Genomic DNA, 253,359 nt, shown 5'->3' with positions numbered 1-253,359 from the left:
ATACAACATGTGTTAGGTATTCTTATTATAGGATGACTTAGAGAAGGGACGATTATTGTTACAGAAATAACAATACTCCAGGAAGAGTATTCCAAAAGATATAGTATGGATTCCCAGTAGTCTGGTTGAGCTAAACAATGTATGTATAAAAATTAGGCAGAAATAAGTTTGGAAAGGTAAATTAAGGGCCTACTGTAGAAAACCACGCCAAGGAGTTGGGACTTTATATCACAAGAAATTACATATTAAAAAAGTAACGTCGATCAACTGGCAGCCTTTTATAAATTATATGTAGAGAGTAAGCCACAGAATGAGAAGAGTGGGACAGAAAAATGGAAGACTGATCGTAACATTTTGGGATACAAAATGTATGTGATTCAGGAACTGCTTAGATATGGCTGGGATTCGCAAAACATGGAGGAAAGTAAATTGTGAAAGCACAAATGAAGTTAACATTATGACACAATGGTTTTGAACTAGAGTGACTGGGAGTGCCAAAAACACATATAAGTCCATGAAAGGAGCAGAGTAGGGAATTTTCTTATTCTGTTGTATTTCTCCAATTGTTGATTTGGATTTTCTAGATATGTAATCATATAATGTACATTGTAGAACATTTTGCCGTTGTCTTTCTAGTTCTTACATTTCTAATTATTTTCTTTTGTCCATTGCAGTGATCAACATTTTTAACATAATGCTAAATAATGGAGATAAATGGCATGCTTTACTTGTTCCTGAATTTAACAGGAAATTTCCTTTCATTTCTCCACCAAATATGATGCTGGCTTTGAGACGTGTGTGTGTGTGTGTGTGTGTGTGTGTGTGTGTGTCTACATGTATCTATATCTCTGTATTTCACATTGATATCAAGGAAGTATCCATTAATTCCTATTTTATTGAGAGTATTTTTAACATGAATGTCAAATTATTTTGAAGTGCATGTTCTGTATCTTTGTAGGTGATTATATGACTTTTCTCCATAGCTTTAATGCTGTAGACTGAATTAATGTGTTAAAATCCTAACTCCCAATGTGGTGGTATTAAGAGATGGAGCCTTCGGGAGGTGATCAGGCCATGGAGGGGAAGCCCTCATGAATGGGATGAGTGCCCTTTTTAAAAACCTGGGAGAACTCCCTTACTTCATGTGAGGACATAGTGAGAAACAGCCTGTCTACAAACCAGGAAGCCAGCTCACTCCAGACACTGACTCTATGAAGTCGGACAATTAAGTTTGCGAACTTGTTGCAATGATGTTGCTAACATTTTCTGATATCAGAGGGATTATTCATTATGAATAATAATAAACTTACTGAAATAATAAACTTACTGAAAAGGCTGTGTGAAAAAGTTAGACGACCTGAAATCTTTGCCAACAATTCATGGCTCTTGCATCACAACAATGCACTAACTCACAAGGCACTGTCTGTGAGGGAGTTTTTAGCCAGTAAACAAATAACTATTGGAACACCCTCCCTACTCACCTGATCTGACCCCCAATGACTTCTTTCTTTATCCGAAGATAAAGGAAATATTGAAAGGAAGACATTTTGATGACATTCGGGACATCAAGCATAATACGACAGCTCTGATGGCGAATCCAGAAAAAGAGCTCCAAAATTGCTTTGAAGTGGGGATGAGGTGCTGGCGTCGGTGCATAGCTTCCCCAGGGGAGTACTGGGAAGGTGACTGCAGTGATATTCAGCAATGAGGTATGTAGCACTTTTTCTAGGATGAGTTCGTGAACTTAATTGTCTGACCACATCCTAGCAACTTGATCTTGGACTTCTGAGCCTCCAGAACAGTGAGAAAAAAATTTCTGTTGTTTGTAAGTCACCCAATCTACAGTAGTTTATTATAGCAGCCCAAAGGGACTAAGAGGCTCTATTAATGTGATGGATTATAGGAATGGATTTCCTAATATTGAACCATTGTACCTTCCTGGAATAAACTTCACTTGGTCATGATAAATTAATTTTTAATATGCTCTTGGGCTTTCTTTGCTAATTGTTCTTTTAGGTTTTTGTCATAAGTATTCATAAGTGAAATTGATTTTTCATTTTTGGTTGTAATATACTAAAATTAGAAAATGAATTTGTAAGTTCTCTCCTTTTTTCTATGCACTGGATATTTTAAGTAGCATTTGGATTATCTGATCTTTAAAATCTGGTAGAAATTCCCATGAGACGCTGTTCTTCTATTTTAATGCTAATTAATTTTCAATTCTAATTACTTATGTTTGTGCTTTCTCCCTTTTTTCTCTGTTATTTTAATTGGTATTTTTTCTTTGTTGATTTTTTTCAAAGAGCTGTCTTTTATATTTCCCAAGTAATTCCACAGCTGTTTGTTTTCTTATTCATTAATTCTTTATACATTATCAAATTTATTTTCATTCTACTTTCCTTTAGGATTTATACATTTAGTTTTAGGAATTATATATTTAATTGATATATTTTCATTTTTATTTTTATGATAACTGCTTTGTCTGTATACTAAACTTTCTGATATGTTGTGTTTAAATTTCATATTTCTCCTTTGAGAAGTGTGCGTGCGTGCGTGTGTGTGAAATTTCCAGGAGGAAGGACCTATTTCCTTTTGATTATTTTAAATTAATGTCTGATTTTATTTCATGTAGGTAGAGAACGCTGTTTGTATTATTTCTATTCTTTGTATTACTGAGTCCTTCTCTGCGGTCTAAAATGTTACTTTTGTGAATATTCAGTGTGCACTTGAAAAGGTGATGTATTTTCTATTAATGGTGTACAGAGTTTGACATAAATCTATGAGATCTACCTTATGATGTTACATCTTGTATACCCTTATTAATTATTAATTATCTTGATTTTTGTTGGATGGAGGGAGATGTGTTAAAGTCTCCAAATTATGTGTTTTTGTATGTTTTTCCTCTCATCTTTATAGTTTCTGCTTTATAAAATTTGTTGTGTAACTGTTATATCTTTATTATGAATGGCAGTCTTTAGCATTATACAATATTCTTTCACTCTTAATGGTTTTTAATGCAAATTCTAGATTGTCAAATACCAAGATCACACAGAAGGAAACTGAAGCTGTTATTTATCTAAAGTATTACTATAGACCTCAAATTAAAATTTAGCACTTTTTTGCTAAATATCTTCTACTCTTTGATAATTTCTACTCAGAACCTAATGGCAGTAGTGAGAGGAGCACTTGGAGTGCTTTGTCAGCACTTGAATAAATAGGGAGTAGGCAATGGGGGAAGACATGCTTAGTTATTTTTTTGAAAAGTAGGAAGAACCATAGATAAATATTAAGTTTGTGTCTTATCTGCAAACAATTATTCTTCAGGAACATTCAGCTAAGAAAAAGGAAGAGGAGTAAATTATTTTATGAGGAAATATCTTAAGTAGATCTGTGTGCACATAGACAGTTAAGTGGCAGAAAAAGGAGATAAACCTAACGTGACAAGCACTGCAATCAAATGCGTTCTTTTTAGGGGTATCTAAAGTGTCCATGAAGCACCAAGCTACCTAAGGACGTTGCTGCAATGGAGTATGTTATAGGCCTGACACACTGAGAACTCCAATTGAAAATGTTTTTCAGAAAGAGGCTATAAATTATATTGTCCATCATGGAGGGTCATACATTTTTCTTTCAATGTCTAGGATAGAACCTTGCACATAGTAGATGCTAAAAAAATTCTAATTGAGTTGCGATACCCTGAATCCATAGGCTATGATATTTTTGATGAAATTTCCATGGAAAAAAATATATGTCATACACAAGTAATAAGCATTTAAAGTGTAAATGATAAAATAGTGTAAAGTGCAAAGCCTAATTGGATATATAGGCCAAGGACAAATTATAGAAGACTTGATGCCACACTAATAACTTTAAACATTATCCAGGAGACAATGGCAACCTTTGAGGATTTTAGATCAGTTGACTATAAAGAGCATATGGGCTCCAGGTAAATAAGTAATGTCTTAGAGAAGGATGAGACTGCCAACTGGTAGACCAGGTGAGAGATTATTGCAGTAGTTCAGATGTGAAATCATGAGAGTGTGAATCAAGGTCATGGCAGTGCAAATGAAGTGAAGGGCACATACATCTATGGATCCCCTATGATTTCATTTATAGCTGTCAGTCCACTGACTTTGGCCCATCTGTATGCAGTGGCTCACTGCACCTAAACCATTGGTAGAAACAATGTGGTTTATTCCAAATACCTGCTTTTCTTCTGGGACTCTGGAATTTTGGTATATGCTAAGCAGAGGGTGTCTACGTGACCATCCCCAAGTAAAATCCCTGGGTACTGAGTCTCTAATGCTTCCCTGGCTGGTAACACTTCACGTGTGTTGACACAATCCATTGCTGGAGGAATTAAGCATGTCTTGGGTGACTCCACCAGAAGAGGAGTCTTGGAAACTTGTGGCTGGTTTCCTTCAGACTTCTTCCCACGTGTGTTTTCCCTTTGCAGATTGTGTGTTGTAATCCTTTCACTGTACTAAACCCTGACTGTGAGTATGACTCTATACTGAGTCCTATGAGTCCAGGCAAATCAACAAACCTGAGGTGGTCCTTGGGAACCCCTGACACAAGGATTATCTCCCATTTCATAAATTTTCATATTTAAAATGTTCTTAAGGATTTATACCAAATCCCAGGGCAACTTAGCTCCATTCTATTCTGTAAGGGAGGGAGGAGTATGTTTTTTATCTTAAGTCCTATTAATGCACTCAATTTTTTGCTCAGGAGCTAACTGCTCACACATTTTGCCTTATTGCACCTTGCATTTATTCCACTTGGCCTTCAGATTCCTTCCCTTTGCCTCTCTGTTCCCAGTGCCTGCCTCAGGTCCTACTTGTCATGTTAACTCATGTGGATACATTTCTCTAGGTTTTTGACCTTGAGTTACCTGTCAGTATTGATTTTCACAGTCTTCTGCTTTTACACACAACCACAGCATTGGATGGGAGGTACTTTCATTGCTTGTTCGTTATCATTGAGCCACTCTGTGGCTTTATCAGATCCTCTGACTTCCCTGTAAGGGGAACGAATCAGGCAAAGTCCATTATTTCAGTCAACTACATTCTGTGTGTGAACCTATTCCCACTTACATATGTAAAGCTGAAAAGAGCTTAAAATCAGTATATGACAGAGAAGGTTAGAAACATCTGAGTGATACCTAAAATCACTATTTTCTTCTGAGATTTTTTTTTAACTACTGGGAATATCTAAAAAGTTAAAAACCATGTGTCATATCGCAGGAGTCAGTCATAAATGTATGATATTCTAGGAGCAGGTGGAAAGGCAAAGGCCTTCTGACTTGGCATAAGATCTGTAACTGATGCCAAGAAAATGATCTTGCCATGTGCACTGATTTTACCGTAAAGGCTGGACCCCAACAGCACCCCAGGAGTATTCTGAGGAAAGTTGTGAGTCAAGCAACAGTCAGCATACGTCATCTGAGTTATACATGAACCCCCCCAGGTGTCTTTCTACATTTACATTGCCCGTTTGTAGGAAGCATGTTTCACTATAAATACCATATTTAGCAGCTGGTAATTTTTGTGACAATTTTCCTGGGAAAGACCCCAAGTGATTCCAATACCAAGTGATTCTTGGCACAAAGCTCCCTAGAAGAAAGCAGTGAATAGATTGTCTTTCTTCTTTTTTCAAAACAGATAAAGACAAAGCAAAACTTCAGTCAGTCTACAAACTACATTTCTTCACTTTCTATCTTCGCTGAGCCTTTGAATATAGATGTGGATACAGAGAGGGATGTACATGATATTTGCGCTTCCCTTTGTTTCAACAGCTTAAAGTGAACTCATAATTCTTCTACCTAGTCTAGAATCAGAGTTTTTAAGGTATCAATTGTTTCTCATGTGTCTAACATCTTTTAAAAGTTATTTAAATGTTTGGAGAGATAATTGCTAGAATAAAACCTGTAGATGATGGATATCTGCAATATATCTGGACCATGGACATTAATGCTTACAGAATAATTCTTGACACACCTTTTCTCTAAATTTATTTTTGTTTGTTTGTTTTTGTTATTGATTTTTTTTTTTTTAGCCACGCAACCTTGACATATTACATGTGCGCAATGGGCTTGATTTTCTGATTATAAGAGAAGAACCTGTGTTGAGGAACTTATAATAGTGGCAGTACGCAGGCATTAGGCATATAAATGGTAATTAAGCAAGGTGTGTCCATGCAGGCTATTAAATATCAGTGGGTATTCAGGGCAAGACTCCCAGGAACTATGTTGGACAATCAGGCTGACCTTGGAGGTAGAGACCATGGCAGACTCGCAATCCTCTCTAAAGTGGGGACAAGAATGGGGAGGGAATATGTATTACAATTTGGAGTCACACGTGGTTATTCAGAAGTCACTAAGGATGTTTAAAGAGCAAAGCTGGCATCGCTGGGCTCTCAGATTCCACTTAGGGATCTTTGTTTTGATGAGCTGTGCTGAACTCCAGAGCACAGGGGTATTGATGCTGCTGATCTTCCTTTCCACAGTCAAGACTGATTAAACAGCTATAGAATTGAACCTCCAGATTATAGGGAGGAGGGGGGTCATGTGTCAGGAGCTGGGAAACAGAGGATCAGAGGGAGAATATATGGGGAGGGCTGACATTAAATGCCTATTTTTATTTCTGTTTTAAAACAAAATTTCCATGATTATGTGAAGTGAATGGACCAAATCTCAAAACTTTTTTTTGATAGAAAGATAATTACAAATCTAAACAATGCTCTTATACAATTTTTTTAAAAAATGAGTGTTTAACTCTCCCAGTTCTGTGAACTTTATCAAATTTTTAAAATTTACTTTCAATCTATACAGGGTGCCAAAAAATTGTATACACATTTTAAGAAAAGAGAAAACTATTAAAATTGTAATACTCAACATACCCGATAATAAGAGATGAATACAAGTCATGTGTATACATTTTTTGGCACCCCTGGTATTTGTGTGTATAATATTTAAGTTACTCTATAATCATATGATAAGTACTATCTACCTGCAAATGATAATTTTTTTTAAATTTCAAATTCAAATAATTTCCTGTTTGTTGTTGAGCCATTTCAACTACTCATCCTTTAGAACGTAGAGCAGCTTGTAGAATAGATAGTTTCCATTGATTAAATGCATTTGCTGCTTGCATTATATAAATTGCCTATCATAACATTTGGAATAGTATGGGCACTCAGTAAATGAAAGCTATTGGTATCATTGCTAAAATTCAAACAATTTTATCTAAACACATTTTTTGAAAGTACAGTCTCATAAATGCTATCAATGTCATGGTAATACTTTTCCTCTAAGCTCTTACATAATAATCACATTTAGAAAGAAAGGAGCATTGAGATAAATATTAATTAAAACTTAATGCCATTGGTAATATGAAGAAACAATGAGAGTATGAGACAGAAAGTCTTTAGAAGTACATTTCAGAATGGGATATAAAAGACTAGAGATTATCTGTAGATATAAACCTATTAAGTTAATTATTTAAATTATTTTCTATTCCCTGATGTGAAACAATGACAAAAAGATGGGGAGGCGGGGTGTGGGCAGGCAGTGAAGGGAAGAGTAGATAAAAAGAAACTTACTAAGAAGTTTCTTTTCTCCCTTGGGAGAAAAGCTGAGTGAGTAAAAGCCGGATGTGAATAGGATTGCCATTTTCAGATAAGAAGTCAAGGTTTCTGATGTTTGGGAAGACAGTGCCTTAGCATCGTAATGTGACAAAAGAGGCCGTAGGACGGCTGCAGTTCTGTTTATGCACCCAGCATCCTGTGACAGCTGAAGGGGAGCTGCCCCTGTGCCTGTCATCTGTGCCCTCCGCTCTGCCATCACCCCTTTTCAGACCACGCTGTAGATATAAGTGGCTCAGTTTTCAAATCTGAGCTCGTGCCAAAGCTATAAAACAGATGCTGGATGTACCTGAAATAATAAACAGTATATGACAAAAACTCTAAAGAATAAAGGAGAACTTAATTCCCCAGCTCTACCTATAGATGTGATCTCTCTGAATGAGCGGGGCTTATTAGTCAACATAATTTTCATGATAGTTACCATTTATTTACAAGCATTGTGTGAGCCGTGAGCCATTTCATTTGCTAGGTATACAATGTACAATAATGAACAACACAGATCTAGTTGTAAAGCTCATGGCTCACAGCCTAGTGGAGGAGATGGACTTTCAACAAGTAACAAATGATCCAAAATTGTAGTAAGTGCTGTGAGGAAAAGAAGAGGTTGCTAAAAGCAGCTATAACAGGGACTGAGTGGTTAGGGGGGCCTGTAGGGACAAGCATGAACCAAAACAGCTGGAAATTCTTCTCTCACAGTAGGTCATGAGGAAGTAAAGCAGGCTTCTTGGTGGGTGGATTCAGTGCCTCAACCGGGTCTTCAGGAGCCTGCATGCTTTCTGCTCTGCTGTCCACAGTATCAGTTTGCTTTGAAGCCTGGGTCTTTCTGTGGTTATGTCTCAAACGAAATATAAGTTTATTGCCCTCTCATTTGATGATGTTCGTACCTAGGATTACTTGCATTCTTATTCACCTCCAGTCTGAGAGGAAAAGAGAAATGAACTTAGAAACTAAGTCCCGACCTTCAGTCTAATTGAGCCACTGTTGACAGGAAGGCTGCCAGATGTCTACCAACATCTTTTGTCCTCAACTTCTTGCAGAGCACATAGACTCCTGGAGCAAAGATTACATTTCTTAGCTTTCCTTCTAACTGGGTGTGGCTGCGTTGACTAGGTTTTGGCAACGGTATGTAAAGGGAAGTGATTTGTGCAATTTCTGAACATAGCCTTACAGGAAGGGGGTATGCCTTTCCGCATCTCGGCTTCCTTCCTGCTGTTTGAATGCAAATGTGATGGCTGAACATCTGCAGCCATATATTGATGATGCCACAGCAGAACGGATCCTGAGTGTTTGACACGTGGGGCACCACCCCAGCCCTCGACCATCTCCCCCCTCACTTCTTTCAAATTAGGAAAAACACATTTTTATTTTATTCAAACCACCAGCTGGCACATTTCAGTCATATTCTGCCCTGGACTGTGGATATGGTTTGAGTCCCTGAGTTACAGAAGCTGTGCGAGGAAGGGCTGGGCAAAATCAAGGTGCAATTAGGAAGAAAGAAGGGGCAAAAGGTTGCTGACTGACTGACCAAAAGTGACCACTACCCCTTAGTTAACCAGGCAAAGAGAGATGGGCTGATTAAGATAGAATAAAAGTGTGTGTTGAGACTCTGAGCAAGAATGAGCTTGGATATGGTTGTGTTCAAAGAGCTGAGAGAAAGTCAGTATGAAAAATGAAGGGGGAAATGCCATGAGACTGGTCAGATTATGTAGGACCCTATTACAAAGCTACACCCATGTTTCCCACAATAGTCCTGGTTTAACCATGTTGTACTAAAACAAATTGTAATAGTCTTTCCTTCTACTTTCAAACTGTCCTTGTTTGGATAAATAATTCTAAGATTATGCTATAAATAAAGTCCATGTTAAGGAATTTGGACTCCATTCTAAATACAATAGGGAGCTGTCTTTTTCCTCCTTTTCTCTTAGTGAAGTCATCAGGCTTTTATAGTTGTTTCAAACTTTATCTTCTAGCTACTCTCTTGTCTGTTAGCCTAGGCCAAGGTAAAACATTCACCCTAATTTGGCTGCCAAGGTCACGTAGATGCTAAGAACAGATTAAAAACTCATTCCTGCCTCTTCTGAGCCACTCAACGTTCCCCACAAGATTGATTTTCTCTGCCTGGATTTCTAATCCAGCAATATAATTATTTATAAGCAATTTTGCTATGTTGTAACAAACTGTATCTGTCTGTTTTACATATTCTTGCTTATGGCATTTTTCAAATCTTCTCTAACTTATTTTGACTGATCTTGTAGCCACCTTGTCTGCTGAAAATTATACTACTGTCTGCTTTTTGACCTTGGGCAAGTTCTATCCCTTACCTGGGCCTCTTTCCTTATTTGTAAAATGAGTTATTAATGCTATTATCTTATAGGGGCTGTCTTAGTCCACTAGGGCCACCATAACAAAATACCACAGACTGGGGGGCTTAAATAACAGAAATTTATTTTATGACAGCTCAGTCCAAGATGACAGAGAGAGAGACAGAGACGGGGGGAAGGGGGGGGGGAGAGAGAGAGAGAGAGTTCTGTCTTTTCCTTTTCTTATAAGGACACTGGTCCTTCCAGATTAAGGCCCCACCCTTATGACCTCACTTAATCTTTACCTCCTCATGGGCATATCTCCAAATATAGTCGTATTTGGGGTTAGGGCCTCAATATAAATGAATAATAAAAAAACTGCATGAAATGCACTTGGAATAGAGTTTTATATTCAATATTTTGATATTAGGGTATATCAAAATATAACATAATAGATATTTCTATATATTCCAAATTTATATTATAGTGTTCAATAAATTTATCTGCTATTATTGTGCTTATTATTTTTTTCCCCTTAAGGCTTAACTTTTTCGTTGCATCCCTGACTTCCTCTTCAACTCAGTCTATGAGGTCTGACAATTAAGTTTGCAAACTCATCCTAGAAAAAGTGCTACATACCTGATTGCTGGATATCACTATGGTCACCTTTGAAGTTCTCCCCTTGGGAGGTTATACACTGATGCCAGCGTCTAGTCCATACTTCAAAGCAATTTTGGAACTCTTTTTCTGGAATGGCCATCAGAGCTATCATCATATTACCCTTGATGTCCTGAATGTCATCAAAATGTCTTCCTTTCAATATATCCTTTATCTTCAGGTAAAGAAAGAAGTCATTGGGGGCCAGATCAGGTGAGTAGGGAGGATGTTCCAATACAGTTATTTGTTTACTATCTAAAAACTCCCTCACAGACAGTGCCGTGTGAGCTGGTGCATTGTCGTGATGCAAGAGCCATGAATTGTTGGTGAAAAGTTCAGGTTGTCTAACTTTTTCACACAGCCTTTTCCGCACTTCCAAATAGTAAACTTGGTTAACTATTTGTTCAGTTGGTACAAGTTCATAATGAATAATCCCTCTGATAACAAAAAAGATTAGTAACATTATTGCAAAAAGTTCGTGAATTTAAATGTCTGACCTCATCCATATCCAGGCTCTCAGCCATTAGGACAATCATGTACCAAACAGACTGTAAAGAGCCATTTTTCATTCAAATCAATGACTCTTATATGTAAAATTACAGTTTTGACATTTCAGTTTATACTGTCTACAAGAAAACAATAACTTGGAATATGAATGAGTTCCTTTATTATACTAGGGTGGAATGGGACAGTATTATATACAAAATTAATTGGGAAGAAAACAATATCTTTGACACATACTAAGTATTATTTGAAAGTCTAATCCAATACAAACTGTGATAAAACTTGTGATTAACTTGTGATTATTGTTATAACCTGTCAAATCAGAAAAGAAAAAGTGCTTTACTTTTAGTGACTTTAATACAACTGACAATTATGATATATGCAATCTTGCTATTTTATTATAAACCACACTTGTATTCATCTTATTCATCATCTCTGGGTTTTATATATGTAGTTAAATGATTTTTTTAAATTCTCTATCAAATATATTACAGATCCACTCCAAATGCCAAACCAGATATTTTTATGCCCTCCAATGTAAAGTATCAGAGCCCAGATATTCTAGAACATTGGTTCCCAAATATTTGCTTCACAAATTGACTGCAAAGGAATCATCTGAGATATTTGTTTAAATACAGCTTTCTAGGCCCCACTGAATTAGATATCTGAGGATGATGTCCTATAGACTTCTGCCCCCAGTCATACTTGCTTCAGGGGCCCTGGATTTAAGAGCTAAATCTCATGAACACCAACATGTGTAGTTAGGTGACAGCCCAATAGGTTTAGTCATAACTCCCAATGTTCTTGAACCTAAGAATTTCATGGAAAATAACTTGATTCCTGCCCATGGTTTTGGTTCATAGATAGTAAGAAGGAGGGTACAGAAGGTGTTAACGAAAGTCATAGTGTAGCAAGGGAGAACAAGAAAGCTAACAGGGAGAAAAATACAGCTTTATGTGATGGAGTGGTGAGCACAAGACGCTACCACCGCTTCCCACTCCAGTTCTTGCAGCAGGAGAAAGCCTTTCCATACATGTGGATGGAAAGCCTGTAACAAAAAAATCATAGAAACAAAACAAACCACCAGCATCCACAAAATGTCTCTTACTAGGGAGTCAGCAGTTCTGCTATGAGAGCACGACACAGGCCCTTGAGGGGATAAAACTTCCTGTTTTTTTCAGAGTACCTATAAAAGCCCTAATCTCCCAAGATACAGAAATGTGTATGACATACAGACAGGGAATGTTTACTTTAACTTCCCCTAGAAATATTTTACTCTTCATATACCAGGACAATTAGATTTCTGTTTGTCTAGTTAATTGTTTGTTTTTTTTAAGATTTTATTGGAAAAGGGGAACAGGAATTTATTGGGGGAACTATGTACTTCCAGGACTTTTTTCCAACTCAAGTTGTTGTCCTTTCAATCTTAGTTGTGGAGGGTGCTGTTCAGCTTCAAGTTGTTGTTCTTTTAGTCTTAGTTGTGGAGGGCGCAGCTCAGCTCCAGGTCCAGTTGCCATTGCTAGTTGCAGGGGGCACAGCCCACCATCCCTTTCGGGAGTCGAACTGGCAACCTGTGGTTGAGAGGATGCGCTCCAACCAACCGAGCCATCTGAGAGCTCAGCGGGAGCACAGCTCAAGATGCCCTGTTCAATCTTAGTTGCAGGGGGCGGAGCCCACCATCCCTTGTGGAACTCTGAGGAACTGAACTGGCAATCTTGTGGTTGAGAGCCCACTGGCCCATGTGGGAATCAAACCAGCAGCCTTCGGAGTTAGGAGCACGGAGCTCTAACCACCTGAGCCACCGGGTCAGCCCATAGTTAATTGTTTTGATGTGAAAGGATAATAAAATATTTCCTGACTTCTTGAGAGGGCCAAATGGGTGACAGCTGGACTAGATCCCTTAAGACCCCAAGGTGCCATGATAACTGGAGCACTCTCTTAGGTATTTACATTTCAAAAGAGATGAAGCCCAGACCAAGGAGTCAGCTCTAGGTTATAAAAACTGGGACCTGGGTTTATCCATAATAGAAAGACATGTTTATATTCCATGAGGTTAGGGTGAGAACCCAACATTTCCATCCCATCCCATCCCATCCCAACCCATCCCATCCCATCCCATCTCAAAGAAACAAAGATTTGCCTTTGATTTTGGTTTTGTTTCTCTCTCCATTTTGGAAGGAGAGGGCCCACTGTCTCAAGTATATAAAAATAGAGGCTTTGTTGTTCTCTAACCCTCACTTATGGAGTGTCTGACCACTCTTGAAGGAGATATTTTTATCTGGCTTTCATCTCTTTTCTCTATGGGTAAGGTACAGGGAATGGAGTCCAATGTGCTTATTATTTACTGCAAAATAAAAGAACAGTGTCTAATTCAGAACAATTCATGTACACATTCAGAATAAACTAATAAAAACGAATATTAAAAACCCAAACCTCCCTACTCTGCCTTGCCAAAAATGGTACATAAAGAAGAAAAAGTGTTTTCCTACCTAACAGCAATAGTTGTGAATACAGATGACTCATATTTAGAGGCAGATGGTGCCAAGGCCTCAGGTGACAGGTGCAAGCATAGACAGAAGATGCCAAAAGTGTACTCAGGAAGAACTTTTGGCCTGCCCCCAAATGCCTAAAAGAATTCAGATACAGGACCTGCTCCAAGAAGAGAGCTATCATTATAGATAACTATAGTATCACACGAGTATGAACTAGGTGTGATAGACAGGGAAGAACCTAGCCAAGTCTGTTAAAATTCCTCTACTGTGTCTCATTCTTTCTATATGACCCAGCAAACATTTGTCTACCAAACATTTGCTCTTTTCATCTTCCTCGTAATTGCTTTCCTTCCCTTTGAGGTCCCGATGCTACTGCCCCCTTCTCCTTGGCTCAGGATGGCATATAAGGCTCTTTTTTGCCTGAGTGTCTATGGAATCTCTCATGTTTATGTGGATTTCCCAGACATACATAATTACATTTGATTTTCTCTTGTTAATCTGTCTCATATCAATTTAATTTTTAGACCAGCCGGTAGAACTTAGAAGGGTAAAGGAAAAAGAAATTTCCCTCCCCAAGAGTAGACTATTGTCAGTGTTTTATGGTAATTTTTTTGGTTGTTTCATATGTTTACCTTTTTGTGAGTTATTTTGCTGCTCACCTTCATAATGCATGTTTAAGTGTTACCAAACAATGTTTATTACAGACTTAAAACACTACTATTTGCAGCAGAGCTATTTAGTATAGATCTCAAAATGAGAAATACCTGTTAGTGTCTGTCATAGTTGCCTAAGTAAAATCAAAATATTTAATAATGTCAAATGTTTGAAGGCAATTTGTTAGATAATAGAGTATAAAAATAGCTAAATTGACATTTTTATTTGTAGTCTACAGTCAGCCCACACAATACTTTTGTTCAGTCAAAGCATTATGAGAATTAAATAAGAATGTATTTTAAATATTTTTAGAAATAATAGCATTAGATGTGTGTATGTGTGCATATATATTTATATCTAAAACCAATATATAGGTGTGTGTGTGTATATGTATATATATATATATGTATATATATACATATATATATATAGAGAGAGAGAAGGTAATAGAATTATTATTATTATTAAATATAAACATTATTAGATTGGTAAAAACACATAAATTTTTATTAAGCCAACCACGTTACAGATTAGGCGTCTGTTGAACAGGTGATGAACCACTAGTTTAATGTTTCCACAGTGTTGTTTTTTTTCTCTGATATCTGATCCTCATTATGCTACAGAGATTTTGTCTCCATAGAACACTTACTTTAATGAAGACTTGTTAATTCATTATCTGTTTTATTGTTACCTGAAACAACAATGTTTGGTAACAAAGAAAAGAACCTGTTAAAAAGAACAATAGAATGCAAATTCTCTATCACTATTGAAAGGATTCAAATAGAGCCTCCTACCAGAAAACTGTAGTACATAGTTTCCAAAAGGCTGGTTTGGAAGATAGGAGAATGACTGATGCTGTCAGCTTACTTCTGAAAATTCATGTGCAGAGAGATGAATTCTAGAAGCAAAAAAGCTATTAAACCCTATGGCCAGCATACTGAGCCCAACTACTGAGGTTGGTGCCCAAACATGTCCCATGAAAAGATTCCTCACTGTATCTGATTCATCTAGGAATAAATTATTTGAAGACCTTGTGGAATTAGAAAAGAAGCATTTCATTGGACTATCAGTTCTGTGTAGACCTGATACACTATAAACAAATCTCTTAAGCAGCAACCCTCTCCAGTGAGCTCAAATAATCAATTATAGTTTTATTGAAAGTCTTTTTAATATCTGATATTGCCAAAAAGTAGGTTAACAGTTGACCCATTCCTGAAGATATTAGTGCAGATTCTTGAGTAATCATTATTCATTCATAAGGAGCATTCTACATCAAACATCTGTAATTCTTTGGTTTCTACATTTGTTTATTATTTCAACTGTCAGTATATATCTTTCAGTGAAAAACTGAGTATACTGATGATGGACTCAATAGAGCTTAATCCTGAGTGAAGATATAAGAATGTTAATTACAGTGGACGTCTGTCATTAGTGTCTAACTAAATTGTATTCAATGCTTTCTCTATATGGTTGTAGTTCTCCACACTATGCATTCCGCCTCCCCATCACAGCATTAAAAAACTACATTTCCCAGGACTCCTTGCTGACAAAGGTGCAGACATGTGACTTCGATTTCACCAATCAGATACAGCTTAATGAATCTTTTATTTGATTGGCTATATGAGAAAGCAGGACCTGACATCCATATTTGCAGGCATGGATGTTACTGAGTTTGAGGGTGAGTGAAGCAGCTTCTGGAATTACAGCAGAGGTAGTGGAGTTTTAGTGGTTACTGGTGGCAGCGGTACCTTGTAGATCATGGTGTAAGCAAAACTGGTCTGCAGTCAGATAAGGCAACCATTCCCTTAACAATTCTGTCTATGCTATTTACTTAATTCCAACCATTCATATATGCTGACTTTGTGTAACCTATTTAAAAATAACACTTTGTATCATTAGACTTATCAGTACATGTTTATTTTCTGGCATACCGAGCTATTATTGATTTCTGAGACTGCAGGTACATTAAAATGAGCATGAACCATGTTTTCTGACTTTTTGGTAATTCAGTTTACAATATTTAAACTCAGCTTAGTTACAAAGTGCCAGATGGCAACTAATTGTCAAGAACTCATTAGGCAAACGCTATGTAATATACAGAACGAAAATATGGAAATCGTAATCATCTGTGGCTGTGTTTTTAAGTTCATACCGGTTACATATTTTGGGGGGAATAATATTCTAAAATGAAACCCAAATATATTTCATAAGATATTTAGCACTGGAGTCTTTTCTAAGTACTCTCTTTTATACAGTTGCATCCAAGCTGCACAAAGCAGTGTTGAATTCTGGTGCCCTGAATTTTCTGCTACTGCACATCCAAAATGTCATTATGTCATTGCTTTGGTGTTATTCTTCAATGCCTTCCTTTCTTTCACTATCCAAATAACCTCCAAATTCTATTAAGGTTACTCCTAAATGTATTTTGCATTGATCTACTTTTCTCAATATTTACTTCCATTATCCTAGTTCCGGCCATCATCGTCTCACCTAGACTGTTATAATACAGTTTTCACCGGCTCTCTGATGATGTTCCTGCCCTCTCTAGTTCTATACACACCAGCTAAAATGATCCTCCCTACTTTTATTAAAGCTTTCAATCACTTTCCATTTAACTTGGAATAAAATCCTGTAGTTACTGTGATGTTACAGTTTGGGTGCCTCAAGAAGTCTCTGGGACAGAGCCTAGTGTGCAGGAGATTTAGTAGGAAGCAAGGCAATTCCCAAGAGGTCTGCTAGCTGAAGGCAGTCAGCAGGCAGCACCACTAGATGGTAGAAGGGGAATCTGGATGATACATCACAGCATCTACTATCCATGTTCCTGCAACAATGGTCCCTGCCATCTTCTGCAGTACTATCTCATGTCATACTTCCTTCACTCATGCTTTTGACACAGTAGACTTCCGTCAGGTCTTAGGAAACCAAAATCCTTTACTGCCATGGGACCCCGTGGCTTTTCTCCTGTGCCCATAATACACTCCCCAACTCTTAATGAGGCTGACTGTCTTGTTCTTCAGGTCTCTGCTTAAATATCACTTTTCCCAAATGATATCCCCTCACGCCCCTAATTGTGGGTAATTGCTGTTATCGTTCGTCACAACACCGCATTTATTTCCTACATTACACTCATTACAGTCTTTATTTATCTTTTAAATTGCTATTATTTGGCTTTTCCACAAAAATACAAGGTCTGACAATTAAGTTCGCTAACTTGTTGCAATGATGTTGCTAACCTTTTTTGATATCAGAAGGACTATTCATTGTGAATTTGTACCAACTGGACAAACAGGTAACCAAATTTACTATTTGGAACTGCTGAAAAGGGTGTGTGAAAGTTAGATGACCTGAACGTTTCACCAACATTTCATGGCTCTTGCATCACGACAATGCACCAGCTCACAAGGCACTGCCTGTGAGGGAGTTTTTAGCTAGTAAACAAATAACACCCTTCTGACTCAACTTATTTGGCCCCCAATGACTAATTTCTTTAACCAAAGATAAAGGAAATATTTAAAGGAAGACATTTTGATGACTATAATATGTTAAAAAATAAATGCTAAAATTCTCTTATAACACAAAAACAAGTACCTAAATGTAAACAAATAACAATTCGAATGAAAAAGAAAGATTTTTTCCCCTGAAAGTTTGGGCCCAAAACGTGAGTGCACGTTATATAAGGGAGTGCATTATACACAGGATATGGTACTTTTACTACAAAAGTGTGTGTTATATGCCACTGAGTTGGCTCTGCTCCTGGCAACCCTATGAGTGAGTGGTGTCCACAATATCCCGTCCTCAACAGCCCAGCTCAGCTCCTGGAGACTCAGGCTTATGGCTTCTTTTATGGAATTAATCCACCATATTTGTTGTTCCTCTTTTCCTGTTGCCTTCTATTTTTCCCAGCATTGTTGTCTCTTCCAAAGACCCCTGCCTTCTCATGATGCGCCTGAAGTAGGACAGTTTCAGTTTTGCCTCCAGCCATGTTTAGGCTTAATTTGTGCTAGATTCCACTTGTTGGCCTTTCTGGAGTCCCAGGGTGTTCATAGAGCTCTCCTCCAACACCACATTTCAAATGAATCAATTTTTTCCCTATCAGCCTCATTTACTATCCAACATTCCCATCCACACATATAGTAATTGGGAGCATGAGGGTGCGGATGGTCTTAGCCTTGGTCTCTAATAACACATCTTTGATCTTGGTGATCTTTCCTTTGCTGCCCTTCCGAGTCTCAGCCTTCTCTCAACATTTTGGCTATAGTCTCCATTTGAATTGATAACTGAACCAAGGTAATAACATATTTAACAATTGTGATGTCTTCATGGTCCGTGTCCAAGTTGTGTGTTTCTTCTGTAATCATGATTTTTATCTTCTTAACGTTCCAATGCAGCCCTGTTTGGCACTTTCTTCTTTCACTTTCATCAGAAGTCTTTTTAAATCATTGCTACCTTCTGCCAGTAAGATGGTGTCATCTGTATATCTTAAGTCATGGCTGTTTCTTCCACCAGTTGTCATTCCTCCTTTCCCTGAGTCTGGCCCAGTTTTTCATATGATATGTTCTGCTTACAAATTAAACAAGCAGGGAGATTAAACGCACCCTGGTCTGACATGTTTGTCGATAGGAAATGATTCTGCCTCTCCATATTCTGTCCTGACAGTGGCTTCCTGCCCACACTACAGATGACGCATCAGGACAATGAAGTGCTGAGGCAGCTCATTTCTTTCAGAGCTGCCCATAGCTTTTCATGATCTACACAGTTAAAGGCTTTACTGTGTCTGTAAACGTGGACTGATCTTCTTCTGAAATCCTCTGGAGCACTCCAGTATCCAATGAATGTTTGCAATTAGATGGCAAGTGCCTCTTCCTTTTCTGAATCCAGCTTGAACATCCTGCTTTCCTCACCTCGCATAAGGTAGAAGCCTTTATTACATCACCTCGAACATCACTTTACTTGAACTTCATGTAAATAAAATTATACCAAACGTTTTTGGGGGCATATAAGGAATCATTTCCTCAACACTATGTTTGTAAGAGTCATACATGGGTGCAGTGGCGGTTTGTTTTCCTAATGAACTAAATGCCTGGGCCTAGTTTCCTGACTTTGGCTAAGCCGAAACCAGATGGCGTCCATGGGGCTGCTGTGGCGTTCAGCCTCAGTGCCCGCAATGCAGACCTGAAACGGGTACGATCTCTCCACTCAGTGGATGGAATTCACTTCCATTATTGTAACTCTGGCCAATTCTCCCCTCATTAGATTTTTATGGATTTTAGGGCTGTTGCCTAGATGTTTGGTCTGCCACTTGGAAAACTGTAAACTGGCACATTTAAGACACTCCTCTTTGAGACCACAAACTATGGAAACAAATGGTGTTACTAAATGAACCACCTGGGTCATTCATGTGGACGCCCGTGGTTCATTCTGATGAGACCAACTCAAGACACTGACTAAGACTGCACACCTGGTTTGCCTGGATCCATCATCACACTGCACAGGGTGGCATATCCAGCATAATAGATGGGAAAAAGCAAAAGATTCTTCTCTTGATGCAGAGGCTAACACTGCACCAGACATGTTCCTCTGTCATTTGTCTCCCAGTGAAGGAGGCTGCAGGGCCTGGGGCATGCCCTGCCCGCTCCAGGCAGATTACCTGCATCAGAACTTTGATGCTCTCCTAGGCCTGTCAGTGGTGCCTCACTGCTGTTAACATTTTTTTTTCTGTTTATGATATTTTCTGTTTTTCCAGTCCAATCAGTTAACCACTGTGGCTCTTGAAAGTTTTCTGTGCCATGTATTCAGCTTTCTGGACCATTTTCAGTCCCTCAGTGGTGTGCTTCTTAACACAAAAACTAGTCAACAGTAGTAAGTGAATAGTCAAGGTATTTGATGAACCTTCCATGCTTCTTACCATCCACAGTCATCTGATACTGTTGAGCATTGGAACAACTTCCTCAATAATAAACTCAAAAAGAAACTTTGAGCTTCCCTTCTTCGCCTCCCCCTGATCTGCACACTTAGAAAGGCCGATTGGTCAATGACTGTGGCTGTCTCCAGAAAAGCAGCATCCCCTCTCGTCTGCTTCCTGGGTGATGATCAGAATGAAAGGAATGGGAGTTATACAGATACATTTTCAAAGTCCAGGATTCTGCCCTGACCATTCCTAGGCATAATGCATCTTTCTTTCCCCTTAATAGCAATCCAATCTGGACAGTACACCTTCCAGGTCTCAGCCCAGTCAAAGGGGCCTTTGGGGATTCAAACTAAATTCTAGTTGAGCCACCTGGATACATGTTTTTGGAGTTGCAGGGTCCTAGATCATGAGGATAATGACGATTGGTTGTAGACACTGCTTGCCATGTCCCACTGCAGTGGCCCACATAGGCTAAACTTGGAGGTGTAATAGAGCTCTGTATTAAAATTCCCTTGTCCCTATTGCGTCTGATCCTTGTGGACAAGAGGTCTGCATGTGAATCAAGGATGACTGGAAAAAGGTGAAGTTATAGCTAATGAAATGGAGTAAGACCATTGTGTGCCAGTGGAGGGAGAACTCCAATCTGAGCACATAAAGAGGAGATACCTTAGACCAGGGAGCTACAGGAAGGGAAGGACATTAATGATCTTTGCCCTTCAGATCTGCCCCCACAGCCTTCCTCACAAAGAGAAATAAGTGGCCTGTTGCAGTTTTCCATAACTGTGGAGGGCAACTTCAGTTTAATTTGGTTGGATCTGGCATCTCCAACCAAATGGTTCTAACCAGATTGATCACCCTTCCCATTGATTGTAATGAGAAGTCTATTGGAAACTAGGAGGGGACAGCCGTGGCTCCTGCAGCTCCTGTCAACACCTGTGATGTCTTCTGCACTTGTACTGCTGTAGCCATCACTCAGTTTTTCCATGGAGTGGGAAAATTAGCAGTTGAAGTATGGACAAACCAAACAGGTTTCACTAACTGCCCTCAGGCAGTCTCTTCAAAAATCATGACTGAACTCAATTATCAAAGTAAACTGAAAACGTTAAGATTTACCAGGCATCAGAAGGCCATGTTTGAGGCACCGTCAACCTGAGTCACCCTTCCCCCAAATAATGTAGGTATTACTTAGGGTCACCCAACAACTGTAAACCATACTTTCTTTACAGGGGCACCACGGGTATCCTTGGGGTGGTACATCTTGTGTGGAAGCCAGACATTAATTTACCTCCATCCTGAAACCAAACTGTTTTGCAGCTAAGGAGTGATTTAGAAAACACCACCAGTAGACTATGTAGCCTTCAGATGACTCAGTGATCTTTCCAAAATGAGGCTACCAGTCATGCAGGTCTCTGGTTCCACTCCCGCTCTCGGCGGGTGGACACAGAGTATGGCTAGGCCAAAAAGGAGCACCAACGGAGCCATGGATAGGGGGTTCATACCATTATATTCTCACTGGCAGCTGGGTTGGAGATACAGGAAGCAGGTTCCACAAGATGCGCAATCCGCCGTCCGCTTCTCTGCCAACCAACCAACCTGCCAATGTAGCCATGGCAGTTATATTAGTGGCTACTGGTTAACTGGTTACAGCTGATAACCAACTAGTTACAGCTGATGGCCATCTGATTACAGCTGATGGACATGTAATAACCGAGCCAGCACCTTTCCACGTGTGGCCAAGAGCCTGGAAACTGCTCTCCTGGCTCTGTCCCCACACTACCCTTGACTTGGGAGTTGCTCCCCAGAGAGATAAGTGACTCACTATGTATACTCTCAGGGTAATTATTCCTACAGTGAGAGTCTTGCACTGAGAAAAGTTAGCTCAAAATTTGTCCCTAACTTTAGCTAAAGTGATCAATGAAGCTACCTTAGTGCTGGAAGGCAGGCACTGATGGTTTACAGGAATCGTTCAGGCTGTTGTGTGCAGGACTCTGGGGGCAATGGTTGATGTCACTACTGCTAAATTTTCCTCATTCTGCTGCTTGGAGTCTTATTAATAGTAGCCTTAATTACATTCAGTAATGAGACAAATTGGATAGATTTGCTCCCAGTCTCTGTTGATCAGATTAGTCACAGTGGCTGACAAAGTAACATACTCATGAGAAAATTAGCCAGAAGCCACAATGGTACAGAAATGAAGGGTGAAGATGTTGCCACGTAATTCTCCATGGGCCTTTTGAGTCTGTGCTCTTGTAAGCAGATGTACTTGCTGCCTTTTTTTCTAGACAATCTTTTCAAGGATGTTTGTATAGCAAATAGCCTTGGGAGCTAGAAATCAATGTCTTCCTCTGGAGCAGAGGGCGGTTTGTGTGTTACACATTATAGTAAAGATAATGGTCTTCCTCCAGGCCAAAGTTTAGTCAGGCTTATTGCCCATTACAAAATACCTGGGTTCCTAAACTTGGAATTTCTCAGCTGTGACACAAACCCGCTGCCTGTGCGGAGTGTATCTGAGCCCCTCCACATTGCCCCTGAGGGACTTGGAGACAAGAGGAATTTATGCAAAGACTATGCTCTTGCTCCTTTCTGTTCCACGAATGATAAAGTCTTTGACTTGAAATAAAGTATTGACCTAGGAGGCTCATGTGTCCTATGAGAAGCCATGAAACTATGGCAGGTTAATTGATCATGTTGCAAGTAGAGGAAAACCCCAGATCTTTCACAGTTCTTGACAGGCAGGATTTTAATTTTTTAATTATCCTGCTTGGGAGTCACGGGGCTTTTTGAATTTGTGGATGAATATCTTTCATTAGTTTTGGGAAATTCTCAGCCATTGTCTTTCCAAATTTTGCTTCTGACCATTCTCTTTCCTCTTTTTCCAAGACCTTGATTAAATATGTGTTAGATTTTCTAACTGTATTTTATATTCCTCTTGTTCTTCAATTTCTTTCATCTTGGATGGTTTCTTCTGACTTATCTTCAGATGTACTAACTTTCTTTTAGTTATGTCTACTCTGCTGATGCACTCATCTATTGAGTTATTAATTTCAGATATTGTATTTTCCAGTTCTAAGATATCTTTTATTTTTTTCTTTTAGCTTTTAAATCGGTGATGTCCTTTTTAAAGATTCCAGTTTTCTGCTGAAATGTTAAAGTATGGCTTCCGTCTCTATAAGCTTAGTAAAATACTTGATACATGTTAGGTTTCTGGCAGAAACCTACCCAGAATACCTATGGGGCTATTTCTGTTGTTTCTTGTTTGCACTGGTTCTCATTTATGTCACCTCTTTTTGTGCACTCTCTTATTTTTGAATGAGTGCTAGATATGTTTGTAAAAATATGTATAGAAATCATTTAAAGCCTACAATATTATCTTTTACCCAAAAGCTTTTTGTTTGTTTGTTTCTGACAGGTTCCTGTGGGTACTAGCAATCTTGAATCACTTCAATCCAATTTCTGGGATTGAAATTTTCTAGACCATGTAGATTGTGGTCATTGAAAAGGGCTAGTTTGCTTCTGGTTCATTCTTATTCAATATTTCACCTCTTTTGGATATCAATTCTAAGTGTGAGTACTTTATCATGGCCCTCCATCTTGGCAGGTCTTGAACTTCAACTTTCATATCCCTTTTCTCCAAGAGAATGCTAGAATGATAGCTTAACCTCTCTGCCATCTCTTCCTGACAGGCTAAGCTCTTCCTGTTTCTAGGGCAAAAGGTGCCCTACATCCCTTGTTCCCCTCTCCAGATTTCCCTCAGGTCCTAAATTCTTGATCCAGTGATTTCTCACTTTTTAAAAGTAGTTTATTGATACTACTAGAAACATGGTTTTAATATTTCACCCAGAAAATTTTGTTGTCTCAAATGGGATGTGTGTTCTGAATTAACTAGCCTGCCATTACTAGAAGCCAGGATTTATTTATCTTGTCTATGTAGTTTTATTTTATGGCAGTGTAATTTACATAAAGATGCACAGATCTTAAATGTACAGTTGATGAGGTGTTCTTTTTTTTTTTCAAGTATATGTTCCATGTTACCATTACCCAAATAATGAGAGATAATGTTCCCATCTTCCTGGAAACTTATCTCATTTCTCTTTGCAGTCAACCCTTCTGCCCCACCCCAACCTGATATAAAAGAACCTCATATAAAAGAAATAATATAATATATACTCTTTTGCTCAACCTATGTTTTTGAGATTCATCTATGTTTTGCACATATCAGTAGCTTAATCCTTTTATTATTCAACTGTATTTTGTTTTATAAATATATACAATATCCATTTCCTATTGATGGACATTTGGATTATTTCCATTTTTGGTTCATATGAATATATCCATTATGGAAATTTTCAGGATTCAATCTTTGAGTCTGAATTTCTTGTGGGAATTAAGAGGGCCATTCATATTCAAATTTAAGACATCTCTGTTATTGGAGATTCTCAAATCACACTGAGGTACACACCAAGCCACATCTTCCAACTTAGCCTTCATCAGTTTGTTTTAGCTGCCACATTTTTTGTTATTTTTAGATTCATTTATTTAACAAATTCTTACAAAGCACTTAGTAAGTGCTGAACACTATTCCAAATACATTTAAATTGTAACTTATTTAATAATCCTGACAATCCATTGAAGTAATTGTTATTAGTATAAAGTTTCTACAAATGAAGAAATGGAGACATGGAATGTTTCACCAACTTGCGGGAAGTCACAGAACTAGCAAATAAGAGGGTCTGGATTCAAATCTGGATAGTTGGACTCCAGAAGCAATGCTGCCTCCTGGAAAATATGTTGAGTAGGGAATGCCCACAACATACCTTCAGATGACCTGAGAATAAATAAGCAGGCCCAATAATATGCTGCAGGTGTTCTTTAAAGTAAGCCATTGTATAAATGGTTTTATATTAAAAGCATATTAAATGTACTTGTTTGAATAGCAAGGTCATTAAACAGAAGAGACTCACCACAAGTTACAGATGGAGAAATGAGATAATTCAGATACCTATTGGCCCTAATTCATCCCTCACTAGTGTTCACTCACTTATTCAATGACCTTTTATTTTTTCCATGTATGAATTGCTAAATCCATGTGACAAATAACGTGAGGCAATGAAGGGCACTGTTGTTTTGCCGGTACCCTCAGTGTTGGGTACCGGCAAAATAACTAGCTGCCTTTTTTTGCCATGTTCCAAAAATCATGTCTTGGATTCATGGACCTCAATGTCATGCATATTCGTCTTTTTAGTCTGTGCAAATACTTAACAAAGATGTTACAGACCAAGGCCAGGTGGGGGAGCTCTCCAAAGGGCACTACATAGAAATCTTGACCAGACCAAGCTGGTAGACAACAACCCATAACAAAATGAAGCCAAAACAACTGTAAGGAAAAACTGAGGCTTGATAATGGTGTATGCACCAAGTGAGAAAAACAAGGAAAAAATATAAAATGCTGAAGTAACACTGAGGTTAGTGGTCAAATGAAGGCTTCTCTTTTTGTTGAGTTTACATCCTCTCCATTAGACAAAGAGAAGTGCAAAACAAGTTGCATAATTTCAAGAAAATCTATTGTTAAAGGCTGGATATATTATTTGTTCCAAGTGCAGACCGAGTGAGCTGATGTTGAGTTTAACATCTGAGAGCAAGGACCTCGCCCTCCTCGTTCACTTGGATCGCAATGCGCAGCCGAGCCTGGAGCCCACCACAGAAATACATGGGAAACAGAAGGGCCGTATCTTGACTTGCAGAGGAGTAAGTTGTACTTAGTAATGGTGAATTCGAGTTAGAGCTATTCCTGTAGGGCAAGCTCGTTTATTATTTTCAAAAGGGTGATCAAATCAGGGGTTCACAAGTTGATGGGTTGCCTTTAAAAGGAAATTAAAAAAAAATGCAGGGCAAATTCTCATACACCTTCACAAGTTCGTATTAGAACTATTATCCTGTTTTGTAAATAAGAAAACAGGCTCAGAGACTTATAGAACTTGCCCAAGTTCACACAGTTCGTGATGACAACTGCTAGATGTTCCTCGACGTAAATGCCCAGGCTTTAAGGTGGCCATAGAGCTTCCATTGTCTCCATTCCCTTACTGGTACACTTTTAATTCATGGGCTGCTTTAGAGTCATAGTAACATATAACAAAATATGTTTTGCTATTACCATTCGTATTATCAGAACCTTAAGGTAAGGTTCTGTAGTTCCAGATCCTTTGGTTTTTAAACCAGGAACCATGGATTCCAATGTGAGATCAGCTTTATTTCTAAGACCCAAAGTGTCTCCTTTCTTCCCTGTGTGTCCAAACCTGTTGAGTACCTTTGTCATAGGCCTAGGAAAATAAATATTTCAAATTTTTTGTGATGAACAAATTTCTTAGGAAGTTATAGCTACCTTTCATATATTAAAGCCAAAATATGTCATTCATTTTATATAGAACATTGGTTATGAATTCTATGAATATAGATATGGGCACATTTTCCAACACCAGAGGGAGTCTGATAGACTTCTTTTATATAAGTACATGTGTATAGTTGGCAAAGTACTGTACTACTGGAAATTGGACATTTAGTTGGACAAGCACAGAGCAAAATCTTAGTGCCTATCAGACAACAGGTTCTAATTTAAGTAATTTGATTAACAAAATAACAGACATCATTATATATAGCTAATATTTGCTGAGTTCTTATCATGATGCGTACAGTCCTATGTGTTATTGCATTTAAACAAAAAATGTGAGGTAGATCCTTTTATCATGAGGCTCATAATTGGAGATAAAAAATGGATTTGAAAGGAGAGCATACAAGGCAGTTCCTATGCTCTCAAAGATAAAAAGACCCTAATCTTGGAATCCTAAAAAGGGTCATTCACAGAGCCCAATTTTATTAGCCACATCCCAGGGTCATTGATATGTTTTCCTTCTTTGAAGAAATGATAATTATTCATTCCTAAAAGTGTATATATACAAATACTGATAAAAGTGTCATGGTGGAAGTACTTGAAGGATCACTGAGACATCTCACTTCTAATGTGGTCCACTCTTTGAATCTTCAAAACAATGAAATAGTGAAAGTCTTTACCAAAGATTTGAGTGGGGCCCTTTAGCTTCAGCCCAGTGAAAGACACAAGTATTTAGCCAAAGACTATTTATAACCCAAACGTGACACAAGTGTATGACGTAAAATCACAAGGTGTGATAGAGTGGGATGAGCATGAGTAAACTAGACAATCTGAATGTTTCGACTCTAACCTATGAACAATCATGTGAGAAGAATTGCAGGGAAAAAAACTCAGGCTGGAATCCCAGCACTTCCACTGTAAGGGGTATAATCTTGGATAAATTACTTAGCTTCTTTAAGTCCCTGTTTTCTCATCTGTTGTGCAGAAGGGACACTGGTACCTACTTCATAATTTCTTTATAAGGACTCCAGAAATTATAAATATATCAGGACTTTTTCTGTAAGACTGAGAGAAACCCCAATTCAAATTGGTTTAATTAACAACTAAAAGGAATTTGTTTCACATCATTGTCAAATCCATGTTACTGTCAGATCCGGCTGTTTCAGGTACAACTAGATGCAGGTAATTCAAATGAAGATGTCATGATGCTACCTTTCCAAATCTCCACTCTGCTTTCCTTCTTAATGGCTGACTTCCTAGGCAGGCTATTTCCTTACTAACTCATTAGGCTTAGAACTTGCCATCTTAACTTCTCCTGTAGTGTAAGAGTGTCTTTCTCAAAACTTCAGCAGAAGTCCCAGAAATAGCTTTCACTCCCTTAGTTTGGTTAGATGTCCTTTTCTGGGGCTAAGGAGTCAGGACATGGACTGAGGTTGGGGGATGCATGATCCTGTTAAAAAATTTTGCGTTTGCAAAAAAAAACAACAACAACAACAAAAAAAAACACCCAACTTCTCTGTAATGGATAAACTATCTGGAAAAGTGTTTGGTATCTAGTATCAGTGAGGGTGTATTCATTTTAAAATGGAATCTATTTTTTTAAACCCTCAAATATGGAGAGCGACCAGCTTTCAGCCAAGTTTTCCAGGACTGTACATACATGACTAGAATCTGTTTAACGTAAGGCAAACTCTAGTTAGGGCTGACCACAACGTGTGCTGTTTAAAATGACTCAATTTTTAGGATAGAAGCTGTTCTGAGTTTTGGAGAAAGCCTGCAACTTTCCCTCAAAGAGCCTGCATGAAATCTAAGTAAATGACAACTTTGTGTATCACATTTTGCTTTACTTATGGAATATCATTAATGCTAGCAGAAATTACTTTTTGTTCCATTATACAGACAGTATGTGTGCGGACAGAGCCAGGAGTGCAGTTTCCAGGCTCTCGGCCTCACATAGAAAAGTGCTGGCTCAGGTAGTAAATGGCCATCAACTGTGATAGGATGGCCATCAGCTGTGGCTAGTTGGCCGTCAGCTGTAACCAGTGAGCCATTGAGCACTAATATAACTGCCATCGCTACGCTAGCAGAAAAATGGGGGCTAGCAAGAAGACGGTGCCTTAGCTAGCAAGAGCGGATTGCAGTTAGCAGGGCAGAGTGCGGGTCACAGATTGCAGAGAAGTGGACAGCAGGTTGCAGATAGTGTGGCTCCTACTTCCTGTGTCTCCAACCCAGCTGCCAGCGAAACTATAATGGTATGACTCCCCTATCTACAGCTCCGTGGGTGTTCCTTTTTGGCCTCACCATATCCTGCGTTCTTATGTGGGGAGCGGGAACAGAGACCCCGCCTGATGACTCCCCACATGACAGTAAGGCTAGAGGCCAAAAGGAAAATTAAAAAGAAAAAAAGACAAATTCTAAAAAAAAGAATTTACTACCAAGTAGCACGGTCAAACAATAGAATGGCACTCATCCCAACTACTCATATACATCATATGGATAATTATGACGATTATTAAAATCTCTATGAGAATTTATCCTTCATCAATAATTATAGATATCTAATAGGAACCAGAGGTCAGTACCTGTAGTTCTGCTGAGAATACATTAATTTTCTAAGACAGGAGCATTACATCACAATGTTAAAGTCTGTATTAGGAGTTATGACAACAGGCTGTGGTTTACCTTTGTGAAGTGTCTATTTCCATGAATTCAGCTTCTGGGATAAACGAAACAGAATCTACAGAATCTACTAAATGGAGATAAGGCTAAATTCAGTTGTTCATTTCAGCTTAAAGTGTAAACTTTTGTTTTTATTTCAAACTCTTATGTATGCTAAACATGTATGGCTCTAGTATATTCTAAACAGCTAAGAACTTCATTTACTTTTATTTCTTCTCACGAGATTTTACAAAATTAAAAAATGAGGGTTATGTTTTCAGTGGTGTTTGAGCACAACAGTGAGCCATCAAGCTACCATTGGCCTTCAGATTTATGAGCAAATGATCTTCTCAGTTTGTATTGACCGTGTACATATTCTCCTCAAAATCCTGGTCTGGGGCTGGGAAGATGCCTACAATTGTATTGAACATTAGCAACCGTGACATTTGAACTGTATACTGTAGTTCTGTTTTGGTTTTTGAATAATAGGAATAAAAATGTCAATTAGAGCCTTGAAATTTCTACCTTATGCTGTCGACATAAGAAACATCTAACCCTATAGAGAATTGGTATGAGTTCATTTGAGCCAAACTGATGACAGTTGCCAGGAAGCAAAATTTCAATGAATTGACAAAATGCTCTGGAGAATGACATTAGAATAAAAGGAGGAGACTTAAGAAAGTTTACATGAAGTCCATTGGTGATAGATTAAAAAGGTGGGAGAAAGCAAAACAGGGGAGGAGGGAATCTCTGGGATTGGATAAAAAGTAAAACAGAGAGACACACATACTTCTTTTGCATTGGTGGGTAGGTACAGGATAGTTAATATTAATAATTTACATTTACAGCACATAGAAATGGTATGTGGGCAACAAGATAACAATGAGGGGTTCTGTGATCCCTGCTCTGGTGTAGTGGGTTTTACCCTGAGGGGTCTGGAAAAGGAGATTACTCGACATTTCAAAGGTATGTTATCCTAGATGCATGCAAAAAGACAATAGACTTGCTTGAGGTAAAGACTGACCTTTGTCAAGGAAGCTGCAGGCCTAAGATGTGACTACTGGCCATGACTTGCTTTTAGTTAGGAATTTTTATGTTCAGACGATCCTATGTTGTTATTTTTGGTCTCTGAGTTTGTAAGGCCCACTATGCAGGCCTCCCATGAGTTTGTCAGGTTTAGTATATGGCCCCTTTTTCATCCACAATGCTAAGACTAAGATTTATCAGCTGGAAAGCACTAGAAACAGGCAATTTTTATTATGTCCCATCGACATTTTTAATCTAATAACTTGGATCGATACTGTCGCTAAGTCAAAATAATTGAACACCGTAATCTCTGGAAATGAGATATTCTCTTCTATGAGAATTTAAAGACTAATGGCCACATTTGAAAGTCATTAATATATTCAAGAACTCAATGACATGAAATTAAATCTCTCAAACACAACAAGAAAAATTGCCAATTCATGTAGTACCCTAGGATGCAAGAGGAGGGAAAGCAAGAGATTTGAAAGGAGAAAGGTTGGGAGTCCCAGGGTAGCCTTGGAAAGGACATCCATATGGTGGAGAGGAGCAGAGCCAGTACGTAGAAAGGTGACAATAGGAGGAAGCCAAGAAGTCATTTTTTCTTTGGAAGTTGCTTTTAGGATCACTCCTTCAAACTGGTGTCCTGATTCCCACTCCGTCATCTTATTAAAATTCTGAATTGGAAGTCCCAGTGAACTCCTCTGGCCAAACCTAATATCCTTTTCTTTATCTTTACTCTTTTTCTTCTTAGTCATTTAACCATGTTTTGAACAGTCAGCGTTTTCAATGTACTAACTTTTCACTACCCTATTTTTTGGCTCCTCTATCTGCTTCCTCTCTGTTATTTTTATGGAATTCACTCACCAGCTCTTAGCTTTGAATAATCCAAACGTATTAGCCCAGTCATGAAGCTTTTCCTTATTTCTTGAGGACACACAAGATTCCATCTCATTTAATCATCACATATAGCCAGCCCTACTCATTTAGATACTAATTTAGGTACCTGATTAAGTACAATCTCAGACTGATCTGTTCAGTGTCTGTGTGTGTGTGTGTGTGTGTGTGTGTGTGAATCTGGATGACTGTCTCATTCTCTGTATGCATAAATCATTCTTGCATATTCAAATTGTAAGTGCTTAAAAATAGAAAATATGAGTAGTAACTTGAGCATGTATTTTAGAGTCAGAACTATGTTCAAATAGTGCTATTGCTGATAATGAACTTGTGGAGATCACTAAAGTTCTCTGAACCTGACTTTCTACAACTTTAAAATTAAATAATACTCACCCCTCTGAGATAGAGATAGTAAATGAGAAGACTTTTGTAAAACATGTAGCATATAGTGGACTTGCAATAAATAATTTCTTCCTGTGTTGTAAACTTCTCTCACATCACCCATTGTAGAAATACAATTGTTGAGCTCAATTTTGGTTTGATTGATGGATTGAAACTAACAAAATTAGGACAATTGGGATTTACTGGCTAAGCAACCAAATCCCACTACCACATCTTCTCAACAATGTAAATTATTAAAGTATTATCTCAATAAATCACTTAAATTACTAATCATTATTTTATTTTTTAAGAAAAAGCTAATGCCTGGAAAATAGCAGCCCAATACTTTTCATTTGTCTTTCAAATATTAATCAAGTTATTCACGGTGTTATTTGGGAGGGTCTGTAATGTGAGAAATACAGCGTCTCATTTATATTTGACGAGTTCACTCACTGTGACTTATTTTATTTAACCTTAAGTTTTATTTAGTGATTAATGGAACTAATGATAGTAAAAGTTGCCTAAAGAGAGTACATCCCAACACAGAAAATGGAGGTGAGTATCAAGAAACTCATTAAAATAAAACCTGACATCTTGACAGAAAGTCCTACATATTGGACAGTAATATTTTTTCTAGTAGTAAAACTATAGGGATGTAAATGCAATGTCCAATGATAGCCTTATGCAAATGAAAGTGTTTCTCAACCCAAAAGAATCCATGCCTGAGTAGCTAATGTGGCGATAATTATTTATAACAGCATTTACTGGTAAAGAGCAAGGAGTGAAACCTTAGATGGACACTTTGGTGTGACTTAGGCAGGATTTATTCATAATTCTAAAGCACCGAAGTGGAAGTCAGCTCACTGACTCAGAGCATTGTGATGGTCCAGCTGTCCATGGGCATGCCTCGCCCATGCGTAGTCATGCATCACAATGCCAGAGGGAAGACTAACTGGCGGAGATGCTCATGGAACTACTTAACTGGTACAATCTCACCACAACTGAGAGAGAGGAACATTTAGTTACTTATCTGCAATACTTTGAAGTTAATTTTCATTGATTCCCAAAACACATATGAAATAGCACATTGGGTCCAATTAATGGCCACTCAGTCTAGTTCTCTGCCTGTGAAAGCAATACCAAGGACCACTTTTATAAAGAGCTCAGTGATTTCTTTCTAATATAACAAGTTAATTTATTTTTCTAGGCACCATTCAACTAGTCGGGAAAGAAGAAGTCTGCTTTATTTGACATATTTAGTTTACAACAATGTCTTAGGAATACTTATGTAAATCAGTCCAGTCAGATAAGATACCCAGCATAAAAAGCGTACACCAAGGCAGATAACCACCCAATACTTACTAATATGACCAATCATGGATATGCTCATTTATTCCAAAAAGAGCCATTTCTATTTTCTTATGTTTTTTTTTTTTTATTATTATTTGTTATCTTGGAGATTCTCAGAAGAATTGGGAAACAGTACATCAATCAACAGGCCCCAAACCTGGTCATATAAATGTATAAATAACATCCCTGTATAATATGCCATTTAATATTTTGGTATATTATTTTTGGCTAAGGTACCAAAATATTGCCACTCTCTTCTTATGGCTTTTTAAAAATATAGCCTGCTTAAGGATGCCCTTATCAACAGTTGCATTTCATTCATAAAATAAATCAAATTGGGTTTAACAAAGATTATAGGCCTAAAAAGTATATTGTTTTGCTTGGTTTGAGGCAGTCTAGATTGAAACACTTAATGTTACTTGATAATTCTTTGTAGATGCCACTTCCTCCAGGCAGCCTTCCCTGACTCTTTGTGATCCCATCATACCCTGTCCTCACCTGGATTTGTTTGATGTCTTCTCTTTTTCCTCCTCTAAATTATGAAATCTTTGTGGCAGGGACATTTCATTTTTTCTTTGGCTCCCCAGCATCCAGAAAAATGTTTGACACGTAGTAATTGCTTGAAAAGTTTTCACTGGATGAATGAACAGTCTGAAGTTATTATTCTATTGCTTTCTAGTCAATCCATGTATAGAAAAATTTTTTCTGACAACAGTTGAAGCAACATAATTGGATACTTTGATGAGTCGTCGTTAAGATAATCGTCATGGACTGTTTGGTGATTTAGCTCATTATCTACAAATAGGACCGTTTTAAAGGCTTAAATTGATGGATTTAATTTTACCTTGCTATTGTGAATATCACTGACATTAACAACAGGACCCGTACACACAAAGTCTTCAAAGTGTTTATGCTCATTAGATACCAACAAAAAAAAAGAGGAAATAATCTGTACATAAATTTCAATACCTTGATTTTGACATTCTGAGCAAAGTCAGGAGTCTTGCAAATCAGGCACGTGTTGCAGTCGTTTCCCTGGAATATTGTCAGACCAATCAGCGTTTGTGAGGAACTTTTATGGACAGTATAAATGTTTTGAGCTGGAGGCATCATTACCAGCTGATATTTTCTTTCCTCAGGACCAGCTGTTCAGGGGCATCTCGGACGAGAGCCAGGCACATTTGAGACTTGGCTCTCACTAAAGACGGCCGCAGATTCGTGTGCAGCAATGTCGGTGTTAGAAGAAAGCCGACCATTCGCTCAACAGTTATCCAATGTCTACTTTACGATACTTTCACTTTTCTGTTTTAAGCTTTTTGTGAAAATCAGCCTGGCCATCCTTAGTCATTTCTACATTGTGAAAGGAAACCGCAAGGAAGCGGCAAGGATAGCAGCTGAATTTTACGGAGTAACCCAAGGACAAGGTACGTTGATGGCAATGCCCTCTTGTTTCAAATGAAGTTTAACTATCATTTCAGCCACAGTCCCAGAAAACATCGCATGTTCTTTGTGGGCTGCTTCAAAGTGAATATTCTGTAAACTTCTTGTTGCAGAAAATATTTGTTGACTCATTTCATGATCTAATAAAAAAGAAAGTTACTTTGCTGTGTAACTATCTGGATTAATAAAATGAGGTATCTGTTGTGAAATAGATGAATGGAAACATAGTATTAGATATACATTTTTTACTCAGGAATATTTAAAAACTTTAAACATTTCATTTGCCAAGACATAGTTTTAGAGGCTTCAGTTGTCCTTTATCATGTACACAAATTTTTATTTTTAATTCAAATAGTTATATGTAAAATAACTGTTATTAAAAAGAGAAGATTTTTGTCTTTCACAGCTTTTCTTTTTCCAAGCTTAACCACTTGATTAAACATAAAGCACAATGTGTCAATATTAAGATACATGGCATGCGTTTTCCCGATGGAATTGTTGCTTTGCTCAATTTGTAAAAAGTCGGTATAAGAGGATAGGAACATGAATTAACAAATGTTATGTGCATGTAGACAAGTATATCTATCCATGTTTTTTAGAAGAAATTGGAATGTGAGGCCAAATAAGAAACAATAATTTAAACTACAGACTTTAAAGGTTGTAAAACCATTCACACTCTATTGGACTGATACTCTGTACAATAAAAGCAGTTCTGATGGTGGATGTCAAGGTGAATTTTTAATTTCTTATAGTCTTTTGATTACTTTCTGGTTTGGAAATCAGCAGGCAAGCATGCACATTTTCAGAGCTCAGAATACCTCTAAAGTAACCTAAAATTTCAGAATCAAATATGTTATCATATAAAGAATGTAATATAAAAGAACATTTGAGTAAAAAGCTTCCTTCTTAAAATCTGTTTTTCTACATTTTTCAATTTTTGAAAATTCATTTTAAATCTAGGTTACTTTGTAGGTACATGGAAAGTTGAGTGAAGGTAGAAAATACTTTTTTGGTGTGTGAGGTAGATAACGAATATATTTTGCCCAAGGGAGATTTTTCTTATTCGAAGTGAGGACTTTATGTACTCATTCAGAATGAGGAAAATGTAAATGTCAGTATGAAATTCGCACAAGGCAGGTGAGATCTAGAGGAAATAGGTGGAATTTAATTTTTCACTCACCAGCTCTGCTTCAGACCAGGTACAACTACTTAAATGTGGCATACATTATGTTGGTAAGTGGAATATTTTGTTTTAAAAACAGCAAACATAAAAGACTAGATTTAAAACAAAGGCAGATTTCTAGATACAAGACTAAATAGATACTATGATCATAAGGTCCTGAAGCTTACTCTCAGAGGCAGCCTATAGATAATCGTTTCATATATCTTGTCTACTGAATTGCTGTGCATAAAAATATGAAATATGGGCTAAAGAGCCACATTTTTTGTGTGAATTGACAAGGGTTTAAGAAGAAGCTATGAAAGCTCCTATTTGCACATATTTACAAATAAAAAGGAACACTGGTCCTCTCTTTACTCCGATCTATGTGTACTTAAACTGGGAAGTTAGTGGAATACATGAAATGGCTTCCATGCTCCTGTCTAATTTTATGAGTCTGTGGGAAGCTATATTAGAATTCTAAGATTATGTCTGAAAAAGGAAAGAAAGAAATTAACACTCACTAATAGAAAACACTTTTCCTGGGAGTATAAAGTTTTAAAATTTTTTGTTTTGTGTTGTTTTTAATGTTAGATCTATTTCACAAAATTCTGTCTTCCAATATCTTCAATTAATCTATATGTTAAGCAATACAATATATTATGATAATTTGTATTCAGTAAGCATAATTAGCCTCCTTTGTTTTTTTTTGTGTTTTTTTTTACTATTAGGAAGACAATCAAGTACCTTCCAAACTCTTTGTTGATTTCCTATCTCTAAAAATGAATTTTTCCTTGTCCAGGAAATTATTATTTTCCCCATTTTAATACAGCTTTTTCTTTTATTTACTACAATTAAACTTTTTTATTTTGATTATATTTTTATAATTAACTAATCAGGCTTAATTGTCTTTGTTTAATCTGGCAATTTCCTCCTTCCTGGAAAGATTATCACCTTCACTCCACTTTGAATTAGGTTTCTCCTTCCTGTTTTCAAGACTTAGCCAGATTGTTCCCCAACATTTCTGATGCGGGGTTGCCAAATTCCATGACATATAAGCCGATGTGTGTATTTTCATGTCTTTCATAATTACAGAAGACCCTGTTGACAACATTCTGGATGTCCTCCCCACAAGAAGCAGTGCTGTGGTACGAAATACAATAAACTGTGTCTTCCTAGATACTCTTGCAAATCAATTCATTGTGTTAGACAAATGTTGGGAGGTCTTTTTAAAGCACTTTCCATTCAGGCCTCCCACCAATGTATGATTATACAAGAATACTGAAAAGCTAAATGGTAGCTAAAATAGCGAAGGTTACTTTCTTCTCAATCTCTGTGCTATTCCAATAAACCTAACAAATCTGCTTTTCATTTTTTGTACCAATGACTTTTATCAACTCCGCCATCATGTTCCAGGGGCCTATTACACTTTTCTCTATAACTACCTCCTGTATTGTTCTTGCTGTTTAATGCTCTGATGACAATCTCATAAAAGACTAGATTTAAAACAGATATAACAGAGGTCTAGTCTATTTTTATAGCTTAACAGTCTTACTTTGAGACTGACAGTGAGACTAATAGGAGTTGAAAGGTGTTTTCAACTCTAATATCAAACAGTACAGAGAGCAAATGAGGATGTGGGGTAGTGCATTGATTTTCTGAAATCACTCTAAGGGTCTAGAAGAAGCCATGAATTTTTGATATCCCAAGAACACCTCAAGAGGCAGCTCCTGTCCCTGTTAAGGGTTAATGCTTTTCCAGTTCTATCTTAGGCTCTGAAGGAAGTTCAGTATTTTTACCTACAAGAGACAGGGCCAGAGCTAAGCACCTATTTTTTTTATTATTATTATTTTTGGGGGGAACCACTGATATTAAGGAACTAAAGAATCAGAATATAACAGAGGTGAAAATGTACTGTTTCCATCTGTAAGTAGCTTATTCTAATTGAGGAGATAGTATATTGACACATAATAATTATTTTCCAGATATACTAAATACCAAAAAAATGTAAAGAATGGAAAGTCAGTTTCAGATTTGGACTTTCAGAGATATCTTCGTGGAAGAGATACATCTTATTTTTTTTAAATAATGTTTCTATTTTTCAATTACAGTTGACATACAATATTATATTAGTTTCAGGTGTACAACATAGTGATTACACATTTATATGACTTACAAAGTGATCCTTCTGTTTAGTACCCATCTCACTCCATATGTAGTTATTACAATATTACTGATTATATTCCTTGTGTTGTACTTTACATCCCCATGACTATTTTGTAACAACCAATTTGTACTTCTTAATCCCTTCCCCCTTTTCATCCATGCCCCCAACTCTTCTCCCATCTGGCAACCATCAAAATCTTTTCTGTATCTTTGAGTTTATTTCCATTTTGTTTGTTTGTTTATTTTGTTTCTTAAATTCCACATGTAAGTGAAATCATATGGCATTTTTCATTCTCTGACTTACCACCTTTAGTATAATACCCTCTAGGTCCATCCACATTGTTGCAGATGGCAAGATTTCAGTCTTTTGTATAACTGAGTAATATTCTATTATATATGTACCATATCTTCTTTATCCACTTATCTATTAATGGACACTTAGGTTACTTCCATATCCTGGCTACTGTAAATAATGCTGCAATGAACATATGAATGCATATGTCTTTTCATTTTACTATTTTGGGTTTCTTCAGATAAATACCCAGAAGTGGAATTACTGGGACCTTCTTTGTATCTTATTATAGCCTTTATTTTAAAGTCTTTTTTTTTAAATATAAATATTGCTACCCCAGCTTTTTTTTTGTCCTTCCCATTTTTTTCCTTCCCATTTTCAGGAATTATCTTTTTCCATCCCTTTAATTTCAGTCTCTGTGTGTCTTTAAATCTGAAGTGAGTCTCTTGTAGTCAGCATATGTAAGGATCTTGTTTTTTTATCCATTCAACCATGTCTTTTAATTAGAGCAATTAATCCATTTACATTGAAAGTAATTGTTGACAGGTATATAGTTATTGCCATTTTATTATTCATATTTTTTATTCTTTTTTTCATCTTGAAGAAGTCCCTTTAACATTCCTTGTAACACTCGTTTGGTGGTAATGAACTCCTTTAGCTTTTTCTTGTCTGGGAAGCTCTTTATCTGTCCTTCCGTTCTAAATGATAGCTTTGCTAGGTGGAATAATCTTGGTTGTAGGTCCTTACTTTTCATCACTTTGAATATTTTCTGCCAAACCCTTCTGGCCTGCAGAGTTTGTGTTGAGAAATTAGCTGATAGTTTTATGGGAGTTCCCTGTGTAGGTAACTAACTGCTTTTCTCCTGCTGCTTTAAGATTCTCTATTTGTCTTTAACCTTTGGCATTTTAATTATGATGTGTCTTGGTGTGGGCCTCTTTGAGTTCATTTTTTGGGGGACTCTCATTGCTCCCTGCGCTTGTATGTCTATTTCCTTTGCCAGGTCAAGGAATTTTCTGTCATTATTTCTTCAAATAGATTTTTAATTCCTTGCTTTCTCTCTCTTCTCCTTCTTGTACCCCTATGATGTGAATGTTGATATGCTTGATGTTGTCCCAGAAGCCCCTTAAACTATCCTCATTTTTTAAAATTCTGTTTGCTGTTCTGATTGGGTGTTTTCTGTTACCTTATCTTCCAAATCGCTGATTCGATTCTTTGCTTCATCTAATTGATTCCCTTTAATTTATTCTTCATTCCAGTTATTGTACTCTTCACTTCTGACTGGTTCTTTTTTATGTTTTCTATCTCCATTCTTATGTTTCCAATCTCTTTGTTGAAGTTCTTCCTGAGCTCATTGAGCATTCTCATAACTAGTATTTTCAACCCTGCATCTGATAGATTGCTTACATCCATTTTGTTTACTTCTTTTTCTGGAGCTTTGTTCTGATCTTTCATTTGGGACATGTTTCTTTTTTGGAGAAGGTAGATCTTGAGCTGACCCCAGGAATGAATAGAAGCATGAATTTAGGGGTGCACATAGAATATGAAGAGATAATAGATTTGAGTAGAGTAGTAGTTTCATGGTATTGAAAAATGGTAATAAATTCAGCAAGATGTGGAGGAATTTGAATGGCAAGCTAAGCAATTCAAATTTAACATGAAGGCAGTAGGAGTCAGTGAGAGTTTCTGGTATGAGTGAAGGTTGGAAAATGGGAAAAGATGTATAAAACCCAAATTTAAGGTAAATTTATATAGGAGTTATCTTTGAAGTTGGGCAATAAGACAGGTTTTAAGTGGGCCCCTGTCATAAGGAAGTGAGGACCTAGACTTGTCTGGTGGTGCCAGTGTGAATAGAGAAGAAAAAAATTACAACAACAACAAAAATAAATAAATAAAAGAAGAAAAGAAAAATGAATAAATCTGATGATTTCTGTAAATAGTACTGCCAAAGACAACAAATGTTACCTTAGGAACTGATTGTTTGCCAGAATTAGATTTAAGATAGCTAAAGAAAAATATGACAGTCAGAAGAGGGATTAATTAGCCACACAGAGGAGTCTGCAATTCCCAGCCAATGCCATTCCAAAGAAGTAGATCCTTGGCTACTTGATGAGTCTGGTGGCTTGCGTATCTCTCATCTGAAATATCAGGGTAAATCAGGAAGTAGTAGAACGAGAATCGTAATTCTTGTCTTGCATTTAACTTATTTAATGTATTCCCTTTGTCCTGCTTTTTCATCATCAGTTATTAACCTCTGAGTATGATTTGGTTCTCTATCTAGATTTGTCCACAGAAAGAAAACGTGCTAGCTTGCCCCAGCAGTGTTTTAGTCCATCTGAGACTGATGGTTCTTATTATAAATTAATGTATTTGCATCTTGATATATCAATCTAGTGTTTTGTGCTGTTTGAGTTGTAAATCCACCTTGGAGATGTAAATTTGCTCCAGCTTTGCTGATAGATCAAGTTTCCAAGCCTTCAAGGACATGGACCAAATTCTAGTCTGTGGAAAATTCATCAAGGTAATTAATGTCTCTCTGTGAGGCTGCTTGAAAAACAATCTTGTGACACCAAACCTCTCCAGGAACTTCCTTCACAGTTAAAACTTTATATAGAATATGGAATGGATGTAGAGTCATCGGATGAAATATTTGTGCTTGTGATTTCATAAATTTGGTGTTAGGTTTGTCATTAAGCATACATTTTTTATTTATTTTTCTTTTGAACGAGTCTGTTGTAGACACTTGGAAATAGGCTGCAGTGTAAATGTGTCACCATAAGTTAAAGTACTCATTTGGAGAATAGTGTGACCTGGATAGGAAAAGAATTTGGAATTTTATATAATGTAATATCAGTTTTTCTCCATCAGTAAAGTCCATCTTAGGTCTGAAAACAACTTTAGGAATTTGATGGCAGCAGCAGTGATACTTATTATACCTGCTTCCGAGGAGCAACTTGTTTCATGTGATTTTTGGTGCTGCAGTGTTGATTGTATACGAGGTTAGCTATGTTAGGAACAGTGCTCAGAATCTCAGCAGTGAAAGATTTCAAGAGACAAATCTGTAGGAGGACCTCTTTCATGGTGTTCATTATATAAAGTTATAAAAATACCTTTAAGATAAGAGAGTTTTAGACACATCATCTATACTTAGGTAGAACTCCACATAAGAATAATTTGAATCAATAGAACTATCAATAGATAGTTCTACTATCACAAAAGACATGACATTATAATAAAAAGTGCTACAAAAATTTTGTAAAAGAGATTTTTATTTTGCCCAAGCTCTCCTCATTATCAGATATGTCAGAGCACTTTTTTTTGGAGAAATTATTACGATACTAAGTGAAGAATGGAATCTGAGGACAAAGTTCCAAATTACAAAAGACTGTCATTTTAATGTATTAATATCTTTCTTCTTCCTCTACATTTGGAGAAACGCATGAATTTTTGGAATTTAGGAACTTGGCAGAGCTGATTATAGCTTAGTTGGGATCGGTTTTCCGAGGCGTATTCTTCTCATTCCTTCTTGTTCCTCTCTTCCTCCCTTTAGTTACGCAATTATTGGCACATTTATCACTTACTGTGTTTACTTGTGTATCTCCATGTCAAAGGCTTCCTGTGATAGAGGATAAAATTTACAAACACACTGCAGTCCCTTTCCTAAAGGTGTGTCTAGTGAGAGAGATAAAGAGATAACCAAGTCATTTAAAAGTGTGATAAGTCCTACTTCACAAGGTTAAAGGTGCTATGGGAGCACAGAGGAGAGAGTATAAACAATACTTCTGCCTGGGATGTCAGTTAAATTAAAGCTGTACCAACAACATGCATGTTCTCTCCCATAATTATGCACAGATCCTTATTCATGATGCTTGAAAGCTTCTCAAATTCCTGCTTTCACTTTCTATTTACTTTTCACCTCTCAACCTATTATTATTATTTCTATTTCCACCTCATATATCTTCTGTGTAGATCTTTACCTAAAGGCTCAGAATTTTATTGTTCAAATAATTTATTTTTAGGAAAAAACAAGTATGCTCATTGCTTGCCCACTAAGCTTTTTGACAAATGACACATATTTTGGTGAAAATTTTCAAAATGAATTTTGTACATATTGATAGGTGACATTGTTATAGTCAACTCCAAATCTTTTATTTAATAAGGACAGTGAAAGAATGAAAACTAGGTCTTGACCTTCTGCTTTCCAATTTACTTCTTTTAGAAAATGGTAATTTATTAAAATAAAATAAAAAAGTAATTTATTAAAATAAAAGCTATTTTTCTTATTAATTGACATAAGTGATACAGTTTTGAATTTACTTGAGCTCAGTAAATACTTGGATACCTGCTCTGTTCCTGTCACACTATTATGTGCCATATGTACATAGAAGGATACATATATATTTACATATACATAGGTGTGGATATATATGTATATATTTACCACCCTAATCTCTCTGTCCCTGAGACCCTTCTAGAAAACTCCTAAATCTACTTTGTGGACAATTTTTAAAATCCTATCTCACAATAACCAATGGCAAATTATAGGACTGACAAAAAAGATCATTCTAATATATGTTATGCTTTGACCTAAATTTCACAGAGTGGAATTGTTTAAACACAAGCCACCTGGAAGTGCTAACAATGTAATACCTTATGAGACTTCTTAAGTCTCTCCCTCCCAGACCTGATATTCTTTGGGCATTTCCAGTCTAAAATGCCAATGGTCTGCTTTGTAGCGTTGCTAAGAGAAAGCTGGAAAGGATGAATGATTTGTTCTTTATGCAGCTGGTGAAGTAGAAATGTCAAGAGTTTACACAGTCCTAAGCAAACTTACCATTCCTTCTTTCTTTCCTTTCCTTTCTTCTTTCCTTCCTTCCTTCCTTCCTTCCTTCCTTCCTTCCTTCCTTCCTTCCTTCCTTCCTTCCTTCTGTCCTTCCTTCTTTGGTGAAACTTCAGAAGCTGGGTTATAAGAGGGATTTTTTTGTTAAAGAAAAGGATAAAATAATGTTTCAAACTAAACATGTCCTAGTTTATTTCAAATATTAAGTTACATGCACCTTTACAGAACCTAACGACCCTATAAAATGAGTCAGACCTGAATATCTTTTCAACATTCTTTCCCAGGGATTAGAGCAACAGTGAATATTTTGGACCCTCAGGAATCTGTATGACTATGTGAGATGGCAGGAAGGCATCCTCTCTCCATCAGAGCCGCTAAAATTTCCATGTCATCATTATCTACTGGGCAAAATAGAAACGTTCAGAAATGCATACACTCTTTCCAGAAGGCTTATAGTCTTAAACTATGGGCAGAGTACAAACAAACTGAAATTTAATACTGAAATGCCATTCATGTGCTTAAATAGAAACACTGGCTCCACTTAGTCGTCAAGTGTGCAACTTGACTTACATGAAAACTGACAATGATGCAATTAACATTAAGGTCTGGCCATGGAAAATTTGCTCTTCACTATCATAACGCTGCAAAGTTCCTTGTTAGGTGATGGAGTCAGGAGGGCTGCTGCGGAAGTGCTAAAGGAAGCTGTTCTTCCTCTATTGGCGTCTCAACACACTGTAGTAGCAGTTAAGCAAGGAGCACATAAGTAATGGTGACTGAGTGACTGAACTCAGGAACAACCAAACACATTTTGACGAGGCACCGAGGAGATTTATGAACTAAATCTGTTTTCTAACTCTACCTCACTCATTAGAGAAAGGACGATTCCTCTCATCCATTAAATGGGAGTAGTAAATAATTTTTAGAATAAAATGATGCACCAAATGAATTTCTCTATTTGGAAACTTTGTGTCTTATTTCCCTCTTGAGCCATTATCTAGAATGGGGAATTAGGAAAAGGAAAAAGTGCTAGTTCCTTTAGAGTTTAAATACATAGAATCACAGATATATTGAGTCTGAGGAATAATGAATACTTCTTTATAGTGACTCACCAATAACTAAAAGGAAAGGAGCTAAATGATAATTTGAGTATTTCTGCCTTTCTCAACATCCAGTAGTTATGCTGAAAAAGCTCATCTAGTAAAATCTAGTATAGGAGCTAAGTTTGATGGCTACTTACCATTACTCAAAGAAAACAACAGAACAAGAGAGGTTTGGGTTGGAGAGACTACCTCCTGTACAATGAGTATTGAGTCCTAAAATAATACTTGTCTATCTAATTGTGTAACATTCCAAGAATGTGAAAGAAAGGGAAATCTGTTTAAACCCAATATTTAGGGTTGACTGGAAGTAATGATAAAATTTTTTAACGAATTTTTATTTATGAAAGTTAATTGGATTCAATGATTGAGATTTTTATAGTTATGTAGTTTAATTTTAAAAAGCATGCACAAATGGCCATAAACCTGGTTTACAGCTTTATGATTAATATTTTGATTGTTAAAAAAATAAGATTTTGGAAGACAGAAGTTAATTAAAAGGAAAAAAATTTTTGAAGTTAATGTAAGGCTCATGGAGCAAACATGATTCTTGCCAAATACTTGGATTCTGAATTGTAACAGGACTACAGAGTAAAACGCTGTTATTCTGGAGGAGGAAAAAAGTCACTTGGTTTTTGAAATAACTGCCAATGGCATGTAGGGAAAATAATGCCTTGGATATTAAAGAAACTCAGCAAATATTTGTGGAATAAATAAAAGACCTTACATGAGGGGCAAATGGAGTTTAAAATCACATCGCAGATAACATAGTGACTTAACCACACACAAATTGTTCTGTGGTGGCTCTAGTGCTTACTAACTGTGTCATCTTAGGAAAGTTGTTTAAAGTCTATAGCCCTCAGTTTCTTCATCGGTAAAATGGAAATAGTGATATTTATTTCAGAGGAGTTATTTTAAGTTTTATATGAGATATAATTTATTATGTAAATTATTTGGCATAGCGTCTGGCATATACTTAACACTCAATAAATGTTAGCTCTTTATATTGTCCTTTAAAAATTTTCAAAAACAGGACAAAATGCTACAATTTAGCAACACAGAGAACATCAATAAGAAAAAATAGTGAAATTATAATAAATTGTGCTTTCTAAACAGTTTGTAAAAGCACATGCTAATACCAGGACTTATCTACCATGTTTCCCTGAAAATAAGACCGGGTCTTATATTGATTTTTGCTCCAAAAGATGCTTTAGGCGTATTTTCAGGGGATGTCTTATTTTTTCGTGTACAACAATCTACATTTATTCAAATACAGTCATGTCGTCATCTTCTGGAACATCGTCATAACTTACAAAATGCGTCAGTCTGGCTGACGATCTTAACTGGGGCTTATTTTCGGAGTAGGTCTTATTTTCGGGGAAACACAGTACGAAGCAAGCATTGGGCCCCAGCCTCATGTTAACTCTGGGTAGATGGTTTCAGAACATAAATGGTTGATTTTATGTATATGTTGATTTAAAAATTACATACTGAAGCTCTGAAAGCTTACGTAACTTGTCAACTTTTTCAGTTTGTAACTGGAAGTAGATTTTCCACCCAGATCCCTTTGACTCCTGAGCTTTTCCTCTCAAACAGCTTCCTGTACCACTACTGGTCTTTCACACCATGTGAACAAGAGCGATGGCAGAATCAAGTCTCAAGCTCATCAGCTTTCTGCCAACCATGCGATTGATCTGTCTACTGGTCCTTTCCATACAGACTTTTAACTATTTAAAAAGTATTTAAAATACAAAATTTTCCAAAAAACACAAGCTAAAATAAGCAGTTTGTTTTGTGCTTTTAAGACCTAGGCTACTCTTGTCTTTCAGATATTTTCTCTAAAAAGGAAAAAAAAAGCAAGACATTCTGAGCCATCACACAGAACTGGAGCACAGAAATGCAGAGGGTTCAGCTAATGGCATTGGACCTAGCCGGAATGCTATGGTGGAAAGACTGGTTCAGAGGAGGCATCGTAAAATTACTTGCAGAAAGTTGTTCTATGATCTGACTCTGTCCAAGAAACTCTGCTTGCCAGAAATTCTTTGGAAAAAAATGTACTCCTGGGAAAACCTGGTCAAATACCTAGTAATGGTTATACTATAGGAAACCTGGGTTTTTCTGGAAGGGCATTATGAGAAATGGGTAATGGCATGTCACAGCAAATTACCGGTTACTCTTGTAATTAGAGTGGGTGCCACAGAAAGAGTTGAAGCTGCTTCACTTCCAACAGATATTAATTAACTTCTGCCAAACTGTCCCTCTTGCCCTTTTCTTTTCTCTTGGTCCCTGGCAGCTGAAAAAGGAAGGCAAAAAGCAATAGTGACAACACTAACAGTGAAGAGCTGAGTCAATTAGTTCAGGGATTTGGCATTTTTCCTTTATTTTCTCTGCTTCTTTCTGCCAACTGTCTCTCCAGAAAGCAAGCAAAACATAGGTTTTTCACTGGACATATCTTATAAAAAGTTATTTTTAAAATTTGTTTATAAGGAAAGAGAAAAATAAATTTTTTTTTCAAAAAATAGCAGAATTATATATGAAAATAAGGATGCAGAATTATTTCATAGAATCATTGAACTACCTCAAACTCTGTCAGTATTTTAAATTAAAATTGTATTTTAATTTTAAATTTAAACTCTATCAGTATTTTAAATACACAGGCTTGCAAAATATCGCTCCAAGAGCTCGCAGGAACATTTGCTCCTTTGTCAGTCCACTCAAGGACGATCAGAAGGTGGCTAAGCTTCTCTCCATAAAACAATAAATCACAAATAATGATTTTGTGTTCTCTGTTCAGTATGAGGCCATTAAACTGCATACATTACAATCAGGGAACAAAGTGATGATCCAAGCAACAGGAACATTAAAGCTGTTAGTTATGAGGTTGGACGGGTAGCTTTCCTCCTACAATATTCATGACTAGGTGCAAACCTCAACCTCAAGTTAGAAACAAGTGTTACTACTGCAAATGAGGCAGGAATAGGATGATGAACGAAGAACTTTCTCAAAATGGAGTGTCTTCACAAACTGGAGAGTAGCATTTTTGAGCAATACAACCAGCCCTGTATCGCGACTCCACATTTGCAGAAGGCAGCTCAGTCTCGCTTTGTCTTCAATAGATGCTTTTGGAATGACACTCCTTACACAATACTGGCTGTTAGTTTTACGGGATATAGAAATCCAGTTCTGTGTTGTAATATCAAAATTGTAATATTCTAGCAGAAATGCTATTTTTTAAAATAGCTAAATCCTAGGTACTTTAGAAGCTATGTTTAAACATTGGCAAAATACTGATCATATAGACCAGAATATGTGCATGGTTGTGCTTTATAAATTGTGTATAAAACAGCTTTTAGTAAATTACTGAATTTTTGTCTTACCATGTAAACTTGTTACTTAAAAGTCCCTTTGGAAGTAAACAATATACTCATTCTGTAAATATAAAATTTTCGTATACTACGTTTACTTTAAGTTGAAGTACAGCTGTGTGTTGCTTTTCTAGTACATATGTGGTTAATATTGTACAAGGAGAAGATGAGAAATGAAAAAAAGTAAACATCCTCTTCAACATAAAATGAGTCTCGTTTCTCAAATGTCCTGTAATTGAACTTGATAGGGATGGTTAGCGAGTGTCTTTTGACATTTTCTTTCCCTAGCTTTGACTGCACATGACCTACCTCACACTTCCTAATGATGATAGCTCATATTTTTATGGTAATTCGCAGTCTTTCTTTACATACTATCCCTTTTTATCCTTATAACTATCCTCTACAAAGTAGATGGTATTATACTTCTTTTACAGAGAAGGGAGCAGGGGCTTAAAAACATAAAGGGACTTGCTGGACAGATTGACCGAGTTAGAGGAAAGTCAGAACAGGAGCCCCAGGCTACTGATGTTGCTTCTGACACTTGCAGGATTTTGTTTCTTTGATTATGTTATGAAACAAGCAGTGTAGTTTTTTCCAGGGCTTTCTGTGTATTGGGTTGCAGTCTATCTTTCAGGGTCTTTGTAATAATCCTAGCTGGACAGAAGGACTCAATACTTTCTGTGTTGCTTTCTTCCCAATCAAGTGATATCCCAAACAAACTCAACATTGACTACACTACCAAGTCCAGTCATGACCAGCTTATAAGCCTTGTGAAGACAGGGTCTCATTGCATCCTCAGAGCTTAGAAAAATGCCTCACAAATGACAGGTACTTAATAAATATTTGAGGAAGGAAGGAATCAAGGAAGTAGGGGAAAAGGAAGGGAGAAAGCAAGGGGATTCAAACTTAAGTACATGAATTTTATTACCAATTTCAATACAGGACGCTGCCTATTCTAATTTTGCCTCACCCAGTGGTGTGACCTGTACACACTGAATAGATGTTAAAAGAGAGACACCGGGAGTTAATTCTCACAGAACAACTGAAGACAGAAAACCAATACTGTCCAGAAATCAAATCTCTAACTAATATGCTGCACTCCTTCCCCTTCTTATTCAGACTTACCATCCCTTTTCCCTGATTCCTTTCAGCCTCATGAATTGGCAATAGCCCTCCTTCCCAAATAAAACAAACCCTTTACATGTTTTTAATTGGAACCAGTTAAAGGCTGGTATCAAGAATGAAGTATCAAGTATCTTCTTTATCTCCTATTAACTCAAAGATTGCTTACCTTTTGCTGAGGAGTGCTGCTTGTTTACCTTTTGATTTCTCATTTTAAGTAAATCCATTTTTATTCTCAATATTTTAAACTTTCTGAGCTACTTTTCAAACACTATTAAATGATTTTTCTTCATTCATTTAACATTGAATATGGTATTTCAAAGTGTGTATAGCAAACAGAAAACACCCCCAACACCAGATATCAGAACTGTAACTGACAGGAGATGGCTCTCTTTTTTCCTCTAAGGTGGATCAGAAAATTGTCAAGTGGTAGAAGGTGTTACAAGAAGGGACATGGCTGATGTAAAACTTAGGAACATACCTGCTGAAAACATTACCTCTGGACTTCAGTTCTTCACCCTTCAAGCCACTCTGTACGTTACTCCTGTGCCCCAAATTCTTTCAGATCTGTTTTAGTGAACAAAGTAGTAGGAATGATAACAAATTCATATGTTTTAAATCTTGCTTTTGCCTAGACACATAACTGGCTTCTTCATACACAGTTGGCTAGACGATTACAGTGGGTGGAATGGTCTGTTTTAGGGTCGGGAACTCTCTTCAGTAGCTAAGGTAATAAAAGGGAAAGAGAGCAGCAGCCCCCACAGTGTGGAGTAGGTCTCCTGGTTGAAGACAGCTGGACAAAGTCAGGCTGTCGTACCTGTCGAGCTGGTCAACCACTGTCTGTGATGCCACCTAGGTTGGAGCTGAGGCAGCACACCTGGGAGTCCTGACTTTCTATGCCTTCTGTGTAAGACCTGCTTTGGCAAGTATGTTCAACATGGTGGAAACAAACACCAGTAGACCTCTGTTTTCATTTTCTTGAAAAATATCCACATAAAACACTCTGGCTGCTGCCAATGCCTCAAGCTTCCATGAGATCATGGCTAGTGGTGATAAAACTATTTGTGGCTATAACTATGGGGAGGAGAAGGATTATGTGTAAAGTTGCTCTTACATTAGGTCCTTGTACGTGATGCGTATCAGATTTTCTTCCCAGCAGCTGTTGTGCTCTGACTAGAGAACACAGGTTGCTGATTTAATTCCTTGTATGGATTTGTTGTCCTTTTTAAAATTTCAAGTTAGCAATTGGTGGAAATAGAACATTTGTGAGAACAAAGTGGGTAAAGAGAACAAAAGGACGAGAAGTGTCCTTTTTATGAGAACAGTGAACACTAACCCAGTTCTCAGTTATGAGCCAGGAGCTGTTCAAAACATGTATAATGATAAACTCATTTAATCTTTACAGAAACCGTATGATGGAGGAGCTCCTGGTTATTAGATGTGTTCTTCCCTTCCTTCTTTACACTCACTGGTTTAGATTTGTCTGCCCATGGTATTAAGTACCGATATCGTACATTGGAAAGAACATGAGTAGGAAGCAGACAATGTCGGTTCCAGTTTTGCTTTGCTATGCTCGGGGTGACTTTGAGAACACCACCTCTCCTCTCTCAACTTCACTTTCTACATCTGCAAAATGAAGGGGTGAGGCAAGATCCGTGGGTTCTGAATCTGTTTTCTGAAGCAGTTGCCTTTTTTGGGGGGATGACCTGGAAGCTGAATTTGTAGAGCTGATAGAGTGGAAGCTGCTCTGTTTGACGACCGAGCCCCATGCCTGACTGGCACACCCTGCGGTAGCTCTCTTCAACTCATACTGGTTTTTGAAGCCATTTGCAGATCATGAAAGTAGATGATATCTAAGTCTACTTTTAGCTCTGAAACACGATGATTCTTTCATGCTATTTCGACGGTTGGTGAATCATTTTTGGACCACAGAAGCTTTTCCACAGAGAACCCAAGTTCCTTTTTGTGAATGTATCACACTCACGACCTCCCCTGCCCTATTCCAGAACATGGAAACTATACTCAGCTGAACTATTCAGAACAACTGGAGACAATTGCCAAATAACATGTAATAACAATTATTTTATTTTATTATTTTTTTATGTATTATTTTTATTTTTATAAGGAGGGCACTGCTCACAAAACAGCAACCTTGTTGCTACCAGCTGCGCGCTCTCACCAACTGAGCTAACTGGCCACCCCATGACAATTATTTTAGAACAGCCCCTGTGGTCCTGCGGAAAAGTTTTCATTCATTCATTTCAAGGATCACCCGAGGTCACTTGATGCCCATTGTTGGCAATTTCACTCTCTAGCCACAGAGTCTGGTTCCCTCGCATGTTTTCTCATCCTCCCCACTGTGCGTGCTGCAGTACTCAGAGAAAGTCCCTAGGTCATCTTGGGTGCTCCATTTGTTTCATTGAGGTGAATATTGTCTCCTCAGCAGAAATGAGAGGAGAGCTAAAGTCCCTGTTTCCCTCAGTCAGAGGACAGATACTCAGCAGATTTGGGCAGACAAGGCAAACAATGAGGCTTTCAAATACTGCAGCATAGAATGAAGGTCATCAGGTTAAGAAGAGGCATGTGCTTCCTCTGCTCTTATTGGGGTAATGTGTTTTCACCTCCTTGTCTTTAAAGTCTTTTTGGCTGCCCATTTTTGGTTAATTAGTATTTTCTTAATCATAAAATAAACTACATCTGGAAAAAAAGGAACAGAACTCATTTATAGAATTTAATAAAAGATTGTAAAGCAGAAACCTGTTTAACCACCACCCAAGTCGAGAAATAGCAAACATTCTTAGAAGCCCAGAAGCTTTCCAGATAACACTTTGCAACCATAACACCTTCTCCCTGTCCCCAGAGAGAGGAAGATTAATGTTTACAGTAATCATTTTCATGCCTTTCTTTATAGTTTTCACTCCTATGAATAAATACATCCTATACATTCTATAATCTACATGGATAAGGTTTGGATTAGCCTTCAAATTTTATATAAATTCACTCAATCTCTAAATATTCTTTCATGAATTACTTTTATCACTGAACAAAGTGATGGAAAGGTTATGTGTATCTGGAGTTTATTCATGCTGTAAATTCTCTTCCCAATTTGGGGCAATTATGAATGGTATTGCTATAAAAATCTAGTACAAATAAGTTTGTGTAGCTCTAGGAGTGGAATTGCCAGGTCATACAGCATGTGTATCTTCAGTTTTTTGGATAGCATCACACTGTTTTCCAACATGGTTGTATCTATAATGAAACCACAGTATATGGCAACGCATGCTGCTTTCCATTATTGCTGCTATTTGGTTTTGTTAGTATTCTTAAATTTTGCCAACCCAGGGGATGGGTGGTATATAGTTTATCTTACAGTTTAAATTTCATTTCCCTGACAAATAATGCCATTTTCATACATTTATTGGACATTTATACTTCCTCTTTTGTGACATGCTTGACAAATATTTTGCCATCTATTATATAGGCCATTTTTTCATTGATTCTTAGAAGTTATTTCTATATTCTAACAATTATACAGGTAATGAAAAAACCAAAAGAACTGCATACAACTATCTTTTGTGGCAAAACTTTTCACTTTTATGGTTTTTCTTTTGGTGCATAGAAGCTCTTAATTTAAAAAAAAAAGTAGTCAAATGTATTGATCTTTTCCATTTGGGTTAATACTTTTTGTGTAATTTATTTTTAAAATCCTGCTGTACTCCAAGATAATGAAAGTACATTTCTGTATTCTCTTCTTTTTTAAATTTTTATTAAATCTATTGAGCTGACGTTGGTTAGTCAGATTATATAAGTTTCAAGGGAACAAGTCTATAATACATCATCTATATATTGCATTGTGTTCACCACCCAGAGTCAGTTCTCCTTCCATCACCATATATTTGACCCCCTTTACCCCCATCTATGACCCGCCTCTTCCCCTTACTCTCTGGTAACCACTAAACTGTTGTCTGTGTCTATGAGGTTTTTCATTTGTTTGTCTTCTTCACTTGTTGCTTTCAGTTTTATGTCCCACATATGAGTGAAATCATATGGTTCTCAACTTTTTATATCTAACTTATTTCACCTAGCATGATAATCTCAAGATCCACCCATGTTGTTGCAAATGGCAATATTTCATCTTCTCTTATGTCGTTGTAATAGTCCATTGTATATATGTACCACATCTTCTTTATCCAATCATCCATCAAAGGACACTTTAGTTGTTTCCATGGTTTAGCCACCATGAATGAGGCTACAATAAACACAGGGGTACATATGTCTATAAGAATAAATGTTCTCAGAATTTTTTTGGTAGATATTCAGAAAAGGGATTGTGGAGTTATATGGTAATTCTATTCTTAATTTTTTGAGAAACCTCCATACTGTTTCCCATTGTGGCTGGACCAATGTACATTCCCACCAGCAGCGTGTTAGGGTTCCTTTTTCTCCACAGCTTCTCTAACATTTGTTATTATCTGTATTGTTAATGATAGCCATTCTAACTAACAGTTGTGAAGTGGTATCTCTTTGTGATTTTGATTTGCATTTCCCTAGTATCTAATGAAGTTGAGCATGTTTTCATATATCTGTTGGCCATTTGTATGTTTTCTTAGGAAAAGTATCCGTTCAGGTACTCTGCCCATTTTTTAAATTGGATTGTTCCTTTGTTGTTGTTGTTAAGTTGTATGAGTTCTTTATATATTTTGGATATTAGTCCCTTATCAGAGGTGTTGTTTGCAAATATCTTCTGCCATTTGGTTGGTTGCTTCTTTGTTTTGTTGACAGTTTCATTTGATGTTCAGAAGCTCTTTATTTTGATACAGTCCCGTTCATTTATTTTTGCTTTTACTTCCCTTGATTTTGAGGTCAAATTAATAAAATTGTCTCTGAATCTAAGGTCCACAAGTTTAGGACCTATGTTTTATTCTGCGCAGTTTATTGGTTCAGGTCATAAATTTAGGTCTTTGATCCATTTTGAGTTAATTTTGGTATATGGTGACATGCCATATTACCCAAAGCAAAATACAGATTTAATGCAATCCCCATCAAAATCCCAGTGGCATTTTTTAAAGAAATAAAACAAAAAATCATCAGATTTTTGTGGAATCACAAATGACCCGGACTAGCCAAAGCAATCCTGAGAAAAAAGAACAAGTCTGGAGGTATCACACTCCCTGACTTCAAGTTATACTGCAAAGTGGCAATAATCAAAACAGCATGGTATTGGCAGAAGAAAAGCAGACCAATGGAATAGAATTGAGAACACAGCAATGAACCCACATATATGGACAGATAATTTTTGATATAGGAGTCAAAAACATACAATGGAGAAAAGAAAGCCTCTTTAACAAATTGTGCTGGGGTATTGCCAAGCCACATGCAAAAGAATGAAACTAGACTGCTATCTGCATTCTCTTCTTAAAGCTTGCTTTTCATATTATCCATTTGAAATTGATTTTTTGAATGGTGTATGCCCATTTTTGTCTAAGTGGGTAGTCAATTATATTCACACTATTTATTGAAAAGTCAGTCATACATTCTATAATCTAGAGTCACTGTAGCACTCCCACTGCCTAAGTATAGTATCTATTCATGTGCAGGTCTGCTTAAGTGCCTTCTTAGTTACATTTGTACAGACGTATACCACATTTCATTGGTCTCTATAGCTTTACAATATGTCTTAATACCTGGTAGAGAAAGCCCTCCCACTTTGTTCTATTTTTCTAGTAGTTTTGGTAATTTCTATCCTTGGTAATTTGAAATACTCATACATACATCAATTTTAGAAGCAACTTCTGTGGTTCACAAAACACCTTTTGGGTTTTTGTTGGAATTTATTTAACCTATTATGCAATCACTTATTTGAGGGAGAATTCACATCTTTGCAATACTTGGCCTTCCAATGAGTAAATATATTTTTCCAGTTACTCGTATATAGGTTTTCTTTAATGTCTCTCAGTAATGTCTTATAATTATCCCCTGAGGAGGACTTACATACATTTTTTAAGATTTATTCCTAGGTACTGAATTTTTTTATGCTACTGTACATAGTAATTTTTAAATTTTTTTTCATTTTCCACCGGTATATGATAGGCATAGAGAAATACAATTAATTTTCATAGATAAATTTTATACCCAGCAACATTGTTAATCTCTCTTAATTCTAATAAGAATCTGTGGTCCTGTGGGGTGTCTTTAGGTAGAAAATCATATTACTTATGAATATGACAGTTTTGTTTCTTCCTTTCTAACTGGATACCATTTTTAATTTCTTCTTTATTCTGTGTATTAAACTCTTCAGCACAATTTTAAATACAGTGTTGATAATGAGCATCCATGTTTGTTTTTCAATTCAGAAGGAAATCTTTTCAACATTTTGCCGTTAAGTGTAGTGTTTTCTAGAGGTGTTTGTTTGTTTTTGTAGATGACCTTCACCATTTTTAAGGAACTTCCTTCTTATTCCTGTAATTTTGGCTGAATTCTGTTTTGTTTTGTTAAATAACTCCTACACTTTTAGCTGTGCACCCATGTGGGCATTCTAGTTACCGAAGGAGGGCTTGCTTCTGCAAATGCTTTTTTTTTTTTTTTTTTTTTTTTTTTTTAGCATTCTTCATATCATTAATGATGTAGTTCACTTTCAGTCTGGAAGACAGCCCACAGTGTCCACACTCACTAAATAAGTGACTGCCTGTGACAAGTGCTGGCTGTGCTGCATTCTATGATTGCATCTGTTGCTGTGACACTGGTTTAAGCTATCCAGCCTTTCAGAGTCCATTCCTTACATCTTGGACACATATACTGCACATTTCTGATAGACGGTCTTGAAAGTTCTATTTTAAGATGAGGGATGTTTTTTCCAACGTTTTAAAAACTTGTCTCAGAAAAATCTGATTTAACAACATCCTTCTCCCTTTCTCCCTACTATACATATCCTGGCCCATTAACTACTTTCATAGTGTCTGTAAAGGTTTAAATAACTACTACTAATTTTATACCAAGATCAATTTAGGAGGATTTTTTTTGTGTTTTGTTATGTTTACATAGTTTACATAATGTGTGTCATTACTTCCTGGTAATGAACTGAGGAATGATTAAGGTGATCTGAAAACTCCTGAAAAGCCAGGTTGATAGATTATACTAAGGGGGGTGGTGGCTGAGATGAGGCATGGGTCACTTTAACTGAAATGACTATTCACACTTTGGCTATTTTCACCTGGTAGTAGAATAAAAATGGAAATTTATCAAAGACATGGCTATTTTTAGAGGAAGACTCTCTCTGCATTGGATGTGAGGTCTTGTTTCTAAAGTGCAGTTCCAGATTTAAATAATATATAGTACTTTAGAGTGATAATTATTGGATAAATAAGAGCAGTTTTTGTGTTTTGTGCTATAGACATAAGTATCTATAGATGCAAATATGGTTTACATGTGATGCCTCATACAGCAATAAACTTGTGCTTGGTGCATGAGGCATGTGTCATTCCAAACTTATACTTGAAAGATGTCACTTATACAGACTAGATTATGACTACAATTTTATTTTAGCTCTCCTTAATGTTTGAGTCTGCATAAAATTTTAGATACAATGTTAAAAAAAATAAATGCAATACATAACTTTCAGTGAAGAAGAGAAGAAAATGGGATTATAAATTAATCAAATCTCACTCATGAATATAGCCGCAAAAATATTAAATAAATTATAAGCAAGCCAAATTGAGCATGAGGGATCAGCTTTCTAAGAGATCTATTATGATACGTTTTCCTGTTTTAAATAACCTCCTCACCAACACATTGAGCAAAAACATAATATCCTATTAGGAGATACAACCTTGCTTTTGCAAAAACATGCAATCAAACCTGCAAAAATTACCTTGGGATTGTTTTGAAGCAAGTCCCAGTGATATCACTAAAGAGAGAATGGATTAGATAATGGCCAGCATGAATGTAGGGAGAAGAGTTAGTAACCATTATCGTATGGTAATATACACTAGCTTGAGCTAGGCCTCTGACTCAAGGGTCATGGTATTGGAAATGAATGAATATGGACATAATCAAGAGAAATTTGGGAGTAAAAACTGGCATGATGAAGTAATGGATTGGGTTATATACACTCTCACATTAACATTTGAAAGCCCCGGAGTAATGACAATTTAATTTATCCAAAAATTTTCAGCATAAGACATAGATATGATTCCACATTAAAGAACTGACATCAGTTCTTTATCTGTTAAACTGACATTTACCTAGCAAAAAACATAGGTAACATTCAACTTAGGAAACCTCACTTGGGGCCAAATCATCTGGCTTCATCCCCACTGACAAAATCTTCTAGAGCTTAGGGACTATTGACAAAAATAGTGAAGAAACTTTGTGCAGAGTATTGCTGCGTCTAGTTACTTCAAAATCTGTGGCTGCTTCCCTCGAAAACAATTTTTTTTTCAGTTTTGGAACTTTAAGTATTTTCTAAACTTTTTGACTTTTACATGAAAATGGCTGGTCTATTTATATATGATATCAACCAGCATTTCTTTCTTTGTAACCTGTAGACTCACCCATGACATAGGATTGATGTATATTTGAATCTGCAGTGATTCTAGTCTGTGTTTTTGTTGCTTCATTTTATTGGGCTCTTTTTGTTTGGTTGCTTGTTTTGTTTTGCTTATGAAGTAATAACGTTACACCACCTAGTATACCAAGAGCTGTTTTATGCATACCATCATCACTGAGCAACTAAGGAACGATGGCAATTTGTGAGATTACCAGTAACTGAGTGCTTGAGAATTGTTTTTAATTTGCTTTTTAACTTTACCACTAGATAGAAAGACAAGCATTGATGAAGTTAGCATGAATAATGCATTTCTATCTACATTTACACTAGTAAGAATAATGTTATAAACACTAATGTAAACTGAGGGCTAATTGTGTACCAGGCATTGTTCTGATTGATGTAGTACTTCATTTAGTTCTTACAAACATCCTGTGAGGTAGGATTGTAATCCCATTTTCCAGATAAGGAAATTGAGACATACAGAAACCAAATAATTCTCCCAAAGTAACAAGATTAGTATTTGACTGACGGGGGATACAGACCCAGCTTTGGAAGTTTGACTGCAGAGTTAGGGTCCTAACTCCTGCGTTATGTTGGAAGAAGTGGCTCTGTTACAAAGTTTGCTCTACTGAGATTTGTTAAATCAAATGTAGATAAATTACTAATGCAAGTAAAATTGATTTTTAAAAAGTCACATCAATGAGAGTTTAAATCTTTTGTATCTCTGGATTGCAGTTAAAAAATAAAACTAGGATTTGTTAATGCAGTATGTACTTTTTTCTAAATATATGTTTGCAGAAGTCTGGAGAAATGTCGAGTCCTATTTTCAAAAATAAAATCGACATCTATGGTTAGATTTTCCTTGTTTATTTTTTCTTTCACAATGGCATTTTTCATTTTGATACCTTTCCATTAATTTCACAATTAACATACTAGCCAAATGATTTCAAAGATACGATATTAATAATAGCAACAGCAAAATAGTTTTTGTCTACTTCTCCACAAAATTCTTTGGGGCTTCACAAAAATCTTGGTAATGAAAACGTACTGTGTATGATAACATCATGTCTTTTTTATTGAGTGTCACTGTTTATCTCTTACAACTTATTAAAATTCAGTGAAAATTATATGTAAATCAGATATTTTATGGACATTTCTAGTAGTTAAGGGACCATTGCTGCAACTTATCAATGGGAATTTCTGAGTTTGTCATGATTCTAAAAACATTTGATTGATGTACAAGATGTACAAAGGTTGCTTAGACAATGGTTGAGGTCAATGCAAATCTAAAATGCCTCTCTAGAGTCTAAGGGTCAAGTGGGCAGCAACTGTCAGTTCATTTTTATGTCCCCAGGACACTTGGCACCTAATACATATTGAATAATGAGTGAATGAATGAATGAATAAATGATGAATGGCATTTTATCACCTTGTTCATTTATTACATAACTAGAAATTAATATACTTTAGGAGTTAGAGTCTATGCTTATTTCTCATAGGTAAGCACTTAGGTATTTTGAATTAAAATTGTATTCTATTATTTTCTTTCTACATACAGGGATTAGTATTTGTGTCTTTTTAGAAAATCACTTAAGTCATCTGGTGTAGTTTAAAATGTTCCAAATTCAGGGAGATCTTTTATTTTATAACATTATGCAAGACATTTTAAACATTTTAAAAAGATTTTAGCTCTCAATATTAACAAACATTTGAGTATGGTAGAAATTACCTTTTAAGTAACAGCTAAAGGAAAATCACTCTTCCTTGTGAAGTTTCCTGGACACTATGGGGACAGATCCGTTTTCCTCCATAGAAGCCCCTTACCATTTTGTTTCAGCATCCACAACAAAAATATCTTTTGTGCAGACATGTAATATTATTATTTCAAACTATATTTAACTGGATTTTATATTATGCTTATACCTCCCAACTTTTCAAGTTGATAAAATTGAAAAGACCTTCTTATATAATATTTATTCTCAAAGCTTTGCATATACAAGCTCATAAAGTATCCTTTACCACAGTATTTAGGCACTGTTGTTATATGTGTGGTTTTGTGATGATCCCAACTATGTTTTCTCTAATTGGGATTTTTCAGGCCTTTCCTACTACTCAACTCCCACTGAGAGAGGAGTTATCAGGGACCACATATGTCACTGTAAGTTTCCCAGCAACCTTTGTATAAGCGCAAATGACCCTTGCAACAAGGGTTAACTGTTAAGTAACAATCACTCCATGTTTCCCAGGATACTTATGTCAGGCTTGCCCTCAGATCTCACCTGCCTCATTTCCCATCACTAGGCCAACATATCTAGGTACTCATGTTTGAATAACATAGAATAAAAACTAAAATGGAGCAAGAATGGAGCTCAGAAATGACTCTTAAGTGTTATATATATGCATGGCTTTGTAAAGAAACCCACAGCAAGGCTGACACCAAGAACTGAATAATGGCCTGTTCCAAATGCGACCTTGCAAGGGTGGAAATTTGCGCACTAACAGGTAAAAAAGAATCTCTGCGATGATTTAAGGTGAAGACTGTATCTAGTACTTAGGAGCTCTTGATAATGTAGAGAAAACAAATAATTCTTTCTACTTTTTTTTTTTTTTTTTATGAATGAGAATCTTACATTTTTTAAAAGGCATTTTAGAAACTGGAAGGATCACAGAATTTTGGTCCAAGATAATGGAGTTGAGGGTCAATTTGGATATCATTATAGAAGGCATTATGAACTGAGCTGCTCTTTAGAAAATAAAAATTGCCCACCTGTATTTGCTAATATATTGGAATTATGGTTTTTGTGTGATTGTGATGTTGTACTTACGATGACAAAGAATCCTCATCTTTTAGAGATACATTCTGAAATATTTATGGGGGAAATGATATAATGAGATTTGCTTCAAAATAATCCTAGAGGTAAGGGTGGGGAGGGAAGTAGGTGGCCTACAGATGAAACAAGATTAATCGCGAGTGGATAACTATTAAACTGCGTGGTAGATAACTTACCCATTTCGAATATTCCATAGCTATAACTGGGGGGAAATGCCAACCCAGATCCAAGCAGGAGTCTTTTCATTTTGATCTTTTTCTGACAGTGGAGGAGTTTCATGGGCTAAGTCCCCAAACTCAGGCATATACCCTCAAAAATCTTTATCTGTGGATGACTTATTCATTAGTTTAGGTAAACAGCACCATTTGGAAGCAATGAGCTCTTGAAGTTTGTGATTGGTTGTGTAAACTAGAAAAAGAATTTACATTTGCATCCCAAATTTAGTCTTTAAAATGGTCAGAAAGTGATCCAACTTTCTAGTTTTTCAGAATTTCTTGAAAAAGTTTATCCACTTCTAACCGTGCCTTGAATAATTATGTTGATTTCTATCATACTCCCTCTTAGATTTCAACTTTCCATTTGAAGTGTCTAAAAGTATTAAGATTTCTTACCTGTGTAAGTGCCTCCATCTCTTTCATGATTTGCAGTGTTTTTCTTTCACTCTTTTCCCAGCCTTAATGTTACTTTCTCACTAAGGTTTGGTTACCAGACTAAACATAGGTTCCCAAGTTTTCAGACACATTAGTGTGGTTGAAATGGGAATAAAATGGCTCTGGGAATAAAATTACCGTTTCATTTCCCATATCCTTCTTACAAGGTTTACATTTTTTGTGGGTAATAATAGTATGCCATGACAATCTATGGAGTATCTTAGATGCTTTTTCTGAGACATAATAGTTCAGAGTCCATTATCTTCTATGGAATGTAATTTTTATTATTTTCCTTAATGCTTTATCTACTACTGGTTTGTTTTAAAACTTCTGCTTATTCACAGGGCCTATTGATTTCTTGCAGTTTATCCAATCCATTTTTGTATTTACACTAGGGAGGATGCTAGATTCTTGTGTATATCGAGAGATTTCACAGTGCATTTTTATTTGTACAATTATACATACCCAGCACTTAAATGACTCTGTTCCAAACACATTCACTTCACTGTGCATTCATTTATGAAATCATTCATGAACATAATCAATTCAATCTTTTCCTTATTTTTTTTCTAGTAAATTAACTGTAAGATTTTCCTTCAATGCCATGGAGTCACTTTTAAAAATTACTTTTGCTTCTGATACATTTAAAATTTTTGAGGGATGTAATTATCTTCTTAGTCCACCTGATTATATTTGTGAATTATTATATGTATTCTGCATGTCAGCAACCCTGTCAGTTAACTAAATCCAATGGTTTCTTTCCCCCCTCACTGTACTGGAAATTTATTAGCTCCATGGACTATAGAAAGCCCTCTTCAAGTATTCTTGGAAATTCTATTCTTCAAACTAAAATTTTTTTGAATGCCCACCACTTAAGAAGTGCCGTGATAGACCTGTGAAGTTACAAATGCATGCACTCAGTCTCTGCAATCAGAGTGTACACCCTAGTGGAGGAGGCAGACAGAAACAGGTAATGATAATGCCAGGTGTCCAAAGTTGCTTTAAGAACAAAAACTGTCCCAATTCTTTACTAAAGCATCCTCTATTTATTTTACAGTAACAAAAGAAAAGTGCAAAGCCGAAAAATCAAAAGCTTAAAATTGAAATATCTTTCACAAACAAAAATCAGTATTTCCTTCACCAGTATTTCCCCACACCCTCCCTTCTGAGGGGAATACAGTCAATAATATTGTGATAGGTTTGCACTGTGACAGATGATTCCCAGAATTAGTGGGGCATTTTATACATTGTAAGATATAAAAATGTCAGATCACTCGATTGCACACCTGAAAATATAACCAGTATAATGTGTCAACTAAACTTAAGTTTTAAAAAATGTAAATAAAAAAATTAGTATTTACTTTTACTGTGTGGCTTGTGTAGATCATGACACTCCTTTATGAATACCAACTGAGAACAGACAGCCAGTGACTGAGGACAACGAGCACATATACATATATTGAACTAAATAGGCCCCTTCACCGACCACTCTTCAGTCTTTTCTAACTTCATCTACAAATGTACCCTCCAAACAAATAGCCTGGGCTGAGCTCCAGTTTTACTGGGAGTGTCTGGCATCTGTTGTGGTAACATAACATACCTAAAGCCCATATGCCACCTTACCCTTCGTATGTTAGTCACAGAATCTGAATCAAAGAATGTTACAGCCAGAAAACAGAGACCTTACCCTAGCTCCTCTTTTTCTAGAAAAGGAAACTGATCTATCTTAAAGCTACTTGCCTCAGGTCACATAATTTGTAGGATTAGAACTTAATTCAAGATAAGAAAAAAATATTCTTGGTATTCATCAGGGATAACTTTGAGGCCAATATTGGCAATGTAACGTGGCAGGAAATATTAATAGGGTAATGCATGGGAAATAATTTGACTCATAAATGTTTTTTCTCCTACCTAGTTTGTTATATGAAGGCAATACCTCAATAATAATTTTCTGTATGTACGCACAAAAGGTAGAGGCTAAAAAATAGTGATTAAAAAAAAAGATGAATAATAAAATCTGTGACCATTTTTCATCAAGGCAGATCTCATGTAAATACTATGTAACATGATCAGCAGCTCAGTTAATCCTCAGAGTCCTATCATGCTTCAGTCATTGCTCTTCACTCAGGCATGGACAATGTACCTTATTCAACTTTATGTGCCAGCAAAAAATACCAGGCACATGTTTGCTTTTTCCTCTCATCTCTCCAGCTCCTCTTTCCTCTGCCTTTTAGGGTGAAAAATCAGCTGCACTTAAATTGACTGCTGACGTCTTTTGGTCTAGAAAAGCCCTCAGAAAAACCACAATAGTGAGTTGTACCTATATAAATAAGAGAATTATGAATGTGTACGAAAGCCAATTCTAAACTTAGATCCTTACAAGATGACCATATGAGCCAGCTACCAGCTGACCCCAATGCACAGAAACTATTTATTGCAGAAGATGAAGGAGAAAGGCTAACTAGTCACTGATCACTACTGAGCTTTCTGGCTGCCAAGTTCTGTCTGTAGCTATTATCAATGGGCAATTTTACACTCGATTGCTTTTTAAATAATTCAAAAAAGCTTTTATATTTTAAAGATAGAGCTCTCGGTTCTATTCTGTTTGCATTTAGAAAAAGCAATTTTACCTGTTTTTGCTTTCTTTATCACGCAAATAGTTAAATACTTCCGGCTGCTGCTGAGTCTCCACTTTAAAAATAGAAAATGCCACTGCATTTCTGGCCCATCCCCCACACTGCACCTACCAACCCGCTCCAAATGTTTCTGAATAGAGTTCAATGCCGAGGCCATTCTCCGGTTAGCACACAGGATCTTTGTGAAAGCCTGAAGGGAAAGAAAAAGTAGCATCCAGTCACTGATATTTCTTGTGGCTAGAGCACTGCCGTTATGTCACCCGGTTGTCGCAGACAGACACATCAAGCACACTATGCCCGCAGATACTGCTGTTGAAAAGAACTGCATTAAGCAGACCCTCTCCAAAAGAAGGCTAGCGAGGATAGAAGAATGTACTTCTAAACGAAAAGCTAGCTGGGGTATTCTGATCAGTCAAGGTTAGTAGAGCAGCCATTGCAAATCTGTTGGCTCCTGAAATAAATTAAACTCTATTGACTATGTTTGCAAATACTAACTTTAAATTGGGTGTGCTTTCCAGAATGCAGACTCTGAAATGTAAGTGTATGGCATAGCAAAAAACCGCATCGTATTTTCCCTTTTTAGTGTGGAAAATGCATCTGAATTCTGTTTTGTGACTCTTAGTCTCTGGGCTGCTCACCTTTCCATTTCAGCAGGTGTTTCAAAGTTGATACGGAGACAAGGAAAGATGCTATTGAGCAGGAAAAGACTGTTTACATGCAATTAAATGTGGAAATTTTGAATCATTTAAATTGGACCAGAAAGTAGGAGGGTAATATAAGAAAGAAAATGAATAGGACAACTTTCTTAAAGTGCTTGACACAAAGTTACTAATTTTTATAATAGAAAAATGTGAAACATATAAAGGAGAATGGGCGTAGTACTGAAGAGGAGCTATATGAGGAAATTATTTTTAAAAAGAATAATATACGTATTAGTTGTAGTAGAACATCAATATGGTAGATGATAGACTTAAAGGTTGGAAATGAAGATTCAGAGATAAAAATGAACACCCCCGCCCCCAGGCTCCAGAAAACTGTAAGAGTTTTGTTTACTACATAATGGTTGGAGTGTGAAGAATATTATTTATAAATTATAAAATTTTAAGACATACAAAGCATATTTCTAAATAGGATAAAATATTATCATTTCTTTAAAAGCTTGAGGAAGCAACCTGATTCTTTCCCCGACCCCAAATTACATTTCCTTTTAATTACTTTTTAACAATGAGATTATCAATAAAGAACAAATTAGCATGGATAAAAAATGGTTAACTCAAAAAAGACAATTTAACAATTCAATAAGTGTTTATTGAGTACGTACTATATGCTGGGCACTGTACTAGATGCTAGGAAACAGTAATAAATAGTCTCGTGGTCCTTAAAACCCAGGAGGAATGCAGACAATTAACTAGCTTAGAATAGAGAGCTTTCTGTCCTATTTAAGTGAAGAGTAAATTACCTAAATATGCACTTGACCACAGGTATGAGCAACATAACAAGGATGGATGAAGTGATAAAAAAAAAAGTTTAAAAATAAGTAGATTAATTCATCTAGATGAGTCTCACACAACTTGAATGAAGACAGGCTCCAGAGGAAGTTGAAAATAAGCTATAATGTTATGTTAAAAATCTAATTTTGTGTAAAGAAAATACAATTTTACACAATACAATCTTATATCTATTGAAAATAAAAGAGGAATGTCTGAAGCTTTGATAAAAAAGGAAAGCCCTTAGCAAACTTTCATTAGATTAGCTTCAAATTTTTCCAGCACTGTTAATCAGAATGTAAATGGGCCCAGTCTTGCTGGAGGTAATTTGATGATGCATATTGAAATTTAAAAAGTTTACATTAAGCAGATAGACACAATGCCTCCTAAACATTATTTAAAAGGGGATTAACTAAATCAATAATGGTAAACCTATGCAATGAAATATATACTTTAAAGTAGTCATTTAAAGTGTTGTAGAATTGTATTTTGTGACATGGAACAATGACCATATGATCTCCATCAATGAAAATTAATAGGTTAAAAGCAATCTGAATACTATGGCTGCATCTTGATTAAGATGATGGGGAGAGACAGGGAGGACTTTTTCATATAAAGTGGTCAAGAAAGGGCTCTCTGAGAAGGTAGAATTTCGGTGCAGTATACAAGTCAGAGAGTAAATCATGTGGCTATTTCAGGAAGAAGCAATGCAGATAGAATGAACAGAAATGTATATGTGGTGTGTTTGAGGGAAAGCAAGGAGGGGAGAGTCAGAACCTGAGATTGAGAGGAGCCTGGAGACCCTTGCAGATCATAAAAAGGACTTTGGATTTTATTCTGACTGAGAAGGGCAGTCATTGGATTCCTTCTGATTTTAAAAGAAGGGTCATTCTGCTTCCTGTGTTTAGGACAGACTGTTGGAAGGGCATGGGTGGAAACACACAGACCAGTCAGGAGGCTATTGCAATAAGTCAGGTGAGGGTAATGGCGGGTTGGTCAACGGCAGCAGCAATAGAGGTTATGAGATGATAGTTAATGTCTGGAGTATATGTGAATGGTAGATGCAAAAGGATTTACTGGTGTTTGTGTGTGGGGTGTAAGAAATAGAGGGAAATTAGGAATTACACGAAGGTTTTGGCCTTGAAGCACCTGGATGAGTGGAGGTACCCTGTGCTGATAGGAGGGAGATTTAGAAGGGTCACAGTGAGAGTTCAGTTTCAGACATGTGAAGCTGAATTTCCTATTTTTGTATATATGGATGTCCAAGAGGGGAAGTGAAGAGCCAACTGGAAACACAAGTCTGGAATTCAGAGGAGAGAACTGGTCTGGAGATATAAATTTGGGGTAATCAACATGTGGATAATTTATATTTATGGGACTAGAAGGGGTATCCCCCAAGAGTGAGTGTAGATAGATACAAGGTCAGAACTTGGGATGATGTGGATCCATGAAAAATAAAAGATGAAAAAGAAGTACCTAGGCCAGTAATAACTGCCTATTTGCAAAGAAGCACGTGAAATTGTCAATGCACATGGTTTCCTTGAAAATTACTGTGCTTAATTTTAAGACTATATTATTGGTGTCAGGTGGCAAAGGGAATGGTAATACTGTTTAAAGTAATAGAGAAGGAAAAAGGAATATCTGGTTTTGAGAGAAAGATGATGAGTTTGATTTTAGAAATGTATTGAGATGCCAGCTAAATATGTAGGTTAGTGTCCAGAATTCAATTTTAAAATGTGGCACTAAAATTGGTGTGACAGGCCAGGTAAGAGCTGTAGATTGGAGAGTTATCCATATGGATGTGATAATTGTCCCTAAATTTTGACCATTCCCTATCTATTTATATCTCTTACAGATTTATAGGCAAAAGGAATGAGATGAACTAAGGCTTTGTAGTGTTAAAAATAAGTTAGTCTATCTTCTTTTTAAAAGCTATATTCAAAAGCTCATGGACAGATATGTGGAAGTAATTTTTAAAAATGGAATGTGGATTTTATTGTCATATTTGAAATGTGTTTGGTACTATGCTAAGCACTTCACATTCACCACAACCCTATGCTGTAAATAGAATTATCCTTCTCTTGAAAGACCCAAGATGGTGAAGTGTGCCTGCTTCCTTCCATGAACACATTGAATTACAACTAAATTATAGTACATCAACCTGGAAAACCATCTGAAGTCTGGCTGAACAGAAATTTTATAATTAAGGATATAAAGAAGAAGCCACAATGAGACTGGCTGAAGGGGTGGAGATGCGAAACGGGCTGGTCCCAAACTTCTGGGTGGCAGATGAAAATTGGGAGGGACACCTTAGCCTCAGAGGTTCCCCCCACCCCGAGGAGTGAAGAACCTCAGCTCCACTCCAGGATTCCCTACCCAGAGTACTGGTGCCAGGAAGAGAAGTCCCCACAACATCTGCTTTTGAAAAGGCAGTAGAGATTCCAACTATCCTGATGGGATGGAAGGCTGTGGGAAACCCAGACCTCCTCTTAAAGGACCCACTCACTCGCAGGCACTCACCATGGGCTCCAGTGGAGGAATGGTGATTTGAGAGGCATCAGAGGCCTACAGGGAGCAGATTGAGGTATGTGGCTTTGAGGCCAGGGCTGGAAGACAGTCCCATTTCCTCTGTGAGGGCTCCTCCTCCTGAGCAGCTGGCCGTCAGCTGCCATCTTTAACGTGTTGAGCCTGCCTTCTACGTTTATGACCAAATCTGAATCTGATTGGTCTGGTGAGTTCTGGGGTTCTACCCTGCTAACTCACTGGGACCCTGCCCCTCCCAACTCTTCCAGTGCTGGAGACATTTTCTCCAAGATCAGCCAGCCCCGTGCACGTTGCACTTTTTCTTGGAAAACTATCTGAGTCCATGGGACCCAGGTGGGTGACGACTGGCCTCGGTGTGCTCTGAGACTTTTGCTGAGTAGCTCCAGGCTCAGCACTGGCACCACAGCAGAGTCTACATTAACCTGTTGACCACAACGCTTCCCACTGTAGTGACTCCCTGAGACTATGTCTTACCCAGCTCGTGTACCCCATGAGGATTTACCAAGGGCTGAACTTTAAGTTAGCCAGCAGGTGGCAGCAGGAGTTGGAGTGCCCTGGCTTTCTGAGGAGCTACCCCAGGTCCAGTACTCGTGGCAGCCATCCTTGGTTCACAGCATGGCCTCTCCCACATGCCTCCAGGGTTAGCTCAGGTAGTGAAAAACTGTTAGATTGCTTTGTAGCTTCTACCAGGTAGTCCCCACATGGTCACAGGCCATGACCTGAGCCTGTACCAGAGACCCGCCCAGAACCAACATACTTGGAGGTTGGCTTCAGACCACAACAGAGCACCACCCAATTAGCCCCACAAACGTCATACACAAAGGGTGGTCTCAAACAGGCACCAGAGCTCCCTGGGGTGAATCCTACTCAGTGGGGTAAGCCCCCTGCACAACAGCCCATAAGTTATAGATGTGGCCAAACCCCACAGCCAGTCAGCCTGATGGTCAGTCCCACCTAATGATATGCCAATAGCAATCAAGGCTCAACTATAACAGGAAGGCACACACAACTCACACAAAGGACACTCTTGGAGCAACAGGAGCAGGTGACCAGGGAGACTGCTAGGGCCCCACAGGGGACCTACTATATAAGGGCACCCAGCCCAGACTGGGAGACATAGCAGATCTGCCTCATACATAGAAACAAACACAGGGAAGCCGCCAAAATGAGAAAACAAAGAAATACATCCCAAAGGAAAGAACAGGAGATAACTCTGGAAAAAGAACTAAAGGAAATGGAGGCAAGCCACCTACCAGAGACTTCAAAACAATGGTTATAAGAATGATCAAGGAACTTAGTGAGAACTTCAACAAAGAAATAGCAAGCGTAGAAAAGGACATAGAAACCATAAAAAAAGAACCAGACAGAAGTGAAGAATACAAATACAAACTGGCAGTAACAAAATAGTCATGGGGACATAAAGTAAAGCACAGGGAATATAGTCAATAATATGGTAATAACTATGTATAATGCCAGGTGGGTACCAGCTTAGTCAGGAGAGTCACTTCTTAAATTACACAAATGTCTAACTACTGTGTTGTACCCCTGAAATTAATATAAAATAATATTGAATGTCAACTGTAATTGAAACATTTAAAAGGGGTGGGGGTAAAGGGCAATAAGCGGTCCAAATTTCTGGGTATAAAACAAATAAGTCATGGGGATGTAACGTACAGCATATGGAATATAGTCAATAATATTGTGATAACATGGTAAAGTGTCAGATGGTTGCTGGACTTATAGTGATCACTTCTTTAGGTATATAAACGTTGAACAATTATGGTGTATCCTTGAAATTCATATAATATTGTATGTTAGCTATATTTTTAATAAAAATCTTTAAAAAAAAGAATTATCCTTTTCTTTACAGTTGACAAAACAGGCTCAAGAGGTTAAATAACTAACAAAGGTCACATAACTTTTAACTGTGCTACAATTGGAATTCCAGTCTATCTGATGATGGCAGGCGTGTTCTAACCACAGCACCAAAGATTAATAATGGGTCATTAGGGCAACTGAGTAATCTCACTCAAGAGTAGCACTGTTGTCTGAAGACTATCTTAAAAACTCTTTCTCCCTTGATTTTGAGGATTCATGGGGGAAACCACTATTTTCACTCTTTTTTTTCTCTAGATAATCACGTAGCTTTACACTTACCTGTTTTCGTTTTTTGTGTTATTTTTTTGTTTTTTGTTTTCTTATTCAGCCCCATAGACTATTTTCTTATGAAACCATGGAGGGCTGTAAACCATGAACAAGAAATCAATTAGAGTAAGTAATTCAGTGTATGTACCTGAAGTTCCCAAGGTACAGGTAAATCTGCTGGCTTCAGATCTGGACTAGCAGTATTCTGAGGGAATTTTCAGATAGATAATGAGAATGGAAAGACAAAGGTAGTCTCAATCTTTAAAGAGACTGGTTTTGGCAACACATTCCTTCCTTCTCTGTCAATCATATCTGCCAGAATTTATGTGGCTCTATTAATCTGGTAAAAAGAAGAGTAAACAATAGAAGAATAATTGTTTTGTAACCTTGTGAGTAGAGATGGCCTAGATGTTGTTAAGCCTGAAGCTTATCCATAGGGGATTGCCTTTAAGAAAAATGACATGGAATTGCCTTTAAGAAAAATAACATGGAATTACAGATAGTCTTAGAAAGTTTTCCGTGCAAATAGAGGTCCTAAACTGAAGTTTTGTTGGCTTTATAGTAAAGCTACGTCCATTATGAAGATTATTGATTTAATATTTTATAATGAAGGAGCTGTAGAATGAATTAACATTTTGTACTCAGATTCATACATGACGATTACATGGTTTCTCACCTGTCCTTATTACTCTGTTTGAAATGGGTCCTGCCTTTCCTATTTTGATACCTCTGAGGAAAAGCGGGTGTGCCCCAAACTCTGCATCACTGCTAAATTAACTCTCCAGGGAATCTGCATCCCACTCCTGTGGTGGTACTAAGATGCGGAGACAGCAAAGACTTCCTAAAAAATAAAATACTTTCATCATAGCCGTGGGCAGAAATCTAATTGTAATACTTTTATTTCATTGCAGGACACACACTATGAGGAGAAAAAAAAATAAATTTAAGATCAGCAATTTCTCAAATATAGAGGAATGATAAAAAGTAAAGGAAATTTTGAAAATAAATCAGGTGTTCAAAACCTGTTTTTCTTCTTGGAGGTGAAAGGTCATGCTACAAGGAGCTTAGAGCTCCTTAAAATGGCCGAATAGAACTAGCAAATGACATGCGATTTTTTTAATGCTGATCAAAAAGAAATATGAGTCGGATTTACCTCAACAGTGGCTGGCTTGAAGTGCCGTGGGGAGATGGTGATTTAGGTATGATATAGACCCTTACCAAACTGTGTGTCTAAGAACGTGAATGTTTTTGCTCTAGCAATGTAGTGTTTACAAGGCAGGGCAGGCTTTCTCCCTGTAAATTATATACCAGATGTCTGGGAACTAGTGTTGTTTCTAAATATAGTCAGAGTCACCTTCTGTGTAGCTATACAGAAACCATAACAATAAGCGTTTGATTAGCGTGGTGAAAGTTACATATATTTTGTAAAATAATTTTCACACTGAGTAATTCATCCTAAAGAGTTAAATTAACATTTTTAAAAAATCTTAGATACTGAATTAAAGTCTAACAAGATTGTAAAGTTACTGAATTGCTGTATGCAAAGATATTTATATTTTGTTTGGTCTTGAGAAAGCTTACAAATCTTTCTAATATAAAGAATATTTGTATTGAAAGGTAAGATATTTAATTTTGAAGACATTTGACTAGAACTGTGCAGTTGCTAAATTTCAGATTTTGGAGGGGAGAAATAGGGAGGAGTTAAGATTTAGTTCAAAACAGAAATTGGAGCATGATATAGTATCCTTTGACTCTCACTTGTTACCAGATTAATTACAGAAGTTCTTCTAAGGAATTACAAGGAAGCAAATTTGGTGGGGATCCTGGGAAGTTAAGTAAGCAGAATTCAAACAAAAATAGTTTTTTTCATTGGGTAATATGTATGTACTACTAAATTGCTCTTTTAATAGATTGATATATCTTTATTTCTTATAGTTGACTTAGGAAAGAAAAATGTAGTAGCAGTTTATTGTTGGCTTAAATACCTGTATGAGTCATGCAATTGCTTTATATAGTTTAATTAAACCGATAGCACTGAAAATTGTTTCAGTCAATAGATGGCTTGAGTTTTTCCCTAGTTTTGGATTGATCCCTAGAATTCGTAGTAAAATCTCCTGTTTACCAGTTTATGTTTAGTAAAGAATACTAGGCATTATTTATTGTGCATTTACATAGCAGTTACTCATTCCTCAATCCTGACCCATAGGTAGTGCTTTTCCCATTTGATGAGGAAACTGGTTCTCATGTTTAGATGACTGCATGAAGGCCACTATCCAGGCCTGCCAGGCCCCTCAGTCTTTTTCCTCTGGGAGCTTCTGGGCTCTAGACTTCACCTGGTCTCTATTTCCTCCTGCTCCTCTTCCTCCTGTTCCCATCTGCCCACTGCCCGAAGGATTAATGACAGGCAGCAGGGGTCCTATGCAGTGAGCTGAGCAGAGCTCAGCCCAGGACATAACTGGCCAGTGCACTCTTCTAAGCCTTTGTCCCTGCCTGAGGGGACAAGAGATCCCTTTCCCCAAATGGTATATTTTCAGTGTTTTTGTCACTGACCACCTGTCCACACTTTCCAGCAGATTTCTGTGATGTTTAACTCCTTTTCCATGCCAGTGGAGGGCATATCAATAGCAAATAAATACACCGACATAAAACCTGGCTTCAGCTCTTTTTCTCCCCACCCTGGTGGACTTAAGTCTTAGTGATTAAAAAAAATGAGAGTGGGGACAAAAAGCTATGTGACAGTCTAGGGGAAATACTGTGGGTTGGGATATAGGGGGCAAATTCGAAAATTTCATTTATTTATTTTGGCTCTTGTGTAGCCTGTTTTGTAAATGACCCCTTTTCCCTCTCTTTTTTATTTTCTCTTTTGTGAACACCAGCAAGCAATGCTGCAATGGTTCAGAAGGCTAATACATTCATTTTGATGGACAAATACATTAGTATGCAAAAGAGCAATATTGAGTTCCCCATAGTTGCAAATATTGTTAGCTTTGTGCCCCTTAAAGGTTTTCATAACATACTAGAAAGAAATGAGTCCAGAATGGATCCCAAAGGCCATTTCTCCAGGCTTTTCCCAACCCCAACCTTTGGTTAACTGCTGTTAGCTAGTGATGACGGAAGAACAGGTAGTGCTAAGGAATGGGCATCACATAATTCAGCAGACAGCTTTTAGAGATAAGGATAATGAACTTACTAAGCCATTAGACAGTAGGAAACACAAGACCATTTGTCCATATTGTAAACTATTCTTTAAAGTCCAACAATTTAATCATTGATTACTGAAAACCTTAATCAATTACTGTTGCTTTGCTGATTAAACTGAACATAGTGTTTTCACAAATACAATCTGTTTTGAACGTGAATATTATAATTTTGTTATTTTCTTATTTAAATTTCACAGTGAAAATTGATGTATTTTCTGAATTCCCCCAGAATTTCACTCTGCAATCAAGTTGCTTATTTTAATGATAAAACAAATGGACATGTATGATTTATAAAGCATCAAATTTCATCTTCAAAGCTGGAACTCGAAATATAGTTGTTCCCCAAACTAATAATATTAACGAGGAGGACTTTTGCATTTTATGTAAGAAGAACTTAATGTTCCAATTTCTTTAATTATTATTTTGCCACCAAATTTTGTCCTATCAACAAATATTTATTAGTGTGCAATATTTCAATTCTGCTTTTAATATATATAATGAGAGTGTTGCATACTGGTAAGAAATAATACACAAAAGCTAATGATAGTAACTCTTCTTTCAGTTGAAATCTCAGATAATTGGATGTTTGGCTTGCTCATTTTTTTGGATGAGCAAGAAATAGTGCTAGATGGCAAGGCCAATCAAAGACAGTGCAGTGTCGTAACTAGGAGTATCAGCTCTAGTGTTAGACTACGTGATTCTCATTAAATGATTTCACTTGTTCTAGCTCTCATTTCCTCGATGTTAAAATAGAAATAATTGTATATACCCCAAAGAGTTGTGAGAACTAAATGAGATACTGTACACAATCCTTAGCACATAATAAACATTATTCAACATTAGCTATTATTATTATTATTACTTGTAAATCAGTACCAGTAAGTAGAAGTCTCTTCCCCATATCCATTAGGAATTGTATTTTCAATAAAATCCCATAATATCATTGTTTATAAAAAGACTGATGATTGGTAGTTGACTTCTGCTTTCTATACCAGGTTCACATGGTCATTTCATTAACTGTGACATGTGTCTCACATTTTATTCAGTGGAATTATATGGACCTCACTCATGTTGTGGCAAGGTTCTACTGTACAACTGTACTATAGAAGCAGCACAGGTGTAGGTGTAGACTTTTTCAAAGTTACAAAATGTAGGAATAATTAGGTGGTTTCGAAAGTATAACACACTGCTATGTTTCTAATCATTTTCCTGACATAAACAGGCTTTCGACATGCTTTTTCATAAAATTCCTATTTCTGACTAACAGCTAAGTGACTTTATTTAAATTGCACTAGAATTGAATGGAAGATTTTTAAAAAATAATTTTTATTTATTTGCATCCTATGGATCCAAAAATGGGGGAAGAGTCAGTAGACAAGGAGACAGATATTAGCAAACATGACCCCATTACATTGGGAAGATTTTTCTCTCTAGTCAACAATGAATTAATTTATCAGCTAATAACATGTCCATTAAATAGGTCCTGTTTGAATTCAAAAGAATCACTGTGTACCAACCCAGTATCTTATAAAACCACCTTGGTGGACCACAAGGTGAGGAGAGATGGGAAGGAAGGGTGTACCTCTGGGTACATCTTCTTGGCTAGGTGCCTAGAGGGGCTCGGGAGAGAAGGAAAAGGGGATTTCCACATGGGAAAATACTGATTTTTTTTTTAATGGGAGGGGTGCAAAAGGCACGTCAGGACAGGAGGACTTGGGGGCATGATATGTCAGTGTTTTCCCACCCAGGGCACAGGGTTGGAGAGTTTCAGTGCCACTATCTGCCAACCACTAGATGACCACTTGGCATTATCAGCAGCCTTTCAAACACCGATGACTGTCTACCCCTCCCAATCTGTGACACACTCTTTCTAGGGCTCATTTGACTGGTTCCAAATTTCAGGACTTGGGGCTCAGCTACTCATCCTCCTTGGCAACATGTTGCAGCCCAGTCATACCAGGGCAGGAAAGTTGGGGTGCAGAGAGCAGAGAAAGCAGGGTAGGTGGGGAGTGTGGAGAGGTGAGTGTTCCAGGTACCTTTCCTGCTAAAAGTGCAAAAAACCCTTTTTTTTCTGCGTACTGTCTGAAAAACCAAGAAACAGAGCTGGATTTTGTTTGTTTGTTTAGGTGCCCGATCTAGTGATCTTAATCTTCCTCTTCTTTGTAGGATAATTCCAAGGGTGCAGTAAGTCTGGGATAGGTCAATTCCCGAATGTGAACTACAGCCCCTGAATCTGGGAACTGCCAATCTGAATCCTTTCGATGAGAATCAAATTTCCTGGTGTAGGGTGTACATGTCTTGGTAACCTTGTGAATACTGAATCTGAGTAATTTATATCTCACAGGAATTGATCCTGCCTAGGGTTTACTTGGACTCAGAGATGTTTGTTTTCTTTCTTTTCTGGCAGGTTCCTGGGCAGATCGCTCACCACTACATGAAGCAGCAAGTCAGGGTCGCCTCCTTGCTCTGAGAACATTATTGTCCCAGGTAAAATACTACATTTGCTTAAAATAGGCCCCATCATGAGCATAGGACATTAGTCATCAAAAGGAATGAACTCAAAAACCACAAAATTGCCTCATAAATTTTGTTAGTCTTTTTATTTTAACCCACATGGCAGTTAAGTCTGTAGTTTCTCATTTATTTTTGAAACTTCTTCATAAATATTTTGGTATAATCCTATGTCTTAGTATTTCAAATTTCTTATACAGTATATTTGTTCACTGATAGACATATTTAAGCAAGAAGTAATTGGATTTATGTATTATTTATTAAGCATCTTAACTATGATTGATTCTGTACAATGTGTACAGCTTATTGCAAACTTAGTTCAGCCATAAAATATCCAAAAAGGTGTAATCAGACCAGATGCTTAGACAATCTTTTCAATATTATGGTAATCTGTAATATGTCACGGGAAATTGCCTATGAAAGCTATATCATTTCTACACCTTCCTGCTCATCAGACTCACCAGAGGAAAAATGAAAAACACAGATTCTTTATTGAAATAGAAAGTGCTCTGGCTTCGCCTGTGCATTTTAAAAAATTTCCAACATGATTCAAATGTACACCCAGATCAGGAAGCCATTGCCCTAGTATTTCCCAGTATTGAAGAGAAAAGAATTTTCTCTGATGGCTATGATGGAAGGAAGGGTAGTGTCGTCCAATTACACAGCACTGCCCTGGGCTTGGGACCCAGATTCCAGGCTGGCACTGGACGTGAATCACAACTTACCTTAGCGTCCATTTTTTTCATCTGTGAGGACTTAGGACAAGATGCTCCCTTAGGGCCATCCACTTCCGTGATAATCATGCGACTGTTTTGTTTGCTCATCACTTGATGAAAAACAACAACAACAACAACAACAAAAAACTGCAAAAAGTAATATCTAAAGGGTAACCCACTGAAAGGTTCATGCAGTTCTTTGAAAGGAGAGCAGTCTTAGGATATTTCGCAACGTGTATCACATATCCACTGACAGGCCAGCCAGGAAGAGTCGGAGGCTGCCCCAAAACTTCTCGAAGGGAATCTTGACCTTCCAGATGCTTCTGTCATCTGGTCACTCTAATGTGTGGCAGTTAGGAATTAGTTCTCAAGTCTGACTGCTGGTTAGCCAATTCAAAATCTTTGAAAGGATAATTTAAGAGATCTTAAAAATTGCCACTTGCTAATAACAAAGATTTAGGATGATAATTTTTTTGCCTTCATTTTAAGAGTCCTCGTGTCCATTCTGACATTACAAATCATGGCAATCTGTAATATGTTATAGGGATTTGACCCTGAAAATCTTCCTTTTAGAGTGTTTAGTATGATTGTCAATAGAATTACTAAAAATAGCAAAGACGGAAAAGAATCTCATGTCCTAATAATATTTAATTATTTTAGTCTGATATCATTAGTTTAATTGGAATAAAAATTAGAAAAGTGTTTAGTTGTGATTGAATAATAACATCAGATGTTTCCTATATGCTGGGCACTGTAATAATCATTACTTTTCATGCATCATCTCATTTAATCTTCATGATAATGCTAAAATTTGGAGGTTAGTGTACTTATCCTAATTAAAACAATGACTGTATTATGGAGCAAAGCTTCCAACCCACGTCTAACTGACGCCATAGTCAGAGCTCCGAACCACTAGCATGGAGAACCTAGTCAGACCTAGTTAGTGACAAAAATTCACAAAGCATCTTATTATAATTAAGATATTTTTTCCTCCAGTATGGGCTAACATGTAATTTTATAGCCCCAACAACAACAAAAAAAAGTAATCCAATCTATAAAGTCTTTATTTCTACAAAACAAACAAACAAATAAAACAATAGAAACCAAAACAATTCATAAAGATAAAAAAGCTAAGACAGCAAAATTTAAATAATGCATTCAGAATCTATTGGACTAAATATTTAAGGTAGTATTGGGGTTTAGATATGATGGTGTTACAATAATGGGGATCAGGAATCTTGACAACTGATTGACTCTATGGCAATTACACTGGCCTTTCCTGAATTGTCCAAGATTCCTTCATCTTTTCTGTCACTCTCTAATGACAATTGTAGAAATGATTTTATATAACCATTTTCTCACCTTTCAAAATTATTCCACTCATATTTAGGGTTACAATGTAAATGCCGTCACCATAGACCATGTCACCCCATTGCATGAAGCCTGCCTTGAAGATCATGTGGCATGTGCCAAAACTCTTCTGGAAGCTGGAGCTAATGTAAGTACCTATTAAAAAAGCCAAAAACAACAAAAGAACAGGACAAACAAATGAGAAACAAAAGCTCATAAACACAGATAATAGTTTAGTGGTTACCAGAGGGTAAAGAGGGGTGGGCGGTGGAAGATGAGGGTAAGGGGGATCAAATATATGGTGATGGAAAGAGAACTGACTCTGGGTGGTGAACACACAATGGGATTTATAGATGATGTAATACAGAATTGTACACCTGAAATCAATGTAATTTTACTAACAAATGTCACCCCAATAAATTAAAAATAAAATAAAATAAATAAATAAAAGGAGATGATGGTAAAAAAAATACTTTTAATACTTTTACTCAACTTTTTCAGATCTACTGACTAAGCGAATTGAGCAAAGGTCTCATTTTTCTTTTCTTTCCTTCTTAATAGTTTTTAAAGACAGCAGAATAAAAATAAAGCTCTCAAATTGCCCCCAGCCTTCTCATTGCACTCTAAGACAGATTTCCAATCACTGTAAAAATGGGTAGCATACTGCATGATATGGAACATTATTTAGGCTATTTCCTGATTTCATAATTCTAAATAGAAATAGATGAACATCTATTTTGCCTATCTTTTGGATGATTTTCTTTAGATGAATTCTTAGAAATATAATTTCCAGCTTAAACTTGACACCAGCAAAGTGGCTTTGTCACAACTTTCATCATTTGTTGACTATTTTCATAATTGAACAGTACCTAGCCATTGAATTAGTTTTTGTGTAACTGAATCTTGAGTATGCATTTGTTTCATGACTTTTAGTTGCATGACCACTCTGTGAATTATCTACCACATCCTGTTTCTGTTTATCTCTTGAAATTTTAAAGCTTTCCTTATTGACATGTCTGAGTTAAATATACTTTGTCATATTTATGGCACATATTTTCCCAATTATTTCTGTGAGCACATCACATAACTTTTAAAAATGCTTAATAGTTAACCACCTATGACTCTGTAAATCTCACTCTTAGATTTTGGTTTGGTTTAGGTAAATGCAATCACAATAGATGGCGTGACTCCATTATTCAATGCTTGCTCACAAGGCAGTGCAAGCTGCACAGAACTTCTTTTGGAATATGGTGCCAAACCCCAGCTGGAGTCATGTCTTCCTTCTCCCACACATGAGGCTGCCAGCAAAGGTAACAGTTATGGAATTAAGTGACAAGGGGAGAATGTTCCTTCAGCAACATGCAGTGCTCCATTGATCTGTCAATGAATAACACTGCAGAGAGAAGCATTGGAGTGAGGTGTGTGTCTGGGGGAATGGGCATTAAGGAAAAGTAAATTCATTTTTACTTTGTGTTGGCAGGTCACCATGAATGTCTAGAAATACTGATATCCTGGGGCATAGATGTTGACCAAGACATTCCTCATTTGGGAACTCCTCTGTATGTAGCTTGTATGTCACAGCAATTCCATTGCATCCGGAAGCTTCTTTATGCTGGTAATTTTCTTTAAAACACCTTCCATTCTGTCCATACACACAAGCAATTATTCAGCTCCATATTTATTTTTTTTTAAAAATTTAATTTTTATTTACAGTTGATATACAATATTATATCAGTTTCAGGTGTTCAAACGGTGATTAGACATTCATATAATGACATTCATTCAGTGCTCACCCTGAAAAATCCAATACCCATTGGACAACATAGATACTCTCATCTGACAACATAGATAGCTATTATAATACTACTGACTATATCACCCATGCTATACTCTACATCCCCATCTCCATTTTTATAACTACCAAATTCCGTCTCTTAATCTCCTCCACCTTCTTCCATCCTCCCAACTCTCCTCACCAGCAACCATCAAAATGCTCTCTGTATCTATTGGCTTGTTTTTGTTTTGATTGTTTGTTTATCCTGTTCCTTAAATTCCACATAAAAGTGAAATCATATGACTTCTGTCTTTCTCTGACTGAATGACTCCACTCTGCACAATACCCTCTAGGTCTGTCCATGTTGTTGTAGATGGCAAGATTTCATTCGTTTTTATGGCTGAGTAATATTCCAGTGTATATATGTACCACCTCTTCATTATCCATTCATCCCTTAATGAACACCCTGGTTGCCTCCATATCTTTGCTATTGTAAATAATGCTGCAATGAACATATGGCTGCACATGACCTTTTGAAGTAATGCTTTGACTTTCTTCAGATAAATGCCCAGAAGTAGAATTACTGGATCCTTTTATGTCTCTTGTTATAGGCCTTTATTTTAAAGTTTATTTTTGTTTGGTATAAGTATTACTACTCCAGCTTTTACTTTTTGTTTTTATTTTCATTAAATATATTTTTTCCATCCCTTTAGTTTCAGTCTGTGTGTGTCTTTTGAGCTGAAGTGAGTCTCTTGTAGGCAGCATCTGTAAGGGTTTTATTTTCTTGTCCATTCAGCCACTTTATGACTTTTGATTGAAGCATTTAATCTATTTACATTTACAGTAATTGCTAATAGATATGTAGTTATTGCCATTTTATTATTTATATTTTTTTATCATTTTTTTCTTCTTAAACAAGTCCCTTTAACATTTGTTGTAATATAGGTTTGGTGGTAATGAACTCCTTTAGCTTTTTCTTGTGTGGTAAGCTCTTTATCTGTCCTTCGATTCTAAATGATAGCTTTGCTGGGTAGAGTAATTTTGGTTGTAGGTCCTTGCATTTTATCACTTTGAATATTTTGTGCCAGTTGCTTCTGACCTGCAAAGTTTCTGCTGAGAAATCAGCTGTCAGTCTTATGAGAGCTCCCTTGTAAGTAACTAACTGCTTTTCTCTTGCTGCTTTTAAGATTCTCTCTTTTTGTTTAACCTTTGGCATTTTAATTATGATGTGACTTGGTGTGGACCTCTTTGGATTCATCTTGGGAAGAATTGATTCTCAGGCTGATTGGTTGTGAGGACTGGACATAATTATAATGGAAGAACTGTTCTGCAGGAGCTCACCTTATGGAGCAGGATTCACTTTAGCAAGGCTCTGGTGCCTGCCCAGTCTGCCTTTCTGGTGTGTCATTTTATGGAGGTACTTGGATGGTGCTCTGGTGTGGTCTGAAGATGATCACCAGTTGTGTTGGTTCTGGGGCCTCTTGGGATAGGCTCTGTTGCAGGCCAAGTTCAGCTGCTGCCTCTGCCGTTCCTGGGGCCACTTGCTATGAGCTACAAAAGGGGTCTGCAGATGGTTGCCACTTTTGCTTGGCTTTAAAGTGCCTGAGAGAGGGTAAGCTGTTAACCAAGACTGGCTGCTGCCAGTGCCAGGCTTGGGGCTGCTTAGCAAGAGATATGGGGCACAGAGAGGCCAGATGTTCCTTGTTTGGAGTTTGTGACCTTTGAAAGATTTTAGAAAAGTCCACAGCATGAGAAGCCATTTCTATGGAACAGCCACTGGAAGTGGCTTTGGTGGAGCCACATGTTAGGTGGGGCAGGGTCTCAGGGATTCACCAAGGCCAGGCAAACAGTGTTAACCAGGTTGATGGAAACTCAGATATGGTGGTCAGGGGCAGGCTCAGCAAAGGAACTATGGCTTCTGCCAACACTTCTGTCTTGGAAAAAGCTGCTCCTCCTGCCCTTGTCTTGAAGCCAGACAATTCATTTCCTCCCTTTATGTCCCTGGAACCTTTCCATCCGCTGCTACAGCACCAGAGCTCAGAGCCAGTGCGTCTGTCAGTAAGTCTGTGCACAGTCCTTTAAGAGGAATGCCTGCGACTCAATCTCACACAGCCACAATCTCCACTGGTTTTCAGAGCCAGAGTTGTGGGGACTTCTCTTCTTGGCACTGGAACCCTGGTCTGGGGAGCTTGGTGTGAGGCTGGGACCTCTCACTCCTCCAGGGGCACCTCCACAGCTGAGCTATCCCTCCCAGTTCTCAACCACCACACGGAGGTTTTGGGCCAGCCCATTTCATGTCTCTGCCCCTCCGACTAATCCTGACTTGTCTTCTTCTGTATATCCTTATTTGTAGGACTTCTGTTCAGCTAGACTTTTGGTGATTCTCAATGATGGCTGTTCAGTAGTTTAGTTGTAATTTTGATGTGGGCATGAGAGGAGGCAAGTACAGCATTTAGCTATTCTGCCATCCAGACCGGAACTCCCACATTTATTTCTTTACATATGCTTCTTTTAAAATTGTATCTCATTGCAAAAAAGTTCTTATTTTAAGCATTCTCACATATAAGTATACAACCAATAAAAAGAACGTCATTCTTGATAACTCCAGTTCACCTCAAAGTTTCAAAACCTAAAGAGCATAAAATTAAGATCTTCAAGGTTGAATATAATGTTGCCAAAAATGTATATATCTGAGAAGAAAACCATCAAAAGAAATTTTAGGGATCGTCACTGCTTAGATAACTTTATTCTCTACCAACCATAAGAGTTCATATACTTTCTCAGACTGTAATCTCTGTCCCACTTACCTGAAAAGACATAATGCCCTTTTTTACCTACTTGAAATAAACCAGTTCCTCAAGGTTCAGCTTCAGCAGTCTCTCCCAATATTAGGCTGGGAGCTCTTTTAGGTTATGGATTGCCTCTTTTTCCCCATTATCTCTTTCCTCTAACACAGTGCATAAAATATATGTAAAAAGAGTAAATGAATTTATGTGCTTTTTATTGTTTATGACAATCATTTGGTCTCTGATATACACTGACATATATTTTTAGTAACTCCTTTATGTGTTACTAATATTTTCTTAGCTAAATTATACATATCTGGCAAGCAGTGTCTCCATCTACTATTTCATTCCCATTACAGCAAGTAAGACTCTTAAACATGAATTCTGCTAATAATTGTTAGCACATTGTTATTCCCTGGCTATGTTCTCCCATAAATTTGTATAAGCAGAAGAGTTTATTCTTAATCATTTCTTCACCTTGCTAGGAATGTTATTCTTTCCACCAAATATTTTATAGTGGTTAAAAAAAAAAAAAAAGGAAAAACTGCTGTTAGTAATTGTGGATTGATTGTTATTCTCAGGTTCTTCTCTCCCATAAAATTGATATAACCAACAGAGTTTATGCTTTCTCTATGAATATTTTGTTATGCAATATAAGTTTTCCACTAAATAGTTTACATTTGCTTAAAAAATATTGAAAATGATTACATTTATTGAAACTCGAAAGTAGCAGGAGGGCCAGAAGGGACTCTTAGAATGTACTGCTTCTTATAAACATTAGTTTCACTGATAGTATCAGAAAACAGTTGAAAGGACTTATGCACTTTTAGTGCTAGACATTTCTTGGTGTTTATGTGCTGGATTGTTATTCTTTACAATATTAAACAGCATTTATTCATCAAACATGCATTCAATGACAACCATGTACCAGGGCTTGCACTAAGATAAAATAACTATGCAATAGGTAATTTAACATGTAAAGGCTTTTTTTCTCAATGTAAGCATTTTTTTTAAATTGATTTTGTATGTAGAAAGATAATGTGCCTTTCCATTTAGGAGGCTCAGTGTCTTTATGTATTTATTAACAAATTACATGAGTGAGAAGTGACAGGAGAATCTATATACATTTTACCTAAAGAGCTCACATATCTAGAATCATGAGTTTTCCAAGAAACAAAAGAGTTCTATTTGCCTTAAAACAAATGAAAAGGATTAAAATGATAGGCTCTTGAATAATCCTAAGAGCTATCAATCATGATGAAAATAGACACGAGTCAACTGAATTGTACTAGTATTTATAATACTAGTTAGTATGATTACTTTTGGAACTGTTTACAATTTTTAAAAATTATTACTTTTATCTTTAAAGCACACAGAAAAATATTAGAAAATATAAAAAACATGTGCACTCTCCATCCAAATGTACCAAGTTTTAAGACTATACGTACGCATATGTATATATCAAATATATATGTTTATTTATGTACATGTATATAGAAATAAGTCATTACAGATAGAGTTGAGTTTCCCTTTGTGTCACACCTTTCTCTCTGCGCTGAGGTAAGTGAATCACTTAATAATTTTGTTTGTATTCATCATCATTCCATATTTACATGTAGGTGCTGATGTACAGAAAGGCAAATATTGGGATACGCCATTACATGCTGCTGCTCAGCAGCCCTGTCTGGAAATTGTAAACCTACTGCTAGAATTTGGAGCAGATATCAATGCCAAAAATACAGAGCTCCTGCGACCTGTAGATGTAGCTGTCTCTAGCAGTTTGGTGGAAAGATTATTGCTTCAACATGAAGGTAAGAAGAATACAAGAGGGAATTTAAAACCACAAAAACACATTTGCCTGAAATATCAAATTTAAAGACCTTTCGTTGGCATATAAAATAATAATGGCATAACATTTGGAATATATTTTGTGAAGGTAAACACTTTTTAACTTAGTTTCTATCTATAAAAAAGATATCACAAAGATCTTAATTTTCTTTATCTTACCTAAACTTCATATTCCTTTGGTTAAGTTAATATATTTAGTTTTTGAGAATACATAATATGTAATACTGTTTAATATCTGCTAATAAATATTTGGAAACATACGTCATTTTATAGGAGCTTCCACCTTCTATAACGTGTTGTGGAAACATAATCAGGAAATATTTCCACACTGAAGACTTTTGTTATAAGACAATTTCTGAAACCTGGTCCAGACACAATAATAAAATTGACTTTGGCTTAAATAGTAGACCTAATTTGAGAGAGAAAAATTTAAAAATTTCTCCATTAGTGCATAACACTTGTTTTTTTATATCTCCTTCAAAAAGCAGAATTTGTTTCTGAGGCTTTATATGCAACAATAATTTCATAAGCGTGAAAACTATAACATTTTAAAGAATGCATATGGCATATACCTCAATTATAATAAGATCTTATAAGTAAAGGCAATATAAATGCTTATATAAATTTCTCTAGTTTAGTGGTCGTACTGTCCTTATCTACTGCAAAGCACTGCAGTTTCTTATGGTTTTATTTGCTGTATCTTACAACATATAAAAATCCATTCTGATGTTAACTAATACTTTCCTGTCTTTTGTAGCCACGCCAAGCTCCCTTTGCCAACTCTGCCGACTCTGTATCAGAAACTACATAGGAAGACCGCGACTGCACCTTATCCCACAGCTCCAGTTGCCAACATTATTGCAGAATTTCTTGCAGTACCGATAAAGCAGTAACATAATTCTAAAGCTTTGAAAAATCAAAAATTTCTATTTCATCTGCCTAGTGTATATTTCATATTAAAATATGCATAAGATAGAGTAACAGTGAGTGTGAGAACACCCAAGGAAGAAGTGAAATATCAATTTTCATTTTAAGTGTACTATTGTTTTATGCATTTTTATTGTTTTTGACTGTAGTATATCTAATGTATCTCTAAATTATTATTCCCATATACCCTGTTGTTGATTTAGAAAAAATGAGAAATTCTCCATTTTATGTTTTTTAGAGTGGTCAAAAATATAGATTCTTACAAAAATTATTCACATATTATATTTTAAAAGAATAATATCTTTCAAATAATGAATTAACTTTTTAATTTTGGCAACTGTAATTATCTCTATATTTTTGATATTATTACAAAATACTAGTATGGTTTAGAAAAGAGCAGCTAATATCCTTTTTGAAATTAAGATGACTCTCGTTCAGGAAATCCACTATGCTGCAAGTGCACTTGTCATTATAATGATCACTTCATAAAAAAAAAAGATAAATTGCACCCTCTCTGCAAAGACCTCACTAGTCACTTCACCACCTTGAGTGGCTCTATTCCAAAAACTGGAAGGACTGAAAGTTATCACCACTGCCCTCCCACCTTGAGGTGTGTAGAATATTATACACCTACTAAGCTATTTTAAGACCTCCTCCTCCTCAAGGGTAGACTCTTAAGGTCTCTCTTCAGTGCCTTTATACATATCACTCCAACTTTCTTCCATTTCAGAAATTGCTAATAGCTGGTGATACCTGGACTGAAGAAAATGAACTTCACATCTTACAGAGGCCCTGGTCACACCCCAGGGATCAGTGGAGTCCAAAGGTGTAAAACATGGAAGGTTAAAAAAAAAACAAAAAAAAAAAACTCTTCATGAGGTTGTGGAGTTGCATTTAGCAAACTTAGAAACCTTAAAAATGTTACCCTATATATAGACCTTAACTGAGTATGGCTAATTCTTCTTACACAAAGCAAGGGTTCAGTGCAGACCTTATTAGTAAGGGAATGTTGTATCAAAGAAGGTATTACTGAAACAGGGTCCTCTGCAAGGGTTACTGCTGCATTTATTCTCTTCTGCTTTAACTGTACTTGGGTATAATACAAAACACAATAAAAAAAAATTTCATGCCTTCTTTGTAATTTAGACCAGATTTGAGTCTATTATGGATTCAGAAATAAGATAATCAAGATACAACTCTATGTAAAGTAGAAGAAAATATTTTTATTAGTTTTGTAAAGTTATCAAATTTTGATAAAATATTTTTTGACTTATTTTAATAACCCAGGGGACTATTTTCCTTTCTTCTTCATTTTTGGCTCACTTCCAGAGACCCATGGGAAATAAACCATTACTGTATGTAATCCCAGTCACTAAGGTGGCATTTTTTAAAAAAAGTCCTTTGTTCCAAAAGAGAAGACTTTGCATGTTTGTTAAAATATGTTTTCTCTGTGACTAGAGACTTTTAAATGTGTCTGTTTTACTATCTCTAACAAATTTGTAATGCCCTCATGAATAATGTGCATTAAAATGCTTTTTATTATAGGGTAACCTCGTTAAATATAATTAGGTATTAAATATAATTAGGTATTAAAACTCCTTTTTAGTAAAAAAAAAAATTCTGTATTTTTCCTGAGCTAGAGGTATTCTTAGAGTGCAAGAGTAACGCATCCCTGTTCATTTGTCTTGTGCCAATAAGAAAAGTAATTATCAAATATTAACATTATCACTTTGGAATTTTAGTATGGTGGCACCTTGTATCTTAGCTTGAGTATGATTGTCTTATCAAAGAATTGTTCTAATTTAAATATACCATATGTTTGTTAATGTATTAAAGTGTGGTTATTAACCCTGGAACGAAACACTTTTTTTCTGTTTAAATTAATATCTGATTTTAAAATGGAAGGTAGTGGGAGATATGATTCAATTGTGCTAATGTTTTTACCACCAGTTTTCAAACCACTGTATCATGGGATTGAGAGTAGAGTGGTGCATGTTGATGTAGAATAATCCCTCAGTGACCTCCTTGGAACAGATGTGATTTCTTTGACATGCAAACACCTGAAGACACATTTGTGTGAGCTTGGGGGGTGTTCAGGGGTGTTTGGATCCACAGCATCACAGCAGAAGAGGAACAATGAGATCCCAGGGATGGAGTCCCTTAAGCATGAGGCCTCATGCGGCTGCGAGGTCTGCATGCCCAGGAAACCAACAGCCTGCAGTAGAGGCTGATGGAGTTGGGCATTCAGAGTCTGGTCTGCCTTGGTATCTCCCTGGCAGTGTGAGGGGAAGATGTCTTTTAAATTCTCTCTATTGCCCAGAAGGAAGTTGTACACACACACACACACACACACACACACACACACACACACACACACACACACTGAAACTCGCGCCTATAGCACCCAGTGACAAATGAATTCTCAGGGACAGTATCATTGAAGCACGTAAGTTGGAAAAGAAATATTTTCCTAACTTAAGGAAAATTTTTGAGTATCTCTCTCAAAATAAAGTCAGCACTTCACATTACTAGATTTCAAATATAACAATTTAGATTATGCAGACCTATATCCATTATGTGCATGAAGACATACTGCGTTAGTCAAGAAATTCCTTCTAGTAAGGACAGACTCAATTTAGTTCTCAACCAAGTGATTCTCAACCAAACATTCTCAATTGGGGAAATGGAAGGCAGTCATTTTATACTTTCAGTTACATTCTCCTTGGGGGGTGGGGTGGGGTGGGAGGTAGTGAAGGTATTGAAAAGAATTTCACGAACTTTCTTCTTAAGTTGTGTATGAGGAGGGGAAATTACATGATCAACCCATTCATATATATATGCTTGTTTTAGTAACAATGGGCTTAACTCTGTTCCAGGGTCCCACACTTAGAAGACCCCATGCTTGGTTTAATGGTCTGCTGTCATCATCTTGAAATTCTTATATTTGATCAATATGCCCAATTTTTTACTTGATACTGTGCCCTGCAAATTATGTAACTGTTCCTATTTGGCTGTGACACTGTTAACACACCAGTAAATACTAAAATCCATCTGAAGGGAATTCTTCCTTTTTGGATAAGTCAGATGGAACTTTCTTAGATTCCTTTGCCCTCTTTGCCCTATTCTGGGACTTAAAAGAACTAGAGAGAAAAAGTACACTCTTAAAGCAAAAGGCAAAATTAAGTTTTCTCCTTGTGAGTGAGTATAATTTCTGCCTCTATTCTACTGACTCCTTTGTCGGAAAATTACCTGCACCAAACCAAATTAAATTTGATTCAGGCCTGAGGGGCACAGGGGAACTGGAGTGTGCAAAATGCCCCCAGTAATTCCTTCCATTACTGTGCACACCCCTTTGCATTGTGACTTTGCCTCTCTTTCCATCGAAAGTGCGAGTTTATTTCCCCATCTCTTGAATTTGGACTGGCTCTATTTCTTGTGGTGCTGAAAACAACATGGAAGAAAAGTTTTGGGATGGTTCGGTAACACAGCAAGAATTAACCAGTAAGTGTTATGAGGACTTTCATCCTCACTTCTCAGTTCCAGCTTTTCCTTATCTTGTGAGGATTTCGGAGGGATGCCCTGCAGTTCTGCATGGGGAAATATAAATCCCTATTGGCGACATGCTGTTTTCCCACCAGTAGGAAATCTTTTCCAATTTAAGACCTTCATTCTTCCAGGTACATAAGTCAAAATTCTGAGTTAACCCAAATAAAATAATGAAAAAACAATGTAAAGAAATATTGTTACAGATAAAATCTTTGAGACTATGTCTACATAGAATCCTCCACATTGAGTCATGGTTGAATTTTCAAGGAAAAGCCACAGGAAAGATTTCTTCTCTTATTTCCCCAAACATTGCACAGGATCAGACCCCTTTCAAGAAGAGGTTTCTAATCACAGCCGAGATGACTAGTCCTGGCTAAATATTCCATGTGCTCCCCTGCTTTCCTAGGACTTCCACACAGGTAGGAAAGAGTACATGATGGACATGAGCAGAAGTGACATATGTCATTTGTAGTCTAGGAGACTTAAGGGCTAGTGTGTATCCTTCCCCTCTTTCTCCCTGTGCTGCAGCACCCTCAGAGGCCACGTGTTCCAGGTGGGGACGTCTGCATTAGCCTGGATACCTGCTGTGGAAACCACCCCCCACCCCACTGACCCACAGTAGATATGAAACGTCAGCAAGAAATAAACCTTTGATGTGTTAGGCCACCGAGATGTTTGAGTTCATGTGCTATGGTAATAATTATTGTCTGATGTATTAATTTTCGTATGTTTAACCTTCAGCAGAGTCTAAGGTCCAATGGCCTCACACATTTGCCCGTCCCTTTGTAGCTCTTCATTTCTCCACAAACTCACAGTGTATGTAGTTAGAAACATTGAATTTGAAGTCTGTGGGTATTTATAGAGGGAGAAAGACACATGTTCCTATTGGCGGTTTCATTTGTTACGTGATCGTTATAGCCCATCAGAGGTATTGTCAATTGTAACTGACTTGACCATGAGTTGTAATTACAAGTACAGGGGTGAAAATGATCACAGTTTCATCTATGTAGATGGAGACATGAAATGACCAAATAGATTTTGAATACACTATTGTGGAAAGAGCTTCTAATATGCGTTTGGCCTGAAGATGATAATGTGAATCACCTTAAGGGGAGATAAACTAACAAGACTCTCTGCTTCAAAATCAGTTGAAACGAATTTTAGCATCTGAGGTATTAAAATATTTAAGTAAATGATTACATTTTGCAGTCGTTTTTAAGAAGTTGATACTAACACTGGAATATAAAAATTTAGTAATTTAAGTAGTAGAAATGTTCTTAAGTTTATAGTTCTATTAGTTTAAATATAAATAACATTTCCAATTGATGTTTTATTTATCACATTCTCATGGTTATGCCTTTCAACTCAGAAAGATTGTTAGGAGGCAGTATAAGTGTGAACAGTTATTTCTTCATCATGAGCATATTAGAAACTGGACTATACTCTTTCAGTATAACCACCTTTGAAAATCCACAGCCCAGTGACAATTATGAAATAACAATAGTTCTAGGGTGAGATTCCAAGAAGTTAGTTTCAACACAGCTGAAGACAAAGGTAATTCAATGCTACAGCCAAGTGATAAAAATAGCAGATCTTAATGAATTTTAAATTATGGGTATGGTGTAGTATAAAATAACTTTTTCATAAACAATCACATAGAAGCCTCAAAGTTTTGAGAAACTCGATTCGTGTACTTTTGATTTACAGATCACAAATAGAAACAAAATATGCCAAAATTCAATGAGTAAGTATTTATAATTTATAAAAATCTTGTATTCTGATATCTGTGTATTTGTGATAATCATCAGACTTACCTATTAAAAGAATAGTGCATACTTCATTCTGCATTTCATTAATCCCTTCCTTGTTTTATATATTCTTTTCCATCTTATGAAATAGTGGGATCTTGGAAGGACCCAATAATTAGTATTTTTCCTTCATGCCCAAATTCTGACCAAACTAAAAAATAAAATAAACACATGTAGATGGAAGCCACAGTATGGATACAGTCTAAGCTGGAGGATATGGGCCAGTAGGGAGGCCAAGCGTACCTTCTGTCCATACTCTAGGAAGACCTCCCCCTCCCCAATGGCAGAAGTGGATTGGGGCAGGATGCCTTTGGCATGGCATAGCTACCTCTGGTTGAGCAGAACACAGCATACATGTATATGCTTGCTGACTTCATCCAGTAAACTGCAAAGAGTTAGAAAGCTGGTGCTGAGGTCTGCTCTAGAGAAATCAAAACCGAGGCCACAGTTTGAATACACCCCTAGTCACCTAATTAAAACTTGAACTGTCTTCATTTCCCCCAAATGCAGACTCTGACCTTAAACAAAACTCTAATCTTTCCTCATGTCAACGTGACCTTATAGCTACTTTCCTAGCTTACTGGTTTCAAAGAAGTGAGCTTATGCAATGCAAAAGAGTAAGCTTCTAGGTAACCAGTCACAATGGTTCTTAAAGTGCTCTATAGCAGCTGAAAGCCAGCTTCTAACCACCTTCAATTGAAAGTCTCCCTGTTTGAGAAAAGTTTCTCACTCCACAAAATGTTCATATCAAGTCAAGCTCTGTATTTTCTCATGATAAGTCAATAACAAGTACTGACTTTGATAGCTATTTGGCTGGTGCAGAAATGGATGGATCTGAGAGGTTGACCATGAATTATTGTACATTTATTAACCAGAAGGCAACTCCACTTAGAGTCATTTTTCCATTTGAAGTATCTTTGCTGGAATAAACTGCCACGGTTTGTAGCAACTGTTACTCTGCTATTGATCTGGAAAGCACTTCCCCCTCTACAACAATCTGCAAGAACCACCAAAGCAGTTTGCTTGGATCTAGCAGGACAATACTACACATTCACAATCTCTCGCCTTAGGTCAAATCAATGTTCTTGCTCTCTGCCACAAGATCAGCAGAGGTTTTTTAGTGTCTTCACCTTCCACACAACACCACGCTGGTCCACTCCCTCCACAATATAATGCTGACTGGACCAGATGAACAGGAAGTAGCAAGCTCCTTAGGTGCCTGAGTAAGATGTAGCTGAGCTCCTTTTAGAGGTAACTTGACTCCAGATATGAAGTCCTGGTCCAGGTATGAAGCAATGTATCTCTCCCTTAGTATCCATTTCAACAGCAAGAACTTTATATATGGAAACAGTTAAACAGATGCTGAAGAACTAAAAAGGGAGCATCAAATTAGCAGAGATAGATGATTCGATTCGGGAAGCAATTGCCACCCTTAGTGCTAGAGAACAAAGAGAAGAAGCTAGGGTTCTAAGAACCTAGAACTTGGAGGAAAAGCCCTATAGACTGACTTGAAGCTGGCGAGGACACAGCTGGTGCTGATTCTTCTGGAGCTCAGGGGAGCCATCCTAGCGTAAAATCTGGGGCTAGGATTCTGAGGGCCACTTCTCAGTGGTTACTGAGCTCCAGGAGTGCTACAAAAAACGTTGGAGACCGGAACCAGTTGCCAGGTGAAGCCTTGTTGCCATGGTGACATCCACAGGAGCAGCAAGGAAAGGAGAAACTGCAAATCCCTTCCTCTCTCCTCCTGGTCTCCCTCTAGTTTCCCCTACTGGCAGAATTTAATAAAACGCTTAGCAAAGGAGAAACGGGTTCAGAGTTCCAACTGCACAGGGTTGAATATAGAAGGCTGTGTTTGGAACAGAGACGTATCTGGTTACCAATGGACACATTTGTTACAGGAAAAATTCTAACTCCTTAGCAAGACTGTTCTCAGTTAAGCCCCAATGGATAGCCCTAATCTACCTCTCCGGCCGTTATCACCTAAATGTTGGGTTAGCCCTCATGCTAAAGTCTGAAAGTGTTATTTGCTATTTCCTAAAACTCATAAAAACCTCTATCATAGACCATATGTATCATCTATGCTTTGTTTTCACATTCTATGTGGAATCATCCCCTCCCTTCTTCATCTCACAGAATTCCATGATCGTTTCAGAAACAATTTATATTTCCTGAGCACTTACTATGAATTGCACATGTCCCAGGCTCTTTGCATCCACAGCATAACCGTATGAGACACACCCTATTTCTTTCCACCTTTTACAAATAAAAATGGTTAAATAGCTTGCCCAAAGTCACATAACTAATAAAAAGGAGAGCTGGTCTTCCAAAACTTGTGTCTCAACCAATTCAAAGTACCGCCCTATACGATCCAAATCCAAGGTCATCTTCTCTGAGAGGAATTCTAGACTCCCTCAGATTAAATCGCTTGCTTCCTCCCTGACACTAACATACTATTACCATGGCAGAGCTTTTCAGGGTACATGTTCTTCTTACAGATATTTATATCTGCATCTTCTGTAAGTAATCTAGTACACAGCTGTCCAGTAGAACTTCCTGCAATAATAGTGGTATATCTGTGCTGTGCAATATGGTAATTGCTATTGCATTTGGCTGTTGAGCAGCCGAAATGTAGCCAGCGTTACGTATTTTATTTTATTTAAATTTATTTAAATTTAAATCTCAATAACCACATGTGACTAGTGTGGCTGCCACACTGGATAGGAAGACCTAGTACACAGCTCAGCACAGAACAAAAGGTCCTCAGAGAAAGTCGATTACATGAATGAGTCATTCATGAAAAACTTCATTGGGCAAAGAGAAAGAAAGAATTTGTATAGCATCATTTTTGTTTTTCTTTTTAACCCTATAAAAACCCACATTGGTTTACTTTATTAGCAAACATGTATATGAATGAACATTGAATGACATATTATATGGTTCCACTATCAAGATCTATCCCATATTTTATCTTGCATAATATGCATATACATGTTACATTAAGTGACTTTTTTGCTGTCAAGTTTTAAAAGAATTTTAATAACTTTGTTGTTGTAAATATGTAATTTACAATTGTTGATGCCTGCTCTGCAATCATTTTTTTTCCCTCTGTATTGTTCACTGATAAATCCCAAGTGACTAAATCAGTGCCTGGCACATTGTAGAGATTTAATAATGATTTGTTGAATGAATGGATCACGCACACTGGGGCATCTTTGTGAAGCGTAAAAATCTAACTCACACATTGTTTTCAAATATTATGTAATTTTTATGAATACTTAATGTAATAATTAAGGAAATAGTGACATTAAATTTTGTAGACATTAAAAGTGAATTCATTTTAAGTTTAAAGATTTTTTTTTCATTGGCTTTTAGGAGGAAAAACCCTATTGTTTCCAATTTCCAAACAAAAGCTGTCCTTGTCCTCTGGAAACACCGCACACCGTCCTCAAAATTCTTGACTGAAAAATAGGCCTTCAGCTGGACAGAAATCACAGTATCTAAAACGTAAACTTCAAGGCGGGTTGGGGATGGGGGGAGCTCTACATTAGTAACGTCAACCAGAACTGAGACTGAAAGCTCCGCCCAAGGCTTAGGCTCCCCAGACCTCGTCCACGCCCAGTGGGGCCGGGAATCTCGCCCCAAATCCAGAGCGTCGGGTCCCCAAACTGGGGAACACAGCAGGTCCAGGACGCCTCCGCTGAGGCCCCGCCCCACACCCGCTGAGGCCCCGCCCCACCACCGCTGAGGCCCCGGCCCCGCCCATTAAGCCCCGCCCACGAGGCCCCGCCCCACTGATGCTGCCATAGAAACCCCGAAAGCAGCATGGCTGCTTCCCGCCGGGAGGAAAGGTTTCTGACAGTGCCGGCGGCAGCCCTACCGAACTCGTCACTTTCGTCACAGCCGTCAGCTTCCGACCCAGGGAGGCCTAAAAGGTGTCTGATATACCCGCATCCTCCGAAGAGCTCCCGCCTGCCTCGGTCCATCCTGCGCTGGCTCCAGAGCCTGGATCTCACCTTCTTCCCCAGGAACGTCAACAGGTGCTGCAGACGCCGGTCCAGGCCGCCTGGGCGGGCGTCGGGCCTGAGCAACCCCAACCCCCGCCCGCCTCCTGCCTGCGGCCCGCCTCGCTGGCCCGCCGCCCGGCAGGGGCTGCCCGCCTCGCGTAGCCTGTCTCGCCCACTCGCCCCACCCCCAGACACGCCTACTCTCTTAGGGAATGAACCTGAAAATAATACGGCGAAGCATGTCATTCATTCATTCAATCAACCAATCATTACGCTTTAGACTGAATATAGAATGCTTTGGTAACTACAAAAATATTAAAACAGTCAAGGCTCTTCAGGGACACTGGGCAAGTTACTTGCTGTCAGTACAGAGTATTAAATTGGTGTTAACTACAAAATAATGCCAACTGTATAAGTAACTACATTTTATTTCGTTTCCTTATTGCTATGGAGTAGGGATTTTTCAAATGGTTTCCTGATAGCAGAAATATTCACCGTATATTACCCCTGGAACCTTCAATTGTCATCCTTTGTAAATGGAACTTCTTTAAAAGTCAAGTTGGGTAACTGGGCACAATTGGAAAAGGTAAATTAACAATCATTGACATTTTAACTGAAAGAAGTTTGCGTTTTGAAAGGTGTGCTCCTGCTGTTTTGGATTTTTATACAAATCTGTGTGTGATTGTGTGCTAGAAACAATACTACTGAGTCGGCAGCTTGTTAACGTGTACTGAAAGGAATGTTCTTCAAGTTTGTCATGAGTTACCTATGAAACTGAGCATACTCATTCCACATTGGAGTGGGATATGGTTTTTGTGCTGAATAATATCTTTTAATAACATGTTAAAATCAGAAAAGTAGTTGAGAGATAAAAGGGGCATTAAAGGGAATTCATAGTAATTGGAGGTTTTTATAGAGCTTCTTATGGTGAAAATATTTTCTTTCTCCTGTTAAAGTTCCTGGCCAAAAAAAAAATTAAATTCCCTAAAGAACTGATCTATGGAACAATTCATTGTAAAACCGGAGTACCTGAAATACTGATACAAGAGATTTACACCTTGTTAACACATCAAGAGTGAGTTATTTGGAATTTTAAATTGTAATACAATTTAATATGAAACGTTTGATAATATAAATCTAATTCTTAACATGTGGTTTGTCAACAGTTGTTTTTTTTTTTTTTATTTCCAGAATTAAAAGTATCCAGGATGACCTGGTGAATTTTACAGACTACAGTTACCAGATGCATTTGCCCCTGGTTCCCAGGTCTACAGCTTCAAAGTCTATTAAAGACAACATTAGGTTATCAGAATTAATAAGTAATCCCAACATGGTTAGCAATGAACTTAAAATTGATTTCCTCTTCCTTTTACAAATGTTGCAAAGACATTTAGGCAGAAAATTGTATCCAGGTAAGTTTTCCTTGGAAATACTCAAATGAGTTCTTCTAAGCTTAGTGATGCTCATCTTGAACACAGATGAAAGAAATGCCTGCCACTGTCCCATTTCTGCCTTTTCTGTCACTGGTTTAACAGGAAAATACTTCTCTTACACTAGCAGTGAAATTATAATTGGAGTGGTTTATGTTATAATTCATTCTTTCTGATGAAAGCATCGGTTAATATAGTGTATAGATACTTTTTAGAAATTTTGTTTAGTGAATCTGTTCAAATAAAGTTTTGTGGGAAATCAAAGTTCACATATCAACTCAAGTTATTAAAGAAGATGGGAATGTTTAATAATTCATTGGGGTATTTAAGTAGTTTACGAAAAGCCTGATTACCATGATTCACTCTAGATGATCTCTAGAGTATGGTAAGTGTTATCTTTTCTGTAGTAGACTTGTTGGTATTTACTCAGATGGTAAGGCAGACCGGGGCAACCCACGACAACTTTTCAGAAGTATCACTGATATAATTCTTAAAGCGTCCAAAGCATTTACCAGGCGAGTCCCACAGAGGGCAAACAAAGTAAGTGAACTCCCCCATAAATTGTGAGATAAATATTTTGGTTCTTGTTCTGTCTTCATTCTGTCTGTTCTTCCATCTCCTGTCATCATTTTTTTAAAAGTTTATTGGGGTGACAATTGTTAGTAAAGTTACATAGATTTCATGTGTACAGTTCTGTATCACATCATCTATATATCACATTGTTTGTTTACCACCCAGAGTCAGTTCTCCTTCCGTCACCATATATTTGACCCCGTTTACCGTCTTCTATAGCTCCCCTGCCCCCTTACCGTCTGATAACCACTAAACTATTGTCTATGTCTATGAGTTTTTGTTTCCTCCTGTCATTCTTGTTTCTCTTCTTTGATTTGTTCTACTTATGAACTTGTGAGAAGAGAAAGAATTCATGTTATTAATCCTGTTGTAGAATTTTTATATTCAAATTTTTTGTTCTCAAACATTAAAATTTTGCTGTGACATATATCACACATGTATGCATATAATGCATAATTAAAAGGCAAATAACAATGAATATACATTTGTGTATCCTTTTGTTATTTAAGAAATAGAATATTACCAATACGTTTACATTCTCCTGTGTGTCCTCTGATTGCATTCTCCACTCTTCACACCAAGAGTAACCACTGTCCCACTGCTTTTGTTTATAATTTCCTTGATAAAAAAAAATAGTTTATCTATACATACTATTTATGTTATTCTTAGTTTAAGTCACGTTTCTTAACTTTAGTTGATTTTATCAAACTTTGTCATAGGCAGAATGTCCCTTATGTTTTTCATGCCCTGATCCCTGGAAGTGTATATATTACATTACATGCGAAAGAGACTTTGAAAATGTGATTAAAGTCACAGACCTTAAGATAGGGGGTTTATTCTGGGTTATTCAGGTGGGTCCAGTCACCCACATGCTCACCACTTTTTACCTTTGTCTTTTTGTATAATAGTAGCCATTCTAACAGACGTGTGATGATATTTCATTGTAGTTTTGATTTCCTTGATTAGTGATCATGATTAATGATGTTGAGTACCTTTTCGTATACCTGTTGGCCATTTGTATGTCTTCTTTTGAGAAATGTCTATTCAGGTTCTTTGCTCAGTTTTTAATTGGGTTATTTATCTTGTTTGCCATTGAACTGTATGAGTTCCTTATATATTTTGGACATTAACCCCTTGTACACTGTAAATGATAAAATACTGATGAAGGAAACGAAAAAAGACACAGATAATCGGAAAGATGTCACATGTTCATGGATTTGAAGAATATTATTAAAATATCCATACTACCCACAGTGATCTACAGAGTCAATGCAATCTCTCAAATTTCAATGGCAGTCTTTACAGAATTAGAAAAAAAAAATCCTAAATTCTTATGGAACCACAAAAGAACCTGAATAGCCAATGCATTCCTGAGAAAGAAAAACAAACCCGGAGGCATCACACTTCCTGATTTCAAACTATACCACAAAGCTATAGTAATCAAAACAATATGGTTCTGACATAAAAACAGACCTATAGACAAATGGAATCGAACAGTGAACCCAGAAATAAATCTATGGGTAAGCATTTACAGTCAACTGATCTCCAATAAGGGTACCAGGAACATACAAAGGGGGAAAGAATAGCCTCTTCAATAAATGGTGCTGAAAAAAACTGCATATCCACATACAGAAGAATGAAACTGGACTCTTATCTCACACTATATACAAAAATCAACCAAAATGGATAAAAGACTTAAACTACAGACCTAAAACCATACTAGTATTGGAAGAAAACATAGAGGGAAAGCTTCTTGACACTGGTATTGGCAATGGTTTTTTGGATACGACATCAAAAACACAGGCAACAAAAGCAAAAACAGACAAGTGTGATTGCATCAAACTGAAAACCTTCTGCACAGCAAAAGAAACAATCACGAGAGTGAAAAGAAAACCTATGGAACATGCAAAGCATGTATGTGATAAGAGGTTAGTCTTTCACTTTTAAGGTGTTGTCTGCAGTTGAAACGGAGAACCAATTGTCTCAACACTAGTTATTGAACAGTCTATTCTTTTCCCACTGATTTGCAATACCTTTATGTTTTAAATGTTTCAAGTTCCTGTGGGCACTGTACTTTCATCTGTTTCTGAGCTCTAGGGAAGTGGCTTATAGTAAGTGTTGATACTTGGTAAACAAGTCCTGCAGTTTGTACTTTTATGAAGTAACCTTTTGCATGGACCTTTGTGTTTCATTTACTGTGACTTTTATTGTTATGGATTCAGTAATACTGCTTACTGTTATACATGCATCCATATTACATTATTTGGTGCTTTTTATTTACTCTCTTTTTCTGTTTTTTGTTTTTGTCTGACCTGTCTTTTCTTCTTTTGGGATAATTTTTTTCCCCAAAGACTTAGCTGCCTCTACTGATTTGAAAAATTTTAAATTTCTACTCTTTTTAGTGCTACCGTAGAAATTTTAACATGCATATTTATCTTGGTTTAAAATTAATCTCTTTGCTGTCTTCCTCAAACTATAAGGAACTTAGACATTACAACATTGACTACACCCTGCCCCTGGCCCCGCGCCACTTAAGTTCTTTTGTTGTCCACCATTTTAGTTTCGTCATTTTTTTTAACACCACAAGTCAGATACCATTCTTTTTTATGCCTAATTTTTGCTTTAATCTATCTCATTGTTTTTAAATTTATTGGGGTGACAATTGTTAGTGAAATTACATAGATTTCAGATGTACAATTCTGTATTACATCATCTATAAATCCCATTGTGTGTTCAAATCTCTCATTATTACTTCTACTCGTTGGTTCTCGTCAGGATTTCTAGAACCACACACAACTATTCCAGTTAATCTTCTATTAAAAGTCCATCTTTGTGCAAAGGTATCTCTGTTGTCTTCCCTTGAACACAGTTTCTCATAAGGCATGGATCACCTCAATCCTTCAGATTCTTGAATAGTATCTATTATCGCCAGTCTTGATTTTTGAGGCTGCTGATTTTAAGCAGCCGAAGTAATTAACTGAGATAATTACCATTCTGGGAATGTTATTGACCAGAGTTGTATTTAGCATTTAGCATTAGCAGGACATGGCTGATGAGTGGAAATTACCTTAGACACTTCAAGCCTTGAGCTGCAGAAGAGGAAGTGATCTTTAGAAGCTTTAGAAACACAGGGAAACTGATGCCCAAGTGTGGCAGCTTATAGAATTAGTGAATAAGGGAAACAGAGAAATAATTGTTACATTTTTATAGTATAAAATGTTTATAAAGTGAAATAGTGTATGATTTTATATTTATGAAATACAAAAATAAGTAAAACCAATTTATGATGATGGAAGTTGAGAGAGTGTTTTCATTTTAGGGAACCCTAGGGGAGAGACAAGGAGAGTTTTTGGGTGCTAGTAATATACTATTTCTGATCCAGGTGATGGTACCCTAGGTGTATTCACCTCACAAATTCATCAAACTGTAAACACACTATTTGTTCATTTTTCTGTATACATATTATTATTGAATAAAAACTTACCAAAAAACCAATAGGAACATAAAGACATTTCCTTTAAAGTAACTTTTTAAAGCAACTATTTTGTGCATCAAAGATATGAACAATGTGGGGAAAGGGTTATTAACCTATGTATTCACACCACTTTTAGGAAAATGATAAAACAGATGTCTAAATAATTTGCTTAATTTCTAAATTATGGTGCTTTATTTTGTCAATGGCCACAGTACATTTTTAAGAAACAATTTCTGTGTTTATATTTTCTAGAACGGTTTGATGTCAAACCGACAGTGGGAGAATTTACTCTCAATCATCTTCCTGCGCAAGTGTCTGGGTTCAAACATAATTCAGTGATTTCAAGACAAAGAGTTGCTCCTGTTTTCCGTAAGTGTTTTTTTTTTGTTTTATTTTTAACTTTTTACCTGTTAGTGGATTTTTTTCTTTTTTTACTTTGTTCATTTAAATTTTTAAAAATGTTGGTCTAAGCATTCATTTTTAATGGTAAGGTAGGTTGGCATGTTACTGTGCTTTTTGGTAGGTGGAGAGGGTATGAGGCCTGCTAAATACCAGTCACAGGAGGGGACATTCCCAAACCAGTGTGACTCCACCTGCTGTTGCAGTGCTGCTTTATCCTTAAATAGGTAAGTGTGAAACAGGTGAAGCTCACTTGCCCAGCTCAAAACTCAATTCTCAGGACGATGAATCAGTCCTGAGGTAGGCACAGATACTTGCACACCTAGCCTTCCCAATCAGTTGCATTACAAGAAACCACTTGTTTAAATCCTCTTAATTCAGAAAGCGTTTACACCACGGCAAACTATAGGCCCACAGTCCCCGCCACCTGTTCGTGTATAGCCTGTCCGTTAAGAATACTTTTACATTATTAAATGGTTGAAAAAATATATCAAAAGGAAAATGGCATGTCCTGACGCATGAAAACTATATGAAATTCGTTTCCATGTTCATAGAGAAAGTTGCATTGGAACATTACTGCCTGCCCATTTTACACCTCGTCTGTAGCTGTTCTGAGCGCCAACAGCAGGGCCAAGTAGCTGCCCTGGACAGAGACTGGACAGCCCACAAAGTGCGGATGTAGAGCATAAAAGTAGAGCGTAATACAACCAATAACTTCTGGGACATGTTGAGGACATACTTCTGCTAAAAATTATTCATTGTTTACCAGAAATTCAAATTTAACTAAGTGTCCTGTGTTTTATCTGACAACCCTACTACAAAGCCTGAGATATTTACTGTCTGGCTCTTGATGGGAAATATTTGTGGACCAGTGCTACAGAGCATGTTGCCTAAAGTGTTAAAGATTTCATGGGGAAAAAAAGGTTCTTGTTTACCTAAGAACCTTATAGTGAAAGCAATGTCCAGAGCTTCGTTTTTCTAAAAACGTATGACTTCACAGAAAGCCTTTAATATGCTAATATGCATTGTAAATATTAAAGAGGAGAGAGGAACAGTTTGGACTGTTTTTCCAAACTCTATTTCATCACACATCACTATTATTTAGGTTTGTTTTGCTAGTGGCCTGCTAGAACCACTGTTCCTCAGAGCACACTTTTTAATATCTAGTCATTAAGCCAGTCCATCAAAATCCTTTTAATTCATCATATGCTTGAGGCACTACTTGGCATTTTAGAACCCAACAGAAGCAAATAACACTGTTTCTATGGAGGGAAAAAGTTTCCATTGGTTCACCTTCAGATTTGGAAACACATCCGCGCCTTCAAGCTGCCTCAACCTCCTCTCATGGCTAGGGATATCTGCAGTGAACGTTCTAGCAGCGGGGATCTGAAGCCAGGGCAGTAGGCTGAGGCAGGGGAGGATGGGGTTCTGGTGGGCGGAGAGGCCTGGGGAGGAGGCCGCAGGAGGGGTCTTTCTTGCCTCTTTCCCTTTATGGCTTACTGGACCTGACTGCGGAGGGGAGAGGGCCTGATCACTTGTTTTGGGATCTGCTAAGTAAAGGTAGAAGTAGTAATGAGTCACAACGGGGCTTCCTTCCTGTGTAAGAAGCAGATGCAAAGCATCATATATAAAAATGATGCCTACTGATATTTGAATTCCTTATTATCTTTTCAGAAAACTTCGCAAGGTTTTCACGAGTTTTTAGAAAAACTGTATGCTGTCATTATTCCAGATCAGGACTCCACACAGAACGGATTCTTGCTTTTTTAATTTTAATAATGTATGAACTGTTAAAAAACTCCTCCCACTTTTTTCTCTCTGCTCTTTTATGCTTTCCTCTCATGTCAGTGGTCTTTTTCTGTCCTTTTCAAAATGGATGATGAGCTTATGGGCGTCTTCACTGGAGGGCAGATCAGGATGGCAAGGAACATGCTTTTATCTTTTTACTTCTCTCAATCCTGTTCCAGATACTTGGAGTCTCTCAGTTTGGGGGAAAACAGGACTAAATGGTGTGGATTTGACTTGGGCAATTATATGGATGGAGAGCTGTTTTGCGAAGCTTTAAGTTACTTTCTTTCCCAAACTTGTGAAAGGGATTCCATTTCAGTTGTTTCTGATAAATTGTAGAGTGATTAGTTCAGGTCAGCGAAAAGGAAAGTTAATTTTAGAGGAAGAGTCAAGGACATTAGACAGTAAGAACTTAACCCTATTTTACCGTCTAAGATTGCACTGAATGGCACTGAAATCACAGGCTGTTCATCTGCAAAGCTTCTAATTATCAAATGGGATGGTGAAAATTACTTGTAAGACAGGTTGTTAACTTTGGTTTTCTTTCTTTCTTTTTTTTATTTTTTTAAACACTTAAGTTCCTCTATTTGTTTACCCACATCTAACCTTAGCAAAATAATGGGCCAAGAGGATAAAGATTTCTTAGCTGCCACTGGCCCCTCACTTCAGAACTGGGTGACCTAAAGGGCCTGGGTGGCCAGCTTGGATGCCTCAGTGCATCAGAGTTCCAGAAACTGAATTATGAATTATGTGTATGTGCCAAATCTAAGCACTATAAAAGTCGTGGCACTGTTGCCTCAGCTGCTTTCTGAAGCAATATTTAAAAATAGTTGAGTCATATTCAGTAGCAGATGCACGAAAATAAGCCCTGGATATTTTTAGGCACTGCTGATGACTTTTGGAGGTGGGTGACATTCAGATTTTTTTATTTATGAATACTATAATGCATGCTTTAAATATTCTGTTTACCAGGCTTTAGATTATTCTGTTTACTGTGCTCAGGCTGTTGCCAGTCATTGTACATGTTTGATGTACTGCAAACACTGATGGTGGTATAAATATTTAATAACCACAATTTGATTTTAACTTTGTTTATTTAAATATTTCAGCAAATAAAGGTAATGGTGGCAATTCACTTAAAACAATTCCCGTGAAGCAAGCTGGAACACCTTTTTTTGAATCTTCTATGGAACCTATCAGAAACATGGAAAAGTAACCTTGAAACACACCGGTCTAATGGCTTTGCAGAAGTGATGCCACTATCTCTTGCCATACTAAAGAGATATAATCACCTAGTCTGGGATATATTTCAATAATAAGTAAAATTAAAGTGGTATCTTATCCATAATTGGGCTGAAGAACATGTTTTTTGTTTTTTGTTTTTTCATTTCCATTTAACAACTATTTATTTAAAAACATCTGTGCCAGGTACTGTTGAAAATACAAAATCAAATTAATTAGTACAGAATGAGTAAAAATAATTTTAAAGGTACAGTTAAACATAATTCACCATGACAAGAGTTCTTTCTCATAAATTTTGTAGGAATGGTGATTCTACTTTGTAATGTTTTACTCATTAGAAATGAAAAAAGCTACTAGTTTTCTTGATACTAGTATGTATTTACACATCACATTCATTAATACAAATTTTATTCTGAATGATTATTATTATACACTGGCCCATAGAAAATCTTGCCCACCTCCATAAATAGCCTTATTTAAATCATGTAAAAAAATAGGTATCCTTCCTGTTGATACCGAGTTGTGGAGAAAGAAAATCAAGCTTTCCTTGGAAATTGGTTCTGGTGTTTATCAATGCATTTAATTCAATTTAACCCTACGGGTTGCTGTCATGCCCATATTTTTATTAAAGGGAAACAAAAGCACATTGATGTTGTGACTGGTTATCTTTCATATATTTTTGGTAACTTTATATTCATAGCTGGAAAATTTTTCCACTGGAATTATTCAGTTTTTTTCGCTGTCTCATTAACAGTCTTCTTTGACTTCCAAGACGAGTATTACTAATGGTGAATCCATGACATGTTTGTCAATTTCCAGCTAAACTTTATCGTTTTTTCTGCATTTTTGAAGGCTTAGGCAGTTTTATTAGAATTTCTACCTCCACAGACTTCCTTGTTTAATTTTTCAGCACATCATATTTAGTAAAAGAAATTAAAGAGACCCCCAGTGAAATAGATGACTTCTTAGAAATGTACTTAGAATCTGGTTTTATCTGAGGTAAAGGCTGCATATCTTAGTTCCAATGCATATCCTAACCAGCTACGGGTTATTTACCTGCTGCCTTGCATTCTAATGGGACAAGTCTAAAATTATGGCAATAATTGTTTAACCCATAAAATATAGTTCCTTAGGAAAGGGCTTTAGAAACAAGTCTTCTGAAGCTCATCTGAGGAAAGATCCTGAGAAAAGGAATAGATTTAGGTAAACAGTCAAATAATATGTTTCTTTATCCTCTTGACTCCGTTCAATCTCCTGAAAAAGCTTATCTCTCACGGCTTATGGTAAGTTCCCAAGACTCCTGTGAGACTTATGGAGATTTGTGAAAAATATGAAATGGCCTGTAAGCTTCATTCCATAGTGAACAAATGAAGGTAGCAGGTATGGCCAAAGTAGGTAACTTCAAGAACTTCTGGAGGATAAGTTGTGTCAACAGAAGCCAACACTACGCAAATCACAGGAAGTCCATTTACTTCACAAAGGATTTTTTTAACATATATATATATATATATATATATATATATATATATATATATATATATATATATATGTATGTATGTATCAAGAAGCGGAGTACAGCATTAGGAATAGAGACAGTGGAAATGTAATGGCACAAAGGATTTTTGACAGAAGAAAGCAATGAACTTTTCTAGGAGCTGCAGCAGCCCCTGTAGGAACAGAACCTTTTCAATCAACTGGCAGGATGCTTATCGTGGTGATGGAAACCTCTGTGATGTGCTGTTCTTATTCGTTAGGAAGCCCTACTGCTCTTTCAGATAATTTGAGGGCTTATTGTAGGCAGTGTTTCTTACACATGGAGAATCTTCCTCCTGAACAGTCCGATAAAGTGACTTTTCTAGGTTTCCAAGTAGGGTAATAATCCAGGTGGACAGCTCAGCCCTTCACACCTCTGCTGACTCTGAGCCAGCATTTGTGGGGAAAATAGTGTTCCCTCAATGATGTTTTTAGGGACAAGACTGACACTCATCTTAGCAGTTAACTACATCATATCTGGCTTTAAACTGCAGCATTTATTAAAATGTAGGGGACCTGAAATACATAGACATTTGAATAAATGAAGTACATGAAAATCTAGATAACCACATGCCATATTATAGCAGTCATAAGGTATTTAAATTAAGCATGGATGTACTTTTTTTCAATTATTTAGATACAAGAGTTTCAAAGAGATGGTACAATAAGACCAAGAGTTGATAATAAAGATATCTTCTGTATTACTGGCACACTAATATGAAATCCCAAATTTTACAAGTAATTTGTGAAACTTTTACTATATTCAGAATTTTAACTTAATACCAAAAAAGTACTAATTTTCCTGTTATAAGGACAACAAAATACAGTCATTGCTCTAATGCAACCATGTTCCTGAACACATCTAGATGATTTTGTGGAAATACATACATACATATATATGTATGTGTATATATATATATATATATATACACACACACACTATATATATATATATATGTATATATAGTTCATCAATTTCAATTGACATAAAAATTACAGATTTTCACAAATGTAACTCAGTTTGCTACTGAAATTTTGTTAACTATGTCATAATTTTTATAGCAAAATATTTTCCCAATGATTTTAAAATCTAATAAAATGTCTTTCATAATGCAGATTTAAACTTGCAAAGTAATTTGTCCATATTATTGGTAACATGGACATCTTCAAACACAAGTAAGATAAGTTCATATTATTTGTTTGGATTTTATGCATATGAAATCTAACAATGAAAAATACTTTTATAAATTTAAAAAACTGCTTTGTTTTTCATATTAAGGCACAGTATATACAGATTGACATAGTCAAACAACAATTATAATTCTATAAAGAATTAATAGTTAAAATTAGTATTAAGGTATAGAACATTATAGATGACAAAGAATAACAGAACTGCACCTAAATCAAGCCAATTTAGATTTCAGACAGAAATTGGGTTACTCTATTGTCTTCAAATGCTAAAGAGTTATATGATTTTTCTCAGTACTTTATACATAAAAAATATCTTCCTGCATTCATTAAAAATACAGAAGTAACATTTATATACATATAATTTAAACTCAATAATATCTTTTGAAGTATTTAAAGCACAAAAGATAGACTTCTTAATCTGTTTAAAACAAAATAAAGAGAATGATAATAGGAGACTGCCATTTTTAAGTGAGGAAATTTTAGTATATATATGCTAATTAATAATCCTCATATAAAAAAAGAGTTACACATATCGCTAAGGTTTAAAAAATACTTCTCAGATACACTTTATATTACCCATTGATCTCTGAGTTGCATATATTCTTTTCTATAATGTTAATTTTTTTTTTTTTATAAAATGGAATTTAAGCCTCTAATGTCTTTTTGAGGAATTAGAAGTGGTTAATGTAATAGATAGGTACATAATATTGTTTTCTGTTTTCAGAAGCTTGTTTAAGAAAAATTTAAAAATATTTTAAATGCAACACGTTTAAAGATAACAAAACCCACAATTATTCTGGTTATATGAGCTAACTCTTTAGTTAGACAAAATCATCTATATTATAAAACATCTATATTATAAACAACTTGAGTATCAAAGTACTGTTCTTCCTAGTATGCACTCATTTCATAAATTTCAAAGTTAGAATTCTAGAACAATTGAAATACTTGCAGTTATACCTCATGCTTTCTTTAAATAGCTTTATTCTTTTAATATTTTAAAAACCTGAACTTATATAATATATCCAAAATTTCAACTAACATCCTATTTACAAATAAATTTATTTCAAACCAATTTTCATCAAATAAATTATGGGTTAGAGCTAATATAAAATGATTAGAGATTATGAAAATATTAAATGCATTATTCAAAACTAATACCTATACAAAGCAAATATCTTTTAAAATAATTAATTACCATCAAATGCAAATTCTCATACAGATTTGACTGCATTTTGTTTTTTATCCCCTATTTTTTTCATGCTTATTTAACCTATTCCTTTATAATCAGACATTTGAATTTCAGATAGAAACCTTGGTAATGTTTTCCTTTTTAAAAAAATAAAACAAAAGTGTTTTGACTGTGAATCCATTTATTGACATATATTAAACTTGTAATTGAAAACTTTTATTAAATATGAGCTAACACTAGTGGTTTACTAACATTAAATAGAGGACAATACGGATGTTTGCTAACTTGATGATCAGTCGCACTACACACCTTCCATTTTGATATTTTGAGATACTCAGCCATCGAAATATTCATTAAGTACTTACTATAGGGCAACAAGTACTATTCTAGGTGTTGCACTATTTTATATGTTTCAGTGTTTCAACAATATAATATTTGGGTAACTTTTATGGTGTGTGAAACTTTTATATGCCATTTTAGATTATTCAGTCCTTTATAATTTAAACATTACCTTCCTCCCAAATATGGCTATTATATTTTATAAAGGAGATACGTATTTTTCCTCAAAAGCATATAAATATTTTATTTTTTGAAGTTAAATGAATAAAATCAATTGTTATTCTCCATTTCCCCTTCTCCTCCCAACCTTTGGCTCTTGGACAATAAAGGTTAAATTAATTCTAACCCATAAAAGTTATTTTTAAAAAAAAGAAACAACTAAGCATGGAGTTAGACCTTCTATCAAAATGGATTAAGTCGTATTCCAGTCCCTAAAGGTGAGAACGGATTCACCTTTGCCCACATCAAAGCATCATTCAATGAGATAGCAGATTTTCCATCTTCAAGGAAATATACAGGACCCTGCATATAGTGAGAGTTGAGGAAAGACAAGATGAGGTTATAAATTCACATGTTTTTAAACTTCCAGAAACAGTCACTCTAATAAAAAATCACTGGCGACAGTTAGGTAATGCTGATAGGAAACCTTAAAATAAGAGAAAAATTAGATTTTTTGAACTGCCACCAATATAGAAATACTTTAAAATATCTTAGTGTTATACCCTGATGACTTTCAAAATAGAATTTTGTTTTATAAGCTGAATTCTTTAAATATAGTAGGGCTATCAATGACAATAGGTATTGTTAAGTTATTAATTACTACAAAGTTAACATTTTATAAAGGCATATATGCCTTACTAAATATACTTCACTATTTTAATCATATTCCTGGGAAAATTATTTAAGCCAGAAACTCTGAACATTTCCGAAAGATAAAAAATACAAAGCTATATATATATCTACGCAATTTAAAATCGCGCCAATCATGTGATTTACCAGCACATTTATAATTAGTTACATCAGTTATTTTGTATGTCAAGAGTAGTTCTGAAGAACTAAATGCAAAAAAACCCTTTCAAGCTATATTTCCCAACTCTTACAAGGAAAAACATAACTTAAAAACACACACACACACACAAAACTTATTTTCTTATGTTCTCAAGTTACCAGGTTTTTGACCATGATAACTAAGTTTACATTAGTTAGGATTTACATTAGTAGCAAGCTATTTCATTTATTTTGAGCAGATATCCCAAAAAATACCTTTCTCCATTGTCCTGGCATGTCAATATTAGGAATGTAATCAGCCACAATACATCAGAAATCTAAGAATCGCCTTAGTAAAGTGTGACTATTACTAGTAAGTGGAGTTCTTTATGTTCAATCTGGAGTCTCAATTAGCATTTCATGGGGATTCAACTTTACTTCATGGGGACACCCACAAATGGTCCCAGCTCTGAGATGACGAAGGCCTCTCTCTTTTCTGGAGATAATGGCCGTTCTGGGGTGCACTGGCAGGCCCTGACCTCATTCACCATCATTATGTTGATTATACTATTAAGGACCATTCTTTGGAAATTAGCCATCCCTCACGATTTATTCTAACAATTTTTAATCGCTGAAAAGCTCAGTAAGTCAATGCAAAAACATGCATAACATACCAATATAGACTATACACCCATCAATTTTTAATTGCTTTCTTTGTGTGTATAAACTACAAATGGACACTATAAAATTAAATTCAATCTATAAAGATATAAGAATTTGTAACTGTGTTGACTGTTGCTTTGTCTTCCTTATTTAATTTCCTTAAGAGTATACATGTATTTTAAAATATTTGCTACTAAGTATACATATCATTTGTTTTTTAGTATACCTATTACATGAATTGCTTTTATGATAATAGCACAACGAATATCTAAATTTGTTTTAAGGAGAGTCCATTTACACTAACTGTGGAAGCATCAGGGGAATATCTTCTCACTGGGCTTCAGGCCTCTTTAGAGGTACCTAATTTTATTCAGATTATGCTTCTTTTAAGATAACATTTCAAAAAATAATAAAACAAAAATGATGGAAATGCACAATTTATGCCTGCCATTAGGCTGTACCTGGATTTTTAATCCCGTAAGACAAGAGATGTGACTATCGGAATGACTGGGAAGATTTGATCCAGTCACATAATCTGGTCCAATAGTTCCTCTAAGTGGTTCTTCTTTTAGTTTCTTTAGCAAAGATGTATAAACCATTCTTTGTGACTCAGAAGGAGGTGTATATGGAGATTCTTCTGATGATCTATATTTTCAATAGACATTACATTTTCATTTTTGTAGAGTCATAGAATTATGAAGGTTTAGATTAGAAACAGTCCATGATGATTATTTAGTCCCTTTCTAGATGACATCAGATCAACTTTAGACTTAATTTACAGTAAAACAAAGGACTTTAAAAGGCAGAGAAGTTCAGCATTGTAAACTATTACTGAAGATATGCTTAACAAGGCAAGATTCATTACTTTGCTAAGATTAATAATGATAATCCACATTTTCAACAAGTTTGTCTATGACATTAAGTAATACCTGCTGTATTCCAATTTTTATGTCATATTCACTCACAGATTGATGGACTGTGCGCACACTCTCCAGGCATCCAATTCCTCAGAAAGGTGTTCAATTTTTAAAGGCACTGACACTTCTCGACGTTTTAATAGCTGACTGAAACATGTGAAAAAAAAATTAACTACTGACATCTAGGACAAAGATATCAAAAAAGCAAATTAACTTCAAAAAACTGCAATTTTAGATTCAACAATTATTGTTCAAAAATATATGTGTATACATGAATGTATATATATTCACGTGGATGTGAGTGAGTGTGTGTGTGTGTGTGTGTGTGTACACGCACATGCTTGTATATTTAGCCTTTAACTCCCTGGGAAGTCAAAGATGTTCAATAAATGTTGGCTGGATGACAGTCTGAGTAAATGGATGAATAAATGAACTGTATAATGCATGAAGAATGGTTAGAGAAGCCAAGCACTGCTGAATAATACCACATATGGCTACTGTGGGGTACAGTGCGTGTCTGTATTAAAAATGAACATTAGGAGTAAGAAAACAAGTGGGAGAATAGTAAGAGAACAATGTCAACAAGCAGAAAGGAATGGAAATGCTGTTTTCAATTCTTTAAAGACCGAGAGGTAAAAATAAAAAAGCAGCTATGACAGTGATCTGTCACATCTGTGTATAAAAAACTTAATTATCATTAATTATGAGTGTTTAGATGAGGAATTGCTAGTCCTTACTTCTGCAGTAAGTTACAAACTCATTATGCTTTTCAAGGAATGAGTTAATTGAAATTTAAAAGTAAAAGCTGTTTTGGAGATAAAAAGAAAAAGAACATAAGACCTTAGAGATGAAGAAAGCGCAAAAATAAACCTTTCTGTAATTTGCATTTTGTGGTTACTCCTGCTAGTTGTCATCATGTTGCTGGGACATGATAAGAATTGGTGAGAAAAACAGGGTATAAATATTGACCCACCCCCACACACATCTAACATTTCAGGAATACTATCTCAAATCAGTTAGTAGCTTATCATGTTTTTAACCTAAAATTATTGACAACGTGGCTAGCTCCAAAATGAATTCCTTAAAAATGACAGCTTCCCTGTCTACAATTTTGCACTTGACGTAGTACTTTATCCGCCCAGTAGTTTTGATGATCTAGTTACTATATGTAAAGTGTTGTTAAAGAGTGAGGAGGAAAACCAAGGTAAATAGGTGGAGGAAACACTGGAAAAATATCAGGGAGACATTACATGTATACAGGGTTACAAGTACGTCAGTTTGGCTGGAGTAGAGAACATACAGGAGGATACAGTGGGTGACAACCCAATTTTTGCGGATCTTTGATGTAATAGGTACGAGGGACCTAGAACATTACCTGTAGATAGAGGGGAGTCTTGGAAAGTGTAATACTAAGGAAGCGTAGTGCTTCAGGAAGACTGGCAATAGGAGTACCTAGTATGGGTTGGCAGTAGGAGACAGACAGAGATAGGGTGAGTAGTTGAAGAGCTAACAGAGGTGAGAGTAATGAAGACAAATAACTGTGATAGTACCAAAAATGAGAAAAGTGTGGATGTGGGAATTTACTAAATCATTCGATGTTGACAGTGAAGGAAAATACTTAATCATGACCCTGATCGTTTAATTCTGAATGACAGGAATACAATGGCACCATCCAAAGAAAGAGAGGACACGACAGAAAGACTAGGCTCGAGAAGAAAGATGATTTTAGTTTTGAACATACTGAGTTTAAGGCTGGAGTTTGGTGAGCTGCTGGGTATACACATAGGAGCCTGGAGAGTAGGCTATGCCTGAATCTAAAGTGAGTTATCTCCCTAGAGGGGACAGGTGAAGCCATGGAAATGGTGAGGTTTCTGAGCACAGTGTATAGACAGGAGAGAGGAGAGAAGAGGAGTGGATATGTAGGAAGAGAGTGAACTGGGGGAGCAGGAAAAAGGAAGAAGAGAGTACGAGAGAGAATGGCAGAGAACAACACTTTGGGGAATAGGATGGTGGTGGGTTGGGGAAATCAATATAAACAGCAAGGCAAGATGACAAAGATACAACTGTCAAAGAAGTAAGAGAAATTCTTTAAAATTAGAGAGTTCTTAAGTTTCTCTTTCTAAACTTGTTTCCCTTAACAAGACATTCTCTCAATTTCTCTCTCTTACAAATAAAAAGCCTTCCTTTTATTCTTGATATTACTGCAGGTGGCCATGTTCTCTTTCTTTACTTTCATTATTACTGAAGTCATAAATAGCTGAACATATTTCAATAAATAATATTTTAATTCCATTTGCTACATCCTTTTGTTCCTATAATATACTTTAACAGTTAAAAGTGGCTTTTGAATTGTGGTTGTGCTCCCTGCTTACAAACAGATTTTTTCCTTGAGTACCCTGATAGTATTCATTCTGGCTATTCCTCAGTCTGCTCTAAGGAGCAGACCTACACCTACACAAGACCTTCCCCTAGACAAAGAGATAAGTCAGGAAAAAGAAAGCTTTGATACAGTCCTATTCATTTATTTTTGCTTTTACTTCCCTTGCCTTTGAACTAAAAGTCATAAAATCCTCTCTAAGACCAGGTGCATAAGTTTGGTACCTATGTTTTCTTCTATGCATTTTATTGTTTCAGATCTTTGATCCATTTTGAGTTAATTTTTGCATATGGCGAAAAACAGCAGTCTAGTTTCATTCTTTTGCACATGGTTTCCACTTTTCCAAGCATCATTTATTGAAGAGGCTTTTTTCCCTCCATTGTGTGTTTTTGGCTCCTTAGTAGAAAATTATTTTCCCTTATGTATGTTGGTTTATTTCTGGATTCTCAATTCTGTTCTGTGTATCTGTTTTTCTGCCAATACCACGCTGTTTTGATAATTTGAAGGCAGGGAGTATGACATCTCTGGCTTTGTTCTTTTTTCTCAGAATTGCTTTGGCTATTTGGGGTCTTTTGTGTTTCCATACAAATCTGATGAGTTTTTATTCTATTTCTTTTTTTTTTAATTAAATTTATTGGGGTGACAATTGTTAGTAAATTTACATAGATTTCAGGTGTACAATTCTGTATTACATCGTCTATAAATCCCATTGTGTGTTCACCACCCAGAGTCAGTTCTCCTTCCATCACCATATATTTGATCCCCTTTACCCTCATCACCCACCCCCCATTTATTCTATTTCTTTAAAAAAATGCCATTGGGATTTTTGTTGGGGATAGCATTAAATCTGTATATTGCTTTAGGTGAGATGGCCATTTTAACTATGTTGATTCTTTCAATCCATGAACACAGGTATCTTTCCATTTCTTTGCATCTTCTTTAATTTCTTTTAATAACGTCTTGTAGTTTTCAGTGTATAGATCTTTCACATCCTTTGTTAAGTTTATTCCCAGGTATTTTATTATTTTTGTTGCAATTGCAAAAGGAATTGTATGTCTAAACTAAAAATATTCTGCACAGTAAAAGAAACTATCAACAAAACAGAGGCAACTAACCTAATGACAGACGATATTTGCAAACAACATCTCTGATATGGAATACCCAAAATATATAAAGAACTCAAATAACAACAATAAAAAAAAACAGTCCAATTTAAGCATCAGCAGAGGAACTGAACAGATACTTCTCCCAAGAAGACATACAAAGAGCCAATAGATACATGAAAAGATGCTCAACTTCCCTAGCTATTAGGGAAATGCAAATCAACACCACAATGAGATACCAACTCACACCTGTTAGAATGGCTATTATCAAAAAGACAAGTAATAAATATAGGGGTGCATAAATTTTTTTGAATTAACATCTTGGATTTCTCTGGATAGATACCTAAGAGTGGAATTACTGGGTCATAAAGTAGTTTCATTTCCAATTTTTTGAGGTACCTCCATAATGATTTCCCCAGTGGCTGTGTCAATCTGCAATCCCACCAACAGTGCACAAGGGTTCCCGTTTCTCCACATCCTCGCAGTGCTATTCACAATAGCCAAGATGTGGAAACTATTCAAATGCCCATTGGTAGATGACTGGTTTAAGGAGTTGTGGTACATTTATACAATGGAGTATTACTTGGCTATAAAGAAGAATGAAATCTTACCATTTGTAACGATATGGATGGACCTAGAAAATATTATGCTAAGTGAAATGTCAGACGGAGAAAGACAAATACCATATGATCTCACTTATATGTGGAATCTAAAGAATAGAATAAATGAACAAACTAATCAGAAACAGTCTCAGAGATATAGAGAAAAAACTGAGGGTTGCTAGATGGGAGGGGGGTGGGGATGAGGGAGAAGGTGAGGGGATTAGAAAGCACAATCAATAACCACAAGATTGCCACGGGGATATGAAAGTTTGGGAAATATAATCAATAATGTTGTAAAGATTTTGTAGGGTGTCAGATTGGCATTTGTCCTATTAGGGAGACCACTTCAGGGACAGTGTAGATGCCTAAACACTGCTCTGTGCACCTGAGGCTGAAGCTGAATACCAATGAATGTCAATCATAATTTAATATATATATGGTCACAGGAAGTGGAGTACAGCGTGGGAATAGAATCAATGGAATTGTAACAGCTCTACACGATGTCAGGGGCAGTAGATTGGGGAGGGGGGTTATCACTTTGTGAGGGGTATAAATGTCTAACAATTACATTGTTTTGTAAATCTGAAACTAAAAAACTATGTAAGTAATAACAAGTGTTGAAGAAGTTGTGCAGATAAAGGAACCGTCATATACTGCTGGTGGGAATATATATTGGTATAGCCCCTATGGAAAACAGTATGGAGGTTCCTCAAAATATTAGGATAGAATTACCATATGACCCAGCAATCCCTCTTCTGTCTATCTACCCCAAAAAATCTGAAAACATTTACCTGAAAAGATCTATGTACCCCTATGTTCATTGCAGTCTTATTCATGGTAGCTAAGACATGGAAACAACCAAAGTGTCCTTCGATAGATGATTGGATAAAGAAAATGGGGTACATATACACAATGGAATACTACTCCGCCATAACAGAACATGAAATATTGTCATTTATGACAAAATGGATGGATCTTGAGATTATCATGCTAAGTGAAGTAAGTCAGACAAAAAGCTGAGAATCATGTGATTTCAATCAGATGTGGGGTATAAAACTGAACTCAACAAACGAACAGGACAGACAAACACTCATAGACACGGACACAGGTTAGTGGTTACCAGAGGGTAAGGGGGGAGAGTGGAGGTAGAAAAGGGCAGAAGGGTTCACATATAGGTGACAGAAGAAGATTCGACTTTGGTGAACACACAATGCAATATACAGATGATGTATTATACAATTCTACCCTTGAAACCTACATAATTTTATAAACCACTGTCACACTGATAAATGTAATCAAAAAAAGAAAGCTTTGTTTCTCCGAATGCTGTGACCCTCGCAAATGGAACTCAGAAAAATTGTTTACCCACAGACTTTTAGCATTTTTAGCAGGTACCTTCCCTGCCACTTATCAAACCAGTAGACTTGGTTTTTTAAGGGGAGGCACTGTGAATTTTATTTCTGAGTATAACAAATTTTAAGCATAATGTGTGAAGATCAACAAGCTGTTAGGAAATAGAAGAGTTGGGCAAGTATGTTATGCCAAAACATAAAATAGTTACCTGCTACTCACAATCCCCCTTTACTTTGCTTTTTTTCTACTGTAGAGACTAGGAAGCTAAAATACTCATTTTCTCATCTTTTTTTAAAAGTAGAGTTCCATAGTTCAGGATATGGGAGTTCTAGATGTGGGAGGTAGGTATACCATCCTAAGGAGGACTTTCCTTCTTGACTCAGATGGCTTTGACCTCTGTAGTGTCTGTTCTTTTGCCCTTACCTCTCTCTCCAAAAGCTTAGGATGTAGATACAGTACACAGAGGGTTAGAAGTTACCTGGTAACCATGGGAAAGTTGAGCAAGAGGGAAGAAATCAAGAATGGCAGTCAAAAGAAGGGAAGAATCCAGGTCCCTGACAGAATCCACGAGCAGCTGTAACTGCCCTGGAATGCTTACCGGAAGTGTCCTGACACAAGATAACTAAACCTAGCATTAAAATTTCTATGACTTACAGCCTAGTTCACTTCTAATTAATATAGTTTATTGCTGTTTTGTTATAAAGTACATGCTGAGTGAATAAATGGATGCATGCAGTATGTATTTGGTGCCTTCTATGATACACGTGGAAACTCACCATCTTAGTGAAAGGAATTTCTCTAATTTCATAATAGAAGAGAACTTGTTTTTACCTTGTATACTCATAAAGTGCTGGAACAATGCTTTGGTACTGTCTTCTGATAGCTAGTAATGCACCAATGTAACCACACAATATGAGTAATTCATTTCGAGCTCTAAAAGAGAATATATTTATTTTTTAATTCCATAATTTGAGGAATAGAACATTGCTCTCATATTTAGTTAATGTACTTGTATCTCTATATTTGAATGGGTGACATTTATAGCAAACTGTTTAGAAAATTTTCTAAACTTGAAGATGTTTTTATTCATCCATTAACTCCTATTCAGACATTTATGTTATAACATAAATTATAATTTAAAGTAAAAGTTTTAAATAATATTTAACTCTGCTGTCTTGTTTTTCTCTATTCTCGGCTGTTTCTTCATGAACCCTCTCCTTCAGGGGCTCATTTGGTCAGATGCAGGAATTCCTGGCATATTGTGTACACTGTAGGAATGTCCACTACATTTCCTGCTGGGGAAATTAGCCAAAGTTTTGCATGCTGTGGCATCATCTTTTCCACATGGGCACTAAAACAAAAATAGCTCAAAGCCTCTATCACAAGTTATACACAGTCTCTGGGGACTTTAGTTACATGGATAACAATGTCCTTAAGAGATACTTGCTTTCAGGGATGGTGTCTAGTTTTTACTTTCTAGCACTTGCACTTCTTTCCCCCAACTTAGTATGCTTTGCATACAATGGATATTTAATAGGGATGACCATTAGCTTCTTGAGGACTTGAGGCCCCAAACCACCCAAAAGCTTTGGATTACCTCTGTTTGAACCAGGATTTTATGTGTGTACATACACATATATAAATATACACACATTATATATTAGTAAATAGGACCACTAAGATTTATTATTGTTTCAAATTTACCTCTGTATTTTTTCTAAAGGTTATAAGAAATAAACACATGGGCATCTATCTGTCCAAAATAATTTTATTTCTTGATCTAAACACCAAAAACAATATAGCCATTTTGAAACATTACAGTTTGTTACGTATTCTAGAAAAAAAGTACTCACTCAGTACATGTATGCAAGAGTAATTTTTCAGTACGAATATAACTCAATAGGTCAAGAACAGGATAAATGGTATCCAAAGTCCAATTTGAACTATTGATGTATTCTGGCAAAATAAAACCAAATAAAAGATTCTCTAAATAATAGCATTAAGACTTGTTCATCCAACTTTTAACCTATGTAATTCTCTTCTGGTCAGGCCTATCTTTGTCTTTATTTTCTAGATCACAAGTATTTGCCTACTGACCGTCTCTCAGGTACTGATATCATACAACCAGCAATCATTTTCCTTTTTCAAGTTAAGATGGCTAGTGCTTGCTTTTAAGTAATATGAATGATAATATCAAATAAATAAATAGATTTTAAATTATACTGTCAACTGAAAACTTACCTTTGACGAAGTCAATACCAATAGGAAGCGCTTTCTCAGGTTCTTGACTTAACAAGTAATACTTTATAGCTTCAAATATGTTGCCATCTGCACGGGCTGTCTCAGCTAACTGCATACATTCTTCTACTGTGGGTAGCTTGCACTAGAAAATAATTGGTTTGATGACAATATTACTAAAATTTATAGGGATAAAAGCAACAGTGTAAGTACTAAATATATCCAATATACTTATGTGTTTTTCTTATTAAAGTTGTTCCAAGTAGTGAATGAAATAATTTGTATTAAGAGAATTATACAGAAATGTCTTTAAGATATAGTAATAACAGATAGGGTAATACCTAATGGGATTTAGTCAGTAGTTTTCCAACACACAAATACCTAATAAAAGAGATGGAAGTAAATTGTCTTGTTGTGATATTGGAATTAGTGCCCATAAACATAATTTAGCAAAAAATGCTGATATGAGTTATTGTAGAACAAATATGCTGACTAGAGTCAAAAATTACATTAATGTAGAAAATATATAAGATACACTCTTACGTGTTCTCTACATAGTAAATTAATTTCACTTAGCCTTTGAAACAAAGCAACTTCATTTAGGGCAGAAAGGCAAAAAATATACAAGCTCTAAAAATTTTCAGCATTGACATTCTGAAATGACACAAAGTGGAGATTTTGGGCCTATGAAATTTCATTACTGTAAAATGAAAAACAATATTCCCCATTTCCTCAAATTATTTCTTTTTTCTGATAAAACTGAGTCTACTCCTCCCTCAGGTAAGTTCTGCTTTCAGAACATAGCAAGAATTAAGCTATCTTTTATAACAAATTCTATCATGTTCATGATGCTTAAAATTTAAGTGTTAAGTTTGTTGATTTGCTTCTAAGCAACATTTATAAGTAGTTTAATGCTTTGTCTCTCTCATCAGTCTTTGGCAACCACTGAGACTGTGCTTCTGCTGTAAAAAGTGTTTTGTGTTGTGACTCCAGATGATGTGATTCATACACAGTAAGGTCATCATCTCTTCTCCTTTGCGATTTGTCACTTTCTTCCCTTTTCATTTTTCTTTTACATCCCCTTAAGTAATTAAGATCGTTTATTCAATGTATTTATGTATTAATGAATTTATTTAATAGTTTCATATTTTCCGTTGTTTAAAAATTAGGTAAATTGAATATTTTAGATCACTCAAACTCTTTGTCAAAAGAAAAAAATTACAATGAATTACATTAAAGGAGCTCTCATGTATATGACATTTCACACTGTTTCCCCATCTTTATTTACTAAATGCCATTTATATACCGAGCAACTACTATGTGTTGGCACTATACCTGGCTACATAGAAAAAAGTTTCTTCACTTTGATATATGCTCAAAAAGTAGAGGAAATAAAAAAACCTGAATCTGAATTAACCTTGTGAATACCACCTTCCCCACCCTGGTGATTCCCTGAGACCCCTGCCTCAACCACTCAACCAACTCATGTACCACATACGGCTCTTTCATATCAGCTGAGTCTATGGGCAGCCATCAGGTTGAAGCAGGCCTCAGGATATCTTGGGTTTTTGTGCAGCTACCCCAGGCTCAGCACTTCTGGCAGCTGTCCTTGCTCTGTTCACAGCGTAGTCTCTCCCATGTGCCTCCAGGTCCAGCACATGGAGTGACCAACAAGAGATCACATTGTAGCTCCTACCAGGTAGTCCTAGACCAGTCACAATGAGTGGCTGACCTTGGCCTGCACTGGGGTCCCTCCCAAAAGGCCCCCAAACCAACATTCCTGCAGGCCAGCTTCATACTACAGCAGAGCACCACCCAATTAGCCCCACAAGTGGCACACCCAAAGGGCGGTCTCAGCAGGTACCAGAGCTCATTAGGGTGAATACAGCTTTGCAGAGTAAGCCCCCTGCAACATAGCCTGTAAGCTTGTTCTTCTATTTACAAAAGAGTCCTAAAAGAACCATATGTTTATTTGTCTGCATGTATCTATTTGCCCAAACCTAAAATTAGTTACACCATAGCAGTGCATTCCAAACTAGAATACTGAATATCATCAGCATACCTTTTCATGAAGATCATTTATCTCTTCTGTACACCCTGGGTAGAAAGCACAGAGTTTCACTAAGTGTAGTTCATTATCAGGAATCATCAGGAGAAGATCGGCTGCTAAATTCCTGGTCACATAACAAAAGGGGAAACTTCAATGAGGAAGAATAAATCTAAAAATAACATTTAGAATTATGTCAAAGGAGCAAGACTCTTAGTATACCTTCCTTGCTTTTCTATTTACATAAACAGTCCTAATTTCCTATTTAATTATGCAACTCTTCTAAATGTAGATTACAGAAATCAAAGGGCATGAAGAAAAAAAGGTATTGTGAAATTCCTCAATATTATTTAAAATTTAAACTGAGTCTTACATATTTATAACTAATTTTGTTATTATAGACTAATTCTCTAACGAAACTAAGTAGTATTAGCTATGTTCTATGAAGTGATTTATAAAGCAAACTTGTGAAAGCTAACTCTCATCAACAATGGACAACTGTATTAACCAGCTCATTAAAACCAGTAGAATACTTAGATATTAAAATATCTAAGTTTAGATTTAGAATTTTGGGTATTGTGCATATTTCGTAAACTTTAGGTGGAAAGCAAAAACAGAAATGTAGTTTTCTGAGTTATTTTTAAAAGATTTAGTCAATGAAATAAATAATTTGAAAATAAGGCATATAAAAACTGTATAGACAGAACAGCTTTACATTAAAAATATTTTTTATAAAATTCTTTTTTATAGTTACTGGATGAACAGTTTTTGGTTACATGAATCATAATTAAGAAAACATTAATTTTTTGATAGTTCGAGATGTTCTTCTTTAATATTCAAGAAACTGATATATACACATTCAGTATGACTTTAGAATAGGCAATATTTCAAATGAGAATTTATGGGTATCCTGTGGACTGTGAGAGTAAAACCCTTCTTCATTAACTTTGTGAAGCCTTCACTAACTGGTCATTTATATAAATAAATTATTTTTGAAAACATTAAAATATATTTAATCAAGAATATAGTGAGTATAGAACAAGAATTGAGATAATTTGTGTGTCAAATTTTCTGTTATCATGGGCAAGTAAGACTTTGACTGTTTTTACTAGTTCCAAATTAGAGTAATTCATCTGTTCTTGCTATAATATGAATGGCATAATGTTTTCTGATTCTAACATTTAATAGTAGTTTTCAATAATGTCCATGAAAATATAGAAATTACTACTTGCTTTTATCACATATAGTATAAAATAGTTGTGCCAAAATTCTATTCAAACTTCTATGAACTACAGACAAAAATATGACTTTCTTACTGTCAAATTATATCTGGATACAGTGAAATTTAATGCCAGCTAAGTTTATTCATTCTTTAAATCACTACTTACTGAAAATTCAGTATACCAATTAGAGAAAATGTATATATAATAAATGTGGTATGGACCAACCAAACAATCTAAAACTCTTTAATTTCACTACCAGAGCAAGCATTTTAATTTGCTTAGCTGAATTAGCTGTTATTTTATATTGTAGAAAGCCACAGTTCATTTTTTATGTAAGTATAAAATCCTGAGTTCTTTTGTACCTAGGTAACAGGGACTGGTCTCATTACTTTGTAGTTAAATTTTCTATACTGTAAATTATATAAATGAATTGGCATTCTGTAAAACAACAATGTGAAAACAGTTAATGATAATTTCTTAATATAGAGTTGGTATTATAACAAAATAAACTATACAATTTTAATTAAAGTTTTTTTCTAAAACTAGATAATACCTGTATCCAACAGATGGAAAACTAAAAAGAAAATAATTTTGAATATCAATACTATAAATATGCAATGAGAACGAAGAAGAAACAAACTTTAATCAACAAATATAAAAATGTGAAGAATTCTTGATTTATACAATTATGAACATTTTTTTGAAGTTATGCTTCTATCTTAATTTTGTTTTTAAATTTGTGGAGTTCTATTAATACTCATGAAAATTACAGATTTCCCTAGGAAATAAACCTCATCAGCATCATATATTTCAGAATTTGAACTTTATCCTCGTTTTTGGTACACATATCTATGGATATAAAGGAAAAAATCTTGGGGGGAGTTACAGGGAAACAAAATTGTTTTATATTAAAAGCAACTAAGACATATAGTCAGTTGAAAGATTTTACAACCTGTTTTAAATTTAATATTTATTTCTGTTTTGCTTATTTTAACCTTTGCTTTTTAAAAAACAAATCATATTTTATTTAGATAACATGATGACTTTTAGCATGGAGTCAGTCACCTTTGTGAATAAATCATTTGAGTTAGACCTCATGTTTTGGGATGGGTCTAAGGGCAAGTCATGGTAACTATGAAATTGACTACTACAGTTCTTGACAGAGGGAAAACTGGGTGCTCTCAAAGAATGGTCAGCATTAAATACTTTATTAGTTTCAGGTGTACAAAGCAACGTAATGGACATTTACAGCCCTCACAAAGTGATAACCCCCCTCAATCTACTACCCCTCTGACATCGTATATAGCTATTACAATTCCATTGACTATATTCCCTATGCTGTACTTTACATCCCATTGGGGGGAATATATACATATATACACATATATATATATATATGCATATATACAAATATATATATACATATATATTCGTATATACACATATATATGATTATAATTGACATTCAATATTATTCTACTTCAGCTTCAGGGTTACAGCGCAGTGGTCAGGCATCTACACAATCTATGAAGTGATCCTCCTGGTAAGTCCAGTACCCATCTGACCCCCTACATAATCTTTACATCATTATTGATTATATTCCCCATACTGTATTTCATATTCCCCTGACTATTTGTGACTACCAATTTGTACTTCCTAATCCCTTCACTTTCTCCCTCATCCTCACCCCTCCCATCTAGCAACAATCAGTTTTTCTGTGAGTCTATTTCTGTTTTGTTTACTACTTTATGTTGTTCTTTAGATACCACATATAAGTGAATCATATGGTATTTGTCTTTCTCAGTCTGACTTATTTCACTCAGCATAATACTAAGTCTAAACTGATGGTTGGGGGAAGGGGGCTCTTATATCACTATAGGATATGGGTAACGATTAGGATAACTCTGGACAGAAAGGGAGAATGGAAAAGGCTGTTGCTTTTTCTGAGTTAGCCTCAGATAAGGGGGTGGTATAGTGTGATAGCCATCATAGACTAAGTGTTTATGTTTCCCCCAAATTCATATGTTGAAACCTAATCCCCAATATATTTGGAGGTGAGGCCTTCGGAAGGTGATTAAGTCCTGAGGGATTAGAGTCCTTATAAAAGAGGCCACAGAGAACTCCTTAACCCTCCACCACAGGAGCACAGGAAAAGATGGCAACATTATTAAGCAGGACACTGAATCTGCCAGCACCTTGATCTGGGAGTTCTCAGTTTCCAGAACTGTGAGAAATAAATTTCTATGGTTTGTAAGCCACCCAGTCTGTGGTATTTTGTTAGAGCAGCCCGAACAGACTAAGACAGTAGCTAAGGGTGCAAACTTCAGAGCCAGTTCACGTAGCTTTGAATCTTGGCTCTTACCACTTACTGAGACCTGAGGCAAATCAATATGTACTGCCTGGTATCGGGTGCGTTATTACATGCAAAGAGCTTAAATCAGTGCTAGGCATACAGTAAGCAGTACAGAAGTGTTAGTTAGCTGTTGTAGCTGTTATTATTGTCATCTGTAGTGTTCAGCAGTGCAGTCTACATAGCTCCATCCTAAGAGGGGTACGTGCGTGCCTGGGGTGTACATTCGGGAGAGGTCAACGTCCTGATAAACAAGTTTATTTAGAAACATCTTGAGGTTCTAGGCATTTTGGGAAAAGAGATGATAAAAGTCTAAAGTCATCTTTATTCAGCACATAACTATTGAGTGAGAGCATCATATCTTTCCTAAAAGTGCCTCCATAATGAAGGCTGTCTGTCCTAAGGACAGGGCTCTAAGGTATGAGTGAGAATTTATTTGACTGGGATTTGTAGGTTACACAAGGGACTGTCCAGAATCTGTCTCTAAAAGTATTGCCCGTGTTTGGAAAAATGGCCTGTTCCAAGTCTCCAGCTAAAAACCATCTTTGTTATTACTCTCCATTATTTTCCAAACCCTAAAACAAGACACAAGATCTGACAAGAATGAGTACAGTAGAGATGCAGAATTCTAAATGTGGGAATGTGTGGACTTGATAATCTTAAGGACACAGTTATTGTCTCATGATGAATATTTAGAATTATAACTCGGCTACTTCAGAATGAGTCATAATAGATTTCGACTACCTACCATGGTAGTTTGCACCATTACTTCATTCTCATGTCACCATTTCCTTCCATAATCTTATCTTTTATTTAAAAAGGAGACCCTACATACTCACATCACACATGCTACCAAATGTAACTTACAATACTTAAAACATGCATTCCATCACCATAAAATTATTAAATTTTGAAATTCTTACCATATTGGAATCATCATGCATTTTCTCGCCAATAATTCTAGGGCATAGTGGGTTGCTGGAGCTGCAGACTCTCCTAGGACTGCACCCACACAGATTGCCAACTCCAGTTCATTTCCACGAAGCAGGTATGTCATAGCAAGCTTGCTCCAGAAAAAAACAATGTCTTCAGTTTCATAGATGCTGGGTAGGATCATAATTCCAGCAAAGCTCATGAAGCAGTAGGCATAAGTTTGTATTAACCTATAATCTGTTATTCTTATAAAATATTGAATGTAATATTTCTATAAAGTATGTAAGTGTAACTGCAATTTTCAAATGGAAAAGATGATAAAGGAACATACAGGAAATTTTATAAGGTCAGAATTTAGGAGTTTAGAATCCTTGCTCATATTTCTGTAATTAATAATAGTCTCTCTGCAATATCCACAACATGTCCTTCAGTCTCTCTATCAGAATAAAATGCAAATTCTTAAAAGCTTATTCAGTGGTGTACAATGATTATCAATTATCCCCTAAAGCCAATATATCTAAGTGTTCTTAAAAACAGAATCTTATCTTTACTTAATATTTTCCTCATTACATTAGTGGGTCAAATGGAAAAATACCTTAAAAATATAACTTGTGAAGAATATGCTGAAGTATACTTAAGAAGAAGTGCTTTCAAAGGTCAGGAATTCTGACTTTACCCTTTACCAAACTACTGCTGCTCATTTAGGATGAAATACTTAAAGTGAGGTTGTTACAAACAACCTATCTTGCGATTAAAAAAAAAATGTTTTAAACAGATCTCAATCTGTAGAGTTCATTCAGGCTTGGAAAACATGTAAAACCAGATCTTACACAGGAAGTCACCATGTTTTCTCCCCTCAAACACCATGACACATATTAAGAGCTTTTCATTCACAGAAACCGATGTGAAATGAGGTACCTCAATATCATCTACAGCGAGGTGGCAACACGCAGCCAGCACTGCTCGACCATCCTGAAAATACCATTCTGCCAATTCTTTACTGACTGTGTGCAGGAGTCTAGAAAGAAAGGAGGATAGATTCTACACGAACACAAGAATTCCATCATAAAAGGGAATTAATGCCCTTTATAACAAGATGATTAGGGATCAAATAGGATTTAATTCGACATCCTTGAGTTAGGTGTAAAGCCTGATTTGGGGGGAAAATCAGGAAAGCAGTCTTTCTTAGTAGTAGTTTAGCTGATAATCCCCACAATGGTTAGAAGAAAAGTCTAATTTTCAAAATTTACTATCCTACATTGAATAATTAATGACTCAGCTACAGAGCTAGTTAACCTTTGAAGAATTACAGATTGAATTGAAAATTTTCAAAATTTACATGGTGACTGCAATGTACTGTGTTTTCCCGAAAATAAGACCTAGCTGGACAATCAGCTCTAATGTGTCTTTTGGAGCAAAAATTAATATGAGAGGTATAATATAATATAATACCAGGTCTTATATTAATTTTTGCTCCAAAGGATGCATTAGAGCTGAGTGTCCAGCTAGATCTTATTTTTGGGGAAACAGGGTAGGTAGTGTTAGATCTTTAAGATGACAAGTTTAGAAGTGGCAAAGAGTAGCAGCTAAGAACCAGGAAAGAATACGTTAGTCCCAACACATTATTTACTTAACATTTTATGATCCTTTTTTACTTGACAAGTGTCCTAAAAGTTCAAATAGCATCATTTCTAGGGCAAAAACAGGGCCAAGAAAAGAGGCAGGGGAAGGTAGATTACTAGATTTGAAAAAGGAAAAAAAAAGGCTGAAGAATTCTAATTTCCATTTCTTTTAAAAACAGATTTCTTCTTCCGTTTCCGCTTCATTAAAAATGGATTTCTTCTTTAAAAGAGGTCTAACTGTCATTCTAGTCACTAATATTGGGGTGACAGAATTATGAACAATATTACCATATTATCCATAATGACTTTATAGCAAAACATTAATAAGCAACACACTTTTGTTTTCACTGCTCCTCCTCTCCAACAGGTTGGCTCAGTTTTTTAAGTACTTAGATGCTTTACCTGCAGTCTCTTTACTGAAATACATTGGTTTTTCTGGAGGCCACATAAAGTGTGTCTAGGCTGCGTCCACATGCCTAACATTTCCCTATGCAGGGATGGATGCTGTAATGAAACTAGATTGTGGTGGGAAATGCAGATGAAGACATGCTCCAGCCAAGTCCTCTGTATACAAATAAGGATGAACCACACATCCCTCAAGAACTCCTAAAGGGAAACCAACCATAAAGATATTGACTCCAAACAAAGAATAAATCACTCACTCATTAAAGTCTTCCTTGTAGATATCATCAGAATAGGAAGATCCTTTAGGTGTAGAGACATGTAAGGTTTGCATATTTCCCTCACAAGCAGCCTGGAATTTAATGAACACTTTAATCTTCAGCTAATTGTTAGTAATTGACAAATTTCAGAATATTATTTTGAGCAAAGTACACTTAAATAGTGTTTGAAACTTACACTACAATTTGGAGATAACCTTAGAATTTGAAATAAAAACTGAACTCCGCTGTCTCAACAAGAAGCCTCAGGTAAATGGTTACTAGAAAAAGCTGTTCAAGCATATATAACATTCAGCAGCATATTAACATTCAGAGTTCAGAGATGCTTGTGTATTTAAGGATCTAAAATAAGTTCTGTGTGACCAGAGCAAAGATGGTGTGACTGAAATACCGAGATAGAAAGCCGGGAGTTGGGCACAAGCCAAGGCATCCAAGACTCTGCCAATCATGTGAAAACGAGTCAGTCAACACAAGCTCCTCCTATCCACACCCACCCAGCATCATATGCAGCTTGTATAATTATGTGGTTATACCTGTGCTACAAGTAGAGCTTCTTTAAGCTGCCCTCTGGACATAAAAAAGTTGACTAATTTTTTCACATCACCAACGGCTATGCAATATGGAATGACATCATCCTTATCTTCCTGGATTAACTGATCAGCTCTCCTAATAAAATAAGAACAGTTATTTTTACAATATACTCATTTCAAGGTTCTCAGTTGAACTGGGATTTTTTTGAAATATCTAAAATAAATTTGAAGCAGATTTCATAAAGCTCTTTTGCATATCACTTTTTAAAGACTCAGCTATTACTATCAAATCACAATATAGAAAAAAGTTTTCTGAAATAATTTACTTTATAGGCACTTGTTTTCCATTAGAACCCTACATATTTTCATATTTTAAATGCACTGAACACTTCAGGTTAAAATTAATGTAGCTTATTTATTAATATGAGCAATATATTTTTCTGAAAACAAGTTGTCAACTGGATGTATGTGATGGCAGATCTACTCTCAATTGGATTAATAAATATGTGGTGTTTACTAAAGACAGAGTTTTAAATGTTTTAGTGAGTACAATGATGAAGAGAGCCTCTACATGCAATTAGCTTAAATCATTAAAAAGGATAATACAAGGACATAAATATTGATAATAAAATGCAGAATATTGTACATACCCCAAACAAGGTCGTTTAAGGGAAAATAATGTTCCAGATACGTGGGGGGCCTGATCTTGTAGATTATGAAGGGTGTATGTGTGTCTGTCTATGTCTCCCTGTATCCATTAGTATCTGTCCATCTCTGTTTTTGTCCTAAGTCCCAGGTACTTTCTAAATGATGAACCTAGTTAATTCCTCTATTAATGTTTAACATCAGTTTTTTTAAATTAAATTCATTGGGGTGACATTGGTTAGTAGAATTATATAAGCTCCAAGTGTACAATTCTATAATATATCATCTATATATTGCATTGTGTGTTCACCACCCAAAGTCAATTTCCTTCAATCACCATACATACTGAGTACATACCGGGGGTGTCAAAAAAACGTATATGCATGATTTGTAGTCATCTTTGTTATTGGCAGATATTGAATATTACAATTTTAATATAGTTTTTTCCTTTCTTAAAATGTGTATACATTTTTTTGGCACTCTCTGTATTTGACCCCTTTTATCCTATACTACCACCCCCAACCTCAGTTTTGTGAAACTCATCAGGTGTATTTAATTTATACATCACAATTGCCCATCTTTGGGTAGGTGTAGTAGACCCTTTTGATGTTGTTTGCCTAATTCGTTGTTAACAGTCTCCAATTCACAGGATCATTGTGATTCTCCCCAACAGCTATGTTTTTACCATGCGACCGTGATTTTCCTTGTCATAGCTGTTTGGGAACAATATTCTCTTTCTGGGCATTTAAAACTAGGACTGAGAGAATTCCAATCAATCTTTCTGAATGGCTGGATCTATGAAATTAAACTTCGGAGCTGTGGGGGATATTCTGGCCACTATGTGACTACGGAGCAGAGAAAATCAGGTGTTGGTTTTCAAAGATAAATGAGATAGAGGTTTTGCTGAGGTTGAAACAAAATTGTTTTGTGAAATGAATATCCTCTGTTAATTAGACTTTATTAAGGTTTCAGTGGGAGCAATAACATTCACAATTGCGCAGTGATGGTACCGAAATTTAGAATTATTCGGGATCGTAGAGCTTAGGGTAGGGAGCCTACAGTCTGAGGGCTGGAGCCAGCCTGCTGCTTCACTTACATTGGGAAAGTAGATACTAGGGAAAACTCTACTTTCCCATGACAAATGCATTGATCCTTTGGGACTTCATGCTTTGCCTCTGATTGACTTTTATTTGCACATGTGAGTTGCAGTTGAATTTTTTTCTAAACCATGTACCATGAAATGAAAAATTTTCATTTTTAACGCCCAGATATAATAGTACTCTATAGGCCTAGAAGTGATTGGTACAATGTCCCCCAAAAAGATATGTTGAAGTCCTAACCCATGGTGTCTTATTTGGAAATAGGGTCTTTGTTGATGTAATTAGTTAAGACAGGGTTACTCTGTATTAGGATATACCTTTAACCCCATATGACTGTTGTCCTTACTAAAGAGAGGAAAATTTGGACAGAGATACACAGGGATAATGCCATGTGAAGACAAGGCAGAGGTTGGAGTGATATGTCTACAAGCCAATGAATGCCAAGCATTGGCGGTAACCAACAGAAGTGGGGGAGAAGCATGGACCTGGTTCTTTCTCAGAGCCTTCGGTAGGAACCAACCCTGCCATCAACTTGATATTGGACCTCCAGCCTCCAGAACTGTGAGAGAATAAATTTCCGTTGTTCCAAACAATCCAGTTTGTGGTACTTTGTTATGGGAGACCTAGGAAACTAATACATCTTAGGAAAAATCTTGTTTATTACATTCTATAACAAGGACATCTAGTTAAGCTTGCTCAGTTTTCAAACTCTTCTTTATCATCTGTACCATCTGTACTTCCCTTATATCCACGGAGAAAAAATGGTAGGAATTAGTGTCTTCAGAGAGACTTTCTGAGATTATTTATGAAATAGGTATTTCATGAACATTTGGTAAATTTCAGAAAATCTTACCACTTATTTTTCAATAGCAACACAGTAACCAGTGAGCATGTTTACTGATCTGTCATTTCCTCCATTGCCTTCCACTGTCTTTACCAGATGTCAGGTCAAATACCAGAACACCAAAATGACTTGTAAGTGATTCATTTAATTTACTGTATCAGTACATATAAAATTCATTATTTAAAACAGCATAAAAGTAAAAATCTCAAAAGCTGCCATCATATTTATATATAGTTTCTATTTTAACATATTTCAAAACATCTATTGGGACAGACTCTCTGCCTTACCTCTGCATTAACTTCTTCCAGTATTTCACAGAGACCCCTGGTGCAATTGACAAGGCTTTGTCCCACTGAAATGGAAGAAGAGTAGAAACACAGCCATTTTCATTGCACTATCTTACTCTCAACACTTTTTTTTTTGTTTTTATGAACTCATATTTATATATAAGTTTTTAGAGTGTTTGGATTTCCAGGATTATTTTGTGTTCTATCTCATGCATTCCACAGAATATAAATATTACCGTACTTTAAAATAAGAGATGTAAATTCCATTATTTAACAGGAAAAAGTCCCAAACCTGGAGAGAGAGGGAAACTAGGATGGAGGGAAAGAGAGGAAGAAGTGAGGGTGGGGGAGGGATGTTAACTAAAGTATGTAGTTTGAAAAATATATTAACTCATCTTCCAACACAACACCAGAGTAATTTGTTCTGTGGTACTCTATGTTGTCTGTTCAAAATAATACATACTGAAATTTTTATTTCACTGTTACTTATATGTAACAAATGACATTTATTTCTATTTTTATTCTCTCTCTACTCATTTTTATAAATTATATTTGTTGTAAATTCTTTCTTTACAGTTAATAACACCTATCTTCATATTTTTAAAATTATACTATTAAAGAAGCTCATTGTTTAATCAAGGTTGATTGTGACTCTTACTTGAAAATATGGATTTCACTGAATTCAAATTTAGAAGGGCACTGAGGAAATATTCTGAAATATCACTACATGAGTCAAAATGGCATTTTAATTAAGGCTCCAAAACAGTAGAGTCCTACTGCAATTAAGGCTAGGAAATTGGTAATTAGCCTGAAATAATAGGTTAAAGTTTAAATAGACATTTTTTTACATTATATTACTCATATCACATTACCTAAAAATGGGGACTCAAAATATGTGTTTAGGGAAATTTATCTAGATGAGTATTATAGTAAGGACAAATGGAAAAAAGAAGTTGAAATGTAGATTAAATTAACTTCACCAAGCTCTTTCAAAAAAACATGTCTTATAAGTAAAAAGATTAAATGTTTTTCTAATCTCATAGTATTAATCTTACAGAAATACAAATGCTTTGTAAGGAGGTTATATGAAAAATTATAAGGACACGTGTATTTCTAAAGGATTGTAAGTACAGTTTTTTTATCATTAAGTCCATCAATGAAATTGCACAACAAAATTAAGTTCTATAAGCAGATACCTGGTTAAAGTATCTTTAATTAAATTTGAATATAGCTTAAAATTGCATATAACCAAATATAGAATACAGAAATATAAAGAATTGCACCATTCTACCAAAATTGATATATTCCTTTTCTTCTTGACTTTTGATATATATTACCCTTTCTAACAGTGCCCTATTTAAAAAGTAACTTTTAAGTCATATCATTACTTCTACACTGCTCCTAGATTAAATACTTTTTAGTTTGCAGTGCCTTTTCAATATGTTTTTAAATGACATATTTTATTATTTTAGGTCAAGCAGTCTTTACTGTATGGAGAAATAAAAAGGTACACTGAATTTAATTTTACTTTATATTACTTATAAGTATCCTTCATATCCTGCTTTGTGATTATAGAATTAACTTAGAGCTTTTCAAAAATGATCAAGTATGAAATAAGTCCATGCCATTCTAATCCTTTTTTTCTTTTTTTTTTCTTTTTTGTGGAGGGGTGGGAGAATTTTGTTGAACTACAATATACATACAGAAAAATGCAAAGCTCAATAAGTTTTCACAAACTGAACACACTCATGTAACCAGCACCCAGATCAAGAAACAGAAGCCTCCCCATTTTGCTCTATTTTAGTCACCACCCACCTTCCAAAAGTAAGCACTATGGTCAATTTTAATAGGATAGAGCATTCTAATCTTACTGAAAACTGTTCTGTTGATTCAGTCCTCTATACAAATCAACATGTGTCACCAAATGATCTGCAGCGCGAACCCTTCTTCTGGCCAGTGTGGGATTACGTTAGGACAAATAGTATTAATAAGGGGGATCCACTGTGAGCAACACAGATGTTTTTTAGGAATCAAGGATTCCAGCCTGGGACAGTGGTTCTCAAACTTTAAGCTGTGTGAGAATAACCTGGAGGGCTTATAAAAGTGCAGTTTAGTTGGCTCCATCCCCAGAGTTTCTGATTCTGTAGGTTTGGGGTGGGCAGTACATGTCTAACAGGTTCCCAAGTAATGCTGATGCTGCTAGATTGGATCTCTCTTTGACAATTGTTTTAAGGCATACATCTGATGTCAAATTGGCAGATGGCCAATCAGATCTATAACAGAAAAAGATACACTTAATATTTAGTATTTAACTAGTACCTAGAATACTTTGTTAAATTCATTCATTTTGCTTTAATAGCACATTACCTCTCCAAGTTCAACCATAAGTTCGCAATATCTCTGAATTTGTCCTAATCTCAAGTGGATTTCAGCAGCTTCCTTCAGTCTTTCCTCTGTAGTAGGGACACCAATACCACCACCAAATTTAGACATCTTGACTGTTGTTAATTCTTGGGCTTCAGACTGGTTATAAAGAAAATATTTTTTTCTAAATTTTGTTATATAAGAGTTGGTGATAACAGATGACCATAAAAGCATTATATGGATATATATTTTAAAAGCATATAGCACTGATTAGTAAAGTTACATAGATTTCAGGTGTATAATTCTGTAATACGTCATCTATATAACACATTGTGCGTTCACCACCCAGAGTCAGTTCTCCTTTACTAACTGTTGTCGCCCCAATAAACTTTAACTAAAAGAAGAAAGAAAAGGTGGAGGAGGAGGAGGAGGAGGAGGAGGAGAAAGAGGAAGAGGAGAAGAGCACATAGTTCTGGAAATGAAATATTTTTAAAAATCAATACTTTTTCTCTATAAAATATGATACCTCTTAAGTACAGTGTTTTGGTATGGGTGGGGAGCAGAGACTGGAGGTGCTTGGTGTAGGTGCGGAGAGGCTAAATCTCACTGTCCTTAAAGCTCACAGGTGCTGTGTTTATACAGAGGTCCAGAAGCCAAAAGGTAGAGTGGTAAAGTGATTTCTAACTGGTGAAAAAATATATAAAGGACTCTAATAAAAATTAAGATAACTGGCTTATTCTAATTGGTTCCTATACTGTCCATAGGTAACCATTATAGACCTTATGTGTTTACCTTGTGATTAAAAAAGATGCTTCTTCTTTATGAAAATAACTGTTCTTATCACCATCAAATCCACATCCCTGGCAAAATTCTTCCCACGCTCTAACAGTTAAGTTCACCATTGATATTTCATTACAAATATAAAAGCTATTTCTTCTTTCTGGTTCTAGGACTGATTTGTGTTTGGTATTGCATATCACTCCAGGTATAAGGTAACTAATAATTTTGTATTAAAATTAATTAAGAGCCATAATACAGTTTTAATAAGACATATCTTCGAATACAGCCTCTTAGGCCTGAGACTAGAATCAGAGTAGTCCGTATGTCACGCTCATCCGGTTGTAGGGTAAACATAGTGTTTCAAGGAGTTCCAACTGACCTTTGAAGAATTTCATGAGATTAAATCTATGAAAACTATGGCTGCCTTTATTTGTTATCAAATAATTCATACACTCATGATTTTTTTTAAAGATTTGTCTCCTCAATGTTCACTTATTATTTCAGCCTATCAACTCTAATTACGTAAATTTTAAAAATAATCTTTATAATAGTGAAAAGGCAAAAATAATTTTTGCTTGAGTACATCATAGTTGTATACTTTACTTACCGTTCTGAATTTAATCAGATGTTTCAAATGCATTATTCCTTTACAGTAGTTCTGAGGAAGTAAGCTATCGTCTTGCCCTCTTATCACAGCAACTAAGTTCCATAAATTGTCACTGCCACCTGGAGGCTAAAAAGTTGATACATGTAATAATGAATTTGAAATCCCACAGCATTTGTATCTTCGAAAATATAATGCAGGCATACATAATTTGAAAATGAACAAAATAATAATAATGGTTTATCTCATTGTTTCTAGTTTCCATTTGCTTTCTCACACTGTACCGATTTTGTTCAGTGGGACCCAATGAATTGGGATGATACATGTAAATATGTGATAACTTCATGACAAAATAGTTGTAACAACTCATTTTGGTGAAAGGGAAAATGTTCACGTTTAATTCCTATAATACTTACTGATAGACACTGTGAAAACCATCTTAGTTTTTTCACTCGAGGACTACCAGTTAGTTTCTCTATTTCTTGTTTAATATCTCTTGACACTTTACCACACAACAGAGGAGGGGTGCCTTGTTGTATAGCATAATCTAGGGAACAGACATCATTCAGTGAGAAAAGACTGCTATAATGTTATTTAAAAATAAAATATAATACATGCATGTTGTCAATACCAGTGTTCCCGATAATTTCTTCCCAAGATCTGTCTGCCAGAATATTTATTTGTAAAGGAGTGATTAAAGGTGTTAATGACCAGAGTCTCACTGTAGAATCACGGGAGCAAGAGGCCATCGTGAAGGGGCGGCTCGGATGGCATGTTAAACCTGAGAGAAAAAATAAACCTATTTTAACTAAACATTGGAAAATATTTTTATCTGTATGTACTTCATAAAACACACAGAATTGAAGTTTTGAAGAAATGTTTCAAATAACATTTCTATCTTGTCTGAAAATAATACAAAAATGTAACACATTATTGAGCACATTCTGTAAATATGAATACAATTTGAATAACTATTAGAAAGCAAATGGTCCTGGATGAAAATGTTGAAATTATATTTCAGTCTGTTATAATGCAGTGCACAGTAATCTGTGAGTGGATGGATGGATGGATGGATGGATGGATGGATGGATAGATGAAAGTTCTGGCTCTAAAAGAGAATCAGTTTACAATGTCCAGAAACGGGGTTCTCTCTCACATTCAATCCCACACTGTATCAATTTAGAGGTCATGGGATAAAGCATGTGGATACGAATGGCTAGATTAGGGTACTGTCCTTAAGGAATCATTTTTGCATTCTTAAATTCACCTACTTACTTCCATCAAGATTTGGGTGCTACAAATGAGAGTCAAGTGATACGCAAAAGATAAGAAATCTGATTTTCCATACCTAGCTCAATAATATTAAAAAAATAAAACATTACCCTAGATATCCAAGAATAGAAGTAGAGGAATGGTTAAATAAGCTTTATCTACTTTACCACTGATTTCCTGTTTTACATCTTACTCCTGGAGTGATGGTAAGAGAGGAAGAAAAATCCAAGCCATACATGTAAATGTGTGTGTGTGTGTGTGTGTGTGTGTGTGTATGTAGAGACACAAATACACCTGCAGAAAGAGAAAGACACCACAATGCTAACATTAGTTACCTTCTGATAATTTCTGATGACGTTTTCTATTATCTTCTGTGTATTCTGATAGTTCAATAATAAACATGTATAGTTTCAAATGAGAAAAATTTTATGAAAAATGAAACACTGCAGACTTTTTGAAAAAATACAAAATTGCTCAGAAATTATAATCATCGTTAATATAGCAAAATATAAAAGTACATGAAAAACACTTTACCATATACATCTGCACCATGATCATACACAGTATCCAAACAAATTCCTCCTCGAGTGTCCCATACTTTTATAGTGTAGTCCCAGCTGCCAGATATTAGTAGATAAGGGATCTCACTATTCCACATCAATCCCCTAACAGGCGCAGTATGTCCACTAAGAATACTGATGCAAGTATCTTGAGTATAATCCCAGATTCGAACAGAACTGAAACAGAATATTATGGGTGTTAATACCACTCAAATTATAATTTATCTAAAATATTAACATAGTGTTAATGGAGCACAACTGATAAACTGATAATACACTGATTATTTCTCAGTATATTAAGAAAAGCACTTTATGTTTCAAGATATGTGAAGATTCTCTCCTTTATAGCAGGTGGAAATGAATAATTAACTAGGCTAGACCTACCCTATTCCTATATACTGCATTGTTTTTTTTACTTTTACTGCTCATTTGTTAATGATACTAAAAATACTATTTCACAGTTTATATGTTTAAAATAATTGCTTTCTTGAAATGTAATATCCAGAACAGATAAATCAAAAGAAAATATGATTAATAACATGGATACAATAATTTAAGAGCACTCAAATTATTTGTAAATGATGAAAATACAGCACATAAGAACGGGTATTATTTGAAAAATCAATTCATATTTATGCTTTTATCAATACAGTAAATAAATCATTCCTTCAAGTTTTTGTCAGTAAAGTCAGTTGCTTAGTGAGTGTGGAGTCACTCTCAGATCAAGTACGAAATTTAAATATAACTGGATTCATAATATTACTTGAATCTAGTGATTGTACAAAGTGCAAATGTTACTGAAATAAAATCGGAACTCAAAATGAACTTAAGACCACCAAATGCCAACTTTTCTTTGACAATTCATACTAATTTTCAGTCATAGATTTATATCAACCTGCCAATACCAAAATAATAATACTTCAAAGGTTATATTATCCTATAAAAGAGACATTATATATTTTTATTTTTTTAAGGCATAACTCTTTCTCCTTTATGTAACAAAACTTCTTTTTCCCTTCATCTTAGTACAGGATAATGTATCCAGGCATATCATAACTTATTATTTTTTGTGCCAATTTCTTATATATATATATATTAGTATTTAAATTATTTTGTTTGATATCATACCTTCATATATAAGACTATATTAAAGTGATCTGTGCCAAAATACTTTAATGTTATCATGGGGGCACTAGAACAAGTGCCCTTGCTTATATGATGTAAGTTAGATTAGGCAAACATCAAGCTTTGAAGTCCTAATATGTATTTTTCACTCAAGCATAAGAAAAGCTTGTGCACCATAAGGAGTACCTGAGTCTTCCAGGCTGCAGCTTAGTATCCACGGATTCTGTGATGAGTACATGGCAATTAGTGGTTTCTCTACAATTTTGACTTTTATTTAAAGGTGCTAGATAACTTGTAAGGTACAGCCATCATCTATAGGACTACTAAAGGGACCAATAACCAGAATTTAGTAATGCCTTTCAACGTTTATTACCAAGTCAGTAAAATGCTTACTGCTATATTTCTGACAAATAACTGAAGATTATTTTCTTAGACAATAACTGAAGATTATACTTTTTTCTGTAGAACAGAATTTAAACTCTAAAATTTACGATAAGAGACTGAAACAATCTCAAAATGAACTCATATTAACCTTATCATAAGTAATATTTCAAGTGATATTTCAAGTGATAACCCACAGAAATCTAACAATTGTTTTTATTATTAAATTTGGATTTATGCCAAAATTTCAAGATGAAAATACTTAATTTTCAATATTAAATCTTTGGTTACTATACATATCATGACTTTTACTTGCATAAAGTGAGATTTTTCATACCTCAATTTATCTCATACTCAAGTAGTGACCAAACTGTATTACGCATTTCTATCTTGTTTAAATATAAAATAGACAAGATTTCAGAAACTTCCACAAACCCTGAAAAAATGTTAAATCCCTCTCATTTCTAAAATATCTTCTCTTCATGCTAAAATATATGATCATCTCCTTTTAGTCCATTCTTAATGAAAACAGAGTACAGCTCCTTTCCGTATTATGTGACCATTATTAAAAATAAATTCCTCTGTATTTTACAGAGATTTATTTGCTTCAGATCTTCCTTTCCCAACAGATACTTTTAAAATTTTTATCTCCCTTAACTTTGTTGTTAATGAGTTAGAACTGAGCATCCATAGTAAGCAAAGTAAGAAAATAGAAATCATGACTACAATGATAATACGAGGATGGCGAAATTTAATTTATTTTTCCTTGAACGTAGTTAGGTATTCATTTAACTGCCTACATGTTAAGTACATATTTAAAGTATTTCCATAGATAAGTTGGATCATATAAATAAGTACATTTCTAGAAAATTATAAGCTTATGATGTTAAGGACTAGAAAATTAGAATCTAAAAACACATACCCATCATCAGAACCACTGCAAAGAATTCCTTCCCTCAGAGGAGACCATCTAACATGGAACACTTTTGCTGTATGTCCACTAAATATTTTCAATGGTTGATCAGAACTGGTGGCCACGTAATAGACACGAACATTTTTGTCTTCACAGCCAGTGGCTATCATGTCTCTGAAATATCGTCAATGGCACATTAAAATATGAAAAATTTGATATTATTTGTTATTAATAATTTTATCTGTACAGAGTACTAATTTCTAAAACCAGAATTTTTTGCTTCCTTGATGAAGTTAGACTAAAAACTCACATAAGTAAAAACATCATTTGTAGAAATTGCCCTAGTACGGAGTTTTTCTCTCAATATTCCCTTTCAATCAGTTGAATTTTTATTTTATTCATCCTAGATCAGAGATAATGGTGTTTATAGTTTTATAAGTTCTTTCTTAAACTGTTCAGATTTTATAACTTCTTGCATAGTTCTCAGAACTTTATATTTTTAAACTACTGGACCTTAAGAAGGGTCCCCAATGGAGAGTGATTGAGATTTGTTTACTTGCTGATAAATTAATTACTACCTGCCCTGACCACTGGTCAATTTTTATGAGGCCTGGGTATAAATAACAATGTTTCCCCCTGGAAGGATGTTGAGAAGCTCTCTATAGACCAGGGTTATCTCATGTGACAGTAAGTCCTGGTGGCTTTCCCAACTTGAGATGCTTTCACCGTTTGATCCAACTAAGGAACCTCTAGAAGCATAATATGTAGATGTAGTCTTTAAATGATCTTGTCTCATTATTCTCCAGAGGGTGAGAGCAAGCCAAGCAACGATCTGAACCCTGATGGTCATACTTGGAATACTGTACCCCAAGGAATTCTGTGTCCTAGGCAGACCTGTGGAAATCATGTACCAGACAGGACACGTCTTCCTGAGGAACGTTATCAATCATATAAACAGTCCCCACCCATTAGATGTAGAGGAGAAGTTACACATTTTGGACCCAACTGTCATAGAACACCTTCTTCAAACTTCAAATGGTTGATTTTTGTCACGTGGGTTATAAAATTTGTATTTATTTAATCCAACTTGAATAAATACACCAGTTTTCAAAATGGCATGCCAATCTGTAAATGTGCAGGTTACACTTGCCCAAGGCCCTCTGAGAAATGGGCCAGTTTCCATATGTGGGAAATGTATTTTTACATAATAAAATATTTATGTGTATACATGAGTATATATATATATATATATATACACACACACACACACACATATGTGTGTATCTATCTGTCTATCTATCTATCTATCTATCTATCTATATGCAGATACCTAAGTATAAAATCTTAGAAATAAAATAATAAACATTCAATGAATACACATACGGACATCTAAATTATATATTCAGAGATATCTTATGAATAAACTTTTATAACTTCAAAGGTATTTTTCACTTATCTCTTAAGATGCTAAGTGGAATCTCAATATAGAATTAGAACATTTTTTTAAAACTTTTTTGTTTATTAAGTGTGTTTTTCCAGGGCCCATCAGCTCTAAGACAGTAGTTGTTTCAATCTAGTTGTGGAGGGCATAGCTCAAAGTGGCCCATGTGGGTATCGAACTAGCAACCTTGTTGCTAAGAGTACCATGCTCCAACCAAGTGAACGTACTGGCCGCCCCCAGAATTAGAACATTTTAAAAAGATTTTTAAAAATAAAAATGAAATTTATTAGGTAGGCTTGGTAGTAAGCATAATAATTAAGTATGAAGGACTTTTTTTGAAAAAAGCTTCCCTAACCAGCAAAGCACATTGCATTAATAACTAGTTTTTATTTCAACTGGTTATATACTTATAAGTCTTATGAAACTGAGAAATAAGAATGTGGAACTATTCCATTGGTCAGATACAAGGCAATTTGTATACTGAACACACTATTACTATTTGGCTATCATATACTGCTACAGAAAGATATCACAATTGCCAATCTCATAGAGCTTACATTTTAGAGGGTAAGCCAGCCAATTTCATTATTTTATTATGTTAAGTGTTCCCAAGGCATATTATAGGGGAAATTTACCTAATATGGGGTCAGGGAAGACTTTTCTGTGGAAGCAGTTTTGAGCTGAGAGCTCAAATACGTAGAAGTTACCTAAATCCATCCAACTCCAGTGGGTTGTGTGGTGTGAGTGGGGAGTGGAATCTTAGATAAAGGGGGCAGCATGAGGGAAAGCCTTGGGGTGAAAATGAGCTGGCCAGTTCAAGAAACTAAAAGCCATGGCTGGAGGTAAAGAACAGGGGAGCGAGGGTTGGCATGAGATTACTAAAGTACACAGGAACCAGATTAATCCCAGATTACACAGGGATTTCCCTATAGGGCTTCCCCTAAAATTTAGCACTTTATCCTATGAACAATGAGAAACTACTGAAGGATTTAAGCAGAATGGAATTCTCAGATCTGCGTTTTAAAATGCTCACTCTGACTGCACATAAAGAAAGTGGAGGGGAGAGGAAGTGATGACAGAGGGTGTGAATTCTGGAATTGATTTAGAAAGCTTTTGCAGAAGTACAAAAACAAACAAATATTATTGGTTTAGTGACAGGAGGGATCCTTGGAAAAAGAAGAATATTTAAAGGGAGGATGTGACAGGAATTGATGGCTGACTGGAAAAGGAAACTGAGGGGTGATAAGGTAAAATACTGGGGGAGGAGCAAGTCATGAGCTCATTTTGCATATAACCTCTAAGAGTGTGTTATAAATTCTATATTTATTGGAAGAAATACATAGATCCATCATTTTGTATTATATATGATTTGACTCAGAACAAGTATAATAGGCTTTAATATTTTTAATATGTAATTTTCCATTTGTAATATGGAAAAGCATGAGATAATCCACATCATTTTCACAATATCTAACGGACATTTGAATTTTTAAACATAATTTATATCCCATCAAAGAGAGGCTTGAAACAAGATTTTTGGAAGTGCAGTGACTTAGATCAATTTTAGTAGAGGTTTGATTTGGTCTAATTTTTAAATCTAAGCTGATTTTTACATGGTAAATACTAGGCTTTTAAGCAAGGTTGACCTTTCAAACCATCTACATAAGTTTCACATGTTGGGAATCACCCAGTGTTGAGGTATTAGTATTAGGTGGAGGGCAATGGAAAGTCATGGCAGAACAAGACCATTGTATAGATCCCTAAAAGGGTTAGAGAAAGTGCCACATTGCTCTAATGAAACCACTCACAGATTGGACTGAATTCCATTTTTCATTAGTTGGCCATATGCTTTATCCTAAAGCATCAGAAAGTTGTCTTGAAAGCAGGAAGTTGGTGTTTCTATAATCATGTAAAAACTTCATAAAACAAAAATAGACAGCTAGAATAAATAATTACAAGGCTAGTTAGGCAAGAGGAGTATTATCTGCAAAGAGTGATGGGTATCACCTTTGGGAATAACATTATACTTCATGGTTATTTAAAATCTCTGAAATGGGGCAGCTGGATGGCTCATTGGTTAGAGAGTGAGCTCTGAACCACACGGTTGCCAGCTCAACTCCCACATGAGCCAGTGAACTGCACCCTCCAAATGGATTGAAGACAAGGAGCTGCCACTGAGCTGCTGGAGGAGTGAACAGGTAGCTCAGTTGGTTAGAGCGTGATCTCTGAACCACAAGGTTGCCGGTTCAATTCCCGCATGGGATGGTGGGCTGCGCCCCCTGCAACTAAGATTGAAATTGGTGACTGGACTTGGAGCTGAGCTGCGCCCTCCACAACTAGATTGAAGGACAACAACTTGGAACTGATGGGTCCTGGAGAAACATGCTGTTCCCCAATATTCCCCAATAAAATTTAAAAAATACATATCTCTGAAATGTCATTATTACTTATTTCAAGAAGAAATACTTACTTATTATTTTGGCTCCAATCACAACCAAACACTGCGGTGGGATGTTTGTACTTGTGTAGCACTTTACCATCGATTGTTCGAATAATACTGAAATTAAGTATAACGTGTTAACAGGAATAAAACCCTACATTCTAAATACTTCATTCAAGGGAACAAAGCCAGAATTGTTTAACTCAAGCATAAGTATTTTAGGATAGAGATCTTATCTGCAAAGCACAGGGAACATTCAAAATACTGTGTAAATGACATAACAAATTATGAGTAAATATATTTACATCACATAGTACTAATTACGGTAATCCTCTGAAATCAATTTAAAGGGGATAAATTTTGATTTAGAAACTATTTCTTATAGAATTTTTTGGACTGAAGAAAAACAGAATACTTTAAAACATAATGATATAAGTATTTATTGATATAAGTATTTATATAAGTGATATAAGTATTTAAAAAATTATAACAAGTATTTTAAATTTATTAAAGTATTTATTAAATAATGATATAAGTAACATATTACATGTTCAGCTTCAAAATATACCAGTTCAAAATTTATATTTAAAACAACTCATTTATAATGCTTGTTGCATGTACTGTTATACTATTAATAAGACCAAGGCATGTAAGTTGTAACATTTTTGTATCATATCCTAAGAGGTATAACTAGAAATTTAGAGGACCCCTTCTCCCTAAAAGAATCCTATATACATTAACTACAAAAATAAAAGAAACTCTAATGTCTTACTATATATTATTACCATAACGGAGAGCTATTGATTCCTTTAGGAAGAAAAACAAAGAAGCTGTGTATAAATTAATGTATTGCAGGGTTTTAAAAGCTTTTGAAAAAGGCCCTCTAAAACATCATTAGACCCACCAAATTTTTTGAGGTTACTAAGGAGTGGTGGTGACCTAGGCTTATAAGTGTTTAGTCATTGACTGTAGTATTTATCAAATAACTAGAGCCCTGAGAGTACATGGTAAAGCAAATTATGTGTCACCTAATCAAGAAACTCTCAGCACATCTTTCATATTTGAGTATGTATCAATTAGCAAATAGTTCTTCTCAAGGGAGAAATATCACTAATATTGTGATTTCTGAAAATTTTAAATTCCTGGTAAAGAATTTTGGTTTCCATAGTACTGTCTTTTCCATTGAAATTGCAACACTGACATTAAATGTTCCACTGAAATTAAACAGTAAGGATAACAAAATTGGGCTGGGTGTAGCAAAACCTAAGGATATAAACTACTATATTCTTAACAACCATGTGTGTCTATAGCACTTGTCAAAGATGACAATACCTATAGCCACAGAGTAACATCCTCTAATTAAAAAGATTTTTTTAACCCAAAGGCAATTCTTCCTTTATATGCATTTCTTGTAAACTGTTTTTCCCTGGGACTTAAGAGAATTTCATAGAAACACACATTTCTGAAACACAGGGTCAGGTTAGCTTCTAAAAAAAGACATTTCCCACATGAGTTAGCTTATTCCTCTTGCAAAGGCTTTTTTATCGTTTTATAAATAATGGCCTCTTGCAAAGGCTTTTTATCGTTTTATAAATAATGGCATCTACAAAACTGTGAAGAAGTTTCTAGAGCACTTGATATCTTTTGAATCACTTATAAAACTGAAATAACACTCTCTCAAAAATATGATGACAATCATTTAGACTCTATGTGAAAAGTCCTTGAAGTTTCTTTGATGCAATTCACAGTCTTCTAGTTATAATTCAGGTAGTGTTTTCATCTAGAAAGCAATTACTGGTATATTTATTTATTTTTCAACATCACTGTATTATTATTTATTACTGATATATCATAGCAATATAGCATGTGCCTATATGGGCTTATAAATAAAACTATGACAGTTGGTGGAGCTGTACAAATAATTTATCTCATTAAAAATTTTAAAGCATGTGTCAACAGAATACAATTGGTATTATCAAATGTATCTTTAATAAAACAGCATAATTCCAAACACAGTACTTACCAGAAACCATCATCACTGCAGGTTGCTATTCTTTTGGAATCTTTATGACTCCAGGCAATGCAGTATACTCCATTTTTTCCATGCTTCAAAAAATGCAAAATACCTATCAATAAGAAATAATTCACCCCTTTTTTCTCTTATATATTTACTTCTTCTAAGTATTAGTTTCTATTAGGCACTTGCTCTAGATGACACTAACAGAGGCATTATTGTCAACAGCCAAAAGATAAGAATGTGTAAAGTTGTCACACTTAACAAATAAAATCATTGTTTCAAAACATAAGTTGGGTGGCTTCTAGTTCTTTTTTTGTGGACACAGGTGAAGAGCCAGAACCCGCTTGTCGAGCCATCTGTAGAACTGAGCTCAGCTTAATGCCTTTTCTGTAAACACCAGTCTGGAGATCAAGATAGTTATTTATCTGCTACCCTATCCAGTACAATTACAACTACAACGTGAGAAATACTGTAAGCAACTGCTATTGTTTTTCTCAACTACAAAGTTTTATTTTTATAAAAACAAAAGAGAACCGATTGAAAATTATTCCTACAACAAGTCACTCTGTATGTATCTGTTCCTCTGCATTCTTGCATCGGGGAAGGGTAAAGGGATATAGTCACAGATACTATGACGAGAGTTTTTTAAAACACAAGGGATATATTATACATGGGAATGTCATTCATCAACTGGGTCACGCGTGAATAAAGGTTGCAATCCATCCATTTCCAAATTTTATTTAAGACATTTCAATCTTACATTGTACTTAAATTGTACCTGCTGTTAAGGGGAGACTAAAGTGACATTTTATCCTGAGTGTTAGGATTGTTTTACTAAGGTGGTCTCTAGTTTGCTGTTTTTACGTCTTCGGGGGTCAAGGTGGGCAGGTTTATAAAGATGGATACGAAAATGGAGGCAGTCTCTCTACTCATTCAGTTGAAGAAGTGGAGACCTTTTGTCCTCTTTGGTTATCCCCACGTACGGTGCACTTATGGCTCTCTAATATCCTGCATTTCATTTTCTGAGGCATGTGTAACTTAGTTAATTAAACCGGGCATTGTTGATTTTTCCCATATTTATTTTTCCAGATTTAAGCAATTTTGATATTGGTCTTTACACTATTAAAAGCTGGGAAAGATATGAATGGATATGTTGACTGGCCAGATAATTCTCCAGGTAATCCACCCAAAGAAAATGGTTTATTCGGGAAGAGAAAAAAGAATTGGAACCACCAGGGAGTGCAAGCACACTCCACACTGGACTGCTCTTCAGCCGCCTACACAGAAAAGGAAGTAAGCACCCAACATGGCTTCCCTCTTTATTCACATCCCTCCCCAGGAAGTTACCATAGAGTTCAACAGGAAGTCAAGACTAGAGAGTTAACACAGGATCCAGCTCCACCCATAGTCCTCCCAGCTCTATGGTTAACAATCTTAAGATGCCATTCACTTTTATCAGATACAAGAGATGCCCTTGGTGCTGGGCTGCTGGAACCAGGCAGATATTTTAGGTCACAAATGGCCAAGATGCCATTAGAAGAGCTGAACAGGTCTGACACCTAAGATATGATTTTTGAATTTGGGTCAAAATTTCTTTTTCAGGTTCATTTCTTCTCATATCACTATTTATTATGAGATAAGTGCTGTTCCGGTGAGGGGAGAGCAAAGTCCAGGTAAGGACATTGCTGAATGAAGAGTGTTGTTATGTAGACAAAGGGAAGGATGTAACCATGCAGTCCTTTGTCAGAACATACTCTTCTGAGAGCAAAATTGCTTACTGATGGTTGGTGGTTTCCCTAATACTCTGCATTTGCCACCTTACTTCAGTAACCCCAGAAGATCAAGGGTACTTGATCCTCAGAGGAATAACAGTCTTCTGTATAAATGATCTCAAAGCCTCAAATACATAAACAATTTTCATATAAATTATATATTTAATAAACTTTAACAGTAGTCATTTGACATGAATGAAATTTCAAGATAGTGAGAGACAATCCTAGATCCTGTCACATTTCCCTTGATTCCTATCTAATACACTGTGATGAAATCATATGTATTTTCCAAATATTAATGGAACTCAGTAATCTATGGATGATAATTTGACTCCAAGCAGAAGTAAAAACACAATCTGTGACACTACAAATAGGAAGAGGGGAGGTTTTAGGGCTTGTCATGGAATAATGAAATTTGAGAATTGGAAGGAAATCTAAGAAATTATATAATCCAACATCACTATTTTATAGGGGAAGAATCAGGTTCAACACAATAAAGTGATTCTCCCTATGTTAAGAGCTAATTAGAAATAGAATTAGGACTACAATTTGGGCCTTGTTCTGAGTTTAGTCTTCTTGCAACCACTGATAATTTTGTGGAGGATGACTCAAAATTCCTTTGAATCTCAAATTCAACTTTAGGTGGACTTTTATATCTTAGACTCATCCACATTTTTCAGGATTCATTTTAGCATGTGAATGTTCTCTTGTATTTTCTTTGAATTGAGAGGACATAATGCCACTTGGTAACTGACTATTAAATTCAGAGATAAAAGCATTTTTAAAATATGCAGCAGTAAATGACATTAGTTTGTTCAGCTAGCAGTAAATACATCTTACCTCATTAAATCGCTGTACCATTTTGCCCTTTTTAACATCCCAAATAAAAGCACCATTTTGGGAAGTTGCTCCAGCAATACAATTTAAATCACCTTAGGAAACAATTTGTTAGACATATGAAATGCTTGCCACAAATATAATACTTTTCAAAAATGTCATTTTTGAAAAAGACTTGCGATTTGCAAAGTAATTCTTTAAAAAATACGAAAATTATTAAATGTATGCAAATATAGAGAGAATAGTATGAATGTTTCCATCATATAGCTTCCACAATTATCAAATTATGGTCATTTTTGTTTTGTCTATAGCCCCCACTGGATTTCTTTGGAGCAAACCTCTGACATTGTATCATTTCATCAATAAACATGTCACTATGGATGTCTAAAAGATAGGGACTCTTTTATTAACATGACCAAACTATCACAATCACAATTACAAAACTGTCAATAATTCCTTAATATTATCACATATCTACTCAGTATTTATATTTTTTTGACCATCTAGTAATTTTTTAAACTGTTAAGGAAGAATTTATGTAAGCAAAACACATGAAAAAATTCAGTTTGTCTATCAAAAATATAAATAATGCTCTTTGTTTTTAAGAAATAAAAAAAATTCTGAACATCAAACTGCTGCTAAGTTAGTAGATGATCAAGGACTTCAGTATTTTTTGTAGCACTTCAGTTATTTTTTGCAAGGCAGTCAAAGAAGAGGTTTTCTCCACTAAAAGAAAGGAACCATTGTCACCTGCTACCTAGGAGTAAAAATATGGATGAACTACTTCGTAATAAATGATTACAAGCACTAAAAGTATAATAAGTCCTCAATATATTTTGAGTATTTTCATTCTGCCCCCATTTTTGGGTTCTGAAATTACTGGGGAGAAGTTTCCATATTTATATGCACGTTTTACTCCTCCTGTGGTATCTACTCCAAAAGTAGAGGAAATTATGCAATCATCTATATTCTCTATTTCCATCTATATCAACCTTTGTTAATCTTTCAAATTTCATCCATACTTACCTAGAAACAGTGATGCATCAGTAATCATATTTCAAAAAAAATCACAGAATTTCCTTTTCCCAACATTTTTACTTTTTTTGAGTCAGATTCTCAATGTAGAGAGTGAAATAATGCTTTAAGTAAGATTAGGCCTTCTGTTATGATTGCAACAATGGGTGTCACAGTCACAATTTCTATTCAAATTTTACCTCATTAAATCGCTGTACCATTAGGTTTGAGACTTACATACCTTTTGTAGGAGGAAGAATGTTCAACTAATAGCTGCTATAATGCTCTGTCTGTGCTGGCTGATCCAGTATCTACATCCCTCACCAGGAGGGATGCTGTGAAGATGCATATTGCAATGATTGAGAGCACAGGCTTAAAAGCCAAACTGACAGTTGTTCAAATCTTGATTCCACTACTACTTGCTATGTATATACAATCTTGGGTAAGTTACTCAACCACTCTGACCTCAGATTCTCTTTAATAAATGTTGGCCATCACAATCAAAAAGTAAAACAGAGATGGAGGTAAAAAAAGGGAGCAGTAGGTAAGAGAGCTACTTAGTTCTTTTTGTGACTCACCTCTTCATTAGTGAAGTACTATCTTTTTGTTTTCAGTTAGCTTTATATCTATAATGGCACTAAGTATGTTCTGTTTAAAGGAACAACTACTGTCTTTAAGAGGTGGTATAAAGCCTTTTTCTAGACCTTCTCCTTGTAGGAGATGAGGAATACACAAAACAGTGGTTGGTTATTAATCTTTTTGTATCATACGCCTCTCTGAAAATCTGATTACTATGATAATTTTGGACAAACACAGGCACATATACACATACGCTAAAATTCATTTGTAAAATTCCAAGAGATCCCTAGATTTTCTGTAGACATCTAAAACCTTGAGAATCCATAAATTCAAAATTAAAAATCCCTGTGCATGAGGAGACAGGCCAAAAAATGAGCTACATCTGGTTATATGTGGATTTTTAATTAATATGTTACTATTAGAACAAATAAGTAAAGCATTCTATATACTTTATAAAGTAAAATTCTAAATTTAGAATGTACAATTATTTATTATAAGGAAATAATGTTTTGAGGAAAATGTCAGAAGTTTATAGGACATCTGTCCTTTATATACAAGAAGCTGTAAAGGTAGCATTTTTCTGAGATCAAAGAAAAGACCCAATTATGGCATAAAAGTTCTTCACTATTACAAAGGTGGCATTTATATAGAACTAATCACATGTTTACAAGTGAACTGTGATGGTAATCATTCATATTTACAATACATCTTTATCATGGATAGATATTATAATTTTTAGAAACTACATTTTTAATTTTCATATATTTCATTCACATGAAAAATTTAAGGAAAAGTTCTTCCACGTAAAATGTTTTATATCTTTAAAGACATATCTATACAAATGCAGCTAAAATTAGATGAGTCACTATCATCCTGATTTACTGTGGCTTTTCTATGTGATTATGTCATACAGAAGGGCCCAGAAGGCAAAGCGCCTGTGGAGGAAGTCCATTCTAAAACCCCATGAAACCTGAACCAACAAATACGTTGTTACTAATTTGCCTCTATAAAAATTTGGAGCAATAGAGCGTTGAGAGGAAGAAGATAATTCAAATGAAAAGTTAGGAAAGTCATTTAATTGCATTCCTGATTTTAATAAAATATTTCTTACCTGGAGCCCATGACAGGGAATAAATAACTCCTTCATTCCCCGGGGAAGTGTACACTGCCGTCAGTGTATTTATATCCCAGACTTTTATAGTGCCATCAAATGAAGCTGTTGCTAAGAGATTGGGATCATCAGGTTTGAATTTGCAGTCAAAGATAGTTTCCACATGTCCCTAGGAATGCAGCATAAAAAAGTCACAACTACTGAGGAAACTTCATGTTATTAATAAACAAACTGCAATGTATAATCAAGTTGAACCACTTACTATGGTTCCCAAATATTAATGCAAAAACAGAAAATTGGAACTACTGCTGTTGTTGAATGATTACTGTGCTGTTATTACTGTACAAATTTGTACAGACCTAGATTTTATTCAACCTTAGTTCCTTAAATCAGCCACTAAATACAAAGATGTTCAAAAGTCTCATTTTCAACTTCAATTCAATGCAAAACATACTGTTTCTGTTTATTTATCATATACAGAATCTATGCTAGAAATTTATAAAGGAATTAACTATTAATAGTTATTATGTCATCCTGGTAGTATAATAAAACACCAAGATAAAACTGAAACTAGAAGTATTTTAATACAAATATTCTTTTTTATATACCAATGACATACTCCAAAAGAACACAATTGTAGCAGAAAGAAGAATTCGACATGGTCTCAGTTTTTAATGTCTTGTTCCAAAATTTTCTAGCAAGTTTATCCTTTGGAACTTGAAACACTTGTCTCCATTAAATGGTCATTTGGATCCCAAACATCCCACAAAACTGTAAAGTGGGATATACAGATGTAAGTAAACACATACTTGTGAAGTGGAGCTTGATTACTATGTGTCTGGGAAAATCTGTTAAGAATCTAATGTAAATAGCCAGCATTACCATCTGTCTTTTCCCCAACATTAGGGAACTGGAATCTGAAATTTCTCCTCCAGGCAACAGAAACTAGAACACGCTGGGATCTGGGAGAGAATTAAAGGCCAAGGACAGGGTTCTCTATTCCCAGGTACCGCAGTAAAGGTACAGAGGGAGTCCTTTGAACTCATGTACTTCCACTAATACCAGAAACCACCACCCACAGGAAAACTCCCAAGGGCTGCATGTCTCTCCTTTGGGGAGAGGAGAGAAAAATCTCAAGGGTTAGCAAGAGGAAAAAGAGATTGGTTCAGCCACAGGTTCATTGGCGAGAGTTGTCCCAGTCGTCATTTTCAATATTAAGAACATACTTATAGAAAGGACTGCCTGTATGTGCATTTTTCAATGCTCGTTCATGGCTATGCCTTCAGATTTTATTTGTGAAATTTGAAAAATCATATAGCAAGAACTAAATTGTGAATATTTCTTCTTTGTCTTCTTATCAATAGGAATGTAGGGATGAAGGGAAATTTTGAAGCATTTTTTTTAATGTGAATCAAGCATTCATTTGGAAGTACACCGTTTAGAAAGTATATGAATAGATTTTTCTTATCTCATGTAATTTGAAATCTTTGGAGATGCTTTACTCATACAACATCAATGTCAGATTGTTTCTTCTGGTAACACTTCCAGTTATCTCACATTTGGGTCTGTGCTAAGGAGAGAAATTATAAGGAAAAAACTCACTGTCGCTTCTGAATGACAGATGCTTTGAAAGTGAGAAGAGCCACTGAAATAATTTATAATCAACGAATATTTTAGGTGTTATTAGAGGTATAAATTTAACATAGCTTTAAAAATAAAGAAGATGTGGTATACACAATGGAATACCATTCAGCCATAAGAAAAGATAAAATAGTGCCATTTGGGACAACATGGATTGATTTTGAGATTATGCTAAGCATAATAAGTCAGACAGAAAAAGTTGAGAACCATATGATTTCACTGATATGTGAGATATAAAACTGAAAACAACAAAGGAACAAGACAAACAAAGAAATAAAAACTCATAGACACAGACAACAGTTCAGTGGTTACCAGAGGGTAAAGGGGGAGGGCGTGGTAGATGAAGGTAAACGGGATAAAACATATGGTGATGGAAGAACTGACTCTGGGTGGTGAACACACAATGTGATATACAGACGATGTATCACAGAATTGTACACCTGAAACCTATGTGACTTTAACAACCATTGTCACCCCAATAAACTTCAATTTTTTAAAAAAAGGAATTTGGATGACAAAAAAGCACATTTTAATATGAGGCTATAACTCATTAAAAAAATCTATTGAACTTAGATTGCATAACTTCTTTACACTATAAATTTTAATACACTTAAATATTTTCCTGTATTTTTCTTGCTTCCCTTTCATAATTCTTTTTAAAATAAATGGTAATTAGAAATACATAAAAAGTTTACCATACTGGGAAAGCGTTTACATGGAAAGAAAAGTTTATAAGCAAAGAAAATTAAATAATATAAAGAATACCTACAAAAGAAATATTTTTAAATAACAGCTACACATTGTTAAAAATATTTTTGCTGAAGTTCCTTATTTTTATCTGAGAACAAAATTAAATTAGTCCTGAAATGATAGTATTATTGATTATTTCCTTTTTTTCATAAGAGCAATGATAGCTCTAGACTCCTTTTTAAATTTTTCCAAGGAAATACAATAAATTTTCTAAAGTTTCTTAAATGTCTAGAATAGTTTAACTCAATAATATTGTGATAGCGTGGTATGGAGTCAGGTCATTGTTGGACTTATCATGGTGATCACGTCTTTAGGTATATAAATGTTAAATAACTACGGTGTACACCTGAAACTAATATTTGTATGTTAGCTATATTTTAATAAAAATCTTAAAACTAAAAAAACCTGTAGAAATAGGGACATTTTTATAAACTCTGAACCAGGGAGAATTAAGAAGGATGATTCTTGACAAATATTAATTACACCACAATATACATTTCATTTGTTCGTTCATTCATTCATTCAACAAAACTTAATAAAATCTTGCTATATGCCAGGTACTATTTTAGATAGTGGGGATAAAACACAGAACAAAAATGTGAGTCCTCAGCGAGGTTGTATTCTATCATATATAGTGGCTTAATAGTAATAAGAACAAAAGTTGACAGAATCACCCAATTAGTGTAATGATTCAGTAATAGAAATAAATCTTAAAAACACTTAATCCAACCTTGCTCATTTTGCAGATGAGATAACAAAGTTTGGAGTAACTGGCAGAGATGGACTTGTCCTTCCTCCGAAAAGAATAATTCTATTTCTCATTTTGCTTCCAAAATATAGTACAGTAATGTAATTTTTCAATACTATACAAAGGATTAACGTGCTCCACACAAAAATGAAACACTACCAACTATACAGAGTAATCGCGATAAACTATGCAAACATTAATATTTAAAGAAGTTTAATGTTTAAAATTTAAAGAATTTTAGTAATTTTGTCATCATTCTATACACTCTTCTAAATGTTTCAACCAACCAAGATAAAGTCCTAATATATGGTGAAGTTTTCACAATATTAATACGTAAGTAAAAGTAAACACCATGAGCTTCACAAAATAAGTGTTGTTCATAAAAGAAGGAATAACCACAGACATACCATGTCCCTAAGAAAATCCCACTTCTTGGCTCCCATATCATAAAGTCCAACTCCACCATCCAAGAAACAGCATACTGCGTGACCCGGAGGAAGAGAAAACACTTGATTCTGTGTCAACATTGGAGGTGGAACTGCTTCACTTGTGGAGGATGTATAATGATTTTTGGTTGGAGACTGGATTGAAACTAAAAAAGAAAAGAATAAACAAGTAAACGTTTATGTTAACAGCTTCACACATGCTGGAATGAAACCACAGGGCTTAATTTATGAAGATCCTCCTTTGTTTTCTTTGATTCAGAATTTATATTAGTAAAGCGTAAGGTAATAATTGCATTTTCTGCCACAGGAGTATTTTTACAGCTTTGCCAAAAATATATATGCACATATACAGAAAATTGGATATGTTTTTGAAAAGGGGTGTATAAAAGTGCAGTTGGAGAAAAATGTATAAAAATTAGTGTGTGAGGAATCACGATGTTGTGACTACTGGTTTTCTTATTGCCCCATAAATTAAAGCACAGCATGATTATCTATTAATTAGAATCTCTTTTCAGAATTTTTATGTAATAGTTTGCTTCCCTTTCTATATACACAAACATACATGCATTTGAATTTTTTCTTTTAAAGCTTATAACTCTCTTCCACTAATTAACAATCCAATGAAAATACTTATTTTTGAGATTTATAATTCACTTTGAGCTAGCACCCAAATTATGAATCACAACTGTCTGACATACATTTACATCTCAATTTTTCTTTCTTCTTCCTCAGGTTTATATTTACTGTTCATATACTTCCATTTCTCAAAATTTCAATCACATAAATGTTCCCATGTTTAGTTGTTTACTATATCTCATATTTTGTCTTCTTTCAAGAAATTTTTCCTTAGAACGTATTTTCTTGCAAACATAATTCAAAATAATGGTATCATTCTAAATTACCATACTAATCTATATGAATTACATTCTGGTATACAGATAAATATTTCCTAGGATATTCTCTTCTTGATTCATATATAATATAGTCTTCCTTATTGCATTCATTTGGTTAATACCACTCATTTCTCAGAATCTGATAATGACAGAAGTCCACACTAGAACGAAAGCCAGCCACTGAAAATTTCCAACTCCAAAATTGAATAATCCTTCCTGGTTTGAAATATTTGTGAATGGCTCCCCTCTCCCCTGCAGCCAAACAAGGACTGCTTATATACTTGAAAACCAATTAGAAAGCTTCCTCCCTTCCTAAATAACAAAAGAGACTTTTGGCTCAATGAAATTTTGTTGACAATTTGGTTAAAATTAATATGATCTATGACTTTTTAATATTTTAATTTACTGATATTATGGGTGGTTCTGAGACCCTCATGCACCTATCTATAATTCATTTTTTTTTAGAATTTGGTGATATATCTATATTTAAAATTTTTCATTTTCAAATTATTTTTTTATTCCATACTTTCTGTTACATTAAAAAATTGGGGAGGAGGGTAAAAAATCTATAATAGATATCTAACAACAGGTTACCTGAAAGGAATTACTTAAAAATGACAAGATTGGTATATGCCTTTTTATATTATCTAATTTTTCTCTAATGGGCATGGACTATTTTTGTAATAAGAACCAAAACAGGAAAGTAGAGAATCTGTGATATTTCACTCATCCCATGATGAGGATGTTCAATATTCATAGCAACTAAACAAAGAAACAAATAATCCAAAAAATGCAGGATACTATACAATACACCGCCTCTAGCATATTATATCTCCAATCTTAATGTTTCTAGCCCCTCCAGTTTCCAGGGTTTAGAAGTATTCAGACTCTACAAAGAAGCTTAAATTTGTGAAAAGACTGGAGGTTCAAATACAGAGATTATCTACTATGTGTCATTCATTGTCCACTAAATTATTACTAAATTTGCTAACCAAATAACATTACTTTGAATAGCTCTTGCTAATTATTTACTACTATATTATAAAGATATGTACTCAGTAAGGAGGAAGCAATAACCCTAGATTGTTCAATCAATAAATTCCCAACCCCATGTTGTTTTATGATCCACACAAAATGAAAACACTGCCAACCATGTAGAATAATCAGGACGGACTTAATAGGAAGTCAATTTCTTTTCTTTCACATTTAAGAAAAATTCTAATTCTGAACCTCCCCCTCAATTCCAGATTTTTCTTGTATAGCTGAACTGTATTTTATTATTTTTCTTAGTTATAGAAACAATGAAAGGTAATTAGAAAAAATATGTAAATATAAATGAAGATCTAGAACATCCATATTAGTAACTACTAATCCAGTGATAACTGCTATTCAAACATGGAATATACATTCTAGATTCTATATTTGAATATTTAGGCTATTTTAGCTTTGTTGCAAACCATACAGATTGTAAAAGAGCCATGCTTAAAATGTAAAGTCTAGTAGTTCAGACCAATGTTATTTAGTCCCATCACACTTGATATTTTTATTTTCAACAGTCAGTTTCATTTTCCCCATATAGATAATTTGAGATTATCTTACTATCTTCATATAATTGCAGTTTAAAATTGTAATCTGGATCTAAATGTATTCGATTAATTAATATTAGATATTGTATAGCTTGGATGGTTCCTTTAATACATACATTGTCAAAGACTTTTTTTAAGTTTGCTTTTCAATAACATGTTATTTGATATAATTATGTCATTAAATCAGTCATTTTATTTGAGAAAAGTAAACATGGTATTTTAAAACATTAAATTTTGATGATGTCTTTACTTACATTTTTTTCTTGGAGGAGAATTAAGTACATGTAAGCAGTGAAATCCTGTTTTCTTTAATTTAAAATTATCAATAGGTGTTGTTCTTGAAACATTCCAAATGCGTAAAACACCCACTTGAGAATCTAGTCAGATCAGGAAAAAAGACATATGTTAAGAAATTTGACTTGAAACAAAATACCCAGACATAAAAGTAATTTAAAAAAAAAAAAACCTTAAACTTGCAAGTTTTTTAGCACTACTCATGGACATTCTTCAAACGATACTCGGAAGATTGCAAAAGAATACAATCAATGAAACAGGTAAAATGCTATTGAAACTGAATTTCTGGCACGTTTTCCTATTTTTTTGTTCCAAATCCTTTTCTAGGCTAACAGACTACCTGCCTTGCAGCTTCCCCCCACAAAGATAACAATTTGATCACCGAAAAGCACCTACTGACACACATGCTCTAGGAAAGCCAGCCACTGAAAATTTCCAACTCCAAAATTGAGTAATCCTTCCTGATTTGTGAACGGCTCCCCTCTCCCCTGCAGCCATTGGAAAGCTCCCTCCCTTCCAAAATCCCACCATAATAAGCTACTTTGAAAAACAGTCTGGCAGTTCTTCAAATGATTAAATGTAGAGTTACCATATGACCCAGCAACTGCACTCCTGTACACACACCCAACAGAATTATAAATATAAGTCCACACAAAAACTTGTACATAGATGTTCACAGCAGCATTCATAATAGCAAAAGCACGGAAACAAACTAAATGTCTATCAACTGATAAACAGATGAACAAAATCTGGCATATCCATGCAATGGAATATGATTCACCCAGAAAAAGGAATGAAGTATTCATATGCCATACAACATGGATGAACCTTGAAAACTTTACACTAAGTCAATGAAGCCAGGCATAAAAGGCCACATATTAAATTATTTCTATGAAATAATGAAATATGAAAAAATTATTCTATGAAACATCCAGAATAGGCAAATCCACAGAGACAGAAAGTAGGCTAGCAGTTTATGTGTGCACTAGCAGCTGTGGAGAGAGGGTAATGGAGAGTTACTGCTAATGGGGTGGTGGTGGTGAAAGGTTCTGGAATTAAACAGCAGTAACGGTTGTAAAACTTTGTGGATATAGAAACCACTGAACTGTACACTTTAAAATGGTGTGTTTATGGTATGTGAATTTTATCTCAATAATCATAATAGATATATAAAATATTTCCATGTCTACCATTAATTAGATCCTGTGAAATTAGAGGCAATTAAAATATATAAATAAGAATCCATCTACTTCTACGTTTTATGTAAGTGCTTGAAGAAGTAAAGAATTTCTTTAAACATGTTGATAGGATAAATGCTGTGTTTTATTTTACTCTAAACAAATATGGAATTATTTCTACAGCAGCTGAGAGTCCTCTGTCTTTTCAGAGACCTCTCTCTGTAAACCTAAGTAAATGGTAAAAGTAGAGTCATTTAATTTCTAATTACTATTTTAAATTCCCCCATCTTCTCATACCGTCACTTCTCAGCTTTGCTAATTCTCTCATGATAGGAAACCAAGAAGGAACATCCTTTCAATCCACGGTAATAAATTCTACTTTCATTTTCAATCTACTTTAAAAATGCCTGGGTCTACCTAGCCATTCGTGGTCAATGACTGCCAAAATTACCAGTAAGGTCAATAGACGTTCTATCCAGATAAACTGTTTTTCTAGTGAGTACTTTTAATGTCATGATGAGATGCCTGAAATTGAACTGTCCTTTGTACACACACAAAAACAGACAGGCACACATGCGTGCTCATATGTAACATATTCCACTTTATTATCAGAAACCTAGAAAACTGAGCCTTAATTTCATTTTTATTTGTCATTATGTTAATGATATATAGTATGAATAAAAGTAAACTAGGCATATGGTATAATAAATGATAATATTTGAGATATTAGTAAGTTTTACACTAAATTAACCAATAAGAGTATAATTACTCTGTCGGAATTAAAGAATATACACATGGTTAAAATTCTGGGAAATGGTATGCTTACCTCCAGTTATAAACATACCAGGGGCACTGGGAACCCAGGCCAAGCATTGTACGGAAGCTGCTGCATTGGGAAAATTAAATGTTGTAATGCAATAAAGTGATTCTGAGTCTACTAGGCGAATTCCATAATTCAAATTAGCCACAAGGAGGTAATCGGTAGATAGTGGGTCCCATTCCAGAGCTGTAACTGGATCCTCTTCATCTGTCCCTTCAAGAGATTCAGGTCTCAGAACGTGTTTCTGACTTTTATTACCTATTAAATACAAAGAAAATGACTTTAAACAAAATTATCGAAAAAGACCAATGATTGAGATGCTGTTAATTTTCTCCTTGTATACCACTGATCTCTGGGAATACTGGGAATACAGAGCTGGTATTTCCTAGAGAAGTGATATTGCCATATGAATGCAGGGGAATTAGGGTTTATCCAAATGATGAAAATCTGACTGAACAGCTTTGCTCTGACAATCTCTAGTACCCTGAATGTTTTTCCTATTTGTTACGGTAAAGCTGTAAGAAAATGACAGATAAATAACACGTGACCCTGTCATCAACTACAATTTCACTGAGTTACAACAGCATGGATAAGAAAGAGCTTCACAAAAGGAAGAACATCAGTTCATAATAAAAAGCACAAGCTTTTTATTACCCAGGCAGGACTCAGCGGACTGCCTGGGTCCAAATCCTAGTTCCACCACTTACTAGATTTGTGTTCTTGGACAAGATACTTACTCTTTGTGCTCAGCATTTATTTTTATAACGGAGAACAAAACAATATGTCATAGACTTTTTAAAATGATTAAATGAATTAGTTGCTTAAAGTGCTTAGAACAGTAGGGCATATTATAAACAGCATATCAATATTTACTGTCACTCCTTTCTCATTTGTCATAATCATAATTCATTCATGACTACCAGCACAAATAAGGCAGCCAGAAAAATAGAAAGATAAAACAAGTGGAATTAAATGAAGCAAAGGATCATCAAATGATTCTCTTGTTCCTTCTAAATTATATATACAACTGGTGATATGGAAATACATGATTCTGCCAACATATCAGATGAGGACTCCAATTAGCTAGTGCCTTTCTCAAAAGAAAGGCAGTGATACAACTAAGTTTAGAGAACTACACACTTAACTGAAAGTACCAATTATTCCCAAGTATTACAAAGTTTAAAAAAAGTGTTTATTAAAAATATAACACAATTGAATGATACCAGAGCTCTTTCTGCAATATCATCATTAAATATTGTTTTTGAACATATTGGATTATGAAAACAGAGAAAATAGATTCTTTGGATCTATAAGATATATGTAAAGTGAACTAAAAACCTTATAGCTTCTGGTTTGGGATTAAATTCATCAGAATATATTATTCTTTAAATACAATGTTGACTTTAAATAAGTAGCATTTTATTTACAATTTTTGCATATATAATCATAGAAGATGCATATGAGGTCTCTTTTATTTGGATTTATCAAATTTTTGCAATAACCATCAAAAAAAGTTTGCTTCTTCTTTCTCAAAATCAGCATCTGCTAATTGCTATTTGATATAACAAATATTAATGAATATTAATATAGATGATCATTACAAGGCAGAGAGAGTTAGAAAAATGATTTATTAACCTAAGCTGTACTAGTTATTTCTTAAGTAACTTTTTAGGTATTTGCATGTGCCAGTTAGTATCTATGATTTATTAAAAATATTCCAGCATACGAAAAAACTACTGAGTTGCCCCGAAAATAAGACTGGGTCTTATATTAAGGTTTACTCCAAAAGACGCATTAGGGCTTATGTTCAGAAGATACCATCCTGAAAAATCATGCTAGGGCTTATTTTTCCAGTTAGGTCTTATTTTCAGGGAAACAGTAAGAACAGCAACACGAAACATGGAAAAATTTGCAATGCAAATGCTACATTATTTAAATCACATTGCTTCAAAGCTCCATGCTCACGGTCAAAATGATAACGAATTATAGTCACCATTTTTCTGGTCTATCTGCTTCAACATTTTTATTGTAAAAGATAGAAAACAGAATCTATAACATCTAAAGCCAGTCATTAGAATAACAGCTGGTAATATTTTTATTTATATATGCTATTTAATTTATTATTATTTATGTTCTATTTTATTATAACAAATATCAGGCAACTTGTACTGTTAGCTGAGGACAGAAGCATATGATACAAAGATGATGATGTTGAAAATTTCTGTATGGAAAATAAAATCAGGGGCAAGGGAAAATTGGGATTGAAAAATAAAATAATGAGGATAATGTATAATCCATATAGCTATTTAAATTTTGATTTTGCGATCTGATGGCTAAAGCAGAGAGGAAAATTATGAAAGGCTATACAATTCACAATGGTCCACAAAATAAAAATAAAACAACATGACAAACAAAAAAATGTGCTCAGGAGAAGCAAAACTTTTCCTAGAGCTGAGATGAGAAATAAATGTCTCCTGTGTGTTTTCGAAAGGGATGCAGTATTACATAGGAACAATGTCACCAACAACATTTCTAAAACAAAACAATGCAAATGTGATTATTGCACATCCCTGGGACAATACCAAAGTCAATTCAATTAAAATATTCTACTATGAAGATAAAAATAAATTCTCTGATGAGCTAGCTTTGTCTAAGAATATTTCTTGAAATAGTTAAAGCAGTAGTTTTTCAACATTTTGGGCCCTGGAATCCTCTACATATGAAATTTTTATATGAAAACCCAATACGTAATAAAGAATAAAGTGCTCTTCAGACTGAAAGGGAAGAGAAGGTGTAAAGCAAGCTGGACACCTACTGAGTCTTCCTACCACCCCCACCCAATAGACACACATAAATATACAAACTCACTAATAAGCACAGTTTAAAAATTATTGATTTAAAATGATGGATGAACTGCATCATTATGGGCAGTCCTCTGTGAATATTTCTTTTTCACCTCCAGAGAGCTTGAGGTCATAATCTCCTGCAAGAACCTGGAGGACAGAAATTCCATCTTGTTACCACCTGTGGTGCCAATGAATCATTAACAAGGTGAGGGTGACCTCTCCTTAGGAAATGTAAAAAAAAAACACATAACAATACCAGTGTCAATGCTAACACTCTCAAAATTTCAAACTCACATCAGAATGTCAAACTCAAAAAGTAGGGTTGCCTTCATGACTCATTATTTTTCATATATGCAAAAGAAAAACACATAGCCAGGTTGTACCTTTCATAATGTTTTGGGCATGAATTGCTAAAAATCCTATGAAATAAATGAGGTCAAGAAGTCTTTATTGAGTCCTTTTCGGCTGCACTGTGTCCCCAGAAAATATGCCGAAGTCCTAACCCTCAGTATCTGTGAATGTGACTTTATTTGGAAATAAGGTATTTGCAGATGATCAACCTGAGATCATCAGGGTAGACCCTACTCTAATATGATTGTGTCCTTACAAAAAGGGGAAATTGCGGCACAGAGACATGTGTGCACACAGGGAGAATGCCATGTGAGGGTGGGCATTAGGCTGCCACAAACTAAGGAATTGCCAGGAGATCAGAGAAAGGTTTGCAACAGATTCTCCCCTTGTGCCTTATGAGGCCCTGACTGACAACTTGATTTCATACTTTTGGCCTCTAGAATTGTGAAACAATGAAGATCCTTAGACACCTCATCATAAGGAAAAAAATTACTTTTCTTTATTTGCTTTTTCTTTTGATTGTATCTATACAGAGATAATGGATGCTAGCTAACTAAACTTACTATGGTAATCATTTCATAATATATGCAAGCCAAACCATTATGCTGTATGCCTTAAACTTATGTATGTCAATTATATTTCAATAAAACTTAAAAAAAAATTTCTGTTGTTCTAAGCCATTCAGTTTATGGTACTTTGTTAGGGCTGCAACCAAAAACATGGGTGGATCGAGAAAAATGACCCTTGCTGACGTGGGTACAGATGCACAAATTACTTTGTTTAACAACAGGAAGATTAAGTTAGCAGAAAACAATGGCCTCTTCTGGAAGTCACAGAAGTTAGCCTGGTGAAATATACATTCTATCCTGATGTAAACCTAGGATAGAGAAAAGCAAAGGAGAACTTCATTCCTCCCTATCTTTCTATGCCAAAATAAGCATACAAAAATCTCTATGTTTTATATCTTAGAGATATGATATCATGTCTCAACATCATATGGGTTTAAAGCAAGAAAAGAAAGACCTCCTCAATGTTAAAGGAGATGGCCACCAGGATGAATTACAAAGTAGGAAAAAGATCTAGAATGAAATACAGACCAAAATAAGGGCACACTCCTTATTATTTTCCTTCAGGGCTCTGCAGAACAGATTCCTCAAAAAGAGAGTGTCACGATCCTTGTAAAATCTCTGGGTGTGAGCCAGCCAGAAGCCAAAGTGGGGAGTGTCCCTAAATGCACCCCAGAGAGCAGAGAGGCAAGAGGAAGACACACACACACACACACACACATCTTTATTGTCCCTAAACACCTCCCTGGTACTGGAGAAGACCGCCAGAGATGAGGAGTGTCGCAGGGAGAGGTGGTAGTCACCAGAGCAAAACAGAGGAAGTCTGTGAATTATGTCGCTTAGCCCTGAGCCTTAGTGACCAACCATAAAACAGAACCTGCTCCCAATGCAGAGGGTGAAACGTTGGGTGGAGGTGTTTGAGACAACAAATCCAAATGCAGTGAAACACAATCACTGACCTCTCCCCATTCTAATCTAAAACAAATGGATGAAAATGTCCCCGTGTAAAATTGGTACAACCAGAAGGAACAAAAGGATACAGACAAAGAGCAGAAAAGGAAGGTGGTAAAGAAGTATAGGCATATTTATTTTAATCTTTCTAACAAATATAAACAATAGATCCTATTTAAAATGTATTTAAGATAAAAGGACCTACTCTATTAATGTTTTACTTTTTTTTTTAACTTTAGAAAGATCATTTCCTGGAGACATATTTGAATTTTCACAATTTCTTCCATTCAATTTCTTTTTTCTTCTATTAATTTCAGAGAAACTGAATGTAATACATTTTGCGATGGTAGTTATCTTAATCCTGAAAAAGCACTTTCATGTATCTATCTAGTGAACCAGGAGTCACACACACCAACAGAGATGACAGATGGCTAACAGCACGTTTCTCAAATGTTAGCAGGACTGTTTTAGGAGTGGAGAGCTATTCAAGTAATTTTTCGTTTTTTCCCCTTATATATTTTGTTATTGTTTAAATTTCAAAAACAAACATAAACTAGTTTCTCAGACCCTTGCATTCATCCAGATTAATTAACTAATATGAGTCCAAAGAGTTATTGTTTCTTTCTATCCCAGATTCAAAGCCTTTGCATAGCTGTAGCTCAGAATGGTATTTTACACAAAGGTGGGAAAATATTTTTGAGTGGTGTTCCTCAGTCATCATATATTCCAGGTCAATTCCTTGTTCATCCAGGCCATTTTCTTAGTAAATGTTCAGAAGTAAAGAACTGGCTTCAGAAAGTAAAAATATGGGACAAATGACTGATTTGGGTTAAATCAAAGTAAAATCTGCACAGCTGAGTTCAATGTACTATAATGCCTTACAAATAAATTTACTTCACATGATTATTTGGAATCAACAACGCAATGCTGGATAGTATTTGTACAACTATTATTTTAAAATTAAAATTTTGTTACTGTTGGCTTTATGTTCTGTAAATAAATTACATATGCTCTGGAAAATAAAATTGAAGAGATCTAATTAAATTCTTACCTGGCTGAAAAATTGATAGACTTCCATCAATATGGCCAAATACAACTTTCCCCCGTTTCTGCGTATGCCATCTGAATATACTGATATCAGACAAGAAGTTATGAGCGTCTCTGTGTACACTCACTCCACCGTCTGGTCCTGAGATGGTCCAGATGAACAGTGGGCCTTTGTGGGCAACAAAAGCCACAGCATCATCTGTGTTCCAGCACCAGCTCAGGGAGGCCGGTATTCCTAGAATAAATTAAATATAGATACATGTAATGGAGATCTGTACCATTAAATATTACTTGCATTGTACATTTCCAAAAAAAATTTCAAATATAAGAATATGTTCGTTATGTAATAAAGATCATACCATTAAATATTACTTGCATTGTACATTTCTAAAACAATTTCAAATATAAGCATATGTTCGTTATTACAAAAAATATTACCTTCTTACTTGGGAATTGGATTTTGAAAGGTTAAGCCCGAAGACTACCAGGGAACATACATAGAGTACTTCCATGATGGCAGGAAAAGTAGTACCTACTTAGGTTTAAAACAATTAATGCGATCATAAGCTTCATATATTCAAAGAAATTTATAGAGTTCTTTCAGAAAACTGTTTGCATATTAAAGCAATAAATTCTTACTCAGTTTTTATGTGTAAGACCTGCTCTGGACAGTCTAGATATACAAGTTGGTATGCGATACAATTTCTGCTTTAAAGAATTTTAAGCACAAATTGGGAAGATAAGGATTAAATATGTGAAAAGTTAAATGCTACCATATGGATTTAATAATAATAAAATTAATGTACAATCTATGTCTTATCAGTTTAGATGCAAATCTTAACTTTGCCTCAGATGAACTAAACTAGTCACTTTACCTCTCTAAACCTCTATTTCCTCATCTAAAAAATAGATATAACTAAAATAACTGACCAGTTACTTCACATGACTGTTAAGAAAAGGAAATATAATCATGTATGCAAAAATCCCTTTTAAACTATAAGACAAATACAAAAGTTAATTGTGAATCTCTCCCTTATTATTGTAATCAAATAAATCCTATTTGATTACATATATAAATGTTATCGTAAATTTATGGCTCAAGAGAGAGATTATGTGTCTCCCAACACAGATACGTTAATCGACCGCAACAGAATCATCAAACTGAATATGCCTATCAGACTGCATGGGATTAGGACCCAGAAATCTACTTTCAGCAAGGTTCTGCAAATGATTTTGATATGTGTAGATAGGTTTGTAACCATTTGGCTACTGTCTAGAAAGTAAATTGGAGTTGAATTATACCTTGAAGGAACAGTCAGTTTAAATATCTGGGATGAGAAATAATTCCCAGGAAGAGAAAATGATATGAACCAAGACACAGAGTCAATAAAGTTGTTTATTGACAGTAAATTCAGTTTGTGTCAATAGTCTGTCGTGCCAAGAGACAGACACTAGAAATCTAACGTGTCAGGCCTAGTTTAGGGCCTGACATATAATGGGAACTCCATAAATATTTATTGAATGAATGAATAAATGAATATATGAATAAAGTCAATAAAAAAGCTGATGTGGTTTTAGGGTACATGAACAGAAGTAGAATTTCCCCAATAAGAGAAAAGATACTCTGGATTAAACCATCCAGATTAAATGGATTAGACCATTATAGCAACTTGAAGAAAGCCATTAGAATGCTGGCTCTCTGAATCCTTACTTTGAAAAAGGCAGCAAGGAAGAGAAGGGACTGGAAACAAGGTCATATAGTTAAACTAGAAAACACTATTATAGTGATTTATTATATGCAGGCACTTCTAAGAGCTCTATAAATATTAACTCATTTAATTCTTCCCACAAGATTCTGAGATAAGTAGGTAGGATTATTATCTACTGTTAAGTTTTCTTTTTTTTTTTTTTTCTGTAAGGACGTTGTGACATTTTTCAAGTTGGTGACAATTTTAACATTTTACATTTAAATAAATTAACACTCATTTTTCTTTAAATATCTTTTCATTTTTAGGAAAAACGTAAGGTATCTAAAAATATAGAGGCAGGTTCAAGATCAATTGCTGGATGTGCAAGTTCTAATGCTGAGGAAAAATTGACATGCAAACTTCTATTTTGCTTAAGCTGGATTCTGAAAAGAAAAAAACAAAGTCTAAGACATTTCAAAGCCAATTATTTAAAATGAAAATGACTAAAAATATTCATAATATTTTTTTGTAAATAGAATATCAAAGCTTTTGATTTTCAAATTGAGAAGGCATTTGGAAATAGTGTGAGGAACTTATTTATTGACAGGTTTTTAAAATTTTTCAGAGAAAAAAATATGTAAAGTTGATTAAAATTGTACCCAAATTATTTCATCATTCTACAAGTGTTAATATAATTCTTATTTAACTGTATATTCAGTGGCAAAGGAAGCTATGGGGCACACAGCTGATAAATAAAAATCTTCCACCATTAATGGATATGATTCATGTGGTGTTTCATGACAAACCAGCAGATAAACTAGGTGATAATACAATATTGTCTAATGTGCACTTTTGTATAAGATTTAGATAACATGTTATGTAGTTATAGTGTAGTATAGATTTTGTGTGACAACTATAGAAGAATGATGACATTATGTAACATTTTTAGTTATGTCACATAAAATATGGAAATAATTTTAAGGAATATTTACTGAGTTATTTAAAATTAATCTCACAAAGCTGGTTGTAACGTATTGGGAAAATGCATTGTTGATCACTATAAATAATACTGGAAAAACATGTAGGACTTGTGGTTGGTAGACTAACAGATATAACCAGAAAAACATGAAAAATCTTGATTGAGACTATTAATTGCTGTTTATACATCACAAAGCTTTGTTCCAAAAGTGATGTGGCTTTTTCTCAACAAGGTATTGAAAACCTTAAGGAAAACTGTTCTGTTAATGAAACTCCCTGAATACTTGACTTTTAAAAGTATTTTTCTTGGACGGCTGGGTGGCTCAGTTGGTTAGAGCACAGTGTTCATAACACCAACATCGCAGGTTGGGCCAGTGAGCTGCGCCCTCCACAACTAGATTGAAAACAACGACTTGACTTGGAGCTGATGGGTCCTGGAAAAACACACTGTTCCCCAACATTCCCCATTAAAAATTTTTAAAAATACACATATGTTTTTCTCACTAATACTGAAGTTCACTGGTTGTAGCAAGTGAAAATATGGGACGTATAAACTTGGGAATGTAATTTACAGTTTCTAGTCTAAAAATTAACTTTGGCAAAATTTTTTAAATGAAATTTACTAACAAAATTGGTATATTTTACTGGCATTTTCAGCATTTCTAATGACCTAAATTTGAAATGACAAGAAGAAAGCAATATACTAAATGTGTTCAACATATCCAAAGGTTCCAAAAGGCATTATTATTATTTTGGACACAAGATTTAAATATAATTGCCTATGAATTGTTACATACTGAAAAGAATATTATAAAGAAACTTGGAACAAAATAAAGTTAATGAGATTGTCACATCTCAGTTTTCTACCTCGAAGTTATAATCAGTATTTTTTAAAGAATAAACTGAATATGGAAATGTATTCAGCAGTAACTTTCAAAACCATAATCAATAGTTGAACTACACTTGTTGCTCAAAGAGAGATTGAATTATTGTGATATTTAACACAGAAATGATTGTGATATTTAACACAGAAAAATGATTACTTCATCATTATTATGGGGTAAAATACTAGGTAGAAAGAATGTAGTGATATTCAATACCCTAAGACCCACTTGTGTGAACTAGGACTTTCTACCTTGACCAAATTAAAACTAAAGGAAAGAAACTAGCTAGCTCAGCAGAGCACTGACGACTGGCATAATATTGTCCTTGTGTGTTTCAGATTGGAACAGAGTAATGAACAGGGAAGGCCAATTGTCTCATTCAGAAAATCTTGTCTAATTATTATTTTTATATTAATTTTTGGAAATTTTTATATTATATTTAAATACTACTAAAATTTCTTGGTATTTGGTATGTTTTTAATTGATTGGTGTAACAAGTATAATTATTAACTTTGGAACAAAAATAATTGTGGTTTAAAAGGTTAAAAATAATTGCAAAAACCGCAATTACTTTTGCACCAACCTAGTATTTCATGAAATTTTGTACACATGCACACACATAATAATGAGTCATAATGTGAAATGTATTTCTTACATAGATTACCATTAGAAAGTTTAAAAACCAGTAGTTTAAAATCTCAGCTAATTTAAATAAAGTACTTTGCTTATAAAAATTAAAATATTTCAATCAATAAAATAAGTACCGGTTACAAATATACCTTTTGTATTGTCGAGTTTAGCAATGACTTTTTGTTCTGCAACATTCCAAATGATCACTAAGTTATCAGCACTGCCACTTGCAAACAGATCAGGGTTATGTGGACACCAAGAGATAGCTGTAATTGTTTTTTTATGTTCAGACATAATTGCATGGAGTTTGAATTCATTATAACGGTGATCCAACTAAAAGAAAATACATAAATAAAACACTTCAGTGCTTCTTTTTAGATAATATACTTTCCATAAATAATCATATTACTTTTAAAAATCTATACACATGAAAATTAGTATACCTAATAACAAGATATGAACATATTTCAAGCCTTGAACTACTTTTAGGTGTATTCAATCAGCTGAAAGAAACTAATTTTGAAAAAAAAAATGAGAGAATTGAATTTAAACATATTAGCTTTAAAAACAAGTAAAAATAAATGTACATTTAAATATGCATAACTCACTTTTATATTTTCTATAGCTATATCTATGAAGGCAAAAAAACAGTTTTGGAATATTTTTTCCGCAATTTTTCACTTATATTTGAATAAAAAAATTTAGATTAAATAATCCAACTACTCATTATTACATTATTAAGGTGTCCAAAATATACAAAGCAATATTGTCATTAGATCCATTTTATGTTATTGTGTTTTGGATGGGGCATTAGGTTTTGTTCTTATACCTAAGTGAACAAAGGAATAGCCTAATTTTTCCATGTCCTTCATAATGAATCTTTCTATCATTTTTAACATGTTTGGGATCATACTGTATATGTCATTTTGTTGCACCTGGTTTTCTCCTTTAACACATAACAAACCTTTCACAGTGTTATTAAAGAGTTTTTCAAATCATTATTATATTAACTGTTTATTATACCAATCTTTCTTTCTTTCTTTTCTTTTCTTTTCTTTTTTTATTAGTTTCAGGTGCACAAGACAAGGTAATACTTAGACGCTCATCATTTATATCCCTCACACTGTGGACCCCCCTCCCCCCAACCCCCCATCCACTATCCCTCCGACATCGCACCGAGCCATCACATTATATATATAAAATTATAGTTGGCATTCATTATTGTTCAGCTTCAGGTGTACAATACATTGATCAAGCATTTACATCTTCCCTGAGGTGGTCTCCTAAATGGGACACGTGTCCATCAGATATCAGGGTTTTTGAAAAATAATTTGGGGAATGTAATCAATAATGTTGTAAAGATTTTGTAGGGTATCTGATACCAATCCTTCTTTAACTACGAGTATATACTTGCAGTAAAATCCTGACTGCTAACATGGCCTTCAATGCTGTGTATCTTGAACCTCTGCTATCTGGCCAGTACCATTTGGTCTCATGTCCTTCCTTGTTCACTGACCTTCTTGTTTCCCTAATACAGCAAAATCATTTCTGCTTCAGGTCTATGTGTGCTGTTCCCTTGGCCATGAATGCTCTCCCCACTGACTTGCTCATGCATATTCATTCTCCTGTCTAGGTCTCAGTTCAAAAACACTTCTTTAGAGAGGTGTTTTCTGAACATGGTATCTAAATAAATTCATACCCCAGAAACTGTCCCATGAGTCTGTCGTGTTTTAAATTGACATATAATCGACATATAACATTACATTAGTTTCAGATATATAATATAATGATTCGATATTAGTACATATTGTGAAATGATCACCACAATAAGTCTAGTTAATATCCATCACCACAATTACACCTTTATTTTCTTATGATGAGAACTTCAAAGATGTACTCTCTTAGCAACTTTCAAATATATGTATGTACAATATATGTACATTATATCCCCAGAATTTACTTATTGTATAACTGGAAGTTTGTACCTTTGACCACCTTCATCCATTTTACACCCCATCCCCTATCTCTAGCCTCTGACAACCAACAACCTATTCTCTGCATCTGAGTTTGAGTTTTTTGTTGTTTGTTTTTTGTTTTATCATCTACATATAAGTAAGATCATACAATATTTGTCTTTCTCTGTCTGACTTATTCCACTGAGCATAAAGCCCTCAAGGTTCCTCCATGTTGTCACAAATAGCAAGATTTCCTTCTTTTTATGGCTGAATAATATTCCCTTGTGTATACTACAGTTTGTTTATCCATTCATCTATCGATGAACACTTAGGCTGCTTCCATGTCTTGGCTATTGTAAATAATGCTGCAATAAACATGGAGGTGCATGTATCTTTTCAGTTAGTGTGTCCATTTCCTTCAAATAAATACCCAAGAAGTGAAATTGCTGGATCACATGGTATTTTATGTTTAATTTTTTGAGAAACTTCCATACTGTTTTCCACAGTGGCTGCACTGATTTACATTCCCACCAACAGTGCACAAGGGCCCTCTTTTCTCCAGATCCTCACCAACATATGTTATTTCTTATCTTTTGGATAATGGCCATTCCAAATGGTGTGAGGTGATATCTCACTGTGGTCTTGATTTGCATTTCTCTGACGATGAATGAAGCTGGGCATCTTTTCACATACCTGTTGGTCATGTGTATGTCTTCTCTGGAAAAATGTCTATTCAGATCGTCTGCCCATTTTAAAATTAGATTTATTATTATTTCTTTTTGCCATTGAGTTGTATGAATTCTGTATTTTGGATATTAACCCTTATCAGATATATATGATTTGCAAATATTTTCTCTCAATCATAGGTTGTCTTTGTTTTGTTGATGATTTTCTTTGCTGTGCAGAAGCTTTTTAGTATGATGTTGTCCAATTTGTTTATTTTTATTGTTGCTGTCTTTGTTTTTGGTGTCAATGACTAACATATTACCTGTTTTATATCCGTGGTAGAACACATTTCCTCCTGAAACATTTACTTATTATTTTTTTTCACTTATTTATTTCACGACCTCTCCCTCTGTCCTTACTAAGAATATAAATCCCATGAGAAGAATTTGTTTGCCTGGTTTGTTCATAGTTGCATTCCTAGTGCCTAGTAATGCTTGGCCAATAGAAGAGATTCAGTTAATGCTATTGAAAGATTGAGCCATTTATGCTATTGCTTAGAATTTAAGCAACTTTTAACTTTTGCTATCCCAAATAATGCTGCAGCAAACATCTTTGCGTATAAAATGTTGAGTATAATCTATTTATTTCCTAAGGCTTTATCTTCTACAATTTCTGTATCTCTTACTACTGTATATCTTAATACTGCAGCTGTAATAATTTTAAGTTGGCATGTTTAAATATAAAATGCATTTTCTGTACATTTAGAAATTAGTAAGTTTTTAAATTATTCAGTCATTTAAGTTACCTATGATAGATACTGTGAATGTGTCTAATGTATCCAATAGAAAAAAACATTTAAGTTAGAAATTCAGTAGAAGAGTCTATAAATACAATAAATGTATGAAGAAGTAATGTTACCCATCAGGGACCTTCACTGACTAACTATTCAAATTATTCAAATAGTATATTAAGCAAAATATAGAACACTGAACTATTTGTAGGGATCAATTTATTAGTACATTCCAATTATATTTATAATTCAGTATTATGAGGCTGTACCATTATATTGAGTTGGACTATAAATCTATTTTTGGAGAAGTTAATAAAATATATCAGTGTGTTAACAATTCAATGGTTAAAGAAAAATTCTTATGACATTTATAAGTATCATTTAATAGTTCTGAAAAAATCTAATACATCAGTTTCATTATACAGAATGTGATAGACTATCAGATGTACATGATTGAACAATGTATCAGACGTACACTGCTCTTTAATAAATATTTTCTCTAAAAATAATTGTAATATTTTATATTTATATAGCATAATTTTCAAATTACTTTAATTTAGATGATCACATTTAAAACAATACTTATTTATATAAGTTTAATGTTAATGTCACCATTTAATAATATAATTTTCTACCTGCCTACTTTGAAACAAAGTTTTCCAGACTCTAATGAACTGTCACCTGAGTTTACCTGTATTCACTTTCTAAATCAGGGAAATTTTTAGACTGTTTCAGTCATTAAGATATACATATTTTTTGTTAGGTTTTTTATATTAACAATTTCAGGTCAATCTGACTAGATATTCAAGTGATAAGATGTCATCATAAAAGTTAAGACACATCAAACATGAAAAAAATTAAGTTCTATCTTCATCCACTTTCTGACCTTCCTTATTCCTTAGAAGAATAATTTGCCTTGCCTCATAAGCTCTTCTTCAGGAGAGCATAAGAGACAAGAAGATAGAGACTTAAGACTAAGGGACAAATTTTGTAGGAGGAATTTGGGAATGGAAAGCATGGTAGTACAAGCAGAGTATAAAGGAGGTAGATGGGAGAAAAAAGGAGGCATTTGGAGGGCTTTTTGCTGTCTTCTGTATGGGTGGATGGGAAGTGAAAAAATTAGAGTTACACTGGAATTGCATTTTGATTGCTGGATATTTCCACAAGCTTGAAGAATGAACTACATAAAATCTTACTCTTTATTGTGGAAAACTAGTTTATAGAGTAATGCTATTATTTTTTAAAATTTCAATAAACTACAATACTATTAGTAATTAAAAGAAATTTTATTCCAGAATAAAGCAATATTTTTTTGTCACTCTTAACTGAAGTAAGTTGTTGTTTCAAGACAAAACAAAAAATCATTCAAGAAACATTTAGTGAGTATCTACTAAATGCCAGAGAGTATTAAAATAACTTGAGAATTGAAAAATGAGAAAGATTCATGCTACTAAATGGAAGCATGGAGAAAGGCAACCCATTTTCTAAGGTCCTTCACTAAGAGAAAGAGGAAAAAGCAGAACGTGAAAGAGCTTGTACATTTTAGCTGAGATTTGAAAGATGAGAAAACGTTCTTTGGACAGGCAACGTAGGCAAACTGAAAAATTAAAGCAAAGGCAAGATATAAAAGAGTCAAAGATATTTTAGAAAATGCAATTATCCTAGTATGTCAGGAGCACAAAGTGAGAGGGAAACATAGATAGGAAGATGGCAAAAGAATGTCATACTATCAAGTTTGGATGTTAACATTAGGGAGTGAGGAGCAATTGAAGATTTAAAATTTTAGATTTGTATTACAGATGACTGATTACATTGAGGTACAAATTAGAGGGAGTCAAAGTAGAGGCAAAGAGAATATTAAGAGACTATTATAACAGTTTAGGTGAGAAGAATGCAAAGAAGATAGTAAAAGATAGGAAATACTAGAATTGCCTCTGGTTACCTAGGGCATAGGATATGAGTAGAAGAAGAATAAAAAATAACTCTCACATTTGTGGTTTAGATGAATTGTTAGCTGGTGACACTGAAATATTGACTCCAGGTTTAAGGAGAAAGACGACTTGGATTTAAGATGCTTATAGCACCTCTATAATTCAGAAAACCATTGGCTCTATAGAAACTGATAAGAGATGGGATGGAGCTAGGCCATGAAAAACAGTGGTTATAAAAGTTTTTATGCCGAGAAAATTTCAAAACAGTATCTGCACTATTTTTAATATAATGAATGATCTCTAATGGACCACCCACATTATTCAACTGAAAAGACAATTTTCACATATCAAATATTACTGAGCAAGATTTGAAACAAATGAATTCCATCTATCTATATGGGAATATAGTTAAGAATTAAAAACTTGCTCACCACTCATAAAATGGAATCTCTTTAATTCTTGAAGAAATTAATTTTGATGAACAGTACATAAAGGACTATGAAATCAATTAAGATTTTGTGAATAATTTAGTACTATATTAGCATTTTCTAAGAGCTTGACTTACAAAACTAACAGAAGATATAAATAGCAACAAAATATTAAATATAAACATCAACAAAATTAAAGCATTAAGCTCTCCATGTGACTGGGATTTTAAAAACAATTATGAATTGAATATTAATTTTACCTGATAAAACTAAAAATCAAAAGGCACCAGTATTGTTTTACCTGATAAATATAGATGGCCAGGGTAGCACAGTAGGCAAACCTGTCTCCGTTGGCAGCACACACATCTTTGTTCCATGGCTGACATCCAGCAGCCAACAGTCCCACTTGCCTTACCTGGGACATGTTTGCCTTGAAAAATAAATTTGGAGAAACAATAGTTATTTACATTATTCAATAAACTTGTTCTTCATTGTTTTACATCTATCTTCCTCAATCCTTACCTTTATGCCCTGGAAACATTTTCTACTAAGACTATTCATTTCAATTTATACTTTCAAAGTACAGGAGTTAAAATTCTCCAATGTCTACAGCCATCAAAGCAGGCCATTTAAATTAGGGAAGCAAGAGATTATAAAATGATAAACGAGAGCTGACACTTGGTCAAGGGTTGGGAGTCATATAAGAAGTGATGGGGACTAGAGTGAAAGAGAAAGTGCATGTCCTATCTAAAGGGCTCTGGTATCACCGGAGAAGGCCATGTCATGTTGCCAGATTTATGAAACTTATCAGACAAAAATTTCCAGATTTTTATATAAAATAAAAATACATTTTATGTAAAATGTACCAATCTTTAAATATGGGCAATTCATTCAGGGCAACAAATTCAAAGGTAAAGCACTGTAAGCCAATACTGGATTATGACGTCTGTCATGACAGAACTCCTAGTGTTGATACTGACTTTATATTCTCCCAAAACTATTTGAGGTACACAAGACAGGTATGCAAACTGGGTTATCAATATGGTTCATTGTGAAGAGGGGACAGAAGGAAGCTGGAAACTACTGAGTATAAACTGTTTATGTGGCAGGGCAGAGGATGTTCCCGTAAACAACTCCAGAGGTGCAGTTATTCCTCGAAACTTGCCTTGCTCCGAAGTCTGCTCTGTGTGAAATTAACATAGCTATATCCACTTTTGACTAAAATTAGCATGGTATGTCTTCATCCATCCCTTTACTTTTAACCTATATGTATGTACATATTTAATGTGTTTCTTGTAGACAACATCTAGTTGGGTCTTGTTTTTTGATCCACTCTGACAATATGTCTTTTACTTGATTTATTCAGAGCATTGACATTCAAGGTCATTATTGATACAGTTGGATTAATACCTACCCTATTTTTACTATTTCACTTTGTTGCCCTTGTTCTTTGTTCCTCTTTTTGTCTTTCCTGCTTTTCTTTCTTTTTGTGATTTCAATTATTTTATATTATTCAATTTTTCTCCTTTCTTGGCATATCAATCAATTATACCTCATTTTAAAAATTTTTTAGTGGTTGAGATAGAATTTGCTATATACATTTATAACTAACCCAACTCTACTTTCAAACAATACTACATTACTTCTCAAGTAGTGTCAGTATCTTTTAATAACAAAATACTCCTAATTCTTTCTTCCAATCTCTTGTATCATTGCTGTCATTCATTTCACTTATACATAAGCATGCATAGCACATATATATATGTATGCATGTGTGTATATATAATATATACACATAAGCATACACAATCAAATACATTGTTTTTATTTTGAACAAACTGTTACTTGTTAGATCAATTAAGAATAATAGAAGTTTTTATTTTATCATCACTTATTCATTCCCTGATACTCTTCCTTTGTTTATGTAGATCTGAGTTTCTGATCTATATCATTTTCCTTTTTTCTGGAGAACTTTGAACATTTCTTGCAGGTCTACTCTCATCAAATTCCCAAATTTTTGTTTGTCTGAGAAAGTCTTTATTTCTCCTTCACTTTCAAAGGATAAGTTTTCAGGGTATAGATTTCTAGGCTGGTGTTTTATTTTTCTCAACACTTTAAATATTTCACTCCACTCTCTTCTTGTTTGCATGGTTTCTGAAAAGTTGAATGTAATTCTTATCCTTGCTCCTCTATAGGTAAGGTTGTTTCCTCTGGCTTCTTTCAAGATTTTCTCTGTCTTTGACTTTCTGCAGTTAAAATATGATTTGCCTAGGTACACTTTTAGGTATTCCTATTTGATGTTCTCTAAACTTCCTAGTTTGGTGTCTGACAATTTGGGGAAATGCTAAGTCATTATTACTTCAATTATTGCTTCTGTTCCTTTCTCTTTCTACCTCTTCTGTATTTCTATTATATGTATTGTACACCTTTTGTAGATGTACCACAGTCCTTGGATGTTCTGTTGTTTTATTTTTCATCCTTTTTTCTCTTTGCTTTCATTTTGGAAGCTTCCACTGTCGTATTCTCAAGGTCAGAGATTCTTTTCTCAGCCAGGTCTAATTCACTAATGAGCTCACTGAAGACATTCATTTCTGTTACAGTGTTTCTGGTCTTTAGCATTTCTTTTGGATTCTTTCTTAGAATTTCCATCTCTCTGCTTAAATTACCCATCTGTTCTTGCATATTGTCTATTTCTTCCATTAAAGCCCTTAAAATATTAATCACAGATTTGTTGTTGTTGTTTTTTTTTTACATTCTTGGTCTGATAATTCCAACACTCCTGCCATATCTGACTCTGGTTCTGATGATTGCTTACCCTCTTTAAACTGAGGTTTGCGCCTTTTAGTATGCATTGTAACTTTTTGTTGACAGGAGGACATGATGTACTGGGTAAAAGGAACTGTGGTAAACAGGTTTTTAGTAACGTGTTGGTAAGATGTGGGGGGAGAGGAAGCATTCTTAGTCTTATGATTAGGACTCTGTCTTCTGGTGAATCTGTGCCTACGGAATGTGAAACTCACCAATGATTCTTGGGAGTTTTCTCTGATAGGTGGGAGGGGATGGCTAGAGGAGCGTGGAGTTGGGCGTTTCCCTTCGCTCAGATAGGTTAGGCTCTGATATAACCCTAACAGGTTAGGCTCAGTAAAATAATTTTTCCTGAAGGCAGCCTTGTTAAAGAAAATGTTCTGGCATATTTCAAAAAACGGTTCCTTTTCTTCTCCCTGTGCCAGAAGCATAAACGAATTTTCTCCGATATTCATAGTGAGGACCTGGTAGAGATCCTGGAGCTAAAACTCACAAGAGCATGTGGGCCTCCCTGGAGTTTTCAACTCTCAGATTTGCTGCATGAGCCTCTGGCAAGTCATTAATTACAGTTCAGGTTTTCCTACTCTGTTCTGGTTCCCACAGAGGTATCGGCTGGTGGGTTTCTGCTCTAGTACACTGTGATGCTAGCATCTGCCTGTCTGTCTCTCCAATTTGGGGGGAAATAGTTTGCCTTGTGAATTCACTTCACTCACAAATCTAAGAAGAGGTGTTGATTTTTTCATTCCTTTCAGATTTTTATTGTTTTAGGCCAGAGTGAAGACTTCTAAGCTCCTTACATGCCAGACTACAAACTAGAAGTGCCCTTGCTAACCTTTTATTAAAAACAAATAAATTACTTTGAAATCCATGCCAACACATTTTTACTTTAACTATCAGTATATCTTGATTTACTACTTTTTATTTTCCAAATTTCCATAAACATTTCAATTTTGTCATACAATTTGGCATGCCCTTGTTCCTAACCAGCTTTTATAAGTCTTACTGTCCAACAACTTAAATACTTCTTAAATTAAGAGTTGAATAACTTGTCCAAACCAGCCATTAAGATAGTAAATAGGACAAAGCAAACTAGCAGTTCATTTTTTAAAATCTATGATTTTGAGTGAAATGTAAAACAACATGTATTATTAAATATATGAATACTATTGCATTTATAAATCTGAATTATGTATTGAAACTGGTAGTATTTGAAACTTCTAGATTATCTTTCAAAAGTATTATAAGATATACGTATACACATAATACCATGTAGCCCTTATTAAGTGGTATCTACAGTTGCTTAGTAGATAAAGAGAAATGTTCAGGAGCTTTTGTTATCTCTTTGTAGTCGGCATGAATGGTTACAAAATTAATGATTTTGCATTACTGAAAATAGAAAATGTTCAACTGAAGTTCCATTTAAAAATATATTTATATTTTAAATATTAACCCTATAAAATATATCATATACAAATAAATAAATAGATTTTAACTGCAGGTGACAGGTAATTGTGTATTTCAGATCAATATTATATACCACTTTATATCCTTATTTTATATGTTTCATTTTTATGTGAGAAACTTAAAAAATTCCATGTCCATTCTAAAGATTGGTTGCTTTCGAAAATACAGTCTTTTGGACCCAGAAATAACATATACACTTTAAAGATGAAGTACTAAACCTTGTAGTTCACTGAATAATGTGGCCTTATAAAGGATTCAGGAAGAAAGCCTGAGCATTGTGTCACCCCACACGCAACTGACAGTGTCAGTGGCCTGGCAACTATAGCTCTTGCAGAGATATTATTTTTATTTATTTTTCTCACCGAAATACAATTTTAGTTTCAATCTCATACACACGCACGCACACACACACACACACACACACACACAATTAGTTACAGTGGAGATGTTCTGAACAGTATGTGTATGAAATGTAAAAAACAAGTGATGAGAGTATATTTACATTAGCTGTGTATAATATTAGAGCTCATTTTTGAATATTTAAGAGTATTATGATATGAAAGAATCATAATAAAGTTATAGTCATTGACAAAAATAAATTTATAAAACTAAGTTGAACTCAAGTGCATATATATATCTGTAGAAATATATATAAATATATAAATGCTATAAATATTTATTATATCAACATATAAAGTCCAATTTAGTGCTTTAAATATCAAACTCACACTTGGTGATGTTTCAAATACTATAGTTCTAAATTACAATTTTTAACTCAAAAGTCCAACTCATCTCTTCCTGTGAACATTGAAAACCTACTCCACTGAAAAATTTGCTATGCTGAATGCTCATTACATAGGGTAAATATGCATGTACACATCATCTGAAAATTAATAAGCTGGATTTTTAGAGAAAACTAAAATCAATATTCATCAGCCAATTTTCATTATTTATTATATAATCTTTCTTTCTCATCTATGTCTGTATAAAAGCTGATCAAAATTCGAGTCAGAAGAAGGGTCAGCTCATAAGACAATATGGTAATTTGAGGGTCTAACTATAACTAGAACATCTACTATTTTAAAATGTCTCAGAACCAGGAATTCAGTTATAAAGACCAATATTAGTATTAAAAAGTAGATTGGAGTTACGGTGGAGGGAAGTATTTTGAATCCTCATAATCTCCATGTGCTGCCCCTAAATTGTTATAAAGGAACACACAATTTTAGTAAAGAAGCATTTATCTTAGACTCAGTCACCCCCTTTCCTCAAATTAGACTATCATCCCTATCCCCTCCCATTGAGAAATACATAGACTGCACTTGACACTAACCCTTTGTTTCAACATAATAAATGCACTTATTATTACATTTAAAACATAATACAAAGGATGCTGTGTGTACGTGTGTGTGTTTGTGTGTGTGTGTGTGTGTGTGTGTGTGTGTCCAGCGGGACTGGAGTGCTACTATTAAACCCGTAAACTAAAATATTTTATCATTTACGGGTCAGGCTGGAATTCAGAATGGAAAACTACCCACTAATTCTCAACTTCTTGTCTGCAGAATGCTTTAGGATTCACAATATGAGGGGTTTTCTCCAGTTAGCTATTAACTGGCTCCAGAGATGTTTACCATCTTGATTCACAGCTGAAGAAAAAAGAAACCTGAAAAAGAACCCAAGAGACAAGTGGCTTTAAACTGCTGAGGATTTACAATTAAAGAGATAATTACAAAGAACTAAGATACCAAGAAAATATCTTTGATTGATGTGATTAGAATGGGAATCTGAAGAAGTAAGGAGGAAGAAACATTCAGTGCTGCATATGTTTAGTAGCATATACCCTCAAACAACAATGGGGGAAAAGCTGATGAAACCACACAAAGATATTCTGGCTCTTTTGTTTCACTCATTAATGAAAAAGAAATCCACAAATTGCCTTCATCTAAATAATTAAGAAGTCATCCATTACAAAAGTAAAAATTGTCAGAGAAATCATATATTATTTTAAACTGAACCCATTTTGATAAGGTGCACTTTTTAAAATAGCAATTTTGTACTATTGCAATAATAGATCAGAGTAGCTATTTTCAAAATACTATGCAAAAGTTGCCATAGTAACAATGTAAATCCTTTTGAAATATAATTGCCTCAAAATTTATCAAATAGAACATGGCATTCGTCTTCAGAAAATTTTTGCATTTTCTTTTACAATATTATTATAATACTTAGTGTTATACACATCTATTTCATTAAATGCTTTTCTTTATGTAAAATGACTTGAAATTATTGCTCTTTTCATATGTTAATCTCATCAGAAAGACTTCTATTCCTTCCTTAAGCCTAAAGATAATCTGAAAACACTAACAACTCATCTGAAACAAGAACAAAATAAAATGCCCTTGCTTCAATGTATATTCGTGACTATCCTTAATATTATCTTCTTATCTCTGCTTTTAAATAAAATCTATCAAATAAGTATCTTATTTATACTCAGAATTCTGCAATGTGAACATGTCCACAATAGAAATGACAGTAATACAGCTGCATGAGAAGGAAAGCAGAAAAAAACACAGGGAATTACAATTACAACATAAAGATAGCTTACTCTTTGTAGTCCTTCATACCAATCATCTTGCTCAAACCAATTTGAAATGTAAGTCATCCAAGCCATAGAATGTTTCTATTTTAATCAAAGCAATTGGAAATTCGGCCTCACAACAGTCAGCACCTAAAGCAACAACAATGTGTTTCAACCAAGCAATTTACCAAATCTGCCTTGAAAAAAGCTGTTCAGAACAAGAAGCTAGATATGTACACACATTTCAGCTGAAACAGTTTCAATAATTTACAAACAAAAGTATCTGTAAAAATAATGCTAAACTGGAAAATGGAAGCCTATATTCCACTAAGAAAAGATAAATAAAACAATAATTATGTTATTATACAGTACCAGAGAATGCTATAGCAAATATTGTATTAGGCTTACAGTTTTCATTCTAAAACACATTTTTAGAATTAACTTTTGCAAGAAATAGGCAGATTATTTCTGAAAATTAACCAAGTTAGTAATAAGGAATCTAGAAAAACTACAAAACAGCAGGAAGCAGAAAATTAGTTCCAGTCTCAACCTTAGGAGTTGGACATAAAACTGAAGAAAGCTTCTAGGTTAAAAGTTATTCGGTGACAAGGGCAATCCTATATATCTATTTGTTTCCAGCTGAGCTGATTGTTAACAGAAAATCAAAATCCCAGGAATTTGATTTCATGTTAGTTTTACTCATTTCTGGAAGAAATTATTTACTAGTCATACTAAATAAGAGGTTTCTTGGTAATCTGGAGAATATTTGAACTTCGAAATATCCTCCCTAAAGTTTAGGTTCATCACCCAACATGTAACAGGTTCTGAGTGGTCTTTTCTTGACCAAACTCATCAAACCCTTACACTTCAGTGAAGAAAAAAGAAAGAAGAAAAGAAGGGAGGGAGACAGGAGGGATGAGGGGGGCGGAAAGAAAAATAAAACAATCTGAGTACTTTGAGTGCTTCATTTTTAATATCCCAAAAGCAAAACAGCTTTTATTCTGGCATAGAAAGACACACTTGAATGACATAAATGTCACTGTCAGCTGATTGAGAACAGCCTTATCGCTACTCTGAGAAAATTTATCAAAGGCAACACGGCACCCTTCTTCAAAATTCTTCTTCCTTGTTCTCTCTAGAAATATTTTCAGTATCTGCTTGAAGCCTTAGGTGTGAAAACGCTTGGGAAAAGGATCTTGCTTCCACAGGAAGTTCCAGAATTGGTACAACCTCTTGCTTCATTTGTTTACATCTTGATGGCTTCCCCAATCTAGACAGCGCTTTCTGTCCTACCTTTAGGGTTCCCACAGAGCCTCTGGTTCCTGCCTCACTGCTCAGAATTTGAATTTCCTGCACTGCCCTACCCTGAAGATTTGCCCCCACACCCATTGCTATCTCTCTTGTCTATCGCTTCTTATGTTGAGTAACAATTCTGTGCCTATATGCTGCCTTAAGATTTTCTACCCCACCTTGAACCTGTATCTAGCACTTCCCCAACAACTCTAACTACCATGCCACTATTGCAGTGGTTCCAGTCTGTCTTCTAATACATTCGACCTACTTCTACCCAAGCCAAGCTCCTAAACTCCATTTCAAACTACCTACTGAACCGAGATCCCTCAGCTTTTACCAGGCGATCTCAACATGAACATGTGTAAACCCTAGCTTATCTCTTTCAAGTGAGGTTTCCCCTTTCTACCACTCCCAAACATTCTTTACTTTCTACTGCATTCCCCATTTCAGAGACTATCATTATGCTCTAGACAGTAACCGGAGAAAGATTCAAAACATCAAGTTATCTTTTGATTCTTTCATCACCTTCCCCTCCCCCTCCCCCTACATTTGATCACCAAGTCTTTCAAACTATCTTGAACATGTCTCTTCAAAAGGCTCTTCTCTCCATCCCTGATACCACTGTTACAGTGAAAACTCTCATCATGTCTTGTATAAACTAATAAAATAGCTTGCTTGCTAATCCCCTTACTTTCACTGCAACTCCTAAACATGTTCTGTACCGTCATGACTTTAGCCTGAGCTGTCATTTTTTCTGTGAATCATGAGCTCTTTCATATTTAGGGTCTTTCGAGATCCAACTTAAATGCCCCTCTTCTTTGAAGCCTTTTCAAATGCACCAAATCCCTTATCTGTGTGCCTTTAAATTTACATTTATATGTACTGGGTAGTGATTATTTGTATAGACATAAATTGTGAGTTCCCCAAGGCAAAGGGCCATACCTTATTCCTATTTGTACAGAAGATTCACAGTGTTTGTTGAGTGAATTGACACCTGCAGTGCTCGAGTTTATCAACTAATGGCAGTTCACATGAACAGAAGGTACATGTGAGTGAAATTTGGAAAGGGTCTCAAAAAACATCCAAGTGACAGGTCACGTACTCACCAACAAGTGAAATGGGATCATCGTTCAATTCCTTGTAGGGAAACGGCTAACCAAATCATTTAAGAAATTGTTTTTAAAAGGGTAAAATAAAATGTAAACTTGAAATAGTAAAATTATTTTATAATCATTCCAGGCACCAGGTATATATTTATTATACCATTGTAAATACAATGTTGTTAACATTAATATCTTGTTTAGAGGGCACCACAGTTCTTACGCTTTATTTCCTGATGTTTTTCCATGAGCACTAGTTACCATATTTGCAAGAATTTAGAAAAGAAAAATATTTCACAGTATGTACTTGCAGGTAAAATATTACCTTGCATAGAAATACATCTTGCATAGAAATACATATTTCTTGATTGTCCTCCAGGTATTTTGATGATATGAGGGTAAATAGAATCTTGTGCATTTAGTATAAGAATGGCAAACAGTTTCCAACTCTCGCACTTCCTTGATTGGTTGCTTGGAGTACAGAGTAGAGTTGAAACCTTGAGCTCACCTCAGAGGAGAAGCATGTCATGGTCACTTAGCAGTTAACAGAAACAGGGAGGAGAGAGTCATGGTGGCACCTATTCCCCATCTTTACATGTGTGTATTATTAGTCCATGCGTCTTATTGACTAGTATAGTGTTAAAATCACAAATTTAACTTAATTCATAGTCAGAATATACTTACTGCCTATAAGATTAGTGATGAAAGGAAATGACAATAATCAAAAGCTGAAGGTCATCATAACAAAGAAAATAAAGATAATGAAGTAAAATGTTTTGCAATGTCAGGAAACTTACTGTAGGCATTAATACCCAAACATGGTCTGGTTGCTGGTCCTGACCTTTTCATATTATCTCCCTGCATCTATATATTCCCCATGACCTCATTAGGGGAAGACTCTATGTCCCTGCCTGTTGCCTTTGGACTTGTCATGTGACTTGTTTTGCCTAGTGACCTGCGGGCAGAAGTCAGAGTGTTCTGGGTCCAACACTGGCTACAGGGCTTGTTTCCATTCCCATCTTTGTGCCTCTGCCATCAGCTTGAGCAGAACAGTCCATACCTCACCAGTCTAAGAACGATGACACAAGTCACAGAGCTGCCTCAGACAAATCACTGATATCCAGAGAGAAGCAGAACCAGTCAGCCAAGTCAAATCTGGTCTCATTGATTCTACATTGAGACTTTTCCATCTAGTTTTACCTGATATCTCAGACCAAGATATGGCTTCATCCTCTGAAATTTTGGCATTTGCAGCCTATCCTTTCCTCTACTAAATTCATCCCCTCCAAGTTATGTCTTCTTACCCATTGTATTATCTGCAGTTACACTCTCTTAGTCTGCCCTCGTCTCCGTTATTGTACAAGACAGCAATGATATTTATTTAAACTTCCCAACAAACTAGAATGAACTTGCAAAATAAGCACAAGCCATTGCTTGTTCAATCAAACAGGGTAGAATCAAGTATAAAATACATGGCAGTGCTCAAAATCATTCTCTCTCATGTATCTGTATCTAACCTATCTAGAACCATTGTTGGGTATGTTAGAGGAGAGGACAAGGTGGTGCACAAGAGACTCTGGAAATATAAATATTCCTTATGCTGAGGGTGTTGCACAAGTTACACGATCTGGGATCAACTGTCTGCCTATTCTGACGACGGACAGATACTCCTCTGAAGGAATCAAAATGAATGGAAGACAGCTGTCAAAAGCCTAACACTACAGTTTGGGACAGTTGTCTATCCTAACTAGATTAAAACCCTACATAAAAATGTAAGAAGGAAGTCTGAGTTAGAGTGCACAGAAACAGTTTACTAAGTGTACTTCAAATAGTCATAATAATTCTGTATTTTTAAAAGATTGTTAGTTATAAGACCTTGGCTTCCAGCAATGGCAGACAAATATATATTTTCCATTTCTCCCACAGAGCACAACTAGAAAAGGTGAATCATAATATGTAAAATCACAGACTAAGAAGGCAAGTCTCAAGAAAAGTCCAAAGACTAGCCGGGCACTTTTTTTCTTTTTTTTTTTTTTTTTTGGTGTGGTTGTGGGGTGGGAGAATGCTACACTTTCCCTAAAAGGATTTGCCTAAATAAACATAGTGACTGAAATACTGAGAAGCTATGGAGAACTTCTGGTAATCTCATAAGGCTGGTGGGGGGGGAAAATTGGAGTTCAGATGCTGCCAAGGAAAAATGATCTAATAATGGGTTCCTTTCAGGAAGAACCATCTGGGTTTATACCTTAAGACTAAGAAAGAAACAGAAACAGACTGAGGCTCAGCTTCAAATGAATTCATTCAACGACTGGAGTAAGGTGATCTTCCCTACCCTAACTTTTCAAAAGCAAAAGTAAATTATCTCTGGAGGAAGATAACATTAAATTGTCAGGTTGCAAAGCAATCAAGGGAATTCAAAAGAGTAAGGAGCCCGTCTATGAAGAGAGAAAACACACTAATGGTTTCACCTTTGACAGGGCATGGGAGAAAGAGGTGACTGCCATAAAAGAAGGTAAGAAAAAAAAATCAGATAAAATTGTAATTGATTCCTTAAGGCCAATGTGAGCTAGAGCATCAGTTTAGAAGTGGAGGTCCAGGCAAGCTAGGTTTGCACTCGTAAGATGTTCTCCACAGGCCTTAACTGGCTACTGAGGAGGAGAAAGCGGGGTAGGGAGAACAGAGGCAGTTCGCCTCAGTGGCTCAGACATGTAGGAAGCAATTGGCTACTGATAGTTGACAGGCATGAAACACTTTATACTTCCCTGAATCCTTCTCTCATATAAAGCAATATCCCTATTCAGGGGGAGGAAACAAACAGCCTCATTCCCAGGGAAAATGAGGAGGAGTAAAAGAGAACCTCATCTACCTCTAGGGAGGGGCAGAAAACCCTCTTTCCCGACTGTAGGAATTAGGCAAAGATCCACTACCTCTGGGAGAAGGGAAGAAACAAAAGCTGTCCGCCCCTAGGGAGTGGGCAAGAAGACATCTTAGGCTCCCATCCTGTACCAAAACACAGCACAGATCTGCCACTGTTTGAGGAGGTGCAAAAAAATTATCTCCTACACAACACTGCCACAGATACAAAGCAGAGTTTGGCTGCCACAGACGGCGGCTGGGGAGAAGGAGACACAAATCTTCTCTAAGAACCAGCTTCCCCCAATCTGCAAGATAAAAACTGCAGTATAATCATACATTGGGATACTATGCAACAATTAATATGAGCTATATATACAAAATGATGAATCCGATAATGGAATTACAACTGAAAGTCAAATATAAAAAAGATATATATCAGATGATTCTATTTATAGAAAGTTAAAAACAAGCAAAATTAATCTACGCTATTAAAAGTAATGAGAGAATTTTCTTTGGGGAGAAGGAAGTAGTGACAGGAAGGTGCCGTGAGAGGGATTTCTAGGAAGCTTATAAGACTTCCTTTATGCTAATTATGCTAATAAGCAAATTTAGCTGCTACAAAACACTAAATTGCACATTTCTGCTGTCATGCATATAATCTAAATAAAAAGAAATTATACACTAAGAATACACAGCAGTGCTTTCTAATACTAACAAAATTAGAGGTGAAAAATCCAAAATGAATTTGTGTGTGTGTGTGTGTGTGTGTGTGTAAAATAATTGGATTGTATTTTCTAATTTCACTTGTATACTTTTATTTATCTTTTTATGTTCCCCTTAGAGTTTCCAGACCCACTTACCACCTCCAGCCATCATATTTCAGAAGGCATTAACTTAAGTCTTTCTCTGAGATAAAGCACTAATATTTCTTTAATCTACAAATATTTTTAGAAGTGATGTCAGAGACAAGCAGATGAGGAAGGTGAACACAAAGAATTAAAATCTCATAGTAGGAAACGAGCAAAAACTAAAGTCTACCAAACAAGCAGAAGGGGACTGAGATGGACTAGATGAAGGACATGTGTTTAGGAGTCCAAAGGACACCAACATGGAATTTACTGACTGCCATTATCACCTACAGCAGATGCCTGTAAATGCCACATCCATAGTAGATCCTCTCACTCCTTAATTCCCACTATTCCACAGGGAATGAATGGGCATACAAGCAGATCTCCACGAGCCTATTCCTAGATACCTGACAAGATCTGTACAGACAAATAGTTCCCATCCCAGCACTGCACACTTTGACCCGACCTTCCAAAGTATTAGATAGCTACGTCCTAAAAAGAAATTGAAAGCTCATCCTTGAACAATAAATCAATACAGCTGATAACAATCTCGTTATTAGTGATTCTAATCACTAAAACAAAGTGACAAAGTAGACAGTATATTCCTCTTTAGCTTAGGTCACATACTATTTTTAATGTGAAATTACAAACAAAATAGTTGAAAATGAAGTATTTTTACTGGAGTCAGAATATATCAAAAGTAAAAATTCAGTGAAGACTAAAACTGAAAAACAGTACCTGAAATTCATATCTTAATGAGTGAGTTTATTGGCAGGTTGGATACAGCAGAAGTCAGTATTACTACCGTGGAATATAAATAAATAGTACATATAAAAACTAATGCATAGAGAAAAAAAGAGAGTGAAATAAAATAGAACAGAGCATAAAAAATAGACTATGTTGAAAAGTTAGACAGATATAATGGGAATCTAAAAAGGAGAGGAAATATAGTAGAATCAATATTCAAAAAGATAATGAGAAATTTCCAAAATTGATTTAAAAGAGTGAAATTCCTAAAGCTCAACAAATCCAAGCAGGATAACTTGCCCATCACAGTAAGATGCTGAAAATTATAGACAAAGGAAAAAAATTTAATGGCCACAATATAGTCTTAGATGGATCTTGAGATTATTATGCTAAGCGAAATAAGTCAGGCAGAAAAAGTCGAGAACCATATGATTTGGTCTCCTGGGATATAAAACTGAAAGCAACAAAGGAACAAGACAAACAAATAAAGAAACAAAAACTCATATACAAAGACAATAGTTTAGTGGTTACCAGAGGATAAGGGGGGAGGCGGATGGTAGATGAGGGTAAAAGGGATCAAATATATGGTGATGGAAGGAAAACTGACTCTGGATGGTGAACACACAATGGGATTTATAGATGATGTAATACAGAATTGTACACCTGAATTCTATGTAATTTCACTAACAATTGTCACGCCAATAAATTAAAAAATAAATAAATAAAAATAAATAAAGGAATAATGGGAAGTCAAAAGACAATGGAATGACATTTTTAAAGTTATGAGAAATAACTGCACACCTAGAATTCTACACTCAGTGAAAATAAAACTGAAGACAAAAATAATGACGTTTTCATACAATAACAACTAGGGAAATTTTGTTGGTCTGAACTAGAAAAAATAATAGAGGGCGTTCTTTAGGCAGACGGAAAATGATACTAGACAGAAACATGAAAACGTTAGACATAATAAACATCATAGAAAGGGGAAATATGTGGTGAAATATAACTAGATATTAACTATACAAAACAATGATTATAATGGTATAGTTTAAAATATTTTTAGCACTAAATTATATGAAAGCAATGTAAAAGGTGAGATCAAGATAAATGGAGTTGTATCAATGAAGAGGTAAAAGTAATCATTTGTTTTAACTGTAATGAGGCAGTTACATGATAGAATCTCTAGGGTAACTAAAACAGAATAAATAAACATTATTAACAAGTTAATCATGGGAAAATGCAATTAATAAAAAACTTGTAAACAAAAAAAACCAAAGCTTGATTGAATATGTAACTCAAATTATAACAGTTATACATTAAATAAGTAGATTACAATTAAAAGTATAATTGGCAGACTTAAAAAACTCAACCATATACTCTTCGCAAGAGTCACACTTTAATATAAGGTTACAAAATGGTTGAAAGTCAAAGAACAGAAAATTATATAATACATAGTTATTAAACAAAAGAGAGCTGTTACATAAATAATAGAACAAATTTTAAGACAAGAAATACTACTAAAGAGACAGAGTGACATTACTTAAGAATAAAGTGGTGAATCAACTGAATGATACGAAAGTCCTATAATTGTTTCTACCCAAATGACATAACTTAAAAATATATAAAGCAAGACTGACAGAATTAAAGGAGAAACATACAAATCCATAATCATAATGGAAGACTTTAATATATCCCAATAACTGATAGAATAAATAGAGAAAACTTCATAGATCTGAATCCAATTGACATATAGAATACTGTACCCAACAATGATAGAATTTGTACTCTTTTAAGTAAGCATGGAGTAATTACAAAAATAAACCATGTGCTAAGCTATACAAAAACCTCACCGATCTCCAAAACATTAGAATCATTCAGAGTATATTAATATTTTCTGGTCATCATGGAATTAAATCTGAGATCAATAAGAGAAGAATAATTAGAAGGTCCAGAACTGTCTATTAAACAAAGCACTTCTAAATAACCCTTGGATCAAATAAGAATTAAAAATGGAAATAAAATAATTAGCACTAAATGGCAAGCCACAAGAAATAGAAATATGTGGCTGACAGCTAAAGCAATGCTTAGAGGTAGAGGACTATAGCCTTAATTATATTTTATTTTTTAGAAAATAAATAAAAGATTAAAATCAAAGATTAGGTTTCTCTCTCAAAAAGCTAGAAGAGGAAAGCAATAAAAAAATATAGAAAAAAGAAATACTTCTGAAAAAGAGTGGAAGGCCTTATTTATGTTTATAAACATACAATAGAGAAAATCAACTAAACCAAATTCTGGTTCCTTTAGAGCAACTTTTAGAAGACTTACTAAGAATAAATAGAAAAAGTACAAATATCAATATCAGGAATGAAAAAGACATCACTATAAAAACATACTAACATTAAAAACAAAAGAGTAAAAATATTACAAACACATTTGCAGCAATATAATAGATAACTTGGAAGAATGAACAAATTCCTCAAAAAAACGGTATGTTACCAAAGTTGATGCAAGAACGAGAAAATCTAGGTAACTTGAATATGAATATGAGTCTACATTTATAACTTTTCCACAGATAATCTCCTAGGTCCAGATAATTTCACTGGTGAATTTTTACAAATATTTAAAGAAGAAATTTTATATAAACTCTTTGAGGGTTTGGAAAAAACAGAGTAACTTATCAATTCCTCATATTCTGCCAAAACCTGAAAAAGACTTTACAATAAAGGAAATTACAGAGCAATCTCTCTCATAAATTAAATGTGAAAATCCGAAACAAAAGATATAACATATTGAGGATTTAATATTGTAAAAATATAAATTCTCTCAAATTAATCTACAGATTCAATACAATCACAATCAAAATCCCAGCATGTTTAGTGTGTATGCATGTGTGTGTATGAAAATTGACAAGCCAATTCTAAAATTCATATGGAAATGGAAATGGTCAAGAATAGTTAAGGTAGTCATGAAGAAGAACAAAGCTGATGATTTATACTCCTTGCTATTAATACCGACTACAAAGCTATAATAATTAAGACAGTGTAGTATGAATACAGGGATACAAAAACTGACTAATGGTACAGAATATGAGTCTAGAATAGATCCCTTTGTATACCGTTAACTGATTTGTGTTGAAGGTGATAATTCTGTAAGTTGGGGAAAGAATAGACCTTTTAATAATTGCTTGTGGGTCAACTGAATACCCTTATGGAAAAATACATAAATATCTTAACCTCAATCTTACATAAAACAAAAAAGACACCAATAGCAGAGAAATTGGATATCAAAATATGTAAGGTAAAATATTAAAGCTTTAAAAAAAACTTATGTGAATATCTTGTCTTTGGAGCAGAAAAAGATTTACTAAACAGGACACACATAAAAAAATGCAAACCACAAAGAGAAAAAAAGTCATATATTGGAGTATATTAAAGTAACAAACTTCTTTTATCAAGACATCGTTAAAAGAGTGAAAAGCAAGCCACAGAATGGGAGAAAATATTTACAATACATGTGATTAAGCACACCCTGATTAAGACCCTGAAAGTAAGCAGTTCTCTTGTTCTAAGCAATATACATATATATGTATATGTGTATATTTAAAAGATCCTCATGTAAATATATAGTAAGGCAAATTCAGAGATTAATTTATTGTTTTACAACCCTATGAACATTTAACTAGAATCTTTTCTAAATGTTAAGTACTAATGAGGAAAATTCAGATTGGCATCTTATCTCACCACTGCCCTAAATTCTAGAAATCAGTGGTACAATAACTATGTTAAACTGAACTATTGTGATCTTGCTAGTCTATAAACTGCCAAAATATCAGTCATGTATGAAGGAAATACAAACAGAATGACACCGTCATAAATACAAGGATTTAAAAGGTAATTCACTCATATTATCTTCCTTAAAAATTACTTGAGTAAAAACTACAGGCTTTTGAAAAATTAATCAAAATGAACTTTAATATAAAGGTTCATGTAATTTAAAAAAATACATTAAGCAAAGAAACCTGAATATCAAAGTTATGTTTATAGAAATGCACATGTCAAGAATAATTATTGAAAGAGAAGGCCAATAATGTATAAGTTAGTTATAAAAATGTAAAACTCTCAGATTGATTTCCTAGGTACTGAGATTTAGGAAAAAAAGAGAAGAAAACAAATGTATGCTAAATATCTCATTTTACAAAATTAATCAATAGACATAATTTGTTTCTTGATATTTGGGGAGAAATAGATTGAAAGTATTTTTATAATTTAAAAATAATCATATTTTTAAAATTTTTAGGATTTATGTTAAAATATACCATAAACTTTGTCGAATTTTTTTAAAAAGTTGATAAAAATATATGAACATATAAATAAAACATGTTAAATATGTAAGGAGCAATAATAAATCAGTGATTTGAAAAAGTCTCTGTAGTTAAACTAAAAGGCATTTTGTAAACAGTTATGTTCCTGTGTTTTTAAATATATATTTTAAAATGTATATACAACACACACATAATAGACACACAAACACATACATCCACACACATTAAAAACTAAAAGAATAAATACCACAAGGTTGGTTATTTAATAGTTAAAAATTTATCATTCTTTTCACTTATTTGTATTTTCAAAAATGTTAATAATCACTTCTCCATTCATTCATTCACTCAACAGATAATTTACTGAGCACCAACTATGTGCCAGTCAGGCACTGAAGATAAAGCACTGTGCAAAACAGATAAAAATCGTGGCTTTCCAGAGTTTTTATTCTTGTGGGAAGGAATGAGGAAATGAGCAAAACAAACAAGTAAATGATGTATATTAGAGGAGAACTTGTGGTGTGGACAAAATTCAGGGAAAGACGATAAGGGGTTCTGGAGATGGAGCTGACACTGCAATTTTTTAAAAAATAGTATCGGGAGGCCTCACTGAGTTGACACTAAGCAAAGAAGGTGAGAAGGCAAAATACAAAGATATCTGGTCTGAAAGCGGTAAGCAGAGGGGGCAGCTAAAGTGGACTATGAGACAGACGCTTCCTGGCAGGTTTGACAAATAGCAAGAAAAATCAATAAAAATGTACAAAATGCATATTCAAAGGTCAGAGACATATCAGGATACAGATTCGAGGTAGTTTTGTTAAACTCACCTGTATATTCTTCAGAATTTTGTAAATTTTCTTAATAGAAATATATTGCCTGCATTAATAAAAGACAAAGCCCTAAAAACATCTTGTTGAAAAGTCAATGTGTAAAATTTGAAAACACTATATGCTCAGAGCTCTGCAAAAAATATTTTTCTAATTATATAATTAATATATTATTATTAGAAAAACTTTGGAAACTGCCAAAACAATGGATTTTTTTTTAAAAAATTAGCCATTAGCCCACTAACTTGAGATCTTCCTCTGTCTGGTGTCCATAATTCTAAATGACCACTATTCTCACTGTGACATGTAGAGCCATAGTTACCAAGGATGAATGTAATTTTAAAGCTTTTTATATCAGTGCATCTCAATATGGGGCTCTCAGGTCTCTTGCATCACAGTTAACTAAAAAACTGGCTAAAAATGTAAATTCTTGGATCACACCCCAAAGCTAGTAGGTCAGAATCTTCGGGTGATCTTGCTTTTGAATATCACTCCCAGGTGATTAATATGCACAGTAAAGCTTCAGAACTACTTAGTTCAACAGTAGTAAAGATAACTTAGCAGAAAAACTATCTCTGGTATCTTCTACTGACTGAGCTTAATGTCTTAAATTTCTGTCACTCCTAAGTGTAACTTCAATGCGCTTGGTATGGCGTTGTACCTAAGCATTCCCCACATATGTCAAATCATGATGTTCTTAAAAGCTTAGACGATAAAATAGGTCACAACAAGTACAGTATTAAGCTATGTTAAAATCCTGGATTATGTAGCATACAGAAAAGAATAAGGTCATTTGGGTAGTTCTAGTTTAGACTCACAAAATGACCACTTACTTATACCATTATGAATTTGAATGTGTCAGCGAAACAGGCGTTACATGTAAGACCAAGATACTGATTCAAAGATGTGGCAAAGTGAATGCGGTTATCTCATCCTCCATCTACGTATTTCTTTTTATACTTTCCTACATTTTAACCACCAAAATGAAAATTATATGGATTTGAAGTACGGAATTAGATTTCTCTAGGTGCTTGGAGGATTATAGAATCTCTTAAACTGGAATGGGGAAACGCTTTTTAATTTGATCAAAGAAGTAAATCACTTTTCTTGAACAACAGGGTCATTCATATACCTTCAGTATGACCATTCTGAGAGAGTCAACCTGAAAAAATAGAGGAGGAGGGGAAATCACATATTGTCACTTATAAACTAAGAAGTTAGAAGTAAATATTCCATTAAGAGAGCGATATTAGGATGTAAATATCTATCATAAAAAGATATAGGATTATTTCTATAATAGAGCATGGAAAAATATGTAAGCTTATTTTTATAAATGGGATCATTTCTCATGAAGGAAGACTTGAGAAGCTATGCCACGAATTGTTCTGTAAACCTAAGGATCCCTGTCTCCTTCTAACTAATCTGTTTTGTGAGTTAGATTTTTGTATATGAGTTTTTTACGCAGGCAGCGTCTTTATGCCTACCTGTCTGTGGAAATCAGGACTCCCATTTGGCAGTCACTAAGACTGGCATTTTCATGTTCTGGGAAAAAGGTTCTAAAACATTATTTTGGCATGTCAAGTGAGAAAAACCAGCAAAGGAAATCAAACGGATTTAAAATTTGAAAGCTTTAAAATGAAAAGAAACAGCTCACATAAAGTCACTAAATCAAAATGTTTTTAAATATATGCATCCACACATTGACAGAAGGCCTGAAATAAATCCTGAGGTTTGGTAAGTCAAAGGTTGTATCAGCTAAGGCAGGGCCAATACATAGGTCTGATAGCTTGCTACTCTAGTTGATAGTCCACCTGTCAAAAATTATGCCCTTAGCCAACATAAAACTCCCCCTAAAGATGAACTAATATATAATTAATAATGAAAGTGAGACTTAGGTCCAAAAAGCTGCTATTGAAATGTAGATGCTTACGAAATGTATCTATTCTTATGCTCTCAGGAATGAGCTTATTTATTTAGCAGTTCCTGGTACTCCCAGGAAAAGTTTCAAAAGTGGAATTGGACATGAACATTACCAGCTTAAGAAGTGACAAGGTCCAATGGCACAATGTACCCTATATCAGTGCTTCTCAAACTCTACCTTCAGAAGACTCACTTGAGGCTTATTAAAATGCAGATTCCAGGGCCCTCCCTCAGAGATTCTGATTTGGTAGGCCTAAGGCCTGAGAATTCACATTTCTAACAAGCTCCCGGGAGATGCTGATGCTGCTGGTCCAAGTTACACTTTGAGTACCTGCGCTCTAGCTGGCATCTGGTACCAAAGTATTAGAAAGGCTAGAAAAGAAAAGCATCCAACTTCAAAATATTACCTAATGGTAACCATAATCTAGGCTTCAGATGTAACTTCCGAAAGCTTCTTATATCTAATAATCTTAACATTCAATTGTAGTGTGATGGTTATGTACTCTTATGTACCATTGGGGGGCATTCGGATAAAGAATTTCTAAGGTAACTGGATCCCAAAAAGTCAGAAAAGACTTCACAGCAAAACCTAAATTGTGTTATTAATATTAACGAGCAAATCAAAAAAGTATACAAATTGTGGGAAAACACTTAACTAATGTTTTAAGTAAACTTTCTATATAATGAGACCAAACATGAACATTGTTCATTGTGTAAATAATTACTTTAACATTACAAAAGTGATCTAAATCTTAATTACTTTTTAATGGCTCACTTGAAGAAATATAATGAAAGAGAAAATCATGGTGATGTGTTTCGACCTCTTTAGGGAACAGCACAATGCTGAGTGTCAAAGGGAAGTTCTAGGCCAGCTTTCACATACATAAATTTTGAGAAGCACAATCTTTATGTTTAGTTACCTCATCTACAAAATAATGGTGTTAAATTAACCGGTCTCTAAGGATCCTTCCAGCTTAAATTCTGAAGTGATTCCTTCAAACCTGTTACCTTAAAAATAAAATCTTGCATAACTCTTTCCATTAAGACTCATTCACAATGTTTTATCTTAAAGGACCAAACTTAATTAAATATTACCTATTTCTTAGTAATTCTTCAATTTTCAAGACTCCATGTGGGGCTGTTTTATATTAGAAAATGTAGGTCTTCCTACAGCATATCAAACATGAGTAATCTGTGTAATGAGAATTATTTTCTATTTTCTAATTTGAAAGTAAGTTTTTGTGTGTGGGCGATATGAAATTGAACTTATTTTACATTACTGCAAATAAACCTGCCTGGGATACTGGTATATGCTCACAACTTAGCCAACAATTTGGAAGACAATGAACCTAAGCATAAGGAAATTAATTTAACAAACTCTACTGTTAGTTCTCCATGTCTGAGCATTCGAATCTGTAAACCAAGTATTGAATGTTGTAACATCCTCACCAAAGCATGGAAAATTATTTCTTACATCTTTTGATAGTGTTTTCCTGAACATAACACTTATATATTATCCCTATAAAAGCAAGTAACACTGATAAATTATCACCTATATGATATTACTGTAGAAGATGTATGTTACTGTTTCTATTTTACACACACACGTGTGTGTGTGTGTGTGTGTGTATGTGTGTACAGATATGCAGGGTGCCCAAGAAATGTATACACGTTTTAAGAAAGGACAAAAACTATTAAATTGTAATATTCAATATATAGCGATAACAAAAGATGAACACAAGTCACGTTTGACTTCTGCAATTACAAGCGGTGCTCAAAGTGGTTACATTCAGTGTCCAGACACTTCTGATTACTGCGAACTACTGCTTGAGCAACGCTGACCAAGGTGTCCACTTGTATACATTTTTTTTGCTACCCCCCGTATTTCTTATATTAGAATGTAAAATTCCAGAGTTTTGGGAGATAATTAGGCAACTAAATCACACTTTGTAAGTACATGTAAAGTAATAAAAAGAGTTTTATCCTTATATTTTAAAAAATTATCTCAATCAGATAGTTGATTATGTGACATCTGTGTAACAAATGCCACCTGTGGCTCCAATTTCAGGTTGCCTTTTTTACAAAGTCTAGCCTATTTAAAATGTTTAAATTTCTCTTCAGTTATGTTTGTCTAGTCACTGAAATCAAGTGAAAACAACCTGAACCTTGTCTCCTAATGTGGCAGCACATGTTGCATCATGAGAACTTTTGAAATCTTTCCAGTCAATCATAATGGGATTTTTTTTTCTTCAAAATACAAAGGTATAGGTCAAAGCTGGTCATTTTATAGTATTTCCCTAACAAGTTTTACAACCGAAGTTACAAGTCCTTCCTGAACATTTTAAGTAACCTCAAAGTAAGAAAAAAAAAGGTTTCCTTCAAGTTTTGTTTCTCTACAGAGTAAATTCTTTGGGGGAATTTGTACGGTTCTCTTCAGGTATCCCTAATGAATTTCTTGCTCACAAATCTCCAAGGAATAGTCTCATCAACAGTGAGAGAATAATGTGGATATGATTATCATAGAACACAGCATGGTTTTGGATATTGAAAAGAGCCAACCAACTCTTAGTTTAATATATGTTTCTGACACTAAAGAAAAGGAGTCAGAGTAAATGAGAAATCTCTCCCAATCTCCTAACACAATTTCTGGGATTAAAATACCCTCAATGAAATATCTGTTCTGAAGACACACTGGAAGCTACATAATCTTACTTTAATATTTTAATCTGCTAAATGGACTAGATATACAAAAAATAAAATGAGATAATTTGGCAATTGCAAAAAGTAGAAATAATATTTTTATTACCTCTATGGCTGGGTAAACTGGTTATTCAGTAATCTGATAAACTGTCATCTTCCTTGCATATATCATATTTCAAACAAATTCTGGACTATAGGAAAGAAATGGGAATCCTTCAAAATTGTTTGAATTTCACTGTAATCTTCATTATAGTTACACAACATATTAAAATTAGGTAGTCTGGAGAATTTGCACATATTTTATTGATAGCGATAATCTAATCATTCATGTTGGAGTTCCAGTTTCTACAACAACAAACAAAAATAAAACAAACAAAAATAAACAAACAAAAATAAAACTATTCCTACTCTTCTCTGAGTAATTTAAAATCTGCCACTGACTTATCCATGCCCTGGCCATGGGCAACAAGGTAGAGTCTATAGAAAACAATTAACAAAAATGCTCCACCCCTTATAGGCCCTCTATTGAGAGCAAAGGAATATAAAAACATTTTTTTCTAAGCTAAATTAATTTGTAGCTTTCTAATATATGGAGTATGATGTGACTAATGGGTAACAAATTTTTTAGTACACCACTATTTATTAAAAATAAAAAGAATGAAGAATTTTAAAACTTTTAAGTAAATATATTTAATGTTTTTTTTCGTTGTTGTTTTTTCAGAGATACCTGCAGTTCTATTAATATAAACACAGGAAAATCAGATCAATATAAATAATAAAATGCAACTACCCATTTTATATAGAGTAAGTTTGTAGAGTTCACTTAAGAAATATATGATTTTTTTTCTATGTATGCCCTTTGAAATAGGCAATTGGTTCATTCCCATTTGAAAAATTTCCCAGGAACCCTTAATGACCTAAAACTAGCATTGTAAGGTTAATCTCTAAACAGTCCACTAACGCATGTTTCCCAAAATTTTGTTGAATTAACTGACAACTTTTCATAGTCACCTAATTACTATACTTCATTTTATATCATGGAACAGGAAAGATTGTCAAACCACTTGTCTCAGATCTTAGCCTTCACACAGGTTAGGTATGACTATGCCCATTTTCTTGCACACTTAGGCCAGTGAGGCAGAATCTCAAAAAAATGTAAGACAGCACTTTTTCCATAAAGGCTATAATCATTACAAATCCAGCATCAGCTCTCCTAAAGTAGAGCAGTGATAAGACAACACCCAAAAACAGGCTGTGATCAGTGATAATGGCCTGGAGATAGTTCTCTCACTGTTGATGAGACTATTCCTTGGAGATTTGTGAGCAAGAAATTCGACAAGGCTATCTGAAGAGAACTGTAGAAATTCCCCAATGAATTTACTCTGCAGAGAAAGGAAACCTTTTCTTACTTGAGGTTACTTAAAATGTTCAAGAAGGACTTGTAACTTTGGTTATAAAAATTGGTAGAGAGATGAGTTTCTCTAAAGAATATTTCTGAAACGTTCAGACAACGAAAGATTTAGAAATGTAGTATTTCTCTTCAAACCCTTGTTAGACTCCCATAAATAAAAAAAATATATATGGGAGTTACAAAAACAAGTGTGACTTATTTTTGATGTATGATCAAAGTTATCACTAAATTTTATTCAAATCAATTACTTTTAATTAGTATAATAAAAAAAGTCAGATTAAATTTTTGCTCGTTTTAATATTTGCATGCAAAAAAAGTCTTTTTGGGGGGCAGGGGGGAAGGAAAAGCCTGTATTTTTTATGATTTACTTAACATATACTATGTCTCTCGCATTCAATACCTCTGTTTTCTGGAATGTTTCCTTTTTAATCACAGCTTTCTTGGTATAACCTGAATATTAAGACCATCTTCAAAGGGATGATTGATAGATAATGAATACAGAAGTGCCTGGCGGGCACAGTAATAAGAATCACAATCTAGACTCCAGACAAACATATACCTAACCTTAAAAAATAAAAACAAACCAATGTTTCTCGTAATGGTCACAGTTTACACTCCAGTGGTAGTTGAGATTTATAAATGTTGGCAGCTTGTTGCACATCGTAATAACCAGGTGTGTGACTCTGAAACTCAGGGGATTCACCCACGAAGCATCATCGTGTGCAAAGCCCTGGAGGACGCAGGAAGCCACAGTCTGCGATCCTCGCAGGGCTGTCAACGGCCGGCTCGCACAATGTCACACCGCTTCAGAGATCGGTCTCCCCAGATCGCGTCTGCCCAGGTGTGTCACCCCGCCGCCCGCCGGCTCCTTACCTGGAGGAGGCGAGTGCAGCGGCGGACAGCAGAAGGTGCTGAAGCCGGTGCGGCGCTGGCGCGAGCTCTGCAGACGCGCGGACACGCCCCGCCCCGCCCTGCTCCCTGCGCGCCGCGGGCTCCCGGGCGGGGCCGCCGGGCCGCGGGTTCCCAGGGCAGGGAGGCGGGCTCCACATGCCAACGGCGACGCCCTGCTCTCCAGGTTCCGCTTTTCCATCCACGTGCCGCCCACACTGCTCGCTGATTGGGGCGTCTGGGGGAGAAGCGGAAGTAGCTCGTTATCCAGGAGACCAGGAGCGCTAGAGGTGGTTACCTGGCAACGGGTAGTCTGCGCGGAATCCCTGGTTCCCAGGCTTTGGGCGAGGTTTCAACGGCTTACAGTGAAGCTGAAAGTGGAGGAAAACAGTGAGCCACCAACGTTCTCACTAGCTAAGGCGTCCCACATACCGAATCTGCCCTTTCGAGGTAAATGAGACAGTCAACTATACAATAAGTAAATCACCCCGTCTTCTTGAGGGGCTTGGAGGAGGGAAGTGAGCCTCCTTAAGAAGCAAGGCTGCACTACTCCATCTGGAATGTGAGTGCGGAATGCTGCCTCCTGCACTTGTTATGGTCTCATTGGGCTCAAGTAGCTCTGCGGGAGACCCCTTTAGATCCGACTATTTGTCTGTCTTAGTGGAGTTGTATGTGGTTCATATACGGGCCTTCAAAGTGTGCAAAACTGACATTTTCCTTGTAAAATCTGATTGAAAATGCTTGGTACTGTCATTTCTATTTTCTTCTTCATGTCTCTGAAATATCTTCACTACCTAAGACCTTTATCAAACACACGGGAGAAAATAAGCCTTCATATGCTTGGAATAAAGTGTATTTAATAACGTTTATTGAGCTTTAATTATATGTCAGACTCAGAATAGTTAATGAATGGTCTACCCCAAGGAGGAAAATTCCCTGGACATAATGCCTACCCTCCTGTGCCACAGACTTCAAAGTATTTCCTGCAGATTGTTTCCTACCATGGTGCTTATTCTATTTTGCAAATTAAAGTTTACTTAAATGTTACGTTTCCACATAGGCAATAAACTTGTTAAAATCTAGAGTAAGTTCTTAAAACTATTCCATACATCTAACAAAGTGCCAGATGAATAGCAGACCTTCAGTAAATGTTGGATAGATGGATCAATGGGTGGATGGATGGATGGATAAAATAATAAATTAGCACATAATCTACCAAAGAAAGTATAGAGGGCAATAACTAAATATAATTAAATGTGCGAAGTTCTGCATAGGGTTATATAAAGGTTCTATGAGATGATTCCACATGAAAGAGGGAGAAATTTTTCTTCCAGTGTATACAGAGAAACTTTCAATGAGTGATATTTGAACTGGAACTTATTAAATAAATACATTTCACCTGATGGAAAGGGGGATAGGGACATCCTATGCAGCAGGAACAACATGGCCAAAAGCACAAAGTGGGGGAAATGCATGATTGATACAATTAATTTTGACTTGTTTGCTTTCTCTGGAGGACGTGAGGATGGGTAACTGAAGATATGATGGGAAATAGAAATTGGCTAAAGATTAAAATAGGAAAATAAGAAACCAGATTGAGGAGGATATTGGACTCCCTATTTATGTTATACTTTAACCTCTAAAACTAGAGCTTTTTTTGGAAGAAAGATATCTTGGAAATGTTGGAGGTTACATAAGGGTACAAAGAAGTGAAAAACATGATCGAGTAGGAGAAAAATGCAGTAGTTCATGCTGATTGCCTGAATTGGGACAATGAAAATAAGAATGATGAAGAGAGGATCACAAGAAACATAGCAAGGAAAATAGACTATGGTTTCCTTTTATGATTGATATTGCTAAGTACAGTGCTAAATAGTCGATAATACACATGAAGAGAAAAAGTGGTCAAAGATAAAATACCTAGCTTGATCCATCAGTTGGATAGAAAGTCTTTTATGTCTAATGGGTTCATAATTGTTCCAACTCTCCAGTTAAGAATCATAAAACCAAATGAAACGTTAGAAATTATCTGTTTATGCATTCACAATTTAAAAATGAAGGTATCGACACTTAGAAAGTTATAACTCTGTCAAGTTCTTACAACTGTTTTAGTAGCAGAATTGATATCATGGTCCCAGACTCTCAATTCAGTACTTTTCTCCCTTTATTAATATTATTGGGTTCATTCGTTTTGAAAGGGAGATTTAAACAATCACAGATGTAGTTAGATCTAGAACCCAGAGGAATAATATAACCTAATTTCTGAGGATAAGATCTCTAATTTTCATTCTTGTATGCAAGAAATATTTAATGTGCTCTCATCTCACAATAAAAAAAAATTGTCAGTCACTCAGGGTGAGAGTTTCAGGGTAATCACTAGTTCTTAACACTTAGAAGACATAGCGTTCTTCCCGATTAAATTTAAAAGCAGAGTGATTAGGTGAATCAAATGACTTGTCAATTCATCTGTGTGAGAGCAGTGGCTTTGAAAAAGTATTCAGTGCTGCTCAATGTGGCAAGTGCCTTTTCAGTGGATATTCTAAATAAATAAATAAATAAATAAATAAATAAATAAATAATAAATAAATAAAAAACAACTAGGAAGACCTTCTTAAACTTAAATTTTAGAAAAATTTAACCAAAAGGGCTCTAGATTCACCTAAATGAAAAGTACTCTCACAATAGTTTTAATGTAAAAATGGTAAGAGAACAGCAACAAGCATGCCAGAAACAAAAACAAAAACAAAAAAACTGATCAACCTGATGTGCAGTAAATACACAGAGAACCAAATATTTAAAAACTTACTGTACATAAAAATACTTTTAAAACTCGAAATTGTTTTTTTAAATATAATCTATTTCCACAATATTGGCTATTAAGGTGCTATATATATTATATATATATATTCATATATATAATATATATACATATATATTACATATATTGAAAATTAACATTTCACTTATTATGAAATATATTACTTATTACTTTTTGGACTTCATGAGGCACCAAAGGGGCTTAAAATTAATAAACCAATAATTGCATGAAATTTGAGATATTATGGTTAGAATAATGTTGATTGAATGCTTTAAAACATTTTAAATTATAAAATATTTAAACAAAAATACAGAGAACACTACAATAACCATTTAAACTTATTAAATTTTAGGCTTCAGCTATATTTGTATCATCTTTTTTTTAAAAAAATAACACTTTGTAATAAAATGAAATAGTCCTTTTTTTTTTCTCTTGTCATACCCTCTCATTTCACTCAGATGTAACTAATCTAACCAATAAACCTATATTCTAAATTTGCTTTATTTATGTATAGTTTATTCGTTTTGGTTGATATGGATCTCACTGTACAGATATATCACCATGATTTATTTGTCTACAGATGAGCGTTTAGTTGTGTGAACTTTTCCCTGTAGCAAAATGCAGTGAATCTACATGCATGTGCACTTGTCTATGAGTTTCTCAGACCAAAAGTGGGATACATGTGCCTCCTTAAATATAATAGATATTACCAAATTCCTCTCCATTTATACTCTAGCTAACAATACGTAAGTGTTTTTCCTGCTCTACATCCTCACCAACATAATATTTTCATAGTTTTTCCAATCTAATGAGTAAAATTGCATCTTCTTTTGATTTAAATATGTGTTTCCTGAATTTGTTGAAATGGAACTATTTTTGTATAAATTGACTGTTTATTTCCTTTGATTATTTTTCTTTATTTGTTTCACTTTGCCTTACTGATTTGTAGTTCTTTAAATACTCAGGGTGTTAATCTTTTGTTAGATATACCCACTATAAATATCTTTCCAAATTTTCAGTTGTGAAAAATTCTCAGTTATTATTCATTTGAATATTTATCCTATTTTCCTCTTCCAAAATTTCAACTAGACCTATATTAGAGTTGTTAAAGCCACCTCTTCCGTCTTTATCACTTTTCATATTTTTTTAATCTCTTTGTCCCTCTGTACTGAATTCTATATGAATCACTCAGTACTGTATTTCAATTTATTAATTCTTTTTTTCAAGTACTTTCAAGGTAGTAAGTTTACCTCCTGCCCAGACTCATATGGCACACTGAAGGTCCATTTTTTGCTGGTAGAAACAAATCTCATCTGCTTTTACCTGCTTCACATTCGAAATCCTGCAGACTTATGGTTTTAGTCCCAACTCGTTGTATTTTTTTAATTAATTAATTTATTTATTAGTTTCAGGTGTACAAGACAAGGTAATACTTAGACGTTCATCATTTATATCCCTCACACTGTGAACCCCCCTCCCCCCATCCACTATCCCTCCGACCTCACACTGAACCATCACATTATATATATAAAATTATAGTTGGCATTCATTAATGTTTAGCTTCTGGTGTACAATGCCATGATCAAGTATCCACAGTATCCCTGAGGTGGTCTCCCAAATAGGACGCATGTCCATCGGATACCCAACAAAATCTTTACAACATTATTGAATACCTTCCCCAAATTAATTTTCAAAAAAACCCTGAGGCCATCTTGTGGTTACCAGCTGCTTCCAAATCCCTTCACCTTTCCCCTTATCCCCAACCCCCCCCCCACATCCATCTAACAACTAGAGAACATTATGTTAAGTGAAATGAGTCAGAAAGAGAAAGACAAGTACCATATGATCTCACTTATATATGGAATCTAAAGAAAAGACTATGTGAATGAACTAATCAGAAACAGTTTTGGGGACACAAAGAAAAAACCAACTCGTTGTATTTAATCCTCAAATGTGCTTACCAAATTTTTGAATGAGACTAACCACTTTAATATTCAAATTCCCAAAATCATGATTCCCCAAAACCCCTGAAATTTTGACTTATTTTTCAGAAAATGTTTTTTGTATGTTCACATAGAATTTGCATATGAATTCACAGGATTCACCTTCTGAAATTGCATCAAGGATCAACTGACCCTAGGTTACAAATCCCTGTCTACTGTTTCCATGCTTCTGTAACACATTTCTCTTTGCGCAATGCCTTATAAATGCCTTGCCTTTGACAGCGTATTCACTTTCACAAATTGAATTTCAAACTAATGCACCCTTTTTATGTTCTCTTTTACTCACCTTCGGTCCTTAATATCTCTTTTCAGTTCAATTTATTTTACATAGAGTAATAAAAACATGGTGTGATCACTCAGTAGGCTGCTGAAGCCAGATTGTACTGATCTGAAAGAGATGACTGATAGCAAGCAGTTCAGTTTCATTCTATTGCACGTGGCTTTCCAATTCTGCCAGAATCATTTATTGAAGAGGCTGTCTTTTCTCCATTGTATGTTTTTTGCTTCTGTGTCAAAAATTATCTGTCCATATTTATGTGGTTTTATTTCTGTGTTCTCAGTTCTATTCTATTGGTCTATGTGTCTGTTTTTCTGCCAATACCATGCTGTTTTGATTATTGTAGCCCTGTAGCGCAAGCTAACGTCAGTGAGTGTGATAACCTCCAGCATTGTTCGTTTTTCTTAAGATTGCTTTGGCTGTTCGGGGTCTTTTGTGGTTCCAAACAAATCTGATGATTTTTTGTTCTAGTTCTTGAAAAAATGCCGTTGGAATTTTGATGGGTATTGTATTAAATCTGTATATTGCTTTGGGTAATATGGCCATTTTAACTATGTTGATTCTTTCAATCCATGAGCACAGAATGTCTTTCCATTTCTTTGTGTGTTCTTCAATTTCTTTTAAAAATGTCTTATAGTTTTCAGCATAAGTCTTTCACATCCTTGGTTAAGGTTATTCCTAAGTATTTTATTCTTTCTGCTGCAATTGCAAAAGGAATTGTTTTTTATTTATTTATTTATTTTTCTGAGATTTCATTGTTAGTATATAGGAATGCAGTGGACTTTTGTACATTGATTTTCAAACCGGCAACTTTATAGTATTCGTTGATTGTTTCTAATAGCTTTTTGGTGGAGTCTTTAGGGTTTAGCATAAGACCTGAAACAATAAACTGCATAGAAGAAAACATAGGTTCTAAACTTATGGACCTTGGGTTCAAATAGCATTTTATGAATTTGACTCCAAAAGCAAGGGAATTAAAAGCTAAAATAAATGAATGGGACTATATCAAACTTAAAAGCTTCTGCACAGCAAAAGAAACCATAGATAAAATAAAGAGGCAACCAACTGAATAGGAGAAGATTTTTGCAAACAGTGCCTCCAATAAGGGGTTAATATCCAAAATATACAAGGAACTCATGCAACTCAACAACAAAAAAACAAACAACCCTATTGAAAAATGAGCAGAGGACCTGAAGAGATATTTCTCCAAAGAGGACATACAAATGGCAAATAGACATACGAAAAAATGCTCAAATCACTAATCATCAGAGAAATGCAAATAAAAACCACAGTGAGATATCACCTCACCCCAGTCAGAATGGCTATCATCAACAAGACAAATAGTAACAAGTATTGGAGAGGCTGTGGAGAAAAAGGAACCCTCATACACTGTTGGTGCGAATGCAGACTGGTGCAGCCGCTATGGAAGGCAGTGTGGAGATTCCTCAAAAAATTACGAATAGAATTACCGTATGACCCAGCAATCCCTCTCCTGGGTATCTACCCCAAAAATCTGAAAACATTTATACATAAAGACAAGTGTGCTCCAATGTTCATTGCAGCTTTGTTTACAGTGGCCAAGACATGGAAACAACCAAAATGTCCTTCAATAGATGAACGGATAAAGAAGTTGTGATTTTATATATATATATATATATTTATATATATATATACATACACACACACACACACACACACACACACACACACAATGGAATACTATTCAGCGGTAAGAAAAGATGAAATAGGACCGTTTGTGACAACATGGATGGATCTTGAGATTATAATGCTAAGCGAAATAAGTCAGACAGAAAAAAGCAGAGCACCATATGATTTCACTGATATGTGGTATATAAACCAAAAACAACAAAAGAACAAGACAAACAAATGAGAAACAAAAACTCATAGACAGAGACAATAGTTTATTGGTTACCAGAGGGTAAGGGAGGAAGGGGGTGGTAGATGAGGGTAAAGGGGATCAAATATATGGTGATGGAAGGAGAACTGACTCTGCGTGGTGAACACACAATGGGATTTATAGATGATGTAATACAGAATTGTACACCTGAAATCTATGTAACTTTACTAACAGTTGTCACCCCAATAAACTCTAATTAAAAATAAAATAAAACAAATAAAAATAAATTAAAAAAAAGAGATGACTGTTATATTTTGGGGGATTTCTGCAACCTGTTGTTAAACACAACTATTATGAAATGATGTAAGCTTAAAATTAAATAAATTTAATCAAAAACAATAATAAGTGCTCAAAACTCATCACTTCCTAATTATTTCTTAATATTTTACTTTTATCTATGCTCTTAAAGTTATTTGTCTATTATGTCTATGTCTATATGGTGGAAATATTATACAACGTTGTATATTTCTTCCCAACTTGTCATTTAATGATTCACATTGGTGGCTTGAAATTGGCCACAGTGGGGGGTGTATTTGCACCCCAAAAGTGCTACAAATTGGGGCATGATTCATGGCTTAATTGGCTGTCTATATCTACATTGCCTAATAAAGTAGATACTAGCAAAATCTGGCTATTTAAAATCTAAATTAATTAAATTTAAATAGGATTAATAGTTTAACTCCTCAGTCACAGTAGCCACATTTCAAGAGCTCCATAGTCACATGTAGTTAAGTGGCTATCGTATTAAACAGCTCAAATGAACATTTTCATTATCATAGAAAGTTCTCTTGGAAGTGCTCGTTTATTTCAGGAGTCAGAAAACTGTTTCTGTAAAGAGTCAATAGATATTTTAGGTTTTGCAAGACACACAGTCTCCACCTCACTACTCAATTCTGCTGTTGTAGCTCGAAGGCAGTTATATATGATACATAAATGAATGTGTATGGCTGTGTTCCAAAAAAACTGTATTTACGAAAACAAGGCAGGCTAGCTTTGACCTACAGGCCAAAACTATACTAATTAAATTTGTAAGCTGATATTATCAATAAATCAACAAACAACAAATGCTGGCGCGGATGTGGAGAAAAGGGAACGCTAGTGCACTGTTGGTGGGACTGCAGATTAGTGCAGCCACTATGGAAAACAGTATGGAGGTATCTCAGGAATCTGAAAATGGAACTACCCTATGATCCAGTAATTCCACTCCTAGGCATCTACCCGGAGAAATCCAAAACTCCAATTCAAAAATCTGTATGCACTCCTATGTTTATTGCAGCACTTTACACAATAGCCAAGATATGGAAACAACCAAAATGCCCATCGGTAGATGACTGGATTAAGAAGCTGTGGTACATTTATACAATGGAGTATTACGCAGCCATAAAGAAGAAAGAAATCTTATCATTTGCAGCAACATGGATGGATCTAGAGAACATTATGTTAAGTGAAATAAGTCAGAAAGAGAAAGACAAGTACCATATGATCTCACTTATATATGGAATCTAAAGAAAAGACTATGTGAATGAACTAATCAGAGTCAGTTTTGGGGACGCAGAGAAAAAACCGAGAGTGGTTAGATGGGTGTGTGGGAGGGGGTTGGGGATAAGGGGAAAGGTGAAGGGATTTGGAAGCAGCTGGTAACCACAAGATGGCCTCAGGGTTTTTCTTTTGAAAATTAATTTGGGGAAGGTATTCTATAATGTTGTAAAGATTTTGTTGGGTATCCGATGGACATGCGTCCTATTTGGGAGACCACCTCAGGGATACTGTGGATACCTGATCATGGCATTGTACATCAGAAGCTAAACATTAATGAATGCCAACTATAATTAAAAAAAAAAAAAAAAAAAAAAAAAAAAAAAAAAAATTTGTAAGCTGAAAATATATTGTTATTTAAGAGGAACACGATAAAATTAAGAATATAAACCAATCCCTGCTATAAACTTAAGAAAGTAATGGAGAAAACATTAATAATGCAATTCAACTGTAAATTGGGATGTATTTATAATTGTTACATTGCAAATAGCACACAAAAAAATTAAGGAACTGTGCCTCCAATATTCAAAAACTATTATTCAGTGCTATAAAGGAGTTGGTAAGGTTAATGATGAGCAAACCTTCATTGTTTTGCTTTTGACTTACTCATTAACATAAATGAAAATATCAATCAACATTAAAGTTGTAACTTTATTCATTTGTTAGTTGCAAATAACTTGGCTACAAATGCAAGAGTTTGGCAAAAATTAATGAAAGAATTTTATGAAAATCAATTAGCTACATGGAATATAAAATAAAGAATAATGTATATTATTATGTGTAAGTTGCATGCAACACACCCTTTATATTAGTAAAATATGCGATAAATTTGTATACATATGTGTACACATTGTTTTGTTTTTTAGATAGATGGTTGTTATGTATTTATTAGTACATCACTGGAAAATACTTAGGTGTGTCTAAAAACATAACTCAACAGTGCATTATTAATTTTGGTGTACATTCATCTATTTGTCTCTCTATTTATTTATTTGTCATGGCCTTGAAAATATGCCACTCATCTTCATCTGTGGGGAGCATAAAGAATAGATAGCCCCAGCTGCTATGCTCTGAATCCAATACCACTGGGTCTTGCCAAAACCACACTTCACTGTATGCAAATTTTATCTAAAAAATTATTGTTTGACCTAGGCAAATAACTAATTGTCCCTAGTGAATATTAAAATGTCTGAACAGTAAACAATTGGCCCACCAGATTGAAGAAAATTTATTTGAATACATTTCTTTAAAAAAAGGAAGATGCTTTTTGAACTATAATTGCATTTGAATATTGGGAGTTAATAGAAACATAGGAAAAATTATTCTTGTTCACTTGGACAGACCCTGAGTTTATACCCTTAATTTTACCATGTTCATAATATATTTTCAGCTTATTATGTCCTAAATGTTTTTTACTATAAGTTACAGGCAACTTTTATCTGAGCTAGATATTACAACTCCCTAAATTTAAAATTCATGTGTGTGCAATATGTATTTTACTGTCTGTGTATTTAAATAAAATTTTTCAAAGTCTTATAAATAGCATTGAAGACGTTTATACAATAGACTGACCCAATGCAACAGACTAAGCCCAGGCAAACAAAAGCCAAGTTCAGACTTCTGGTTCTGGGAAATATACCTAGGATCGTTTTGCTATGAAAATAACAGAAGACGTTGTTGCTATGAATGGGAGTCCCACATGAAGCAATTTGCTGAAAATATCTCAGAAGACGTTGGGCCCCTAAGACAAAGCTTTTTGGTTCTAGGGATGATTGCCAACACTTATTTTTAATCCACAGTTTTAATATTTTAGTGACACCAGGTTGAAGGGCACTTGATAATTTTTGACTTGTTTTTAAAATACTTAAGGTAATAAGCAACAGTAAGGACTGTGTTTCCGCGAGAAGAAGACCAGTTCTTATACCATATTTCCCCGAAAATAAGACTGGATCTTATATTAATTTTTGCTCCAAAAGATGCATTAGGGCATATTTTCAGGAGACGTTTTATTTTTTCATGTACAGCAATCTACATTTATTCAAATACAGTCATGTCATCTTTTTCTGGAACATCGTCATAACGTACTAAATGTGCCCGTCTGCATGATGATCTTAACTGGGGCTTATTTTCGGGAAAACATGGTAAAAACCTAGCATTCCTAAAATCTTGTTCAGTGCATGGCCAAATTTCCTTTGCCTATGCTTTCTGAGAGCTGTTGTAAAATTAAACCTTGGAGGATTTCTGTGCTACTTGTATTTTCAAACATAACCATGGTCCAAAAACAACAACAACAACAACAACAACAACAACAAAGAGAGATAAGAAAGAAAAGCTCTGAATATATATTTTATGAAATATGAAAACAATAAATGTTGCATTGTGTTTTTCTGGATGGCAAACTGATAAATTGATTGATTTTTTGGCCTGAAAATTTTTAGGTTGAATTAATGAAAACTATCACTTATTTTTGGCATATTGTTTTTCCGCACTAACTTGTCTCTATGTCATCCTAAGGCCACCACTATGTTATGGTTTGTTTTTTTCAAGGAATGAAAGAGAACTAAGAAACCAACTGATCCAATATTTCTTAAGGGGAAGGTAATGCTGATTTTTTTTTTTCCCAAAAGGAGTGGGAAGCCAAAGTAAATAAGTAAATAAGCCAAGTCAATCAGTGAATATGTAATATAGACCACTTACTTAAGTTGCTTTCAGTGAATATTAAAAATTTTAACTTTATATTTGGTAAATTAATACTTAAGAAGATGATTGCATTTAGCTTTTCAAAACTTTGCACTGAATAATGCCTATTTTAAAGTTGAAACTTAGAGAGTTATCATGAGGCAAGATCCTGAGGGATTAATTTGTAAGCATTCTCCAACACCTTAATTGCCAGAATATTTGGTGTGCAAAGGAACTTTTCCCTATAGCTCATGAAAACATGGTTAAATTTTGAGAAATTTGTTGTTCAAACATATGCCATTTCCCTAGTTACAAGCATTTTACTCGTAGAGGAGGTAACCAGGCAGATGTTACAACTAGTTCAAAGGAAAATTCAAAACCTCACAAACTTGTATAGGTGTGTAAAGGAATACTGAAATGAATTTAAAATGCAAGCAAAAACCATGTTTTTGGGAGAGAGGAGGAAGTCAATTAAGTCTTTGCCAGACAGACCAGAATTTACATATCTATCAGTTACCTATAATTTCAAAAGCAGTGCAAAATCTCTTAAAGACAGTTAACTGAGGTAGAATCAGACAGCAGGAAAGATAGGTGATAGTCAATGCACAGATTTCCATTGTCTTTTCAACAGGTTGGGTTGGTGGTATTTGGGAAGCTAACTTTGGACACATAGTACACTCGCTGAGGTGACAAGTATGTAAATTTAACTGACTTGATTGATTCCTAACAAACATCACGTGTAGGTTCACTGGGGAAAAGAAAGATAATCTCAGGGTATAAGAGGACTGAGATGGTATTTAAGGCTTAGCTTAAAATAGCACATGGCATGATTGTAAGCTAAAATTGTCTAATAGTTATCAAGGCATTAAAAGAGGATTTTAGTTTTACTCCCCGTGCTGTTTCAAAATCTCTATTGTCAAATTTACAGTGGTTGATAGGTGAGATTTTTTTGATGGGGGAACAGGTGGATTATATTATAATTAAATATAATGGGAAAAGTATTAATCTCTCAATATTGAAAAATCCTGGTAATTCTTTGCCCTGTTAAGGTATGGACTTTAAAACTAAGGTTTCTGACATTTCTGAAAGAATGTATAGATTGTCTTAACAGGACAATCTTAATTTTTCTAGTGATTTTTAAGTGACACTTTTGAGTTGCCACTAGATGACACTGTTGCGTCCTTAGTAAATGCGGCAGTTGATTTCTGTGGATGGTTCTGAAGGGAACACAAGCTCTGTTAGGGCAAGCTTGATTCCTGGCCCCGGCATTTGATTCTGTCTGCTTGCTCATAAAGGTCCATTCAAACCAACAATCAGTTACAACTTGTTGCTTCTCCAACCCTGAAATGATATCCTGGAATCTGAGAGCTATGATTCTATGTCGTCATTCCTTGGAGCCAAATCAATGAAACGGAAGCATTGGTCTTCGTCTCTTCCAGGAGTCAACTTGCTTTCTTTGTGTATATTTTTTAAAGCAGCAGGTCCTACCTGTGTCCTTGCAGAGTTGCCCAGCTGGGACAACTGGCAGTTCCCTTTCCATCGCTCGCCGCCACACTGTGGTCACTGCCTGGATGCAGGGTTCCCTGCTGGGATGCTGGCCTCTGAAGGCAGCAGCAGGAGGGTGAATACGGAGCCCCCATAGTTCCTTTGACCTTCCCATCCTGTCATGCTCCACAGCAACATGACCCAGTAGTGAAGAGTGGACCAAACTTCCTGAAGGCCTGGTGTGACAAAGGAGCTATAACGTAAGAAGGAGCAACCTCAGACTACATGCTAAAAATGCCTTTTCTTACCATCCAGAGGAAAACCCGGGAGCTAAAGTTACAATTGTTACAGGGTTAGACTTTTGCTTGGTGGTTACACCAAAGTTCTTACCCTTGATACTCTTTCCTCATTACTAGCTACTTGGTAAAATTACCTCCTCCTTCTAAATTCTGCCATCAGGCTCTCCACTCACAATTCAGGGAATCCACTACTTACCCACAGAGGTCATTTTCACCCTAGGACCCATCCTCCTACTGATGGCAGAACATTTCCCTGAGTTAGACACAGCCATTCTAGGTGGGTGGAATGTAAGAGCAGAGGGGAAAAGGGAGGGTGGAGGGGTGCTGTTGTGCTCCTGTCAGTGATCCGGTGTAGACCTCCCGCGTTGCAAGTCTGTCGTGATGATAGCAGCAGAAGCAAGCACTCTCTTCCCTTCAAGGTCTTCCAGTATTATAGTTTTCGGGCATGCTACTTTCTTCAGATTGTAAAATGGGCCCTTGAGAAATTAAACACAGACTTGCAGCATGCATATTTGAGGGGGGTGGGTACATATACCCCTGGAGAGGCAAACAGTGAAAGGGGAAGTTTTATCTTTAGGTTATACTAAAGATAAAAGGTTTGTGTGATCTTGAATAATTAACCAACTTTTTAACGACCAGTCTTCTCATCTACAAAGTAACATAGTTTTACTTGTCCTTGGACTCAGAAATAAGCTGGCTTTTAAAGAGCGGCCCATGACCTGAACGACATCGTAAGAAACATTCCAAGGAAGGTTCAACCTTGGCCCAAGAGGAATGCCCCACGTCAGTGAGAAGGGAAAGCTGCGCTTCTGGGATTTTACGTATTTAAGTGTTGCACTCATGGAAGGAGAATTCAAAGAAGAGAGAGATGCAAGTGAAATTTAAGATACCGATCACTAACTTTAGTTTTATTTCACATTTGGAAGAATAAAAAGGTTTATAAAATTGTTTCGGCCTCAAGAAATTTGGAGTGCACAGTAATAATCAGGTCTCATTGGGTTTTCAAGGGGATGGTATATGTCTTAGAATGTAGGAAGGAGGTTGTTCTGAAGAATGGACAGCAGAAACTTCTATTCTCTTCTTAGTTTAACAGCAAAGGAGGGGCAAAATCAGAAGAATTTTGTGTAGGTGCTTTAAGAAGGGGCTAGTAGAAAATATTCCTAGAGGCTAGTAGAAAGGGTTCTGTGATGTGCTTTGACAGGGTGAATAAATTGATTGACATTGTTGCCATTTAAATATTCCAGCTACTGTCAGGAGTGACCATCCTGTAAGTCACCAGCTGTCTTTTTGCATTAAACTGATTGAATGAATGAATGAATGAATATATACTCATACATACATAAAACATACATAAATGGAATTTCTTGTGTTGATTTTTCCTAACACCATCCTAAAGAACTGGTATACAGATACATCCAGATTCTCCCGGAAATAATTGGTAGAAACTTTAAAGTGAAATAGCAGGGAAAACTGTCTTTGGAAATCAAATAATTATAATGTATAGTAGGAAATACTACAGAGAAACCTCTTGCTTATTTTTAAGATGTCAAGCAAAATGAGCTCTTTTTAACCCATACAGGCTTCAAACTGCCAGAAACCATATCCGTTCTTTATTCCATGACCTCTTTTGACTGCTAACTCTGTGTGACATGGGCCTGTGCTTGGTTCTGAAATAAGAAACTCAGAAAGACTGATTTTCAGAATCTCATACTCTAATGGAAATATAAAAATAACTCTAATACAAAGTGATCCGTATTAGAATAGAAACAGCTTGTGGAGTTTCAGAAGTGCAAGGGGACTTGGGGAAATTACATCCTGCTTTTGCTCAGCTTTCTAACCAGAGGGGCTCTGACCTTCTCCTCCCACAGGCATGCCTTCAGTCCTCATAATGAAGACGCTTCATTTCCTGCCCACAGTGATTGGTGCAAGCAGAGTCAGAGGATCCAAATAAGACTTGAGATGGATATTTGGAGACTGTACGACAGAAGCTTTTAATCAGGTTGCTAAATTAGGAAGACATTAATCAGGGTCTGTCGTGGAGCCATCTTGACTCATGAAAGGAGAAAAAAATCCCCATTTGAAGAATGGAAGGAAGATTGGCACAGAGCCAAGAAACCCAGGACTTGGTGGCATTATTGGAGCTCCTGGATCAAGTCATTCCTAAAGCTAGACCCACTTATAGACTCTAAAGCTTGTAAGCCAATAAATTACCTTTTTGCTTAAGCTAGTAGAATACACACAAAAAAATTATACTTAATGTACTTAACAATGGGAAGATTCCTCAGATATGCTGAATTTATTTTTCTTCAGTTTACTTTAAATGTTTACAGAAACTAAATAGAGCCTCTTGAAGATTCATATTTCTTTGTCACAGCACATCATTTGTCAGAGAATTAAGGTGGTTTCCTTCCAAGGGTATCAATGATGGGGTAGGAGTAGAGGTAGGGGTAAGGGTAGAGGGTAGGAGACACGAAAACTAACAGCTGAGATTCGAGGGGGTGAGCACTTGAGGACTTGAAAATCTCCAGCTCTGATTCAGTAGATGATTGGCATCGGGGGTGTCAAAGTAGCAGGTGTGACAACTGTGGGTGCAAAATGGTTACGAGGAAATGGAGCATGGAAGGTTTGCTTACAGGGAGCAGGGCCCTAACTGATGGAACATAGTGCTATAGCCCTTGTGAATAGACTTAGTCCTCAGGGGAGACTGAGAGATCTCAACAGTCCACTGGAATAGAGTCTTAGAATGTGGACAAAGCCGAAATCAGTCCTACAGCCTGGGACTGAGATCCTGAGGAACTGCCTTCAGAAACTGTTGGAAAAGCCCAAAGATCAGGAGAGAGCAACTTTGGGGGAGGGCAGGTAGGAACATGAGACACTCTTTTCTTGAAGGGCAATTGAATTTCTTTTATGGAAATTGAATGGGGAAAGTCCAAAGAAACGATGAGTGACCCAACTCTGAGATGCTGGAGAAAGCAAAGACCTAGAGCTGCAAAATATGTAGATGAAGTTAGTTTTAACTATAGCTTTAAGTTCCTAGAGAAATTTCATTCTCAAAATTTAATTATCATTCTAATGATTTTCTGAAAAATAACTTTTCATCTATATGATCATTCCCATCCTGAAAATCCCCTTTATTTGGATTCAAGAACATGTACCTTTACTGGAAATTTACAATTCCACTTATAAATTCATTTTTATAAACTTGAGACTGCAACTCAAGAATTGGCCTACCTTCTATCCCTTTTCTCCTGCATTTTCTTTTACTTAAAACAAAACAAAACAAACAAAAACAACAACAACAAAAAACTCAATTCACAGAGCAGTGAAACATGAAATGAAATGAGCTCAATTACTGTTGCAAATAAGCACAGCAACATAAACAAGGTATTTCAAACATTTTCACTGTGTCAAATTTAAGTGCTACTCTTTGAAGTCAGGTTTTCACATGTGTAATACAACTGTCACGTTGTAAATGTTTTAATGACATGAAAGGACATCTAACAATAAAATGAAACACAAAATGTGCTAATTCTATCTCCTTGGTTTTTAAACAAACAAAAATGCGGATCTAATTTATTTTATATCGTTAAAAGAACTAAAAGATTTTTACCAACACATCTGTTCCCAGGTTCATATCAGCAGACACTTAACGTCCTGGCTCGCTTCACCTCTGTGAAGACACCTCTGTCTTTCTTTTCTCTTGTCTTTCCCTCTCCCCATCTCATCTCGAGAATCTTAGTGTTGTGAAAACAAAGATGGACCTATTGGTATCCCTGGTCTTCTGGAGTTTATATTGTCTCAGAGGAAAAAGTAATGTGAGCAAAATGTCAGCTATTTTAAAACTTTTGCCCTCTCTTTAGATGGCGGTCTAGCTTGTCTCTGTCAGTTTTCCTCAGTTCCCTAATGTAATGAAGATGTTAGCTCCCATTATCTTTAAGTCCCTAGAGGAAAACATCTTTCTGGATGACCCGTCTAGCAGTCAAGCCTCTCAGGCCATCACCTTCATCTCCGACCTTTCACTCTAGTACACTCAGCTTTGCATCACGTGAATCTTGGAATCTCAGTGTTAAGACTAGAACTCCAAAGGGTCTAAGGTGTTACCCATCTGCAAGCTAACAGGCTAGCCTGCCACAATTTTATATACATATTTGTGCTGGTTTATTTTCCGTGTGAACTTGACTGGGCTAAGGGTTGTCCGTATAGCTGGCAAAACATTATTTCTGTGAGGGTGTTCCTGGAGGAGATTAGCATTTGGTTCAGTAGACTGCATAAACATTTTTCCTTACCAATGTGAGTGGGCATCATCCAATCCATCAAGGACTCTAATACAACAAAAAGACAGTAAAAGGGCAACTCATTCTCTCTTCTTAACTGGCATGTTCACCTTTTCCTGCCCTCAGACATCAGAGCTCTGGGTTCTTGGGCCTTGGGACTCTGTAACATTCACCCTTGGCTCCTTTGGTTCTCAAGCCTTCAGGTTTGAACTGAATTATATTATTGTCTTTCCTGGGCCTCCAGCCTGCAGATGGCAGATCATACAACTGCTCCTCCTCCATAGCTGTGTGAGCCTCATAATAAATCCCTCATAACAAATCTCTTTCACTGTGCCTATATGAGTATATATCCTACAGGTCTGTTTCTCTGGAGAAACCTAATGCTGTGTGTGTGTATGTGTGTGTGTGTGTGTGTGTGTGTGTGTGTGTGTGTGTGTGTGGCTCTGTGTGTGTGTAAACATGAAAACTAGATCAGGGAACAGACCTTTTAGGGACTAACAGAACATCTGTCCCCCAAACCTCAATTCCCCATGGAGAGACATAGCAAGAGTCAATGTATATGTGTCAGAAGGCATTTGCATCACAAGAGAGAAACTCTGAAATAATAAAACCCAGAGTTGATATTTGAACTGCTGCCATATCTCCTTATCCTCCCATCTGGATAGACATAGAGAGATAGAGACAGAGATAGAGATAGACTTCATCTTTTACTCTGGAATGTAAACAAATCCTCTTTTGGGGGAGGATGGGAAGGTCCTTACCCTTAAATATAGGCAATTGACTCTGGCAGAGGCAAGAAAGCTGTCTTTAAATTTCATTATCCATAAAAATTTTTTATCAGGCATGCAGTCTATGCTGTCCAGTTACAGCAGCCCCAACTGACTAAGACACATCTTTAATTCTATTGTCCCTCTCTCCATCCTAAAAACACCTCAACCCAACCTTCTCTTTGCCTGCACCTGTTTGAATGTTGTTGGAAAAAGAATAAAACCACACAACTAGACTTACTGGTTTCACTTTAATTCATGACTGTAAACCTTACATAGACTTAAATGCAGTATCTCCCCACAAGACCGTAAGCTTTTCTAGAGTAGCTTTTCATACTGGTAATTATGGTCATTATATCCCAGAACTTGATACTCTATTCACACTAGACCACTAAAACAGTTATCCCATGACTATTAAGTTTGATTTTCTGCTACCCTGTTTCCCCGAAAATAAGACCTAGCTGGACAATCAGCTCTAATATGTTTTTTTGGAGCAAAAATTAACATGAGACCCGGTATTACATTATATTATTATATTATATTATTATATTATATTGTATTATAAAGCCCGTGTCTTATAGTAAAATAAGACCGGAACTTATATTAATTTTTGGTCCAAAAGACGCAATAGAACTGATTGTCCAGCTAGGTCTTATTTCCAGGGAAACACTGTAGCTTAATCTGTCTTTGATTGTTGACTTTTGATTCTAATCGTAATCTTATTTTATTTCTGGCTAGTTTTCTTGGATCAATACTTTGTTTGACTGTAAGTTTAAGTCTTGACTCTGGTTTTCCCTGTTTTCTTTCTTTTAGGTGACCCTTGATCTCATGGTCTACAGCAGCAGTTTTCATGGCCGGATGACCTTGGTTATGGTCATTTACATACTCAAAAATTGTTGAGAACTCCAAAGTGCTTGTTTTTATATGGGTTGTATTTACCAATACGTACGGTATTAGCAATTAACACTGAGAATTAAATTTTTTTACTTATTAATTTATTTTAAAACAACATTATTAACCCTTTGCAGGTTAACATAAATAACATATTTTCTATGAAAAATAACTATATTTGTCAAAAATGAAAATTTTAGTGAGAACAACACTGCTTAACATTTTTTAAATCTCTGTAATTAATGGCTCGATAGAAAATAACTGCTAAGATTCCTATATCTGCTTTTGCATTCAATCTCTTGTGATATCACGAGCCCTCTGGAGAATTATTAAAAAAGAATGAGACAGAAAATGGCAAATAATGCCTTAGAATTTTAATGTGAAAAATAGAAATGATTTTAAGAACCCCAGTTGTTCCTGGACCACACTTTGAGTACCCCTGGTGTACTGTATAGACTTGCACCACTGCCACTTTCAACCCAAATCTTTGACTTCATCTTAGAATGTTCCATCAAATTCCCTGCCCTCTCTCCAAATGGAAGATCTCAAAGAATAGGTACTCTGTGAACAGAACCAATTACCAGTAAACCCTTCAATATAAAACGGTTAGTGGGTTGATTTTCACAGAGAGTGAAGGGCAGCAGAGACTGCAGCCCACTCTTTAGGTAGGGTTATGAGGAGAACAACCACAGGGAAAAATAAGGAGAATAGCAGACTCGGTGGCAAAGAAGGAAGGAAACAGGCCTATACCTCCTGAGTACCTTATGGCTTAAAAATGGAAGGCCTGTGGAGGTAGAGCTGCAAATACTACTTCTGTAGCTCTTGGCTCAGAGTTTGAAAAAGAGTCTCAATGTAGCTGCAAAGGTTAGTTACATTGTTAGGACAGACAAAATACCACATCTCTAGATTTCCATCTCAAGGAGAAATATACCCGTATACTGTGTAGGCTATGGTGATATTCCCAGTCCAATCATAACTAGATAAGACTGAAGTAAATTGCCAAGTACAGGAGTGGATGGGATGGATCCCTAAATCAGTGCACAGACTGTAGATTAAAGTCAGACTCAGAGAGGATATCAGCAAAATAAGAAGTGGGGAGCAAGGAGAACCAAGAAAAAAAGGAATAAAGAGATACCATGGTGGAAGTGAAAAACTCTGGAGGACAAAATCCAGAGGGCAGTCCACTGGCATTTCCTACGTAATTTCAACCCACTTCTCGGTGATACTGAGTAACTTTGACCAATGTACCCATCCTACCTAGACAAGGACCTATATTATGACTCAAAACTGGCTTAGATCTGACTCAGACCAATCTTAGACCCGCCTCTTTTTTTGTAGGCCCAGTGATGAAATCATTTATACATCAAGGCTGAAATCTCAAAGGTGGTAACACTTGGGCTTAAGTAAATGGAAACAAATAAATGAGCAAATGTCAGAGTTTGGATTTTAGGCCTTTGCTCAAAGGTACAGAACCTAAATTTGGTGTCTGTTAATTATGTCTGAGGGAAAATATTTCAGAGATTTGCTTTTTTAAAAAAGATTTTTTTTTCAAATATAGCTAACATACAATATTATATTAGTTTCGGGTGTACACCATAGTTATTCAACATTTATATACCTAAAGAAGTGATCTCCATGATAAGTCCAACAACCATCTGACCCCATACCACGTTATCACAATGTTACTGACTATATTCCCCATGCTGTACACTACATTCCATGACTTATTTGTTTTATACCTGGATATTTGGACCTCTTATTTTCCTTCACCTTTCCCCCCCTTTTTAAAATTTTTCAATTACAGTTGAAATTCAATATTATTTTATATTAATTTCAGGTGTGCAGCATAGGGGTTAGACATTTATATAATTTAAAAAATAATCCCCCTGACTAGTCTGGTGCCCACCGGGCACTATGCATAGTTATTACCATATTATTGACTATATTCCTTGTGCTTTACTTAATATCCCCATGACTATTTTGTAACTACCAATTTGTACTTCTTACTCCCTTCTGCTTTTTCACTCACCCCAGCCCTCTCCCATCTGGCAACCATCAATATGTTCTCAGTATTTATGAGTTTAATTTGTTTCTTAGATTCCATATATAAGCGAAATCACATTGCATCTGCCTTTCACTGTCTCGTATACTCCACTCAGCACAATACTATTCCAGGTCCATCTATGTCGCTGCAGATGGCAAGAACCCATTTCCTTTCATGGCTGAGCAATATTCCATTGTGTACATGCACCACCCACTCTTTATTCATTCTTCCATCAACAGACGTCCAGGTTGCCTCCACATGTTGGCCATTATAAACAATGAATGTATGGATGTACATGTCCCCTCGAAGTAGTGTTTTGGGTTTCTTCAGATAAATACCCTGAAGTGGATTATTGGGTCCTCCTTTGTCTTTTGTTATAGCCTTTGTTTTAAAGTTTATTTTGTCTGATATAGGTATTGCTACCCCACCTTTTTTTTTCACTTCCATTTTAATAAAATATATTTTTCCATCCCTCCACTTCCCATCTGTGTGTCTTTCAATCTGAAGTGATTCTCTTGTAGGCAGCATATGTCAGTTTTATTTTTTATCCATTCAGCCCTTCTATGTCTTTTGATTGGAGCATTTAATCCATTTATATTGAAAGAAATTGTTGATAGACATGTAGCTATTACCATTTTATTATTTATAATTTTGATATTTGTCTTTTCCATCTTAAAGAAATCCCTCTAACATTCCTTGTAATATTGGTTTGGTGGTGATAAATTCCTCTAGTTTTCTCTTGTCTGGGAAGCTCTATATCTGTCTGATAGCTTTATTGAGTAAAGAGTAATCTTGGTTATGGGTTCTTGCTTTTCATCACATTGAATATTTTGTTCCAAACCCTTCTGGTCTGCAAAGTTTCTGTTGAGAAATCAGCTTACCATCTTATGGGAGCGCCTTTATAATTTACTAGTTGCCTTTCTCTTGCTGCTTTTAGGATTCACTTTTTGTCTTTAATCTTTGCTGTTCTAAGTATAATGTGTCTTGGTGTGGGTCTGTTTGGGTTCATCTTGTTTGGGACTCTCTGCACTTCCTGGACTTGTATGTCTATTTCCTTTGCCAGGTTAGAAACGTTTTCAGTAATTATTTCTTCAAATAGGTTTTCAATTTCTTGCTTTCTCTCTTTGTCTGGTACCCCTTTGATGTGAATGTTGTTATTCTTGATGTCCCAGAGGTTTCTTAAACTACCCTCCATTTATTTATTTATTTATTTATTTATTTATTTATTTATTTATTTATTGCTGTTCTGGTTGAGTGTTTTCTACCTTGTCCTCCAAATTGCTGATTCAAACCTCTGCTTCATCTGTTCTGCAGAGGTTTGTTAGAACTGATTCCAGAGGTCTGTTAGAAGTGATTCCTTCTAGTGCATTCTTCATTTCAGGTGTTGTGCTTTTTACTTCTGACTGGTTCTTTTGAATGGCTTCTATGGTTTTGTTTGTTTGTTTGTTTTGTTTTTTATGCTTGCTATCTCTTTGTTGAAGTTCTCACTAAGTTACTTCAGCATGCTTATAACCATTGTTTTGAACTCTGTATCTGATAGGTTGCTTGCCTCCATTTAATTTAGTTCTGTTTCTGGAGTTTTCTCCTGTTCTTTCATTTGGGACATATTTCTTTGTTTCTTCATTTTGGCTGCCTATCTGTTTCTATGTATCAAGTAGATCAGCTATGTCTCCCAGTCTTGGCTGGGTGGCCTTTTCTAGTAAATGCCCTGTGGAGCCCTGGTCACCTGTTCCAGGTTCTCCAGGAGTCTCTCTTGTATAGGTTGTGTGTGCTCTCCTGTTATTCTTGTAGTTGAGCCTTGATTATTATTGGCATATCAATGAGTGGGATTGACCCTCAGGCTGATTGGCTGTGGGGTTTGACCACATCCACAGCTTACACACTGCTGTGTGGCAGGCATAGCCCACTAAGTTGGATTTGCCCCAGTGGACTCTGTGTCTTTTGAGACTGCTTTTTAATGTGCCACTTGTGGGGCTAATTGGGTTGTGCTCTGCTGTGGTCTGAAGTCAACCTCTGAGTATATTGGTTCTGGGGCTTTTTGTGAGGGGTTGTGGGGACAGAGCCAAGAGAGCAGTTTCCAGGCTCTCAGCCTCATGTGGAAAGGTGATGGCTCAGTTATTAGATGGCCATCAGCTGTAATCAGATGGGCATCTGCTGTGACTGGTTGGCCATTAGCCACTAATAACTGTTGTGGCTATGCTAGGTTGTTGGTTGGTTGCCGGAGAAGGAGATGGTGGACTATGGCTAGCAAATGCAGTTAGCAAGCAGATTGTGGACTGTGGATCATGTTGATCCTACTTCCTATGTCTCACACCTGGCTGCCAGCGAGACAGGGGTGCACAAAGACCCCTCATTGGGGTACTGGCAGATGTTTGCTTTTGTGTCTCTACCAGCCACCATTGAGAATATAGTGGTATGACTCACCTATTTATGGCTCCATTGTTGTTCCTTTTTGGCCTCACCATATCCTGTGTTCACCTGCCAGGAGCGGGACTAGAGACCCTGCATGACAGGGGTTCTGTTACTGGCCCAGGCTACTCACTGCCTGTGACCAGCCAGTGACTACCTGGGAAGAGCTACAAAGCAATCTGCAGTTGTTCACTGCCTGTGCTAACCCTGGAGACGTGTGGGAGAGGCTACTCTGCGAACTGAGGACAGCTGCCACCAGTACCAAGCCTGGGTTGGCTCTGCAAAAAGCCAGGATAGCCTGTGGCCTGCTGCCACCTGCTCGTCCTCTTAAAGTTCAGCCCCTGATAAAGCCTCATGGGGTACACTAGTTGAGTGAGGCAGGGTATCAGGGAGACAGTAGAGTGGGAAGACTTGTGGTCAACAGGTTAATGTAGACTCTGGTTTGGTGCCAGTGCTGAGCCTGGAGCTATTCAGCAAAAGTCTCAGAACACACAGAGGTGAGCTGCTGCACACCTGGGTCCTGCTGACTCCAACAGTTTTTCAAGAACGATTGCGATGCAGTAAGGGCTAGCTGCTCTCAGAGAAAGTGCCTCTGGTGTTGGGGCAGGGTTCCAGTGAGTCAGCAAGGTGAAGCAAATGGAGCTCACCAGGCCAATCAGATTCAGATTTGGCCTGAGGGGGCGGGCTCAATGTATTAAAGATGGCGCCTGCCTGACGGCTGCACAGGAGAAGGATCCTTCACAGGGAAAATGGCGACTGTCCTTGAGTCCTCGCTTTGAAGCCACACACTTCAGTCTGCCTCATGTATGCCTCCGACACCCCCCGAGTTACTGTCTCTCCACCGGAGCCCAAGGTGAGTGCCTACGAGTGAGAGAGTCTGTGAGGAAGCTTTTTAAGAGGACGACTGGGTTTCCCACTGCCCTTGGTCTCACCCAGATGGTCAGAATCCCCACTGTTTTTCACAGCCAGCTATTGTGGGGTCTCCTCTTCCTGTCACCAGTACTCTGGGCTTGGGAGGCTGGTGTGTGTCTGGGGTCTCTTGCTTCTCTAAGGGGAACCTCTATGGCTGAGATATCTCTCCTGGTACTCAACCTCCACACGGAGGTTTGGGGCCAGCCCATTTCACATCTCTGGCCCTCCTACTAGTTTTGACGTGGCTTCTTTATATCCTTAGTAATAAAACTTCTGTTCAGCTAGACTTCAGATGGTTTGCCAGGTGGATTGCTCTATAATTTAGTTGTTATTTTAATGTGTTCGTGGAAGGAAGCAGGCATAGTGTTTATCTACTCTGCCATCTTACAGCTTCAAAAACTTAGAGATTTGCTTTTTGAGTAGTAAACACGGCCTCTATAATTTCTCCACCAATACCTAGAGAAAGACACACTGAAAGTGTTAAAAGGTTAAAGTTTGGAGGTGGCATGGTTGTTTTACAGAAAAAAAAAATTAAGTCAAAGGCTGATGCTTGGATTCCAGGTCACCATTTTTCTGTTGTTTGGTGCAAGGAACATAACATCTTTAAGCCACAGTACCCTAATCTGAAAAGTGTAAAAAATAGTATCCACATTACAGAGTTATTTTAAGGATTAAATAAGAAAAGAATGTAAATGTGGTTAGCATATCATAAGCAATCAAATAATCACTATAATGATTTTAATTTAGATAGCAATATAAGCTCCAAATTGTTGTATTTTATTCCTAATGGGTACACAAAATACTTATCTTTATGTATAAATAAGTTTAATAGAGGATAAATTATTTCTTTTTTGCTAAGTAGAAGCAATTTTGGTGGGGAGGGAAGATAAAATGAAGTCATTGTAAAACACTGTTCTGTTCAATCACTGTGTGTTTACATTCTTAAGCTCATGTCACATACCTCCCTTTTCTGAAAATTTAAATTCAAAATCTTAAGATCAGGGTTTCTGAAAGCAAAGTCTACATGTAGCCCAACTACCAAGAAGCTTGTTCAAAATTCAGCTTTCTAGACCTTCTTAATCAGAACTCTGTTGCCCAGACTTCTAACAACAACAAAAAAAAGGGTGTGTGTGTGTGGAGAAAAAGAAAGTCCTTCCTAAATACAAATGTTAGGAATCACTGCAGTAGAATGGCTGCCTCCTCCCAGTTTGCCCAGGACTTCCCTTGTTCTAGCACAAGGATGTGCTAGGATGTGGAAAGTCCCACATCCAGTGTTCTGAGAATTCCCTCAGTCCCAAGCAGACTAACCAGGATGATTAGTCACCCCACAAGAGGAACAGAATTCATCACTAAGGTCTAGCCATGATAATCAAAAAAACACAGTGTTTGCAAAGCCTTAGTGTTTTAACCAAGCTTTTGAAAAACAAAGAAAGTAAGAGATTTAAGTCACAATTTTACTAAAATGATATTTTGTAAAGAATTAAGACCAATTTGCTTTGCAGATAGACAATCCATTCCTGTAGTTACACTGACCTCTGGTGGGTGTGCTTTCAACTACAATCATTTGAGAGCAGCTAGTTCAAGTGAATTGGATTTTTCTTTTAAGGTTTTTTTAAATTTCTTTTCTATGAGAAATGAACTATGCTTCACCTAAAGTTTCTCCTTTGACATTAAATATATGGAGGAAGATCTATATAATTATGCTGTACATGCACTTTTTCATGCCGTGGGACCATGGTATGTAATCACCGACTGGAAAAAATGGTGCTCACTGCTGCCATTGGTACCCAAGTTTTCTTAGTCATTAGTAGGGAGAATCGGCTTATTGTGAAATTTATGACAAGATGGTTAATTTACAATTGAGTCTGTAAGTACTGGTCTTCACATATGGTGTGCCCTTGGCCTTAACATACAATTCTCCCAGATGTCCATGTGTATTTCTGCTTTGCTTCCTTCAGATCTCTGATTAGATGTTACCTTATCAGAGAATGTGTCTGACTAGTCCTTCCTGACTTCCTTTATTATATACATAGCAATTATTTTCCTGATACTTTTTCTATTATCCTTCGCCTGTTTTAGTCCTCTTTAGACCAGTCAACAACATCTGATATCTATTCGTGTCTTTCTTTATCTCACTGTCTCTTCTCTTAGTATCTATCTATCTATCTATCTATCTATCTATCTATCTATCATCTATCATCTATCTATCTATCTACCAGCTATTCACCACTATTTCCACTAGAAAAAGACAGAGACTGTGCCTTTATTGTTTACTGTTATATCTAGAGCATGTAGGATATGATGCCTATTGGATACCTGTAGGCACACAAGATGTATTTATAGAATGAACGAATGGATGAATCAATGATTCAATCAATCAATCAATGGTCAATTTTTAAGAAGCATACCAACTCTCTGAAAGGCAACTAAGAGCCAAACAAAAGGTACAAGTCTTTGCAAAGAAAGGTTTTAATTAAAAGAAATCACACTATCTATTGTCTTTTCACAAGTAAATGACCCAGTTAGCTAATTTCACAAACTAGAAATAGGGTGGTAATGACAGTGAGTGCCACTCACAGACCCAGGCCAGCCAGGTACAATGCTGGTGTGAAGATGGTAGAGGGCGCCAACCCGAGTTAAAGTAGCCTTAGGCTGCGTGTAACTTAGGTTGGGGCAAGGAACCAGGAGATCAGGGCTAGAAAAGCTACATTAAGTTTCTGTGATTAGATGAATCAAAAAAATAAACAGACAAAAAGGATGGCAGGAAGATTAGAAAGTGCTCAGTTAGGAGGCCAAATGCCACGTTGGCATGCACAGATGCCAGAAACATTTCTGCATGGTGGCAGCTGCTTAGGGACCTACTAGCTTTGTAAATGAGGGCAAGTTAAGCCATGCTTCATTTTTCTCATCTTGAAATCTAGATAAGTAAATGAGATAATCCGTGTAAGTCACATAGTAAGTACATGGTAAGTGTTAGCTGTGTTGGTCGTGCATACAAACATGTATCAAGCACTATGGGGGTAAATCATAACATTGAACTTTAAATATTAACGAGTCCTGTGTGTACCTCACTGCACCTTATATATGAAATTTCCTTTCCAGATGTTTACCTGGTCTTTCTCATTCTTCTCTGATGTCTGTAAATCCCACTAACTTTTATTCAATAGCTTACAATTGGTCAGACAATCAAAGACTAGCATAGTAAAGAACAGTCACTCCACAGCTTTGGGGGACTATAATCACTTCAGGATTCTTATATTCTTGTATTTATTGATTATAGTAGCAGATATGCTTTGAGATATAGGGACTTTATAATTTTACTATGTCTTACTGAACTTCTTTAGAGGTAGTAGGAAATCCATTGTTTTTTCTCTCTTTATTCTTATTCTCTTATTAAAAATCAAAACACCATATTAAAACTAAGTAAATGTTTTTTTCCTACCTCATAATTCCTAGGAATCTTTATTGCCATTTGGATGAAAGTTCCCTTCATAGAAATATCTTCTATAGTCCTTATGTTGTTAATTAGCACCATACTCACAAAGAGAACTGCTTTTCATTCCACCAATATTTTATCATTTCTTTATGCTGTGTTAATCACAGTAACATAAAATGTATCTATAGCTAAGGCTTTAGCCAAGAATCAGAAAATAACATTAGAAATGTTTCTGTGTTATCTAAAATGATAAGCACTAAAACTAGCAGCATTTTATTTTGAATCAGAAGAGTACAGACCAACATTCAGAATTACTAATTCTATATTATCAGCAATTCTAACAATCATTTGAATTATCAAACTCTGGGTCATTTGAAGCACTCAGAAATGGGGAAGGGTGGAAGAATCAGTAAATTGGACATGATAAGAAAAATCCCAGAAACAAAGACTCACATTAGTACAGAGAACAGGAAATAATAATCATGGTTGGCTCTAAATCTATTATTTAATTAAACAATGTCTTTTGGAGATGTTTTAAGCAAAAATTGTTAAAACTTATTTTGATGGACCCGTTGATTACCTGGAATATTAGGTTAAATAGAAAGTCTCCATTTCTATAAAAGATGTGTAAATGAGGCATTAGTTATTTTTCACACATTTCTGTAATTATTTGTCTACAGATTTGTACTTGTTACTATGTTTCATGCATACGTTTTACCTCAAATCACTTGGAAAGCTCATTAAGAGCACTGATGAAGACCTTTCCTTTGTTGTACTATTACCAGGTCTCTGAATGAAACTTCACTCATAAAACAGAGATTTTTGTTGTTGTTTTTCTTTTATATCAAATTGCACCATAGTTTAAGGGCAGTTAGATTCTTCTCTCACTTCTCCATTGACATTAAATCAGCATTAGAACTTTTTAATAGCCTAAAATATCATTAGGCATATGTATTTTTCCCTTCAAAATATGTTTATCTCATTTGGATTATCAACGTTGTCCTTGTTATACTCTAGCTAAATTGTCACTGTAAACATGAAAAACTACCTGGTGCTTATACACAGGGACATTCAAACAGAACTTAGAGCAAACCCACCTTCAGTGTTGGATGGAAAATAAGAACTATTTTTGTTGTTGTTAATATTCTTTGATTAAACAAGACTTAGCTATAAAATTTTAGACTTTTGACTGAAAAATACAGCTACAAAGATCATAACAACTGGTAGTACTTGAGAAAAATGATCAAAAGTAGTTCTTTAAAATATTTTTTTTAATTAATTTTATTGGGGTGACAATTGTTAGTAAATTTACATAGATTTCAGGTGTACAATTCTGTATTACATCGTCTATAAATCCCATTGCGTGTCACCACCCAGAGTCAGTTCTCCTTCCATCACCATATATTTGATCCCCTTTACCCTCATCACCCACCCTCCACCCCCTTACCCTCTGGTAACCACTAAATTATTGTCTGTGTCTATGAGTTTTTGTTTCTCATTTGTTTGTCTTGTTCTTTTTGGTTTATATACCACATATCAGTGAAATCATAGGGTTCTCTGCTTTTTCTGTCTGACTTATTTCACTTAGCATTATTCTCTCGAGATCCATCCATGTTGTCACAAATGCTCCTATATCATCTTTCCTTAACGCCGAATAGTATTCCATTGTGTATATGTACCACAACTTCTTTATCCATTCATCTATCGAAGGACATTTTGGTTGTTTCCATGTCTTGGCCACCGTAAACAAAGCTGCAATGAACATTGGAGTACACGTGTCGCTAATCATCAGAGAAATGCAAATGAAAACCACAATGAGATATCACCTCACCCCAGTCAGAATGGCTTTCATCAACAAAACAAATAGTAACAAGTGTTGGAGAGGCTGTGGAGAAAAAGGAACTCTCATACACTGTTGGTGGGAATGCAGACTGGTGCAGCCGCTATGGAAGGCAGTGTGGAGGTTCCTCAAGAAATTACGAATAGAACTACCATATGACCCAGCAATCGCTCTCCTGGGTATCTACCCCAAAAATATAAAATATTTTTTAAAACTTTTTATTTGATATAACTTCAGACCGGTAGGAAAGTTGCAAGAATATTAAAAAATTTTTTTTCCACATACCTTTTATCCAGATTCCCCAAATATTAATGTTTACTGCCTTTGTTTTGCTTTGTTGCTCTTTCTTTTTCATATCACATATACACAAATATCATTTTTTTCTCTGTATATATTTTTTTCCTCATTTTGTGAAAGTAAGTGGCTGACATGATGCCCTGTACTCTTAAATATTTCAGTGTATAATTCCAGAAAAAGGCATTTCTTAGTAACCAAAGCACAAATATCAAACTCAAAAAATTGACAGTGATATTATGAAATAATCTATAGATATTATTTAAATTCTGCCAATTGTCCCAATAATGTCCTTTATAGCAAAAGAAAATCCTGGATCACACATTGCTCTTAGTTGTTATGTCTTTTTGGTGTGCTTTAGTCTAGAACACACCTCAGTTTTTGTTGTTGTTGTTGTTTTGTGATAACCTTTATGATTTTGAATAATAAAGGACAGGAATTTTGTAAGATGTCCTTAAACTTGCTTTTACGGGACACTGCCACATGATTAGATTCAGTTTATGCATTTTTGGCAGGAATATCACTGACGTACGTTGTGTGCCCTGTGAATCACATTAGGAGCACATGTGTCAATTTGTCCTATTCCTAGTGATATTTTGATCACTTCATTAAGGTGGTATCTGCCCATTTCCCCACATTAAGTTATATTTTTCCATTGCAATGAATAAGCACTTTATGGGAGATAATTTGAGAGGCAGGAATATAAATTTCCTCTTACTCATCAGACTTACTTTTATCCACTAGTTTTTGCATCTGCTGATGATTCCTTTGGAAATAATTATTACTACGATGATTGACAAATGGTGATAATCTAATTTTATAATAGTGCTGCTTTAATCAGAAATAAAATATATTCTGTAGTTGTTTTTATCTTTTCATAGTTTAATTATCTTCTTAATGGATTTTTATGTTCTCATTTTGTTCCACTGCTAGATTTATCAAAAAAATCTATAAAAATTGCCTAGGTCATTTGGTAAAGAGCTACTGATTTTATAGTTCATTTCCTTCTTATAATAAGTAATTGTTTGCATTAGCCACATTATTTTAATACTTTTAAAAGTAATAATACTGAGTATTTTAAGAGTGCAGCTTTTTAATATATATATTTAAAGGGATATCCTTAAGACAGATGTTTTTCATTTACTGACTTCAGGCTAGATTTCTTCACTAAAGCTCAAATTTACCAGGTATAGGTCAATTTTTGGACAATACTCTGATATTAGCAACAGAGAGCAGGAGCTGTGGAAAGATTTTAATCATAAATGACATTCATTTTAATTTCTTTTTTTTGTAACTATCTGACACCATATGGTTAATATTGCGTGATACAGCAAAGAGTTTCTACAACGTCTATATTATGATTCTTAAAGAAAATGCCACTTTAGTAACAACACTGGGTAAAAAAAAAAAAACTTTTAAAGTATATATTGTTGAATAGTCTTTGCAATGGCATTTTTAAAATTTACCAACCTGAATAGACCAGATTCTGCTCCTATTCTAGAAATTTTTCTCTATATACACATATATTATGGGGATATGAAGGGTGATCTAATGGTTACCAGTTCACAAGTATTACCTCCAAATATATACACACTTTATCTCTGGGTATTCAAATGCCATAATGGCTAAATTTTAATGACTCAGTTAAGAGTAATGGAGAAGGTCTTCATCTTTTAAAAATGATATAAATTGGTGATAGTACAAATAAAATTTGAAAATTACTTTGTAATAAAATGGAAAATAAAATTGTGAAAAACTCTAGCATGGAACTCTGGAGGGACATTTATTGGTGGTTTGCTGATAATCAAATATAACTTCAATTTTATTATCAATACCATCATCAAATCATGCCCATATGAATGCTTGATTAATAGTCTTGAATCTTTACTTTTGGACATATCACTTGTTTCCATAAACATGTCCTTTATATTTGCTCATTGGGATAATGATTTAAAAAAATTAGTAAGTAGTACCTTAATATATTTATTCCATGGTTTTTGATAATTCAAATTTAACTTACTCGCTTTTGTTGTTGTTTCTTTTTACTTTGCCTTATTTGGTGAGTGTTGAGGAAATAAGTTTATAGAAAAGATGTTAACATTTATTTTTATCCAAGATGAGACTGGATGACACTGCAATGAAGTAATAAAATTTGTTGCAAAAAAGACAGAGGTATAATAATTTTCTGAGGATAGAAATTATGTACACTTTTATCTCTCTTTATAACTTTATAACAACCTTTATAGTTATCCCTGTCCTATCGCATATCATCTCCCCATCCACTCCATTCCCTTTCTCAATTCCTAACCATTCTCAACCTCCTTTTATTATAGCTTAACTAGAACTAGTTTTATGTCCAGTGTTGGGTGTTTGCAGTTTGTAGTTTTCACAGATTAAGTGTATTTATGGAGCAGAATTATGGAAGCCTTATTCTAACCATCAAGAACTTTACAAAGTTCACATACACACAAAATGTTCTATTTTTCAAATCATGTTTTACAAGGTTTAAATAATCTTTAAATATACTATTGGCAGTGAAATAAGCATGACATATATATGTATGTATATAAATTATTTAATAAATTAACTGCTATTCTTCAGTCAATGAAATTCTGAATTAGAATCACTAATTCTGATTAAATGATTCATTACTACAGCTTGAAGCTATTTTCATAATTTAAGGATCAATGAAGCAACAGAAAAATAATGATGGTGAGAGGCCTCTGTAGCTTCATGATTGTCTTTTGATCTTATTTTTTTGCTGAAAGATGAACCAGCTTATGATTTTAACAGTTTGCTGCAGTCAGTAAAAATAATCATTTTACAGTATCACACTACAGTCAAATTTTTCTTTTCTTGAATGATTTCTTTTTTCTGTTAGCTCTCCAATTTATTCTTTTGTCAGAATCTAAATTGCTCGTGCACCTTTTTGCCCAACCCAGTTTACACTTAGCAACAGTGTACAAGGTCAGACAATTAAGTTCGCGAACTTCCTGCAACAATGTTGTTAACCTTTTTATGATATCAGAAGGATTATTCATTATGAATTTGTGCCAACTAGACAAACAGTTAACCAGGTTTAGTATTTGGAAGTGCTGAAAAGGCTGCATGAAAAAGTTAGATGACCTGAACTTTTCACCAACAATTCATGGCTCTTGTATCACGACAATGCACCAGCTCACATGGCACTGTCTGTGAGGGAATTTTTAGCCAGTAAACAAATCACTGTATTGGAACACCCTCCCTACTCACCTGATCTGTCCCCAATGACTTCTTTCTTTATCCAAAGATAAAGAAAATATTGAAAGGAAGACATTTTGATGACATTCAGGACATCAAGGATAATATGACAACAGCTCTGATGGCCATTCCAGAAGAGAGTTCCAAAATTGCTTTGAAAGGTGGACTAGGCGTTGGCATCAGTGCATAGCTTCCCAAGGGGAGTACTTTGAAGGTGACCATAGTGATATTCAGCAATGAGATATGTAGCACTTTTTCTAGGATGAGTTTGCAAACTTAATTGGCAGACATCATATGCTTATCTGAATAGTAGGGGACACTCCTATGGGTGGCAGTGAATCATAGAGAAAAGAGCACTGAATTAGGAGCCAGAGGTCAGAGTGCTTCTAAGTATGGTAGGTAGAGTGCTTCTAACCACCCCATCCCCTTCGATTTTCTCCTCCTTTAAGCAGGTGACAAGCTCTCTACTTTCTTGTCTCTGAAAATTCCCTGCAGTAGGTAAAGGGGATATGTCAATATATCAGTTGCCTTTTCATATGTAGCCAATCATCCCACAATATAGTGGCTTAAAATACAATGGTTGACTATTTCCCATTACTCATGGGCTGGGTGACTCTTCCCTCTGTGTGGTGCTGGCTAGATTCCCTACTATGATTGCATTCTGTTGTTAACTGTATTAAGTTTGGAGGTGCAAGAGGGTCTCTTTCATGTGTCTGGGGCTTTAGTGTGGATCATTGGCTCTGGCACCTCATTCTTTCTCTACATGTTGTCTACTGTCACATGACCCCTCTGTTTATCGGACATCCTGGGCTTTTTACCTGGAGGCTGAAGGACCTAAGAGAGCAAAGGTCAAAGTTCCAGGCCTTTTTAAGCGTCAGTCCCCATACTGGCAGAGTGCTACTTCTGCTGCATTTATTGGGGAAGGCAAGTCACATGCTATTGGGCAAGGTTGGCCTGATTCAAGAGGAGGGAAATGGATTGCACCTCTTGATAGAACAAGTGTCATGTGTGCACAGGGAGGGGAGGACTTATTGGCAGCTAAGTTTTGAAACTATCCATAAAAAAGGTACATTAGTTTTGTATGCTGCCCAGATTATTTTTTCCCATTTTTTAGTGATCCTATCCAGTTTCCCTCAGGAAATTATTTTTCCTACTCTCACTCCATATGCATTTGGTAAAGTCCCATTTCTAGTTCAAGTATAAAGTATGGGACTTGGATTTAAGTCATTCAGTGCATCATATTACCTTAACCATTGAGTTCAGGAGTAAGAATGTGCTGTAATCAAAGTCACGTGGGTGCAATAAAGTCTATTTTTCTGGTCATTCTGGAAAAGAAATCCCGTTCTCTTCCCTAGTGAACTTGAAGCTGAAGTGTTGCTGCTAACCAGAGATAATGAATAGAGAATCGGTCAGAGGATAAATTCAAGCAGAGAAAGTAGAGCCAAAAGCTAAAGAGAGGAAAACCAGACCCTGATGACCTAATCTGAGCCCTGGAATCTAGTCTGCTGGAAGCCAGAGATCCATCTTGGTTTTCTCAGTGTTGTAATCCAACTCATTTCTCTATGTGCATCATGCCTTATGAGTTGGGTGTCTGTTCACTTGACCAGAAAAGTTCCAACTAGTAAAAGTAAAAAGCTCAAATTGTCTGCAGTGCTATTTCCTTCTTGGCTTTTGTGGCCCAAAGTTTAAATGCCTTGAAGAGAAGAGAGTAAGGAGAAACATAAAGGGAGAACATAGGATTTTTCTAATATTAATAAAGGTTTTGTCAGGTTGAAATTGGGAGTGGGTTGCAGAAAGGTCAGTTGGGATCTGACATTGCTGTATGGGCAGTGCTCTTCAGGAGGTGGCCAGGCCTCAGAAGAGGTGACAGTGTGGTGCATTGTGAGAGGCTGGACCCTGGCCAAAGGGTACTCATCTCCAGAGCAATCACAGCCAAGTGTCACATGGAAGCTGCACAGCTAGCTGGCTTGAGGGACTTATGGAGAAGGGGATAACAAGAGCCTGAAAAGCATAGTTTGAAAATAACATATTAAGACTCCAGAAACTTCACAATATTTTTGTAGAGAGAGCACTTGGGACCCCCAAGGTTGAGTGTGATGCCATTCCAGGGGAGTTTAGATTTAAGTTAATATTAAATTAACTCATAGAAAAATAATTTTGTACATCTGAATTTGTGGACGGAGAGTTATACTTATGAAACATTAATAAAATATATGAATGAAGACAAATTATTTAAGGTTTTTGGAGAGCAGTATTCTTTTCCTATATACAAGTAGTAGGATAAAAGATCATGACATTGAAAATATCTTATATGTCTATGAGAACTAGAGATTTATTTATTTATTTATTTATTTGTGTGTGTGTGTGTGTGTGTGTGTGTGTGTGTGTGTGTGTGAAATTTCAACTCAAATATTGAGCACCTATAATATGTCAAGCACTGTACTGGGAACATAGTGATGAGAAGAATAAGCTTGGTTCCTGCCCTCCCAGATCCTACGTATCTTTTAATAGAGACACAGACAATTACAGGTGGAAGTATAGTGCAATCTGATGAGCTCTGATGCAATGAGTGTAGGGTATGTTTGAACATTTAGATGGTGTGTCTTTCCAAGTCTCTAGATCATGGATAGCCACTGAACCCAGGTTGGAAAATAAAGACAGTAGATGTATACAGAGCATCAAATAGGATGGGAGATTTGGTGGGGGAAAGAATTGTTTTAAGCTGAAGGAACAGCATATTCAGAGGCCTGAGTGGAGTGGAAACATGGAGTGGAGTGGAAAAATTACATGACCCTAAGTGATAATGTGCAGGTGGAACATAAGAATTGATGTGGGGAGTGACAACATATAAGGTAAGGCTGGAGAGCTAAGTGGAAGGCAACTGTAGCATGAGGTCCTTTATATACATGCCATTTAAAATGTCTAAGTTTTATTTTAATGTTTTCAGGTGGAGGATTTTAAGCCTGGAAATTATATAACCAGATTTTCATTTTTAGGATGATAAATTTGGCAGCAGAATGGAGGATAAAATGGGGGGTGGGGTGGCAAGGACACCATTAAAAAATTTGTTGTTATTATATTTTGTATATTGGATGGTTTCCGACAACCGACTCCTGCTCTGAAATAATGTTGTCACTCCAGGCTGTCACTTCCTACTCTGGTCCAGATAACCGTTTTCTAGTCCACAGAATCAAAAACTACTGGAACTCTTTGGTGGTCTCAGAGCAACTAATTTCTTTCTCTATTTAGTGTTCACCACTGTGTTTGGCTCATGTCCTCAGAGCTCTGCTAGAAAGACCATTAATTGTTCTCACACAGATCTGTGAGTCACCTCAGGGTCTGAGCCTTCCTCTGCTCTTTGATAATTCCTCTGAATTTGCCTGCACATATAGGAATTAACAGTATAATTATGAATTGAGAGTAACAAAATATTGAATTCAGCGTTGTTGGGAGGACTGCTTATGTTATGTTTATGCAAAGGACCTGTACAGTCGGCATTATAATCAAACACGTAATTATTATTTATAGTTCATCTTCCTCATAAGACTTGAGTGTTCTCACGTAAATGTAACTCCTTCTCCTCATTGCCAAAAGTAAGTATATAAAATGGAATCAGCACGACTTGAAACTGTATTTACGCGTAGGTCTATCAGCACAAAAGGCAGTATCATAACTCAAACGTTGCAGTAAAAACATTATACCAGGCATGTCCAAAGAAGCAAATGAATAAAGGAACTCAAAAGTGCTTATCTTCATTAAAGAAATATATGAGGTGTGACTGAAGTGATGTGGCTTAAATGGGGCTTTGAAAGCTGCTCCACAGCCACACACACAGTGAATCCCCTTATTGTATAGTTCACAGTAGGAATATTAGAGTCAGAGGAGATAAGGAATGTCTGATTCTTCTACATTAAGTGTAGATCTCATTTGAATTGCATTTTAACAATTGTGTTTCTGATGTTCTGAAATAATTTATTATACTACAAATAGGTTCTGAATTCATGAAAGTCTGCATACATTTTTTCCCTCCTGGGATTATCAAATCTTCTTTATCCTTACAATATCCAAAGTGAAGTGGACAGCAATTAAAACTGATGTACTGGTGGAAAAAATTATATCTCATTTGCTTCTGGTAATTGGACCACATTTCACAATACATTGAAAGTGAAGTTTCTTAACTTTTCCCCATATCCTTTGGGGCATACAGAATGGCATATTGTTAAATGAGCTTATTTTACATGAAGAATATCCAGTTCTTCTCTCACAAATCATTCTAACATCTCCCTTTCACATTTTTACTTTTATGATTTAAAGGGGCTCTGTGATCTCTTAAACATTTTTATGTGACTTTGAAAAATGCTGAAAATATTGCTTATTTATATCAGGCATACAAGTGATAATTTATTATTGGATGAAATTACAGATCATAGTCATATTTCCCAATTTTTCTCTTAGGTCAAACACTCTTAAAATAGATATTTTTTTAAAAAATTTAAATTTAAAAAAGTTTTTCTTTTTGGTCAAACATTCTTAAAATAGATTCTTTAAAAAAAAATTTTCCTACAAGTCTGGGAAGAAAGACACTGAACTTGAAAAGTATTGTTTTTTGTTTGTTTGTTTTACTTTGAGGACAATTAAAATGTACTAATTTACCCATAAACAATCATTAGCCTTTGGCAACTTTTTCTAAATAATCATCTATAAGCCATAGTGAACATCTTCCCAGCATTGCAATTTTTTTTTTTTTAAGGGATTGTCTCTCTTATTCCACTTTGTCCTGATAGGGCTATCAAATCTAAAACTTTATGTGCTACCATTTCCATGCAAATCAATGGTAAGTAATGTGTTGTGCTCCTGCAGAAAGCAAACAGCCCACAGGTTGTTATCGCGTCAGGCAGGGCCAGTCAGATTCTTCTACAAACTGGAACGCGCACATCTGGAGTGAGAAGCTCCTTTGCTGTAGTGTTGCTATGCTGGGACAGGTAATTGTGGAATGTTAGTGCCATCTCCCTATCACGTGGAGAAACCAGACACTCTATCCAGCATCCAAGGGAAAACAAAGGAAGAGATAGAGAAGGAGTCTGGAAGCTGGTGACAAGAGTTTAGCCTCTAGAAATATTTTTACCCAAAACTGGCTTCACCTTTGTAATTCCAAGTTACAACTTTTACTTCAGCTGAACTGTGTTTTGGTTGGGTATGCATTATATATACCGGGTGTGCCAAAAAAGATGTATACACATGACTTGTATTCATCTTTTGTTATCGGTATATAGGTATTGAGTGTTACAATTTTAATACAGTTTTTCCCTTCCTTAAAATATGTATCCATTATTTTGGCTCTCTCTCTCTCTCTCTCTCTATCTCTCTCTCTCTCTCTCTCTCTCTCTCTCTCTCTCTCTCTATATATATATATATATATATATATATATATATGAAAAAATTATATATGTATATATATATATGAAAATATATGTATATATGAAAATAGCTTCTAGTTTGTTACCATTTGGCTTGTCTAAATATTCAAATTCTTTACCTTTTCAGGAAAATGTTTTTAGTAATGTGAAAACGTGTGTGCATATTTTGATATGTAGAATTGGCCAGGCTGAATTCCAAACCCATTTATTCAAACACTAACCTAGGTACTTCTGTGAACAGATTTTGCAGATATGACTAGTGTTTAATCAGTTGACTTTTAAGTTACTCAAATGTGAGATTATCCTGGGTGAGTCTGATTTCATTTGATGAGCCCAGTAAAAGGGGACTTAGGCTTTCCCTGGGTGCAGGGACCAATACACAGTTCATATCCATGTAGTTCTAGCTCTTTGTCTCCCCCCTACATGATCTGCCCATGGCCTTACTTAACCAGCACAGTCATGTTAGCCAGTTCCTTGTAATAAATCTTAATATCATGTTGGTGCAAAAGTAATTGCGATTAAAAGGTTAAAAATAATTGCAAAAACCTCAATTACTTTTGTACCAACCTAATATTTCCTGCTGGTTCTGCTTCTCTGGTTGAACACTGACTGATACAATGTGTGAGAAGATCATTGTATATGCTGTCAGCATTTCATAATAGAATTTGCAAACTAACCTTTACAAATGTTTTTTATGTCCTTTAGGCTTTATATTAGAGTTACACCAGAGAAGAATATAGTATTTGCAGTATCACTGAGGGTAGTTAGAAATCCTACTATCAAATCTGCTTTTTAATTGTGTCTTTCTATGAAAATAAACGTCATTAAAATAACAATTTTGATTAAACTCAAACTTTCTATGTTTATGATTAGGAAACAGTGCTTTGGGAAGCAAGTTAAAATGTCCAAGTTAAAGACGAGTGGATGGTGAGAAACTCACCATGGTAATGGTTAAGGCACCCACTGTATGAAACTGACTTACATGGATTTCCTGCTCTCAAAATTGTGCACCTTTTCCTGTAGTGAGGAAACTGCTGGAAAGTCATTCCAGGAAAGAACATGCAACACAGGTTCATAAAAGAAAATTGGGTACCTATTTAGATGGAAGGGAGATCCATGGACACGTGGTAGCCTTGATAAGAGGATCCCACACAGATACCGGACATGGAAGTGTGCAATTTGGGATCCCAGCCTGATGACCTGAGAAAGGAGATGGGGAAAGATGTGTTGGATGCCACCAGGAGCCAAAGCTGAGGGCTTTTACATGTGAGAGACACATTTGGAATGAGGGTAGGAATGTAAAGAAGATTACATGAAGGTGGGAGAAAGCAAGGCGGGAGGCGGGGCATTGGATTACAGGATAGTTTACAAAAGTATGTGGTCTCTTTTCCAGACCTTCAAAGAGTCTGGAAAAGAGGATTACTCTGGCATTTCAAAGGTGTGTTAACCTAGGTGCACAAGAACAATGGACAGGACTTGTTTAAGGCAAAAATAAACCTTTTACTAAAGAAGTTATATGCCCAGGGCATGACTACCCACCATAACGTGCCCAGTTAAGAATTTGTGATCAGATTACCCTATGAGGTTACTTTCCATAGAACCCCTTTTTCATCCACACAACTAACATTTGTATAACTCTAACATTTTCAGTCTTTCCAAATGTGTTCTTTCATTTAAATTTAACTCAGACTTTTTTTTTCCAACTCCTAATATATAGTGGACTTTAGAATCCCTATGGATGACACTTCCAACACTGTCCTCAGAATTTTTCACCTCAATACCAGGAACCATCACCTCCACTGTTCTTTGCAAATCTATTCCTTTGGTCTTACCCTGGGCTTTAGGGCGTCTCCAAATTTCTCAACCTCTGAAGTGTTAAGGTCTAATTCATCATTATTTTGAATATAAGCTTCTGTCTATTCCTATCTTTTAAGCTGTAGTCCCCCAAACCTGCTTTTAAATTTCATTTACACTTTTAATAACTTGACTGCTTCTGTGTTACCCCAATCCATTGATACTCTCCTGGAATCCTCTTCCTTCCTGTTGTAGCTGAGACCCAAGATGAATTATTTAGACTCTTTTCTTTCCCCAGCAGCCTTAACACCTTTTTCTCCCTGTTTCTCTACCATAATTTTCATGAGAGTTTTCAGCCTTCTGTTAATTCAGCTACCTATTTTATCCTCTCCTATACCCAGGTTACTGAGCACTGCTAACGTAAATCAGAAAGATACAGACTTGTTTCTTTCTAAATTTATGTTCAGTCTTGGCTGAGACCTCAATGCTATATACTATTTCTGTTACATACCACTGTCAGCTCCCTCTCCTATACAGCACAGCAGCTTTACTAAGCTCCATTACTTCCCTCAAGTGGAACCGTAGCCTAAATTTGTTCTTTTTCAGCACATTTCTTTCCTAGTGCCAAAAGAATATTGAGGTTATCAGGTCACTATTCGGTTCACCTCTGTCCCAAATCTCCATACTTAAATAAAATCTTTTTTCTTTCTTCCTTTCACTCTATCTTTTTTTCAACCTCTTTTCCTATGGCAAAAGACTGGGAATTTTTCCTCTTCTCCTTAGCTTGAATTTCTTCCGATGTTCTAGATCACATCGCTTCCTTCTGCAGTACTCTGAGAAGTAGATTCCTTAGCTCATGTCTATATTCACTAACATATTAAACATGCTCACAGTTTACAAAATAAACTTCCCTTGACCCTAAGACTTTTTACATACCACCCTATCTACTTTCTCTCCCTGATGAGCTGTGAATGGATTGTCTACACTGTTTTCTTCCCTACCCCCTCACTTTCTCATTACTCATTCCTTCGAATTTGCCTGCTCTTCACCTTTGACAATACTCTTGCTAATTGGAGGAGGTTATCGGGAGGACACGACGGCCAGGTGGCCAGTGAACTGCAGCTGGGAAAATTGGAGGCTCCAACCCTCCCCTGTCCTTGGAATGTATGTCCAGCCCACCATTCTAGGAGCTACTTCAAGGACACAGGCTCGAGAGAGCAGTGTGTTATTGTGACGATCGAGATAGTATACAAGACTGAACCCCGTAAGATTCTGGTGGGCAGGTGTGGAGATCTCCTTGTCTTGCAGTGCCCAAGACAAGCCTCCTGTGTAAATTTCCTTATTTATTAAACCTGCCACCTTCCAATCTAGAGTGGTCACCTCTCTCTTAAGTTTGTCCCTGCCTTCCTTGTATACCAGGGCCAGTTTCAGATTTCACCCAGGGAACTTCCGAGGTTTCAGACCAACACTAATGTTTCACTGGTCACTGGTCAACACCAACTGCCAAATTCAAAGGACACTTTTCAATCCTCGTTTTATTTGCTCTGTCCATGATATCTAATCTAGCTGAACACTTCTCTCTTCTTGAAACTATCCTCGCAGGATTTTCTCTGGGTTCTTTCTTAGCCTAAGAATATTCTCTTGCAGTCCTATTTGTGGATTCCTCTTGCCCACAGTTATTAAAATCTTTTGTGGCCCACTTTCCCACTGTTGGTCTTCTTTACTTTTCATTCTACGTTCTCCCTAAATGAATCCAATCATTGGTGATGTTGGAATGACATCTGACTGAGACAGAATACTTAACCAATGACCTATAGTCACCCTCTGCCTAGATCAAACCCTTTTAGTTTGCAGTAGAATATGTAATTCAGCTTTTCCACTCATCTCACAATTTAGGTAAAGCCTCAGGTTTGAGTTCAATGGTTGATAACAACCTCCATATTCTTAACCAGAATTGCTAGTCATATCCCAACAGGACTTGTGAAAAGGTGGCCCAAGAGGTGGAGCTGGTGATGAGGGAAGAGTGGGGAGATGGTCTGAATGCAGAATCTTAGGGCTTGATGGACAATTAGGTGATAGGAATAAGAAAGCAGAAATACTGGAGAACTGATATTATGAATAGAATATATTATTTCAGACCATGAATTAATTGACATGTTTATTAAATTCATACAATTTGTTAAATGTCAGGTGAGATTATGGCTTCTCTATAACTGAGATCCAGGATATTGATGCCCAAATATAGGGTCACTGTAAGATAGATTACTTAAATATCAAAATTTGTATATGTTTATTATAATCAGTCAAAAGAAAAATAGCATCATGATTTTGACGATTAGCAGTATATAATAAATTTAGTGTATTTCAAAATTCTTATAAGTCACTGAAAGTATGTAAAATATTTATGAATTATGTTCAATGTTGGAAAATACCACCATTTTTCTCAAGCACGTGGCAATCCCCCGATAGTGGGAAATGGTGTAGTGAACTTATTAAGATCATGGGCTCTGGAGTATTTCTGCTTGGGTTTGAATCTCATCTTCCTGTCTATTACCTATGTGATTTAGGCAAGTGAATTATATCTTTGTGGCTCAGTTTCCTTATCTATAAAGTGGGTTGATAGTATCTCCCTTATAAGTTTGTTGTGAGAATTATATGAGTTAATATAAAGCCCTTAGAACAATGCATGACACTTAGTAAATTGTATTTAATTTACATTATCATTATTTCATTTCACATTTCAGAACCATGATACAATTCCACTAGAAAAAAATAATAGTTCTGATTTTCAGAATTATGGTATCTTGAAATAGATCCTCAGGAAATAAGTGGTAAGTTGTCTGTGGTGATCCAAAAGCTGTGCTTATAAATTAATCTCCAAACATTTATCATCTATTTTTACTGAACCCATGTATAAGTGTTATGCTTTGCTTCAGTCACAGTTTATGTTAGTCAATTTCCAGAATGGTGATGCATTTCTGAATGGAGTGTAGAACACTTTTAACTTTATTGACTACTTCCTTTCCCCTCCCACAAGAATAACTTTCTATTCCCATTTAACTGAAATGTATTTACAACATCCCTTCCAGGAGTGTACCTCTTCTATGGAGAAATAGCTGCGTTAATGTTTTAGCGCCATTTTAATGATATGCTCTGCATTTCTTCATGTATTACTGCTCAATATTTTCTTAATTATTATTCATATCATGTCTCCTACACTACATATCAGTGTTCCTCAAGGTTAGTAACCATATCCACTTTAATTCTTCTGTTTGCTTATGGCATAGATTTGTACACTTTTTAGGGTGCGCTGTGCAGGAAAAAGAAACTTAAGACACTTTGGGGACTGATTTACTGAAATAACTTCTCCAGTATGAATCCTGAAAGAACTAGGTCAGTAACCCACAGAAATATATAATTATTTTTAGCTTGAAGGGAACTTAGAGATCACTTTTTCTAGATCCTTCATTTTGCAAACCAGGAAACTGAGTCCCAGTGTATCACCAATGATAGAGCCAGGGTCACAGCCCATTTCTCCCATTGACAAGCCCAGTGCTCTTATAGCAGCATCAACCAATGACGTTTGGATCGAGTCATCTGTTTTCCAGGTGATTTCTGCATATTAGGATGTGTGTGTGTGTGTGTGTGTGTGTGTGTGTGCATGGTTTAGGACTTTATAGCCTCGCCAGGTTACAGAAACATTTAGCATAGAAGAAGAGAGATGTAATATAAAGGGAGAATTTTCTCTTTCTCTTGTGTTCATTAATATCGTTATTAACGAAAAATGGTATACTGAAGACGAGAAGATTTTAGGGAATGTAAAATCATATCAAACCTGTCTCTTTTGGAATGACCTTTCCCTAGTGTCCACGTTAGGGATTATTATCTGGCTACTCGGTTATTCCTGGGACGCTGAGACAGTGTGCATGCCAGCACGTGCGCGCGTAAGTGTGTGTGTGTGTGTGTGTGTGTGTGTGTGTGTGTGTGTGTAAATTGTATTTACGTATTTAAGGCGGAGGCGTTTGCACGTGGCTCGCGGAAAGTGAAAGGGGCGGGATGGGGTGACTGGGAGGAGGGGAGGCCAGTAGGCAGCAGCAAAGGAGGCAGGTGGGAGAGGGAGGGGTCCAGGAACCCCGGGAAGCGGCTCCGCTGGGAGGGGCGAGGCTGTCACTCCCAGAGGCGCCAGGAGCCAGAAAGCCTCTTGGAGAACTTGGCCCACGCAGCGCAGGGTCGCTCGCACTCCGGTGCGGACACAGGACAATCGGACCTCCGGCCATGGGTGAGTGTGCCGGCTGGCGGCCGTGGGACTCTCCGGGATTCGGCCTCAGAGTGGGTGGTACGGAAAGAAAGTGGATGTTGCTCGGCCTTTGCTTGCATCCCTCTCGCCTCCAGTGTCTGGACTTGTTCTAGGAGCGACAGGGAGGGGACGCGGTGGCACCTGGAGGCGAGAGCCGCGTGTGAGAGGTTGGCCTGGGCGATCAGGGTGGCGTGGGAGGAATAAAGAGAGTGGATTCCCTGGACGTCGCGGTCCCCGCGAGTGCCCACGTTGCCATGTGGGGTGCGAGCTGAAGTGGGGCACGAGAAATAGGAACTTGGAACAACTTCCAGCCTTACACATTGGCGTGCAGGAGGGTGCTGGGGCAAGCGAGGCTGGGGACACTTTCTAGTCCCTGTCGCAACGAAGTGCCACATTTTCACAAAAGGCTGGTAGTTGAGTCCGAAAGCTGATTCTTCCTACACGAGAGCCAGGCAAATGGCTGGGTGGCAAGGCCGTCGGAACTGGCTCGGGTCTCCGGGGACTGAGCGCGCGCAGCGTAGGTAGGCTCTGCTTGAGTGGCTAGACGGAGTCCAGTCCTTTGGAGTTTAGCGGCCGCAGCTTGGAATAGCCCCAGGAATGTGGTGGGTGGGTGGGTGGAGGGGTGGGAGAGCCCGGGGTGAGGTAGTCGATCCCGAACTGAGTCCGAGGAGGTGGCTCTCAGGAGAGTTAAGCAAGGGCGGGCCAGAGAGAGGGATTTGCGCATCCTCCAGGCGTGGTGGGGTTTGTTCCGGCCTCCAAAGTGTAAGAGGAGGCAGTGCTGCTTTTCCACGGTTACCGATTAGCAATCTCCCAGCAATCCCGGTTTACTATTCAACACCAGTTTAGTCATTTCTTCTTTTCCAAGTCTATTGCGCGCCCCTCCCCCGGCCTCTCCCTTGTCCTTTGTTGTGTGGGATTTCTTCCAGAGGAAAGGAGGCCTTTGGGATTGACAAGCTTTGGTTGAAATTCTTAAATTCCCACAGGCTCAATGGTTAGGGGATGCTTTGACTGCTAATCGGTGGAGTTTATAGACACTGGCCAACTGGGAAGAAAGGAAAAAAGAGAGAGCTGAGGACATTTTTGCCTGTGAATGTTAATTGTGGTCAAGGTATTCGTAGTCTCTTCATACTTGACCCGGGAAGACTCTTAGAAAGACCCATGTTTAGGGTCTTTGAATAAAAAAACAGTGCTGCGAGTGATTTCCAGAATGAGCTGTCTTTAAAAGTTTTCTGAAACAGAAGGACTATTTTGAAGTTAAAAAAGAAGAGAGAAAACACTTTCCCAAATGTGGCAGAATGTATTTCAGGTTTGCTTTCCCTTCCTTTCCTTATCTTTCCTCCCTTCTTCTCTTCCCCCCTACCTCCCTCCCTCCCTCCTTTTCTGTTTTCCTCTCTTCCTTTCTTCCTATCTCCCTCCCTCTCTTGCACATGGGCATATAACACACGCAGGGAAAGAGCTCTCATAAATCAAAAGCCAAAATGATTGATTTAGTGTAATCTATTCATTTACTCTATTAAATGCACTAAGACGTTATTTGGATCTGACATAAAATCACTAGAAAGAATGTCATTTTTTCACCTGGTAACCTTAAGCTTCACTGGACTCTGTCAAAAGGTCAGGTACTCATAATTTTGAAGCTTATTATTTCTCTAGCTTGCATTTCCAAACTATAGTGAAAACAGTTGGTCTTGGATTTTATTTCAACACCCTCAGATAAATTTCACATGATCCCAAGTTATAGGAAAGTGTTATTGTGGAAAAAGGTGGAGTTAACATCTGAGCTCTTATGATAATCCTGAGCTTGGTCTCTAACTCTTAAACACACTCTTTCCTGTCTGTAATCTGACAGATACCTAAATATTTTCTCTTCCTTCTTCTGCCAGGAACAGATTACATTTTTCCTATTGTAATTGAGGCCACTAAAAACTCATGTAGGTGTCAGACGTTTAGGAGGTGAGAGTGGGTAGAGGAAGCAAGTGAGAACCCAGAGGTCAGGGAAGTCGAGAAAAGAAGAGGGATTCAGCAAAGGAGAGAGGGAGCCTGAAGCCAGGACCCGGGACAGTGACCTAGACACATGGTCCAGAAGTAGGAAGAGCCAACAGCAGATGGGGCGAATGATAGAAAGAATGAAGGAAATATGTTCAGAAACTAGAGAAAAAACACTTGGTCACTGAAGTTCATCTTTTTCCTCTTTTAATTTATTTGTGAAAAACACAGAACTTCATTACGTAGAACTTGTTTTATTTGGTGGTAGTAAGGGGTGAGGGCTCAGTACTGGAGGCCAAATTGCTAGAGTAAGGGGGGAAAAAACAGCATAGGAGACTGCCTGACTATGCCAGCAAGCTGAATCCATCTTTTTCTGGTGTCATGACAAACAACTGCAACTTATCATTGAAAGAAAGGAGGTTGATGCTATGCGGGTGAATGTAACATTAATTCTCGTTTGACTCAGAAAAAGAAAAACGTACTATAGCATTGTGGAGGAATGAGAGTGGTTAGTTCATCAAGTATTCTGAATAATTGATAGTTATCATATCTATAATGCACAAGGCTAATTCCCAAACGAAAAAAAAAGTTATTTGCAAAGTAGGCAAATTGAGATTTTGGCATCTCCTGCTTCCCCATTTTATTTTCTTTCCTCAGCTTATCTAGGTATGCAACAGGGTTTCCCCTCTGCTCCAAAATTTTGCTCTCCAGAAAAGATATGATAAAATATTTCATACTCAAAAATGCAGGACTAATTCTTTGCTAACAATATTTACATTTTAGCTGCAAGGTCCATTTTAACCTGTAAGGTCTCTAATTGTGGATTTTTAGGTTGCAGTGTGAGATAGGTCAGGATAATATATTTACTTTCTCCTCTAATCACAACACTTACTGTTCTTTGTTTTATTTAAAAACGATGTTGAACATTATTTAGTTCCACAGATGTTATTAGGGTAAGTTTCATCGGGGGGAGTAGTATTGAACCTGATTTGGAGGGATGTGAAGGATTTGGGGAGGGAAGAGGTGTTCTAGATAGAATAACAGGCCCCTTCCCGAGGCAGGAAGGAAGTGACTTTTGGGGAGCAGTGAGACATGGAGCTGGGTTGACAGAGTGGCACTTGATTCTGAAGAATCTTCAAAAACAACCAGAGGGCATTTAGAATTTACACAGTAGGAGTCATGGAAGGTTTTTGAGCAGGGAAGAATTATAATGAAATTAGTATTGAAGGAAAACAAATTGAGCAGTGTTGTTTTTTTTTTATTATTTATTTATTTTTATGTATTTATTTATTTATTTTGAGCAGTGTTGTTTAAGACAAAGGATAAGTTGGAGAAGGTAGACCTAGATGTCATAGTAATCTGGGTGATATCTGTCTAGTCCAGTCATGGTGGAATGGTGGTAATACTGTAAATGGAAAGAAGAGGGATGAAAAGTATTTCTAATGAAAAAAAATCTCTAAAATTTAGTAGTTGAGCAATAAAAAGGAGAATGAATAAGAGATATCCTCAGGAGATTTGAAACCTTGAATATTGGGGAAATAGTGGGTCCGTTAATAGACCATTTAAAGGAGAAACCAGATGGTTCATTTTCTGGATGCTTTGGACAGAAAATTTTATTTTTGAAATGTTAAGTAAGAAGTGATGGCTAGACATTTAAACACAAATGTTTAGTAGGTTGGAAATACATAATGAGAATTTAATTAGAGCACAAGAACAAGGAGGAAAATGAAATTTGAGGGTTTCCAACCTGTAGTGAGAGGTAAATCTATACAATGAATTACCTATTTAAGGTATGAGTATAGGGGGTCTTGATTGAGGGATAGGGAGATAAAGGATAAACACTATTTGCAGGAAGAGGAAAATCAACCACATAATATGTACTAAATGCCCTCAAATTAGAGTAGTGAAATGTAGTATCTTTAACATTTAGTATTATACCCAGGGGTCCATAAATTTTGAAAAGTGAAGAAAATTAGGCAGAAATATTTTGCTCTCATTTAATTTTAGTAAACATTGATTTGGTTAAGGATCTGGTAAATAGTTTACTAATTTAAGCAAAGAATAATGAGACATGGTATTGTCTTGAACTTACAATTTTTTTCAGGAAAAACATGACCTCTGGGAGGCAGTTATGAACAAGGTATAAAGAGCCAACATTTGAAGCAGGAGTAACAGATGACAATCCCTTATGTCTCTGGGTGGGTCCTGTACATCTTGGGGAACCTGTTTCCTCTTTTGGTTAATGAGGATGTTGGGCAAGATTCTATAAAGTTATGTAGCTCAGATTTTGATTCAGTAACAATTAGAGGAAAAAACATGTAAATGAGATAAGGTTGAGCTACTTCCATTAAGAAAATCAAGAACATTTTAATGATGTTAGATTAGCAGGTAAAACTTTTAAGGGTCATTTGGCCACTCATATGCTATTTTCACTAGGAAATTATAAAAGTCTGATAGTCTGAACCTGAGCAGAGAAAGATAAACTAATTTTCTGGTTATCTTTGCTACATAACAACTATCCCCAAGCTAATGAATTAGAACAATAGTTTTTGTTATCTCTCGTGGTTCTGTGGGCTGACTGCTGAGCAATTCTTAAGATTTGAGGTCTCAGTCCAATATCTGCTGGCGATTCAGCCGTCTGAAGACTTGATTGGGCTGGTTGTCCAAGATAGCTCTCACATCTAGCTGGCAGTTGAGGCTGGCTATTGGCTGGGAGTCCAGTTGGAGCCATCTGCAAGTGGCTCGGGCTTTTTGCAAAATGGTGGCTGTGTTCCTAGAACAAGTGTTCCAAAATCCATGCAAAAGCTACAAGGATTCTTATGACCTAGAACATCTGAAGTCCCAGAACATCACTTCTGCTGCATTCTTATGGTCACAAAAATCATAAAGAACAGTCATATTTAAGGGCAGGGGTGTCAGAGTCCTCCTCTTGATGTGAAAAGTAGCTTGTTCCAGCAGAGAAGGAATTGAGGTAGCCAACAAATTGATCTTAATCCTAAAAGAAACGTTTTCTAATGTGCTTTACAAAATACACATTATGAGGTTTACAATTGAAAATTTGATTGTTTTCCTGAAATACACACGATAAAAGACTGAATCTTTAATTAGAAATATGGAGAAATCTAGACAGTGACCCTAAAATTTCACAGCAAAACATTTTTGTGTGGAAATTCAGGCCTGGGTGGAAATGTGTTAGAATGCCAGGAAAACTCTACTCAAAATAATGTCAAATGCAATCATCTAATCTTTCTTATTTTAATTTAACTCTGAAGTTTCTAAGGCTATTTTGAATTACTGTTTATTTTTCTTGGAATTGAGTTTATGCCATAAATTGGAATACAGGTCAATTAGCATAAATCCTTTATTCAATATCCTTTTGTCACAATAAACTAAAGGCTTTGTAGTGAACTATTAAGAAGCTTGCTTTATTTTTCAAGTATGTGTTAATTGTACAAAATATATAATTTGAACTGGTATGCTGTCTACCAAAAATAAGTCTAGGATTAGCTATACTTGTTTTTGAAGATATTTCTAAATTAAATGTGCAAGACTCAATTTAACAAAACTTTAAATGCAAACCTCACTTTACTGTTTTTAACTGGATAGGGTCAGAGCCGGCATTTATGATTACAAAAATATAGGTCTTCCTCCTAGACAACTGAAAAACAAAGAAAATTTGGGGTAAATAAAATGGGTTTAAACTTAAGGACAAAATTAGTTTCAACCTAGAAACCTAGAGGCCTTAAAAAAGAATTGGATTCTGACTGTTTCAACTTCATTGATTTGAGGTCATTCTATTTTCACCTGCTTGACAAGAGATGAGGAGGTTAGGATAATGTGAAGCCATATACTCATGATAGAACAAACAAACAAAACTACATCTTCACAAGAAATAAAAGCTGACCTATATAACCAATATAACTGGAATGATGTCTGAATCCAGAAGGTAATACTACATGTATTAGGTTAGTGCAAAAGTAATTGCGGTTTAAAAGGTTAAAATAATTGCAAAAACCGCAATTACTTTTACATCTACCTAATAGTTAAAACAGATTCTCCTTTAGTGTTTTAAGATAATGTGTCAAAATAATCACCACTTACTCTACAATGTATAAGGCATACCAAAACTATAGAATAGCAAAATAGGATAGCAAAATAAACATCTCTTGCTATTTCTATAAAACTTCGTCTTCTAGAACCTCTCATTTTATTATTTAATTAGAGTAACTTAGAAAATATTCTTAAATAGTAACTCCCACTGATAAGATTTAGGTTCAGAAAGTTTGGACTTGATCTGCTGTTTTAACACGCCATCCAACCCGTGTCAGGCAGGAAGTCGGGGGCATGCTTTGAGAAATAGCTATTGCAGAATGCCTTTCTCCTTCATCAGGCTAACTGAGTACCCCTTGCTAGTGTTATCATTTACTTGTGTCTACTACATTGCCTTTAATTTCTACTCTAGTACCTAATGTTAAAAAAATGTTACCAAGAGCTACACTTTGGGAGTGCTGTTCCATTTCATTATTATTAAGAATCTACAGTTGCTATTTCTTTTCCTCACCAGTCACTCATGTTGATGGAGTGATGTTCTCCAGAGTGGGCTGAAACTCTTTCCCTGAAAATTGTTGATGACTTCCAGTTGTTGCAACATCATGGACTATATTCTCTGTGCTATACTTTACATACCCTCTTTAGCGACTACCAATTTGCATTTGTAATTGTTCAGACATCCTGGTTTGAGGTATATTTATATGTACATAATTCCCAAATCTAGATCGCTCTGCTCAACTGTCAGCTATCTCCACTCAGTCATCCCTCTCATCCTGCAACCTCAAGATGTTCAAAACTGCATGCATCTTTCCTGGACCTAACTGGTTCTCTCTGCCTCCTTTCCTCGCCTTCTTTCTCTTTCTTTTTCTTGATGTCTCTGGAATACACCTGCGTTTGTTGATCTAATGTCATAGCATCGCTTAACATTCCCTTTGTTTTATCATACATCAGTTTCACTTATCGTGTTCCCCCAAAGTAAGACCTAACCGGAAAATAAGCCCTAGCATAGTTTTTCAGGATGACATCCCCTGAACATAAGCCCTAATGCGTCTTTTGGAGCAAAAATTAATATAAGACCCGGTCTTATTTTGGGGGAAACACAGTAGTTCCTCAGCCCCTCCTGCCTGGACTGTAATGGTCTTCCTTCTGCACGTTACTCTTCAGTCTCCTCCTAATCATGTGATGTTTGGAACACCCCATTCAAGCAGGGCTTTTATCATTTATCCTCCCTAACTTCACTTCCTGCTATTCTCTCTCAGTATTTTATGCCCTGACCCAAAAAACAAAACAACCACAAATTAATTTCTTCTCCTCTACTCACCTTTTCTTACCTCCAACTATTTGATGATACTTGTCTTTACTCCTTGGCATGTCCTTTCTTTTTCTCCATGGAAAAGCAAAACTCCATCGATCCTTCATTAGCTCAGCTTAAATATATTTCCTGCATGAGAAATTTCCATGATTTGACCAGCTTAGTGTTTTTCAAAGTGTGGGGTACATTCAAGGGAAATGCAAAGTGTTTTTTTTTTTTATGTACTTGTATTTCACAAATATGTCTACAGTATTCAATATGTGCCAGGCACTGTTTTAAGTGCTTTATAAGTACTTTGTAATTTAATCCTTATAACAATCTCATGATATAAGTATTATTGCTATCTTTATTTTTACACAGGGAGGTTTAGACAATTTGCCTACGGGAACCTAACTAGTGAGCAGCAGAGGGGAGATTTGAACTTAGGCAGTCTGTGCTCCCAAACACTAAGTTATACTGCCTTTCCATGTTCAGGATGTGATTTTACTTTGGGTGGTTCAAAGACAAGATGTGGCATTAAATAAAATCGAATCTTATAGTGATAAAGTCAGTCACATCTCAATTTTTTTCCCCAATTCTTTTTTGTTAAATCCAGAAGAAATCCCAATTTAATATTGTTTTTTTGGTGTCTTACTCAGTCTGACTTATTTCACTTAGGATAATACCCTCCAGATCCATCCATGTTGTTGCAAATGGTAAGATTTCATTCTTTTATATGGCCGAGTAATATTGCACTATATATAAGTACCACAACTTCTTTATCCATTCATCCATTTGCAGACACTGGGTTGTAACCCAGACTTCCTAACACGGAAGACCCTTAAGGCTTCAACCAGAAGATTTTGCTGTTTTTCTTTCTTCACAGCCCTAGATATATTCTTTTATACTTATCAAGTGAGGATGAAGAAACAACTGAAACAAAACAAAATCCCAAACATACAATATTTCCAGGATTAGCTAAGTCTTCATTAGGCTACATTGCTCAATAATTATTATATATTATTATTAATATATGTTATTAATATGTTGTTAATAATTGTAATTCTATATTGTAACATAAACTATTATTAGTAAGTGAGGGAACTGGTTGATCTATTTTAACATGTAGGTTTTTATTTCTTATGCTGGTAGCCTCCTAAACTTTTGAAGTACATTGCTATATGTGTGTGTGGGGAGTGGTTCTTGTTTCTGTATTCATTTTATTTGTTTAATTTTTATGTGTGAGAGTACCAGATAGTGTTTTGTGAAGTTGTTATAATGAAAATGCAATAATTTTGCAAGTTCTAGAAATGGTATTTTAACCATTGGCAATGTTCTCGACTGGTGAAAAATACCACCATGGTTAAATCCTAGTTTAAACCCCAAACAAACATTTTTTTAAAAGAAATAACAGGGCATAGAGAAGAAAATTATATCTGAAAATATAAAATAAAATATAACTCATGCTGGCTTATTCTTTCTGGGTATAATATTTTGTGGTTGCTATTTCTTTTATTAAAGAAAAAAACAAATATGTAAAAGAAAAATGCTGAAATGGAATTGTGTTTTAAAAACATTCTCAAGATCAGTACACAGTATATTTACTTTAGTAGACATTTTCTATTATTGAGATGAGTCAATTATGACTTCAGATAAGCCAACTATGTACAGATAATGGACATTGGATACTAAAGGAGTTTTCTGCATTCCCATTTCAGCTTTTCTACTAACTAGTACAAAAAGGACAAAATTATTGATACGGATGTACTAGATGTATGAGACATGTGTGACAAGATTATCCATTTTTGTCACCATTTTCACATTCTTTCCCTTCTAAAGAAAGATTTACAAAGAATACGATTTTGTTTGTTAGTTAGTGTATATATGAGAAAGTAAGTTCATCGTGACAAGCCTCTTGAGAGGAAAAAGCCAGAGCAGCTATTAATGTAAGTGCACAATCTGTAAGTAATTGGTTTCTTAGTAGAGATGAAGTAGAGATCACTAGAAAAAATCATGTTATTAATTAGTTTCATTCATTTCATAGCAATTACATTAATGGGCTTCCCTTTACATGTCATGATAAACTAAATAAACTAGAGGTAAAGTGATACTCATCTCGCAAGTGGTAAAAATTTAAAAATGCCAATGAAAACTCACATATTTCATTGCATCGTATTAAAATCATTATTGTGGCAGAATCGTTGTACCTAGGGCTACCAGCACTTTCATGGAAAAAGAGTACTCTGTACTATATACTTGATATTTTATTTTTTAATTAATTAATTAATTTATTATTTTTTATTAGTTTCAGGTGTATACTTGATATTTTGTAGGAGAGCAGATCTTAAGCATTCTCACCATTTAAAAAAAGGTAGCTGTGAGGTGATGAGGTGTTAATTAACTTAATTGTGGTAATCATTTCATAATGTATACATATATCGTCATGTTGCATACTTTAAATATATATAATTTTGTCAATTACACTTCAATAAAGCTGAAAAACTTTAAGAAACTAAAAGCCTAAATTACAAAGAGTACTCCTCCTCCCCAAAGCAGCCTCTTATATTTATTTTAATATTTATTTGACTGAACAGATTATTTCTTAAGGGTCAACCACATGCCCACCCTTCTTCTAATTTCTGCCACAAAAGGACTTAAGTGTTAATTGGCGATGTAAAACTCACACAGAAAACTATTTAATAATTACATAAGATTTGATCACTGAGACCTAGATTAAATATAATGATTGCTAAAACCATTGCTCCAGAATAGAAGAGGGTTGTGGAGGCTACCCTCTTCTAATAGAAGAGGCTACCGTCATTGAGGGAAGTTTCCTGAATGAGGAACCTTGAAGAGAAGCTGGATTGTGTGTGACTTCTTCAGGAAGTAGGATGGTAGTGATGTGGGCATAGCCCAGGAAGAACTGGAGCAAAGACGGAGCTGTGATGGGCATGCTCAGGGACCCACCTGACTCTGTTTCCCCTCCAGCTCTCTTATAAGAAGGCTACTAAGTTTTCCATTCTCTATGACCTCTGAAATGGGACATGGGTCCCATCCTACTAGAA

The 253,359-nt window shown here is 35.7% G+C and overlaps 4 protein-coding genes across 11 annotated transcripts in view; 3 read left to right on the top strand and 1 right to left on the bottom strand.

The window, feature by feature from the left end:
- Positions 1-32,964: 32,964 nt before the first annotated feature.
- Positions 32,965-86,135, top strand: ASB5 (ankyrin repeat and SOCS box containing 5). Of its 3 annotated transcripts, XM_081047062.1 has the most exons (8): positions 33,968-34,277; positions 70,081-70,368; positions 74,777-74,856; positions 76,987-77,094; positions 78,106-78,256; positions 78,427-78,561; positions 83,126-83,317; positions 84,112-86,135. In XM_081047062.1, the coding sequence occupies exons 2-8, from the start codon at positions 70,308-70,310 to the stop codon at positions 84,237-84,239; spliced, it is 855 nt and encodes a 284-aa protein (XP_080903188.1). In that variant the 5' UTR covers positions 33,968-34,277; positions 70,081-70,307; the 3' UTR covers positions 84,240-86,135. The 3 variants fall into 3 exon arrangements, with proteins under 3 accessions (XP_080903186.1, XP_080903188.1, XP_080903187.1); XM_081047060.1 differs by lacking the exon at positions 70,081-70,368 and having other exon boundaries at positions 32,965-34,277; XM_081047061.1 differs by lacking the exons at positions 33,968-34,277; positions 70,081-70,368 and adding an exon at positions 63,131-63,410.
- A 7,322-nt stretch (positions 86,136-93,457) lies between these two features.
- Positions 93,458-102,655, top strand: SPATA4 (spermatogenesis associated 4; the record flags this gene model as incomplete). The annotated part of the gene is made up of 6 exons (XM_081047059.1): positions 93,458-93,672; positions 94,096-94,225; positions 94,596-94,714; positions 94,831-95,051; positions 99,370-99,486; positions 102,414-102,655. 6 exons carry the CDS (start codon positions 93,458-93,460, stop codon positions 102,518-102,520), a joined length of 909 nt encoding a protein of 302 aa, XP_080903185.1. The 3' UTR covers positions 102,521-102,655.
- Positions 102,656-105,902: 3,247 nt separating this feature from the next.
- Positions 105,903-198,507, bottom strand: WDR17 (WD repeat domain 17). 6 transcript variants are annotated; one of them, XM_081047053.1, is made up of 31 exons: positions 198,323-198,423; positions 179,454-179,576; positions 172,881-173,009; positions 166,959-167,142; positions 162,634-162,864; positions 156,875-157,126; positions 154,831-154,953; positions 152,059-152,243; positions 148,513-148,681; positions 145,812-145,903; positions 143,206-143,288; positions 141,213-141,299; positions 137,311-137,475; positions 134,857-135,059; positions 133,682-133,831; positions 133,467-133,597; positions 133,054-133,179; positions 131,670-131,825; positions 129,303-129,367; positions 126,430-126,562; positions 125,879-125,970; positions 124,513-124,612; positions 123,585-123,724; positions 120,865-120,885; positions 119,104-119,215; positions 117,045-117,186; positions 116,657-116,759; positions 115,635-115,736; positions 109,417-109,515; positions 108,913-109,096; positions 105,903-107,323 (listed from the first exon to the last, which is right to left on the bottom strand). In XM_081047053.1, the coding sequence occupies exons 2-31, from the start codon at positions 179,517-179,519 to the stop codon at positions 107,204-107,206; spliced, it is 3,945 nt and encodes a 1,314-aa protein (XP_080903179.1). In that variant the 5' UTR covers positions 179,520-179,576; positions 198,323-198,423; the 3' UTR covers positions 105,903-107,203. The 6 variants fall into 6 exon arrangements, with proteins under 6 accessions (XP_080903179.1, XP_080903184.1, XP_080903182.1 ...); XM_081047058.1 differs by lacking the exon at positions 179,454-179,576 and having other exon boundaries at positions 198,323-198,507; XM_081047056.1 differs by lacking the exon at positions 108,913-109,096.
- A 44,115-nt stretch (positions 198,508-242,622) lies between these two features.
- GPM6A (glycoprotein M6A) overlaps positions 242,623-253,359 on the top strand; it is a 238,695-nt gene continuing 227,958 nt past the window's right edge. Inside the window, exon 1 of the mRNA XM_081046245.1 lies at positions 242,623-242,949. Within this exon, the coding sequence (XP_080902371.1) occupies positions 242,946-242,949 (4 nt within the window). The 5' untranslated portion in view covers positions 242,623-242,945. The remainder of the gene's footprint in view (positions 242,950-253,359) is intronic.

The sequence above is a fragment of the Rhinolophus hipposideros genome (genome assembly GCF_964194185.1).
Source record: "Rhinolophus hipposideros genome assembly, chromosome: 4".
NCBI lineage: Eukaryota > Metazoa > Chordata > Mammalia > Chiroptera > Rhinolophidae > Rhinolophus > Rhinolophus hipposideros.
This window is presented reverse-complemented; position numbering and strand designations above follow the sequence as displayed.

Coding starts and splice junctions, on each gene's coding strand:
- WDR17 (XM_081047053.1), bottom strand. CDS start 179,519: ATGGCTTGGATGACTTACATTTCAAATTGGTTTGAGCAAGATGATTGG. Junction 124,613..125,878: donor TACAAGGAAGACTTTAATGA/GTGAGTGATTTA, acceptor CTTTCTTTCTAG/ACTCCTGCACACAGTCAGTA. Junction 120,886..123,584: donor TGCATGATGATTCCAATATG/GTAAGAATTTCA, acceptor TTTTCTTTTTAG/TTTTCCATCTGTTGGATACA.
- ASB5 (XM_081047060.1), top strand. CDS start 34,082: ATGTCGGTGTTAGAAGAAAGCCGACCATTCGCTCAACAGTTATCCAAT. Junction 34,278..74,776: donor CGGAGTAACCCAAGGACAAG/GTACGTTGATGG, acceptor CTTTTCTGGCAG/GTTCCTGGGCAGATCGCTCA. Junction 77,095..78,105: donor TTCTGGAAGCTGGAGCTAAT/GTAAGTACCTAT, acceptor GGTTTGGTTTAG/GTAAATGCAATCACAATAGA.